At 46.1% G+C, this 245,130-nt stretch overlaps 1 protein-coding gene and 1 long non-coding RNA gene across 4 annotated transcripts; one reads left to right on the top strand and one right to left on the bottom strand.

The window, feature by feature from the left end:
* Positions 1 to 25,319: 25,319 nt before the first annotated feature.
* Positions 25,320 to 153,498, bottom strand: LOC105477208 (collagen type XV alpha 1 chain). 3 transcript variants are annotated; one of them, XM_071078073.1, is made up of 43 exons: positions 153,447 to 153,498; positions 152,973 to 153,090; positions 152,795 to 152,883; positions 110,561 to 111,108; positions 109,308 to 109,382; positions 107,440 to 107,520; positions 101,414 to 101,561; positions 97,593 to 97,705; positions 94,958 to 95,092; positions 93,496 to 93,648; positions 84,407 to 84,556; positions 83,855 to 83,998; positions 77,015 to 77,068; positions 75,299 to 75,358; positions 73,995 to 74,087; positions 72,701 to 72,826; positions 71,735 to 71,797; positions 63,143 to 63,178; positions 62,586 to 62,726; positions 62,322 to 62,390; positions 61,471 to 61,506; positions 61,277 to 61,360; positions 58,941 to 59,006; positions 57,118 to 57,153; positions 54,498 to 54,560; positions 51,675 to 51,743; positions 51,541 to 51,576; positions 48,492 to 48,545; positions 48,331 to 48,390; positions 46,810 to 46,878; positions 46,673 to 46,714; positions 44,123 to 44,168; positions 41,897 to 41,977; positions 41,386 to 41,435; positions 41,165 to 41,275; positions 40,133 to 40,277; positions 36,597 to 36,661; positions 34,172 to 34,300; positions 33,981 to 34,040; positions 33,176 to 33,235; positions 29,067 to 29,252; positions 27,462 to 27,577; positions 25,320 to 26,459 (listed from the first exon to the last, which is right to left on the bottom strand). In XM_071078073.1, the coding sequence occupies exons 2-43, from the start codon at positions 152,981 to 152,983 to the stop codon at positions 26,246 to 26,248; spliced, it is 4,167 nt and encodes a 1,388-aa protein (XP_070934174.1). In that variant the 5' UTR covers positions 152,984 to 153,090; positions 153,447 to 153,498; the 3' UTR covers positions 25,320 to 26,245. The 3 variants fall into 3 exon arrangements, with proteins under 3 accessions (XP_070934174.1, XP_011731917.2, XP_011731919.2); XM_011733615.3 differs by lacking the exon at positions 153,447 to 153,498 and having other exon boundaries at positions 152,973 to 153,141; XM_011733617.3 differs by lacking the exons at positions 152,795 to 152,883; positions 152,973 to 153,090; positions 153,447 to 153,498 and adding an exon at positions 121,864 to 122,106.
* Positions 153,499 to 224,214: 70,716 nt separating this feature from the next.
* LOC139358173 (uncharacterized) lies at positions 224,215 to 227,875 on the top strand. The gene is made up of 2 exons (XR_011612726.1): positions 224,215 to 224,579; positions 227,679 to 227,875. It is a non-coding gene; the product is annotated as an uncharacterized lncRNA (long non-coding RNA).
* Positions 227,876 to 245,130: the final 17,255 nt, after the last annotated feature.

The following is a 245,130-nucleotide window of genomic DNA, read 5'->3' as shown; positions in this document are numbered from 1 at the left end:
AGAAGCTCAAGTTCATCTGGTTCAATAAATGCTGTAAGAACAACAGGCAGTTGCAGTGCTCCTGAGTTCTTTCTTTCACTTAGAATTTCGGCCTGAGAGTCTCCTATTTTCTTGCCATCTCATAAATGCATTTAGAAAGATACACTTCCCCTGTATTTTTACTTTTTGTCTACGGAATGGTCAATCAACTAATGACCAGGAACAAAACGACTACTACCTAACCTCCTCCATTATACAGATAAACTTAAAAATCACTACCAAGTTCTCTGCGGTAGCAGAACACAATTGTAACTGGCATAGGTATCAAAGACGATCGAAACAAAAGCTATTTTTCCAATACAGTACCAGAGAAATTCAACTTCTGGCATTGTCTCTGCAACTTCTCAAACATTAAAAATATGCTCACAGGCTGTCTATCCCCATCCCCGTCTTTCAAGCTGGTTTCCCCAAATGCTTGGGTTACTTTAGGAAAATGTTTTATTTTGTTTTGTGTTTTGTATTGTTTTGTTTTCACACAGATTTTTGTTGTTAATGTCTAATTTAAAATACACTATGGATATAGAATTTGACCTGTGGATAAATACTTTTTTTCTTTTTTTTTTTTTGGCTTTGGGAAATGTATTTCTTATTTTAGTATTAATTTTTATAAATGTCCTATGCATACCAGAAAACAGAAGTGGACTCTATTTTTTGTGTACATTAACTTGTGTGTGTTTGTGTATTTCATTTGTGTGTGAATGTGTATGTGTGTGTTTATTTAATCCTAGTAGCTAATCCTTGCTAATTTTTTGACTGCTTGATCTGCCAAAGATGGAAAGAGGTGCATTAAGCTCTCCCTACTGCTTTACCTGTTTCCCTAGAGACACATCCTCTGGCCTTCAGGACCCTCCCTTCCTCATCAGAGAACTAAAATGGGATTCAGACTTTCTGGACCCTGAGTTAGGGCTTGGGCCAGCAGGCTTGAGCATCTTCTCTCTTGTCCTGAGAGGCAATGTGGCTCCATTTGCAGCAGTTCTCAGCACTAGTCCTGTCCTCAGACACCTGGACATTAAACAGTCTCTGCCTGCCTTCCTGCAACACAGCCTCCACTAGGCTTCTGCCTGTGTCCTATGCTTCTGCTGTGATCCCTTGTGTTATCCACAATTCCACCAAGTTTGGCCCAACCTCCCTCTTACCGTTCCCTCTCTAAGACTGGAATCCCAGGCCCAAATTGCACCCAGTAGGGGAGTTTTTGCTCCATGCAGACCAACCTCCCTCATGTGCTTTTCAAATACCCACTGCCACTCTCTTTTTGTCTGTTGAAACATCGTGCTTTCTTGGTAGAGTTTCAGAGCTGACGGCCTGTGTCCTGTGTCAATCTGCCCTTGTCTGCTGCCTGCCTGGCTAGGTGCATGGCTTCACTATTGTCCTCTACTCTTCCTCCCTGTCAGTCGGCCCTATTCAGTTGCATTGTCTCAGGGAGAGCCTGGTTTTTCCTTTGGTCAGTCAGGAAGATTCCCTTGTGGTCAAGACAAATTGAGGATTTTCAATAGGTTGCCACTACCCCTTCCTCTTGGCTCAAATTTCTGTTTAATCACATGTTCTGAAAAAGTGTAAAGAAAGAAAACAAAAACAACAAAGGCCATAAGACACGGGGCACATGGCCATGTGGCCTCTTTGTAGGAGACCTGAACAAGTTTAATTCTACAAACATACACTCACATATTCACTTGCATGTTTAAAACTATACATCCAAACAACAGCATTCACATTGGATGAGAGAATTCAACAGAAGCACAGCAGTACAGCAGAGAGCTTAATACAACTCTGTTCAGCAACTCAAGCACTAAAAAAGAAAGAATAACTACCAAGATTAAATGTACACACATATATACACAACTCTTCACACACAAATTCACAACCACAAAAAAACAGAATCTTCCTCCTTTTTCCAGTATCCGTCGGACACTTACAAAATTGATCATAAATTAAGAAACCTCAAGAAGTCCCTCTGAGGCAGAGAACAGAGGATAAACCCATGGTTCCTAGTGCATTGAAAGTTGGACATTCATAACAAAAGTTCAACTGAAAACAAAGCAAAACAAAATATTCGAAAACACTAAAAAAATTTCCTGTAGGAACCCAAGCATTTGGAGAAATCAATTGAAAGAGGGAAGAGGAAAGAGAGCCTGTGAGCGTATTTTGGAATTTAGAGATGGGGAGATAACGTCAGAAGCTGAATTTCTTTGTACTGTGTTGTCAGATGGCTTTAGTTTGAACCCCTTCCATACCTATAACAATTAAGACTTTATTCTCCTGCAACAAATACCTGACAGTGACTTTTGTCTGTGTAACGGGGAGGGGGAAGGCAGGCAGGGCTGCTGAATAGTGGGCATGCCAGAGGATCCAGGAGCTCTGACAGTTTAGTATCAGAAAAGCACTTAAAGGTGAGCAGGTTCCCCGCTTTCTGCAGCACAGCCTCCCCCCTATCTAAGTCAGGCAAGTACCAGCCTTTCATAAATCCTTCCAACTTAACGGTAAGGGCAGAAGATCCCACCTTCATCTAATTATAGAGTCCTGGCCATCGAGACCAGCCTGGCCAACATGGTGGGAAACCTAGTCTCTACTAAAAATATACAAAAAAAAGTCAGCCAGGCATCGTGGCGCATGCCTGTAATCCCAGCTACTAGGGAGGCTGAGGCAAGAGAATCTCTCGAACCTAGGAGGCAGCCCCACCAGACCCATACGGTGTGGGTGGTTGAGATGGAGTTATTTTTCAAAGGAACCCTCACCAGGTTTCTATTCCCGGAAGGGATGCTAAGACCAGCAGCTGTTGATTGCGCCATCCCAGAGGGGAAAAGTGAGTGCTCCCACAGGGAGGGAGAGACGATTACCCTCCTCTTACCAGCTGTCCTCCATGCCTCAGCCACTCTACATGCCAAATCCTGGAACTCCAGCTCAAAACCACACCTCCTTACTGAGGCATTTGAGGCCCCCCGATCCTTTTGTTTTGGACCCCTCCACGTGTTCCCTGGTCTATAATCTCCAAGAGGGTTGAGGCCCACTATGTCTCCAGTGCTCAGCACCAGGGGTAGGGTGGCAGGGGGGTCAGCTCAGAAATGCTGGAACAAACGAGAGCCAGAAGGGAGGTTCTGTAGACTCATCACATCCAAGGCAAACGTCATTTTCCACGTGAGGCCATCAGAACTAGGCCATATGGTGTTTCCAGGAAAGACTGGAGAGGCCCAGAGCCCCGGCCATCTCTGCATTCTGAGAAAAGAAGGCGGGGTTTCTTTTTGAAGAGCCCTGGTGTCTTCCTGGCACCACAGCTGTGTTGAGCTGAACCTAGCTGGGGAAGATCGTGGCTGCAGGAGCGGGACTCCGGGAAACATCTCACCCACGTCAAAAACAGAGGCCAGGATGAATTTTTAGGAGAGATTTCAGAGAGCCTGGGTGAAGGCTGAGCACTACTCAGATAAGGCAGACCATGCCAGCATCTCCAACTCTGCCCTGGCGTCATTATACCCAGCCCCTCAAAGCACAACTCCTGACTCCTCCTTCAGGCCCCAGAATGAAACCAGAACCCCTTCCTCATTTCTGGTAAGATAGTGAGACAATGAGGTACTTTCCAAAGAAACTTAACTGTGAAGCTAAGGGAAATGAAAGAAGAAAATGCTAGGAATCCACCATCCTTATAGAATGTGTGTCTGAGTTCCTGGAAGGTTCTGTTCCACACCTGATCTTAGCGTTCCATTTACAGAGGACTCCATGTTATTTCTGAGGTGGGTTCCTGCCTCTGATTCTACAGGCCCTGGGGCTGCACTGTTGTCTCTCTCCCAGCCCTTCTACGTAGGGTTAGGTGGGAAGGGCAGGTGCCCCTGGAGGGACTGGACTAAATAAAGCAGATCTTTTCCACTCATCTTTTCTTCCTTCCTCCCTCAAGCATTGCTAGATCCCCTGCTCTCAGCTCAACTCCTTTTTTTTTTTTTCCTAGGCACTCAGTTTGGTGAGGGAGATGGCTACATACAATTAATTACCTACATGCATACAAAAAAAAAAAAAACTTAGCCGGGCGCGGTGGCGGGCGCCTGTAGTCCCAGCTACTCGGGAGGCTGAGGCAGGAGAATGGCGTAAACCCGGGAGGCGGAGCTTGCAGTGAGCTGAGATCCGGCCACTGCACTCCAGCCTGGGCGACAGAGCGAGACTCCGTCTCAAAAAAAAAAAAAAAAAAAAAAAAAATTACCTACATGCAATTAATACAATTAATTACCTACTCTAGCATACGTACTCATAGCTCTAGTATAGCTGATCACCCCGAGCCCTCTCATCATAATGTTTCATCAAAAGAAACAACAGTCTGACTCCTTCCACCACACACCAAAAAGTTGCTTCAGTTTTTATTGAAAATAACATTATTTATTTATTGATTTTTTTGAGATGGAGTCTCACTCGCCCAGATTGGAGTGCAGTGGCGAGATCTCGGCTCACTGAAACCTCTGCCTTCTGGGTTCAAGCGATTCTCCTGTCTCAGCCTTCCAAGTAGCTGGAACTACAGGTGTGTGCCACCAGGCCCGGCTAATTTTTCTATTTTTAGTAGAGATGGGGTTTCACCGTATTGGCCAGGCTGGTCCTCGAATTCCTGACCTTAGGTGATCCACCCGCTTTGGCCTCCCAAAGTGTTGGAATTACAGGCGTGAGCCACCACACTCGGCTAAAAAGAATATTTTTAATGATGCCAGGGGATTTACATTTAAACCTTCTTTCAAAATGTGGTTTATGCCACCCCATCCTCTTTCCCGGATGTCTTCTTTCCTTCAAGAGGTTGTCTGCCCATTAGAAAGTGTATCCAGTTAGCCTTCTCCCTTGACTTCTCCCACTGCCCAGCTGTCCATCGCGAGGGCCCTGGAAGTCTGGCATGCTGTGTAGACCAGGTCTTGGTAGACTAACAGAGGGGAACAGGAGGAAACACTGTTCTCATCTGTATCCACCATGCTGCAAAAGGACAAGCACCGTAGTATCTGTCTTCTCTCTGACCACCTTTTTCTTTGTCCACTCAAGGCACTATTGCTCCCCAGGGTCTGCCCCAGCTCTTTTCCCTTTGGCCAGAACCTCTCCCTGGACAGCCTCAAATGTGCCCCTGCCTTCCCTGGCATGGACATACTGATGATTCTCAAATCTGTTTCCTTAGGCATTCAGCCTCCTAAGTACCCAGTCTTTTCCATGTGTAAACTACTCCTTGAGGGAACCCAGTGCTTGAGAAGGACCTGTGGTCACCTACAAAGCTCTCTTTAAGGTAGCAAAACCATGACTTTTATAAGTAGGTTATTAATGGTGTCACTTAAAATTATCCTGTGTCTTATTTGTTTGTTTTTTGGTCTTTTCTTCTCCCTCCCCAGCAGGCTCTGGTCTGACGGTGGGATGGGGTGGACAGTGAATAGCCTTTTTGTGTTTCAGACAAGACAGGGCCTCTCCAAAGCATGTCTTTGTAAGATTTCCAGGCCCATCAAAGGATGTGGTTGGATTCCTGGAAGATGGATCCCTGGATCCAACTGTGGCCAGGGAATGACATGTCCTAGTTGATCTAGGCATTGGATTGCTGACCAACCCTGAACCGATCCTGGTAGCAACTGGGTTGAAATTATGGTAATTGGTTCAGGCTGTTCATGGCCACTCCTACAGCCCATCCAAACCACAGAATTAGCCTACCATAGGGAGAGGTGGAATAGTGGGTAGATGAGCAAGCAACCAATGTCCCTGGCAAGGTTCCTCGAGGAGTGGCTTAAAAACATTTTTTGAACATAATTTATAGAAAGAAATACATTTTACATTGTGACCCAGGACACACACACACACACACACACACACACACTTCTCACAAAATAACATTTACCCCTTGCTACCTTGCTACTGGGAGCACATTTTGATGTTTTTGTAATCCTGGCTGTTTGATAAGGTAACGCCCAGTTCTATTTCAGTTTTTAAAAATCCTGGTCTGAACCCACTAAGTTGGCTTTACAACTCATTAATGGGTCATGCATGACCTACAGTTTGAAAAATGTCATTCTTAAGACTTGCACAAATCTCCTGCATTGTTGAAATGATTGTTAAAATGTGGCATAAATTCTCCAAGAATGTGACAGGGAAACATGTAAGGAAATGGAAATTAGGTTAATGGTAGATCATTAAGGGTTGGGGGGATGGGGGTGCTTGTCACCAGCGACTCAGAAGCAAGGGCCAGAAAGAAAAGATTTTTGAGCTCCACAAGTAAGGCAGTCACTAGGACTTCCCTCTGAATCAATGTGACTTGTGGCTACAAAGTAAAACTGCCTTTGTAAAAATCATGACAGCAAGAAAAGTCTAGCATGGCCAACTCCATCTTGCTTCTAGCCTCACAACCTGGCCGTTCTCACTCATTCCTGGGTGTAGGTCAAGCTAACCATGGGAATAATCGGTTTCTAGTTTAACTTGGAAACAAAGAATGATAATCGTCCCTCCCTAAAATTAACCTCCTCCTTGCTCAGGGACCAAAGCCACTTTTGTAAAACAAATGAAAGTCCATGATATTAGGATTATGGGAGGAGCCTGAATTCTGCTAAAATGTAGGTGTAGCTTCTACAATCTCTTACTGCTCAGGAGTCATGAGGCCAGAAGTCACAAGATATATGACTTCCAAACTTACTCCTAGAGGTAACATCCCTATTGTAGAACCTAAAATTGGTGTTTTGAGATGGTTTTTAGACTTTTTCATTCTGGCAACCAACTTATTCCTCCTTGACCTGTGACTCATGAGTGAACTGGTCCTATGGCCCCCACCCAGAGGAGGATTCCATGCAAGAGGATTGTTTTTCATACCCCTAGGATTTCAACCCCAACCAATCAGCAACACCTATTCCCTAGCCCCCGCCCACAAAATTGTCCATGAAAACCTTTAGTGCAATAATGCTCTGTCTGTGAACTGGCTTTATCTGTGCAGCAGGCAAGAAGAACCTGTTGAACAATTACAAAAGGACTCCACTGGAGTAGCAGCATGGGCATGCAGTGTAGCTAGGTGCTCCAAGATGCCGTGTTCCCATGATTTTTGTTCCCCAGAACCCAATGCCAAACTTCAACCAGACTTCTTCATGCCCTTAGAAATGATGGTGGGCAGTCAGATGCTTTCTGGTCGTGCAAGAGCCAGGCCAGGCCAAGGACCTACTGTATGTAGGACACTGTGTATGTACGTGGAGGGTGTGTAGGGACAGGGGATGGTGGTGAGGATAAATAAACCATTTACTCATTTATTTAAACTTAAACTACATACTCATTTAAATAATATGATACATTAATATAATAAAGACGAAATTCAGAAAAGTGGTTGGAGGTTAAGATACAGGGAAGGGGCACAGAGAAGCCTTGGACAGTATAGTAAAATTCTATTTCCTAATTTAATTGGTGGATACATGACTGGTTGTTTTGGTATTCAGTAAACATTAAAGATGCATTGTATACACACATATACATATGCACACATTTGTTGGAATATAGGACAAAAAATATAAGCCATGGACTCTGTGTTTAACGAGCTCACAGACTCAAGTGGAAGGTAGACATATTCAGAATGAATATATTACACAATGAGGTCATATGAAATCTAAAGAGACAATTCATTCTGAATTGTTATATTACCTTGGATAAGCCATTTTCTTTTTTGAAGCCTTGTACTTCTGACACATTATATAGAGAGATACAAAAATTTTATATATGTTAAATAAGTATATTACATACAATAGGCACACACATATATATACATATGTATAACAGATTTATTGTGAGAATTAACTGATATATAATACATGAGAAAATGACAAACTGTGAAGCACTTTGAAAAAAATGTGAGATAATGTGAACACTTTGGGCATCTTTGCAACTATTTCTTCTGTGAAACTGCCATCCCACACAGTTTTGGGCTCCAGTGGCAGTCTGTAGCAAGCAGGTTGTAAGTGACTGTAAACTATTCTTAAGCTAACATATTTTGTGTCTAGCACAATGAGGGATAGAAATAAAGAAGACACTGGCTATTATTGAATAGCTCGTGATTGTCAGAACAGGGACTTGGAGCTTAAGAGACCCATGGGATGGCTCAGCTAGGGGGTGTAGGAGTTTGAACCAGTGGGCTATTTGCAGGGGGCGGGGTAGTGGTTAATGCTAAGAGGAGAGTACTGTGCTTTACCTTCCCTGGGGGCTCTCTCAGTCCAGTTAGCAGAGCCTCACTGCCATCATTACACTTGGCCCTGGCAGGTGCTCCCCTCCTAGTGCTCTGGCCTAAGCAGGGACACAAATCTCTCCCCCTAGTTCTCATCAGCCCAAATGTAAGGAACACTCTGGCTTCCAACATTGCCAGAGTAGGCTCTCTAAGATCCCCAGACCCCCTCTTTTTGCCCCTCTGTTATATGAGACACCTAACGTCATCCCAGACAGCCAGCACAGCTCTCCAGCCTCCTCACTCAAGGGCCTGATTTTCCAGCCTCTTGCCATCTCCATGTGAGAGATTCTACTGTAAGTTCTTGGGGGCTTGTTCTCAGGAGGAAGGTGAGAATTTGCAATTCAGACTTAGGAGTTCAGGTTCAAGGAACTTGCAGACACACTGACTCCTGAAAGTAGTCTCCAAATATTCTCCTTCTTGGGACAGAATATGTTCCAGAGACTGGGGGAGGTGGAGTCTCAGGTTGGAGTCAGGTAGTATATCAGTCAGAGTCCCAGGTGAACAGGTGGCACACTCAAATGGGGTAACTTGAGGTGAGTTTAATAAAGGGATTATTTTTAAAAGGGATAGCAGGGTATGGGGAAACCACAAGAGACAATGCAGAACCCCAAAGGGCTCATCAAAGCGTGAGTAACAGCAGGTGCTGTTACCTGCCCAGGCCTGAACAGGCAACTGGAAGGAGAGGCTACTGGTACCTGGAGAGAGAGTCCTGTGATGGGAGGAGCCACTTGGTGGGAACTGAGGTTTTTAATGGAGGGATGCAGCCAGCCCTTGGAAATCCCACGAAGAGGGAACCGGGCAATAAGTACCTCAACCTCACCCTCGCCCTCTTCTTTTCCACCTCTGGTCAGTTGGCTGAACCCAACTGCAAGCTGCAGCATTATATTCCAGACAGGCCAGGTTGTAGGGCACAGAGAAAGGTGGGTGTGGAGGAGAAAATGGCCCCACACAGCCTTGCTGTGATGACGAAGGTCCACAGGGATCAGACTTGAGCAGCATAGCCTGACCATCAAGATGGAAAACGAGGAAGGTACCAGAGACGACAACAACACGGTCAAGTAGTCTCCTCGGTAAGACGAATTCAAAGGCCACTGGAAGGCAAAGGTACTATGAGCAAAGCCATGACCTTGATGTCTGCATCCAGTTGCCCACAGTGTTTAAACCAAGACAAACTCATATCTTTGTAGAGATGTTCTTGGCATGCAAGAATCAAATTCATTTAGCAATTTCACTAGCAGCACCAGGTTGAATTTTCCAATCAACTGCTTTCAGGGACATATAGAAGCAAATCTGTAGCAGACACTCCATTATTTACTTTATTAAGCATCCTTGAATGAGTTAATGGAAAGATCCTTGTCCAGTGATTTAAAAGACCTCAGTATTAGGTTCTGCACTTCCTCTAACTCACTAGGTCCTTTAAGTGACTCCATTTTCCTCTTTGGGTCTCAGTGTCCTTCTCTGTAGCATGAGAGGGTTGGCCATGATCTCTTCTGATCCCTTCTGATTCTGGCATGGTAAGATTCTAATGGACACTGTTCAGAACAAGTCATGATATTTCAGCACAGCCGACTTGACGGTCACTACATGATCCCATTTTTTTGTAAATTACAATATTGTTTCTTTGAAATCCCTCTTTAAAATTGCTCCATTTCTCTGATGCAGCAAAGAAACAAGAGAAAATAATTGCTTTCCCGTGGACTCACGCCCATGAAAATAAACCCAAGTGTCCTGCTACTAAAAAGAATCCGTCTGCCACACTTCCTATTTATTTGGCTTTGGAGAATTGGACAGAGTAGAATTGAGGGAGGCGTGATCCACCACATTGAGTCATCACCTGCAATGGCTTCCCTCTCCAAGAGCCTCCAAGAGCCCAGTGAACAAAGGTAGGGCCTGCTCTTACAACCTCCTGCCTCAGTACACTTCTCCACAAAGGAAGAAATGCTCACTTCCTCATTACGATTCCTGCCCACCAACTTCGTTTCTTGTTTAAGTTAGGAAAGAAAACCAAAACAAGCCTTTGAATGCTCGCTCTTTTTTTGGGTCCTGGCATTAAATCTGACTCACTGTAAGAGGGATCTGTTGTCTTTGCCTGAGCAGCTTCTCTCTCCTTTCTTAATGACGACAACCATCCTCCCCTTCTTCCCTTAGATATCTGCTCCTCCCCTAGTCCAACCACGGGGTTGATTTTGGTGGGAGCGCCACTCACAGATTCTTAGCACCTGGCCACAAAGACTATGACCTGACCTAGGCGTGACCATCCCCCAGCCACTGAGATTGAATGAGGAAACTTATCAAAGCTGGGATAATCGGCTGGAACTTATGTCCAGTAAAGCATGGGGAAAAGAGAGAAGCCCTCTTCTTGCTTTGGCAGAGCTGAGCTACATAACATGAACCAGGAGATTAAGCCCTGCCCTTGCCAAGATGAAGCCATCTGCAGTCAGATAAAATGAACCCCAAGCACAAAGAAAAGTTGAAAGCAGTTATGGAAGGAAAGGGATGGGAGAAGGGAGGAGAAAGACTTGACAGTATTATTTGTTTATCTGGATGCAGTGATCCAGATTCCAGACCCATTTGGGTTTTTTGTTTTTTTTTTTTTTTACAAGAGTCATTAACTGTGCTTCGTTAGTTAAGCTAATTTTACTTGGATTTTTGTTCCATAACTAAAGAAGCCTGAATAATGCAGAAACTGATGTCTGCAAAGGAGGACTTGTAGGTAATGGTCCCTGAAATGTGGAACTGGATGAGGCAAGGTAGTGAGGAGCTGCTTCAAGAGATCTAAGGTCAAAAGATGTCAAAATGGGTTGACTATTTCTTATGCCCTTTAATGAAGCACTGCCAAAAAGGATGTCTCCATCTAAGCTGGGCTGTTTGGAAGCAGAAGAGGAACAGCAGGCAGATAAAAGAAAGGCTCCTCCTATTTGCAGCAAGATTCCAATACTGCAGAGTTTGATGGTCTTTTTCCTTAAAGAATTGCAAAAGCAAATTCTGTAACCGGGAAGAGGGATCCCTGAGGGATCTGGAGTAAAGAGGGAGCACCTTATCTTGAAGCAACATTGACAGCAACACTGCTCAGGCCTGTGTTCATCACACAGCTCTCCCTCATCACTCAGAGCATCGAGGCAGCTGAGGCCAGGAAGCTGAGTCCCTGAGGAATGAACACTTTTCTAGGCCTGTGCTGAGGAGCAGAAATCCTTCTACAATGGTGGCTATTTTACTGCTGCTCAGTGGAATTCACACAAATTCTCTAAGGGGTAGGACCCATAGGAGGGCAGAAAGAACTTGCTCCTCTGGCAGCAAAGTAAGTCTGTACTGTCCCTATCCAGAAGAATGGGACATAGGTTCTTAGCTGACGGCAACTGGAATTGCTTCCCCGTTCCTCCTTATTTTATTTTATTTTTTTGAGAAAGAGTTTTGCTCTTATTGCCCATGCTGGAGTGCAATGGCGCAATCTTGGCTCACTGCAACCTTTGCCTCCCAGGTTCAAGTTATTTTCCTGCCTCAGCCTCCCAAGTAACTGGGATTACAGGCATGCACCACCATGCCCAGCTAATTTTTTGTATTTAGTAGAGACGGGGTTTCACCATGTTGGTCAGGCTGGTCTTGAACTCCTGACTTCAGGTGATCCACCCACCTCAGCCTCCCAAAGTGCCAGAATTACAGGCGTAAGCCACTGTGCCCAGCCCATTTCTCCTTTTTAAGTGGAAATCTTGCAAACATACATAGGTGTTCCTCAACATACACTGGGGTAATGTCCTGATAAACCCATTGCAAGTTGAATATATCATGTCAAAAGTGCATTTAATACCTAACCTAACATAACCTAACATGGCTTAGCCTAGCCTACCTTAAATGTGCTCAGAATGCTTCCATTAGCCTACAGTTGAGCAAAATCATCTAATACAAAGCTTATTTTAGAATAAAGTATTAAATATTTCATGGTGGTTTGCCACTGTGATTGTGTGGCTGACTGGGAGCTGTGGCTACTACAGCTGCCCAGCATCACAAGAGAGTATCATACCACATATCACTAGCCTGAGGAAAGGTCAAAATTCAAACTTTGAAATACATTTTCTACATTTCTACTCAATGTGTATCAGGTCTACAGCATCATAAAGTCAAAAATCATAACTTGAACCATCCTAAGTTGGGACCATCTGTATAGAGTGGTTACATGCATCATTTTGTCCTAGGTGGCAAGAGCATGAATATAGGCTTCTCAATGACTACCTGATAAACGATTGCTTTTGCATTTATTCAACACATATTTGTGGGGTACCTACAAGGTAGCAGACACTCTTATAGACCCTGGGGCTATAATCATGAAGAAAAAAAGCACGACAACTATAAATGAATCTTGCCTTTACAGAGTCATTCTCATCCCAGGAGGGAGCATCATTCTCCAGGCAGTCAGCCAGCCAGGTCCAAATACCAGAAATCATTCTTTCACAGCTGAGACCTTTCAGCAAGGCTTCTCCTCCTAAATTCATCCCAAATCTACCCACTTCTCACCATCTCCACTGCTTCAACCAGCGCCCAGGACATGATCATCTCTCAGCTGAATCACTGCATCAGTTTATTAACTGGTCTACTTGCCTGTAGCTTTGTCCCCACAGTCTATTCCACACACAGAACAGTCACAGTGGTCTCTCCAAAACAATGACCAGTTCATACACTATTAACCTAATAGAGCTGTGGAGAGCAAAGCTCTAGATCGTTGTATCCATCTCAACAATAAAATGAACGTTAGCCAGAAGAGGTGAATTATGCCTTCGTCAGACTCTCTTTGTGTAAGCAGTCAATGTTGGTTTTATTTTTTCTGACAGTGGAAAATGTCGTAATGATCCATCCACTTACAGAATTGCTGCCTTGAAAAAGTAAAATCTGTCCAATTACATAAGCTACATCCATTAGCTTCTCAGAGCAACCAGACATAAAATCTAAGCCCCTTACCTTACTCTACAAAAGCCTAAGTATCCGCAGCCACCTACCCATTCTCCCTTATTTTTCTGTCTCCTCCCACGCATACTCTTGCTCCAGCTTCTACCAGCGCCCTTCTACCCCTCAGCCACAGCAAGCTGCTTTGCATTTAAGGCTTTTACATTTGCTGTTCCTCCTTCTTGGGACACTCTTCCGCTAGATCTTTGCAAGATCACCTCCTTTCCATTGTTCAAATGCAACAGGATGTTTGATGAGACTTTTCCTGTTTGGGAATTCCAGCTAAAGGCCAGATGTGACAACAAAGAGGCTCTAAGCATGCCACCTTCTCAAGACAGCTACCCATCATGGCACCAGATTCCTCTCCCAGGGCTTATCATGAGAAGTGGCTATGCCTACCAGATCTATCCCTACCAGGCTTCCCCCAGCGCTCCTTCCCAATCTTCATGAGATGACTGTGAAGGCGGAAGGAGGGGAGTTAGTGTCAGAAGCATCAGTCTTGTGGAAGTGCAGTGTTTGTGATGAGAAGTGACTCCTCCCCGCTAAGCTAACTACTGGGGAGACTCCAGAGAACTAGACATAAAGCAGGATATCCCTAAAAGAAGGGGCAATGTGTATACTCTTCCATCTGCCCTTGGACTTATCTGGTTAAGCAGGAGATAACGGGAATTATTTCAAGGTGAAAATAGGGGCAGAAGGGGAGCTGCCTATACATAGTCCTACAGTTGCTCTGGCTCAGGGAACGTTGCAGAAGGTGGTTGGACTTGGTCCCATGAGTCCTCCAGAGGACTGACCAGCATTTGAATGCCTGCCACAGTGAGGCTATCTGTGGCCAGCATTAGCCAGAGAAGCAGTACCCGCCAACCCAGAAAGAACTGCAGCTGTGGCCAGATGAGTAAGACTTTTTTCCAGTTTCTTCTCCTTCGGCCCACCTGAAATACACAGGAAGGGCTGGGCCTTGAAGAAGGAAGGGAAGCAGATATCTCAGACCCAGATCATACCCTTTTTCCACTTTCATTTCTAGAAGTCAATATCCCAGCTCAAGAATGCTCCATGTGAGGGCAAGAGAAGGGAAAAAAGATTTCAATGGAGTTTGAGACTGAAGCCTTAAAGAAGACTGGAATTTTAATAATCAGAAAGTTATGGAATCCTCCTGTGCCTGCCCTGGATCTGTTTGCCCTCCCCCTTTCCCACCCCTGCTATGTACTGGGGCTGGGACCTGATCCCTGCACGCTGTGCTTCCCTGGGTCAGTTACTTTTGGTTATGTGGTGAAAGGCAGGCACAGGTGAGGGACTGGAAAACAGGAGGAAGGAAAACAATCAAGGTATTCATTGTCCACCTCTCTGTCTCCAGGGGAGTTTCTGACTGTGGGCTGTTCCTCTTGTATGACTCTAGACCTCACACGGTCTAGCTTTCACTCTTTTTTCATAGTTTCTGGGCTCTGGTCACACATCCTCCTCCATTTGTCCCTCTTCTGATAATATCTGGGTAGTCTTACTGTCCTCTGTTCAGTTTCTCACCTTTTCCATCACCCGTGTAACTAGTTGTCTGCATAAAATTCTCTCTGTTTCAGATACTTTTTTTTTTTTCCTTATACACAGGGTCTCATTCTGTCACCCAGGCTGGAGTGCAGTGGTGCCATCATAGCTTATTGCAGCCTTGAGCTCCTGTGCTCAAGCAATCCTCCTGCCTGAGCCTCCTGAGCACCTGGGACTACAGGCACGTGCCTCCACACCCAGTTAATTTTTTTTTAATTTTAAAAATTTTTTGTAGAGATGCAGGTCTCACAATGTTGCCCAGACTGATCCTGAACTCCTGGCTTCAAGTGATCCCCCTCTTCAGTCCCCCAAAATGCTGGGATTATAGGTGTGAGCTACTGTGCCCAGCCCTGTTTCAAATACTGATAGTGCTGTTTGTCTTTTGGATGGACCTTAACTCATATACTTCACCACAGTCTATAAAGGTCTATGCTCTGAGGGACTATGCTATAGGGATAGCATAGTTGAGATAGCAATGGCAAGAAATCAAATGATTTCATATTTATACCTCAATCAAGACATCTTAATAAACCAATGACAAACATCTCAACTCAAGTGTCATCTCTTCAGAAGGGACTCTTCACAAGAGCAAAGGCAGCACGTCCATCTCCCAATCATATTCAGCCCTGTTACCTTTACCTTCTTTTGGCAGTTTTCAGTACCTGAATTCATCTTATCTATTTATTTGCTTGCATGTTTACTATCTGTCTTCTCCCACTGGAATGTAAGATCTTGGAGGACAGTTACACGTCCTTTTTGTACTCTTATGTCCTCAATACATAATTACTAACTGACCGGCGTCAGGGTCTGATTGAATGGAATGTATCTCACCCAGCGACCGTTGACTTGCAGCTGGATGTGATAGTTGGATGTTGCTTTGGTTGTCAACCCTTGAGGACGAGGTGAGTGCATTGTATTATGTTTGCCTTCTTGGAATTGTATACGTGGAAGAGCGTACGTGGCGTTGTCTCTTTTACTCAAAGGGCAGAATGCCATGAGCATCATTTATTTTCACTTTCCTGTTACTATTTCTTTCTTCTGTAGCATTGTCCTTTCTTTCAGGAACTGTTCCTGTCCCACCCATGAAACTATCTAAGAATGCAAAACTGGGTGAGGTGAGCAGATTTTCCATAGTCTTTTAAATTTCGTTTGTGGTTAGTAAGCAATTCAGATATTTTCTTTATTTTTCTTTTTTGTATTGGTTTTTGTCATTACATTTTCGTAGCACATTATCCATTATATCTATATTTTAAAATTCATATTAGTAAATTGTATAAGTCTCTTTTAATTTTTAAAACATCTTCTGTGTCAGTGGTTTCTAGCTTTTTCATTACAGTTTTGTATATGCGTGTTTTTCTTTCTTTTGCCAGAAGTCTGCTTCTCAGACTTGCCAGAGGTTTCCTTATTTTCTGTTTTCAAATAACCAAATTTATCTCTTTTTAAAGTTTATCAGGTATACTGTGTTTTATACACTTCGGTTAATTCATTTTTGCTTTTTCTTTTGCTGACAGAGGATCAAATATGTTAAAACATGTCATATCCACTGTCGTTGCTCTAATGGGACCCAAAAAGCAATACAGAACTATGTGGAAGATGGGGTCATGATTGAAACTGATGATGAGGAGTGGGAAGGCTGGACTGCTAAGTGGGATTGTAGTTGTTGCCTCCTGTGTCTGTGTCACACCCATTTAGCCCATCTCTGATTTCATTCATACCTGTGATAGACAGTCTGACTCACCTTCTGCTGCTGGTGCTCTACCTCCAGACTCACACCTCTTGTCTTTCTTCATTCTGTGCTAGGGCCTTCTCCTAATGTCAGGAAGCTTTCCAGGCTGGCCCAACTCAGAAGTACCGAGGAATTCGTACCCTATGGGCAACCCTCAAACAATGCACAATGTTGGCCAATGAACAAATGCTCCATCCTCTTCTCCATTGGGTAGACACTTGTGGGGAACATTCTGCATACTTCTCAGAGGTCCTGGTGGAACTGAGCTCTTGTTGCTGACAATAGTGACCTCACAGTGTGTCTGTTGATGGACTTTTCCTCTTTCTCTGTTTTACTCTCCCTATCTCCTTGCTCCTACTTCCTGGGATCGCCTGCACTAAGTCCTTGTCTCAGGCTCTGCTTTGCAGGACACCAAAACACTCATCACCATAGTCTGAGAAATGTTTGAGGTGAACACATAGGATTAATTGTACAACTTCTCAGCTGGCTTCTCTCCTGCTTGGAGAGATGTCTTGAAGAAAACTACAGTGCACAGATGAACAGAAAATGCTGTGCTATTTAAGAGCTGTAACACTGAGACCAGGCAGTTTTACTGTGGGCATCTTAAATAAGCACAGCACTGTGAGAAGAGGCAAACATTCTTGAACTACAAGAAAGCACTGTGGAATCGATTGGCAGAGAACTGTATCAGTGGCAGCTGACATGGTTTGGGTGACAGGACCACAAGAACATCTCTTCAAGATCTCCATGACTTTAACGGACTGCCCCAAAACACCAGCTGGGCACTTACTGCCAATGGAGTGTTGACACCAAGGAAGTAAATCTGGCCACAGGGGACATCCTGGAATTCCCTTTTCCCAGAAGGTACCCACAGATAAACAATGAGCTGAACTAATTCCTGGGCAAATAGAAGCAAGCCTAGAATATTTGAAGGAATAATTTTTGAAGAATATTTGAGAAAGAAGAAGATGACCTTGTGCTAATTTTGTACCTAGGGCATCAGCCCTGTAATTAAGTTTTAGAAGAAATGCAAACCTGTTTTATCGTCACAGTTGGGTAAAGTCTGGAATGTATTTTACAACCACGTTATTGACAATTATTCGGCTCAACATTTCTGAAAATTCAGTCAGTTGTCTATCACCTTGACAATGTATCATTTGTACTATTAGTTACCTAATACTTTCCTTTCAACCAGCCCACTTTTTAAAACTTAAATACTTACTTTATATTAAACACAAATAAATGTGAAATTATGGATTTAGTATGTATCTATATTTTTCTAACAGCTATTGAAATAAATATATAACTGTTAAAGTAAAAACCGTCTCAATCCATATGTGGTATATATACTACACATTGGGAAAAATTGATTTGGATACAACCATAAGTTATCCTGACTTTGTTTCTCATTAGATTTCTATCATCACATCCTCTGCTTTGTGAAATACTAATTCTCGGTTAATTTCCATTTGGTTATAATCCTTCCACAAAGTCTGTTTTTCAGAAAAGGTACCTGGATGCTCTAATTTTGAGTTTTGACACTTTTGAAAATGTCTCTCTTTGTTCCCATACATGAAAGTTTGGTTGGCTGTGAAATTTTAATATAATTCTTAATCCACAGAATTATTTACACTTTACCCCATTGTTTTCTAATTTTTGATATTGCAAATAAGAAGTCCAATGCCAATCTGAATTGCTGTCTATATAGAAGTGTACAGGATTTTACGTTATTACTGAAATGCATAAATTTTACCAGAAACGTACACAGGTGGATATTTTGCAACAATTCTGCCCAGACCTCAGTGAATCATTTCAATCTATAGATTATGCTCCTTCTTTAGCTCAGGAAATTTTCTTTCATTTATTTATTTATTTATATTTACATTTTGATGGGGACAGTGTCTCATTATGTTGCTCCGCTGGTCTTGAACCTCCAGGCTTAAGTGATCCTCCTGCCTCAGCCTCCCAAGTAGCTGGGACTACAGGCTTGAGCCACCACACCCAACTTCTTTTGTTCACTGATACTTCTCTTCCATCTAATATTCTCTTTTATTCTGTGACTCCTGTTATATAAATATTGAAACATTAAGTCTATCTACTTCCCTCATCTTTTATTTCGTGAATTTATCTTTTTGTCTGTGTCTTCTGAGCAATTATATCAATTCTTTTGATTTGATCTAACAATTCATTAAATCAGGTTTCAGTAGCATATATGCTGTAGTTCTATTTTATTCTGGTGATACAGTCATTCTTTTATTTTCAAGGGCTGTTCTTATTCTCCTAGTATTTCATTTCATGCTTCTTTTACTTTCTGAAATTTTACTGAGAATACCAATTTACTTTTTTTTTTATTCCTTGTTTCCAGTAGAGTGGGATGAAAATAAAAATTTGAATCTTTAAAAGTTATCTCCTGTTTTCTGTAATCATTCTTTCAAAATAGAAGCCATTGGCTCTGATTGACTGTTGGTTCCTTTTGGAGGCTGCTAGATCTCCTCAGATGACTAATTGGTGCTTGTTGTTCTGTACTGATGTTCATAAATATGAAAGCCCACATTGGAAGGACTGATAGGTCTTCTTGGTGCTGTCAGTAACTGCACAGGTCTCTATGAGCTTCCCCCTAGCCTTTTCCCAGCTTATTTCTGTTTCCAGCCCCTGCTGGCACTTTCCTGTGGCTATCAGCCTCAGGAGGGACTTGAACACAGGCCCTGCCTTTGCTGCTGTGGCTATAGGATAGCCAATCATAGCGGATTTCTATCTTCCAGAAAGTTCTCAAAGTTTCTGCCAGGTTGATATAACTCTTCCTTTTTTAACATGGGGTTGCAGATTTTTTTTTTGTTTTTTGTTTTTTTCCTCTCTCTGTTTGTTGTTTTTATCATTTCAATAAGGTTTGAGGAAGGTTTTGTAAGCTCAAAGAGTTATCTTGTAGTAAACCCTGAGTGACTTCCTGCTAGATTGGGCCTGATACTGCAGCCTCTGGGCTGCCCCACCCATAAACCTCCAAGTTCCCACTGCCAGCGTCCACGTGTCTGCCTGAGAGCGTTCTGTGGCAGCTGAGCCCACCCTGCCTGTGTGCAGCAGGCTGGAAGTCCTGGACTCTCATCCAGTGCCCCGCCCTCCTGCTTTTCAAAGACTGAGAGGGGTTGGTGTATGAATACCATAACATCCTTGCCCCTTTGGTTGGAAACTCCGAGGTGCCAGACTGCGCTGGCTCCCAGAATTCCTAAGAGGACAGTGTGATGTAATCACTCACAGTCGGAACTTGATGCGCCCTTTAAAATCTTCCTTCCCATCTCTGTCTCGTTTCTCGGCTCTCTTACCTTGTTTCTTGGGATCGCCTTGCAGAGAAACTAAATGAATCCTCCTCTAAAGGGAGACTCAAATCAAAACATGGACTGAGTATGGCAGGTTTTCTAGAAAGCTCTCTCCCCTGGTGTGGAGAATGAACTGAGGAGATGGAACTGTGGAGGCCAGGAGATGTGAGCAGCAGTCCTAGGGAAGATAAGAAAAGAGCCAGTACCACATTACCTTAAGGGAAGACCGCCATGTGCAGTGCTTTAAAAAGCCGAGGCAGGAGAATTTTGTGAGGCCAGGAGTTCAAGACCAGCCTGAGCAACATTGCAAGACCTTGTCTCTACAAATATATATATGTACTAAACATACATATATTAGTACATATACGTGTGTGTGTGTGTGTGTGTGTGTGTGTGTATGTACTAAAAATTAGCCAGGTCTGGTGGTACGCACCTGTAGTTCCAGCTACTCAGGAGGCTGAGGTGGGAGAATCACCTGAGCCCAGGAATTAAGGCTGCAATAAGCCATGATCACACCATTGTACTCTAGCCTGGGTTAAAGAGTAAGATCCTGTCTCCAAAAAAAAAGAAAAGAAAAATGAAAGTAGTCATCATAACAATATCCCAACTTTGCTGAGCTTCCTAGCACTTATTTTATGGTTCATTGCTGTTGTTATTTTTATTACTGAGGAGACACCTAGTCCATATTGTTGAATAAATAAATGATTCCTTGGCCACTGACTGGATGGTGGAGCCACTCAATGAGAGAAGGACCAGAGGAAAAGGCATAAGTTTAGAAGGAGAGGAGAGGGAGGCAATTTCCTCCCACAAACATATCAGATAAAAGGGTGCTCTGGGTCCTTCTTGGAACTCAGGGTCCCCAGCAGACTCATGCAGGGGGATGATGAGAAATCTTAACAGTCGATGTGGTACGTGTGACTGTCTATCAGAAAGAATTCAGCCCTCTTGTTAGCAGCCCATCATGAGCCAGATGATAACATTTTAGTTGTTGGATTATGAAGGGCAGGTGCAGAGGGGCAGGATATTCAAGACATTTGGGGTCGTGGGACAATGGATATTTACTAACAGCAGGCAGAGCTGTACCGCTATGTATACATGGAGTCCCAGCCCCATGCCTGAAGACAGGCAGAGAAGACAGGCAGATTGGAAGACACCAGCTAGGATGGCTGAAGGAGAGATCTCTACCGAGAGACAACTGGAACAGGCCAAAGATTGCAAACACTGATTGGATGCTCACACAGGGCCAGAATGCTGTTTCCAGTGCTTCCTGTAAATTAACTGAAAGGAGAGTAGTTTCCACGAATATCCTTTTACAGATTAAGAGACTGAGCTGCAGGGAAAGATTGAGTGTGGAGCATTATTTTCAGTAACTTGGAGGTTTTCAGTAGCTTGGCTGTGATTACATGGTTAGTAGGTGGCAGGACCAAAATTCAGACACAGACAAAGGCATCTCTCTACTTACCTGCCCTATAAATTGGAGTAGAAGGTGGAAAGCAAAAGGAGAAAATCAGCTAGTGGCTACCAAAGAGGTTTGAGGAGGCTCAGTGGTGTTTTGATGGACCAGGAGCTCAAGGGGTAACCAGAAAAGTACTTCTCCAGCTGTTGGGATAGTGTGCTTGTCTCCCACTGGTAGGGTTTCTGAGGAGTTGGAGAGCAAGCGGCAGGAAATATACATGAGATTTGAAACAGTCTGTGGCATTAGAATGGACTTAGTAGATTTGAAAAGTGGGTGCATCATTTATCTTTGGACTCCCAAGTCCAAACATGATCCTGGGTACAAATTATTATTCAAGAAATATTTCTGAATGAGTGCACGAATAAACAAAAAACTTGCTTGATCTTTCTCAAACATAGATCCGATACCACCTCTTATCTCATTTAAATATTCCCAAGGTGTCCTACCAGTTGTGAAGTGGCATCATTGTCTCGGTAAATACCCGGAGTTTGTCATCTTGCACCAAGAAGATTAAGGACAGGGACACATGTGGGAGGGTCAAAGAGCAGAAAGTTTAATAGGCAATAGAAAGGCAAGAGGAAAGCAGCCTTCTCTCTCCTGAGGGAGAAATGACTGAAAAGGAAAAACTGCAGCAGATTTTATACACACTCAGGCTTGAGGAGGTGGTGTCTGACTTAAGTAGGGCCCACAGATTGGTTTGACCAGGTGTGACATTTACATAGCATGTGGGGAAGGCTGGGCACCCCACCCTAATCTTATTATGCAAATGGGCTTTCCACTTGGCCAGCACCATCTTGTCTGCTCCTTACTGTACATGTGGCTGGCAAAGAGAAGGGAAGATGGAGTCATCATTTTGATCATGCCTAGTCCCAGGTAGCCTTTTCCTATTGGCACAACTGCCAGCATTCACTCGTGCAAGCTTCCAGCTTGCTTGTCTATGTCTGCAGATCAATTTTACAGGCTGCTCTTTGTTGGAAAAGAACATGATTGGCTGGGTGCAGTGGCTCACACCTGTAATCCCAGCACTTTGGGAGGCCAAGGCAGGCAGATCATGAGTTCAGGAGATTGAGACCATCCTGGTCAACATGGTGAAACCCCATCTCTACTAAAAATACAAAAATTACCTGGGCCTGGTGCCATGCTCCTACAGTCCCAGCTACTCGGGAGGCTGAGGCAGGAGAATTACTTGAACCTGGGAGGCAGAGGTTGCAGTGAGCTGAGATTGTGCCACTGCACTCCAGCCTGGTGACAGAGTGAGACTCCATCTCAAAAAAAAAAAAAAAAAAAAAGAGAATATGATTCTGGGGCTGCTTTTCATTAAAAGGAAAACCTTACCAAGGATTCCTGTACCCTCACGATCTGCCTAAGTACTTTCTTCTTAACTGCTACATCAGTTGCAGGATAGTCTAAATGCCTCTTCCTGGATTTCAAGGCCAGCACGATCTCACCTCTGTCTATTATTTCACTGCAACGTCCCCCACACTTGATCTTCCCTGCTGCTGTGTGTGATAGAATCTATTTTGTTGGCCTTCTCAACCTTCTATCCCTCATTTTCAGGTCATTGCAAACCCCCATGCATTTTGAATAGAGGAATTTTCCTTCTGCACAACTCATCTCTGAGATGGGGGCTGCCAAACACACTCATGGGCGTGTGACACAATTGGAACCAATCAGAGTCCTTTCCACAAATTCATATCATCCCAGTGGAAGAGGAAGTCTTCTCTTTCCTCTGGAGCCACTCTCTGGGGTGGTGGAATAATATAAGCCCAGAGCTGTTTGCAGACATCTCTGCCACATGAATCTTGTCCTCACTTGGAGGCAAGGAGCCGTATTTACAGAAAAAGAGAAGCAAGACAGACAGACATAGACTCACACACACACACACAAACACACGGAGAGAGAGAACAGAGTGAGTGACCACATTGTCATGCCACATTGCTTGAGTCTCTGCATCCCCTGTCCTACCTGGTTTCATGAGCCAATACATTTCTTTAAAAAAAAAAGTGTAAATTTGAGTTGTGTTTCCTTTATGGGCTAATACAAAGTGTCTTGACTGCTATTCAGCTGTACTGGATTGCTGATGGCTCCCAGAATTCCACGCTGTCTCTGACTTACACCCTTTACAGGTTCGAGAGACACCATGTTAGCCACATGAAGTCCAGGAGGGAAATGCAAGGATGGCTCCTGCGACCCATTCTCCTTGTTCCCTGGGTTTTTCTTCGGGCTACTCTGTGTGGCCATGTTCAGGTTGCCAGGGGGGTTCTCCTGGACCATCTCCTTTGTGCTCTCCCCCTATATCTGCTCAGACCCTCTGCTCCTTTGCACTCTCCAGAGTCTGCCTCCTTATGGAGCCTGACCCCTGACATGGGTTGGCAGCCATTTCTCTCCCTCTGGTTCTGTTGCTGGGTAGGGGCTTTGGTTGCAGCAGGCTTCAGACCCTGAGGGTGTGCAGTATGGACTCACAGCAAGTCTCCAAAAGACCTCTAGCAAGATGAATTACTCGTGACAATTCTTCCCTCCCTTATCATGCTTGAGACTGTTCATTGGCTTCCCAGCCTTCAGGCACATTTCAGACAGCCAGGCATGAGACAGAGTGAAGGCTTAGAGGCCCTTCCACCATTGCGTTTCAACTGTGTAACAAGACTCAGATGCTACACATGTCAGGTGTTCAGAGGAGGAAGTATGAGGAAAGGCAGGTAGGTTTGGGAGTTGGGGGATGTCACAGATGTGCCGGCCATTGGCAGAAGGGCCAGGCTAGGCCTGGAGTGTTTAAGGCTTTCCCGAGATGGGGTGGGGCTCTGATGACACAGCCTGCAGAGGAGCCTCTGTGGCTTGCCTGATTGACCTTGAGGATACTGGATTGACAGTATTCAACATGTGACAGGAAAGCTTGGGCAAGGGCTGGTGTTTAGTGAATGTCAGTCCCAGGATTTTGACACTCATTCTCCGAGTCTGAATGGGGCTGGGGCTGACTCAGGGCCTCCTTCTGGGTCAGCCGGTTATTCCTCCTCTGGTGCATGGAGAGGCCTGAACGGCAACACCATAAGCCTCAATACTTTTTCCATGGTTAGCAAACGAGGTCTCCTTGACTTTGGGCTCCTCCCCAAAACCCCAACCCACCTTGCCTCTTCTGTAACCCTGGGCCAGGTGGGCTATGACAGAAATGGACAGTGTCTAGGCTTCATTGCCTCGGGAGCCTCCTGCCCACCTTCCCCTTGCAGTTCCTGTCCATGCCAAGCACCCCTAGCCCTCCTCACTCAACAGATGAGCTGGTCCTCAACAAGCCACCTCTGGGGCTTTCCGGCCTCAAACTGTCTTCATTCTGTGACTCATTAGGAAGATTCTCACCGCTCATGTATTTATGAAGCCCCTGCATGGAGATTCTGGGCTGCTTTTTTTTTCTTTGTTTTTCCTCTTTGATTTCCTTCCTACTTCAAGGAGTCTGAGGGTGGATTCACTTTGCTGAGCTTCTGGGCCAGCCCAGCTGAATAGGAGGAAATATCCCAGCATACTTCTTGCCTGGTGATTATGTTTCTCCTAGAGGGTCAGACCAAGAGCCAGAGAATCACATGCTTGCAGCTGGGAGCAGAGAGGCAGTCTTGCATAGGGGTTCCTTGGGAAGATGATGGGCCCTGACGTGAGACAGACCCTGAGTCTGAAACCAGTCCTGCCACTCACCAGTGTATGACCTGGAACAAGTAACTCCCTGAGCTTTGACTTTTTTTTTTTTTTTTTTACATTGTAAAGTAGAGATTAAAAAACTACTTTGCAGGGTTATTATAAAAATTAAATGGGGTATATCAGAAGTCTGATATTTAATGACCAGTAGCCAATACTACGCTTGTCTTATCCCAATCTCCTTTAGAGACAGAGGCCGACTTGCCCAAAGTCATGCCCTGAGACGGCGGCAGAATCACAGCTCATCCTGTTTCCCGCTCTGAGGCTCTACACAACCTACACTGGCCCTACTAGGTGGGAGACAACAGCCAGGGCAGATGAGCATGATGGGAAAACCTTTCAGTTCTCTGATCATCGCCCGGGGGCAGCACCAGTGAGTGGCAGGATTAGCAAACCCACCCCAGGTCCGCTTCCACATCAGCGATGGAGAATAAAGGAACTAGCAGGAAAAAGTCAAATGAAGAAAGCACCCGGAAAAGATGTTTTTATGTTCACTTACATGGAAAAAAAAAAAAAATCCAAGTATACAACATGTAGATATATGTTTCTCAGAAAATTCATCTCTATGAACCTGTTTGTTTCAGTCGCAGTTATAATTCAAGAATTGCCAAATGGAAGTCATAAAATTGTGGGGTGGGGGTTGGGGAGGACAGCAGCCAAGGGGAAGGTAGTAATTATGTGCTATTTCTTTTCTAGTTTCAGATAATTTGGAGTTTCAACTTTTCCAGCAAGTCAGTTACATAAACAGACAACATACTAAAATATGATTGTGTAAAAATATAAAATTCCTAAAGCATGATGGCAATAATATTTTAGGGAAAAAAACATTAAAGTCTGATAGCATCAGAAAATACAAATAGGATCATTTAAGCAGTCCTGTTTCTGTGTACGAATGGCAGTTGCAAATGATGGATGTATGTGAAAGAAAAAAGCATTTGATCTGTATATAACTTAGAAAGCATAACCTTTCTAAACACTGATTTTGTAAGAAAACATGAAGGACATCTTACACTCAACAACAATGGTTTAAAAGGAGGATATAAGTGTCTGAAGGATGCAGTGGCACAATGCCATGGCCTTTGTTTTCAACTTGCTCTTAACCTATGTTGGGATGCGTTCACACTGCTTGGTTTCCCGCAGAATCTAGCACCAATATATGGATCAGATTTTGTCTTTGATCTGAGTCCTCTATGTCTTCAGTTTTGAGTGTATTGAGGTATGTTTTCTTTGGTTGCTGTTGTAACGAATGTGTAGTAAAAAAAAAAAAAAAAAACAAAAAAAAAAACCTATAATATTTACAACAATTAAACATTTTAGATCTCAGTGTCAACTCTTCACATAAGAAAACATTGAAAACTTTAAGAATCATTGGAAGGCCATTACTTCCTAGCGTCTGTCATGAAACTGTTTTCGATACACAGAACAATTAGCCGATTAGCACAGCTGTATGCTTTCTGGTCCAGAATCTTCCCCGTGCTCAGCGGGGAGGCAAGTCCCGTGACCGCCGTGTCCGTGGTTCGCCACGCTTCACAGTAGTTATCCACAAGGCGGACACCATGGGGGCTGGAGCCGTGCCAAATGACCTTCTGGGGCCTAAAAAGTAATTTTGTCGTGTTATTTTTCAAAATGACACTTCTTTGTGGTATTTTTTGGTAAGCAAATTGGCATAAGTTTAGTGAATCAAGTTAAACTCCTTAACCCTGATGCCAGATCACCTCTCTATCCTCATTGCCCTTGCTAGCTTTCTTAACACACTGGATTCCAGCCATACCCAGGTTGCAGTTGTTTTCAAATCACACCCTCTTCTTTTGTGAATATAAACCTTTGCTCATGGGGTCCCTTAGTCTGGAGGGCTTCTCTTTCATTTTCAGACCAGTGACTCCTTCTCCTCTTTCAAAGGCCAATAAATAACTTCCTCTTGCAGGAAGCCATCTCTAATTCTCACCCCTAAGTAAAAATGAAAACACACATTTCCTGTATATCCTATGGTACCTGTTTCTCCACTTACAATTATAATATTCTGTCTAGAGTCACAGTTAGTGTGTATCTATTTCCTCTGTAGACTGTGAGCCCTGTAAAAGTAGGAGCTGTGTAGGTTTATTACTGTGCCTTCCAGGCCTGGCCTCAGGTCTAGTATAGACTAGGCACTGAGGAGAGGTTTGCTGAGTTGTTCTATTCTGAAAAACACACATAATTCTCAAGATTTAGAGTGCAAATCACAGTGTAGAGTTACAAGATCACCAGGAGTTGCATTGCTTACCACTTGTGATGTGCCCACTGTGTGCTACATGTTTTCATATATATTCATTTTATTCTCACAATGCTATGACATAGACATGGTTATCTTGCCCATTTGACAGGTAAGGCAGCTGAGGTTCAGAGAGTGGAAATGTCTTGCCCAGGATTCCATATTGAGTTACTGGATCTGGGTCTTCTGACTCCAAGGACAAGGCTTTCTCTGAGGCCCTCAGTTGCCTCACTGTGGCTTTATGTTGGCAATATCCTAGAGAAGCAGCTGATAAAGGCATCCCATTGTTAGCATGCCCCCTAAAACTGTCTATCACACCATATCTGAGAACTTCCAGCCTCACTTACCATGAAGGATCTGTCATTACGTCTCGACCATCAAAGGAGTATATTGGAATATGCATATTGAACTGACCTCCATGGCCAGAAAAAATTGAGTCCCAATTATTAAAAAGTACTTGGCCCTATAGAGACAAAATACCACAATAGAATAATTATACCATCAGCCTACAAATGAATTAGATTTTTACTTTTTTTTTTTTTTAGAGACAGTTTCGGTTTTGTCATCCAGCCAGGCTAGAGTGCAATGGCGGGATCTTGGCTCACTGCAATCTCCGCCTCCCAGGTTCAAGCAATTCTCCTACCTCAGCCTCCTGAGTAGCTGGGATTACAGGCATGCACCACTACACCCAGCTAATTTTGTATTTTTAGTAGAGGTGGGGTTTCTTCATGTTGGTTAGGCTGGTCTCGAACTTCTGACCTCAAGTGATCCACCCACCTCGGCCTCCCAAAGTGCTGGGATTACAGGCATGCACCACCACACCTGGCCTATTTTTACTCACTCTTCAAGGCCCAGATGCTCCCTCACACTAGAGTCTCCATCCCCAATCCTAGAGCATGGACAGAGTGAAAACTCAAGAAATGTTTGTGGTTTGATTTTATAATCCATTCATGAACCCTTTTGCTTTTACTGTCTTATGTCTTGAGGCAATTTCTCTCATTACATGTGTGTACAAGACTCCTTCCCATCAAAAGTGTGTTTTACGTCTTTATTTTATTATTGTTATTTTGAAAATATTACACATATGTACTAAGCTTCAAATTTGTGGCAGATCTTGTGCCAGTCTACGCTGTGGGTGAGTCTACACTGTGGGTGAGATGAAGATGAACTTCTTAGTCCTTTCCCTGAAAGAGCCTGATCCCTTGTAGAGAGATCCAAGAATAAAAATAATTTCAGTGGGTGAAGGTGCTGGAACAGAATTCTGGGAGAGGAGGTGGAAAGTTCTGGGTATGGGGTTAGGATGGAACTTGCTAGCCTCAAGGTTTCAAATTGGAGTACTGGGGTTGCAGAGATTAAAGGGTCTTGAAGTACCTTTAAGAAACAGTCATCAGGACCCAGAGCTTCTCCAGGGTGTGTGTGAGTGGCAACGAGCTTTCTCGTTGTTGAAGGAGTCTGCTATTCCTGTGGAATAATCGAGGGATCCCACAGGCCCTGTCTTACCCACAAATGGGGCAGAGAAATATCTGCTTAAATGCTCAGAGAACACCAAACCAGGGTTCAGGACAAAGTGCTCTAGTTTGCAGTGATTTTAAGCAAACTGTTTTCTTCTTCTGAGCCTCAGTTTTCTCATCTGACAAACTAAAAAATGAATAATTCTCATGTTTGTTAGAAGTACCTATTAAGATAATGAGGTACTTTGTAAACAAACAAGAAAACCCTGTATCACCTAAAGAAGTTATCATTCTTTCTCTTGTATGCTCCAAGGGTCACACAAGCATAAAGAAAACTGAGGTTCAGGGAAGGCAAAGAACCCGCCCAAAGTGACATAGCCAGTCAGGCTGAGAACGGACTTAAGTCAACAGTCTTCTGTTGATGTCAGGAATGAAAAGTGCCTCCAGCCCCTGTGGCAACCAATGCATGCAGAAGGCAATGGGAACCATATTTATTTTTACCTTGAGGTTCACTATGGGAAGGCTGTATCTCTCTGCTTTCCTCACAATGGTGGACAGATCTTGCAAATGGGAAGATAAGAATGCTCGGTAGGTGGACAACAGTCCTGCAGCTCTGGCCTGCTTGAAGCACTGAAAATCAGCTCGAATGTCCCCAGAAAATGGCATGTTCAGAGCAGCCAAATGCAGCTGAAAAATGTGAGACAAAAGAGAGCAGTCAGAATCAAAGGCAAACTCCAGTCCTCAGAACCATCTCACATTCCTGCAAAGATTCCAGACTTCTTAGGCTGGAGGGCACGTTGAAGGTCATTTTATTCAATCCCTCCCTGACATTGGAATTACAGTCTCTGCCTGACCATCTCCAGGAAAGGAGAGCTATGGTCTCCCAAGCAGCCTGTTTCAGCTCTCTGAACAGCTCTAAGTGGTAGAAATATCTTCCTTAGGTGAAAACAAAAACAAACAAACAAAAACAGAACAAAATATTGCTTGGACCAAATAAAGCACTTCAGGGATCTGAATCCACCTGCAGGCCATAAGTTTGAGACCTCTGGGTCTGTGCAGGGGTTTTAAGCTGGCTTTGGCCCTGGATCCCAGAGCTTCTCCCAGCTATCTGCCTGCTGCCCTTTCTTCCATCTCCTGGATAAGCCTGGGGCTAATCACAGGAGGGGTCTGGGGGAAAGCCACTGAAAGAAGGACATGGCACCTATGACTAAGACTGCTGAGATAGGCCGTTCTGGAAACTAGGGGTCTTATAGTAATTCCAGTCTCATATCCCTGCTATCTTGGTCAGCAGCCCAAATAAAAACCAATCCACAGTCTATTTCTCCCACACTTTGTCTCCCAAAACCCAGCCTCCTACTACTGTCCTCTCTCTCAGCCTTTCTACCATACCCTCTGAAATGCATTCCATAATCAAGGAACACTCATCTCCCTGCCTCCCATCAGTCTCATCTCGGGGGTAACTTTTATCTCATCAACTTAGAGCTGGAAGGCTGGTGTAGGACCTGGGTCCAAGTTACCAAAAAGGAAAATATTTTTAAATATCTTAAGCCAAAGGACATGAAATGAGGCTCAAGCGGTGGGGCAGGAGGCGGCCAGTGTTTCTCTCCTGGTTTCTACCCTGCCTCTCAGATCTAAACAAAGCCTCTCTGTGTCCCAGTGACCAGGATTGCCATGGTGGTTTTCTGCTTCTCCAGCTTCCAGCCAGTTGGCCACAACTGGCCATGAGCTACAGTGAGTGTCCAGACTGCCCCAAGCAGCCCTTGCACGTCTCTGGATATTTTTCTCCATTCACCACCCCTTTCGTTCCCGCAGAGGACAGACCCCAAGGCTGCCACCTGCTCCAGTCTCTCTCTTTTTATTCATCCTGGTTCTGTCTTGACCACCATGCTGGATGGAGGTCCAGGTCAAGCAGCATCACATCCCATCCCCATCTCCTTCCTGCCCTGCACTGAGCCAAGACTTCCCCAGCAGGCGTCCCGGTGGCTAGCATTTTATGCTCTACATTCCCAGCATTAGGATAAGAGGGAGCTTTAGCATGCTACCCACCCACCACAATCACAGGCCCGTGATTGATGGAATGAGGCCTCCCCAATGCCAGGGGCCACCTAAGAAAGGCATAGGCAGGGGTTTCCTTGCCACACCTCTAATTCCACCAAGCCCTATTCTCCTTTAGAGAGACACAGAGAAATGTCTGAAATTACAGTTGTTTCTGAATGACAGGATTGGGGGTTTTTGTGTTCTCATGTTTGTATTTCTTTAATTGTTGGAACATTTTTATAAAACAACATTTTTATATTGTACTTTTATTAAGACAGTAATGTTACAACACTCAAAATGTTAAAATTATTATTTTGTGGATGGTTGTAGTTTTAATAAAATTGTAGGTGTGTTACTATTTTCTTCTCCATTCTTTTCATGCATTGTTAACATCTTCTGCAATGAATACGTATTAGTTCTGAATTTATAAAATACCATTTAAAAAATCCTTTAGCTACTACCCTAACTTTGGGGCTTTTTGAAGGGTTACTGATACTCACATCTCTCTTCCTTCACTTCCCACTGACTCTTCAACCAACTAGAGTCTTTTTGGCTACTAAATGCTTTGCTCTAGTTTCTAAATTTGAAGGACACCTTTTGGTTCTTCTTCTGAATTTCCTGGCAGCCTTTGACACTGTTGGCTACTACCTTGCTTGGCTTGCTTTCTTCCTCTCTGGCTATGGCTTCTCAGTTTCCTTCTCATATTTCTCCCATCAGGTCCTTTTCAGTTTTGCTCCTCATAGTCGGATCCCTTCTGACTACACAGATTCTCTTTTGGGAATCCAACCAGCCCCACAATAATGAGACGGCTCATCTCCAGCCATGATTCCACTGTGGGGTTTCAGACCTTCAGAACCTATTCTCTCTTGGTAGTCTCCACTCAGGTTTCCTCCAGGCACCTCAGACTCACCACGCTCCAAATTAGTTCCTCCTTGGTCAATGGCAGCACGATAGGAAATGCTCACCTCTGTTGTTAGAAAGTGCCCCCACAATCCTTGCTACAAGAAATGGCCTTAGACCTTCAACCTCATTCTCCTGATAACTCCTGATTGGGCTGGGAGTGGGCAATTGACCCAAGACAGACCATATAAACTATCTCTTCCAAGACTCTGAACTGAGTCAGTAATACTGGGGTCAGCAGCTATAAGATCACACAGAGTTGGGGCAAGAGTCAGTGCCAGGGTAACCCAAAGCTGTGTGCAAGCTCATGTCACCTATGTATGTGTGCTGGGGTGAGGTTGGGAGGAAGAACGACCCTTTCAGAAGATGGTCTGTAGAGATAGCAAAGCAGACTAGTAGAGACAAGAGTCCCAGGCCTAGCTGTTCTTCCTGTGATGGAGTTCCATGAGGTTTCTTCTTTTTTTTTTTTTTGAGATGGAGTCTTGCTCTGTCACCCAGGCTCCAGTGCAGTGGCGTGATCTCGGCTCACTGCAAGCTCCCTCTCCTGGGTTCATGCCATTCTCCTGCCTCAGCCTCCCGAGTAGCTGGGACTACAGGTGCCTGCCACCACGCCCGGCTAATTTTTTTGTATTTTTAGTAGAGTCGGGGTTTCACCGTGTTAGCCAGGATGGTCTCGATCTCCTGACCTTGTGATCCACCCGCCTTGGCCTCCCAAAGTGCTGGGATTACAGGCATGAGCCACCACGCCCAGCCTTCCATGAGGTTTCTATGCTGAGTTAAACAAGATCTTTACTTAACCTAGCAAAGGAATAGAGAGAGAGTTTCTAATCCCAGCAATGAAACAATCCCTGGAAAGGAAACTGTCACCACTCAATCATCCAAGCAGAAACCTGGGCATCATTCTTGACCTCTCTCATCCTTAATGTGCCATATTCAGTCAATGACCCCATTAGTCACTCCTACTTCCTTCATGTCTCTCAAATTGCTTACTAGTCTATGTGCTTACTGCTGTGATTCTAGTTCTGGTAACATCTAGTTCCGGTAACACAGGAGCCACCTAACTGGCCTTTGGACCCCTGCTCCTGTCCCTTCTGATTAATCTGCACACTGTAACCAAGGTAATTTCTGAAACACCAGTCTTATCATACCTGTTTCTTGCTTTAAACCCTTCTGTAGCTCCCCATTGCCCACAGAAAATGGTCAAATTCTTTGGCTTGACTTGCGGGCAGGCCCTTGAAATCTAGCCCTTACTTTTGCTGACTTCCGCAGACTAAACATCTCCCTTTTCTGCCTTGAACTCTACTTTTTTGCCTGTAATTTAATACTAGCAATTACAGGAATGTACAGCCCTTCCCCTTGCCTCCCTCTGTTTCATCTTCCCTTTGCCTCTTTCTTCCACCTGGCTCACCCCTGACCTCAGCTGTCCTTTGGGTCTTAGTTTGGAGGTAACCTCCTCCAGGCAGACTTCTCTGCCCTTCCTCATACCCCCAGCACCCTGTGTTTGGCTTGCCCAAACAAGTTACCACACTGTATTGTACTTCTCTGTTTTTTGTTTGCCTCTCTCACTAGTCTATAAGCATCATGATGGTAGGAACTGTGTACTAAGCATGAGACCTAGCACCTAGTAGATACACACTCAGTAGTAGAAGATTAAATGTATAAATTGTACTTACAGCAGGCTTCTCGTAATTGGTACTTGAAATGGGGTTTGGTGGAGGCAGAAGCTGATGTGGCTGTTATGAAAAGGAGGAAAAGAAACAGTTCTGAATATGCATTCAATCTGTTCTTCAGCGTGTACTGAGGTGCGAGTGCAATGTTTCTTGAGAAGATGCTTTAAATAGTTTGCCATTGTCTGTAACTGTGACTTTTAACTGTAAAGAGTTTCATGACCTGCTGAAGAAATCATCTTCAGAAAGGGAGAAAATGTTCTCAAGACTTTTAAAAAGAGCACTGAATCAAGGAAGGGCATTCTTTTTGATAAACCCATGTCTAATCGCCAACTCTTTCACTTAATAGAGAAAGCTACCTCTTCAGAGCCTCAGTTTCATCATCTGCAAAATGGGGATGATAGTACCCACCTCAAAGCATTGCTCTAGGGCTAAAAGATGGACAATGCCAGTTGCCCATGTTCTTATAAGGCAGACGGTGCCAAAAATTAAAGGAATCTTCTAGATTGCTTATACCAACCAATGACTCCACAGATGAACAAACTGAGGCCAAGAGAGAGGAAGCCCTCTGCAGAAGAGGATTTGGCTATTACATGGGGGCAGCAGGTCTCCAGCCTCTGGATCTAGTTATTCCTCCACTCCATTGTGGGAACCTTCTGTTAGCATCCATTAATTTCTAGGACTTCTCCAGATACTAAACTGTGCACAGCTGACTCTCCAGAGTTTAGAGAGCTTGGTGCTAGATACCAAGCAGGACTCAGGAAATACTGATAAATGAATGCATGAGCAGTGCAACAGGGTAACTACTCACGTTGCTGGAAAGCGCAGGGGGTGGAGGGCTGTCGGCAGGAATGGGGATCAGTTCTCCTAGCTTTAAGAAAAACAGTACATTGAAATGAAAGATCAATTACAAACTCCTAGAAAAAATGGCATTTATGGGAGTAGATTATTATTTTTAGAGGGTATTTGAAGGCAGTGTGTTAAAGGGAGTTTAGAAATTACCTGTAATTTTTTCCAGCCATCTCTAACGCGAATGAAAAACTCAGTGCTGTCCCTCAGGTAGATGAATGTTCCTTCTATAACCAAATGCGCTTTCTGCAGCATGTCATCCATGTTGCTGAATGCTGTGACCTGTCGGATCATTTAAATTCCAAACACTGCCATTATCATTAGAGCAATGGCACCATCTGATAACCCGGCCTTTCTGTAAAGTCAACTAGGAGCTATCTCCAGATACTCAATAAAAAGACTTGTTAACATGCCAGATAGAGATATACACCTTCATTAATAACCAAAGGGCATTCTTCTTGATAAAACAAAAACATGTATACTTTGAAACATAAATCTAACCTATAATAAATGAATTAAAACAAAAACGATAATATTCTGTGAGTATAAACACATTTACAAATTGTCAATGGAGTTATCTTTGTTTTGGTTTGGGCATTAGCAAAAGCATTGGTAAGTTTTGCCACTTCTATTTTTTCAAGCTACTTGGTGGCACTAACATGGTTAAATGGTGTTACTTCATGCTAGTCCTTGAAGAGTTTCAAATTTTTCATTTGGAATAAGAAAGGCAAGCAAGTGAGCAACTATACTTAAGGTCTTAAATCTTTTTGGTCTAGCCTGGTAGTTACATTAAATGCATGATATAAAATGGAGGTCTGTAATTTCTCTGCCTAGAAAAGTGCCAAAGATTAGACAGCCATTTGGCATATCTAGAAGCACATATAGAAGCTACAAAAATCTATTGAATAGCATCAAATCTCAAAGAAACATCAGCCAAGAGAGTTTTTATTTTTCATTGTAACTGAGAAAGATGATAAAATATTAATTTTCACCTAGCCTTGAAGATAATGGCTTTGTGCATCAAAATGACTTAGATATCCCCCAAGGGAACTAAATATCAAAATTCCATCATATGCAGGACAGTTCTTTCTTTTGGCAGCCAAATTTTGCAACTAATATCCAGCAAAGATCAAAGAACATTCTTAGGACTCCTGACATCCTTGTGAAGTATTTGTCCATTTTTCTGTGAATTACAATAATCTTGGAGTGCTATGTCTTGTTCCAATGAACTGCAGAGTAACGAATGTGCCAGAGATGTTCTTTGGCAGAATGGGGAAGACTGAATTATGCAACTAAATCTGACCAGCTCAAGGATCTGCTGTAACATTGTTTATGTTCTTGGGCTTTTGTTGTTTTGTTTTTTCTTTTTTTTCTAGAGATGGGGTCTTGATTTTTCACCCAGGCTGGAGTGCAGTGGTACAGTCATGGTTCACTGGAGTCTCGACTTCCCAGGCTCAAGTGATCCTCCCACCTTAGCCTCTCAAGTAGCTGGGACTACAGGTATGCACCACCACACCCAGCTAATTTTTACATTTTTCTGTAGAGGCAGGATCTCACTATGTTGCCCAGGCTAGTCTTTTTTTTTTTTTTTTTTTTTTTTTTGAGACGGAGTTTCACGCTGTTGCCCAGGCTGGAGTGCAGTGGCGCGATCTCGGCTCACTGCAAGCTCCGCCTCCTGGGTTCACGCCATTCTCCTGCCTCAGCCTCCTGAGTAGCTAGGACTACAGGCGCCCGCCACCGCGCCCGGCTAATTTTTTGTATTTTTAGTAGAGACGGGGTTTCACTGTGGTCTCGATCTCCTGACCTTGTGATCCGCCCGCCTCGGCCTCCCAAAGTGCTGGGATTACAGGCTTGAGCCACCGCGCCTGGCCCCAGGCTAGTCTTGAACTCCTAGACTCGAGCGATCCTCCTGCCTCAGCCTCTCAAAGCGCTGGGATTACAGGAGTGAGTCACTGCACCCAAGCAGTGTTTACGCTTTTTGAAATACTGTGATTGGTGGCCAGGCATGGTGGCTCGTGTCTGTAATCCCAGCACTTTAGGAGGCCAAGATGGGAGAATCACTTGAGCCCACGAGTTCAAGACCAGCCTGGGCAACGTGACAAAAACCGTCTCTACAAAAACAAAAACAAAAATTAGCCAGGTGTGGTAGTGTGCATCTGTAGTCCCAGCTACTCTGGAGGCTAAGGTGAGAGGATTACCTGAGCTTAGGGAGGTTGAGGCTACAGTTAGCTGTGATCTCAGCATTGCACTCCAGCTTGGGTGACAGAGGGAGACCCTGTCCACCCCTCATCCCGCAAATAAATAAATAAATAATATGATTGGTTCTTGTTATAACTTAGTCAATTAAGGATTCGAATGGTGGAACTTACATATAAATGATTTTGTTTTTCATGTCTTTTTACTTAATAAGTCATTCAAATAGATAATAAATCCCTTCTACTATTTATGGAATTGCACCAAACCTACTGTCATGAAGGCCTGATTCCAAAGTGATGTCAGACACAGGAGATTGTAGCCAGAGTTTTAAGTAAATCCACCCCAAATGGAATGGTGATGACACATTGATAATAATACTGACCAGGTTTCTGGATCCTGGAAGCCCTGGCTGTCCTGGAGGGCCAGGGGGACCTGGAAGGGCCACAGCTAAGACAAAACAGAAAAGAGAAGTTATACAAAAACCACCCTGTGAAAAATGTCTGAGGTATCATCTGATTCCCAGAGAAAAGTGTGTTCAACCCCATTCACAGTGCCACAAAGCATCCCAACTTCCACCTGTATCTTGGGTGCTCTGCCTGCAACGTATGACTTAGGCCACATTGACTGGTTCAGGGAAAAGCTGGAATCTTCATTGTTACCCTGGATGAAGCCATGGCTAGTGCTTTTCCATTTCAAAAGTGAATGAATTCCTTTTGTGGTTGTTTTATAAAAGCCAGTTTAAGTTGAATATTTTGTCACTTGCATTCAAAAATATCCTGACTCATACAACTTACTTCACCCAAGAGACAAGCATGTGACACTGAACAGAGGAAGTAGGCTCAGAAAGAGGAAGAGAAGGCTCTAGGGAGTGGGAGGAGACCAGGGTGGTGCAGTGACAGCAACCCTGGCCTTGAGGCCAGAGACATGGACTCAAGTCCTTAGTTTGTCCATTCCTAGCTGTGTGATCTCGAGGAAACAGCAAGCTCTCTGAAGCTTTTTCCTCTTATGCAAAATGTAAAATAGGTATTTCTTCTTCCCTGGGCTGTGGTGAGAACTGAGTGCTTTGCAAATTGTACCTGTACAGCATTCATTTGACCAAGGGCTCTTAGCTTTTGAAGAGTCACAGTGCCCTTAAAAATCAGATCAAGGTTATTGCCCTCTTTCCCAGAAAAATGCACACAACAATTCTACAAAAAAAAAAAAAAAAAAAATTACTGGGATGACAAATCCTGGAGGTATATCCTTGGACTCTCTAGGAGTCTACGATTCCTCAACTGAAAAGCCCTTACTTTAGGCTAACATAAAGTAGTATTATTACAACTATTCCTTTGGCTGTTCTTCTACCTCTCTCATCTTCTGCTCACCCTACTGCCGACACCTCCTTCAAATGTGCCAAGCTCTTGGCAGAATTAAGGGTGTTTTTACAAGTCCCAGTAAAATTATACAATTCTTCAGGTCGTTGCAAGCACATGTTCAGTTCCAACATAGGACTTGAACATCCACACATAGGTGGCAAATGTCTAGTGGATAGAGGGCCAGTGGGCTCGGATTTGGATCCCAGCCATGCCTCTTAATAGAATTTGTGACCTCGAGTAAGTCCCTTCACCTCTGTGGAGCTTCAGTGTCTTCATCCGTGAGATGAATTTTATAATAATACCTGTTTTATCTTCCTCCCAGGGTTGCTGTGAAGATTAAATGGGATAATGGCCATGAAAGTGTTTTGTAAACTGAATTGCTATACATTATGTGAGAAGCAATCCTTGCTCAATGCAGCAAGGCATCCCAGGAGCCCTAATGTAGTGTTGCCGTGGACAACAGATTTTCTCCACCTTGCACTCACCCTGTAATATGCCTCCACCTCCTGCAGTCCTACTCCTCCCTCATGGCTGTGTGGGCACCTATGGTTCCACTCACTCAGCACCTTCTTCCTTTGTAGGACCAATGTCCTCATCTCCTTCTCTTGGGACCTTCCCTTCACCTCTACAACCATTTGGTTCCAGAAAGAGCTACCATGTTCTCATGTAATCTGACTGACTGGTCATAGGGTCCAAGATTGGGTACCTTGCCCAAGTCAGGCCCATCAGGACCCTTCTCTAGGACTTCCCCATCCCAGGACTTTTCAAACTAAAATAGTAAAAGAAGTTCAAGATTTCTAGCTGACAGTGGAAGCTGTAAGTTGTCAGTAACCATATTTCCCGCTGTGCAGAGGATGTGGTTTGTGGTGAGGAAGTATGAAATTGCATGCAGAGAGAAGCGGAGACAAGAGATGGACAGAAAATCCTTGCAGGGGTTGAGTCCCTGGCTCTGGCTGTTCCTGAGGTCCAGCTGCTTATCTACCTCTCCCACAAGTTGATTGTTCATTCCCTCCTTCACACCCAGTACATTTCCCCTTTGCTTGAGCTACTTTGAGTTAGGTTTCTATCACTTGCAGCCAAATGATCCAAGGCTAAGTCAAAGCTCCAGCCCCAAAGTCACCTCCTGTGTAAAGCTCTCCTTATGCCAAGGACTCTGTATGCTTCCACCATACCTGGCTCCTGCCAAGCCAAACAACAAAAAAGTATGCCTTCATGCTATTATTGCTGCTATTATTGTCTCCTACAACAGACATAGTAGAAATAACACAGGCTTTGGAGCTACACTGCTCTGGGTCTGAATCCTGTTGGTGTCATTTATTAGCTGTGTGACCTTGGAAAAGTTCCTAAATGTCTCTGGGCCTCACTTTCCTTACCTGTAAAATGGGGATGTTAATGCTTTTTTTAAAGGGCTGCTGTGAGGTTTCAATAAAATACCATAGTAAAGTGATTAGCAAAATGCCTGGCATCTGATACACGCTTAGTACATAGAGATTTTCTTTAATTTCGCCCATTTTGCATTTGAGGAGGTGAGGCTCTAAGGGATGAATAGATTTTTAAATAGAGTTCCAGTCACTGCTGGTCATTAAGGCAGGTTCTGAGGCACCTAAGGCATTGACAAAGCAGCCAGGAAGTTTCCACTCACACGTGAAAAGACGCTCAATATCATCAGTCATTAGGGAAATGCAAACCAAAACCACAGATATCACTTCATACCCCGTAGGATGGCTATAATCAAAAAGATACAATGAGGATACCATAATACGGGAGGACAAATTGGAACCCCCTCATACACTGCCACTGCTGGTGGGAATGCGAAATGTTGTGACTCCTTCTGAAAACAGTCTGGCAGTTCCCAAAAAGTTAAACATAGAGTTACCATATGACCCAGCAATTTCTCCTACGTATATACCGAAGAGAACGGAAAACATGTTCACATAAAAACCTGTACATGAAAGTTCATAGCAGCGTTATTCATAATAGCCAAAAAGTAGAAACAACCCAAATGTCCATGAACAGACGAATGAATAAACAAAATGTATATCCTATACAATGCAATATTATTTGGCCACAGTAAGGAATGAACTGCTGATCCGTGCTGCAACGTGGGTGAACCTTGAAAACACTGTGTTAAGTGAAAGAAGTCAGACTCAAAGAGCCATATATTATATGATTCCATTTATGTGAAATGTCCAGAATAGGCAAATCCAGAGGCAGAAGTAGATTCATGGTTGCCCAGATCTGGTAGAGGAGAGGGAAAGAGAGAAAAGGTACAACTGCTAATCGGTACAAAATTTCTTTTTGGTGTGATGAAAATGGTCTAGAATTAGACAGTGGTAATGACTGCATAACTTTGTGAATATATTAAAAACTACTGGATTAGACACTGTAAGTAGGTGAACTTTATGATGTGCAAATTATATCTCAATCTTAAAAAAAGGAAAGAAGGCTGTATCCAGGAAAGCCCTGTGTTAGGCAGTGCAGCTGTGACAAGCCACCCAGATGAGGTGAGCTTGAGCACAATGGTAGGGACGGCGTGAACAAGGGCACTGCTTCCAGCACTAACCTGCTCCCAGGATAGCCGGAGGTCCTGGTGGCCCTGGGGGTCCCGGTGGCCCAGGATCACCAGGTCTTCCAAAGCCAGGTGGCCCAGGCAGACCAGGAGCACCTGGGGGTCCTTGGGGCCCAACGACTGTCTCCCCTTTCTGGCCCTGTCAAGGCAAGCACACAGTAACAGAGAGAAAGAATCATTCATCACTAGAAGTCCCATCTAGTCCTTTGATGAGGATATTTAAAAGAAATCAATAAACACCAGCTATTGTTATTACTATCCTCAATCCTGGGCACAATTCAAGGTGGGGTAAGGCCTCCAAGATGGCAGCCCAGTCATTATGTTGAATAACTCTACAGAGAACCCCAGAGAGCCCTGGAGGCAGAAGGACCTTGGAGATCATGTAGTCAAGCCTTTGCATTTCACAGATGGAGAAACTGAAGCCCAGAGAAGTGAAAGGACTTGCCCAAGATCATGAAGCAAATTAGAGGCACAGCTAGAGGCAGAACTCTGATCTCTGGCTTTGCTGGTTCTACCCTCACGGTGAGCTCTGGGACCAAAGGTCAATGATCTGGTCATATTCTTGTCGGGGGCACAGCTTGACTTTCTCTCCTTTCACCTGGAAAAACCTCTCATCCTAGGAAAACCACACCTCTCTAGGAGCTCCTCTGATAAAATTTCAGAAGAATCAAATAGCTCCTCTAAAAATGTCTCCCTTACCTTCCATTCTGCTTCTGTTATCTGATGCATTCACCATTAATCATTCTTTGTGTGGAGTAAATTTTCCACACATTTCATGAATAAGGCAGTGTGACTAATGGCCTAGAAGTTACCTACCTTCATGTGGCCTTGGCCAGCTACCTTCTCTCCAGGGACCTCAGCCAACCTCCCCATCAATCAACAAGGATGGGGAAAGAGCTGGCTGATCCCCAAGCTCTGCCTCCAGCTTACAGTACAATGACTAGCCCTAACTGCTTAGTCCCATTGGGAGCTTCCGGGAAAGCTGTAAGGCCTTGGGGAAAATGACTTGCAGGGGTCTCTACTCACAGCCAGGCCTGGATTTCCGGGCAGGCCTGGAGGCCCAGACATAAGGAAGCCGTCGTTAATGTCTCCTTTTTCTCCTTTTTCACCTTTGAGCCCCTTGTCTCCATTCTCCCCCTGGAAGCAGAGAACATAGGAATATTTCAGTAAGAGTGGGATGAACTCAGTCTCTGACATAAACCAAAACATGAAAAACACACTCCAAATATTGGTAGAGAAACACTCACCTTCAAGTTGTTCAGAAAGTGTCTCAGGTAAGCTAGATCAAGTGGAGGACCTGAAAAAGAAATGCTTCGTAAAATTCACGATTGTAATTTAAGAAATTTAAAATAAAAGTCTCTAAGTTGGCAACCACAGTTACGTCTTAGTGGACATGACCCTGCACTGGGTTGGCTAACAGAGTCTGCTTGCAAGCTAACAGAGTCTGCTTGCAAGCAAAAACAGGTGCTACTGTGGGCCCATCAATCCAGACACTGTGGGATCCCAGGTAGGTCCCTGGCCCTCTTTGGACCTTGTTTTGCATATAAAAGATGAATGATTGGATTTTCTGGTCTCTCTTAACAATGTTCCATATTGGATACACCAGGCCCATGCTTGGGTCTCACTAGAAACCAGTGGAGCCTGTGGTCAGGGTGGAATGTCATTAGTCTTACCCTCTGGCTAGGTCACATTTCTCAGTTGCATTTGTTCTCAGGAGCAAAAAATCAAAGGCAAGATTGAGAACAAGAGCTGGAATACCTGGTGGTCCCTGGGCTCCCTGGTCGCCTTTTTCTCCCTTTGAGCCAGGAAGGCCCCAGGATCCTTTCTCTCCTTTAACACCTGCAACAAAACACATACATGTTAAAAAAAAAAAAAATCGAAAATCACCTTCATTCCACATAAAACCTTTCTGAGACAGTTTTTCAAACCGAGCTCATTTAGCAAAGTCCACTCAAACAAGGCCCTCCTGAGAAATCAGCAAGTGTAAAATCAAAAAGAGGGCACAGGTAGATGCTTCAGACACATTCTCAACCTTGAAAAGCTCGGTCTACTGGGAGACAGACACAGCTCACAGTAACGCAAGGCAAGATGAAATATGTGCTCTCACTGAGGTTCCAGCAGCGCATTCCAGGAGTGCAGCAGAGCCTGCAGCTAACCCTGGCTTGGACAGTGCCACAAATGAAGACAGAGGCTCAGCACCATGTCAATCTTCCAGACTCATCTCATCTAGGCCTGTGCAGCATGGGGGTGTGAGGGAAGGAAAGGGTTCTCCCAAGAGTGCCCGCACAGGACAACCAAGGGCGCTAAGTTTTCTACTTACAAAGTTGTGAGAATGCCCACCATGCAGTGTTGTACATCCCCACAGGACTAGTGAGAAACACCTTTTCTGCAGAACTGGCATTCCATCCCTACCTTTCCCCTCAACTCTTTATATGGGACGGGGCATGGAAGAAAGCCTTTTGGGAGATCACTGCTTGGGAAGGGAAGTGGTTCCCTTTCTCCACCTTGATGGGTAGCGTGGACGCTAGGTCTCTGAATTCCTCATTCCCAAGAGGTGTGACAGATCAACCCGCCAATGCTCTTGAGCCTAGAGATGGGGCCACAAAGTGTAGATGAGGGTAGGGGCTCAGGCTTTCTCAATGAAGGGGAGGGAATATGAGCATCACAGTCATGATGGTGTCAGCAGGGGGTCAGTAGGGAGCGGCAACTACATCTATCAAGGCCTCTCCAACCCTGGGAATGCTGTGTGAGACCCATGACCTGGGCAGTGGGGCCCATGGGGCCTCCCTCACCCACACTGAGCCCACAGACAGCAGTGATCAGAAGAGCAGACAGCAAGTGCACAAGTACCGACTGGAGCAATAGTGGCTGCACACAGTAAGCAGGATGATTGCCCACTAGGAGCTGTCACATCCAGAAAGATCTGTTCCCTCCTCCTCCTTCCAGGGGAGGCTCACAGGGAAGAGAAACAGTTGGAGATCTGAGAAAACAAATCTGGCTCCATCCCCTGCTCCCTAAAGTCCAACTTGCACCAGGGGAAAGGGGTGCCTTGAACTGAATCTAAGCATAGATTTTAGAAACAGGCTGGGCTTGGTAAGCAGAAGTGACAGAAAAACCATGGGGTCAGATAACATCAGGGAGACCACCACCTGGTGGGCTGGGGTGACGCAGCCAAGCTGAAGGTGAATATTGAAGAAAAAAGATCTTCCCCTATTTAAGCCCCAAGTGGCATGACAGGGTGTGTGGGACAGGGGCACCAGAGTGACTGCTCACCTTCAGGCCCCGTCCCCTGGCCTGTCCCTCTCTGATGTGCCAAAGCAAAGCTCCTTGCATGTGGCTATGAACATGCTGACATTTACTAATGAAACCCTCTGAGCCAGCATTTCTCACACTTTGCTGTGCACACGCCTCACCTGGGAGATGGTTAAAACACGGGTTCTGATTCAGCAGGTCTAGGGTGGGGCCTGAAGTCCTGCATTTCTAACAAGCTCCCAGAAGATGCTTACAAAGTTGCATGGACACTGAGGCAAGGGTCTCCTGAACTCCCACGGCCCTTCCCTGATCAGCTCTTGGTATACTGCACTTAATTGTTTTTAAAATAGTTTGACTTATCAGGTTCCAAGAGCCTGAGAGGCAGGAACAGTGCTTCCCAGGCTCTTGGAATCTCTCTCAGCCCAGTGTGGATCATACCAAGTAAGGAACAGGCATCAGTGAATGTTTTATGAATAAATGAACAATTGAAAGAACAGAGTGCTTGTTGCCAACTAGGAGGCTCAGCTAAGATAAGCAGAATAGACACATGTGTGACCAAACCAAAGAGAGGTGCACAGCCCCACAGCCTTGGCTCAGCTGCCACCTCCAACCCTACAGCATCCAGTTAGACCTTCCTGACCACCTAGTCTGTGCCCAGCACTGGGCAAAGAAAAACCACCTTCCTCAAGGAGATGGCCCAGAGAAACAAATGATGAAGAAGGGAGTGTATACCGTGAAAGGTGATGAGCTCTGGACTCCCGGGATGAGCAGTATCAACCTGGAAAGAGAAGAAGTCCAGGTCAGGCACTGCAAGTTCTGCCGTGGTGTTTGCAGACACAGGCAGCCACTGTCCCGGGGGCATGTGACAAAAGAGGCAATGCCTCAGAGCCAGGCCTTCCTTTGGCTCTGGAGTCCTCCAAAGCCCTGAATCCCCAGCAGTTCTCAATGCACAGACATCCCAGGCTTTCAGCTGGGAGACCTATGATGTAGTTGGGCTGGGGAGACAGAGCTGAGACCTACTGGCCAAAAAACTCAGTCGTAGGGAAGCCCAAAGCTTTAAGACAACAAATTGTGGCAGTCTTGGTTTGGCCAACTATAAGCATTCTTGTCTTCCTTTCTTATCACTTGGGATTGATTCATATATGAGATCAAGCATCCGAGCAAGTGACAGGCCCAGCCGTGAAGCTGGGTCAGCCATTAGCTTTGCTATTGCACCTAATCAAAGATGAGGGTCATGAGCAGGTAATTAGCAAAGGGGGTTATCATTAGATTGGGAGTGGCTATTCTGGACTCCTCATTAGGTTCCAGGGGTCTAGAGTCCAAGCTGTTCTGGATAATATTCCTTCCCAGTTTTCCCCAGATTCCTGCATTTCCTTCTCTGTTAAGACAAGGCCACTTGTAACCCGGCTGCTTCCCAGCTGATGTGTGGAATCAAAGTCATCCGTCTGGTGCCAAAATCCTTCTATGCTTAGGGTGGAGGGTCACAAGCTGCTCAGGGGCCACCAAGAAAAGATGGGAGTGGGGAGGAAATATTCCATTAAAAACATTTATAAGTTAACGATGAAGTTTGCAGCTCCAAGCTGTTATCTTACAGGCTATGCTGATAAAGTTTCTCCACTACAGACATGAGCTATAAATGATTAGGGTGTTGGAAGGAGCTGAAACTATAAGGGGTTCATGAAATGCTGACTGTAAGAGGAAGCATTTCTGTCTCAAAATGCCCATTTTGAGAGTTGGACAAGAAATGTCCATGACCCAGCTCCTATAGTATCTAGCCAGGCAACATGAAGTAAAAAATCTTACTAAAAATGCTTTGAGCCTATCTTTTCCTTCTTTTAGGTATCCCACGACCCCCAAAGACCATGGTTACTGCAAGAGTTCCTGGAGCAGGTCATGATCATTGCAGTAGTATTTTTATAGCACTCTAAAATTTGTCAAGTGCTGTTCTGTGGCTGGCTCATTTGAGGCCTGAAATCATGTTAGTTGGGAGGGGCTTCGGCACTAACTCACTGTGTGACCTGGAGCCAGCCCTTTGCTTCTCTGGGCTGTGGTCTCTCCTGTGTGATAAGGAGGTGGGATGCAGCGACTGCCCAGGAAGGTCACTCCAGCACTGATATTTTATGTTTCTCTTCAGGCCATGGATATAAACACATACTGGGTTGCTGTTGTCTCCATGTAGAGCCTGGAGCCCCTTAGTCACCTGACATAGGTAGGTCCTGCCCTCTAGGCCAGAGTTCCCAGGCCCTGGGCTGCAGACTTGGATGCCTCAGTGTGTAGACTTAGCCAGATGTCTGGGCAAATATGCAGCCAAACTGTGTCATTTTGTAGCCTCTGACCCAAGTCTTAGCATCACCTCCAACAGGGATCAATTATGAACTCACGTCAAAGAATATTTCTAAATTGTAATTTGCAAGCTCCTGAGAGCGGAGGCCACACCCGTCTAGTTCACCCTTGTGTCCCCAGGGCCTACCTGGGGTAGTACTTGGTACTGCATAAGTGCTCAATAAATATTTGTTGAATGAATGAGAGAATGATTATGTATGGTTCTGTGACTAATGCCTGTGCACAAGGCCCACCCTCCCCTCTGGGTTTTCTCACAGAAATCTGACTCTCTTCCTATGGGTAAAACATCAGGGACAGAGCGGCTCAATAGTTGAGGGGCCAGGCAAGTGCCTGACTCCTCAGAATCCCAGTGTCTGCACCTGCTGCCTGGTGGTTAGGAGACTTGAGTTACAGTCCCAGCTCAGTCAAGTCCTGTGACCTTGGACAAGCCAGTGAGCTTCTCTGAGTCACAGTTCGTTTCCTTATTATAAAGTGGGAGAGAGAAGCCCTGCCTGTCAGTGTTGTGCGCTGTGCAGTGACGTGATCATTGGAAAAGGGCAATATAGTTAGTTACAGATTTTAGCCCAAAGTTCCCAATGCAAAGACCATGGGTTGGCATGGCTTGTTTTCTCATCTATGTTTTCTAAGGGGTCTATTTTTCCCAATTTTATACTACTCCAAGCATGAAGCTAATATGATCGCAATAACAAAAGACACTGCTTTTTAGATGGTATGAAAAGAAGCACCTCACCGTGTGTGCACCCTTAGAAGATGCAGTATATTTCACTGCCACAATCTGTTATCTAAAAGCTTCTAGTCACTTGAGGGTCTACACTTAGGGGACAGAAGACATTCAAGAGGACATTTGAGGATAGAAAGGGCCCAAGACAAAGACTGATTTTTTCTCTGAGTTGCTATGTATTGCAAAGCCTGCTCTTTAAGGCGGTGATTGCTACTTACTGGCATTTTGCAGTGTGGTCGGATGGGTATTGGGAAAATGGCCTGTGGGTAACGAGAATGAGAGAGGTGAGGTCACCAGGACACCTGACTCCAGCTTAGACCAATCAGGAAGGTCTTCCCACCCCGTGCCAACTTACTCCTTTGATGTTAATCACAGCTCCAGGTGGCCCAGGGGGGCCTGGAGGGCCAGGTAAGCCAGGTGGGCCCTGAAGGAAGAAAAAAAGGCCATTCCATTAGTTCAGGTTGTTGTGAGTGCAGGGGCAGCTGCAGGACATTTCCTCCAGAGGAAGAAAAGGAGGGTCCACTGAAGCCAACCAACTTCTCTCTCAGGTTGCCCAGGGAGCCACAGAGCACTTCTATGTCCCTGTCCTCCCTGTATCTTCACAACAAACCATAGGGAGGACGGCAGAGCAACAGGTATTGTCTCTGGTTAACACATGCAGCTGATGAGCCTCAGAGAGGGGAGGTCACCTGCTCAAGACCACACAGCAGCTTACAGCAGAACGAGATTGCAACTCAGATTCTGACTCCCAGTTGATACTGAGCCTAAGGCCTCCCTATCAGTGCATTCCCAGTATAGGAGTGGGAATGGACTGTGCGGGTCCCTCATGTGATATATTGCCAGAGGGAATGTGTCTCAGAAATGCAAGCATAAATGCAAAACTCTTGTTAGATAGTTTTTTCAAAGTGAGGCCAGCTTGGCCTTAATACCATGCAACAGTTTCTCCTCTAAGCCTAGACGCAGGAGCTTGCAGCAGGAGAGGTGCGGCTCTGAGGGCAGGCATGAAGAGTTTAGCCCATGTGGAAGGTGTATTGATGACTCTAAATGAAGGCATCAGTACCTGGTTTACCTTCCAGTTCCAGTTGGCTTGGTGAGTGAGAGTCAACCCCTAATGCTTCAGGAAAATAGTATTTCTGGATTTCTGGGCATACAAAGCAGAAGCAGTATAGCACAAACCGAAGCAGCAATAGACTTAGAGCTGTGTTTACATCTCGGTTTGGGGATTATTAGCTAGGTCACCTTGGCTGGGTGCCTTGACTTCTATAGGCCCCAGTATCCTCTTATGTAAAACAAGACCCCTGCATAGTGTCTCATGCAATAGTTATCACCAAGACTAAATGAGAAACTCTCCTTAAAATCACTTTGCACAGTGTCTGGTACATAGCAGCTGCTGAATAAACATTGGCTTTTTTCTCCTAGACCAGGGTCCCTGCTGCTGCCCAGTGTTTGCTAACCTGGGAGGCCCCACTGAAGTAGCCGATCTGCCTTTGATACTGACTTCCAGCACTCACTGAGCCCCTAGTGACGTGAGTGAACCCTGGGACTGTGTAAAGGAGGGGAGAGGTGACATTACTGTAGAATTAGAGGCCCTGGGGTTTGGAACCACATCTTCTGAGCATGACCAGATCCCTTTCTCCCCTACTCCCTCTGAGTCCTACATAAGGAAGTCTACTCTCCACTGAGGTGTTTTAGGTGGCAGGACCCTCCTGAGAGGGAGCTGAAGGACAGGACTGGGTGGGAGGACCTTTAGCAGTGGCAATGAAGGAATAAGAACAACATTCCTGAATATTCAGTCCACAGGCCCTGCTCTGTGGACCCCACACTCTCTCACCCTCTCTGGACACCAACCTCCGGCTCCATCCTCAGGATGACTCACCTGCATAATGACCCCTGGATCTCCTTTGGCACCCTTGAGGCCATTCAGTCCTGGGCGACCCTGGAACCCACAGCAGACACCTTAGTAAACCCTCCGCCCACAGACCAGCCTGGCCCATGTGTCCTCCCCCTCCAGCCTGTCCAATGAACGCTGATACCTACAGGTCGTCCGGGGAGACCAAATTCTCCTTTATGTCCCGGTGGTCCTTTGGGACCCTAGAGGCAAAACAAATGCCAGATTAGAAAAGAACAGAAAGTCTGGGTTCAGGGAAATGAGGGGTGCAAGCCTGCTTTTGCAGGCAGTGGTGACGATGATCCACCGACAGGAGAAAGAAGGGCAGGGAGCCAGGTCGAAGCCCCCTCCCGCAGCCTCTTTGTCTCCAGCCTCTCCGCTCTCGGCTAGAAGCACCTGCTCAGCCCACTTCATCGCCTGCTTTCCTGCAGGCTCCAGCCCACCCCAGACTCTGGACCCATCCTCTTGCAGTCAGGGCTAACTAAGGAGCAAGAGGTCAGTAGCTCAGGGCCTCAACTCCCTGGTAGCCAGGCACTAGGCCAGCCCAGAACATGAATCTCTGCCCTAGGTCTTATGTCCCAGGGCTTACCGCATCCCGCATTCTGAATAATGCAACCTTGCCTCGCCCACCAGGCCAGCCTGGCCTGATAACCCACTCTAGGATTTGGTTCCTTCCTTGCTCTAACTTGCCCCTAGGAACCAGAGTCTTGGTCTGACACCCCAGTCCTCCAGCTGAGTTCCTGACCATGGGCCCTATTTCAGTGCTGGCTTTCCAGGACCACAGGCCTCTAGAGCCACTGTTCTGTTGCAATCTTCAGGAACCCTCCTGCCTTCTAGTGTCTGGGATGCAAACCACTTGGTTGACAACACCATTGAAGATGTACCTCTTCCTAGAACACATTCTACCCTCGGTCTGTGCCTTTCCAACCCTGCAGCTGGGTCTGCTGTGTCTCCCAGAGGAATGACTGGTTTAAGCCTGGGGCACTCCAAGTTCCTTTTCCTCCTACCATTAACATACATAACCATGATCTGAAAAATGGCAAATAAAAACTGAGTTGAAACAGGGTCAGTAGGTAAAGTACCTAGTCTGTATTACTCTTAGGGAAAGAAAAGCAAAGCCAGATGGGGTTGACAGGGCACAGGCCACTTGGTTGGTATGTTCTAGTGCAACACTTCCTGATATGGTTTGCCTTTGTGTGCCCACCCAAATCTCATCTTGAATTGTAATTCCATAACCCCCGCATGTCATGGGAGGGACCTGGTGGGAGGTCATTGAATCATGGAGGCAGTTAAACCCTGCTGTTCTCATGACAGTGAATGAGTTCTCCCTAGATCTGATGGTTTTATAGGTGTCTGGTGTTTCCCCTGCTGGCACTCATTCTCTCTCCTGCTGCCCTGTGAAGAGATGCCTCCCACCATGATTGTAAGTTTCCTGAGGACTCCTAGGCATGTGGTACTATGAGTCAATTAAACTTCTTTTCTTTATAAATTATCCAGTCTCGGTATTTCTTTATAGCAGCATGAGAATGGACTAATATACTTCCCAAACATCAATGTGCATTAAGAATCACCTGGATCTTGTTAAAAATGCAGATCCAGTATGTCTTGGGTGGGGCCTGAGGTTCTACAGTTCTAAGAAGTTCCCAGGTGATATCAATGATGCTGGTGCATGGTCTACACTTTGTGTAAGAGGACACCAGTGAATTTGAGGAGTTATAAGCTACACTGGTCACTAAGGCCACAGCTAGCACATACAGCACCTTCATGCAAATTAGAAGAAGGTGCCACTTACTGCCTATGTTTGGCAAGCTGTGCCCAAGCTGGGCTTCAGTAGGAACCACTGCCATGGCATCTGCAGCAGCCTGCTGGCCCCCACCACTAACTATTGTATTTTCCACAGTATTGGAGGTTAGTAGGTGGTTAACCAGTAGTTAACACAAGAATCTCTCAGTCTGTCTTAGCTACTTGACTTTCGGTGCCCACTCTTCCTGACTTCGGGAACCAAAGGCCTCTGAAGGTCTTTTGAAGAATTCACCTCAAAAGTTACAGGCCATTCTTCAAGGATACAAGTCTGTTACAGAAATGTGAGGTCCTTTCTCCCCACAACTGAGATCCAGCTTCAACCAAATAAAACTGTAGACAATTCTGCAGCCCAAAATGTTTCAAATGTTCAGTGTTTCAAATATTCATTAGAGGCAGTGAGGTTCATTTGAGAAGAGACTGGACCTAGAGCCTGACAGGCTGGCCTCAAATCCCCACTCTGCCACTTACAAGCTGTGTCACATGGGCAGATTACTTAACCTCTTTGAGCCTGAGTTTCCCCCTCTATAAAATGGGGATTCTGAGAGTCACTTCCTGGGGTTGTGAAGATGAAATGAGATGGCCTATGTGAAGCATCAATACAGTCTGACCCAGAGAGAATGTTCTACACAGGGAAGGAAGTTTAGGGTTCACCTTTGGAGAAACAGGGAGAGCTGCTCAGAAGCCCAGATGGGTTATGGATTCCCAGAGCCATAAGGCCAGAAGGGCCCTAATACCATTTAGTACTAATTCAATCCCTTCAATGTGCAGATGGGAAAACAGGAGCCCAGAGAGAGAGGAGGGCTTGCACAAGGTCTCACAGCAAATGAGTGGCATATTCACAACCAAAATCAAAAATCCGAGAGAGGTTTTGTGGGGTTCCTTTGAGGGTTTCCTGGGAAATTGGTCATCTTCAGCTGGCAAGTTCTGTGGTATAACTGCAAGTGCACCTCTCCTTCCTGGACACACGGCTAAACTACACTCTGAGGCCACAGGCCTCTGAGTTTTGGCTTATGGAATGTGCCAGAAGTGATGTTTATTATCTTCCACAATCTCTTCCCCCTCCCCAACTTCAGCCTGCCAGCTCCTGTGCGACCTTGAATCCACAAGATGGCAGAGTCACAGAATGGAAGCATCCTGGGTCCCTGAGTCGCTTCTTGGAGGAGAGATGCCAAGCTGAGAACCACCACAGTGGACTTTGCAAGAGCGAGAAATAAGCTGCTGTTGTGTTAAATCACTGAAAAGTTTATTTAATTGTAGTTAGCCTTACCCTAGTATATGCACACTTTGCCACATCTTTGCATTTTCATAACTGGGATGACTAAATTTAACCAAATCAAAGTATGAAAAATGCTTCAAATCCCAGTCCAGATCCAGCTGAGAGATGCTCTGGCTTACCATTGGTCCTGGGGCTCCATGCATTCCCGGTTCACCCTAAAACAGGAAGAGATGTACTTGTCACTGTTTGGAACAGAAACAAAGATGGGAAGCTGGGGCAGATATGTGCCTGCAGGGTCTGGTGACATAATTACCTTTTTCCCCATCAGCCTTTCCAGAGGAATGTCCCCTGTCAGGATGGCACCTGGCTCTCCCTTCTCGCCCTGTAATTCAGAAAACATCTTGATGAAGTCAGGACTCCTCCTTGACACCTTGCCCAGAGAGCTTTGAACAGAGACTCCTCCTTGCCACCTTGTACAGAGTCCTCTCAGTCCTACAGCCATGATTTATTTATCTTTTTTTTTTTTTTTTTTTTTGAGACGGAGTCTCGCTCTGTCGCCCAGGCTGGAGTGCGGTGGCCGGATCTCAGCTCACTGCAAGCTCCGCCTCCCGGGTTCCCGCCATTCTCCTGCCTCAGCCTCCCGAGTAGCTGGGACTACAGGCGCCCGCCACCTCGCCCGGCTAGTTTTTTTTTGTATTTTTTAGTAGAGACGGGGTTTCACCGTGTTAGCCAGGATGGTCTCGATCTCCTGACCTCGTGATCCGCCCGTCTCGGCCTCCCAAAGTGCTGGGATTACAGGCTTGAGCCACCGCGCCCGGCCGATTTATTTATCTTGCCTTCATCCTACTTGAAACCCCACTGCTCCAAAATTACCTCTTGCTAGAGTATTGCAACAGTCTCCTAAATGAATGCATGTTCTCTCAGCCATTCCCTCTATGTACCATCAGAGTTACTGTCCTAAGGCACAGGACAGTCCTGTCTTCCATGTCCCTTCAGGGCTCCCACTGATAACAGATTTGCATCCTTACTCTCAACTCTCCAGGATCCAGCCTCAGTGTGGTCCTGTCTATCTCCTGCCACATGGTGCCCTCAAGGAACCTCTGGCTCCCAATGTATTTGTTAGCTTGCTTTCCTAGCAACTCAACCTGAGATCTGTTCCCACCAAGAATACTTATTCTTGTTAAAACACTTGAAATTAGGAAAGAGATGAAGGTATAAAAACTAGAGGCCTCTGTCAACATGGAGGCCTTGTGTCTCCACATGTAACATTGCATCCAAACTCTAAGCTCCTGTGCAAACACTTAGTTAGGCAAAGCTATCTCAGATATTGGGAAATGGGTGATGGGTAGACTGGTGGCAAGAACACAGGATCCTGCCCCCAATCCTGTCCTCAGCAGAGCCATCTACTACGCTAGAGGCTGCTGAGAAGATACTTGTCCAGAGAACAAGGCCAGATGCAGAAACCTTCTATCTGACTCTGAGGCTTTGGCCCTAAACTTCAATGCTGGCCCCTGGGGAGCAGGGCTGAGCCACACAGAAGTCTCCTTTTAATGGGGCTGGGAGTAGCTAGGACAGTGGCATCAAAGCAAGCAGAGCAGCCTCTTTCTTCCATCCCCCTAAGCCCACACCTGGTATGTAGATCTTACCACTCCGCTGGTGAGGAAAGGTAGTCCTGAGCACGCCAGCAGGGAGAAGAAGCAAGCACAAAAGCATTAGAGGCAGAGTGAGAGAAAGCGTGTTTGCTGCAATGGCCGGAGCAGAGCCGCCTGGCTGCCTGTGCCAGTCATTCAAGGTGGCAGGAGGTTAGGGCGCGGATGTCACATCCGTCCCTCCAGATCCATCTGACCTCACCACATAGGAAACAGAGTGTTTAAAGCAAGAGGTGCTCTTGCTTCACTGGGCCTCCTCCCAAGCCTGAGCTGGCCAGCCCTGGTCCATCTCCACAGGCCTGTGGCAGCAAAAGCATCCCAAGACACATTCCCATGTGATGCCAAACCTTCACCCAGCATACCGAGCCCTCCATGCCCTGGAGCAGTGGCCCACTAGATATTGGAGGCCCTCTCCTCCTTGGAGATCATTATAGAATGGTGGGGGTAGAGAAGAACGAGAGGAGCTTAAGTTCCCCCCTCCCGGAAAGCACACCCACCCTCCTTGACTCCCCATGGCAGGCTCAGGGGGTTGCACAGTGCTCCCACTGGCTTTGCACAGAGCTCCATTCCAGCTGTAAACATGTGCTCTGTTAGCTCTTTGCATAGCTCTTCCTCATCTTATTTCTATATCCCTAGTGCCTAGCACAGGAAACTGCCTGGCACACGTCAGGGGTCAGTGGATGAAAGATGGATGAGTGTATACATGGACAGGTGAATACATTAATCTGTTTATGGACGTCACTCTCCCCCTTATCCTTTATAAAAACCAACTGGAAAGTTAATTCTAAGAGGCAACCACAAAAGAATACAAGCACAACAATAGGTTTGGTACCCTGGGAGTTCTCAGGAAGTTTTCTGTGTGCTAAATATTTATTCCAGAGATTCTGGAGCAAGACTGTTGTTCAACTGCAGAATGCCCAACTTATAACTTATAAATATTAACATTTGTTCTATTCATTAATTATACATGCTTCTGCCCACAAGTGTATTCAGTACCATTTGTATACCAGGCCCCATATTAGTATTGGAGCTATGAAAAAGAAGCTGGCAGGATGCCTGCCCTCAGGCAGTGCATGTTCTAATGGGATGCCCAGCAGGTGATTAGACAAAGCACAGTGTGTGTGAGAACAAAGGAGTGTTGAGTTGAGTTCTCTTTCCAAATTATGATAAAAATCAATTTCACTACCCACTTCGTACCTTCTCGTCTCATAGAGAACCTGGAGATTAAAACCGTTAACAGTGGACAGTTACTGCTAATAAGTATGGGGTTTCTTTCTGGCATGATGAAAATGTTCTAGAATTACCGAGTAGTTCAGGAGGTTGTACAACCTTATGAGCCCGCCAAAAATCACTGAATTGTATAATTTAAAGGGGTGAATTTTATGGTATGTGAATTTTATCTCAAAGAAGAGAAAAGTTAATAGCTACTTTCAGCCAATCTGAAATATTTAGCAAATTCCAAAGCCAGATACATGGGCCCCTCTTACCTGTTCTCCTTTTAGTCCTGGAAAGCCAGGCAAACCAGTGTCACCTTTTGGTCCTCTAGGGCCCTGGAAGGAATTGTTATATAGTATTTGGTTGTTTGTTAAGATTAAAATGCATAAATCAATCAGAAATATATATATTTTTTCCAAACAGTAGAATAGACACTGCCATCCCCCAGGCAGGTGGAAGTCAGGATTATCTATGACATTTTCTTAACCTTAAGTGGTCCAGAAATTGTGGTCTGGTAGAAAGAAGATAGCACTGAGTGTTGAGGCTTCACACTTCTTTAAACATTGGTTTCCTCCAACTGGGTACTACTGACCCAGTCCATCATCTGGGCCTGCTGCCTCTGCTTGCCCCCGGCTCCTCCAGGCCACCTTGCAGCCCGCCTCCTCCACTATTCCCTTCCACGACTCCCACCTCTTCTCTGGATCCCCACTACCTATGAGATGGGACACAGGTACCTTAGCCTGGCACCCCAGCCCATCCCAGCCAGGCATCAATATCTCATCTCCCACACCATCAGGTTGACTCCTTTCCTGCAGCCTCTCTGCACTCCCTCATTGCCTCTGCACCAGCACTCATGCCATCCCCCCATAGGAATGCCCACCCACCCCTCTGCAGAGCCAAATCCACACACGCAGCCAGAGGCAACCTCTTCTCAACTCCAACAGACACTGAATGCCTGTGACAATGACTCACACTGCCACATTTGCCTCAAAAAGGCATTTCAACACTTTCTTGCTATTTTAACTTTTCACAGGTTCCTGTCTTGTCTGGATGAAAGAGTGAATTACCCATTACAGCAGTGGCTTTCAACTCTTTGTTATTATTGTTTAGCAGTGAAACTCCTTTCTTTCCTTTTTTTTCGCCAAATAAAGTCTTAAATGAAAGCCTAATATATACAAATATGTCCAGTGAAGTTTCCCTTATTGCAGGTCAGTGGCCTGGTATATGCCTATTTGGCCCCCTCCCTACTCCCTGCAGTGGAGGTCCTGGACTCCCTCAGGAACACAGGACCACTCATTTAGAGGAGAATGTGCTCTGAAACGTGCCCCAGGTCTTGGAGCAGCCAAGCCAGGGCTGGAGCTCAGGGGTTTGGCCTTTTCTTCTGCTAACCAAGAGTCATGGTCACAGTCATGGCCATGGTCACCATTCTCTGTTTTGTTTTTTAATGTCTAGTTAGCAGTATTTTTAGTGTTATCATATGATACGTGCCTTTAGAAAATGTAAAAAGTTCAGAAAATCAGCCAGGCTTAGTGGCTCATGCTTGTAATCCCAGCACTTTGGGAGGCTGAGGCAGATGGATTATTTGAGCTCAGGAGTTTCAGACCAGCCTGGGCAACATGGTAAATCCCCATGTCTATCAAAAATACAAAAAATTAGCCAGGCATGGTGGCACATGACTGTAGTCCCAGCTGCTTGGGAGGCTGAGGTGGGAGGATCACTTGAGCTTGGGGGGCAGAGGTTGCAGTGAGCCACTGCACTCCAGCCTGGATGACCAGAGTGAAGACCCGTCTCAAAATAAATAAGTAAATAAATAAATAAAACATTCAGAAAATTATAAAGAAATAGAAAAGGAGGCCACTGATCATTCCACCATCAAGAACAAATTTCTATTACATTTGTGATACATTTCCTTCATTCATCCAGAAGCAGTGCATGTCATGCATTGGCATTAGGCCTTTCAGAGCTGCAGTGCTTTGGAGAAATCACCCAGGTCCCACACTGAAGCCACGCCTTACTTTTAGACAGGCTCAAACTTTTAGACAAAACTAATCTCTTTCCACACAGAAGCATGTTTTCACCTTCCATGGTGAAAGCCCCATAGTGGTGCACACAGATGATTACTTATTAGATGTCTAGTCCATGGTTCCCTCCTTTGCACCCCCTCCATCGCCATCATCCTCTCTCTTTAGGGATTTATCTACTTGAAATACTTGACTCGTCCACTTTCATTCATAGCAAGCCAACTGCTGTTTCAGGTTTCGATTGGTCCTGGATAGAGAGAGATAAGTAAAACCCAACCCTCCACAAGTTGTTCACAGGATGGTCAAGAAAAAAAAAAGGCAAGGGCACAAATAACTGTTATTTAAGGCAGAAAAGAACCACAGGAGTGGTGACAATAAAGCCTTATGGGACTTAAAGAAGGGGACACTTCCAAGTGGGAGCACCAAGAAAAAGCTAACGAGGCCGGGCGCGGTGGCTCAAGCCTGTAATCCCAGCACTTTGGGAGGCCGAGACGGGCCGATCACGAGGTCAGGAGATCGAGACCATCCTGGCTAACACGGTGAAACCCCGTCTCTACTAAAAAATACAAAAAACTAGCCGGGCGCGGTGGCGGGCGCCTGTAGTCCCAACTACTCGGGAGGCTGAGGCAGGAGAATGGCGTGAACCCGGGAGGCGGAGCTTGCAGTGAGCTGAGATCCGGCCACTGCACTCCAGCCTGGGCGGCAGAGCGAGACTCCGTCTCAAAAAAAAAAAAAAAAAAAAAAAAGCTAACGAACAAGATGCCACTGGAGCTCAGTCATGCAGACATGGAGGAAATGTCATTCCACGTGGAAGGAACAGAATGATCGCTGCCACGGGGCACAGACAGAAGAGGGCGAGGGTTATACTTACCGGAAATCCTGGCAGCCCAGGCAACCCGTCCGGCCCCTGTGACATGCCAAAGACAGAGCACGCTGGATTAGGAGCAGCATTTCCAGAGTCAGCAGGACCCCCTCCCTCCCAGCCCCTTCCAAAGGCCTCAGCATGCTCCCACAGCTGGGAAGACAGATTGACACAGCATTAGGGATGAAGGGGCCCTGTGAGGGTCTGGATTTGCCAAGGGGAGGACAGCGACTGGAAAGAAAGCAAGGAAAAGAGAGAAGGGGTGGAGGCATGGTAATGCAGGCAGACAAGGCCCAGGGACTCTGAGGACAGGGATGCCCAATCTCTGGTTTTAGTCTGTCTGTGTTTTGCTTCAGTATCCACCCACCTAATACCCGAAACCTCCAATAGCTTGGGGAAAACAAAGACCTCTTGGGAAGAAACTTTCACTTGTTATCTGGTTTGCTCTAGGGTTTCATTATTGAGGTATTTTGGATTATTTGTTTTCATGGAAATCAAATGGATGCAGTACAGAGGAGACAGGAAGATAGCTCACATTGAGAGGTCACTCAGCAGGGGAGAAACCTGGTGCCAGAAGAGTCTGCAGATATTTGCAGGAATCTTGGGGCAGCACTAGATTTTCCCCTGGATGAATGGGCTTCAGGGCAACCTCACGGGGATCTGCAGGAGAGGCTGGGACATCTGCATTGCACAGCTGTGAAGGTATAAACCTGTCTCCACAATGACTTGCACAGAGCGTCACAGTGTGCTAAGCGGTTTCACATCCCTCATTTCTTACAAGTTGCCTCAAAGGCTGGTGAAGTGTCATCAGAGAAGAGAATCAGGGGCTTAGAGTGGTGTGTGGAGAAGATGGGGCTGGAACCCCAAGGCTCCCAAAGCCAGAGCTCCTTCCTTTCCCTGCTGCTGACCAGCAGATGCTGGGAGATGCAATGAGGATTTATTCTACAGGCTGTAGGAGGAAGCTTCCTTCGTCTAAGGGCCATTGTGCCATGAGTCAACTCTGCCAACATGCAGAAATAATGCATATTTCGGGTTTTTTGTTTGTTTGTTTTGAGACAGAGTCTCGCTGTCACCCAGGCTGGGGTGCCGTGGTGCAATATTGGCTCACTGCAACTCCCGCCTGCCAGGTTCAAGTGATTCTCGTGCCCCAGCCTCCCGAGTAGCTAGGATTATAGGCACACGCCACCACGCCCAGCTAATTGTTGTATTTTTAGTAGAGACAGGGTTTCAACATGTTGGCCAGGCTGGTCTCAAACTCCTGATCTCGTGATCTGCCTGCCTCAGCCTCCCAAAGTGCTGGGATTACAGGCGTGAGCCACCACATCTGGCCAAAAATAATGTATGTTTCTTACACACATTATAGCCCCATTTTAGAGATCTGGAAATTAACACACAGATAATTTCCAGATTTCTAAAATGGGGCTATAAAGACTAGAATGAGTCCATTTCCTCCTCACGCTCCAGTTTCCCTTGAGCACAAGGAAAGATGTCTCCAGGCTCCTCCTATTCTGTGAAATAAGATAATGTAAATAAAAGCAGGCCAAACGTGTGCAACAGACATTATTTGTTTGTTACTTGGCATTCTCTGATTTCCAGGACACATATTTCTGGTGCACAGGACTGGAAGCTTCCACTGCTTTGGACACAACTTTTCACACGATCAAATTAATGTGAAAGCAACTTTTCAAAAAGTGCAAAGCTTTCTTTCCATTCTATTTGATATATCCTAGCTCTGTGCTTCAGGAGCTAAAGGGATTCCAGAGCAACCCGACTTTGTTTCAACAGGGGCGTCTGGGGAAAAGCCACATTCTGAGGCAGCTGTAGATACCAACCGGAGGCCCCACCAGCTCAGGAATGTCCGAGAAATTCATGAATCCATGGGTGATATTGATCAAGGACTGAAAAGAGAAAAATCAGACAATGAGGACAAAGGATGTCATGTGTTCTGCCTTGTTCCTGGCAACAAAGCTTTAATTAAAGTCACCCAGCATAGCAGAACACCGCAGACACTGAGAACGCCCTCAGCCCACTGCCAAACACAGCTCTCCCGCCCCCTTCCTATAAAACAGCTCCGAGCCGCCTTCGCACTTTCCTCCTTTACTTAATTTTTACATCACACAATATCCGAATGTCTTCTCTTTTTAGAATTTAAACATATACATATTACATGCACCCACAGAAAACACAGTGTTGGGGTGTGTGTGTTTGTCCATGTGGTTATTTTACATAAATGGCATCAGGCTCTATTACTCCTCAACTTGCTTTTTTCACTCGGCCATATTGTGTGGAGATCTTTCCATGTGGAATTTTGGAATATGGATATTTTTAGCTTTAAAAGACTGCCAAAGAGCCATCCAAAGGGGCCAATTTACACTTCCACCAGAAGTACACGAGATTACCTTTTTCCCCGCACACTTACACATATTTGATTTTTAAAAATCATGTTTTTTTTTTTTCTTCTAACTTTAGTCATCCTTTTTCCAGTTATTTGGGGCTTGTCTTTCTGTGGTCTACCAGCATGATGTTATTTCTCTCTGAAGGGCCAGGATTTTTCATGATGTGATGTCTTAATATCAAAAGGACATGATCTGGTCCCAGCCCACATTCCAGCCTTCTCTCCAATTTCCATCATTCTCCACACATGACCATACACACTATCCCCTGCCAGTCAGCTCCCTGGGCCTGGAGCACACACCACATTGTCCTACTCTCTGCTTTGGCTCAGGGCGTCCCTGCCACTAGAACTTTGGAAGTTCTATCCTCCATGCCTACCCGGTAAACTCCTTCTCAGCTTTCCAGTCCCTGCTCAAAGATACTTCCTCCGGGAAGTCTTCCTTGATTCCTCATATCCCAAACAGTCTTTTCTCCCTTGTTCCTGTCTTTATGTTCCTTTGCCTCTCAGTTATAGCTCTGTTACAGCCTTTCTCCTGACTTCACTGGAGGCTCCTTGAAGGTAGGAACTCTGTCTTACTTATCTGTATTTTTAATTTTTTTAATTAGAAACTTTTTTAATATCAGAGACAGGGTCTTGCTATGTTGCCCAGGCTGGTCTTGAGCTCTTGGGCTCAAGCAGTCCTCCTGCCTCAGTCTCTCAAAGTGCTGAGATTACAGGTGTGAGCCACTGCGCCTGGCCTTACTTATCTTTACACCCACAGAGCCTAGCATGGACCCGATGCAGAGTGCATGCTCATGAGTGCTTATGCCAGAGTATTTAAATAGGAATAGATAATTCAATGACACCCAACATTTCATCCAGCAAACACTGATTAAACCAGCACTATGAGGCCAGTGGTGGGGATACAGAGAAGAAAAAAAACCCCAGAGGGCAGGTGGAGGAGTCAGACATGTAAATAGGCCATTGCTGTACCATGACGGGGGTTTGAAGGATGAAGTTACTGTCTTCCTTGTTGAGGAGAGTTGGGAAGAAGATGCTTTCCTCCATTTGTGTGGACATCTTCCCATGTGGGATTTTGGAGAATGGGTATTTTTAGCTTTAGTTTTAACAGACTATCAAAGAGCCATCTAAAGGTAGCACACAAAGATGTTTCCTGTGACATGAAAGATGTAATCCTTGGCTTCTCTTGGCTTCTGTACCCTCTCCGTGGTGAGGTGGAGGGACCTTCCTGATGGGCAGTTTGGGAAGCATCAAGGGGCATGCCCAGCTCAGTCACACTTCTTTCCTTCAGATCTCCTTGCCTCTGGGAAGCACATCCATCAACCCATGGATAAGTCCGTCTGATTGGCGGGAACATGTGGCTCTCCCACTGGGTGAAGTCCCTCCACCTAACCTCCATCAGTAATCAAGGTGGTATCTGGGCCTACCTCCTCATCTTTGGCTTTATTTCTCAATGTGCTCTGCACTTGGCTGGGGAAGGCGTGCACTGCTTATCTGGGGCTTTTTCAAGACCCCAACATGTCTAATACTCCTAGCCTGTTTTTTCAATTGACCCCAAATGCTAATCAGAAGAGACAAATCTGGAAGCACCATGTGAGAGAACAGCGGAACTGGGGGAGGAACAGACAGGTGCTGGCAGGTGGAAGTTCTAACACCAGGCACTGGCTACATGCCCCCTGCATAGCCAGCAGCTCTGAAGTCATGGACAACCTTCTCTTCCCTTTGGCAAAGTTGGAAAATATGTAGACAAGCTCTGACCTGGATGATACTCACACTAGACAAGACCTCGATGCGCCCAGGTGGCCCTCTCAGCCCAGGGGGTCCCACAATACTGGCTCCATCCGTCCCCCTTTCTCCCTGGTCAAAGCAGCGAGAAGTGAGAAAAAATTCACTGTACAGGGATGATGCTCCTAGAACCAGGCGGGAAAGCCTTCCCGCCCCTACCTCTGTGATCTCTGTAATCTCACCTTGGGTCCCCGGTCTCCTTTCTCTCCTTTGGGACCCTGGAAAAATAAACAAACATAAATATTCTTCTAGTCACTTTGCTCACCTCCATCTAGCCTCTCATCTTGCTATCTCCTCCTAAGTTTTTATGCTTATTTTGTCTCAGGCAATGGGAACCAAGGATAAGCGAAAAATACCCCTTCTGGAGTCAGAAGGAAGCAACACCCCACAGAGTGAGAGAATCAGAGGCCCTCTCCCAGCACTGGGTGAGGGTCCTCTTGACCCTGAATCTTAGGGCCCTTTGCCTCTGGGGAATGAGGGAGGTCTGCTCATTCAGTCATGGGAGGGGCCGTGCTGCTCCCTCCTAGACTAAAAGGCTCAGCTCTGGGTCCCATTCAACAAAGAGAATGATATCCAGGGGATTGGTCCTCCTGAGAGCCCGCACCACATCATGGTAGGAGATGGACAACACCTGCCAGGGGCTGGAGGCAGTAGGGAGGGGCACCTGTCAGGAGCGCAGGGCTTTGACCTGGGGCAAAGTGTGTGCATTGAATGGCGCAAACGGAGGGAAGAATAAGTCGAGATGCTTAGTGGTAAGAGACTGAAGTGGGAGAGGGAGAGAGAGAAATAGATGAAGAGAGATAAAAATGATTTTCACGTTCTCTTTCCACATCATGTTTTCTGCAAAACTTCTACGCTGCTCCTCAAAGACACAAGCTGTAAAGAGCATCTCATTTCCCTATTGCACAGCTGGGGGCTGGAGGCATAGAGGTGAGTTATTGAGAGTGGCAGAGCCGGGATGCAGCCCACAGCTTCCTCACTGTAGCGTGACAGTGTGACAACCCTCATAATGAAGGTTTCAGAGGTGACCTACGATTGCAGCCGTTGGTCTGGAGAGTTTAGGTTCACTCAATAGCTGGGTGCTTCCAGAGCCTTCGGTATCCTGGGGAACGAGCAAGAATGAGAATTTCAGATCCAGTTCCTGAGCACCTACTTGTGCCAGGTGTGGTGTTGGGAGCTGGCAGCTCACAGGGGAATCTGCACAGCCTCTGCCCTGAAACCAGGGTTTAGCTAGCTGGTCTTTCCAGGAGCTCTTAGTACACATCATTTTTATAACCACAGAAAAGGGGAAAAGTACCTCGAATCCAAGTCCCATTGTGCATCCAGGGCCTGGGGGCCCAGGGGGTCCAGGAGGCCCTGGGGGTCCCATGGCCCCAGGGGGGCCAGCTTGTCCCTTTTTCCCCGGGGGTCCAGGTAAGCCTCTGTTGCCAGGGTCACCCTGTAGGAAAGAGGGCAGGCTGATTATCCAGCCCTGGGTTCACTCATGGAAGGAACAACACGCATGTCTGAATCAGAAAATCACTCTTTGAAGTTAATTAGGTTGATGAATTCTCCGGTTGGTACTGCTTAATGGTACAGAAACAGCTGTCTTGTTAATTGACATTTCACTTGGAGATAAGCTGATGCACTCATCTGAATGCATTTGGAGGGAGGGGTGAGGAAGGAGAAAACATCAAAGGGTGTTTACTCCCCACCATCCCCAGCTGTTCTGCCTTCTCTGAGCAATTCCTTTGAGATGTGTTCCTCTCTGTTCCTTGACATTTATATGTTCAATATTCCAGACCAGCAGTCCAATTATAGTAAACTCAAAGAAAGGGAAGGAGGGAGAAGAAAGCTCTTTTTTTTTTGTTTTACCTTTTCACCAACTGAGCCATTAGGCCCTCTTGCTCCCTGAAAAAAACAAAAACAAAAACAAGGACCAATTAATGCATATCTCATTGGGTATGTTCTGAAGTCAATGCACAATTATGGGCTCTTAGGTCATAGGATATTAAAATAGGACTCCTTCTGTCTCAGACTTTTGGTGTCTCCAAACCAAATACATTACAATAGGGGCCAGTCTGTTGGGCAGGTCCTGCTGAAAGCTTGTGAAACCCAATTTTCAGCCATCAGCTCATCACCTACCTCAAGAGTAAACCAGAGAAGTTAAAGATTAACGAGGGAGAGATCATAGAAGACTTCGCTTGGAGAGCTCCCAGTGGACTGGAGTGGTCCCCTTCCCGTGACGGAGGTAGAGGGTACTTCACCCACTCTAAAGCGAGGGAAGGGGCTTCAAGATCTGAAATGTATCCCCTAGATTTTTGGAAATATGGGGGATGATGACTGGCTGTCTTCTGGAAAGAACTAAAGACCCAAAGCTGGCTGAAGTAGTCCCCAGAAGACAGAATCAGGGAGGAGGTTGCATTAGAGCAGATTGCATGGCCATGCCCAGTGGGGACCACACTACAGTTTCCCGGGGGTTAGATGCAGATCTCACAGAAAGGAGTCTGCTGTGAGCTCCAAGCAGAGGGGAGGACCAAAGGGCATGGGTGGTCATGAGTGGTCAGCTATGGGGACGCTGGCCTACATCAGAGGACTGCGGTAGGGGGGCCCCAGATGGAGAATCTCTGAGAAAACCACAAATGCAGCTGCAAGAGATGAAGTCAGCAATTGCATGGCCACACAGGAGATCCTGAGAGCGATGCTGATGTACCAGCCATCAAAGACTATGTCTTTCCCCCAGTCATTATTGTTTCTGGGCTACAGTCTCCTTCTTATATCAAATCCATGGAAATGAGAGAATGGATAGTTCTAAAATAGCCATGCTCAAAAATAAGATGGGGAGTGGCATTAGATCCAAAATAGAAATGGCAAAGGGAAAACAGGGAATTTGAAGACAGGGGCCTCAGCCATCAAGAGAAACCAAAGGGAGAAAAGTCTGCTGCAAAGCCGTGATGGAAGTCAGGTGCATGATGTGGCCCCTGGGCCCCAGAAGGGAGACAGGCTGAAATTCTGCAGGAAGCTAGCTGTCCAGCCCTGCCCATCTCCCCTCCCCTCCCACCCTCACTCCTGCCAAGGAGAAAATATGGGTACCTTAATTTCAGAAAAATAAGAGTTGCTTATTGGGCCAAAGACATAGGGCAGAGCCCCAGATGACTAGGAAACTCTGTGAGGTCCAGGAGCACCCTACACACGGAAGATGAGCCACTGAGGTGCCCTGCTTGATGGCACATCTTATTCCTTCCACCCCCTTCCTGAACCCTGCATGTCTCAGAAGGGGCTACTGCCTACCTCCCAACAGTCTGCACCAACAGAGGCAGAAAACAGGCTAAGGCAGGATCCCAATTTCACAAGTAAACACACAAGAGAGAAACACAAACATCTGAGGCAAGGCAACACTGTGAGAAACAACTAATTCAACTATAGAATTACATCCAAGGAAATGGAGTTAAGAAAACAATCCAATAGGACATTGAGTGTAAGACATACGTTCTCACAGAGAAAAGGGAGGATAACATAGCCATGAAACAAAGACACACCATTATGAAATAAAAACAGTGGTTATGAAAAAGAACCAGTTAGAGATCTTGGAAATTATAAATAGAAAACTGTCGAAATGCAGAACTCTGCAGAAGGACTGCATAACAGAATAGACCCACCTGAAGAGAGAATTAATACAGAGATCAGGCTACAGAATTCTCCCAGAAAGCAACAGGAGAGGGTAAAAAGACCTAGACAGAATGACAAAGTAGTAAGAGAGACGGAAGCCACAATTGGAAGTTCCAACATTGGTTTAATTGGAGTGGCAGAGGAGAGAATAAAGAGACAGAAGGAATGCAGTGTTTAAATTTTCTGGAAAAACACAGAAGTCTCCAGATTAAAAGGCACCCCCCCAAACCCCACCCCCCCAAAAAAAGTCCATAGAGTACCAAGAAGGATAAATGAAATAATACATTTAAAAAATAATTCACATTGGCCAGGCGCAGTGGCTCAGGCCTGTAATCCCAGCACTTTGGGATGCTGAGGCGGGTGGATCACAAGGTCAGCGTTTGAGACCAGCCTGGCCAACATGGTGAAACCCCGTCTCTGCTAAAAATACAAAAATTAGCTGGGTGTGGTGGTGTGCATCTGTAATCCCAGGTACTCAGGAGGCTGAGGCAGGAGAATCGTTTGAACCTGGGAGAAGGAGGTTGCAGTGAGCCAAGATCGCACCACTGCATGACTTTGTCTCAAAATAATAATAATAATGATAATAAATAAATAAATAAATAAAAATAAGAATCCACATTTAGTAACAATGCAGAGGAATTTTTAAACACCAAGAATAAAGAAAAATAAATCCCCAAATTTGCCAAAGAGAAAAATCAGACGACCTCCAATAGAGTGACAATCAGAGTGAATCTGACTTTGTGTTGGCAACACTGGATGTTGGAAGATGATGGTGATCATCTTCAAATCATCAAGGGCAAATGACTTTCAATCCAGAATTCTATACTCAACCAAATGAGAAGAAAATAAAAACATTTTAAAAAATCCAGGGTCTCAGAAAATTTGCCATCTACAGACAGTCTGTGAAAATATGACTGGAGGACCTACTCTAACAAAAATAATTAAAGAGGAAATAGGACACAGGAGGCAATGAAAACTATATTCATATATTACTTTTATAATTAAAATTTAATTTTAATAAATGCTTGAAGTAGAGTTGCTCTGTCGCTCACCTACCAGCCCTAAGGCACTTCCACAAAGTCCCATGGCTCTGCCAGGGCACAGAAAAAAAGGGACTAAAGCAATCTGCAGGTTCCTTACAGTTCTGAAACTCTGGGACTCTAGTTGAGTATAAGCCTAAGCAAAGCTCTCAGGGTAGATGAGAAAGATGAGGCCATGGTGTGTCCAGCAAAACTGCCTGCACACAACAGGCAACACCACGCAACAATCTCCCCCTTTCTCCTTCACAGACCTGGGCCCATGCCGTTTGCTTGGTAGCTGTGATAACCTTCCCCAGGGAACTGGCTGCTCCCATGGGTGAGGTTCGTGGATTTGCTAGGTGAGGGCTTCTGCCTGATGCTGGAGGAAGACAAATGCCTCACGTCTGGGAGCATGCGGGGGGCAAGGGAAAGGTCCCATCTCTTGCAGTGTTTTCCTATTGCGACATGCTACCCAGTTCTTGGCCTAGGAATGGGGATCACAGGGGCTGAGGGTGGGCTGGGCTTCCAGGTGAGGCACCAGGCTCTGGAGGCAGGCTCTGAGGCTGGACTGGCAAGGAATTTCTGCAATCGAAGCCCTCCATGAGGTCTCCCAGGGCAGCCTCATAGAACCTTGGTGCCTCTCTTGCAAAGGAGCCAGCAGGGACACTCTGGCCATTCTGGGGAGGTGGGAGGAGAAGGTGTGCTCGGTGAAGGAAGTGACAGTGACTGGGCTCTGTCACCTCCCTGCTGGCCAGCCTCACCAGGGGGAAACTAAGCGTGGCCTTCCACCTGCAGTGGAAACATGACTGCAATAACTGGATGCCCATTTTACTGCCTAACCCAGAGCTGCAGTTGCTATGTCTGCTTCTCTTGGGTATGACTGGCTTGTTGCTGGCTGCCCATTGCAATCTGTCTTCAATGAAAGTGACAATCTTGTGCATCTTTTCAGTAACAAGTCAAACTACCATCAGGATTGTTGTGAAACAGAAACTAAAATAGCCTCCCTCTAAAAACCTTGTAGCTGCGTTGCCAGCTGATCTTGTTACAGAAAATTATGTCCATAAAGTGAAAAACTGAGTTGTTTCAGTTGGCTTCCTCATTCCTCTCCAATCAAGAGTGCATCTTATAGAGTTTCAAAGGAAGTTCTAGAAGATATCATGGGCCTTGGTTTATGGTCTTGGATGATTTTATCCAGCTTAGACATGGTAAAAAGAGAGTATTCAAATCCATTCCATTGACCCACAGATAAGATGGCCATCAGCTGGGAACATGAGTAGATTAACTTGTGGGTAGAAGAGCCCACCTGACTGGAATTTATGTGAACAGGCAGGGTGAAAAGGAGGAGCTCCAATGAACAGGCCGAGGGAAGGCTCCTATTCCCAAAATGGTGATGTTGGAGTTGTACATTATTTCTTAATGAGAGAATTTTTGTGCAGTGAGGGCATGCATGCAATCCTGGAATTCCAAATAGCAGAGCTGCAAGTATGGTTTTAAAAGTGATGAAATATGGAGATATCAGTTCACTAATGGAAACATTGCAAAGGAATGAGGTACAGTAGTGCTGCGTGTTACAACATCGTGGTTTAGAATTGATTCAAAATGTTGGCTTACTGTGGTGAATTGGATTTTCTAAGGACATTACTCAATTTCAGCACACAGGAACCTCAAAGAACCTAATGGAGACGAGAATTCTTTTTTCCCTTGTGGCTTCTGAGACAGCACATCTTACTGCCTTGAGGATGTCTGTTGGTTTTCCTTCTGCTGTTTGTAATACTGATAACCAGTTTCTTTTCTGTTACAATTGACTATGGTCTATTTGATTTTTTTTTTTTTTTTTTTTTTTGAGGTGGAGTTTTGCTCTTCTTGCCCAGGCTGGAGTGCAATGACATGATCTCTGCTCACTGCAACGCCGGCCTCCCGGATTCAAGCGATTCTCCTGCCTCAGCCTCTCGAGTAGCTGGGATTATAGGTGCCCGCCACCACGCCCAGCTAATTTTTTGTATTTTTAGTAGAGATGGGGTTTTGCCATGTTGACCAGGCTGGTCTCGAACTCCTGACCTCAGGTGATCCACCAACCTCGGCTTACCAAAGTGCTGGGATTACAGGTGTGAACCACTGCACCCAGCCATCTATTTAATTTTATGGAGGCCTATAATCCAGATATTGAACCAAACACTTCTGATAATGAAAGAAGATATAAAATAGGAAATTAGGCAACTATTTCAGTGTTTCTTTTAAACATGTTGTTAGAAGGTCTAAACCCATTACTGGGTCCTAGGCAAAAGCAGCTTACTTCTCTATCCTTTCTTACACAAGGTTTAGAGAATTGTTCAGAGACCAACTGGGATTGCTTGGAGAAAGGGAAGGTGATGATGATTTAATTGTATTTCTCTTACATCAGTGGAAAAGACAGAAGCTGATTTTACAATGACAGTTTGGCAGCTCAGTGAAATTACTCAAAGGCAATTACTGGCAATTCAGCATTCCTCAGTAATTTCGGACACTGAAGAAAATTTCCAAGCACAAACTCTTTCCTGCCTGGGTGTCCCAGTACCTTTTGAGACTGCAGAATAACATGAATGACTTAGATTCTGAAAATAGAAAATCAACAACTGTTAACAGTGTCAGATGTGTTCCAAAGAACTGAATGGCAGAATCTGCGGGGCAAAAGCAGAAAGAAATGATTTTTCAGAGATCCGTCTTCTCCAGCAAGTTCTTCTGCATTCTTTCTAGAAACATTCTACCGCTGAGAAAGCAGGCTACTCCTCACCTATTCCTTCTTGGGCTAAAGATCTTAGAGTTAGTTGCTCATCTTGATTTGGGAAAAATAAAGTAAGGAATATTTCTATCATTGAACTCAGCATAGAATAATCTATTTGATAAATTTTTTTGAGGTACCATTTAAAAATACTTTAATTTTTGTAATTTCAATAGGGTTTTTTTGGGAACAGATGGTGTTTGGTTACATGAGTAAGTTCTTTAGTGGTGATTTCTGAGATTTTGGTGCACCTATCACCTGAGCAGGGTATACTGTACCCAATCTGTACTCTTTTATCCCTCACCCCCTCCCACCTTTTCCCCAAGTCCCCAAAGTCTGTTGTATCAATCTTTTTTAAATTTTTCTTGGAGATGGAGTCTTACCCTGTCACCCAGGCTGAAGTGCAATGACACGATATTGACCCACTGCAACCTCCGGCTTCCGGGTTCAAGCGATTCTCCTGCCTCAGCCTCCCAAGCAGCTGGGATTATAGGTGTGTGCCACCACACCTGGCTAATTTTTGTATTTTTAGTAGAGATGAAGTTTCACTATGTTGGTTAGGCTGGTCTCCTGACCTCATTATCTGCCCACCTCAGCCTCCCAAAGTGCTGGGATTACAGGTGTGAGCCATCGCACCCAGCCTGTTATATCATTCTTATGACTTTGTGTCCTCATAGCTTAGCTCATACTTAAGATGTTTGATGAATTCTTAATGAGCATCATATTTTGATCTCAATCTCATATTTTATAATAATAATTATTATATACAAAACATTTTTTTCCAGCTAAATAACCTGAACCTTACTCTTTGTAGGGAAAACTCCATTTTAGGTAACTGCCTAGATTGGTCTATGTGCTGTGCTAAAGAGAAGGGAGGCTGATTTCACCACAGCAAATGGAAAGACTTCCCTACAAGTGGATCCATCCAACGGTGCAAGGCACTCCCTGGGCAGGAGATGAGTTCCTTGTCACTAGAGGTATGCAAGTTGAAGGAAAGATATTGTTGATGGGGAGTCATTGGATCTTACGATCTATTACAGCCCTGAAGTTATTCATTTCCTTTAACACATTTTTTGTCATTTTTACATACTGAATATGTACCTTGGTTTATTGGGTTTTTTTGGTTTTGTTTTGTTTTGTTTTTAAGGTAAATATCATGTGCAAGGTTTCCCACCAGGTCTCCAAATGCACATTTCCAAGTTCTTTCCAAGTCTGCTTGTACTTGTCAGAAAACCTCATATGTGCACAGTGCAACAAATTGAGATGCATAGCAAATTTCAGAAACAAATATGATTGATCTCCAACATTCACCCTAGGCAAGCCTGCTGCTTCGTGCACTGCTGATTCTTCAAGCAGCTGCAGAGTGTGTGTGCAAGGGTGTTTTGTATGCAGTTGTGGGTGTGGGTATCTTTAAGTTTGAGACAGAGTATGGGAGGGATGTGGGTGGGTGGGTGGGGGAAGCCTGGAAGAAGAACAGGTAAGAAGAGTGTAGGTCTGTGGTGCTTCCTGCAAAATTTAATTTCTTATGAATCCGTTGGTACACGTAAAATGAGTTCTATAAAGCTTGACAATTGTTTCTTTTTCTGAGAAATAAGCTTTCCACGAAAATTGAGTTATGGCTCCAATTAAAATAAACATACTCCAGAGCTGACGGAAACTAGAAATTCAGTTCAGCAATAATGGCGGTGTCCACAGAGTCAGCATTTTCCACGTCTTTATCCATGAGAGGTTCACAGAAGGCCCCACTTCCGATCCCAGCTGAGAGGGACTCTTCCTCCTCTAGGCCCCAGTAAAACCCATTGATCGCATCCCTAGCCCAGGGCTCACCTTGTCTTTATTGCCTTCCTTTGACAGACATGGCTTATCTCATCAAGCTGTGAACACTGCAGAGGCAGGAACCACCCCCTACACACACATGCCCCAGGTAGCACCAGCACAGGCTTGCAGACAGGAGGCAGGACCAGCTTACAGACAGAGAATGAAGAGGATGAAGGCAGGCCAGACTCTGGCAAAAGCGGACTAACGGTGTCCAAAGGAAATTTCATTCATGCATCAAACACTAATAGAGGCCTGTGCTAGGTTCTAAGGAGAGAGAGGCAGTACTACATGCTCTATGTCAGGGTGGCAGTGAGAAGCAGACAGGTTAGCTAACACCTTTAGTGTCACTGTCAGTAGCATGGGAACTTCCTAAGATGCTCATAGAAAGCGGAGGAAGGAAGGGTGCTTTCTGCTCATGAGTCAGGGAGAGCTCCCCACAGGATGTATCTGAATTGGGTCTTGGAGGATGAGAAAAGGAAAAGGATATCCCAAACAGGGAGAAAACCATGAGCAAAGGCCAGGAGGCCAGAAGGGAAAAGCATGCCCAGAGCATTTGGGCAGAACCAGCCCACCGGCCAAGAGGCCATGTGAGGAGTTGGGGGATGCGCTAGAGTGGCAGCTCGTGAGAATCAGGAAGGGCCAGTGGTCTGCACAGAGCTAGGGTGTGTCCTGCAGGCAGTGGAGCCCTTGATCTTTTCTCAGTAGCCAGGGCAGGGGCTGACGAGAGCTTACTACAAGAAGGTGAACTGGGCAGGAGGCTGGAGGGTGGGTGGAGAGAATGGGACAGCGACGGGGAGCCCAAGGCCACCGTAAGAGTGAGAAGAGATGAGTCCAGCTCAGTGGGGAGAGAAAGGTGAGAGATGTGGGGGTCAGACTGGGCCATCTTGGCACTGACCAATCATAGTAGGAAAGGGAGGGAAGGAGGAGTTAGAGAAGATTCCATTTCTGGCTCTAGGTGACCAGGTAGATGGCAATGCCATTCACTGAGGCTAGGGACACACAAGAGTGGGCAGGGAAGGTGCTGAGTTCAGGCTTGGGCATGATGAGTCCCCTGATGGGGACATTCAGCAGAAGTGGCCAGCAGGGGATTTCAGAAGGCCAGGGGGTCAGTCACATAAGAGGCAAGGTCAGGCTTAGGGGTCAGAGAGAATAGTGTGGGCCCGGTGACACCCATGTGTTAGGACCCTCCCGTGTTCCCCGTACCTTCTCCCCTTTCATCCCAGGAAGGCCGGTGGCTCCATCAACTCCAGGCTGTCCCTCAGGGCCCTGGGGAACATCAGTGAAAATCAACCCACAACATTTCTGCTGAGAATCATGTACACATGCTTGCTAGAAAAGGAGGGCAGGGTTGGGAGGCAGGTGAGGATGGTGGGCCCAAGGCCTCATGTCAGGTGCAAGGCAGGAACCTAGTCCTTGGCCCAGGCTGGGTCACTGCTGACTGTGCACCTGCGGTTAACAGTCCTTCACTCTCTGGATCACATTCGTCCTCTATGGGGAAGTTAGAGGCAGGGTTGGACCACATGGTCTCCAAGGGTCTCCTACCCCAGGCTCAGCCCTAATGGCCTATGATTCCAAGATTCTTTATGAATCTGTGTCTCCTGTACAGATGCTTCTCGACTTACAATGGGGCTATATCTGATAAACCAATTGTAAGCTGAAAATATCTTAAGTCCAAAATGCATTTAATACACCTAAACTACTGAACATCATAGCTTAGCCTAGCCTACCTTAAACATACTCAGAACACTTCCATTAGCCTATAGTTGGGCAAAGTCATCAAACACAAAGCCTATTTTATAATAAAGTGTTGAAAGTGAAAACAGAATGGCTGCATGGGTACTCAAGGTACAGTCTCTACTGAATGTGTATCACTTTGCACCATTGTAAAGTCAAAAACATCTTAAGTTGAACCATTTGTAAGTAGGGGACCATCTGTACTGATTATGATAAAGCAGGAAAACAATATGTAGGATGATGATTTTCTTGGCTGCTGCTTCTTTTGAATCTCAGCAATGATTCAGATGAGGAGGATTTCTGTTTACAAACAGCTAGCTGCTCTCTCCTCATCGCGAAACTTGGACAGTGCTGGGTATTGCCATCTGTACACCCCTCCCTGGCTAAAGGAAGTCCCACAGTCGCAGAGATGGGGAGAAGACTTCAGTTGCTCACCGGGGGCCCAGGTTCACCAGCACGTCCATCCTCTCCAGGAGATCCAGGGGGTCCCATGAAAACATCAGTTCCTGGTTTTCCTGGAATCCCAGGTAAGCCAGGTGGCCCTGGGGGCCCTGGAGGACCCTAAAAACACAGAGACTCTGTTAGAAACAGTGGGGGAATACCGAATGAGATACTGAATATATGTGCTTCCTACATTCTCTCAAATTCTTACAACAATCCTACAAGTAGGGTTTGGTGTTCCCACTGAGCAGATGCGGAAACTGAGGCTCAGTGAGACCATGAGACTCAAGGGCTCTCAGACACACAGCTAGTTAATAGGAGAACTGGGATTTGAATCTCGGTCTTTCTGAGCCCATCATAGTGTGTTTCCTCCCAAAAGTCTGAATACAAGAAAGACCCAATTAGCTGGAATACTGAGAGGTGCCCTGGCGAACTTAGTTTTCTGATTAACTGTGAGGTCGGTCAAAAACTGCTTGTTGTGTAGCCTTGTTGTTAAAACTCTTTCTGAAGCGCACTAGTGTTTTTAGACCATTGCTGGGCTGGCTGATCCCACCAGGCTGGGAGATTCATTTGACTCCCATTCCATTTACCCACAGAGTCCAGAACCCTTCTAGCCCTGGCCATGAGGAGTAGGCAGAGGAGCAGCCAAGTGGAGCTTTCAACCAGGGATTCAGCACAGGCGCTCAGGGACAGAGGCACCAGCTGCAGCTAGAGAAGGAAAAAGCTCCCCAGGGGGCAATTTCAGAAAGGGCTGGTGGAGCCCCAGCCTTGGCAGGAGGTCAGGGGAGCAAGAGGCACCAAAGAGAAAGAGTAGTCTGGAAAGGGAGGCAGGGAGAGGGTGCATAAGGGAAGGATATTTCAGGAAGGTTCTGGAAGCTGAAGTAGAATATGCCACCCAGAGACAAGGCCAGCAGTTCTCTTTAATGAATAGGGTAAGAGGAGGGGGAGGGAGGATCGAAAGCCAATTGGCAGAGGTGTAGGGCACTGGGCACACCTGCTGCGGGGCAGCCTACTCCAGAAGCCCACTGGGAAAAGGAAGAAGGTGGGGCGAGGAGGTCCTGAAGATAAATGTAGGCTCATACTCACTTACGATGCAACTGACAAAGTGGACAATTTCAAACATATATACAAGTACAGGGAAAAGCAGAATGAACCCCCATAAGCTCACTGCCAACAACCCCAGAGGCGGCCAATCCGGTTTCATCTGTCCCCCGCCCCAACGTCCCTCCCTCTGGGGTTATTTTGAAGGTAGTCCCAGACACCAGGTCGTGTTCTCCTTCACACTCACTCTCAGCAACTCCTCACTGCCCACCAGGTCACCAGAGCCAGAGCCGACGTCCAAGCCCCAGCCCAGGCCAGAGCCCTCTGCCTCTGCTCCCGCCTGGAGAGAGAAGAAATTTCCACAACTTGCATTTAACTGCCAGACTCCAAGGACAGCCACATCGCTGAAAGTTTTCTCCAAAATGGGGAAATTTTTCCTATATCCTGTAGCCCGATAACTTCTGCTCCCCATTTTCTCTCTGACTTTTCTCCCACTCCCCTCTACAGCTACTCTTCTCCCTTGCCGCCTCCCAGCTGTGCAGCCCACTCATATCCTCAGCCTCTTTTCCTGCCTTTCAATTCCCGACTCATCCTTCAAGGCCCGATTCCACAGTCTCCTCCTCCACGAAGCCCTCCCTACCCATTTCCAGGCAGAATTCTTCTCTCCCTCCTTGGTGCTCCCACTAGCCTCTGTCAAGTTCTCAATGAGATGCTAGGACCACTTGACTTGAAGCTTAGTTGTGCGTGTGTCTGTCAGCTCCTCTAAACTAGGGCTCCTCAAGAGCCAGCCCAAACCTGGGCCACATTGGGTGTCCAGAGTCCAGCAGGAGGCTGAGCACCCAGAGAGCCCTCAGTGCATACTTGAATGGCATCAAATGTATCTGAAGAACAAGGGGAATCTCCAAAACACCTTTCCGGTACTTAACTCCTGAAGACGGGAACCAGGCAGGGCCTAATTTATTCATTGAATGTGTGTGTACTGAGCACCCCCGAGAGGCACCAAGGAAGACCTGGGTTTCGGGGTTACAGCTGTGTTTAGGAAGGTCACAGTGGTGGGCACATGTGTGTGGGGGAAGGAGTGGTGATAAGGAGGCAGAGAGACCAGTTAGGAGGCTGGTGCCATTGCCCAAGAGAAGAGGAGGAGGCGCTACACAGCTAGACTCAGGGGGACTTGGGGACACACTGGACAGGGCCGGGGAAGGGAGATGACTATTCAAGGATGTTTCTCTCTTGCTGACCAGGTAGATGGGGTGCCATTCCCAGAGATGGGGAACCCAGGAGGAGAAGCAGGTCTGGGGCATGGGTCATGAGTCCAGTTTGGGAAGTGTTGAGTTTGGAGAACTTCTGGGACACTCAAGGTACAGGATTTAAACTGGATAGAAATCAGTTCTGCTGCTGCACACTGCAGAGTCCTAGCAGAGGCAGAAAGCCCTGGGGTCTGACTGCAAGATACTTTGGGGGCCAAAAAGGAGAGTCCTCAGCCTGTGGCTGTTTTGGCTGCATCCCTGGTCTTACACCTGTGTGTGTGACAAGCCTGGATGGAAATCTCACCGTGGGTCCAACAGGCCCAGAAGGTTCAGGCGGGCCAGGAATCTCCTCCCCAGCATCACCCTAAAGAGAACAAAATGTTCAGTGAAGTGCTGTAACCCTGTTCCTTCCATCTCCCCATCTTTCTGTAGAAATCATGCTCATCTTTAAAATCAGGATCACACCGGGATGAAAAATGGCATTGTCCTTCGCAGAGACAGCTCGAGGGAACGCCTTGTCCCACCCCAGGGCTCAGAAGCCCTTTGTTTCTGAGCCATACTTGGACAGCACCGGCTGTGGTGGAAAGAGGTGACCAGCATGAGCATGCATCGCACACACCCTCCCTTCCTCCAGGATTTATCTCCACCCTCTGGTCTGGGCCCTGCTAGAGCACCGGTGCCCAGGCCCAATCTGGACTTCCCTGAAGCCTGCCCTGTCCACCTGCTCCTCCCACCAGGGCCTGTGACCTTTACAGCAACATCATTGCTCGCAGCCTGCCCCTCTGGGACCATGTGCCCCTCAAGGGCAGGCACAGTGCCTGAATCACCTCCAGGTCCCAGCAACTGGCACAAGGCTGGTGCCCCAGAAAATGCTTTTCAAATGACAGAAGCACACATTTGGAAAGGAGGCAGATGAAAGAAAATGACAGAGTGGCATCCCAGGAGGTTTTGGCTGTCAAAAAGTGCCCGGAGAAGTGGCTTCTTTGACAAAGTGACAGGATGGCCAGATCCGCCAAAAGGAGAGTGGAAATGTCCACAGTAAAGTCCCCAAATTTGTCTGTTGTGAGGCCTCCTCCCAGAGCCTTCTGCTACACCCCAGAGCCCTGCTGGCATCTGAAGTCCACTGAGATGGCCAGAGGCAGAGATAAGTGAGGACACCGCCCTCCCTAGCCCCGGCCCTCCCTTCCCCATACCCCCGTAGGCACTCAGGAGGTCCCAGGACGGGAGCATCATCTGCCACAAGGAATGGCCTCCATGCAGCCTGGAGGGAGGCGAGGCAGGCAGAGGACCAGGGTCACGGTGGGGATGAGAAGGCTCCCAGAGGCAGCCAAGTTGCTGCCTATGGCCAGAGCAGGCTCCTTGGGCAGGATCTCTTGACTGGGGTCACTGTCGACACATCCCCTTGGGAACAGCTTAGCACCAGCAGGTGTTTTGGTAAGAGGAATTTGTTATTCCTGCGGTGACTGACACCAGCTAAAGCACTTCCATAAACATCCCCTCATGTCATCCCACAGAGGGTCATCATGACCACCCCCATTTTACAGATGGAGAAACTGGAGCAAAGAAATAGTAAAGAACTTTCAGGAGATCCCACAGCTACAAAAAGGCAAACCTAGGCCTGTGGTCCTCAGAAGCTCTTGTCTGCCCAACATTTTCCCAGGAAGAAAATCAGGGACAGAGCCCACAGCTCGGACACAGAAGTGAAGAAAACTGGTCGCAGATGTGTGGCAGAGCCAGGTTTGGAATCATAGGACCCTTTGATACTCGATAGAGAAGCCAAGGCCCACGGAGGTCAAGGGACTTGGCCACAGCCACCAGGTGGTGAGAAGAGACTCGGCCAGAACTGCCCAGTGCCCTTTTCATGATTCTCCCAGACCTACAAGTCCATTTCTTTTGGGGTTAGCCCTCTTGCTGCTTCTGCGATCCGCTTGATCAGAGTGGACTAAGTCAAACCCAAATAACATGCTTAGGACACTTGATCAGGAGCCAAACTGTTCCCCAGGATGGTCACAGCACAAACCTTTTCTCCTTTGGGCTCAGCCTGTCCTTTCATTCCCACATGTTCTCTCTGAGCCTAAAACAAGAAGATTTTGTTAAAACATGGCCACAACATATTTGGGACATGGGGCTGCTGAGTTCTGACGACATTCCCTGGTCCTGGTCAGTGAGCTGTGCATGAGCTAGGGCTTGCACTGGGCTGAAGTCAGTGAGCCCCGTGAAGACAGAGGCTGCCTGATCACTGCAGCATCCCCTGCACTGGCAGATAATAGGCTCTCAGTACCTATTTGCCAAATGACAAGTGGGAAGAGCCTGGCATTTGACACACCTGACAATCAGTCTTCTCTCTCACTTGTGTTCCACAACACAGATTTTTAAATATATTACTTCATTTCCAGGGCAACATTCTCCACATATTTGCTAAGATCTATTAGTCAGTCCTTAGAAATGTAATGACATCATTGTGACCAGTGTGGACTTTGCTAATCAGCTTCTGGCTCTCGTCTGAAGACAGTGGTTGTAGACAGTGCAGAAAACCAAAGCACCAAAAAGTCCAGAGACAAAGGCTCTCACTCCTACTGGACCCCTAGGAGCTACATGATCTTGAGCAAAGCTCTAATCCTTTTTGGGCCTCATCTGCAAAATAATTCTAGACAGCTAATTTATTGAGCATGTACTATGTGCTGGGTCATGTTTCCCATGTATAAACTCATTTAATCCTCACAAATCAAGAGGTAGGTTCTATGATTATGATTCCCATTTTATGCATGAGTCAACTGAGACAGAGAGAAGTGAAGAAAATTGGCCACAGATATGTGGCAGAGCCAGGCAAGCTATACTGCCATGGTGACTCTGGGATTCAAACTGACCTAGAGTCACCATGGCAGTATAGCTTGCCTGGCTCTGTCACATATCTGCCAATACTGATCCTAGAGGCCAGGTGCAGCGACTCACGCCTGTAATCCCAGCACTCTGGGAGGCTGAGGCAGCTGAATCATCTGAGGTCAGGAGTTCAAGACCAGCATGGCCAACATGGTGAAATCCTGTCTCTACTAAAAACAAACAAACAAGCAAACAAAAAAATTAGCCGGGCCGTAGCAGCGCATGCCTGTAATTCCAGCTACTCTGCAGGCTGAGGCAGGAGAATCGCTTGAGCCTGAGAGGCGGAGGTTGTGGTGAGCCGAGATCACGCCACAGCACTCTTGTCTGGGCAAGAGAGTGAGGCCCTGTCTCAAGAAAAAACAAACAAACAACAACAAAAAGACACAAAAAAAACTGATCCTGGAGATATCCCAGGGTGGGTGCCTTCTTGACAATCTTGTGCTTTTAGACTCTGCTCAGGAATCAGGGCATTCATCTGAGTTCATTGTAGATCCCTAACGTGGGAACTTAGCAGGAATTTGTCTTCATCAGACATCAACCATGTCTCTGTTTCTCTCTCTCTTTCTGTCTCTCATTCTATCTCTAACTCTCTCTGTGTCTGTCTGTCTCTCTCTCTCTTCCTTCTCAGAGCTTTAAAAAATCTATCATAAAAATTGTAAGCCACCATAGTGGAAAATGTATTAAACCACAATGTATTAAAAAACTAACAACCTTCCACAGTTCCACCACTTTGAGGCAACAACTGCCAACATTTACAAAGGGTATTTCCTTCTAGTGTTTTTGCAAGTGTGTATTTTTAAATAGTTAACCACACAATATAGTCAGATTTATAACCAGCTTCTTTCACTTAACATTATATGCTAAGTGTTTCCCCCATCATTAAATATTTCTAACAAGTATAATTTTATTAGCTACATAATGTTCCATTGTTTGAATATACTTTTTTTTTAAGCTCATTATTATTATTTTTTTTTTTTTATCATACTTTATGTTCTAGGGTACATGTGCACAATGTGCAAGTTTGTTACATATGTATACATGTGCCATGTTGGTGTGCTGCACCCATTAACTCATCATTTACATTAGGTATATCTCCTAATGCTATCCCTCCCCACTCCCCCCACCCCACAAAAGGCCCCGGTGTGTGATGTTCCCCTTCCTGTGTCCAAGTGTTCTCATTGTTCAATTCCCACCTATGAGTGACAACATGCGGTGTTTGGTTTTCTGTTCTTGCGATAGCTTGCTGAGAATGATGGTTTCCAGCAGCATCCATGTCCCTACAAAGGACATGAACTCATCCTTTTTTATGGCTGCATAGTATTCCATATAAAATTTGGCTCCACAGTATTCCATATAAAAATTCCATTTTTAGATTTTCAATAACAAAAAATAAAAAAAATGGCCATACTGCCCAAGGTAATTTATAGATTCAAAGCCATCTCCATTAAGCTACCAATGACTTTCTTCACAGAATTGGAAAAAACTACTTTAAAGTTCATATGGAATCAAAAAAAGAGCCTGCATTGCCAAGACAATATGTGCCACATTTTCTTAATCTAGTCTGTCATTGATGGACATTTGGGTTGGTTCCAAGGCTTTGCTATTGTGAATAGTGCCGCAATAAACATACGTGTGCATGTATCTTTATAGCAGCATTATTTATAACCCTTTGGGTATATACCCAGTAATGGGATGGCTGGGTCAAATGGTATTTCTAGTTCTAGACCCTTGAGGAATCGCCACACTATCTTCCACAATGGTTGAACTAGTTTACAGTCCCGCCAACAGTGTAAAAGTGTTCCTATTTCTCCACATCCTCTCCAGCACCTGTTGTTTCCTGACTTTTTAATGATCACCATTCTAACTGGTGTGAGATGGTATCTCATTGTGGTTTTGATTTGCATTTCTCTGACGGCTAGTGATGATGAGCATTTTTTCATGTGTCTGTTGGCTGTATAAATGTCTTCTTTTGAGAAGTGTCTGTTCATATCCTTTGCCCACTTTTTGATGGGGTTGTTTGTTTTTTTCTTGTAAATTCGTTGGAGTTCTTTGTAGGTTCTGGATATTAGCCCTTATATGCAAAACAATAAACATAATCCAGCATATAAACAGAACCAAAGACAAAAACCACATGATTATCTCAATAGATGCAGAAAAGGCCTTTGACAAAATTCAACAGCCCTTCATGCTAAAAACGCTCAATAAATTCAGTATTGATGGAACATACCTCAAAATAATAAGAGCTATTTATGACAAACCCACAGCCAATATCATACTGAATGGGCAAAAACTGGAAGCATTCCCTTTGAAAACTGGCACAAGACAGGGATGCCCTCTCTCACCACTCCTATTCAACATAGTGTTGGAAGTTCTGGCCAGGGCAATCAGGCAGGACAAAGAAATAAGGGGTATTCAATTAGGAAAAGAGGAAGTCAAGTTGTCCCTGTTTGCAGATGACATGATTGTATATTTAGAAAACCCCATTGTCTCAGCCCAAAATCTCCTTAAGCTGATAAGCAACTTCAGCAAAGTCTCAGGATACAAAATCAATGGGCAAAAATCACAAGCATTCTTATACACCAATAACAGACAGAGAGCCAAATCATGAGTGAATTCCCATTAACAATTGCTTCAAAGAGAATAAAACACCTAGGAATCCAACTTACAAGGGATGTAAAGGACCTCTTCAAGGAGAACTACAAACCACTGCTCAGTGAAATAAAAGAGGACACAAACAAATGGAAGAACATACCATGCTCATGGATAGGAAGAATCAATATTGTGAAAATGGCCATACTGTCCAAGGTAATTTATAGATTCAATGCCATCCCCATTAAGCTACCAATGACTTTCTTCACAGAATTGGAAAAAACTACTTAAAAGTTCATATGGAACCAAAAAAAGAGCCCACATTGCCAAGACAATCCTAAGCCAAAAGAATGAAGCTGGAGGTATCATGCTACCTGACTTCAACCTATACTACAAGGCTACAGTAACCAAAACAGCATGGTACTGGTACCAAAACAGAGATATAGACCAATGGAACAGAACAGAGCCCTCAGAAATAATACCACACATCCACCGCCATCTGATCTTTGACAAACCTGACAAAAACAAGAAATGGGGAAAGGATTCCCTATTTAATAAATGGTGCTGGGAAAACTGGCTACCCATAAGTAGAAAGCTAAAACTGGATCCCTTCCTTACACCTTATACAAAAATTAATTCAAGATGGATTAGAGAGTTAAATGTTAGACCTAAAACCATAAAAACCCTAGAAGAAAACCTAGGTGATACCATTCAGGACATAGGCATGGGAAAGGACTTCATGTCTAAAACACCAAAAGCAATGGCAACAAAAGCCAAAATTGACAAATAGGATCTAATTAAACTAAAGAGCTTTTGCACAGCAAAAGAAACTACCATCAGAGTGAACAGATAACCTACAGAATGGGTGAATATACTTTAATTCAATTAATCTTCTATTGCTAGCTAATTAAATTATGCCCAATTTTTCTCTATTATGGACAATACCGAGATTAGCATCCTGGTAAACAAAACCTTTTTTTAAAAAAAAAAAAAAAAAACAGCGACAACAAAGGTTATCAGACTATCTCCACTAGAATCAATTCCTAGAAGAGAAGTTTCTGGGTCAGCAATATGCACTCTTATGGTTGTTAATACATGTGGACAAAGAGCTCCCCAGGAGCAGTAACCCTCACACTCCCATGAGCACAGCCAGCCTTACCAGACCAACTTTTCAAAGCTGAAAACACAAAGGGTCTAAGGAAGAAACTGACCCAGTTTCTTCAACAAAGTAATGGCAAAAGGGAAAAAGAAGGCGGGAGACAATGAGAGATTAAGAGACACTTAAGAGATGTATCAACCAAATGCAATGTGTAGACCTTGTTTGGATTCAGATTCAAACAAACTAACTGGAAAGAGGTATTTTAAAACAAAATAATCAGGGCATTAGATAATATGAAGGAACCACTGTTAATTTTGTTAGATGCATTGTGACACTGTGGCTATGACCAAAAAAAAGGTACCAGATCACTCTATCAGCTGTACACATTGAATTGTTTATCAGTTAAATAAATGATAGGATGTTTGGGGTTCATTTTTGAATATTCCAGTATTCCCCTTCCCTCCAAAAAAGATGGTGGTAGGAGGTGAAACAGATGAAGCAAGATTGGCAGTGTTGATAATTATCCAAACTGAGTGATGGGTATGTGGGGGTTAATTATACTATTCTAAGCTCCTTTGTGACATTTTTAGATTTTCAATAACAAAAAGTTTAAAAGAGAAAGAAAAAGGAGAACTGGCTCTATCTGTGCCTGATGAGGCATAACTAGGGAGATTTGAACTTGGTGCTTTGTGTACACCTTGGGGTGAGGTGCAGAAGAGGAGGGGGACATTGTTTGGGAAGTCACAGTGCATGAGCAGGTCGATCCAGAGCTGGATGCCCACTAGGATGCCCTGCAAGCCCAAAGCCCCAGCCCCAGTGTTAGTTACTTGGTCTAGCACTGGACTCAGACACCTGCATTGTTTTAAGCTAGCAGCCATCTCTAATGTGTGACCAGAGTTAAAAACCAGAGTGGTTGTTCGCCTTTTTCCTTTTATAGATGATGACAAGGAGGCCCAGGGCCCACCACAAGTCAATGGCATCCCTGGAAGCAGAACCTCAACCTCCTGGCCCCCAGTCCAGGATCTTCCCACCACACCACACTCTCACAAATGAGGACTTCAGCCAGGTGAAGCTCGAGAGCTTCAGCTCTGCAGGCCAGCATGCAGGTTCAAACCCCAGCTCCACCTCTTAGAGGCAGGCAACAGTGGCAGGTGACTACCTCTCCACATCTTACCTCCTATTCGCCTTATACTGAAGAGGGGTGTGGTGAAGGGAATCAGATACACTTGGAGCACAGAGTGATTAATCAATGTCAGTTCAGATGGCTTATTTCCTGCCCCTTGATTGTGAATTCATTGGGGACAGGAGTGAGGTCACATTCATCTCTATTTACAAGTGTCCTGACTGAGGGCCCAGAGCCGCTATGTGTCCAGTCAATGAGTGAATCAATGAACGAATGCAAGACAACTCTAAAGAGACAGGAAGCAGTGTGATAACCACTAGAAAAGGCCCCGGAACAAGGGGCATTCAGGACCTTAGGTGTTCTCCTGATCTCCTGTCCCACAGCCCCACCCTCACAGGTCAGTCCTGCCACACCGTGGCCAATGGACCACATGACTGTAGCTTGAATGGTGGCTTTCAAAGTGTGCACGATCAAGTGGTGTTTGGGGAACTGACGAGCCTGTGCTGGTCACCAAGGAGATGTTTTCCTTTAAAAATGTGTTCACATTGGAAGAGCAGTCCCTCTTCACACAAGCCCAAGCTGAGGGCCAGCTTTGGGTTTCCTATTTCTAAAAGACAGTTATAGCCCTTAAGTGGTGACAACCCCAGGTGTGTGTACAGAGCTTTGTAAACGTTCTCCAACCTGCATTCTCTGACTTGGCCTTGCAGTCACTCATTTTTACAGATGAGGAAACGGAGGGCCAAAGAGATCAAAGGATTTGCTTAAGGTCACACAGTTGCAGCCAAGAGTGATAAAAACTCATGTTGGCAAGGACTTGGAGGTCACCCCCCAACACAAACACAGCGCTGATGTTCTCCCCTCTACAGACCTGCCACATCTTACTGTCAGCTTTGTCCCCAGAAGATCACTGTTAGATCTCATTTCAATCCAAAGATCAGTTTGGAACACAAAGCCAGGTCCCCTTGATTTTAATTTCTTGCTTTTGCTCTACAAGCTGGAGTTTCCTCAAGTGTTCCCCAGGTTAAAGCTCCTCAAATGCCCAAATTTGCAAACCAACGTGAAAACCTACCTCTGAGAAAGCTGGGGGCCAACCCTCCCACAACTTTGGCCTTTCTTTCTCTCCCATGTAAGGTCTGCCAAGTCAAATCTTACTGCTCTATGCCACTTACTGGAGTGACCCTTCTTTCAGGAGCCAGTGTGGGCAGGGGCAGCGGTGGCCCATCGGGGGGAGGGCTGCCGGACTCTTCACCGCGAGCTGTGATGAGGGGCTCCTCTGTTGTGGCTGCTGCCAAGTCTTCTTCATCACCAGGACCCTGAAAACAAAACCAGCATTGAGGCACCACCTCACCTCGCTCACGAGGCTGCCGGGGAGTTGTGGTCACTGTCGTTTCTGTGGTGCCAGCCCAGTTTCAAAACACATTCTTCCCTATGATCATCGTTGCCCCCAGCACACCCCCTCTGAAATATGCATCTCCTCTAAGCCTCAGTGCCAACTGTGGACCACTTGACTCTGAGTAAATTCTTGGGCAAGGCTAGGAGGGAGCAGGGCTGTGGCCCCTGCCACACTCCGGCATTGCGTCCTGCCTCCCTCTAGCCGCTGCCCACCCAGATGCTCATAACCAAGCTGCAGGTGCCCCTGCCAAGGCCAAGGACGGCTGTTGTCTCACAATGCAGACCTGTCTCTCCCCTGTAAGCCAGAGAGGACGCCAGATGACACTTACAGAAGTGACTGCCTGCTCAGGGGTCATGGTGGCTGTGAGGGGGGCCAGGCCATCTGTGGGGACCCCACTAGCTTCCTCATCCTCAAAAGTACTGAGGGACACTTCGGTTGCAGCTGCAGCTGTTGTTAAACTTCCTTCACTGCTTGGACCCTGAAATGAAATTGGCATGAGGAGCTGTGCCCCTTCGCCCATACCCCTGGTTCAGTGGGTGTGAGGCTGGGGGGTGGAAAGCGCTGGGGCCTCAGATAACTGGAGGCTCCATGATTCCCTTTCCTTTGCTCCTTCAGGACCACACCTTCGCCTGGAGCTCCAGTGTTAGAACGCACCTCTCAGGGCATCCCCCCACCCATCCCAGAGTCCCCTCTAGCACATCTCTGCCAAGCGCTTCTCTGGCCTTAGCTTTGTGAAAGGAAAATAAATCTCAGGATCCCCAAATCACTAAGCAGAAGGGAAAAAAAAATCAAGCTGGGAACTACTTAGGGCAAACCTATCTCCCATTGTATTCCTTAAAAAGATAGCTACTAAGATAAAAAAGCTACATACCTTCCTAATAATTTGTCCTTAAGGAAATTCCTTGCAGACAAAGGACGGACAGAACTCAAGGTCATCCCTCTGCTCCGTGGGATAAATGTATATCTGATTGCTTCCTTTGGAAAGGCTAATCAGAAACTCAGAAGAATGCAACCATTTGTCTCTTATCTACCTATGACATGGAAGCCCCCTCCCCCCTTTGAGTTGTCCTGCCTTTCCGGACAGCACAAATGCATACCTTATATATATTGATTGATGTCTCATGTCTCCCTAAAATCCATAAAACCAAGCTGTGCTCCAACCACCTTGGGCACATGTTGTCAGGATCTCCTGAGGCTGTGTCACGGGCATGTCCTTAACCTTTGCAGAATAAACTTCCTAACTTTCCTGAGATCTGTCTCAGATATTTGGGGTTCACATTTTGGCAACGAAGAAGGGATTCTGAGTGGAGGTGCCACTGACCTTTGACAAATCTCATATTGGTGCTTGCTACCAGCTTGAGCTTTCTTTATGGTTCAAACCAATAGGACAATTTGCTGAGGCCTCGGAGCCTCCTCCAGAGAATCCCTGATCTCCCAAAATTTGGTCAAGATCTAAAGTTTATTTTGCTGTACAGTTCTTTTTCTGGAGTCTTACTTACTTCCAACAAGGAATGCAAGTTTTCTTGCTTCTAGGATGATGGAAGGCACGTAACTCCTTTCTGGAGTTTGAGCTCATTTCTAACAGGGAAGGCAAATTTAAATTCTTTCCTGCTTCTAGGATGGTAGAGAGCAATCTTCCGCCTAAGACCTATCTCTAGTAAGTAGCTGAATTGGGGTTTTTTCTTGGCTGAAGTTAAGATGAACAACCAGCTGTTCTTAATTGCTCCTTACTATTAGAGTACTCAGTAATCATATTGTTAGGGGTTTTTTTTTGGTGGTTGTTCTAGTCTTTCTCCCATCAGATTTGCCCAACTCTACCTGACTTGGTCAAATCTAAATGAGAATTCTAAGTTATGGGTAACAAGGCCTCTCTGAATTGGCTAAAATTTCTCACAGCTGAAACAGAGGGGGGAGAAAACCAAAACATGCACATGTTTGCTGTCTTTGCTTCCTGTCTTAAAATTTTTTTTCTTTCATTTACTTTTCTTCCACCCTATATCTCTTTCCCCCTTCGCTGTCTTTAGTACCAACAAAAACCTAGAGGAGGCTTCTAATGACTCAAACCCCTTAAAGTACTCAGAACAAAGGCACCACCTGCCCCTTTTTGGGGTGTTCCATTTTCTTTGTGGAGTTTCAAGAGTCATGAGCAGATTCTTCTTAGGTCTAAAGCTCTGCTCTCCTGTATCGTAAGACCTGACCTCTGTGGCTTTAGGGGGTACCAGAGATTACCTTGTACTGGGAGAGGATTTAACCTTGTGTGTATAATGGTGCATGAGAGTACAAAGTTAGAGGTGGCTGAGGACAATTTACAGGAAGTGGTCTTAGCTGTTTTTTGGGTTTTTTTTTTCCTTCTAGGAAGTTATTATTTAGACCCTAATTCTAGTTCAGAGGTGCATTCTAAAGGGTGTCTTCTCCATTGCCTTTCCTGCTGAAATTAATCTTGATTGGCTAGTATGACCATTTTGCATGAGGAACTGAACTATCGTTTTCACAGATAAATGGGAGAATGAGTTTCCTCAGCTCCAAAGAGAAAGGGCATTTTGCTCCTCCCAGCTGAAAGGTGCCCCTGGGTCACTGAAGGCCAACTGGGAGTGTCTGGGGGTTGACCCCCCCCATGACATGCTGCAACCCTACAGGGAACCCCCAATGAAATTAGTTTAAAAAGCCTCATTCAGGGCCGGGCGCGGTGGCTCAAGCCTGTAATCCCAGCACTTTGGGAGGCCGAGACGGGCGGATCACGAGGTCAGGAGATCAAGACCATCATCCTGGCTAACCCGGTGAAACCCCGTCTCTACTAAAAACATACAAAAAACTAGCCGGGCGAGGTGGCGGGCGCCTGTAGTCCCAGCTACTTGGGAGGCTGAGGCAGGAGAATGGCGTAAACCCGGGAGGCAGAGCTTGCAGTGAGCTGAGATCCGGCCACTGCACTCCAGCCCGGGCGACACAGCGAGACTCTGTCTCAAAAAAAAAAAAAAAAAGCCTCATTCAGGAAGGGCATATAGGAGCTGGTCACTCTGCATTTTGATTTTGAGCCTTCTTGGAGGTGCTAGAACTACAGAGAGAGAAACTGAGACATGTAAGAGGGTGGAAATGGCTAAGTGGTGACACACTGTGGAGCCTCACCTGCAACCAGCACACTTTGACCCACTCCACTAAAATACTAGGCCACAGCTCAGTTCCTACCTTAAAATAAAAAATAAATAAATAAAAATGGCCGGGCACGGTGGTTCACACCTGTAATCCCAGCACTTTGGGAGGCCGAGGCAGGTGGATCATGAAGTCAGGAACTCAAGACCAGCCTGGCCAATATGGTGAAACCCCATCTCTACTAAAAATACAAGAAAACTAGCCGGGCATGGTGGTGCACACCTGTAGACCCAGCTACTCGAGAGGCTGAGGTAGGAGAATCACTTGAACCCAGGAGGTGGAGGTAGCAGTGAGCCGAGATTGTACCATTGCACTCCAGCCTGGGCAATAGAGGGAGACTCTGTCTCAAAAAAAAAAAAAAAAAAAAAAAAAAAAAAAAAAAAAAAAAAAGTGGAGTGGGAAACAATCTAAGAATAAGGGAAAACAACGAGAATGACCCTCTTTCAGGCACTCCGTTGGTTTTATGGTCCCTTTTGTTGCAAGTGTTTTTGTAAAATGGACATACCTGACATTTTCGTGCACAATTATAGCAAGAAAAATTCAGAGCCCAAAAGTCGATCTGCAACTATAAAGTTCCTAAGTTCTCTAACTCTCAGCTTTCTTCTCTGCCTCTGCTTGCTTTAAGTCTGCTGTTACATGTCTCCTGAAATAAAATCCACTGTTTGCATCCAGACATTTATTTTTGTTATTGTTTCTGCAAACCAATGAGTTTGTATCAGTATTTCATGGCTAGAGTTTTGAAGTAAAAGCTATAGGATTTTTGGTTGTATGAGTGTGCATGTGTGTGTTTATGTGTACATACACATATTTTGTTGTATTTTTGGCTACAAGGTATGACATTGGCTTAAAGAGCACTCATAAATTAAATAATAAACCCAAATGCTTTTCACGTTCACATGACCTAAGTAAAGTCTTTAATAAGCTAGCTTTAAAATTATTGCTAAAGCAAATTAAAAATGTCTTAAGAATTGCCAGCATACATTTTTGTTTGCATTTATTGATCAAGCAATTTCATATTTATCCCTGCCAAATACTATAAGGTGTTAAAATTTGGCATAAGGGTTAAAAAACTATAAACTCAGCCCAAAACAGGATAACCTTTGCTTGTGTACTTTCTGATAAATAAGACACGAACATTAGTTTAATGAAAATACCTAAATCTTGATTTAGTAAAACAACCTCATATTTAATCTTAAGGTTCTCCTTAGGTAAACACCTGAAATTCACAGGCTATAAAATGGTTGGCAGGGAAATAACTTTAAATAATGACTATCGCAGTTTTCTTAAATACAGTAATCTAGGTACACTATTAAAAACAACTAGGTAAATGTAATGGGATAAATACAGACAAATGTGTCATAATTTAGAATCTAAAGTTAAATTAAATAATAGATATTTCATTAGTTGGGTATTTTCCATTTAAAAAATATATTGTAAGAAAACATTCTTTCTAAAAAAACTGTGTTTTTTTAAAAAGGTGAATAATTTTTTGTCTCATTTAAAGCTTATTTAAAAGTTATGTATAAAACAAGGTGAAGGGAATCAGGAAATGAGAGAGATGTAAAGAAAGTTATAGAAATAAAGAGGTAATTTGGGTAAGAAAGCTTAAAGAAAAATAATTTTATGTGAGAAAGGATCTTTTATGGTAAATTTTGTCCTAGAATAAAATGACTGTTTTTTTAAGAAAGAGGGATGCTCAGGAAAACTAGAAAGTCCAAGCATGTCAGAAATGGTCTGTTTACATCATAATAAGAAGATTGATGAAAAAAAACTTTCATATAACCAAGCTGTCTACAATTAAAGGGAAATTATTTAAAATGGTCTTTCCAGATACTGGGTTTTGATTAAAAAAAAAAACAACCACTTATACACTAAAGAATTGGTTTGAACTACAAAATTTTCTTAAGGTATTGCTTTACTCTTAATAAAGTACAAGGCATTATAATTTTTTTTACGCAAAGTTCGACTTTTATTGCACCTTGCTGTTTTCTGTTTTCTCTCCCCTTTTAAAAGGCCTGAAATAATAACTAACCTTCAACTCATTTTCAGCTGCTGTAAGATTTTTTTTTCCCTCTGGTTCTAACTGTTGTGGCGTGACACTAAAAAGATGTTTCATCTTAGAGATCTAAAAGGAATATTTTCTTCCAACATAATATTCCCCATAGGGAACAGCAGTCACACTGCAGAAGGTCTTTTCTTTTGCCTTTGGGTAACTGGCCTAATAAACGGATCTTACACTTTATCTAAATAATTCCTATGTCATTATTACTAAGTTTTAGTTTGCTTAGAAAAGACCTAGATTAACAAAAAGAATATATTTTTAAATTAAGGTTATTACATCCATATAACTTTCCATGCAGGGAACTGAAGGCCCATGGGACGTGAACAACTCAGCATTCCACTGGAGACTAGATGATCAAACAGCAAACTGTTTATCATGAATGCAGGATGTGAGCAAACTCACGACTGCTTCTGCTGACAGAAGGTTTGCTGGAGGCAATCACTCCCTGGTGCCAAGGTTATCTACTGTGACATCTAGAGTCTGTCGTTTGAGGAATGCAGTCTTGCAAGCCTACTCTGGACTAAGCAGTTGATCCCTTCTTCCACCCCGCTTTTCACTGTCTCTTTTACCTAATAAATATGGAGGGCTGTGTAAAGCTCAGGGCCCTTGTCCACTAGAGGCAAGGTTCCCCCAACCCCTTCTTCCAAATATACTCTTTTGTCTCCTGTCTTTTATTTCCACATTTGCCCCCATTTGTTCACTCCACCAGGGATCATGGCAGGTTACATAGTGGCGCCTGGAACAGCAACAGTATCAGGTGCTCTACATTGCTGTATGTGCTTTTAAAGTACTTGTGCCATTAAGTTACAGGGCTTTGATTCTTGGGTTTAAGAAGGACACCAAGTCCTGCTAAATCTTCAACACTGACAGCAGTTAAAGCCTCACCTACAGATCTGGTAGAAGATGTCAACCAAAATAAACTGTGTTCGTGAGACATAGGGCCAAAAATTAAAGCTATTCAACTCCTCAAGGTCCAAAGACTATTGCGGAAGAGGTGGGCACATGAGATTATAAGGGCAGATTTTGAGAGATAAAGTAAGTTTAGTTTCTCTGTAAATTAACCATTAATGTCAAAGGCATGCTGATGCGAGACCAGCATATGGGCTCCTGTGTCAGATTGACAAGGTTTTCTTGGAGCATTAACCCACTCCTTAATAAAGGTTATAAAGGTTATAAAAAGGCTTATGGAAATTATATCTTATGGTCAAGATGATTAAAATTTTATAGATTGTTTAAAAAATTTTGAAAAACAAATTTAATTGGCCTTCTGTTGTTTTTATTAGGGCTGTTTGAGAAATCAATCTCCTCTCTCAAAGAATAAATATTTTTGCCTTTTTTTTTTTTTGAAATCTTTGCGGTATCACTTTGGCTAAATGAATGACTTATTTTACAACGACCTGTGATCCTATTTTGCGATCTCTCCAAAAATTTGGTAATTAGTTGTGAGTATTCTTAACTTACAACAATATAGTTATTTGTGTAAGTGTGATAACAATCTGTTTTCTTTTGTAACAGAGCACAACTGGAGACACTGGTTATTTTACCATGGTTTTGACTGGAGTGGCATGCTATCAGATACAGACTCCTTTAAGGAACCAAAGTTGATTTACAGAGCCAATAAAAGTCCCTTAGGAAAGCTGGCCTCATACCTTGTCTACACAATCTCTGACCTGTAAAGTAAAGAATGTCTCTGACCTGTAAGTAAAGAATGTCACTTTCTGACAGGCCCAGGAGCCCCAAGTTTTCTTGAGACCTCAAGGTGAGGACTTCACCCAATTAATACAGGTATTTGCAGGCATGGGCTGTCCTTAAGGCATTAAAGTCAAATCTGAGATTCTTTACGGAATAAAGTTCCAGCAAAGTCAATTAAAAAAAAAAAAAAAAGAAGAGCCTATATGGCAAATAACTATTCTTGCTGACTTTATGCAAATACTCAGGCCAAGTATAATAAGACTAAAACTTAATTTGCAAATGAAATTGTCCTATGATTTTTTCTTTAGTGAAAATGAGACTGGAAAGAGAAAATTATGTTTTAAAATAAACTATAGAACATCTGTTGTTAGATTTTGATCTTGCCTAATGTTTTTCAATTTTTATTATTTTCTATAGTTTGGACTGAATTCTAACATTTGTCCTGGCTACAAGTCTCCAAAATAATGTTTTCAACTTTTTTTCTTCTTCCTTTCCTTTTTTTCCCCATTTTTGAAATCAGTAAAATTAAGCCATGCTTTCTTAAAGCCCTGCAAACTGAAGCTAGACAACTTAAACTTCAGAGGAAAATAACAGCGACCTATTTACATAATAAGCCACTTTCATACCTGCCTACTGATGTATGGACCTCAGAGTAATATGACCTATATCAATTTTCCAGGATAGTTCTTCTTTTTTTATTTGTTGTTTTTCTCCCTTCCTCCCCCTATTTTCTCTTGTAGGGCATGCATGAGACTTCACAACCTGCTAAAAATGAACTTTCCTAATAACATGGGACTTACCTGTCTAGGAATAAACCATCCTAGCCATAAGAAATCAACAAAACCTGAGACTAGAGACTCATTTTCTTTAAAATGTTTTATCTAAAAGGTTTTAAAAAGAAAAGGGGGGAATGTGAAAGGAAAATAAATCTCAGGACCCCAAAATCACTAAGCCAGATGGAAAAATGAAAATGGAAATTGCTTAGGGCAAACCTGCCTCCCATTCTATTCCTTTAAAAGATACATACTAAGATAAGAAAGGTACATACCTCCCTCACAATTTGTCCTTAAAGAAATTCCTTACAGACAAAGGACAGACAGAACTCAAGGTCATCCCTCTGCTCTGTGGGATAAATGCATATCTGATTGCTTCCTTTAGAAAGGCTAATCAGAAACTCAGAAGAATGCAACCGTTTGTCTCTTATCTACCTATGACATGGAAGCCCCCTCCCCACTTTGAGTTGTCCCGCCTTTCTGGACGGAACCAATGTACAACTTACATATATTGATTGAGGTCTCATGTCTCCCTAAAATGCATAAAACCAAGCTATGCCCCAACCACCTTGGGCACATGTCATCAGGACCTCCTGAGGCTGTGTCACGGGTGCATCCTTAACCCTGGCAAAATAAACTTCCCAAACTGACTGAGACTTGTTTCAAATACTCTTTGGTTTACAGCTTATATACCTCCAGTAACTAGGATCTCACCACCTCTACAGAAAGCTCTTCTATTTTCAGACAATCCTGCTGGTCAAATTCTAGTTTCTATTAAGCTAAGACTTGGTAGAACTGGGATCGGATCCATGGCTTTCCCAATGTGTCATAAGTGCCTAGACACTAAAGAAAGAGGAGGACATGGAAAGGGAGGGGAGGCGGAGAAGATGAGGAGGAGAAAGGAAAGGACAACTGGAAGAGGAAGAAGAAGGAGAAGGAGAAGACCACTTTGTTCACTGAAAGAATCCATATAACTGCCAGACAGGGCCCTTAGCAATTGCCTGGGCTGGGGACACAGCAGCTCAGTGCAGGGGCCAGCACTGGAGAAGGACAGAGCTGACGATTCACGATGTGTATGGGCAGAAAAGTTAACAGGACTTGATGCTTGATGGGATGTAGAACTTAAGGAAGAGAGAAGACAATTCTGGATTAGGTGACTGGAGGGTGATGGTCCCATTCATTTGAGGTGTGAACATAGGAGGAATGGAAAGGAGGAGTTCACGTTTGAGTCAGCTGAGCTGGAAGAACTTGAGGGCACCCACAGTAGAGACAGCACAGGGACAGACTGGCTGAGTGCCTTGGGATGATGTGCCCTGCCTTCAGGAGCCGGACAGTGTCTGTGCGCTGCACAAGAAGAGGGCTGGGAAGGCCTGGTCATGACCTCTGACCCCTGCTGGGGCCTGCCGCCTGCAGCCTGACCCCCACCGCCCTCCAGGAGCCCGCCACTCTTCCATTCTGGCTCCTGCCTCCTGTGGGTGGAGGCAGCAGGGTCCTGCACACAGCCCTGGGACATACCCTACCTCTCCAACTCACCCATCCCCAGAGCCCGGCTGCCCACTGACTTCCAGGGGCTTCATCACACTCACCCAGGCCTTGGCAAACTCCACCCCCAAGTGAGTATTTGGTCAGAGATCCCCCTGCCTCAGGCTCCCATGGGTTTGCTGAGCAGGAGCCCCATACTCTGAGAAGGCCAGGAGCTGCTCCCACCATGACCTCGACCTCTGGGCACCGCACAATCCTTACCACAGCGGCCTCTTCCCCGAGGCTCTGTGGGGACATGGAGAGGTCCGGCTCCCCCGGGGGCACACCACTGGCCTCTGCTTCCCAAGGTGTGCTGGCGAGTGCCTCGGCCTCCCCTGCTGCTGTTGCTGCTAAACTCTCTTCATTATCTGGACCCTGAATAGAAAGTCAGCAGGAACCACATCAGTGACCCTTGATGCTGATCCACCACACTGTGGTGAGGAACAGATGGCCGGGGCCCCTCACAGCACCTGTACACCAAGACCTCACCTCACCTGGAAACCCACAGTGAGACATCAGACAGAAATACACAGGCCTGGCTTCCTCACACCACCCAAGCTGCGAGACCACCCCAGCATCCCACCTGTGTGGTGTGCCATCAGCCCTCCCTGCCAACCCTGAGGGGCATGTGCTCACCAGTAGCCCTTCCAAGCTCTGTCCCCTAATCAGAGAGTGCAGCTTCTACTGCTGCTTAAGTCACTGTGTTGAAACAAAACTCTAGGTCCTCGGACTCCACAGCTTTCTTCTTGAAGCAGTAGTCTACCCTCGTGGACCACTCCCTGTCCCACTCTCTCCCTAGCCCAGTGCCATCTGGCTTCCATCGCTCTGACAGCCCTGAAGCTGCTCTCCCCAAGGCCACTCACTGTGAATGGACAAATTCAACGGATGTTTCTCAGTCCCTTGCTTACTGGGACTTCTGTGAGGATCTGACATTGTTGGCCACACCCCAGAGCAGGCTGGCACCACCACTCACCCAAACTCCAACACAGCCCCCAAGCCCGGCCTCTTTCTCCAAGTTTGCTTCCCTACCCTTTCTCCTCTCAGTAGTCAGGGTGATCTTTCTGGAATTCTAATCTGACTACATCCATTCCTTGTTTCTTACCCTTCAGTGACCCCCTATTACTGCTAATCTTCTCTGTGTCCTTAGAGCCTCTCCAGACACTTCTCCCTGACCCCTGGCTCACGCCTCACCCTGCAGGTATGCTGCCCTTCTTCAGGCTCCAGTTCTTTGCTCCTGCCTGCCCACCTTGCTGAAATATCTGTTTCACCCCCTCTGCTAGGCGACTTCTACTTACCCTCTCAGGCCCGCTTTCAGCATCCTTTCCCGAGGGCACTTCTGTGCCCCCCAGTCTGGGCTCTAGGACCCTTTTTCAGTGCTCCCAGAACATCCTATGCTTCACCTACCACTGACCACAGCCCCTCTTACCACGCTGTCTTCAGGAATCAGGTCTATCCTATTTACTATCCATCCCTGAAACCAGGCCTAGTGCCCATCACAGAGTAGCGCTCTGCACACCGCCACTGAATGGGTCAATGCTATTTAGTGCTTACTCCGACAGACCTGCCCCATGAGATTGTCACTGTGTTTCGCAGACAGATAGGGAAAGCCAGTGACTGCTCCCACCCAACACAACCCCCAAACCCAGACACAGGTGAAGGGGAGCTTGCACTCTGAGCTACTTACTGGAGTGACCCCTTCCTCTGGGTTCTGGGTGGACACAGAGAGGGTCGGTCCCCTGGTGGGCACACTGCCGGCCTCTGCTTCTCCAGCAGTGCTGATGGGCGCCTCGGCCAGCCCCACAGCTGTTGCTGCTAAATTCTGAAAACAAAGGCATCACAAGAGACCATGTCTCTGGGCTCCCATCAACATGCCTGTGGCTGGAGAGAACAGACTGCCTAGCCTCCTCCAGCCACCTGCATTTCTGTAGCTTCTTTCCCTCCAGGACTTTCACATCTATGGTTTCATAAATCCAGGGATGGGAAAGACCGCCTAGGCACCTATGTCTGGTGTGTGATTCTGTGTTTGCACCTCCACTAACACGGAAATCACTGCTCCTGAGTCAGCCTGGTCTAGCTCTAGATACTTCTACTGAGACCCATTGCCTCCCTGTGACCTCCCCATATACCCATCCAGAAGGCATTAGACAATGTCTTCGCCCATGACAGTGCTTCAGAAATGTGTAGGCAGCACCTCTGTCCTCCTCAGCCTTCTCTAGGCTGGGAGACAGAGACATTCCTGCTTCTTCTCTCTCCCTGTGACTCAGTTTCCTTTGGGAATGCACAGGCAGATTCTCTGAAGGTTTCATAGCAATGGGGGAAATGGAAAGAGAGAGCAGCTTTGGAGCTGGTGACAGCAAATATGTCCTATCTTCATTTCCCAATGTTTGTTTACTTATCTATTGCAAAAATATGGTTCTTTTGGTTACAAAAAACACTAGGCTAATCAAAGTTAAAAAGATTTCCTTGCTGCAGGATTTCTCAGAATCTATAAAAAGAAGAATGTAGAATACAGCTTTTCCCAAAGTCATTTGACCACAGAGCCCCTTTTTCATAAAACATAATAAATCCTTGCAGAATTACTGTCCCAAAAAACAGTGAGAGGAAAGTTGAGGTCCTGGGATGTTAAAATGAGACTCTTTGTGACTCAGCGTCAGCTAAACCCCCAAAGGGCAAGTGCAAGTTCACAGGCATCAGGTAATCTCCCCATGCTAAGACAAGGAAATGGCACCCGTTCTACCAGCTCCTGCCCATCTCCTACCTCCAGGCTGTGTAAGAAATTGCACAGGACTCATCTTGGGGATGGGTGCCTGGAGAGCAAGAATTCCTTTGGAAAGAATTTCCAGTGTACTGTGGCTCTTCTCCTCCCCTCTCCTCACTCCAAACCATTTGGTGAGCTGGGTATTTGGTGAGCTGGGTATTTGGTGAGCTCCATGTATTTCCTGGAATGTGGGAGGCTCAGGGACTGGTGTGTGATTTTCTCCAGGGTGACAAAATAGAGGAAGCCGTTTAGATTCAGAGTTGGGAGAGAGGGACAAAGGAAGAGAGGGGAAAGGGAGAGGAGAGGAGGCGGAGGTGAGGGAGAACGAGAAGAGGAGGGAAGTGGGAAGAGAAGGGGAGGGGAGGAAAGGGGAGAGGAGGGGAGAAAATAAAAGCGGAGAGGAGGGAAAGAGGAGGTGAGAGGGAAAGGGGAGAGGAGAGGAGGGGGATGGAGAAGGGAGGGGTATTTGTCCTGCAGTTGCTTTGCTGGAGATAGACAAGACAAAATCTCTTCAAAGGTTGCTGGCTGAAATGGGCTGTAGTCAAAGGGACACGCAGAAGATCCAGGCACCCTGTATGGGGTGGAGGCCCGGGCAGAAGTTACAAGGCCAACTATGGAATTTTGATCCTAGATCCCCTGCAGGAAGACCTCCTAGGAACCACAAAAGCCCCCATAAGAGAGAGTTCCAACAATCAGGCATCTTCCACACCAAAGCCCAGATCACAATTTCACCAGCCAAATATGACTGTGCCCATTTCTCCAGGTGGGCCAGCCCCTGCAGATGTTAAAAATAGCTCTAGAGGATGGGGAGGTCATGAGGATAAGGAGGAGAAAGAAGAAAGAAAATAGAGAGGAAACCCCTAACCATGCTTCCCTTTCCTGGCAGGTTCCTAGTCTACAGCAGGCCTGAGTGTAGAAGAGGGGAAACTGTGCTTGTAATTTTGTTGAATTTTTGATATTATGCTGGGCTTGACTTTTAAATATCTGTGAAAATTGACTGTTACCAGATAGTGACTGAGAGAGCTGTGAGAACTGTCTGAAGTTTTCATCCCAGGAGAAGGGAAGGAATGAGCTGGCATTGTGGGTTTTCAGCAGGAGCCATTGTGAGAAAACTATTTATGCTTTAATTTTGCACCCTAGGGAGCTCAGCATTTCAAAACTGGCTTCGCAGGTGTAAAAGTCAATTACCAAACAATAGCATGAATGCACCTGCAGTTAATCTGATTCTGTCTTGAAGGGGACTCAGAGGGTTGATAAAGCTATGTGTCTTCACAACTGAGCAGGAGGGTGGGAGTGCACTGGTGAGGCCTGGACACTCGTCACAGTCAAGTGTGAGGACAAGCTTGCACCGCATATCCCCCACCAGTTCTGTGCATCCCTGGAGAGCCTCTGTGGCCCTGGGACTCTGATCTCCTCTGTACCATGAGGACAGAAGCAATCTTGATGCTGTTCAACCAAAATCCTGTGGTTCTCTCTGGTGCCCAATAAAATCATCATCAAGTTTGAAATAAGCAAACAAGTCTATTACTGACTAATCAAATGAAATTTACCATCTACTCACCTTTTCTTCAGCTATGTCAAGGAAGGCCCCAGACCCTGAGCCGCTGTCAGTAATGGGGTCACCATCCACAGAATGAATCCCCTCCAGTGTGTCATTCAGGATCTCACCAGACCCTAAAGGAAGCAGGCATTCTGCTATCAATAACTACATTTTGCAGTTTTGGAAAAGAACGAGGTATCTCTTCACCAACTAACTTGGAAAGATGTTCAGATACCATGACACAGAGTCAAGTGGCAGAAAAAAAAAAAAAACAAGTTGCAGAACAACATACATGGCAAGGCATGTGTGCTTTTCATTCCAAGCTCTGGCACCACCTGCAGGCAAGTCGCTCAACCTCTGCCTCATGTTCCTTATCTAGAAATGGGGAATTACAATAATTCCTACCTCATAGGGTTGCTTTGAGTACTATGTGTCACAAGAACTAAGTAAGCTAATGCAAATAAAGCATTGAGGACAGCCCCTGGCATATAGTAAGCAATTGACAAATGTTCATTGTTGATATGGTTTTATGTGTGTAAAATAGAATGAGTATAGATGTCTTATCATTATTATATATATAATATTCATGTTATGTAATGATTACTATATGACGTATATAATATATACATATATATGTATATGTATGTGCTTATATATTTATATACTTGGCTACACCACAGTGTTTAGTACTGATATTTTCCAGAAGATAGGAGTTTAAGAAGAGGAAACTATTATTTTTCTGGTTTATACAACCGAGCATTAATTTAATCGTTCCCACATGCATATATTTCCTTTGCAATTTAAAAAGCAGCCTGGAATCGGAGGCCGAGGTGGGCAGATCACTTGAGGTCAGGAGTTCGAGGCCAGCCTGAGCAACACGGAGAAATCCCATCTCTACTGAAAATACAAAAATTAGCCAGGTGTGATAGCACATGCCTGTAATCCCAGCTACTTGGGAGGCCGAGGCAGGAGAATCACTTGAACCCAGGAGGCAGAGGTTGCAGTGGGCAGAGGTTGTAGACCTGAGATTGCACCACTGCACTCCAGCCTGGGTAACAGAGTGAGATTCCATCTCAAAAAAAAAAAAAAGAAGAAGAAGAAGAAGCAAACGGAGTTTTGAAACAAAGAAAATTATTCATTGGCCAGGCATGGTGGCTCATGCCTGTAATCCCAGTATTTTGGGAGGCTGAGGCAGGAGGATCATTTGAGCTCAGGAGTTCAAGACCAGCCTTGGCAACATAGCGAGACCCCATCTCTACTAAAATTAAAAAAAAAAATTAGCCAGGCATTGTGGCATGTGGCTGTAGACCCAGCTGCTCAGGAGCCTGAGGAGGGAGCTCATGTCTGGGAGGTTAAGGCTGCAGTGAGCCATGATTGTGCCACTGCACTCCAGTCTGGGTGACAGAGCAAGACCCTGTCTCAAAAAAAAAAAAAAATGCGCTACCATAACTGCATGTCTATTATGGCTGGGCCAATGCCAAGATTGTCCCATGCAACCCTCCTGCTGGCCCACCTGTCCTGCCCACCGGGACCCCTCCCACCACCTTCCTGCAGGTGGGCAGATCCCACTATCACCCTGTAACAGGTGTTAGTGGAAATCCCACTATCACCCTGTAACAGGTGTGTCCTGCCGGACCCACACATTAACACCTCAGTATTATTAACCCTGGGAATGAGACTGAGGCTGGGAAGGGCCCTGAAGCCAGGTCAGCCTGTCCCCGGGCCAGGCCCTTCCCACACACGCTGTGCTCACGCAGGTCCCATGGTCACAATAACTCTGGGGGAGGTGTGAAATCCTCCAAAGGACTCTGCCCTGCTACCCACTCCTGTCCCATCCTGTGATGGAAGCGGGGCCAGCACGGGTCGAGCACGCTCGTCCTCCCCGCTCTGACCACCAGGGGGTGCCGTGCAAGCAGCCGATTGCCTGGTCTCCACGGCCTGACCCCTGGGACGAAGGAGGTGGGGTGGCCCCTTCCACGGGCCAAAATGGCGTCAGGGAAGCTCCGAATGCAAATATTAGGGGCTTTGCTTAGCCAGGGCTTTCTCCCACCGTCCGGGCTGTCTACACATCAAGAAGAAAAGGACAATTTGGCTAGCTCCGTTGCTTTCGACTGAGTGTGGCTGATACCGGTAACAGGCGAGCTGCATTGGGATTAGAGCCCAGTCCCCACGTGGACCTCATCTCCTCAGTCTAGGAAAGTCCTCGCCCCAGCCCCTTCGCCTTACCCCCTTGCTCAGAGATCCTAATTCCACCCCTGAGAAAAGCATTCGCAATTCAGAAACCACTTCCACAACCGCGGCCAGATTCAGCCCTCTCATCCACCCGGTAGCGGGGATTGTTCACGCTCCCAGAGGATGGCTAAGGAATCTGAAGCTTGGAAACTGATCAGCAACTTGCCCCAGGCCGACAGCAAATAGGGAGCTAGGCAGGGCCTCCTTCCAAGCTGTCTGACTCTCCCCAGCAGGCAGTATTTCCACAGCAACACCCAGCCTCCTTGGCTCTGTCATGACGTTATTAAATTATCCTACAATGTTTTCTCTCCAGTTCTCTATACCTTCTCTGACCCACAGACTCCCCAAATTTAGTTGTTAAAATAACACTCATTAACTGATGACAGAACCAAAAAGAATAGTGATACATATTATTGTAGAAGACTTGTATTAATAAAATACAGAAGTACAATAAAGAAAGTAAAAACCATCCATAATCCTACCACTCAGAGATAACTGCTTATAACATTTTGATGAATATTACGTCTAATATGTGATGTATCTAATACATACACACATCACTCTACATAGCTATATGTAAATAGATATAAATATAAATTCAAAATTAGGGTCATAGACACATAGTTTTGGAATTTGCTTTTTTGGTAGACTATACCACGAGCATGTCCCTGGGTCATTAAATCAGATCTGTATCACCAATGTCAGGGCTGTATGTATGAATGAAATAGAATTTGCTCGACCAATCCCTACTGTGGGCAGTTTGGGTTGTTTTTGTTCCTGAGAACAGTGCTGCCAGGAATGACCGTGTACTTACATCTTCAGTCTGAAGTGACGGCCCCTCTGAGAAATGACAGTAACCACAAGCGATCTCAGGGCTTGGGCATATGCCAAGCTAGTGCTTGGGGATAGTGTTTGATGCCTGGGCTTTTGCCAGTGCTCCTCTGCATGGGTAGGGGGACAAGAGACAGGGGCCAGAACCCTGGATGGGCAGCCAGGGGACCAGCTCTTCTCCTAGGGACTGCTGCTGCATTGCTGAGTAACCAGCCCCTCTCTGGCCATCAGTTTCTCACTTGTGCCACACAGGAGTTTAGCTGATCCTCTGAGAGTTGGGGAGTTTGTGGCAAAAGTCAGAAAGGGTTGGGACTCTGGACTTAGCTTTTCCAAGTGTTGGTTTTTCCACCTATAAAATAGTGGCTAGTGCTATTGAGTAGGCGGTATGCTGTCAGTGTTGGAGACAAAATATCCAAACACTTGGCACACCGTAGGTATTCAACAAACAGCAAGGATTATTACAAACTTTTCTGTTAAACCCCAGAAGGGGTAGAGTCTGGGAGTCAGAAGCTCCAGATCTGGGGGTTAGAAGCTCTGCTATCTGAGATCAAATGCCAGCTCTGCCATCCACAAGCCGTTTGCTCCTGGCTGGGTTACTTAACTTCTCTGTGGCTCAATTTCCTCATCTTGCCTGTAAAATGAGGGTGGTTCTCACCCTTTCTTAAAGGGTTGAGGGGAAGGTTAAATGAGATTCTGTATGTTACATATGTGGCCCCGGCTGGACACATAGTAATCACCCAATAAAAGGCCACTATGTAGGCATGTGCATCCGGACTTGCCTTGTTCGGGGCTGCTGTGCTGGATGATGCTCATGTTGGTGGTTTCCGGGGTCCCCTCAGGTACAGGTTCACCAGAAAGTTCCATGTCCTCAAAGGGGGAGGATGGAGTTGGAGGTGTGTTTATGGGTTCAACTTTTGCTTCTTTGGGCTGAAGGGAGGAAAAATGAGACGCAAAATGATGTACTTGGCAGTAAAGCAGAAGAAGTGACAGTGAATATCATTGGAGAAAATAATATATCCACAAGATGCTGAATAAACCAAGGGGAAAGCTTGGCCCCGCTTGGTGTCTACCTGGGCAATGGCTGTACCTCCCAGGGCCTGAAAGAGGTGCCTACTAGAGGTCATTAGATTCTGTTCAGTTGACAGTCAGACTATTCATCTCAGCCAAAACTCTCTGAGCACAGGGATCATATTTCCATGATTCCCAAATCCCAGATCAGCCAGAGGAGGTGCCCATTAAAGATCTGTTAGATGAGGGAATGATTAAATGAATTAGTGAACAAATGAATGAACCAGGCTGCACTCAATAAACTGCATATAAATTCGATGCCAGATGTGCACTAGTCATAAACACCTATGAAAATGAAAGATGGGTATGGTTCCTTCCAAGGAAACTTCAGCATCTACACAGTTTTCCCAAAGCCAGTCAGTGTCTCAACCAACGTTACCAACTAGAGAAAAACAAACAAACAAAAACCCAACAGAAACACAGAGTGCTTCAGTGATCTAGGCAGAAATCCTGGCATGGGCTCTGAAAGTCACGACATCACCCCTGGACCCAAGCAGCAGCTCACGGGACCCAGGGCTCGTCAGCATTCAGATAGCCTCATCACCTTCTAAGCTCAAGGGGCTGGGGATGCATGGAAGAATCCTGTGGATCAGTGTTGAACTCGTGGTATGAACAAGAAACCAATCTTTGTTTTGTAAAGCACTAAGATTTTAAGGTTAATTTGTTACTGCAGCATCACTTACCTATCCTGACTAATAACAGAAGGTTGTTTCCTTAATTCAGAATCTAGTAAATCAATAAATTTCTGGTCCATGGAACAAGGAGGATTCTTAGAAGCTCCATAATTTAGAATGTAATAGTTCAGTTCTTACAGTCAGACCTGGATCAAATCCCAGCTCTCCACTTATAAGCTCAGTTATGTTGGGCAAGTCATGGACCTTCACTGAGCCTCAGCTTCCTCCTCTGTAAAAATGAGGACAATAAAGAACTACTTGAAGGCAGGAAATAGAAAATGCATGGAAGGGATAAGCACACCTTTATGTTTAGTACAGAAATATTCCATATTCATTACTGAAAACACTGTAAGTGCAGATGAGCAAAAAGAGAAATCACCTTGAGTCCTAACACCCAGAGACAATCACCATGGATTCTACTGTACTGTAGAATCTTCAGGGTGGAGGTGGGAGGAAAGGCTTTAAGGAGTTGGGCCTTGGAGAATGAGCAGGGTTTCAGAGCACAGGGGTGGAGGGTTGATGGAAGTCAGGGCCTGGCAACTTGAGCGTGGCAAGAGCCCAGGGCTTGAGGAGGGAAGCAGTGGAACAGAGCCCAGGGAGGCAGGGAGAGGGAGGGTCTGGTTCTATGGGGAGAAGAATGGGCTTGAACCCAAGGGTCACAGACAGCCACTGGGAAGCATTGGGTGAGGAAGTGGTGGGGGCAGCTGTGTGTTTTAGAGAGTCCTCGCTGGTGGCAGTGTGATCATGGACTAGGGGAGCTGAGCTTATGCCAGGTGACTGGGAGGTGGCGCTAAAGAAGTCCACAAGGCAGGAACCAGGGCAGCAGTAGGAGCACAGAGCAGGTACCTCCCCAGGGAAGGTTGTGAACAAGACCAGGTGGGATGTCCCCATTTCACCCAGATGGATGTTCATCTAGCAGGGTAGATAAAGACCCCTACCCAGGAGGTTTCTCTCCTCTCCCTGTGAGGGATCAAGGCAAAAGCCACTCCATCACTGGTTCAGGAACCAATGCTCAAGCCCCTGAATGCTCATCTCTAGTCTGGAGTGAGGCTGCTGGTGGCTGGTAGCAAAGGTGCTCTATAAGGCATTTGGGCTTTGGGATGAGGCAGGCAGGGCAGGTGAGGGTTCGGGAAACACAGGAAGACAACGGGATGGGGGTTGAGCTCTGTAACTCAGGGTGGCTGAAGTTGGAATCCATCCCATCAGCCAAAAACTTCTTTTGTCAAACTCCCAACAAGGCATCCCAAGCCCCCTGCAAGGACAGGGCATGGTTCTGGTGAGCTGACCCTCAGGAGTGAGGGTCACAGGACCTGCCTCAAGTAGGTAGCTTTGGTTTTCAGAGGTCAACGTGGATGGGGATCCAGTGTGGCCTGTGACAAAATAGGAATCTCAAGTCCGAAGAACTGTTATTAAAAGTGTTGCAATTTGCTGAGCCCAGGCTCACGTACACACAATCAGATTTACTCATTCTGCACATATTTCCAGAGGCCCTACTGTGTGCCAGGTCCTTGGCTGAGCCCTGGGGACACAGAAATGAATAACTAAGACAGAATGTCTGTCCTCAAGTTGTCAGGCAATGGAGAAGCCCCAGACCTAGACCAGACGCAACAAACCACGATTCGGTGTGATGCATGGGATGGCGGGAGTGAGAGCCAAGAGGGAGGAGGGGGCTTAGCTAAACAATGGCCTCCAAGGAGAGGATGTGGACTGGAGCCTGAAGGCTAAGTAGGAACTTGCCACGCAGAAAGAGGAGCTGGGAGGGGCCCTCCAGGCAAACAGAACCGCAGGAACTAAGGCGCCATGGAGGAGAGAAAGTGCTTGGTCTGTCCAGAGAACTGTGAGCATCTGGGTGTGGTTGGGAAAGAGGCCCTGGCTGAGGACCAGAATCACCTGCGGAGCTTTTTGTCAATACAGATTCTAGGGATCTTTCACTCCAGATCTACTGAAGTTGAACATCCAGGTCTGCAGCCCAGGCAAGAATCTGCTTTTAAAGACCAAGCCCCACCCACAGTGCCTCCCCAAACCCCCATGCCACCCCCACCCCCGACACACACTTACAACAAATGACCCTGATGCACAGCCAGGGCTGAGAACCATAGGGATGTTCATTCCAACAGCATAGAACTTTCTGAAAATGCAAAGAATTGGATAGCAAGGACCCCGACCCTAAATGGGAAAGAGAGCAAGGAGGGGCGGACTTTCTAGTCCCTGTCCACTCAGAAAGTCTGCAATTCAGTTCACTGGCGATGGCTCATGTCTCAAAGGGTGGCAGGCTGGAAAGGCTGAGGATGGGGAAGTGATATTCATTCCAAGAAAGAAGCCAGACAGACAAGGGAGGGGGGGACTGTCTGAGCTGAAGAGGGAAATTCCCCGTCCTAGAGGGTGGCGGCTGAAAAAAGCCATAAAGCCCTTCCAGGAGATGTTAAAAGGGGGAAGTCCCCAGCTCAGGGGTGGCATGACTGAGTGCACTCTGGACCCTGGGCTGGAGACCTGGCTCTGCCACCTTCAGGCTGGGTGGCCTCCAGCAATCATCTCCATGACCTCAGTGCCCTCCTATGTAGAAGAGACTCCAAACACCTCCCTGCAAATGAGACTAAAGGAAATGGAAGCACACGGAAGCGCGTGAACTGTGGCGCAGACAGACGGGCGCACAGGGAAGGCATTCTGACCATCGGGAACAGACAGGTTAAGTCAGGACCGCCAGGCCTCGAGGCACAGCCCAGGGGAATCCCCTTAATAACTGAAGGCAGCCACGGGGGTTTGGCATGCCTGTCAGCCCCAGCCACCGGCCAACCAGGAGGCCCCAAGGGGAACAAGGCATCCGCACTATGCGCGGTGCTGAGTCCAGCCCTGAGCTGCTCTCTGACACATCACATCACCTCCCTTAATCCTCACAACCAATGGGTTTCATTGGTCAACAGTAGCAACAACAGACACTGTCCAAGCATTTTGCACAGGGCAATTCGTCTAATTCTCACACTAACCCTGTGAGGCAGGTCTGCTGTATTGTAACCAAGGAGGAAACTGAGCCTTGGAGAGCTTAAGTCACTTGCTCAAGGTCAAGAGTCAGTAAGTGGCAGAGCTGGGATTCACGCTTGGTGGAACTCTGATTTGCACCAGTTCCCATAAAACCACTGAGAAAAGTGGGGCTGGGGAAGCATGGAAAGAAAGTGTTTGAGGTTCCCCAGAGGCCACCAAGTCCATCAAATCACCAACAACTTTTTCTTTTTCACTTTTCCAGAGAGTCTGGGGATTGATTTCATAGCCCCCCTTAGCTGACACGTGCCCCACATCTGCCCCAGTGCCTGCAGTGCCATGGTCCTGGGGAGGGTCCAAGGCTGGGGAGTCAGTGGGGCCTGGCTTGAGTCCTGACTTCACTACCCTGTGACCCTGGCAGGGCCACCCCACCTCCTGGGCATTCATTTCTGAATCTGCACAATGGGGCTGATGCCACCTACCTTCAGGGTGGCAAGAAACAAAAGTGAAATCATGTATACAGTAGCACCAAGTACACAGTGGTATCAAGAAATGCCAATTCTCTTCCTTCCCCTCCCACTTCTCTACCTCTGTCCAAAGTTGCCCAGCTCCGGTGCCCCATCCCAAGCTTCTCTGCCTTACTCCTCTCCCTAAGCTGAGGTGATCACCTCAGGCTCAAACCCCACTCTCCTTTCCTGTCCCTCTCTCAGGGCCACCTTGGGCTGTGGCACCTCTGCCCAAGTTGGCCTCACTGTGAATTGTGAACTGGTGCACAGGGCAGCATCAGATGTGAAGGCCACTCTGTGCCCTGCTGCCCCACGTTGGGACATGCCAGTGGGATGGCCAAGGGCTGATGGGCACACAGGATAGCCACACCACCCAAAGCAGTTGCCCTCCCCAATCACTAGGTAGGCAAGCAACTTGGACCCTTGACTTCCTTCATCCCAGCTGGCCAAGAGTTGGCTGCCATCCTGGGGATGGACTTTTGCAATACTACCCGGGCCATGACCCCATGGATGGTCATCAGGAGACTCATGCTGTTAACCCAGTCCTGCCCACACACCCTTGAGTCAGTGTCTTCCCCTCTCTGGGCCTTGGTTTGCTCAGTTTGTATACAAAGGGCAGTTTTCTGTACACCTCTGTACAGAAAGAGATGTACAGAAGGACTTTTAGGTCCTTCCAGTGCTAACAGACTCTAGTTCTATTCTGCTGCATCCACAGCTCTGCTGCATCCACAGCCCTGCTGCTGCCCAAGGTCTGTAATCTCCAGCCACTGCCTTATTTCCATTTCCCTGATTTCTATTAGAGATGAGTTTACAAAGTAGCCCAACCAGGCAAGGAGACGGCTGAAGCTCTGCTGTATTTAGTGACTCCGCTGCTGCTTGCTGTTTTCATTAAAAACAGGCTCCTGGGTGTCCCCATAGTCCCCACAGTCTGACTCAGTGCTTTCAAAACCACTTCCACGTCTCAGCCACAGGGTGCATCCCCAGGAGGGAAGAGGTCTAGGACACTGGAAGTTAGGATTGCCTTTCCCATGCGTCAGAAATGAGCTCCCTGGAGGACTCTGTGACTCACAAGACTAGGGTCCTGACTGTGCTTTCACAGCTGGAGCCCTGAGCAAATGTAACAAGAGCCATCGTTCAGGGCCGTTTCTCTCATGCCAGATGCTGGGCTGAGGCTTGTCCCTGTACTTCATCATCTAACCCTGGAAACAATCCTATGAGATAGGGCTATTAGAATCACCATTCTTGGAAGAGGAGTTGAGGTTCAGAATGGTTGAGTAAGTTACCCAAGGCCACAGGCTTTTTACCCAAGGTTCCAAAGCAATAGAGCACAGCGTTTGCCCTTGACAGCCCTCTGATGGTCACGAACGCAGGGTGGCACTGAGGGAGCTGGTGTTCCAGTTCACCAGGGGATTTTGCAAAGTACCCATTGGTTGGCTTTCCTGACCTTCCCAGATGAGTCAACGATTAAGCTCACAGGTCTGAAAACAAAGAGGTCAGACCCAGGGCTCTGGGGTCCCTGTAGTAATTCTCAGCCTGCTAAAAGCTGACCAAGATCACATGGCACAGCATCCCAGTACTCACCGGGGCTTGAGTGTAGGTGACGGCTTCTAAGATCTCAGCTACTCCGTCTGCCTCCTGCAGCCCACTGGTCTCTCCAGATGCCTGTGTGGAGACAAACTGTGCCACATACTGGGCAGAGTGGGCAGGGCCCATAAGAGTTGGACAACTGGGAAAGTCACAGAAACTGACAAACCGACTCTCCTACAGAGGAACCATGTGTGTATGTGTGTGTGGGTCTATCAGAGACAGAGTGGGGTTAAGGAGACAGCGGGTGTGCAGTGTGCATGGTTGGTTATTTGTTTTATTTATTTATTTTATTTTTTTATTTTTTTGAGACAGGGTCCCTCTTACTCTGTCACCCAGGCTGGAATGCAGTGGTGCAATCTCGGCTCACTGCAAACTCTGCCTCCTGGGTTCAAATGATTCGCCTGCCTCAGCCTCCCGAGTAGCTGGGATTACAGGCACGCACCACCACACCTGGCTAATTTTTGTATTTTTAGTAGAGATGGGGTTTCACCATGTTGGCCAGGCTGGTCTCGAACTCCTGACCACAAGTGATCCACCCACCTCGGCCTCCCAAAGTGCTGGGATTACAGGCGTGAGCTACTGCACCCAGCCTGGTTGTTCATTATATTTCTTTCCACATTTTATTGCTCAAACAAAATACACAATCATTTTACACTCTAACATACGGTCTTTCATTCTATCCAGGTCCCCACCACTCTCCCAACCTTTGTGAGGCTGTCATTGGAATCTTGCGCTGGGAACCATTACAGCCGAATCATGACTTCCTAGCGTTACCTAATCTTTCTAATTAGCCTCCTAAAGGCAGACAAGGAGCCCGAGTGCTGTGATTTTGTGACCAGTCCTTTGTTCTTGGACCCTTGGGTTGTTTCTAGTTTTTCAGTATTACTGGTAATGCAGAGACGAACACGAGACTACACTAATCAGCATCACATGACTGTCAGGCTGGGACCACTGGCCCATGGAACACAGGCATTCTCACGGGCCCAAATGCCACTTCTCAGGGGCTTTCCAACAGAATCCACAGCATTTTGTTTTTCATAAAGTTAACGAGATCAATTTATGTTCTGTTGCAGGGTTGACGCCACCCAAAGAGCAACAGGAATTGTAGGAATGTGCTACCTTCTGCTCGCCTCTGACTGCATCCTGGGACCCCTTCTCCCTGGGAGGCCTCACCCTTGCCATTGTTCAGGCATCACCTGCTCCCTAACTTGTTTCAAGTTCCGCCTCTTTCCTCTTCCTGCTCCCACCTGACACGTTGAGTTTGGGTTTGAGGATCTCCCCGTGTTCCCATCACACTGCGCTCTGCCACTGTATTTTGGTATGGAAGTGCATATGAGCAGCTTATTAAACAGTTCCCAGTTATCCCTTTATCTCCAGCACCTACCCAGGGCTGTCACCCAGCAGGTGCTCAGTCAATCCTTAGAGGAAGGGAAGGAGGGAAGGAGGAAGGAGTCATCTTTTTTTTTCCTGCCCATCAGCTTAGGAACGAAATCATTTGCCAAGCATAAAAGCAAAGTTGAGGATCGTTTTTTATGGGACTTTACTCCCAGAATATCTCAGTTTTAACTTTGATTTTAGAATCCTGACACCATTTCTTGGCAAGAAGGCAGGAAAGCAGGCCATTGACGGCCACAGCCATGGAAGATCCTGACACCTTATAAGAAACACAGCTCCCCGCACCAGAGATGGCTGACGCTCTTTAAAAAGTGAAATCACGCCAAAAGCCCAAAATAGGACTTGAGGCAGCACTTGCCAAAATGAGAGGTTTCAGAAACTCCACGCCACTGTCTGGGCATCCAGCTCTCCCCAGGCCCCAGCTGCTGGGGTTGCAGGGCCCTCTGTGGGATGGTAGGGGAGCTCACCGAGGACTCTTCGGGGTCGCACAGCTCCTCGGGAGTCCTGGGGTCAGGGTGCACGGTGAGCTGCTGGAGGGAGCCCTGGGGAAAAGAGAGGGATCAGAAGCCATGGTTTGCATGTTCACAGCATGACTGCCAGTGGAAGACTTGATTGTTTTTGTAATGGAGAAGCACAGGTAAAAGCACGGGAGTGAGGATGTATGGCCTGTGGCCTCAACCACAAAGCCAGGCCACCTCTTGGCCCACTCTCAGTTATGGGGGGATTCTCCTTGGGCCAGTATCATACTGACCCCTGGGCCAGAGAGGTCCTTGGGGAGCATAGTGTTCAAGTATGGGCACTACAGCAGCCTCCTGTCTCCAGGTCCCCAGCTTGTCAGTGGCAGGCCCTGAAACACACATCTCCCTCTCCCAGAAAGCTCTTTCCCCTGCAGCTCAACACTTCTGGGTTTGAAGGCCCATCCCAAGAAGGGCTGCTGCAGCCTCCCTGCCTCCACTCTCAGCCCCTCTCCCCACACCTGACAGCTTCCTCTCCACGAGGCTCCCAAAGTGAGCATTTAAAAATTGCCCATCGGATTTTAACTTCTTAACATTCTCCAGTGTCTTTCACTCTACTCCAGATAAACCCAGACTCCAGCCCATGGTGCTGTCCTGTTCACCAATGAGACATCAGTAAATATGTGGGCTGACTAAATGAGTACCTACAATAACTTAGTGATCTTTAGAATGCTTTATACATAAAAGCCCATTTTGATAGTAAAGTCAGTTTAATTTTTCTAAGTGCACATTGCCTAGAAGGAGGGAAAAGCTACCTCTCACTCTGGTATTCTAGTGTATCCCACCTTTTCAGAAATTACTTAAGTGCAATTGCCACCCATATCCAAAGATCAAACCATTTAGGGCTATAACAAACCTTGCTCTTTTATATAAAATCTTAAAACGTACAAAGTGTTTTCACACAGGTTATCTTATTTGACCTACAAGCCTGTGGGGTAGGCTTTCTTATCTCCACTTACAGATAAGGAAACAGAGAGGATCAGAGAATCCAGATAACTGTCTCAAATCTACAAGATAAGTTGAAAACTGAGGATGAAAATCTAGGTTTTGGGGTTCCAGGCCTAGTGTTATTTCCTGTCATAACACGCATGCCTCTTTGAGGACATAAGAATAAAATACTAACAATAATAGTTGCTCCATTTATTGCATGGTGAGTCTCTGACCATCCACCTCCCTGGTCTACCTGAAGTGGGACTTTGACTCACAGTGAATCTCTCAAGTCCTGTAGCTCCTGCATTGCCCACGAAGATTCCAGCGCTGGACTCGAAGGTCAAAGCCTGGGGGGACCGCTGGAAGGGGATGCGGCTGTGCTCCTCACAGTCCACGAGGAGGGCCACTTCCTCACCCTGGACAATCACGGCGAAGCGGTTCCACCTGTGGGTCATCACGGGCACCGAGAAGGCAGCAGCCTCTTGGGACACGTGGGAGCCCGGCTCCGTGTAGTAGAGGATGACCCGCTGGTGGCCATCCTCCACACCTGAGAGCCGCAGGCCCAGGTAGATGACCTTCTGGAAGGCATCAGTGATGGCGAAGAGCACACCGCCGTGGGTGCTGCTGGGCTTCACCATGACGCTGATGGCGAAGTCCCTGAAGAAGGTGGATGGGATGAGAGTCCTGGCTGGGCGGCCGACATTGGCACCAGGGCCAAAGCTGTAGGCCGGGAAGCCACCATAGCCTGTGACAAAGGATACAGAGGAGGGCAGCGGGACACCGATGAGCTGCGTGAGGTCCAGGTGACCCTGGGAAGCAGACTCTGCAGGGAGGGAGAGAGAGACCATGCCTTACAGGTATATTCCACTCTGCTTGAAAATGAGGAAGAAATGCAGTCACAAGTGAAACGGGATCACTCAGGAACCCCACTGAAACTGTAGTTCCTAAATGGTTGTTTTTCAAACGTTTTTGACAACGACTCACAATAAGAAATGCATTTACATTGCAACCCAATATACACACATGTAGATAGATATCTGTAACACTGAAACAAAAGTTTCATAGAACATGATAGGCTTTTAATACTCACCAGGCACTCAAATATTTTTCTTTCCATTTAATTATTCTTTTTCTGTTTCATTTTATTAAAAACATGCTGGTAATGAACTACTAAATTGATTTTGTAACCCACTAAAAGTTCATGACCTGCAGTTTAGAAAATGCTTATGAGTAATCCCTAGAATATACAATGTTCCCCCATCAACTTGGAGATATTTTTTCCCCACTATAAAACTGAACAGGGGCCAGGCATGGTGGCTCACACCTGTAATCCCAGTATTTTGGGAGGCCTAGGCAGGTGGATCACTTGAGGTCAGGAGTTCAAGGCCAGCATGGCCAACATGGTAAAGCCTCGACTCTACTAAAAATACAAAAATTAGCCAGGTGTGCTGGCACATGCCTGTAATCTCAGCTACTTTGGAGACTGAGGCATGAAATTCACTTGAACCCTGGAGGTGGCAGTTCTAGTGAGCTCAGATTGCACCACTGCACTCTAGCCTCAGTGACAGAGGGAGAGTCCATCTCAAAAAAAAAAAAAAAAAGAAAGAAAGAAAGAAAAAAAAAAACCTGACAGGTTTGTTTTGTTTTGAGGTCTATTGTTTAAGTCCCTCCAGTGTGAGGGGAAAATCAGGGACAGAATGAAGTGTTCCCAGGCCTCAGAGCAATTGAAATTTGCATCATTGTCATTGCCTTTGACATCACCACCATCATCATCATCATCATCATCATCACCACCATCATCATCACCATCATCATCATCCACATTCCCTACGCTCTCTCTGTACCAGGCCCTGCTCTAAGCTCTCTACATACATTAGCTCATGTAATCCTCACAACAAGTCTATGAGGTTAGGTACTGTTATCCCCATCTTACTTCTGAGAAAACTGAGGCTTAGAGAAATTAACAAATTTGCTCAAGGTAAGTTGCATGCAGGTTTCAAACCCAGAGCATCTGACCCCAGAGGCTATGCCACCACACCTTGCAGGGAGAAATTATGGGGCTCCATTATGGTGTCCTGAAAAAGACCCCAGGCTCAAGAATGTTGGCCCATCCAACTATTTTCCCCACGAGAAGGCTGCAGCCTGGCTTGCAGCAACATGCACCCACTCCTGGAGTTGATAACCAAGGTACCAGCAGTGAGACAGGAAGGCAGGTCCCAGAGAGAGGGGGACAAGACGACTGCAGCCAGGACAATGGACAAGTAACACCCTTTGGCCTTGGAAGTGAAACCAGATCCTGAGGATTCAACCAGATGAGGAGGCCTGGAATGAGTGAGGATCAGAATCAAGAGGTGTCCTCCTCCGGAGGCCAGAGGGCAGGGCAGACTCACCTGATGGCTGTCCGGGCTATGGCCAAAGGCCAGAGGCCATTGAGACCCTGAGTGATTTCTGGGGACTTGGCAGGTTGGTCTCCAGAAAAAACCCCAAACACTAGAGGGGCCCTCTAAGGAAAGCCCTACCTGAGGAATCAGCCTGATTTCCAGTTTACCCAACTTGTCACCGCTTATTAGACACAACTACGTAGCTCTGTGACCTCCAGTGAGTCACTGAACCACTCCTCAAGTTTGAGTGTCTTCCTCTACCATACAGGCACTAGAATGGGCTCCAAAAGAATGACTAAATAAGACCGTCCATTGTAAGCCCTGGTTAATAATGGTAGCAATGCAACAAACATTCACTATTCTTCATTTTTATTATATCCACTGAACAACCTCAAGAGGTCAATGGACAGGGATAATCACTCCTGCAGCACTGACCAGGAAAGCAAGGCTGACATGGGAGCCTGCCTGTGTGCCCTTGAGCTCCCTTATAAAGAATAATAACAATGTGGTTTTCATGCATAGTTTTACTTAGTCCTCACAGCAGCCCTGGAAATTAACTGCTCTTATCCCTTGGGAAGATGAGAAGACTGGCCCGAGGTTACCCAGCTAGTAAGTGGCAGGACATTTTAGAGCCACGGCTGGTGTGATTTCTGGCTGATTCACTGCTGCAGCCTCACTGAGATGGGGGAGTCTCTACCAGGGTGGTGGGTGGGGCTCCACCTAGTCTGCCTACTGTATCAATGACCCTTCAGCAGCAAGAAGGATGGAGTCAAGACTCCAGGTGGTCCAGGAACTCAAACTTCCCATGAATGGGTACGTGTACTCGGTGGCTGGGAGAGGGAGACGCCCTGACTGCCGTGCCCCGACCCCGACTCCACAACACTCACAGAGAAGGCTGCTCACGGCCAGTACTAACCTCAATTATTATGAAATATCTAGGTTACACAAAAAAATACAGTATAAAGAACAATACGAGGCACTTGGTTGTTAAATGGTTAAAATGCCAAAGTTTATGCTATGTATGTTTAACCACAATTTTTAAAAACATGAGTAATTAGCCCATAGGTTTGTTGTGAGGGTTAAAGGACATAATACAAAGTGCTGGCACATGGCAAATGCCTAAAAAGTGGTGGATATCATGGCTGGACACACTGTGGCTCACAACCGTAATCCCACCACTTTGGGAGGACAACGAGTGCAGATTGCTTGAGCCCAGGAGTTCAAGGCCAGCCTGGGCAACATAGCGAGACCTCATCTCCACAAAACAACAAAAAAGCCAGGTGGTACACACCTGTAGTCCCCACGACCCAGGAGGCTGAGGTGGGAGGATTGCTTGAACCCAGGTGGTCATGGCTCACTTTGTTAAAAAGTGAGCCATGATCATGCCACTGCACTCCAGCCTGGGTGACAAAGAGAAACCCTGTCTAAAAAAAAAAAAGAAAAAAAGTAGCCGCCATCATCATCATCATCATCGTTGTCATCATCTAGACTTGCTCATTTAGAAAAGAACCGCAGAGGTCACCTGACACAACTCTATCTGTGGATAAGGTTGTATCAGGTTGTAACTGGTGACTTCTAGGGTTCTATCATACCAGACCCTGCCCTGTCTGGTATGATAACCAGTAGCCACATACGGCTATTGGGCACTTGAAATATGGGTCTTCCCAACTGAGATGTGTCATAAATGTAAACTACAAACTAAATTTCAAAGACTTAGTTTGGAAAAAAATCTTAATACTATTTATAGTGATTATATGTCAAAATCATTTTGAAAAACAATGGATAAATAAAATACATTACACATTAATGGGTGTGGTCATGTGTGCCTGTAGTCTGAGCTATTTGGGAGGCGGAAGTGGTAGGATCACTTGAACCCAAGAGTTTGAGGCTGCAGTGAACTACGATCGTGCCACTGCACTTCAGCCTGGGCGACAAAGAAAGACCCTGTCTCTCTCTCTATATATATCATTTTTAAAAATTTTAAAATAGGGTCAGGTATGGTGGCTCATACCTGTAATTCCAGTGTTTTAAGAGGCCAAGGTAGGAAGAATAGTGAGGCCAGGAGTTTGAGACCAGCCTGGGCAACATAGAAAGACCTCATCTCTACAAAAAAAAATTTAAAAATTAGCAGAATGTGGTGGTGTGTGCCTGTAATCTGCTACTCTGGAAGTTGGGCCGGGAGGATCACTTGAGCCTAGGAGTTTGAGGCTACAGTGAGCTATGATCACCCCACTGCACTCCAGCCTGGGTGGCAGAGTGAGAGCTGTCTTTAAAAAAAATAATTATAATATTATGAGGAACAAGTATGTGCCCGCCGCTGCACTTAAGACAGACAATATCAATTCAGCCGAAGCTCTCATGAACTCTCTTCGGTCCTTTTCCTCTGCCCATGCCCTGGCAGGAGCCATTCTTGTGAATTTGGTGTTTATCACTCCCACGCATTTGTATGTTCACTCGATATGTGTTTCCAACAGAATCTAGAACCATGGTGTGTGTATGAAACCTCATGTAAATGGTGGCATGATGCATGCATTCTTCTGGAACTTGCTTTTATTTTTCACTCAGCATTGTAGTTTTTAGATTTATCCCTGCTGATACATGTGACTCTGGTCTTATATTTTCTTTTCTTTTTTTTGAGACGGAGTCTTGCTCTTGGTTGCCCAGGCTGGAGTGCAATGACGCAATCTCTGCTCACTGCACCCTCTGACTCCCGGGTTCAAGCGATTCTCCTGCCTCAGCCTCCTGAGTAGCTGGGATGACAGGTGTCCACCACCACACCTAGCTAATTTTTATACTTTTAGTAGAGACAGGGTTTCACCATGTTGGCCAGGCTGGTCTCGAACTCCTGACCTCAGGTGATCCGCCCACCTTGACTTCCCAAAGTGCTGGGATTACAGGCGTGAGAAAGCCACCACGCCTGGCCTGGCCTTATATTTTCACAACAGTACTCTATGGTATAAATAAGCTACAATGGGTTGATTCACATTTCTGTTGGTGGAAAGCGAGGTTTCCATCAATATTACAAACGATACTACCATAGACTCCCTTAAATACATCTCCTCCTGCTTGCCTGTGCAGGTAATTCCACAGCTGGAAGTGGAATCATTGGATAATATGGGTATGTGCACCTACAACTTCCCTGAATGTTGCAAAATTGTTCTCTGAAACAACTGTGTCATGTCACAGACCCACCAGCAGCATATTCTTGCCAACATTTAGGGGAGGCAGAGAGACACAATTTGGGAGAGGTCCACAGGGCTTTTCAACTGTAGTAATAGCTAATTACTACAGTAATAGCTAATTACCACCTAATTGTTTAGGTGGTATTCAAAAGAAGTATTCATTATATTTTTCTTCATCGCTAATTTCATGGAAAATATTTCATACAATTTTTATAAAAATGATTAACCCCTCCGTGACAAAAGAGCACATCTGATCCTGTTGCTGCCCTGCTTAGAAAATCTTCTATAAAATATGATTATTCATGGCCCTCAGGGCCAGGGCTGACCAGGCTGCTGCCACCTGGCTCAAGAGGCCCTCTGTGGTCAGGACCAAGCTGCACTCCCTACTCTGTGACATGCCTGACACAGCCCCGGAGCGCCCCACACTGTCCCAGGGACTCCCACCCCTGCCAGGAATGCTTTCCTGTGTGCCATCTGCCCCAGTCCAGCCCAGTTATTTTCACTGAATGACTCCTGCTCATCAGCCCAGGCCTTGCTTCCCCTGAAATCTCACTTCACCTCCCGCACCAACACCCTCCCCTCTGGTAGCTGTGTTAGAAGCCCTCTCTGTACACACTGGGGTCCTCTATCATAGCCCCTGCGTGTCACTATTGGGTCACTTGTTTCTCTTCCCACTGGGCCATCTGTGTTCCCAGTAACCAACCCAGGGCTGATGAGTGAATGAACAAACAAATGAATGAATGTGTACATATTATCAAATCCCCTTTTTTTTTTTTTTTTTTTTTTGAGACAGAGTCTTGCTCTGTTGCCCAGGTGGGAATGCAGTGGCATGATCACAGCTCACTGCAGCCTCCACCTCCCAGGCTCAAATGACCCTTCCACCTCTCAGCCTCCCAAATGGCTGGGACTACAGGCATGCAGCACCACACTCAGCTAATTTTTTCATTTTTTTGTAGAGACAGGTTCTTGCTATGTTGCCTACATTGGTCTCGAACTCCTGGACTCAGTAATTCTGCTGTCTCGGCCTCCCAAAGTGCTGGGATTACAGGTGTGAGCCCCTTCGCCCAGCCTCCAATCCCCTCATTTTAGAAAAGACTAAACTAAGGTTAACAGAGAGGAAGTGTTTGCTGGCCATGAACTCAGATTTGATTCTCAATTGAATGTTTATCCTCTCCAGTTCACGACTTGCTTTAAAACAGAAATTAATTTTAGTTAAAATATTGGTAAATTTGGTTAAATTTGACCACATAGAAATAAAAAAGTTCTGCATAGCAAATAATAATAATAATGATAATCCCCACAATGTCAAAGAAAATCCCCAAACCATGAAATGATATTTGCTACAAAAATCACAGTAACAAACTCATTTCTCTAACATGCAAAGCAAATGAATACCCAAAAGAAAAATGGGCAAAGAATAGGAAATTCTAGACACAGTAAAAGAAATTAAAATCTTAAACATATGAAAAATACTCCACCTCATTCATAATGAGAAAATGACAAGTTAAGATTACGAAGAGATACCATTTTCCCTATCAAACTGGCAAAGATCAGAATACGCTGTGTTGGCAAGGGTTTAAGGCAGCAGGCCTCCTGCGTTGCTGGCAGGAACATAAATTGGTATAATGTGGTGGGAAGCAATTTGATAACATTTATCAAAATGGCAAATGCGCATGTACTTGTTGACCCAGCAGTCATACTTTTATGAATTTTTTAACAGATAAAGTTCATACGTGAAATATAGAGTACATACAAAAATATTCACTGCATCGTGGTTTAAATTTACCTAACATTCCCATCTTTGGGAATGATGAATATAATAAATTATGATAGGTTCACACAATGAAATCCAAGGCAGCATTTCAAAAGATGTGGTTCCTTAAGTGCTAACATGAAAAAATCAAGAAGATGTATTATGTAAAAACAAACAGACAAAATAACAAGGTGCAGAATTGAATTGCTATCATTTGGAAATATATGTACTAATACAAAGTAAATATATAAGAGATATTTAAATATATATGGTATATTACAATATCTCTAGAAGAATACACAAGAAACTGGGGGCAGCGGTTGTCTCCAGGGAAGGAAGCTGGTGACTGGGGGCTGGGAGACTTGCTTTTCACTGGACATCCTTTTATACTTTTTCTTATTTTATGGCATATACATGGTATGAAAAGTAAAGACATTTACATATTTTTAAAGAGATTAACTCCTTGAATCCACTTTTAGAAATCATAAAACCTATTCTTCTTGCTTTTCCTCCCTCAGATTCAGCTTATCTTTGTACAGAAAGAAAGAAAAAAAAAAGGAAAAGAAACAAAGAAAACTAAACATCCCACTGAGATTTCTTTTCTCTCCTCCACGGTTTAAAGATAAAAACAAAACAAAACCACAAACACCCTACTGATAGCTCTGCTTTCTTCTTCCCTTGTCCAATCCAGTAAAAAGCTTTTCCTCTACTTCCTCTCTCTCTCCTGCTGGGAACAGGAGGGGGAAGCCTCTTTCTGCTGGGAAAATTCCTGGTGCCACAGACAGTAAAAGCGCCAGAGCTTCACATCCTGTGGCTCGTTTCCAAGTGGTGTCTCTGAGGGATCCAGGGCCAGGTAGGGGTTCAGGGGACACAGGGAGACGGGCCTCAGAGGCTCCCACTCAGAAAGCTCATTGCTTAAACCAGCCCAGTGCTTCCCATGGCCAGTAGATCCATGCTTGCGCGTGGCAATTCTGGGAATTCTTATGCCCAGGAGTCTGAGTAAAAACAAAAATTCATGAATCTATCCAACATCCTTGTTTTCTAGATAGGGAAATTGATGTTCAGGGAGACTTCCATGACCAGGAGGCACAGCCAGGAAGCGACAGATGGGGCAGCAAAGCAAGGGGGGCAGAGTCTTGGTACCATGAGTCCCAGAGCCCTCCCACAGCCCCCGACCACTCCAGGCCCTGGCCGGTGGTTGGTCAGCTGGAGAGGGGGCAAAGGAGGCAGCCTGCAGCGGACAACATCCTCCTCTTTGGACACAGCTGTGATGAGATCCTGCCTTTGCTCTTTACCAAACACAAAGCCTTTGGGCGATGAATTCCTGCTATCAGGGGAGGTCCCTGCCCACTTCCCATGTGGGGATTCAGTGAGACAACAGATGGGAAATGCAAGGTATAAACTTAACAAAAACCAAAGTCTGCAAAAAAGATCCCTTTCTAACCCTCCCGCCCTCCATCCCCCTAGGCCTCAGCCATTCAAGACAGGACACATGGATAGGCGCTGGCCCGCAGGCCTTGTTTCCACAGGGTCCGCCAAGAGGGAGCCCAGCCATGAATCTAGAGCAAGCCCAAGTCAGCCCCAGCAGCCCAGCCCTGCTCTCAGCAACCCCCACCACATCCCTCCACATCCACTGTCCCATGGCATGGCATGGTGGGGGACGACCCCGGCCTGGAGTGACCCACACTCACTCGTGGCTGCGCCTGGGCCTGCTGGCTCATTTCCCCTTGGCCTCCAGCAGGAGGGCCACCTGCTCAGGCAGCCACCAGGGAGCAGAGGAGAAGCCAGGGAGCCAAGACAAACAAGCCCAGCAACTGGGTCCATGGGCTTGACCTGGGATGGCTTGGAGCTGGGCAGGAAGGGAGGAGGGTGGAGATCACAGCTGGTGGGAAGACATCCCACCATTCTGGAGGGGATTGGGGACTGGCGCAGAGCATGCCGATGGGGGCTGATCATGGAACTCTGCAGCCTGAGGATTCTTGGAAGTGGCCCACACTTATCCCCAGATAATAATACCTCTCTTAGAGGACAATTGTGTGACTTAAATAAAATAATATACCTAAAATGTTTGGAACACTGTTTAGCACACAGAGTGCTTAATAAATGGTAGCTGCCATTTCTTTCACTATTATTATTACCCTGCTATTTCCCCATGCAATTGTCATACTGGAAATCTCAAGGTATCCTGAATGGGTCCTACCTTTTACACCTCTGAGCCTTTGTATATGCTGTTCCCCACACCTGAGGAACTGCTCCACATATCTCAGGACCCAACTTCAATGTCATCACCTCCTCCATGAAGTCCTCTTGGATTCCCCCACCAGGTAGTCTGGGCATTCCTGCTCCTGCACTTGGCCTTGACTCTATGTAGCATATATGGCATTATATTACAGAGGTGTCAGACTCTACCATCTCGGAACCTCCTTAAGTATAGGAACTGGGGTCCACTTCTCCCTGTCCCCCCCACACCCAGGCTCTGTCCCTGAGCAGGTCCTCAGGAAGTGTTTGCCGGCTGAACTAAATCCTAGGCATTCCACATCCCATTACTGGGCATATACCCAAAGGATTATAAATCATGCTGCTATAAAGACACATGCACACGTATGTTTATTGCAGCACTATTCACAATAGCAAAGACTTGGAACCAACCCAAATGTCCATCAATGATAGACTGGATTAAGAAAATGTGGCACATATACACCACGGGAATACTATGCAGCCGTAAAAAAGGATGAGTTCATGTCCTGTGTAGGGACATGGATGAAGCTAGAAACCATTATTCTGAGCAAACTATCACAAGGACAGAAAACCAAACACCACATGTTGTCACTCATTGGTGGGAACTGAACAATGAGAACACTTGGACACAGGGTGGGGAACATCACACACCAGGGCCTGTCATGAGGTGGGGGGAGGGGGGAAGGATAGCATTAGGAGATACACCTAATGTAAATGACGAGCTAACGGGTGCAGCACACCAACATGGCGCATGTATACATATGTAACAAACCTGCATGTTGTGCACATGTACCCTAGAACTCAAAGTATATACATATATAAAAAATCCTAGGCACTCCAGAATTGAAGGTGCCAGGCTCACAGTCTGAGGCCCTGGTGAGAGTCACTGGGGTTGGGCTCCAGTCCAATATCCAACAATGACCTCACTGCATGCCCATCCATCACCTGAAAAGTCCAGGCTCCCTCCCACCTCCACAACGCTGGGTCCACTGACCCAGGGAGCCCATGTGGGAGGCAGGAATCCATGGGGCAATGAGAGACCCAGGGAGGGGAGGAAGGACTCAGGTTCAAGACTCTGTCTGTGACCTTGGGCCAGCTGCTCCCCATCCTTGATCTCAGTTTCTCCATCAGAGAGTTAGACCAGATGGACTCTCAGAGCCACATCCACTGTGATTTATTCTATGTATTTTCACTGCCTTCAAACACCTCCTGGGGCTACATCTGACCAGTCTTATTCTCTCACTTCATAAATGCTTAGAGACAGCTTCATTTCCAATGGGGGTTTTTCAACTTACTTTTCCAATTCATGAATTTGATCATATTTCTAAAGCCCCCACATTGTGCCTTGCGTAGCGTTGGAGTCATGGAGCTAAGCCTGGAACATGTGCGCTCAAGCAGCTCACTATCTAGGTGACCATTAGCAGTCATCTGCTCCTATTACAAGCTCCAAAGCCTTCAATGGCTCCCCAGTGCCATCAGCATAAAAGCAAAATTCCATTCAAGGCACCTTCTGCTTCATCTCTTCATTCTCCCCCTCTGTCTTTGCCTTCACTCATGCTATTCCTTCTAGTGACATCACTCTTCCCCATCTTCTCACATCTAACTCTTTCCAGTCTGGCTCAGCAGCACCCCAACACACGCGGGCCCCAATCTTACTCTGCAAAAAGGGCCAAAGTCATCCCCCCTCCTCTAAACATCCACAGAGCCAAGGAGATGAAGGAACGGACACAGGGAGACACAGCCTGAGCCTTCCTCCCTCAAATCTAGCTCACACTCCAAAGTGCAGTTTTAGGGTGGCCCCTCCTCAGGGCGCAGAGAGGAGAAATCAGACGGCTTCAGAGGCAGAGGGAAATCTGAGCAGTCAGGGCAGGGTGCGACTTTCCTCCCAAGGGCCCAAAGCCAGTTTCCATGGAAACCAGGCGGAATCCCAGCCATGAAGAAACAAACAGAGCAGGGTTCAGGTTTTCCTTCCACACAGATGACAGCGATTTGGCCAGAGATGAAGAACAGGAGCGAACCCTCACCTCTCCTCCTCCTCTCTGCCACAGGCTCGGGGACATCATCTGGCACCTCCCCTACCCCGCTGGGCCTCGGTCTCCCCTTCCGTGCGATGGGATGGAATCAGTCCTTGCATCTGTGGGGTCCTGAAGCAGTGCCCGGGACTAGCCTGAGCTTTGGAGCCTTGCCTCCCTAGAGAACTGTAGCTGGCTTTGCAAAGCTCCCTCTCACAGATGATCATCCGGGACCTGAGCCCAGCGCTCGCGATAGTTAGTATTTAAGGCCGCAGGAGGCTAAGGAGCGTTCCTCGCTCCGCTCCGGGTGAAGGAACGCTACCGAGATGTCCCGACAGAGGCGCGAGGGAGGCTGAGGACGCCCCGGACTGTGCGCGGCAGCGGCCCCTGGCGGTCTCTACGGGAACTGCGCTTCCACCAACTGCAAGGAAGGCTTTTCACCTGGGCTGTGAACTGGGATCCCAATAACAGACTCAAACCGAGAGGTCTGTAAGGGACCCAAGAGAGCAGGTCTGAGGTCATGCAGTGAGTGTGGCCAAGCCAGGCCTAGAACCCATAACGCCTCCCTTCCTTCCTCGACTGTTTCCCTGCACCGAGAGCTGGGGAAGGCCGAAGGTGCCCCTCCTGCGTCTCTACCATTCCCACACACGTCTCTAAAGACCAATGGCACACTTCAGTCTGCTTAAACGGGGCCACGGTGACTCCTGCAAGCGGATCCGTGTATTTCCACTGTGGGGCCGGGGCTCAGAGGGTCCAGATGACCCTATACTGCCTGTGGCCTGGGGCTGGACCAGTAGGATGAGGGTATGTAGGGTAAGGTGGGGGGACTGCCCTTGGGACCCCAGAAGGGCTCCTCTCGCCTGAGTTTCCTGGCACTCAGCCCCTGGGGAGAAGAGGTGTTCAATGCCCCTCCTCTGCGCCTGCAGCATGGGGGCAGACCCTCGGAGAAGCCACGTGTCCCTCTTCCTTGCCCTTTGTCAGCTTGTCCTGCCAGAGAGTTGGGAGGGTGGGGTTCCTGCATCTTCTAGGACTGGTCTTTCCCTGCCCTTTGGACACCCCTACAGAGAGGTGGCCCCCAAGGACCCTGGGTATGTCTAAATCACACCTTCTGGCATGTGACTTCCCTTTCTCCCACCTCCCTGGAGGGACAGGAGTTCAGCAACCGCAGACTATGTGGGACAGTGCAGCTCACCATCTGGGGAGGAGCCTCCTACGATGCTCACCCATCCAAAGCCACCTGGCTTCCACCTGCTCATCTCCACTCACGGCCACCTGACCATTGCTGCACAATTCGAAGTCTTCAGAAGTCCTTTCTCATGTTGAACTGAGGCAACTCTCCCTGCAACTCCCACCCACCTGGCTGGGCCTAGCTCTACCCCTCTGAGACCACACACAAGTCGGCCTCAACTTCTACATCCTGACCTCTCAGATGTTGCATGGGGTGGTGGAAAGGGCCTCAGCCTGCAAGGTGGACTCTGCCACCAACTTGGCATATGACTTTGAGCAGTCCCTTCCTTTCTCTGAGTCTCAGGTTCAATATCTGTCAAACTGGAGCCTTGGACTAAATATTTTCCAAAGGCCCTTGCCAGGTCTGACAACCTCATCGTCTGCCTCCTCCTTGTCTCCCGCCTGTGTTTCAGTTTTTCTAACCACCCCTAACTGCCGGTTCTTTCAGTCCACAGCCTTCAGGCCTGGAAGGAATGACTCCAACAGGGGCCGGGACAAACCCAGCCCTCCCCATAGACTTCCTTGTCTTTGGCCAGCAAGGCCTGGCCAGAGGCAAGGAGCACTGTGCTCAGGAAAATGTCACAGCTCTCTGCCTGTGTGGAAACTCAGCCCCACCCAGGCTGGAGTCTCCGGGGGCTCCTGGTTCCACCTGACTCCCTTTCTGAGGAAAATGAACACAACACAACTCACGGTGCCTGAGGGTCCATCTGCACCCAGCAAAGATGCGAGAGGTTCTTAGAAAAACCTATCACCCGATGCATTTCTTAGAAAAAGAACTGTTTCCCTGCCAAGGAAAAAATCCTGGATCAACTTAGAAAGGAGACCTGGCTCGGTCACAATCAAAGACTCTATTTTTCTGAATTACAGAAGAGCATTTTTCTACATATAAACTTAGAACGCCTCCTTCTCTTTTCCGGTTTTCATATATAGCATAGGAATTTTCCTGCTCAATGAAGTTACTGTATACGCTCTCCTCCCTCTCTGTCTCTCCCTCTCTCTCTTTCTCTCTTGCTCTCTTTCTCTCTTGTTCTCTCGTTCTTGCTTTCTTGAGCCTCTGACCTAAACTGAGGAGAAGACGATTTGAGGAGGCCTGGAGCTGGGGTCCTGGCTGAAGCTTGCTTTTCCTGGCCAGCAGCTGAAAAGCACTTAGCCCAGCAGGAAGTGGTCCTCACCTGTCCAGTATCCTCTCCTGTTTCCAAAGCATCCTCTCACCTGTTCCTTCTGCCAGGAGGGAAGCAACGCAGGGATCACTCTCTCATTTTGCAGAGGAGGGAATCAAGCCCCAGAGACAGGAAGTCACTCACTCAGAATCCTCAGTGCAGCAGCCAGCACTGAAGATGTGAAGCTGGGCTCTGCCTGTTACAGCCCATTGCCTTCTAAGCTTTCCTTGTGGCTCTCCCAGGCACAGCTGCACACCTCTGTGTTCCCACGGTCCCCCTCCATCCTTCCTCCCAGACACCCTCATCCGTCTGCAGTCCAGTGGCCAGTACCCCTTGCTCTCATATGCTTCGACATGGGCCCTGGGCATGGGCCATGCCAACTCATCTCTCGGTCCTTGGCAACCAGCACAGAGCCTGGCAGAGGGGACTCTCAGTGAACAGAATGCCAAGAAACAACAGTATCAGCAGCTAAAATGTTCTGCAGGCTTGCTGCATACCAAGTGCTGTTCAAAGGGCTTTCCACAAATCACTTCATCCTTACACTTGATTATGAGATGGATGACATTATTATCCCCATTTTACAGGTTAGAAAACTGAGGCTTAAATTACTGTTCCAAGTCCATGAGGTTAATAAGCAGTTGGAGTCAAGATTCAAATGGGACTAGGTAGGGTGGCACGGTGTGAAGGTTGCAGCCCTAGTCACATATCAGAGTCACCCTGGGAGCTTTTAAAAGTCAGAGGTCTGCCCCCCTTGCTTGTGCCTATGGAATCAGAGTCTTTCAGGGTCTGGCCTGCATCGATCTGATGCCCACTCTCAAGTGACAGCCACAAGTAAGGGCTAACTGCCTGGGCTTTGGCATCAGACAGACCTAGGCTTAGTCCTGGGTCTGCCACTCATGGGCCTTCCGCAGGTCACCTCACCTCCCTGTAGCCTCCTAATCTGTAGAGTGGGGCAGCACTAGGACCTGGCTCACAGAGCCATCGCGAGAACAGACAACACAGTGAGAACCCTACTTAGCACAGGGCCTGGTGTGTAGTGAGCATTTGGGAAACACTGGGAGTTCTCGCTCGTTGGGTTGGGTGCTGACCAGGGCTGGGCACTCTCAAGCTGTCAGTGCACAGCATCTCCGTTCAGCCTCAAAACCACCTGCTAGCCACAAGAGAATTAGCAACATAATTGATGAACAGGCCCAGCAGATAAGGAACTGAGGAGAGCAGCCCGGAGGGAGAGAGCGTGGGGTGGCTCCCCCATCCTGTGACCTGGCTTTGCTGAGAGCGTGGGATGCCTCCCCCATTTGGTGACCCGGCTCTGCTGAGAGCATGGGGTGACTCCCCTATCCTGTGACCCGGCTCTGCTCACCACTGCTCCCTTCACACATGTGCACGTGCACGCGCACACACGCAGACCCTTCAGTCATGGCAGCAGTTAGCCACAGTGCAAGAGCCACATCCAACCTCAGGAAGAAGCAGTGGTTCCTGCTGTCTTGCTGTGGTGGGGGTCTTTACATCTCTTCCTTACCCCCTTCCCTCAACCTCTGGTTCCTGGATCCTGGGCACAGAGCCAGCCCAGGGACCATGTGGACCAGGTGGCACAGTGAAGGCTGGCAGGTGCGGGCAGGCATGAGCAGCCATGGGTATCTGGGAAGTTTCGTACTCAGCTCTTCTTGGCGTATGGACTTTCCTTTTCCATTTGGGGAACAAAGACTCTTTGAGTGCATTGAGGGCCTTGAATCCTGAGGATGACATCAACTGAAATGAGTCATCACCCCCACCCAGCAGGCAGCTCTGGAGGGCTCAGCTCAGGGTTCTGGGAGGAAAACACATGGAAAATGGCACGGAGAAGAAGGGGCCTGTCGGGGGCACGTGAGGGGCAGGGGATGGGAGCGTGCAGTGATCTTCTGGACACCGATGCTCTACAGCCCACGGCTCCTGGAGGCCATCAGGCCCAGCATTCCAAGGGGACACAGGACTGCTGGCAGGTCCAGTGTAGACACATAGACCAGGGGGTTTCAAGCAGTATTTTCCAGGGCTGGGGATGAGAGAGGGAGGGGGATCGAGGAGGCCTTAACAGGAGAATTCCTGCCCCTTGGCCCCCTGACACACAGGCACACATGGATACATCCACACACACAGAACAAATCTGTTATTCCTACCACTCTGTCATACACACGCATAGGTTCACATACTCATAACACACACTCATACACACACTTTCAAAGGTTCATGCCACACAAACACACAGATATACAAACACACACACATTTATATACTCCAATATACACCGACTCATGCACCTCCACCGACACTCATCCCAAACTCATACAAGCACACACTGACACATGCACACACTTACCTACTCACACACTCACAATCTATTCATAGACCCTCTCTCACACACTAACCCATGTCCACGTCCACACACACTCACCTACACTCATATACACACACCCAAGCAATTCAGACTTCATTTGTTTAATAATTTGGGTTCCATTAAGTCTCATTTGAATGAAGAGTTCTGCGGCTAAAAACAATCAAACCAATCATTGAAAGCCCTTCCACATCACAGCTGTGGAAACTGGGGTATTGTAGGGGCAGGTATTTACAGAGGAGCCCACAGAAAGTCTGAAGCCCACACCGTCTTCTCCTGCTACCTCCTTAAAGGCCCGGAGATCTCAGACTGCTCTTTCCACACACAGGGCTTGGTTTCTCTGATTTGGGCACATTTTCTGCATTTCCCTCCTTTCCTTGCTGTCAGTAAAACCTTCTCCCCAGCATTATGGACTTGGGGTTCTGGCTTCACAAAGCACTGAACCCCGTGATCCCTCTATTGGAAGCTATGCTAGAAATAGTCCATAAATAAATTCAGACAGCTGCTGTGAACAGGTGATGCCTGGCATGTAATCCAGAGCCCGGCATAGGTAAGTGCTCAATAAATGTTTGTTTTGTGCATGAGTGAATGGACAATAGCTCCTGTATACGGAGCCCTACTATGTCCTGGGCAGGAAGTGCTTTACTTGAATAGCAGTGGTTCTCAACCCTGGCTGCACAGTAGAATCACCTGGGCAGACTTTTTTTTTTTTTTTTTTTTTTTTTTTTACTAATACCTATGCCTCACTCCCAAAGATGTTGATTGAGTTGATTCAGGTGTGGCTTGGGCATGGGGAGGTTTTACAAACTTCCCAGGTGATGCTAATTACAGCCCCTGAATTCTTCACAACAACCCCACTCTTATTGTTCCCAATTTACAGACGAAAGAATGAGGCACTGGAAAGTTAAATAACTTGCCCAAGGGCACCCAGCTATCGAATCCCAGACTGGAGATTTTAAGCCCTCATCTGTCTGATGCGAGACGTTGAGTCTCTCTCTGCTGCTCTCCAGGGATGTTACTTCAACCCAAGGCTGACCCACTCTAGAAAGCACACCCTGATTGTTGTCCCAGCCCTCAGTGACCTTGGGCCCATCTGCCTCTCTATTCCCATTGCCCTGACTCCCTCCCCATGGCTGGGGGCATCAACACCGGGCACCTCCCTACCAGCTATCAGGAACAGGAGTCTGCTGACAACAGGAGAGGGGGTCTCTCACGGGCTTTGTCTTCTGACCAGTTCTGGGAGGGCAGGAGGCTCTAGTCCTGCTATGGGCAGCCGCTATTCTCATCTTGCCTGCCCTGACATTTTTTCAGAGTTGAGAAATGGATCTCTGAGCAACCTGATATTAGGGAGAAAGACTCAACCTCGAGTCTGCATTTAAAAGATGGGCAACTTTGGATAAGATGCTTCACCTTTCTGAGCCACAGTTTCTAGATCTGCAGCAGAGGAATGCCACCTACTTCAGGAGAGAGATTTGAGAATGACCTGAGATAATAGACATAAAACACTGAGCAGAGGGCCAAGCAAAGGCACACGATGAATGAAGCATAGCGGTGGGGGTAGTTAGTATTATCAGTGACATTAGTCTTCTTTTCTCTCCCATGAATTACTGTGTTAGAATTGCCATGAAAGGCAGTTTTGTGCAATTTTCCCCCTAGGCCTCAGTTTTCTCATCTGCAAAATAGGGTGATACAATCTCTCTCATGAGACTGCAGTGAGGATCCAGTAGGGTTTTGAATGAGAAAATGCTTTGCCAAGTACAACTTGCCAGGGTATAAGGAACAATTAACAGGGACAAAGGGCTCCAGACAGGAGTCTAGGGGGCTGGGAGTGGCGTTTTTTCTCAGATCAGTGAAGTCCGAACATGCTGAAATGCTATAACATAGCCAGTATAGCTTAATAGGCAGAATTCTCTGCCCCAGCCTGAAAATGGGTTGTCTTGAATAAAGTGGAGCTGACCAGAAGCTGGAACCTGTGAATCAGTTTACTTCTCCTCCCCGCCCCTGCCCCCCGCCCCCCGGGCAGGAAGCTATAGGCCAGGCCCAACTGCAGGAGTTGCAAGAAACAACTTAATAATGATAATAGCCTGTGTTCCCCAAAGTGGGCTCAGTGGTGACTGCCAAAAAAGATACGTCCATGTCCTCATTCCTAAACATGTTCATTACATTTAGAGTCTTTGAGACGTAATTAAGTTAAGGATCTTGAGACAAAGAGATCATCCTGTATTATCAGGGTGGGCACTAGATCCAATGATGGGTGTTCTTATAAGACACACATGGAGGGGGCTTGACAGACAGAAGAGGAAGAGGCAATGTGGCCACAGAGGCAAAGATTAAAATGATGCAGACACAAGCCAAGGATTGCTGGCAACCACCAGAAGCTGAAAGTGGCAAGGAATAGATTCCCTGCTAGAGCCCTGGGAGGAGTTCCACCCAGCCCACACACCTCCACACTTCTGGCCTCCAGAACTGGACAAGACTAAGTTACTGCTGTTTTAAGCCACGCAGTTTGTGGTCGTTTGTTACTGCAGCCCTAGGAAACTCACACATTCACTGAATGCTTATTTACGGCGTGCTGTGTCCAAGCACGATTGCAAGTGAGTCACCCGGACTGGGTCATCCAATACTCACAGTAACAATGAGGAGGGCGTTCTTATTACCTCTGTTTTATAGATGAGGAGGTCGAGGTGCAGAGGGATTAGGTCACACGGCTAGTAAGTGGCTGGGCCAGGTTTTGGACCCAGACAACCTGGGTTCAAACTCCATAGCCCATCTGCTTATCCATGACACCAGTGGTTGTCAAAGTGTGGTTTCTGGACCAGCAGCAGCAGCAGCAGCAGTAGCAGCAGTATCTGGAGACTTATTAGAGGTGCAGATTCTCAGGACCTACTCCAGACCTACAAAATCAGAAACTCTGGCCTGAGGCCCAGCACCCTGTGTTTTAACCAGCCCCCAGGTGTCTCTGATGCACACTCTAGTTTGAGACCTGCTGTGCTGTTGAGGCAAACATGGCATCCTACTACCTGAATGGAGGCCAGTCATGGGCAGTCATGGACCTGGAGACAAAAGCAGGCAGCCAGCAGCACAGATGTCTGGTGCAGGGGCCAGAGACCCAGGCACAGGGTTCAGGGGCAGGACTGTAGCTTCTTCCACCATGGACTGACCCAGGCAGGGCCCCAGTACTAGACGGTAGAGATGGCGCTTTTCTGTGATCACAGCACAGCATTCAAGCCACCTCCCAGCCAGGCTGATGGGATGCTAAGTACCCTGAATCACTAGATCCCACTGATGGAAAACAGGAATGTCCTAGGGCCTGGGGTGATGCAGCCAAGTGGCCCCAGCTGTGGGGGAAGAAGGCTGGCCAGCAGGAAGCCTGTCCAAGTCAGACCCTGGAGGTCAATGGATGCAGAGAGGCTTGGGCACTCTAGCCCCCTGGGGCAGGGCCTGTCAGGAGAGGGTTCTGCAGGCAGGGAAAATGTGGTTCTGACAGAGCCGCGGCTCCCCAGGGAAAGTCCGGACACAGCAGGGCGGCACACGCCTTCCAGGAGGGGCCTGCGGTGGCCACTTCCTGGCTTCAGCCCCACTTCCCCTGGCCCCATGTGGCCCTCAGGGGTCTGAAAACATCCAGGGAAGGCCACTCTAGCTACACTGTTAAGCTGGGCCTGGTGGTCCCCCATTCTCCAGGGGAATCTCTCTGGATGTCTACAAGTGAGTCATACTATCTCCCTAGGAACCGCCGCTCCACCCCAGGACCAGTTTCACAGAAAGCTCCCAATTTCTCACTACTCTGTTATCTGTTCCCTTGCCTGTGTCCCTCAGCAGCCCGTGAGCCCTTCAGGAGGCAGGCAGCATGTTCTGTTTCATCTCCATATCTCCCAGCGTCACCCTCACCTCCCTAACGTGAGACCTTGCCTAGAGTAGGCATAAATTGAGCATTTGATGAATGAATGAATGAACAAATAATACACATGTGTGCGAATGAATGAGCTTAATGGACTCTGGACAAGCATGATTTTATGCCCGTCTCAACACATCACATTTATCATCAATCATAAAGAATTCTAATGAATGCCAATAGTTGTCACAGTAATCCCACTAGCACTGTTTAGCTTAATATGCACTTAATAGCTTAGCTCTCACCTGATCCCCACTGTTGAGGTGTAATATAATATTAATAACCACACAGAGTCTTGATTGTAGCTTTACTGGGGGTTGCAGTCTCCTCTCCCTAAGCAGGAGGCTTTGAACGAGCAGCCTTCTGCAAAATGGCTGTCCTCAGCTCTCCCCCACTGAGATGAGAGTGACTCTTTTAAACACCCTGGCTTCTCAGACTTCAGACTCAATTCCAGTTGCCTCCATCTTCCTCCCCCATACAACACGGTCTGGGTGGAGAATGTGAACAACAGTGCTTCCCCTTCTCTGTTATATGCTGTTAGCGTCCTTGAGGTTTGCCTAGAGGCCTCAGGGAGGCTGCTCGTGGCCTATCTGGGTGACAGAGCATGAGGTGGGGCCATGGGGCAAGGTAGGATGGGACAGGCCAGTCCTGGAGATCCCAGGAGCAGAATGGTAAGATCCCTGGTCCTCCAGCGTGGAGAAGGCTCCCCGCCTCCTCCATGGGGGTGTAGCATTGGGTTGGGAGGAGCCTTGAATGACAGGAGGAGCTTGAAAGAGTATTTTAATTCTGAGCTTTCTAAGTCTCTCTCTGAAACACAAGGCCTGGGGTGTTTCTTGATTTCTTTGACATGATTGTTACTATGTGGTCAGTGATCTCTTAAGAGTTGTTATCCACAGGCCTCAAGGCCCCCATAATTTACATCTCCCTAGGGGAGAATGGTCCGCTCTCTCCCCTCCCAGAAGGAGAGTCAGGAGGGGACTTTACTATCATTCACTCTCTCCTGGGCCCAGTCTGGCCTTGTCCACAACCAGCATCCACCTTCCAACCCTGTCTGGACTTGGTCCTGGTCTGGGCTCTGGGGGATCAAGAGGACAAGGAATTGGGTCCCCTGGAAAAAAAGGACCAGACACCAACACAGGTCCCTGATACAGGTGACCTGAGCTTGGAGCCATGAGCAAAGGACAGGAAAGTCCTGCAGGGGCTTAAAGAGGGAGCTGTCCCTGCCCACCGGGGGACACTGGGAAGGGGACCTGAAGGAGGGGCCAATGGAGATAGGCCTGGGAGGCTTCGCACAGGTGAACACTGTGGAGTGAGCAGAGCATGAGCAAACCCACACAATTAGGAAAACAAGGGCCAAGTGAGTGATTCCAAGGATGGGAGAAATGGGACCCCGAGATATCCTCCAGCACTGGAGCAAAAAGGAGAGCATTGTGGATCCAGAGAGATTCAGACTTAGAAATGTTAATCTCACAACAGGCCAACCCTGAGCTCAGCACTTAGATGCATTAGCTCACCTAACCTCCGGACAGTCTGATGAGGTGGAGACTGTGGCTATGCCATTTTCAGATGATAGGACTGAAGCTGAAGGAGCTTAAGACTGCAGGCCTTAACTGCAGTGTTGGGACTTCCCAGCTCTTGCTACTCTCAATTACTTTTCCCTTTAGGAGACTGGAGTCAGAGAGCCTCGAATGTCCAGCCAAGGAGACTAAAATTTATGCAACAGGCAACCGGGTGCCTTGGCAGATTCCTGAGGAAGGTTCCAGCTGACCATTTTAGGAGAAATCCTCATTTCACCCCAAGCTGCTGCCCTAGGCAATTGGGTGCCCTTTCTTTTTCTTGCCAAGAGGAGGGTGGAATTGGGCGATTTGGAATGTGGCGCGAAGGCGATAGTTTGGCAACAGCAGGAGACATACTCCTGCAGCCTCTCAGCACTTGGCATGTTATGCCCTGGGCAAAATCAAGCTGCCCTGGGAACGGCCCAGGGCGTCCCAACAGATGAGCTTGTGTGAATTCAGTCAGGGCAGACAAGCAGCGCAGTCAGAACGCACTCATAGCTTCAGTGGACACCGTGAAATCTCGCCTACATTGGCCAAGGCGCCAATGAAGAATCAGGGTAACCTTTAGAGCTGGGAAGGACCTCAGAAAATACCCAGTCCAATGTCCCCAACATGAGAAAACTGATGCCCAGACTGATGGTGTGACTGCCCGAGCAGCTTCGGCATGTTGTGTTCCCCTCACTGTAAGATCCAGGCCACTCTCTCCCATGGCCCTGAAGATGGCATGGGAAAGGGCCTCATCCAGAGCCCGGTACACACTAGGTCCCCAGTATAGAAAGGAATGCATTTGAATCTGTGGTGGGGACCTGTGGTCCACATGCAATGATGTCGATGCTGCTGAGTGGGGAAAAGAAACAACCGGAGAAATTTGTCCGAGGGTTGTTATCAAACACACTGCGTCTTTCTACAGACTTTCCTGCTCCGTTGTGCAAAGAGACACACTCTCTGTGGGATGCTGGAGCCCCATTTGGCTCCGAAATGGGATTTGAGTTTAAGGGAACAGCCAGAACAGATGGTGACCCTGAAGTCATATTTTGAAACAGGCTGACTCTTGTTTAATTTAGATGAAAGTACAGCTTGACAGTCTCCAAATGTTTGCTGGAGGAACAGCCTGTGGACCGCCAGAATAATGGAAGAGGGAATCAGACCTTCCAAGATGAAAATCCAGTGGACACCTCCTAACTAGAGACCAGAAATGGGGGGGTTGGGAGGGGAGGTGACCTCAGGGGAACCCCAGGAGGACCAGCCTCCCCCAGAATGGTGCAGGACAAAGCACATGGAATTCGATGCCGGAGAAACTTGTATGAAAGTCCCTGCTCAGTCACATACTAGCCAAGTGATCTTGGGCATGTTCTTTAACTTCTCTGAGCCTTAGCTTCCTTTTCTGGAAATAGAAGTGGCAATACCTAGCTCTCAGGGTGGTGGTACAGGGTAAATGTCAGGAGCTAAGCATATTCTGTCCCTTTTGTTCATTCATGTGTTCATTCACAAATGGCTATCAAGCACACACCGTCACATGCCTGGCACTGCAAGTGCTGGAGATTTGGGGTGAACGGGACAGGCATGACCTGAACTTCATGGGATGGATGACCCAGCACTGGGTTCCCCATCCCTGGCCCTGAGCACTCCTGGGCATCACCTGCTGAGTAGCTCATGTAGCCCCAGGAGGTAAGACTCCTATGCCCACCACCCACCACCACTATCCAGATGAGGAAACCCGTGCTGTTTCTGAGCAACGTGCCCAAGTCAATTAGTAAAAAAAAGTGCTGAACTAGGATTTAACGTTCATGTGATGTTTCCAAAGCTCAGCTCTGACCACACACTACTGTCAGGCACATCCTTGAGGATGGTACAGATATGATCAAGCAGCATTGGGGAATTTCAAAACGGAGCGATGGCACCCACCTGGATATCAGAAGACCTAGTTCCAGACCTGGTTCTAGAACAAGGAACCTGTTGGGAGTCACATAGCTAAAATGTGTGTGACTCCCAGAAAGTTCCTTGTTCTCTTTGAACCTCCATCTTCCCATCTGCAATTTGGGGGAGCTGAAACAGCTGATCCCCAAAGTCCAGCATTTTCTGAAGCCTCAGGTTCCCAGTGGGTTCTGATGGGAGTAAGTTGTTTGAGGGGACTTGCAGGCCTTGTGAGAAGTGAGGCCCAGAGGGTCCTAGCTACCCAAGGTGCATAAATGGTGAACTGTGCCTTCTCCCACAAGGAGCCTACGCTATGCAGCATGGACCACGCTGGGTGGAAGGCTGCCTCTAAAGAATGATTCTTAGAAATCTTGAACTGGAGCAGGGCTGGCCAGCCTCCCACATGCATATGCATGACAGCATTCTTCACATTCCACCCAAGATCTCCATGCTAAAGCAGCCCCACACACTATTCCTGGAAAGGTAAATGTGGATGGAGAAACGAAAGCTTCTCATGGCCATCAACACACACATTTCTATTCATTCCAGAAGCATTTATTGAGCACTCTCTGTATAGCAGGCACTATTCTAAGTGCCAGAGATCCAGCAGTGATGGACAAGTTCATTCCCTCTTAGAGTTGACAGTTCTAATCCAAAGCTTTGGAGGGCAGTGACCATCTCCATCTTGTCAATATCAAAGCATTAATGGCCCCCTCCACACACGGGTGTTAGGTGTCTGTAGACAGAAAATGTCCAAGTATCCTTTGCAATAATTCTAAATATCCCCCACAAGTTGGGGACCTCAAGTCTAAATATAACATCATCTCTGCTAAAGCACTCTGCCATCAGATATACCTGAGGGCCTGAGTCTAGCCAAAGAGCCCCCCAGGACCTTGAAAATTTAATTCTCCTGCTTTATCTTTAAAAGCACTTAAGTTTTGAATTCCACTCCAAACATGTGTGTTTGTTTGTTTTAATAATATAAAAATGTTCCAAATTATTCCCCAGTTGTTACTGTCTCCTCACCACAAATTACCAACCACGGAGTAAAATGCTCCAGGAAATAAACAATGTGGCTCTTCGCATGCCACTGTCACACAGCCAAGGACTGTGAGCACACCCGTTTGAAAAGCAGGTCTCCAAAGGAATGGCTTGGACAGGAGGGGCGTAACGCATCCCCCATGTCTCACGACTACAGCCATGTCTGAAGGAATTGGTCCCCTGAGTGAAAGCACCTAAAAACCTCCCACCCGAGTTATTCCTCCCCAAACTGCATTTCTGTTCCCTGGCAAGAGAATTATTCCTATGTTCACAGATGCACGTTCTCAATACAGAGATCCAGAGAGAGATGAAAAATAAAAAGACATCGTGTCAGACCTGGATGACTTTAGCGCTGGTCTGACCTCTTCGTCGTATAGATGGGAGGAAGCTTTGCAAAGCCAGGACTGACTGGAGTCTAACCACAGACCGCAATTGTTAGAAACCTTTCTCACTTACCTCCACCACCTCTTTGCCAGACAGCTGCCATGGCCTGGGAGGCCCTGAGAGGCCAAAGTGGACCAGGGGCTCTTTGTGCTGGCTCAGGGCTCTCTTCTGACTCTGCTTTCCTGGCATTTTACTGCAAGTCTCTTAGATTCTGTTCTCTTATGCTATATAAAGGTAGAGACCCTTTGCCCCCACCCTGAAGCAATTCACTGTCTGATAAGCAGAGGCAGGAGCAAGGCAGGTAGTAGAATCCAGGACTTGACTGCACTCTACCTAGACAAAGGCCCTTACCCCGGGTGGCCCTGGGCGGTAGTTCTGCAGGACTGAGGGACGGTAGGAAGCCAAGATGCTCCCCCAGGGCCAGGCTAGGAAAAGCAGCTCCTGGGCGAAGGTCCTGCTTTCATCCCAGAGACTTCACCCTGCCTTCCTCCCTCAACGTGTTACGTGTTCGAGTCACACTCAGGCTGTCTCTTCCATCCTCTCTTCATTGTGTTCCTCTGTATCTGGAACATTCCACGCATCTTGCTGCCCATCAGCCCTACCTCCTTTCCTGGCTAAATCTGTTCACCCCTCAGATCCCATCTTAAATCTCATTCCTTGGGGAGACTCTCCTGACACCCTGGTACAGAAGAGAGTGTCCCGGCATGTGCTTTCATAGCTCTCATTGTGCTTTCTAACATTTTCTACCATTTATAAACCTAAAGAGTCTTTTTGTACAATCCTTTATTTAGCATCAATGTCCCCCACTAGACTATAGGATCCTAGAGGGCAAGCAGCAAGCCTATCTTGCTTTTCATTTTCTGCCCAGGATATCATACATTGCTTGTACTCAGAAGACAGTCAATACATATTACCTAAAAGTGGGGTGAACAAATGGATGAATGAGAAAGCTCCCACGTTACAACAGGCAGAATGACCATTTCTACCAAGGGCAGAAACTCTGGAATGAATTCGATCCCACCCACTTTGCAAAGTCCTTGTTTAGCTATGTTTCACTTTCCCCACATCGGATTACGATTGTTTATCTCCCTCCACTGGATGGTCAATGATTCTAAACTCCAAACATGAATGACATGCTCCTGGCCCTCCCCATCCTCAGCGAGATGGACTTGCAAATAAGTTCTCACCCCTGATGGAATAAACCCGACACAAGCAATGCTGAGAGAGGATGCAGGACAGCTTAGGCACAACATCAGCTAGCACTGCAATGGAACCTTGTTGCTGGTCACTGGCTTTTCCATGTGCCAGGCACTATGCTAAGAGCTTGGGACATTATTTCATTTATAGTTTCCTTGCTCTACAGATGAGGAAACTGAGGTTTCAAAAGGATTAGTACATTGTCCAAGGTCACCAACTGATACATGCAGAGCCTGGAACCAGGCCAGCTGTCTGACTGCCCAGCTCCAGCATTTGCCCACCAAACTACACAGCACTGCAGCTTACACTTGAGCGCCACACACATCACCTGGGGGTCTGGTTAAAGTACAGATCTGATGTTGTGGGTCTAGATCTGGTGCTGTGGGTCTAGATCTGGTGCTGTGGGTCTGAGGCAGGATTTGGGATCCTGAATTTCTTTTCTTTTTTTTCTTTTTTCTTTTTGAGACAGAGTATCCCTTTGTCACCCAGGCTGGGGTTCAGAGGTGTGACCTCAGCTCACTGCAGCCTCAACCTCCTGGGCTCAAGCGATCCTCCCACCTCAGGCTTCCAAGTAGCTGAGACTACAGGCACATGTCACCACATCAGGCTAATTTTTTCATTTTTTATAGAGATGGGGTCTCACTATGGTGCCCAGGCTGATCTCAAACTCCTGGCCTCAAGCAATCACCCTGCCTTGGCCTCCCAAAGTGCTGGGATTACAAGTGTGAGCCACCGTGCCCGGCCGTGGGACTCTGTTTCTAATGAGCTCCCGGATGATGCCCATGTGGCTGGTCCAGGGACCACAGTTTGAGCAGCAAGTCTATCAAGGTGAAAATGCAAAGGAGGATTTCCATAGGGTAGGCTGAGGAACAGCCCAAGCAAAGGCTTGGAGAAGGGAACATGGATGGTCAATTCAGAGACCAGCAAGCAGTTCAGGGTGGTAGAGCCACGGCATGGGGAAGGACGTGAGAGGAGAAGAGGCCTTGAACTGCAACCCAAGGAGTATGGAATGTATTGTGCGTCACGGAAAGCATGGAAGGGTTTTGAGAGGGGATGTGACAGTGATGGGACCTGTGTTTTAGACAAATTACTCTGACTCACAGTGAGAAGCTGTGCTAGAGGACAGAGAGATGGGAGATCCTGCTGGCCAGGGAGCTGCTGTAGCAACCCATCAGAAAGAAGTAACACAGGCCTGAAGCCAGGTAGGGCAAGAAGATAGAAGGAGAGGTTGCATGCAACCAGACATTGCAGGGGCAGAATTAATTTTTTTTTTTTGGCAAGGTCTCGCTCTGTTGCCCAGGCTGAAGTGCGCTGGCACAATCCCAGCTCACTGCGGCCTTGGACTCCTGGGCTCAACTGATTTATCCTCCTGCCTCAGCCTCCTGAATAGCTGGGACTGCAGGTGCATGCCACCACACCCAGATCGTTTTATTTTTATTAATGTTATTATTATTATTATTTTGTAGAGACAGAGACTCACTATGTTGCCTAGGCTGGTCTCAAACTCCTGGCTTCGAGAGATCCTCCCACCTCAGCTTCCCGAAGTGCTGGGATTACAGGTGTGAGCCACTGTGCCCGGCCAGAATTAATTTCTTTAAAACAAAGCTACAGTACTCTTTCCAGGTATGAAAAATTTCTCAGCCATTCCATGAACTAAAGCAACAGTGCAGAGATGACAGGAGCTGCGCACAGACATAAACTGAGATGCATACTATTCCAACACAGTCTCAAATGGAACCACTCTTAGAAACGGGGCGCATCAGCCACGGCTTCCAATCCAGCCACCCTATCTCCGTGATGAGCCAGCCTTTTCCTCACTTTGTGGATTGAGTATCTGAGTCCAGAGAATGTAAGGGACTTGGCCAAGCTCCTGTGACCCGGCCTAGAACCAAGGAATCCAAGCCACTAAACCAGTGCGGGGCATCTTAGAGAACTTCCCCCAGCAGAGAAAATGAAGACATTCAGTTGCAATTTGATATCAACCCACACTTGCAAATATTAAACAAATAAAGCCATTTCATTCCTTAATGAAAGCTCATATCCTAAAAGGGGAGGGGATATGGAACCATCTACTGTAGACAGTTAGACCTGAAATAAAATTAGAAAATATGTCACATGGAAAAACTCTGCAGTGAGAAATGGTTTCTTCCCCCCCGCTCTTTTTTCTTTCTGTGGGAGAGTGAGTAATTTGGCATTTTAACTAGACGGGGGAATGCGCAGCTGTAGTCTCTGTTTTGTACCAAATACATTCAGTTGCTGTGCAGTTTTGTATCCCACTTTGTGAATGGGATGACAGTGAAGGATGTGCTCAGCAGTGGGATGAACAGGGCTGAGCAGAGCTGAGCCGAATCACTGTCCCCAACTGCCACAAAATGCGGCCAAACTGAACTCAGATATCCTAGAATGTTCATGCTAACGATGCTTTTAGAATTGCCTTTCCAACCCCTTCATTTCTCAGATGGGGAAAAGGAGGCCCAGAGAGGTACAGTGATTTGCCCACAGCAGAAGAAGAGCAAAGGATTGTTAATCCTGAGGCTCTGGGAGTCTCCACTGTGTCCTGCGCCGTTGCCATAGTTGCCTCAGGCATGTCATGGGCTCCTCCGTGGCTGGTGGTGACCTGAACATAATAGGGTTCCACTGGGTTATTCCTTCAAAGGGCATTGCCTGAGTATTGGCCACGGGCCAGGCACAGGGCTAGGTGCTGGTGGTACAGAGAATAACCCCAGCCAGGTGTGATGGTGCCTGTAATCCCAGCACTTTGGGAGGTCAAGGCAGGTGGATCACTTGAGCCAGGAGTTTGAGACCAGCCTGGGCAACATAGTGAGACCCCATCTCTTAAAAAAAAAAAAAAAGGGAAGGTTGAAAAATTATCCAGGTATGGTGGTGCACACCTGCAGTCCCCGCTACTCGAGAGGCTGAGCTGGAGGACCACTTAAGCCCAGGGAGGTCAAAGCTGCAGTGAGCTGTGATTGCGCCACTGCACCCCAGCCTGGGCAACAGAGTGAGAACCTGTCTCACACACACACACACACACACACACACACACACACACACACACAGAGAGAGAAAGAGAGAGAGAGAGAGAGAGAGAGAGAAATAACCAGAGTGTCCCTTCCCATATTCTAGCTACTCTGGAGGCTCTGTTGGTTTGAGATCAGGGTGTGGGAAGGGGTATTCTGGGAGATGAGGCCAAGACAGCACTTGGTGGAACTTCAGAGGGCCTCAAATGCCACACTAAGGGGTAGAAGGCCGTATTTATTTTCCAATGCTGCTATAACAAACAAACTTAGTGGCTTACATCAACACAAGTTTTTTTTATCTTACAGTTCTGGAGATGAGAAGTCCAACACAGGTCTTACTGAGATAAAAAATTAAGGTATCAGCAGACCATGCTTCTTTCTGGAAGCTTTAAGGGAAAATCAGTTTCCTTGCTTTTTGCAGCTTCCAGAGGCTGTCTGCATTCCTTGGCTTGTGGCCCCTTCCTCTGTTTTCAAAGCCAGCAAAGAAGGATGCTCAAGTCCTCTCACATCACACCACTCTGATTTCCTCTGCCTCCCTTTTCCACTTTTGAGGACCCTTGTGATTACATTGGGCCCAACCAGGTAATCTGGGACAATCTCCCTCATTTCAGGTCAGCTGATTATCAACCTTAATTCCATCTGCAGCCTAACTCCCCTTTGCCGTAGAACCTGATAGAGTCACACGTCCTGGGGGCTAGGGTGTGGGTCCTTCAGAAGGCCATGACTCTGCCTACCACAGGCGGTAATCGTGGGAAGATGACACAGCGTTCTAAATAGGGAGCAACACAATGAGAGCTGGTTTAGAGTATTGCTCAAATATTAAAAGTGCACGTGAATCACTGGGAATCTTGTTAAAATGTGATCCTCTGTCCCCTAGATGGTATGATTCTGATTTATGAGTTCCGGGGGTGAAGCCAGAGATTCTGCATTTCTGCCAAGTTCCCAGGTCATGCTGATGCTGCTGGTCCGTGGACCACAAGTAGCAAGAAGCTAGAAGCAAGAAGATTGAGTAGCAAGAAGCTGGAAGATTACTATGGCTGCAGCGTGGAGGATGGGTTCTAGGGTGGAGAGGATGGAGGCTGGGAGACAGACCTGTGTGCTGATGTCAAGTTGTAATTAAATTTCTTCATTTCGCAAGGCTGTGGTGAGAATTTCATATATTAAATACACACACAGATACACATACATATGTGTATATATAAATGTATATATAAAATTTATATTATATGAAACACACACATATATATGTATGTGGATATATGTGTGTGTATATATAACAAATATATATATCCTATATATTAAAACTTAAAACAGCACCTGGCACATGAAAAGCACTATATAATTATTAGCACAGATCATACTGTTTTTTGGTTGTTGTTGTTTTTTGTTTCTTTGTTTGTTTTTATTTTTGAGATGGAGCCTTGTTCTCTCACCCAGGCTGAAATGTAGTGGTGTGATTTTGGCTCACTGCCACCTCTGCCTCCTGGGCTCACGAGATTCTCCTGCCTCAGCCTCCCAAGTAGCTGGGACCACAGGCGTGTACCACCACACCCGGCTAATTTTTGTACTTTTAGTAGAGGCGGGATTTTGTCACGTTGGCCGGGCTGGTCTCAAACTCCTGACCTCAGGGTAATCCAGCTGCCTTGGCCCCCCAAAGTCCTGGGATTACAGGCATGAGCCACTGTGCCCCAGCCATACTCTTGGTATTTTCTTAGGTTCATGTGAAGCACCAGAGCACTGGCCTGGGAGTCAGGATACCTGGTTCTAGACCTGGCTCTCCTGCCAACTTGAACTGTGACCATGAGCTACTCACTTTCCCTCTCTGAGCTAGACAATCAAGTTAGAACTAGCCAGCCACTAAGATGGTAGTTGGAGGGGAGAAACAGCTGGCTGGGCCTATTTCAGAAGTTCTGTGTGTAATGCTGTTGAACTTGCAAGAACTTGGGTTCAGCTTGTCATCAGTTAGGATCTCTACTCATTTTCTGTGGGATAAAATGGTTGTAACTTTCCTATGCCGAAAAAAGCACAGTTTAACTTTTCTTTCATGAAACATTCTATTCTTGACACATATACTATAGGCAATGCCTACTCTCACCCTGCTCCAGCACCATCATCCTGCAGTGGATGGCTGCAGGGTGGTCTTTCAGTGTGGCTGGAGGCACACATAGACTTTGCTGGTCAAGGGTTCATAATGCTGGGTTTTCACTAAGATCTCCACAGTCCCAGGCTTTGAATGATTCATTCATTAACTTATTCAAATGCTCATTGTGTCCATTTAGTGCCATGTCAGATGCTGGGGAAACATGGATAAATAAAAACGGCTTCCTGCCCTCAAGGAACCCACAGTGATGTGGGAGCAGTGAAGTAAGGAGGCATGGAACTGATCACCAGTGACAGGCCTGATGCTCACTAATCCTTAGAGTAGGAATTGCCCTAATTTACAGATATGGAAGACAAGAAGTCCCTCTCTAGACTCAGCATCACCACCTTTGAAAGGAAGCAGTTGGACTGCATTGGTTGTTCTCAGCCCTGGCTGCACCTTAGACTCCAACCAGGAGATTTTCAAACCTGCTGGTGTCTGGATCTCACCTCAGATGTATGAAGAATCCCTGAAGAGCTGGAGGACTGGGCACCAGGTCCCCTTGGAATCCTCAAAATGATTCCAAGGTACTAGAGGGCTGATGACCACCAAGGTCCTTATGACATGAGCTCTCACATTCTAATTTCCTGAAAAACCCTCTTCTAGCTCTTCCATAGACACGTGCAAAATGGATGAATGAAGGAGAAGGGTGGAGAGGGAGTGTGGGAGGGGCCCTAAGCTCTTTCGAGTAAGGCCACCATTTGGAGAAGGATGCTGGCACTGTTCCTTTACCTGTTGCCATTTGCTCCTTTTGGGTTAGAAACAGCAGTAGTAGACAAGGCAGGGGGGACTTGGCGTTCTCATATGATGTTGCAGGAAGTATAAATTATTATTGCCTTTCTGAACAATGCAACAAAAGCCTTAAAAATGGGCATGCACTAGACCCAACTATTTGTTTTAGGAAATTGTGTTGTGCTAGGAAATAATTGCAGAAGTAGTCAAATACGAAGCTATGAGACTATGATCGTCACAATAGTGTTCATAATAGTGAGCAATGAGAAACAGCCTAAAAGTTTACAGGACAACCAAACAATGAAATACTATTACAAACACAAAAAAATATTAGAGAAGAATATTTAATGTTCCAGAGAAGGTGTCTAGATGATTGTTAAGGGGGAAAAAAGCCATCAACTAAATGCAATGTACGGAATGTTCTGTTCATATTATGATCTATGTGCATACTTAGGGGTGTAAAATAAACTTGAAACATAGTTCATCAAATGCTAGCAGGGTTTATCTTTGAGTCACAAATAATATGTGATCTTTTTAAACCCCTCTTTTTGGCCCTAGTTTTGATAATAACTATGTATTATTTTTATTACCAATTTTTTTAATGTTATTGAAGAAATGAACCTCTTACAAACACTTCTCACATCCCTCTGCCTCTCCCATCTCCTGGTGGAAATGGACATCCCTACTTTGGTAGTGCAGATGCTTGCTTGCACTGTGTTAGGAAACTCAGGACAAGCTCCTTAACACGCAAGCCAGCTTCTGTACACTGTCTCTATTACTGGACTATGAGTCCCTCCAGGATGGGCACTGAGTCTAACGCGGCTCTTCAGCCATCCTGCCACCCACTCCAGAGAGTGCCTGGGACAGCAGGAAGCCAGAAATAATAGGAGGAAGACAGACATCTGTAAGAGTAGCCATAATACAGAACAGACAGACCGTTTTGAAGACTTCAACAGAAATTCCCTTTGGGAGGAAGCTAGTCACAAAAGACTGCCTAGATGGGAGGGGGGTTTTAAGTTGGACCCCATTTGAGTCCCTCAGTGATGGGAGGAGTAAATCCTAGAGAGGCCTAAGGCCAGGCTGTTGCCTGTAAGCCAGACTCCAGCCGAGCTCTCCAAACCCAGAAAGGGTTCCTGGCATCTAAGGTCAAGGGTCCTGGTCACTTGAGAGAGATACCAGAGCCCTCAGAGCAGTTTTTTGTCCTGTTCAGTCCTTGAAATCATCCATGGCATGCAACAAATATGAACTGGATTGGATTGGATTTGGTTGGGTTGGGTTGGATTGGGTTGGATTGGATTAGGTTGGGTTGGGTTGGATTGGGTTGAGTTTGATTTAGTTGTATTGGATTAGATGGGTTGAATTGGATTAGGTTGAGTTGGGTTGGATAGGGTTAGGTTGGGTTGAGTTTGGTTATAATGGGGATAAAGAGTGGGCTGCACTCATTTCGTGACCCGGGCCACCTGTCTCTCCCATTAGATGTTGACCGGGAGGAGGGCTGGACCTTCTCCCAGGATCTGCTCTAACCCTAGACTTTTCCTCTCTGTAGTTTGGATAGAGCAGAAGAAAGTAATCAGTCAGCAAACCTGGCTCCTTCCAACGCCTCTGATACCACCTCAGCTCCCCTGGGCTCTGTGTTGACAGCAATAGGTCATAACTCACAATCAGATGCTCTGACTTTGAGGTCTTATTTGCTTATCCATTCTCCACACCAGACATTAATGCCTTAAACTGAGTCTTATTGTAAGATTGCCTCCTTTTTACAACACTCACCTACCCACTACCACTGCTATACTCCCAGTATCTGATTATATTATGCAGAAATTATGGAATAAGCCAACCTATATTAAAGAATTGATGGCTCAATGAAGGAGGCAGGCACGGGTAACTTATCTTACCAGACTGTAAAACATACCACAAAGTAACAATCATCAAAATTGTATGGATTTAAAATGACATACACACATTAACACAAGAAAGTGACCAGTGGTACAGAGATACCAGAAAAAAAAGTATATCATTAAAAGAAAAAATATTGTGTAATAAGATATCACACAACAATGATGGGCAGTACAATGATGGTACAATAGCTCACACTTTAATTAGTACTTTGGGGAAACCTGGGGACCACTTTGGAAAAGAACTGGCTTTAGATTATGCAGTAATCTGGCCAGGTGTGGTGGATCATGCCGGTAATCCCAACACTTTGGGAGGCTGAGTTGGGAGAATTGCTTGAGCCCAGGAGTTCAAGACCAGCCTGGGCAACATGGTGAGACCCTATCTAAAAAAAGAGAGACTATATCCTAATCTATGGTTCCTTTTAAGTGATCAAGCTGTAGATATTAAAAGAAAACTGGAAAATCAACTTACATATTTAGCTAGAAGAAAAAAGATAAATGCACAACTTTTGACAAACTGAGAAGTCAGGAATAAGATGAGTAGAGAGAAGCTGGAAAATAAATTTTATCCAATTAATGTAATAAGAAAGATAAAGAGCAAAGTAACATTAGTGTGAATTCCAGCCTAACTAGTTATTACACTATTGAAGAAAATGACAGCCCTATAATGTTCCCTGAGTACTCAGTCAAGGTCACCCTACAGCTGACAAAGCCATGGAAGAATTGGGATGACTTACGCACCACAGAGGACATAGTAAGTTGATGCATTAGACCACAGGCTAGACTAACTCCTTCATTCCTTCTTTGATTCATTGAAAAAGTATGCTGAGTACCCACTTCATGCCAGTCCCTGTGCCGGGGATCCCTGTTCCAGGATTCAGAGTTGGACAGGCCCATCCCTGCCTCATAGAACTTCCCATGTAGCAGGGGAGGCAGGCAACTAATGTGTGGTCACGGTACAGTCTGAGGAGCCCTGAGACCAAGAGATGCTCATGATGCCTGGGAGAGGAGAGACAGCTTCCCAGAGCAGAATCTTAAAAGGATGATTTGGGGATCGCCAGGTACTGTGGGGGAAAGGCACTTTTAAAATGGTACTGGTAGCCAGGTGGAGTGGCTCACCCCTGTAATCCCAGCACTTTGGGAGGTCAAGAAGGGTGAATTGCTTGAAGCCAGGAGTTTTAGATCAGCCTGGGCAACACAGCAAAACTCTATGTCTACAAAAATTTTTAAATTAGCTGGGTAAGAGGGTATGTAATCCAGCTACTCAGGAGGCTGAGGAAGGAGGATCCCTTGAGCCCAGGACTTTGAGGCTGCGATGAGCTAAGATTGTACCACTGCACTACAGCCTAGGCAACAGAGAAGACCCTGTCTCAAAAAAAAAATAGTAAAATTAAAACGGCACTAGCCTATGCAAAAGCACAGACGTGGGACGTTGCATGTCTCATTCAGAAGCCTGCCAGTGATTTGATGTGAGCTGAACTCCATAGGGACTTAGTGTTAGTGGAGGAAGGCAGGGTCCTCTGGGGCCAGGAGCATGACTCCAACCCAGGTACAATGAGAACCCAGCGAGGGCAATTGAACTAGGAAGCATCATGATTAAATAAGAAAAATCCATCTAAATACATAGTAAGAACTATCCAACCAGTTCTGTTCTTTGATGGGTGAGTTCATTGAGGGGAAATATTGCCAAAGGAAATAATCCAAAAGAAAAAGGCCATTTGTCTGAAGATGTCCCAGCAGCACTATTTATAATAATGACAAATGGCTAAAGTCCCGTTCTGGACAAAGTGGCCAGCTCTGGACAATTGTCTTTTGGGAGATGGAGACTGGAGGCCAATGAGGCAAAACTTCAGGTGTGACTCCTACCCACATCTCTCTCACTCAGAAAAGCATGTCAGACTGCCAGGGAGCAAGAGTGGTGTGATTAAAGGGAAGTTCTGCGCTGCTCTAATTCATATGCTTCCCATTAATATCAGGATTTCTCCAGAGAAGATAGTGGCCAAGAAGCACTTGAAAAGATGCTCAAGGTAATTTGTCATTAGAAAATTGCAAATAGGCCAGGCACAGTGGCTCACGCCTGTAATCCCAGCACTTTGGGAGGCCGAGGCAGGCGGATCATGAGGTCAGGAGTTTGAGACCAGCCTGGCCAATATGGTGAAACTCCCGTCTCTACTAAAAATACAAAAATAAGCCGGGCACACCTGTAGTCTCAGCTACTTGGGAGGCTGAGACAGGAGAATTGCTTGAACCTGGGAGGTGGAGGTTGCAGTCAGCCAAGATGCACCACCAACTCCAGCCTGGATGACAGAGTGAGACTCCATCAAAAAAAAAAGAAAAGAAAGAAAGAAAGAGAGAGAGAGAGAGGAAGGAAGGAAGGAAGGAAGGAAGGAAGGAAGGAAGGAAGGAAGGAAGGAAGGAAGGAAGGAAGGAAGGAAGGAAGGAAGAAGGAAGGAAGGAAGGAAGGAAAAAGAAGAAAAAGAAAGAACGAACGAAAGAACGAAAGAAGGAAAGAGAAAGAAAGAAAGAAAGAAAGAAAGAAAGATTGCAAATAAAAACCACAAGGAGATGCCATTTTATATCCACTAAAATGGCTATAATTTTAAAAACTGAAAACAATCATTGGCGATGATGTGCAAAATTAAAGCCCTCATACATTGCTGGTGGGGATGTAAACATGGTGCAGCCACTGTGGAAAATAGTTTGGGGGTTCTTCATACTTGAAACACAGAATTATCACGTGACCAGAAATTCTGCTCCTAGATATAAAGAAGTAGAAACAGGCTGTCAAACGTCTGGATACTTGTATGCAAATGTTCAGAGCAGCACTATTCACAAAAACCAAAAGGTAGAAATAGCCCAAATGTCCATCAACAAATGAACAGAAAAACAAAATGTGGTATATATATATATATATATATATACAATGGAATATTAGTCATAAAAAGGCATGAAGTACTGACACATGACACAACATGAGTGAACCATGAAAACTTTATACTAAGTGGAAGGAGTCAGATGCAATAGATCATATACTGTGTGATTCCATTTTCATGAAATATCCAGAATAGGCAAGTCCATAGAGGCAGAAAGTAGTTTAGTGACTGCCAGAAGCTGGGAAAAGAGGGGAATGGGGAGCGATTGATTAATGCGCATAGAGATTTCTTTTGGGGTGATGAAAATGTTTTGGAACTTCATGGAGACGTTGATTGCACAGTATTGTGAAGGTAGTAAATGACACTGAGTTGTACACTTTAAAATGGTTAATGTTATATAATGTAAATTTCACCTCAATAAAAAGTAAGTCTGGATATCTAAATGGTCAATAAACATATGAAAAGGTCATTCACTTAATTAATAATCAGGAAAATGGAAATTAAGGCTACTGTAAGATTCAAATATGCACCCGTTAGAAATGTTGAAGTTAAGTTCAGTGACAAGACCAAGTGCTGGTGAGGGTGTGAAGAAATGAAGGTCCTCATTTCTTGGTAGCTGTGTAGATCTGGACAACCATTTAGAAGACATGCTGGCATTGTCTACTCAGTTGGGGGATATGCACACTCTGATTCAGCACTCCACCTCTAAGTATAGAACCAACAGAAATTCATGCACATGTGCACCGAAAGAAATGTACAAGAATGTTCAGAGCAACACTATTACGTTAGCCCCAAATGGAAACAATCCAAATGTTGGAGAAGAATGGATAAGTAATATATGCTATGCTAATGCAATGGAATATTACACAGCAATGGCAATGAACTACAGCCACATACAGCAGCATGAATAAACCTCAAAACTTATTATTTATTGAAAGAATCAGACACCAAGGAATAGATTCTGCCTGTAAAACGTTCAAAATCGAGTAAAACAGAACTTCAGAATTTCGGGATACACACTTAGATAGTAAAACTATTTTTAAAAAGCAAGAAAGTGATGACTATTAATGTCAAGGTAATGGTTACCTCAGACAGGAAGAATGGAAAATAAAACCACAGCAAAGGGGTTCAGGAGAGCTTCTGTGGATTATCCTATATCTTCATCTGGATTACATAAATATTTGCTCTGTGATAAATCATTGTACTATACTGTAACTTTAGCATGCACTTTTCTGAATGGATGTTGTATTTCACAATAAAACATTTTAAAGACAAGGAAATAATTTGCAACCATCAACACTTTATTAGCAAGAGCAAATTACTTGTGACACCACCATCTCTACCTAGACAATAGCCCCCTTATCTTCTAAAATATTGGGTATTCCAATGACACTGAAATTTTACCAGGAAAAGGAAGGATTGGTGCTGTCCTCTAGCTCAACCCTGACCACTGGAGGCACAAGAGGCCATGTGGGTGACACCCCCTGACAAGTGTCTCTTTAAACAGGATGGTGTAGGAGGATGGGGTTGGCTGCACATGGGACATTCTGAATAGTAGATGAGAAGAGCTCAGGAAAAATGGCATTACAGTTGTCTGTGGCCCTTTCTTTCTTCCTGTGAACTATGACCCCCTTGGGGCAGCTGTGTACCCAAATCCTTTCTGTACCCAGCCAGCATGAGGACCAGCACAGAATGGGTTTGTTGAACTGAACTATGTGAAATAATCAAACCTCAAACTAGAAAAATATTATTTTGTTTTGTTTCCCAACATTTTAAATGCGGACTACAGAGATGAGTGAATCTTGCCTCTCTACTTCATAGATGGGAAAAATGAGGTTCAGAGTGGGAAAAGCAACTCATCTAACTTCATGGAGGAAGTCAGTGATTGGAACCCAGGTTTTCCAATACCTGAACTTGTGCTGTTTTAGGGCGTGAGGGCTATCAGGAAGTTTACAAAGACCCACTTTTTAACAGATCAATGATCTGCAAAAAACCATATGCCTGTGTTCTACCCCTAGCCAAGGAGCCCTGTCCTGGGCCCACAATGGCATTCAGGGATGGGAGGGAGAGTCGATCCAGAGGCTTGGAGGTGCAGGAGGAACTCGGGACCCATTTTCTGAGAGAATCAATGCCCTAAGAGGCCAGCAGCTTTTAAGTTGTGAGCTGTGTGCCAGCTCTGTACCAGGCTGGCTATGAACCCCACTGTGAAGCCCCACCAGATTTGGTGCCTAGATGCTCTGGGAAAATGCATTCTTTTATTTAATAAGCAGCTTTATTGAGGCATAGCTTACATTCCATAAAATACACCCATTTTAAATGTATAGTTAGATGATTTTAGTAAATTTATAGAGTTGCACAACTACCAGCACAATCCGGTTTTAGAACATTCCCTCAAAAGTTTCCTCATCCCCGTTTGCAGTCATTCTCTGCTTCTGTTTTCTGTCTCTGTAGTTTTACCTTTACAGAAATCTCATATATAGGGACTCTTACAATGTATTGCTTTTTAATGTCTGGCTTCTTTCACTTAGCTTAATGGTATTAAGTTGTATCCATGTTGTTGTAGCATTGATCAATACTTCATTCCTTTTTATTGCTGAGTAGTATTCCATTAAATGGATACACCTCATTTTGTTTTTCTATTCACCAGCTAAAGGATCAGTTTATTTCCAGTTTTGGCCATTATCGATAATGCTGCTATGAATATACATATGAGTTTTTGGGTGGACATATGCTTTCCTTTCCCTTAAGTAGATACTTAGGAGTGGGAAGTGCTGGATTGTAGGGTAAGCATTTATTTAACATTTTAAGAAACTGCCAAATCGTTGGGAACATGCATTTCTGCTCATAACAGCCCACTTACAAACATGCTTTCAGAAGCCACGCTACTTAAGCATACAGCATAGTGGTTAAGAGTACAGATTCTCGAGTCAGACCCTCTGGGCTCAAATTGTGCTTATATTACTGAAGGCTATATGCCCTTGGGCAAATGACTGTGCTTTAGTTTCCTCATCTGTAAAAGGGGACAAGACATGGGGTTGTTGTGATGATTGAGTGAGTTCATTCACGGCAGAGCACTTAGAACACTGCTGGTTCGTAGTACTATCAAGTCTTGGCAATTGTTTTTTATACCCAGTTGAGCAGTGGCCCTATGGAAGGAACAGCACCAGCCCTGAAGTTCACAGATGTGGGAGGGCTATTATGGATCTACCCAGTTACAGTCATGTGGCCTTGAGGAAGTCACATCCTCTCTGTAAGATACGGCCTCATTTACTTCTCAGCACTGCTGTGTGGTGATTCCAGGAACTTGGTGAAGGTGACATGGTGCTTTGAAGACTGCACAATGCCATGCAGATGCAATGGACTCATGTTACCATTGTGACATTCAGATTGTAGGGCTCATTGGAGACCATGAAGCCCCTAAAGCCTTCTTCATCCGTGAAGCTCCTCTAACTGCACACTAGGATGGTTAAGAGCAAGGACTCTGTAGTCAGACTGTCTGGTTCAAATCCCACCCCAGCCACTTAGAAGTCTTGTGACTTTGGACCTCTGCTTCTTCATTTGAAAAACAGAGATAATAACTGTTCTCAGTCCCCACCTCCTGGAGTTGTTATAAGGACTGCATGAATGAAATATGAACATGTTCACACCTCCACCTGGACACAGGAAGTGTTTTATAAGTATCAGCAATATTAAGTTGCCTTAAAAATTCAGTTTGCAGGAGGACAGTTCACATTTTTAGGAATAGTTTCATATCCCCAAAGGGGCACTGAAAACCCATCAGCTGCAAATGGCTCTCCCTAGACCCTTTCTCAGCTCCTGAAGGTTTGCTGGCCTCTCTTTTTATGTTATAAATGGGAATAGGACTTCCTTTGTGAGAAACAACAGCCCTGACACTGAGGGATCCTAGAGACACACACAGGAGGAGAAAAAAACACCAAAGTTCCTATCCCCAGATCCCTCTTCCTTTTGGGAAACTGGAAGTTGCAGCAAAGTTCACAAAAGACCATGGAACCCAAAGCTGGCCTCTGCCACTGAGTTGGCATGGCCCTATATCATATGCAAAATTGCAACTTTCTGACATGAGCCATGGGGCTGAGAAGCTAAAACTATACCCCAGCTGCCCTTTGATCTGCAATAAATGCCAGGCTGGACGCTCTGGCAGGAAAAGCTATCATCGGATTTGGGCGTTGTTGCCCAGGAGACAATGGGCTGTCTTGGGCTTCTTCAGGCAAACAAAGAGTTAACCAAGGCCACCTTCTCAATCCCGTTTCTTTGGGCAGACTACAGGTTGTTTCCTAGACTTTCTCTCCCTTATTAAATTGAGGCTGTGTACTAATCCTCCAAATTCAAAGGGGAAGGGGTCAGATGCTACAGAAATCATGGTTCTTCTGCAAAACTGCACAGAGAAAGAGCTGAGCAAGGGCAAGAGCCTGCAGACCTGGATTCAAGTCCTGGATTCGGACTGGCCACTTTCTAAGCTTGTCTCAACCTCAGTGTTATAGAAATACCTGCATTGTGATGGGATTAATAGAAGCCCAAATCTCAGCACCATGCAACATACCTTTGTAAAAAACCACACATGACCACCTCCTGAATCTAAAATAAAAATAAAAATACCTGCATTGCTTTCCAACACATAGTTACCGCAAGAATCAAGCAGTAATTTCTACCACTTATTTTGTGCCTAGTATGTACCGGAATCATGGAAAGCACATTATTTCTAGTTTATCTAATCTTCACAGCATTTCTAGGAAGGTAAAATGGTCTAATTAGTCGCCTTTTTCAGATGGGGAAACTGAGGCACAGAGCGATGAAATCCATTGCCCAAGATCACCCAGCCAGCCACAGTTCAAACCCAGACAGTCTGACCTTAACTGAGGCCCATTTTAACTTAGGTCTGCTTTAACTTAGATCTTACTATTCAGCCAACCGCCTGAGTTCTGCTGGAGAAACTGAGGTCCGGAGAACGGAAGGGATCAGATCACTGGCTCCCAGGCCACAGCTCTTTCCATCAACGGTGGAGCCACTGCCCATGATAGCGTGACCGCTTAAGTAACTCAGAGCTGGGTTAAGCGTCCGAGCAATTCAGTTCCGTTACTTCTTGCGCAGCAAAAGCCCCAGATGTCCCTGCTAGTGTTCATGCTTCGCACCTGTGTGCGGAGAGGCACCAGACCTGCCCTTTCCAGAAGCCAACCAGCGCGCACAACCTAAGCGCTGGCGCTGGGTGCGCTGAGGCTGTTGGCGCTGGCGCTGTTTCCAAACTCCCTCTCTGCCTAAGATTGGAGGCTCCGCGCCCAGCTCAGACATCTCGGGTGCTCAGACAGCGCTCCACCCGCCCAAGTTGCCCAGCGATCCCATTCACAGCTATAATCCCTGCACTGCCAGGAGGTAGGCGCCCGCGGGACCGCCAGTGCGCACAGAGTGGCGAGGACTCCCTTTTATGTCCAGGAATGAGGCGCGCATCGCAGCCGCGTCCGCCGCCAAAACCAGCTTCCCCCAAGGGTGCGGGGGCAGCCGGTGCCACCCTCAGGCCGGGTTGCTTACCTGTCGCAGCGCGGGTCTGGGTGACTGCAGGGAGGGGCGTGGAGACCAAGAGTAGCATCAGCAGACACCAGCACTGCCCGTTGTTCCTCCTGCAAGAAGTGTCCGAGGGAGAAAAGGTGAGGCGGGCAAGAGGATTGGAGGGGCCCGGGACCCGAGGAAGCAGAGAAGCGGGTCTTACCTTGGTGCCATCTCGCGGGTCTGCGGAGCCCCGGAAGGCGCGCGGCGAGTCGAGTACAGCGCTGGAGCTCAGCGGAGGACGAAGGGGCGCTGAGCGCTGGCCGCCGCGCTCGCCCTTCCTGCAGGGAACAAAGGCGGCGCTCGGCAGCGGCGGCGGCGGCGGCGGGCAGAATCCCGGCTCCCGGCCCGCGCCCTGAGTCACCCGCGCTCTGAAACCCGACTCCGCCGCGCCCTGCGCTCCCCCGCGCGCTGCGCCCCACCTCGGGCAGCGGCGGCGCACTCACGCCCCGGGGATACTGGCCTCCCTGGCCGCCTCCCCACGCCCCTTTCCCCCTCGAGCGACGTGCGCTCCCCTCTGTTGCCTCCAACCGTGACTGCCTTATGTAACCTGCGAGGAAAGCCCCGCGCCCGCGTTCGTTGGGGCAAACAGGATGCGGCTCCCTCCAGCCCTTAAGTCTGTCCTGTTGGGACTGACCCTCAGAGAAAGCACTCTTTCACAGCCGCCGAGGGAATCCTCTCCACAGCCCAGGGAGGCTGGAATCAGTGATTTCCTTATATGATGCACAAGGAGACTGAGGCTCAGAGAGGTGGAGCGAATGTCCCAAAGTCCCAAGCTGCACTGAGTTCCTAGCTGCTGTGACCCACCCTGCACGCCTGACACATGGACCGACTTGAATGCCCAGGAATGGACTTGCCTGGGGCCATAAGTGATACATACAACTAAATGCATCAGAGATAGCCCTAATAAAAGTTTTTAATGTACTGGATTCCAGGGCTTTCCTCCTTGTCTATACCTTGCCTGCCCCCTTCATCAGAATGTGAGCTCCAGGAGAGCTTATCTTTGCTTTGTTCCCTGCCTAAAACAGCTCAGGTAGTAGGAGACGCCAATAAACGCTGGATGAATGAAGGAGCACAGTCTTGGATGAGGCATCACACCAGGCCCTGTGATGAGATGTGGGGGTCATGAACCAGGCTCAGCCTCCAAAAGCCCTCAGTGGGAGTGAGGAGGTGCAGGGCAGACTAACCCATTTGTTCAGAGCTTATCGCAGGGCACTAGGTAAAAGCGATCTCAATGGTCGCTTTTTATTATTAACACCCGGCACATAGCGTGAGATCTTCGGGTGAGAAGAGGCACCGCTGAAGTTAGCAGAGACCTGGACAGCTCTGAAGCCAGAGAAACGCTAGGAACCTACCTCTCTTCCTGACACATCAAGTAGCCACCGTGGGCCGTGGCTTTGTGGTCAGTTCCTGTGTTTCATTCAGTTCCACTCTCTAGAGGACGGGTCACCTCTTGCCAAGTGAGTTAGCCTTGCAGAGAAGATGGCATGGGAATGGAGATAGCAACTAATGCTTACTTGGTGTGGATTATGTCCCAAGCCCTGTGCTAAATGCTTCAGCTGTGTTATCTCGTTTAATACCCACAACAGCCATGGAAGGTGGTACTGTCATGATCCCCATTTCATAGACAAGAAAGCTGAGGTTCAAAACATTCCAAGGCTAAAGCATGGCAGATGCAACACCCATGCTCCTCACCACTCAGCCATGCTGCCTGCCGGTAAGCAAGAGGATCAGACTCACTCTCTACCCTCAAGAGCAAAATCACAGGGAGACACAGAGCACTCGGACATGAAAGGGTTCATGCCAGCCTGGGTGGTGAGGGCTCAGAGGAGGGATGGCAGGGTTGGAGATCGGGAGTCTGGGTTCCAGTCCAATGCTGGCCCTGGCTGCAGGGTGAAGTTGGGCAAATCTTGCCCTTGGTCTGATTTTTAAATTTCTCCATCTGTATAATGGACACAACTACCTTGATTTGAATGGTGGCTGAGCCCCTTGTTGGGACCACCTACTGGTAAACCACAGTGCTCTCTGTCCATTGGATTTTGGCTTCTATTATTAGAGGTTGTGGATATTCTTCTCACTGGTACTGCAGCCTGTGGAGGGGAACAACTGGCAAGACGGAAGGAGGACCCTAGATGAACCTCTTAAGGGACTGAGTCTCCAGTAGCCAAAGCAGCTCGAGAACCAGGTTGGCCCCATGTGGAGCTAACACATAAGGCAAAGTGCATCCCAACAAAATTGTCCACTTGAGGCCTCTTTCCTAATCTGTTCACATTCCCCGTGAATGTAAATTCTCTCCCACTTGCAGCCACTCTGTAATGGGCCTAACCTTATTTTATTATGATTCAGTAAACATAGGGAATTTGCTTTCATAATTCTATAGTTCTCTATTGTTTGTAAAGTACCACATTAACTAGGAATATAATTGACTTTCTTAGAACTTATTTCTGTACTGCTTAGAAAAACCACATCAGTTATGGCTACATAATAGATCTAGGGTTCTGTTTGACACTTTTAAAACCAGAGATTGTGAACTGGCAGCCATGGGCTCAATTTTGTTTTGTTTTTTGTTTTTGTTTTTGTTTTTGTTTGAGACTGAGTGTCGCTTTGTCACCTAGGATGGAGTGCAATGGCGCAATGGCAGCTCACCGCAACCTCTGTCTTCTGGGTTCAAGTGATTCTTCTCCCCAGCCTTCCGAGTAGCTGGGACTATAGGCATCCATCACCACGCTCAGCTAATTTTTGTATTTTTAGTAGAGACAGGGTTTCACCATGTTGGCCAGGCTGGTCTCAAACTCCTGACCTCAAATTGATCCACCCACCTCAGCCTCCTAAAGTGCTGGGATTAAAGGCATAAGCCACCATGCCCAGCGTTCAACTTTGCCCATAGATATGTTTTATCCAGTCTCCTGGGTGTCAACCTCTAGATTAAATTAGCTAGCAATATTTGATAATTAGAAAATTGCACATTAAAATTGAGACTTCTGGATTCTTTTTGAAAGTTTGGAAAACCTGGCGACATAGGGCCTGCATTCTCTGTGCCAACAATTGATTGGCACTGAATAGAGGCTGCTGCCTTCAGCTAAGGCAGTACTGTCCAGTTTGCCATAGTTCCCACCACCGCCTATTGTCCCCCAAACCAAAGCTAAGAATCAGTTGCCCCTTATTACAGCTGCACTCTGCCTTAGCATATAAGAAAAAATGGAATAGGTTGAATGCTTATGTTCCCATTAAAAATGGGTACACAGAAGATATATAGGGAGAATACCATGCTTAAAGAAAGATGGGGAAGAGCATATTTCCACATGTTTAATATACAAATAAAGTGTGTACATTGAAAAAAATGAAAATGAAGGTGCCATTATGAAACAAACCTGACCTGCTCAGTTACATATACAACCTGAAGGGTGAAGGCTTGATTGTGATCCAATTTATCAGTCCAAGACACATATGCATAAGGCAACAGATTCCTTTACTACTCTTGCAGAGAAGTCCTATGTGCACATTTCATATTTTGTTGGTTCTGTGTAACTGATAATACCCAGTTCACTGGAATCTAAAAATGAAGTTCCCCAAAGCACACCTCTCCTCTACAAATGACTGGAAATAGACTCATGTTAAGGTTGTTGATTTTGCACCTATTTCTCCTGGGGAGCCAGAATATGTTCATATTCAAGAAGGGCTCTCAGTTTGCAGCTTGTCCCTGAACTCAGACAGATGAAGAACAGGGAGGGTCTTGGGCCTGGGAGCTGAAGTGGGGGCCAAATGGTCCCAGCTGTGGGTGTGGGAGGGATGGGGCAGGAAGCCAAGCAAGACATTTTACCTCCTGCCAGACCGTGTTTTTAGGGCTTAAGTGATTTCCTTCCATTCAATGTTAAGTTGTAGAAATGGCCAAGAGGAAGCTTCGTGTCATACCCAAGCTGATCTAAATTGTTTACCACCGTTGAGTGTAATCTGTGAGATTGGGATGTATGAAGACTGGGGATCTTATGTCCCAACTCTTGCAGGACTCAACTAAATTAATAGGCTGTTCCATTTTCCCATAATCTACCCAATGTCCCTGATAACTCAGTATCCAAAAGCATTCTCCATACTGTCTTAAGCAGTTGGAAGGGGCACAAAAATCTGTGGAAATCATCCAAAACTTTGGTTTTGGAAGAAGTTACCAAGAATATAGTACATGTCATTTTAGACCTCAGTATATTCACTACATGGGTATAAGGCCTCCCTTGTGGAGTTGTGGTAAGAACGTCTATAGGAGGTAGGTAGAGCTTCCGTGTCATCTGATTTAATGTGCAGAAAAAGTGCAATAGATTTAACTAGCTAACTAGAATAGAATTTGCTAGAAAAACTGAAGAGATAGCTGCCTTTTGGATACCCAAGAGAAAATAATGACTGTTTAAACCCACAACTACCTTCCAAGGAGGACCCATTTGTTCTGCTGAGCATCTTGATATGTTTGGTTATGCAAAAAGGGACCACGGGCTGAGACTAGAGTCATTGGTTCAACATAATAGAAAATGATGGATTTGAAAATCTGACAATCCAAGAGGAAAAGAAAAAGGGGGGAGAATGTATCAGACACCTCTTACGTGCCACTGCAACATCCTGTCCAGATCCCCTCCATCTTGATCATGTATGTGCCGGGTGGTTGTCTTCCAAATGCCTGCACCTGCATCCCTTCACCTGAGCACTTTCTGTGGTCCCTGGAGCCTGCTCTGCCCACAAGCACAGAGGACCAAAAGTGCTGGGAAATTAATGGAGCAACCCCCTTCCCCAAGCAGCTCTCAATCAGTGATGGTCAGGAGCTGGTGGATGAGAATCTCAGCCCCCTTACCCAGTTGGTGGGAACACCTGGGCAGGCATACATTCTACACTTCTATCCAGAGTTTACACAGGACTGAGCTCCGGTTTCCCACTGGGGTATTGTGCACTCACTCTTTATTGGCTGCCTCATTCCCCGTTCCCCTTCCAGTGCTTCTTAAGAAAACTGACCAAGTGAACTGCTGGCAGTGGAATCCTTGCCTCCAAGTCTACTGCTGGGAGAATCCAAATTAAGACAGCTGCTTGAAATTCCTTTAGTCTCACCTGTCTCCAGGGTCTTTGGACACTTGTTCTAGCAGCAGTCCCCTCTGTGGAGACCAACTCTACCTGGACTTTCACCAACTTCAGGCAGGTACAACCCACAGCCCCTGGCCTCATGTCCACATTGAGCACCTTTCACTTTCACCACAGGGCTTCCTTGTTGATGCTAAGGCATGACATCCTCAGCACTATCCTTAGTGCCTGCAACGAGCAACCTGGAAGTACAGTGCAAATAACATCCTATGGGGCAAAATTTCAGCCAATGGAAGCCAGTAGATATATTTTTCTCCCTTCCTCTTCCAGATGCACTGTGCCAAGAAAGTAATTTATAAGGCATCTCAGAAGAGGGTCTCACAATGCTTGTGGAGTAATCCATCATGTTTAATGCCTCCTATGGGGCTCTTCCTCCTACATTGCCTCCCTTTCCTTTTCACTTCTGCTCCCTAAGATCACACTCCCTAATGCCACAGAGGCGCACAAGACTTAGCTTCAGATGCTACTGTCTGAATAACCCAGGATGAGACAGGTGATGGAGCTTCTCTCTCACCTTCCAATGCACTCATGCATCTTAACAGAGTATCTAAGACACTTGTCCCTTCCTGCTCACTATCTTCAGTTAGCATGATGTCACCAGTATAAGGGACCAGCAGGATAGTCCATGGCATGTTGGAATAACAAGGTCCTTATGGACTATATATATATATATATATATTTTTTTTTTTTTTTTTTTTTGAGACGGAGTCTCGCTCTGTCACCCAGGCTGGAGTGCAGTGGCCGGATCTCAGCTCACTGCAAGCTCCGCCTCCCGGGTTCACGCCATTCTCCTGCCTCAGCCTCCCGAGTAGCTGGGACTACAGGCGCCTGCCACCTCGCCCGGCTAAGTTTTTGTATTTTTAGTAGAGACGGGGTTTCACTGTGTTACCCAGGATGGTCTCGATCTCCTGACCTCGTGATCCGCCCGTCTCGGCCTCCCAAAGTGCTGGGATTACAGGCTTGAGCCACCGCGCCCGGCCTTATGGACTATATTATAACGAAGAGCTGTTATGACACTCCTGGGGCAAAACAGTGAATATATACTACTGAATTTGCCATGTAAAAGTAAACTGGTTTTTATCTTCCTTGTGATTCCACTTTGCCAGGTCACGTTGTATCCCACATGGCAAAGGCTATGTTGGTATATTCCAGTAAAGATACCCTATTTGGCATGGCAGCTGCAATGGATGCTACCATCTGGCCAAGTTTACAGAAATCCACTATCATCTGCCATAATAGATTTGGCTTTCGCAGGAGCCTATGCAAGCCAATTAATGGAACCGTAATAGGACCTACCACACCTGCCTCATTTAAGTCGTGATAGGGGTTCTAATCGCTGCGATAGTTCCTGAGAGGTGATTTTGCTTCTGATCTACTATCTTGAAGTGGGGGAAAGGGAGTAGTTTCAAGGACTTCCACCTGACTTTTCCTACCAGACTCTACAAGTCAGGTTGTTAATGTAAGGGTTCTGCCAGAAGCTAAGACTATCTATGCCAATTCTATATTTGAGATCAGGCCTAAAAAGGTCTAGAAAGCACAAGTAAATTATGTGAAAAGGTAGCCCAGAGTCCCAGGTCACCTACTGCTTTGCACCAACACCCCTTCTTCAGTTCACACTTAGGGCTTCATAGGTGGTTTCCTACAACCAGTAATCAGCTAAGGAAAGAACCCAGGCTGCTTCACGCATGAGCCTGTGTGATATGTCAGTGCTAGTTGAAATTAGCTGTTGCTACATTGCAGCCCTCTCAAGGGTGGCCCCAAAGGACAATGGCGAAGAGAACTCCTCCCAGGGGGTAGAACCATGAGTGGGGCACTTGGTCAACCTCTTTGAAAGAGAGGTGGTATAGTATTATGATGTATGTAGATGCCTGGACAGTGGGCAAATGTCTTGGATGTTGGCCAGAAGCCTGAAAGACAAGACTGGATGATCTGGAACCAGGAGATCCAGGGAACTGTAATGTAGACTGACCTACAGAAATGAGCACATGTGTTGGTCTTTGTATCTCAATGCTCACAAGAAACCATCCACCACAGAGGAGATATTCAACTGCCAGGTGACAGGGTGACTGACCCTGTGGATGTCAGTCAGTCTCTCTCCTTGACTATCCCAGGGCTAACAGGGAGGAGTCTTAAACAGTGACAATGATGGCAGCGGTAAATGCTAAGCACAGGCCCAGCAGCATGGGCCCCATCCCTCTAAAGTAGATATAGCTGCTGACATTGATGAATGCCTAGCCTGCTAGCTGCAAAGACTGACTCTGAGCCCTCAATATGGCACCATTCCTCAGAAAGACCAGCCAACTCCTTGGTGATAAGTTGATCCCCTCAGTCTCCATCCTGAGTAAGTCCTTCCTCTTCACCATCAGTACCCAAATGGAAATGGGTTTGCCCTCCCTGACCAAGTGCTTTTGCCAGCACTGCCATTCAAAGACTTGCAGAATGTTGGATTTATCAGCATGGTGTCTGCACAAGATTGCCTCAAATGAAGGGACTCATTTTATGGCAAAAGCAGTGTGACAACGAGTGAATGATCAAGGAATCCATTGACTTGATTATGTAGCACATACCCCACAAACATCTAGATTAATACAATGGTGGAAAGGCCTGTTAAAGGCTCAGCTAAGGCACCAGCTTAGGGACAACCTGGTGCTGAGCTGTGGGACTCTCCTCCAGAATGTGGTTGGGATAGTCACTGAATTAATGGCCAATACATATTATTGTTCTCCAAAAACTAGAGTACTGGTGGAATTAAGTCCTTTTCCTCTTCCAGTGATCCACTGAAACATTAAGCTCTAGTGGGGTAAAGGTGCTGGTGTTCAGCAGAAGAACTCCTCCAAAAGATACAATAAGGCCACTAAACTTGAAGCTGTGACCACTATCTGGTCACCTTGAGCTCCTCATGCCAGTGGGCAAGCAGGCAAAAAAAGAGTGACTGCATAAGTGGGGCTATTGAGCCCTGATGGCCACCGGGAGCCAGAGTAGCAGCTACTTTATGGGGCAGAGAAGATATATCTACAATCCAGGGAATGTCCTGGTGTATTTCTTGGTGCATGCATATCCTGTAATGATAGCAAATGGGCACATGAAGCAATCAAGGTGGCTGAGAGGTCAGACCCTTAAAGGATAAAGGTCTAGGTCACCTCACTAGGCTAGCAAGCCAGATCATCCAAAGTGTGGGCTGAGAATAAAGGAAATCAGACTGGGTGGGGGAGGAGGGACATGACACTAGCTACAGCTGAGGGGACTTTGGCTTGTTTCACTGTCCTGGCTAAAATCTTCTCAGAGATCTCAGTTGGCCATGATCTTGAAAGGGACTCTGTGACTGACTGGACTTGTATCCCTCTTCTTAGAAAATAAGTGATGGGAGGCCAAGATGGGATCACTTGAGCCCAGGAGTTCAAAACCAGCCTGGGCAACATGGCAAGACCCTGCCCCCCCCCCCCCACCCCACACACACACGCATGCATACAAGGAAAATAAGTGAGAGCATCATATTATTTCAAAATTGAAGATCCTATATGATAGTATAGGAGCTAGATCTATTGGGAAGGCAAACCTAAGCAGTGCAGGGAGTAAACTAGGCTACACATCTCTAATGCACTACTTCAAATCCTTCAGATTTCCTGTCTCCAAGTGGTCATTCATTCCAGCCACAGCCATTGCTGCAGAGATCAACTCACCAGGGACTCCAGTTACGGGTAAACCTGGCAGTGCCTTCATTTATGCCCAAAGTGTATAACTCTTGCCTCCTACTTTGGGACTTCTATATTAATCCTGAGACATGAGATGCTGCAGGGTTCATTTATTGCCCATGCATAAGTAACTTGGAAATGCAAAGGAAATAATATGTGGCCAGCTTCTGAACAATGAGAGATGGAAACCAGTGAATGGCTATTTCTCCCTCCCTCTCCCACATCAGTCACGCTGAGTAGCAGCTTCTCCAAAAAAAAGTCCCACAAGACTGAGGACTCATTTATATATAAGACCTGTTATTTGCTCTTCCTTCTTCCCTGCTTCTTTTCCCCCTCCCTCTTTCCTGGGACTGAACTTCATAAAGTGGCACAGAAGTCTTTGCCTCAGGCTCTGAGTTTTGGGAAACCCAGCTAAAGGATGATAAGCACCATCAAGATAGTGTGAGGCCAGAAGTTCTGTGTGATGAAGCAGCCAGTGAAATATTTCCAGCATGGGGGCGCCCCCAGAACATTTGCAAAATCCTATGTCTAATGCTTGGTTTGCAGCTGTTTGCATTCCAGTAAATGGAAAGCACTCCTGCAATGACCCTTCCCCCAGCAACAACAGCCTTCACTCAAGTTTACCCGACGCACGAATGCTTTATAAAAATGGACTTTCATGGATATCAACTGAGACATTAATACAATGTCTTGGTCAATAGAACAGAACAAAGGCTGCACACGTGGGATGCTGTGATGAGTTATAAGCAGAGCTTAGAAACAAGAGCCCAGCATCAGAGGTGAACATAAGAAGATTAGCTTTCTGGGAATGTGCTTAAATATTGAAAATGACTATGGGCTTCCAAAAACCACAGAATAGGGGGAGATAGAGGCCATTCCCAAGGGACAAAGAAGATTCCCCCCCCCATCCAACATCTGACAAATGAGCAATATAAAGTATCCAAAATCAGACTGCAGGGGTTTAAATCCAGAGACCGTTCTTTACCAGCTGGAGCTGTACCCCTCTTCTTAGAAAATAGGTGATGGGAGGCTGAGATGGGAGGATCACTTGAGCCCAGGAGTTCAGAACCAGCCTGGGCAACACAGAAAATGGCTCAGTCTCTGTGCCTCAAGTTTCATGAATTAAAAAATAGTAATAACAATAGAAAATTGTTGAAAGTGTGAAATTAAATGATTCTGGCATACAACCCATCACTAAACATTTTTTAATTTTATCATTATTTAATGTTTCTGTCTAATACAAATAAAAGGCCCAGATATACAGTCATAGAATATCAGATCTAGGCTGGGCATGGTGGCTCACACCTGTAATCCCAGCACTTTGGAGGTCAAGGTGGGCAGATCACTTGAGGTCAGGAGTTCGAGACCAGGCTGGCCAACATGGTGAAACCCCTTCTCTATTTAAAAAACACAAAAATTAGCCAGGCATGGTGGTGTGTGCCTGTAGTCCCAGCTACTCAGGAGGCTGAGACATGAGAATCGCTTGAATATGGGAGGTGGAGGTTGCATTACAGTGAGCTGAGATCATGCCACCACACTCCAGCCTGGGCTACAGAGTGAGACTCTGTCTCAAAAACAAAAAAAGAAAAAAATATCAGATCTAGAAGTGAGCTCAGAGATCTTCAAGCCTAGCTTCCACTCATGCTCAGAGAGAAGGGGATTGCCCAGGACTACTGTTAATCCAGGGCAAAGCCAGAGCCAAATGTCCTGACTCCTATCCAAAGCTCTTTTCTGTGCCTTTTGGGCCTCCTGCTCAGTTTCCCCCGGCGTTCAGGGTAAAGACCATTACAAATAAGAAGTACAACTGGAAATGCATATTCCATGTTCATCATGTGCCTTCAAGTCTCTGTATGCTCTGCTAAGCACTGCCCTAGAGGGTGTCACTCCACCAAACAGCATTGGTCAGCCACGTCCACAGACTAGTGTTTTTCACCTGTGGCCCACCTGCATCAGAATCATTCTGTGGAAAGTATGTTAAAAGTACAGATTCCTAGTCTCTACATAGAACCTATTAAATCAGAATGTCTATAGCTGCAGGCTCGAGAATGGCAATTTTAAGAAGCTCCCTGGTCTTTCTTATGCACACTGCAACTTCACTGTCATTGACCTAAAGTTTCACACTTCTATTTCTCATGGCACCTGGTTCCCGAATTCTATCTTGGAATTTTTTGCATTAGGAAGAAACAGTATTCCAGCGTGGTGGTGGCCCCAGAACGTTTGAGACATTGTAAGTCTAATGCTCTGTTTGGAGTTTTTTGTTTTTTGTTTTTTTTAAGAAGGAGTTTCGGTCTTGTTGCCCAGGCTGGAGTGCAATGGCGCGATCTTGGCTCACCGTAACATCGGCTTCCCGGGTTCAAGCAATTCTCCTGCCTCAGCCTCCCAAGTACCTGGGATTACAGACACCCACCACCACACCCAGCTAATTTTGTATTTTTAGTAGAGATGGGATTTCCCCAGGTTGGTCAGGCTGGTCTGGAACTCCTGGCCTCAGGTGATCCGCCCACCTCAGCCTCCCAAAGTGCTGTGATTACAGGCGTGGGCCACCACGCCCAGCCTGTTTGGAGTTTTAAATACTATCTCCTACGATGATGCATTTGCACTTTTTAGCTCAGAAAAACTGCCAAGACCTCTCTTAGATGGATTTTCCCATTTGCCACACCCTTGGAAAAGCAAGAAAAAAATGTATTCTGTTGAGTTAAGGCCTTTAGGATCCAAGATTTTGGAGAGAAAGCAGCCAAGAGCTAGAAGGGACCTTGTACCTGATACCAGGCCCAATTCAACCAGAGGCTTGCTGTACAAATTTATTTAATTTAAAGAAATAAAACAACTAAGGAATCTTCTAGGTACCATTTGATTATACAAGGAGGCCTATCAAAGAGTTTGTGAGCAAAATGCCACATGTGTGGGCTGCTTGCCTTCCATTCTACTTTAGCTCCCTCATCAATGCACTAGACAATGGTTGCCACTTCCACAGTATCTGTAAAGAAGGATGGGGCAAATGTAAAAAGCACTACATTTAACTGCTATTTTTGTCTCAAGGAGGATGGAGTTGATAAATGTGTCCTTGAGATAAGCCAGAGAAGGCAGGACATAAAATCTGTCCGAAGTGATAGTATTTTTTGGCTTTTTTTTTTTTTTTTGAGACAAGGTCTTACTCTGTCACCCAGGTTGGAGTGCAGTGGGGTGATCACAGCTCACTAAAGCCTTAACTGCTGGGGCTTAAGCAATCCTCCCACCTCAGCCTCTCAAGTAGCTGGAACTGCAAGCACACGCCACCATGCCCAGCTAATTTTTAAATTTTCTTGTAGAGATGGGGCCTCCTTATGTTGCCCAGGTTGGTCTCAAACTCCTGGGCTCAAGCCCTCCACCTATCTTGCCCTCCCAAAGTGCTGGGATAACAGACATGAGCTACTGCACCTGGCCCTGATAGAAGTTTTATCACAGATTAAGCCTCCGTGTTCCCATATGGCAGGGCCACACCTTACTCTTGAGAGTGGCCAGTGGTACAGCTGACAAAAAATACAGCCCTTCTCTGTTCCCCTTTATCTGCCTCACTGCCTTCTGCCCATCAACTGTTAGAAACAGCTCTGCTGGACATGACTGTGAAGTGTGGTCACTTGGAGCTGCCACAGGTTGTCGCTTCCTCTTCCTTCAAGCCTAGAGGCTCCAGAGTTTGCAATGGGTCAGTAGCACTTCTAGGGAGCAGTTGGAAATATAAGGGTATGGGAAGTTTCTCTTGTCACAGTGAATGCAGATGTTACTGGCATTTGGCAGGCCAAGGATGCTAAATTCTGCAATGTAAGAGGCAGACTACCTAACAAAGAACTAGCCCAGCAAAAATGCCAACTGTGCTCCACTGAGAAATGCTACCAGATTGTGGCTCTTAATCTTTCTTGACCGAGACCCTTGGTGTCACAATCTCAAAAACACACATCTGAAACAAAGGTTTTGTGTAGCAATATTTGCCCATACTACATGTGACGCATTCAGATATTTTATACTCTATTCTGCTCTGTTATATATTTTTTAAAAGGCTGATCAAAATCCATTCAATAGATTTCATGACGCACAAATAGGCCACAACCCATATTAGGATGTGATGATTTCAAAACTCTTCATCAGCCTGAGAGGGTGGGAATATATGGAGTGAAACTCACCATAGCAATCGTTTGTCTGCTCGCATGCACACTACCTGACCTAAAAAAATCTCAGGGCTAAAGTGAGAGCCCCAGTGACTTCTAATGAGCTAAACCTGACTTGCTGTATCTCCCACAACCAGATGGCCAAAGAGAGACGAACAACCGTGCATTGCTGAGGCCCGTGGTTCTTTCAGGGCTCTGCTCTCTAAAGCAGGTGGCCCATGTGTTTTGTGTTTCCCTGCAGTGGGAACGGATGGATCTGACCCATTCAGAGGCTCTTGCATCACAGTGGACGGTGAAGCTAGCCACCGTGGGAGTGGGGGCAGGGGTGGGGCTGAGAACTCTGAATTAAGCCAAAAGGTCTTAAGCGAGTATTTCTCAGCAACACTGAGCCACAGCACCTTATGCCAGATGGGCAGCCCGGTTCTCCAAACCCATTCAAAGTTCCCTACCCCCCAGGCAAGCTAACCGGGTCCTAAAGAGACAGAAACAGCCCAGGAATAGATGCTGCCGAGGAGGCTGAGGGCGGGGCCAGGTTCAAGGGGTGGAGCCTGTGACACTGGTTGGTGGAAGAACCAGCCACACTTTGACCATGTCAAAGGCTTCATCACAAATTAAGTTAAGCTGATCCCTTCTTCCAACTGCTTCCTCCTGATAGTTTTACCATGCTCTTAACCACCGTATCAACAAGTTATTGTTAAAAGGTTTACAGACACCATGCTCAGAAAACATGGCCCTCCCCATACCCTTCCATGGTTATTCCTCCCTAGCTTGGCTTATGCTTTTTCTGCTTCTCGGATTTTGTGGCTCAGTGTTCCCACATGTAGAGCCCTCGTGTAAAGTGCCCCACATTCCCTCTGCCAGCAGCCTGGTGTCACCAAGGAGCCAGACCCCCCCCCACCATTTCAAACCCTACTCCCACCACTCCAGGCCCTGAGGAACCCAGCCCTATCAGGGTTCCCGTTCCTAATGACTCATGAGATTTCGTAGGTTTCCCATCCAAAATGCTGACAAAATACAACCTTGATGCGCACTGGCCTCTGTTCTTACAATCTAAACAAGATGCCGCTGACCCACATCTGTCTGGACCTTTACTGTTCGCTCACTACTTACGTCACATGATTATCACAACAGCCCTGGGGGTGTGGAAACAGATTCAGGGGTTAAGCAGCACACGCAAGGTCAGTTGGTTGATAAAGAGCAGAGCTGCAGCTGGAACTTGGGTCTCCTGGCCTCACATCCCATTTCACCTACACTTCAGGAAGGCACGCGGGCTTTATTCACTTCAGCCACCTAACCTTGCTCTCTGGCTGATCCAGGGAAAGCCACCTGAAGGTTTTTCACATTCGCATGAGCCCATGCAGGAGTACTGGGGGACTTCTCTGAGAGGTGAAAGTTTCTAGCCGCCAGGTGAGACCAGAGTAATCCCCACACATCGTTGCTGATGTGGATGCCTGGCTGTTTGGTTGGGATCAGCTCCTCAGACCCCCAATGCCAGTAGTTGCCTGTGGTCCATAAATAAAGAGGAAAGATCAGAGCTGGCTTTGTGGATTCTTTCTAGAAAAGCTCAGAAGTGTAGAACGTCCCAGAAAAGACTTCTCAAAAACAAATAAAGTGAAAAATAACTTTTTATATTTGTTTAATTTAAAAAGGCAAGCTTTAATTACTTAGAAAAGTATCAGAACAGCTCTATGACAACATTTTAATGTACATGTGTTACAAGGGAGTTTTTGAAGCCAAATTTCCTCTTTTATGTTTGTGGACCTCATGAAATGGAACACCTACCTTCTTCAAAAGATACTTTGAAGCCATAAAAATGTTAATATGCTTTGACTCAGTAATCCCCTTCTGGGAAGCTAGCCTAAGAAAATACCCTGAAATATGGAAAAAGCCATATGCAGAAAAATATTCATCAAAGAGCTGCATAGTGAAAAACTGGAATCATCCCAAATATGCAAAAAGGGGAAGGAGGGTAGTTAAGTAAATTATGGTATAAACCTTGAAGAAATATTCTATAGCCCTTAAAAATGATGGGTATGAAGTTTATGAAGGATTGTAGAAAATGCTTCTGATAAAATATTAAGTGAAAAAGTCTGAAAAAATATTTAAACACACCAGAGTTGTAAAAACAGCAAGGGGACATAAAAATATGATGTCACTGTCAAAGTGGTAGGCTTATGACTTTTTACCTTGTTTTCAAATTTCTCTCGTGTTATTAGATCTCTACTTTTAAAAAATTCAAATCTTTCAGAAATATAACAACGGATGCTGTGAATACTCTAAGCAGGAAGAAACATCATTAGTAGAGGTGAGGGTAAGATAAGAATTATTTAGTGTTTTTAGAATGCTTTCATGTTTTATGAAATAAATACAAAACATATGCAAAAAGCAAACATAAAAATATAGTTGTGTTCAAGACACAAAATCTAAAATACTATTACTGCAGAAATCATTCAGGGTTGAAGGATGTTCTTGTTTCTGTGTTTCCTGGTTGCTATGGATGCAGAAGGGTCTTCTTGTCATGAAGAATTGAAAGGATGCTTAGTATGTCTTTCTATTTGTATTTCATTTGTAGCGCTAAATATGCCATGATCAGTTAGACATGGGTTTTGGATTCAGAAGATAAATCTCATTTCTCACTTCACCATTCAAGAGATGCAATCATGGAAGAATTGGAAGGCACCTCCCAGGACATTCAGATTGAAATCTTGTTTAAGAGCATAAGTCCCACCAGCGACATAGGTGGGAGTTAGATGTGCAGGGTCTCAAACATGCTACGGAGTCAAAGTCCTACCCCAGAACAAAACAAGGCCAATTTACAAAGGCAATTAATTTAAAAAGAAAAAAAAATCACAAATGCATATCCAAATACCTGTGAAAATATACACCAGAAATGTAAATCAAAGAAACATCGTTCTTATTCAAAAACAAAAAAGTTCTTCTTATTTTTTTTTTAAAAAGGGGGCTGCGGGAAGGACATAAAGGCACTTGTTCCAGTTACCTATTGCTACATAATGTATCCTAAAATTTGACAGCTTAAAACAACCACCATTTAATTGTATTTTATGATTTTCAGGGTCAGCAATTGAGGCGGGGCTTGGCTCACTCTGTGACACTCAGCTGGCCAATGAGTTGAGAGAATCCAAGGATTCACTCTCATGGCTGCTGCCTGGGGAGGCTGGCAGGCTGGGCTTGGCTGGGATATGGACCCTAGCTCCTATTCAGGGCCTCTCTAGTACGCAGTCTCCTCGCGGTGGCCGGATCTCTTACGTGGTAGCCAGCATGCCCTAGAGCAAGCATTCTGAGAGACCTGGGCAGAAGCTGCAAGGCTTCTTAAAAACGAGCTCAGAGGTCTCAGAGCATTACTTCTGCCACATGCCGTTGGTCAAGCAAGGCACTAAAGCCAGCCTAGGTTCAAGGGAAGGGGAATTAAACTCCACGTCTCAATGGGAGAGGTAACAAGGAATCTGTGGTCATCTTGGATCTACCACAGCATCATTTTACATTTGTTAAATTGGAAACAAAAATTGCAGGGAGGGAGCAGCGTGGACACATGACCCAACGCAGATGAAGGCACGGATATAGAGTTCATACATAAATAATTATACCAGAGACATGAAAGACTATCTATCAGAGTGATAAAACTAGATAAAACCTTTACAAATTCAATAACAGAAGAATGATTAAGGCTGAACATAACTCTAGTAGGTAACTATTAAGAATGTTAATGATGAAAGTTCTATATAAAAACTAGAAAACATTTACAGAGTAGTGTTAATCAAACTAACAGGAAAAACCCTGAAGGACTGTATGCATGTAAATGTGAACAGAAGGGAGTAAGACCTGTAATACTAGCACTTTGGGAGCCTAAGGTGGGAGTTCAAGACCAGCCTGGGCAATATAGCAAGACCCCATCTCAACAAAAAATTTAAACAATTAGCCAGGTTAGGTGGTGTCTGCCTGTAGTCCCAGCTACTCAGGAGGCTGAGATGGGAGGATCGCCTGAGCCCGGGAGTTTGAGGCTGCAGTGAGCCATGATGGCACCGCTGAACTCCAGCCTGGGCGACAGGGCAAGAGCCTGTCTCTGCAAAATAAAAAAGGAAGGGAATGGGAAGGAATAAAAACAGTTTTATTAAGATAATGGCATTAGGTCATTATGTTTTCTTTAAAACACAAGGAACAGAGAAACATATTAAACAATAGCACAAGGGTTACTAACAGCAAAATCCAGATTGTGAGACACTAACTCTACCAGCCAAATGATCAGTTTCTCTGTTTTCTTTTTTTTTTTTTTTTTGTATTTTTAAACTGATTTATCATAGTTGTACATATTTTGGGGGGTAAATACGACATTCTGATCCATGTATTTAATGTGTAATGGTCAAATCTGGGTAATTGGGATACTCATCACCTCAAACATAAATTACAAAGGAAAAGGAAAGAACAAGGCAATCTAGAGGTCAAAAGAAACTTAAGAGACATATTATCAATTAGAATATACAGACATTATTTCAATCCTGATCCAAACAAGCGAATTCTAATGACAACATTTAAGGAACATTAGGAGATGTTTGAACTCGGGGCTTTTGTTGCTATTAAGGAATTATTGTTTATTTTGTTAAAGATGGTAATGGTATTGTGGTTATTTCTCCAAGTTCTCGTCTTTAAGATTGATGCAGAAATGTTTGCGGTTCAAATGATAGATATCTAGGACTGCTTCAGACAACAAGGAAGGCAGGAGCATGTGGGGCCAGATGGAATGAGAGGAGAGGTGGCTGCTGAAGCTAGGGGTATCGGGGGATGGTGCTGTTACACTGTTCCCTTCTGTGTTTCTTTGAAAGTTTCCATAAGTAAAAGGTGGTTTTGTTTGCTTTTCAAAGTCCTTTCAGGTTGTTTAATGAAGTGGGGACAAGCCGGGTGGTGCCGTGGAGTGATGACACCAACAGTGGTGTGGAAGGATGGATGAGGAGGCTGGGAACAAGGAAGGCCTGAGTGGTGGGGTCTTAGAGACCTAAAGAGGCTCTTGCAGACTGGAGCCCTGGTCCTGGCCCTGGATGGGCTACCTCAAGCCCATGTGCCTCTCAGAGCCTCAGTGTCCTCAGCCATTAACCCAGGAGAAATACCTTCTCCTTCCACAGTGATGTGAGGCTCCTCTGAGAAGCACCCAGGAAGCTGCTTGACACCTGCAGTAGGCAGGGTGGCTATGGGCACTGCATGTACATTCAAAGCAGCAATGAGGCACAAGCTCCATCCCGAACTGTGCATGCTCCACCCACTCTTGGCCAGGCCTGGCCGGGTCTGTGAGTGAACACACAGTGACGCTGGCTGCCGCTGACCAAGGGGCTGTGGAGGGGATGCTCGATGCCAGGGTCCTGGGGAGAAGCCAAACAGAGCCCTTGTCATGCCCCACCTGACAGCACAGCAACAAGAGAGCCATCCTGACCCTGACCTTTAGCTAAAGAAACAAGGGGCCTCAGAACTGGAGAAAATCAGGAACTGTTCACAAGGCCAGATGCAGGGTCCAGGGTAGGGCAGACAGAGAGGAGCCCGCCTTGAGGACCACGGCAAGGCACAGAGAGAGGTGGGGCCTCCAGGGACCGCGACCTCTGTTCTCAGCACTCTGAGATGAGGGAAGGAATCTAAAGGTATGGCAGTAAGACCACAGCCTACTGCTGACTCTGCTCCTGTTGTCATGTGCCAGAGGCCAAACACGCCATATACTGAAAAGATGACAACAGTTAGAGTGACCAACCATCCCGGTTTGCCCAGGACTAAGGAGTTTCCTGAGACAGGACTTCAGAGCTCCAATTGGCAAACCAGGAGGGGTGGGTCACCCTAACTGCTGTTGTTACTAGAGAAGCACAATTCTCATAGAACCTGAGGGCTCAAAAAATTCCTCTAGGTCAAATGCCTTGCTTCGCACATAAGGTAACTGTGATCCAAAGAGGTCATGACCTGCAAAATCAGTCAGTTTGTGGCAAAGTTGGGACGGAAACCCAGGGGCCCATTTTCTGGTCCAGGATTATTGATTTCTACCGGACCGTGCTGCCTCCTGGCACCCTCTCCTGATGCTCTCTACCTGTGAAGCAGGGCTTAAGAAACAATAGCGGATCCTCTCTCCCCCTCCTTTCCCAATAGTAGGTTATGGCGGGAACAGCAGGACCACCAAGCACAGAATCGCAAAGGCACAGTGCATTGGTGTCCAGTGGTCCCCAAAGTTAAAAGGGTTCCTTAGGCTTCCTTTCCAGGCAAGCTGGCCTTGACCTCCAGGTAAGCTCGGAGGTCCCCTTTCCCCCAGAGGGCAATTCTTCATCAGGAAAAAAGACAGACATGGGAAGTGCAAGCATAAGAACTATTCAGGGCCACCCCACCCCGCTGGCCAGAGCGCATTTCTTCACCATGACTGCTTGAGAGAGCCGTGCTGCAGAACCTGGGGTGACACTGGGGCTTGAAAAGGGGCCGGATGAGGGCTCCTGGATGTCTGAAAGAGGAATGAGCTGCCTTGAGAAGGAAGGAGCTCCCTGTGGCTAACAGGGACTCTTCCATCTTTCCCAAGGAGGAGGGGAGACAAGCCTGGCTTTAAATCCCAGCTGTGCCACCTGACAGCTGAGTGTCCTTGGGAAGGTCACTTCACCTCTCTGAACATCAGTTTTGTCTTCTACCAAGTGAAGACAGTAGTACCTGTCTCCTAGGGTTATTAGGTGGATGAAACTAGGCTGGCACTGGGAAATCTTTAACAAATAGGAGTTGCTTTCCCATTCAAATCAGAGCCCAGGCAGCCACTGCCTCCACATTCTAAGGAAGGCTCTAACTCCAGGAGGAGATACTCAGGGTGTGAAAGCATCATTATCAGCTGTAGCTCCTGGAGAAGGAGCAAGAAGAAGGCAGTGGGGATTCTCCAGGAATTCACTGTCTAAAGCAAAGCTTCTCAGCCCTGGCTGGCACTGGTGTCACAGTGGCGGGGTAGGGTACTTCAAAAGCAGGCATGCCTGGTCCTAACCCCCAGAGATTCTGCTGTGCTTGGTCTGGGGCATAACTGGGGCAAAGAGATTATTAGAAACTTCCCAAGTGAGTTCAATGTACAGCCCTGGCTGGGATTTCCTGCCAAGGGGCTTTGTGATATTCCCAATAAAGATCGAGTGAAGGAATAAAATCAGCTTTTCCCTTATTGCACTTTAGGGCAATGTGCAGCTGGATGGGGGTTCTTAGAGACCAAAAATGTAGAAGATTAAAGAAAAACGTAGCTCCTCAGACACTAGGGTCAACTCTGGAAATGTCACATGTTTAAAACTTGGGGATTTCAGCAAGCCCGGTTTAAGTCTGCCTTTCTTTATCACATGTTAAATAGCTCTGTGTTGGTTTTATCCCCGCTCTCTGTTATTTTGCAATGGCCTTTCTTCAAAGGCTTTAAAAATCTGGTGTACCATGTCCCTCTGATACAGATGTCTCAGAATAAATTAGAAAACATTTGAAATATATTTAAGAAGAAAATGCCCATTTTGTGCTACAAGGATTGAGGGTCTATAGAAAGAAGCCTTTCAGAATAAATGTCAGGCATTCTTTTCAGATGAATAAGTCCCCACAGAGGTTCTCACTACTGGTCAGTTCATCCCCCAACTCAACTCATAGCCGCTCATTGATTCTGTGTGGGGCGTTCTGGAATAAAGCTGGGGCTTCAGCATAGCAGGGGTGACATTGGAAATTCTTGGTCCAGTCCAGGGAAATTGATGCTTTCGTTTTTTTCGCAAGCCAGAAGGATCTGACACTTCTTAGACTCTCTTTTACTTTCAGAATCTTCATGCCCCTGAGCTCCAGTGAACAGTGGTCATGGAGGAGGAAGTAAGGCATAGTGAAGTGGTTCTCCAAGGACAGTCCCTGGACCAGCAGCAGCAGCAGCCCCCAGAACCTGTTAGAAATGCAAATTCTCCTGCCCACATAGCAGACCTACTGAGTCGGGAATTCTGGGGCAGGGGGCGGGGGGCGGGTGGGGGCAGCCAGCAGTGTTTCAACCAAACTTCCAGGTGATTCTGGGTCACTGGAGTTGAGAACCACTGATTAAGAATACAGACAAAACATGAACAGACTTTGCTCCAAAGGCCAGCTCTGCCACTAATTACTTGGCCAGGTCACTTTCACCTCTCTGAACCTGTTTCCTCACCTGTAAACTAAGAATGATAATCATGGCCAGGTGCCGTGACTCATGCCTGTAATCCCAGCATCCCAGCACTTTGGGAGGCTGAAGTGGGCGGATCACTTGAGGTCAGGCATTCAAGACCAGCCTGACCAACATGGTGAAATCCCATCTCTATTAAAAATACTCCCCCAGAAAAAAAAAAAAAGGCCAGATGTGGTGGTGCACGCCTGCAATCCCAGCTACTTGAGAGACTGAGGAGAATCGCTTGAACCCAGGAGGTGGAGGTTGCAGTGAGCTGAAGATTGCACCGCTGCACTCCAGCCTGGGTGACAGTGAGACTCCGTCTCAAAAAACAACAACAACAAAACAATAATCACGCCTATCACTAAAGTGTTGTTTTGTGGATTAAGGGAGTAAATGCAGGTTAAGTATTTAGCACTGCTCTTTGCAGAGCCTGGATAAGGGTGAGGCCAGGGAGGCACATAGGGTCAAGCGAGTGCTTCCTTAAATTTTACATCCGTGGATGGCTCCTTCACCTCACCCTAGGTCCAGTCTTGTTTCTTGTATTCCAAAAGTGCTCAGCAAATGACTGCTACTGTTTTATGTTATTGAGGAATCTAAAGTTTTATTCATTTTAGGGGCCTTGGTCAAGCAGTGTTCTGGAGTCAAAGTCTTTAGACAGTTTGGTGTAGAGGAAAGAGCACTGGCTTTGGAGTCCACAGGCCAGGACCTGGACCCTAGGAAGGCTGGCCAAGGACAAAGACACGGAACAGAGACGCCCCACACACCCATGTGGCTCCCTAAGAAGGGCTCCTTTCACTGGGCAGGACACTTTCTTCCCTTTATCTTCTTTCTGAGAGAAAACAGAGGCCACTCTCAAGTTTGAACTCTCTCTCATCTGTGATCCCTGTGTTTTCTCTAGCAGTAGATATCCAAAAAGCGTTTGACAATCCAACATCAATTTTTTTTTCTTCTTTTTGAGACAATCGTGTTCTGTCGCCCAGGCTGGAGTGCAGTGGCACAGTCATGGCTCACTGCAACCTCCGCCTCCTGGGTTCAAGGAATATCTTGCCTCAGCTTCCCAAGTAGCTGGGATTACGGGAGCATGCCACCATGCCTGGCTAATTTTTGTAATTTTAGTGGAGACAGGGTTTCACTATGTTGGCCAGGCTGGTATCAAACTTCTGATCTCGGACGATCCACCCGCTCAGTCTCCCATAGCGCTGAGATTACAGGCGAGCCACCATGCTCTGCCTCCAACATCAATTTCTGATTAAAAGTCTCAGCAAATTAAGACTAGAAGGGGAAAAAGGCTGGGAGTGGTGGCTGACACCTGTAATCCCAGCATTTTGGGAGGCCGAGGCGGGCGGATCACAAGGTCAGCAGTTCAAGATCAGCCTGGCCAATATGGTGAAACTCATCTGTACTAAAAATACAAAAATTAGCTGGGCGTGGCGGCACTTGCCTGTAGTCGCAGCTACTCAGAATGGTGAGGCAGAAGAATCGCTTGAAGCTGGGAGGCAAAGGTTGCAGTGAGCTGAGATCGTCCATTACACTCCAGCCTGGGCAACAGAGTGAGACTCTGTCTCCAAAAAAAAAAAAAAAAAAAAAAAAAGACTAGAAGGGGAATAGAAGGATAGTTCTTCTATCTGCCAAAAAGCATCTACAAGACCTGCAGCTAACATCATACTTAATGCAAAAGACTGGAAGATCTCCCCTTCTGCATTCGCTACTATTCTCTGTTGTATCAGAGGTTCTAGTTAATTCATTAAGGCAAGCAAAGGAAAAGGCCTCCAGATCAGAAACTGCCTTTATTCACAGACGGCGTAATTGTCAATGGGGAAAATTTGATGAAATCTACATTAAAGCTACTAGAACTAATAAGTGAGCTTAACAAGGTTGCAGGATACCAAATCAACATAAAGAAATCAATTTTATTACTATACACAAGCAAAAAAAAATTGGAAATTGCAATTCAAAGACAATACCATTTACAATAACACAAAAATATGAAACGCTTAGGCATAAATCTGGCCAGAGCTGTGCAAGATTTATACTGAAAACTACAAAACATTGCTGAGAGATGTTAAACAAGACCAAACTAAATGAGGAAATATCCCATTGCCTAATTCAAAGTCCTGAAGGTTTATACCTATGTTTTCTTCTCAAAGTTTTATAGTTTTAGCTCTTACATTTGGGTCTTTGGTTCATTTTGAATTAATGTTTTTATACGATGTAAGTCAGGGGTCCAACTTCATTCTTTTGCATGTGGATATCCAGTTACCCCAGTACCATTTGTTAAAGATCCTGTTTTTTTCCTCCATTGAATGATGTTGGCACCATTGCAGAAAATCAGCTTATCATAAATGTGAGATTGTATTTCTGGACTCTCAAATTCTGTGCTATTGATATATGTCTGTCTTTACACCAGTACCACACAGTCTTACTTGCTGCAGATTTGTAGTAAATTTTGAAATTGTGAAGTTTGAGTCTTCCAACTTTGTTATTTTTCAAGATTGTTTTGGCATTCTAGGTCTGGACAACTGATTCTTGGCAAAAATAGAAATGCAATTTAGTAGAGAAAGCATAGTCTTTTCCACAAATACGGTTCTGGAACAAGTGGATATCCATATGCCCTTGATTTTTTGCTCTCTTCTATCTGTGATCACAGCTTTTGGCTCAACCCCTGTTTTCTGAAATGCTTCTGTTCTTCTGGAAGTTGGTTTCTTATTTCTTTTCAAAAACATAAATTAAATTAGGTTTATTGAATTTAAATATTCTTGGTCTGTGCTTTCTGTTTTTGAAGGCTGTGCCTTTTCTCTCCATTCATAGACTGTTTCCTGAAATCTGGGAGTGTGAGGAGCTTAAAGGGAAACCTGACTGCTGGGAGCTGCGGAGACATCATGTGAATTCTCTTCTGTGCCTTCTCCAGACAAATGGCCTTCCTGCTGGATGGCCCTGGGGAAGGGCCAATGTAGCCACAGCCACAAAGATTCAGGCACCTGCAGGGCCTTCAAACACAGGCAAATGCATGGGGTGACTTCTCTCGCTTGGTTTCTGAAGGAGAAAAGGCCTCCCCAGCATCACCGTCCACTTCCACACCTCTCCATGAGCATAACATATGTCTACCAGACATAAGTCAAGCATCTAGTGCATACAGATGTCCAGCTAACCTGCGTCACAGGCCTGAGGGGGCCTGGATTGGGCCATTGGCAGGGCAGAAGAGCTCTGTGCATAGTGAGACAGGTTTTTTTTGGTTTTGTTTTTGTTTTTTTGAGACAGAGCCTTGCTCTGTCGCCAGGCTGGAGTACAGTGGCACAATCTTGGCTCACTGCAACCTCCACCTCCTGGGTTCAAGGAATTATCTTGCCTCAGCCTCCCAAGTAGCTGGGACTACAGGCATGTTCCACCACACCTGGCTCATTTTTTGTATTTTAGTAGAGACGGGGTTTCACCATGTTAGCAAGGATGGTCTCGATCTCCTGACCTCGTGATCAGCCCACCTCAGCCTCCCAAAGTGCTGGGATTACAAGCAGTGAGACACTTTTATTATTCCTCCTACATGTAGTACTGAGATCGCAACATTTTCTCTACCAAATTCCCTTCCCTGAATCATGATGAGTTTTTCAGTATCCAAAGCTATACAACTGAGCTTTTAGAAGACTATGTATTTGCTAGTAGTTGAAGGTTGGAGCTGTGGAGTCAGACTGCTGGGTATGTGGTCTTGGGCACAGTGCTTAATACAGTGGCTCTCAGAGTGTGGTCCCTGATCCAGCAGTATCAGCATCCAATTTTTAGGCCCCCCACCAAACCTACTGAATTAGAATCACGGGGTGGGACTCAGCATTTCATATTTTAACCAGCCCTTCAGGTGATCCTGATGCACCTTGGCTGTTAAAGAGCTCACCTGTTATCCAGATTTCATATCCTGCTTCTGCCATTTGCTACCTGTTACTTAAGATCTCTGGGTCTCAGTTTCCTCATCTATAAAATGGGAATGATAATGGTACTAGCCTCTATAAGGCTGTTGTTCCAATTAATAGAATGAGCCATATAAACCACTTAGGATGTACTTATTAATCATTAATTATATATAAGTGTGTGTGTGTGTGTGTGTGTGTGTGTGTGTGTGTGTGTGTGAATTTCCCTTGCCTTAGCTGTTTATGAAGATTCATGGTCATGTATAATAGTTGTATAACACATCTTAAAATTGTACAAAGAAACTTGTATATGATGGCCCTAATCATTTTGATAACAAGCAAGGTAGGTATTATTATCTTCATTGGACACATGGAAAACAGGGGCCCAGAGCATAACATTTTCTCAGGGTCACAATGAGAAAGTTATGAGTCTAGAATATAAACCACTTCTGCCTTGAACATTTGTGTCTTTTCATTACATCATGAGTTCTCAGAGTACAGGCCTGCAATCTTGGTTGACACAGATAAAATTGTTTTAATTTAGGTACCTATATTTGTCCACTATGGGAAAAAAGATATGGTGATGCTGTTAGTTAAATATAAAGTTCTTGGCGGCACCCAGCTTGGCATGTGACTTAACACTGCTTCTTGCAATTCCTCATTCCAAACAGGGAGGCTGTTTGGTGCAACAGGCACTGGAATGGAACATATCAATCCAGCTCCAACTTCTGACTCCAACATTTCTTATCTGAGTGTGTGACCTTGAACGAGGTACCTTGCCTCTTAGAACTTCCTTTTCTTCTTTTGTAAAATGGGGTACCATCCCTCCACTACCCAGCTCCCAGAACAGCACTGGGTCTCAAGTTGAATGATGTGGAAGATGTGGAAGCACTTTGCAAATCATAAAGTGCATGTACAGTGATCAGACTGGAAGGAAGAGTTTGCCAAAGATGAATTCTGCTGGCCCCTGCCAGCTCTAAACGGCTCTGTGGTCTGGCAAGGCCAAGGCAATGTGCAGCTGGTGGGAGGTAGGTGGGGACTAGTGGAAAGTTAGTCAGGATGTGTGGTCTGACCCTTGTTGGGGAGTGGCCTGCCAGGATAGAGGGAAGTCAGAGGCCCTTCCAGGGAGCCCCCAGGCATATGCCATCAGCTCGGGACAAGCCACTGCTGCCCTGCTTCCTAGTTAGCCAGAGACCCTCCGGAGTCAGACCCAAGGAGTCCACTCAAAATGAAACAAGTTCTTGTCCCGGCTACCACTTCCCAAGATGACACTGGGCAGGACCCTCACTTCTCTAGGCCTTTGTTTTATAAAACAAAGTGGCATGTGCCATCTCTCAAGAGAAAAGAAAAGCAAAAAACAAAAACCAAAACAAAACAAAATCAATAAAAGATAAAAAATGGCGTATCCTCAACTATTCCACCAACCCTTTTATTATTCCTCCTATGTGTAGTACTTAGATCTCAACATTTTCTCTACTAAATTCTCTTCCCTGAATAATGATGAGTTTTGCAGTGTTCAAAGCTATATAACTGAGCTTTCAGAGGACTATTTGCTGATAGTTGGGGGTTGGGGCTGTGGAGTCAGGCTGCTGGGTGTGTGAACTCCGGCACAGTGCTTAACCCCTATGGCACTTAGTGTCTCCATCTGCAAATTAGGACTCATAAACATACCCATCTTACAGGATTGAAGATCAGTGAGATGATGTGAGAAGGGCTTCACCTTACTTCTAGTAGTTAAGCTCAATGGGAAGCTATCACTGTCACCAGCAACACCAGGGTACAGAGGGACCAGCTGGAGCTGATTTCAGAGAAAAGTCAAGACACTGGATACTTTTATGAGCCCATGAACCCTCACACAGGGGCTATATACTGCTTCTTTTCAGCTTTTGAAAGAACCAAGAATAGTCTGAGCACCCCAAGTCCAGGGACCCCAGCCTAGGAACCTCTGTCCCAGAGTATCATAAAGCTGCTTCCATCTCTGACATTCAAGGTCTCAGAACATCTCAGCTGTGCCGAGGGTCAGCCAAGCCTCTTAAAAGAAACCTGCATGGTCAGCAGCAGCTGGGCCTGCAATGAGGCCAAGGTAGACCACAGGAGGAGCCACCGCAACCCAGAGTCCCGCCTCCCAGGACCAGAGCCCCTGAAGAAAAGACGCACATCAGAGGAGAGCTCACAGCCTCCTGTTCAGTGCATCCGGGAACTAAATCTCCATGCCCCCTCCCACCTCTCTGATCTGAAAAAGGCCAGGAGGGAAGGAAATGGTTATTTCAAAGGCTGGACAATCCCCCTTTGCAGACAAGGTCAGAGAGTCTGAGTCTTGAGCTCTCCAAGGAACTACTGAAAGCCAGAACTGTGCCTGCTTCCTTTTCTTCATTTCTCCTTTCCTTTCTTTGCAGTCCTGTTCTAAATGTAGATCTGTAATCCCAGCTACTCGGGAGCCTGAGATGAGTGGATCGCTTGAGTCCAGAAGTTCAAGGCCAGCTTGGGCAACATAGGAAGATCCCTGACTCTAAAAAAAATTAAAAATAAAAGTATGCAGGCATGGTGGCATGCACCTATAGTCCCAGCTACTTGGGAGGCTGAGGCAGAAGGATTGCTTGAGCCCAGGAGTTTGAGGCTGCAGTGAGCTATGATCACAGCCCTGCACTCCAGCCTGGGTGACAATCCAACCCGATCATCATATAAATGACCATAAATAAATACTTATTTATTGCTAAAAATAAATAAGTAAGCAAATAAGATCTTGGAGGCCATGATTCAGGCTGTCAAAGAACAGAAACCTAGCCATCAAAGGGAGGGAAAAACCTCAGGATCTGGGTGTTGTACGAGTGATCTCAGGGTAACCCACACACTAGTGAAGTCTCCTGCAGAAAAAGCCAATGTGATGAGAATGACACAGAATCCCTCACTCTGTGGAGCCTTCGTGCCCATTCTCTCTCTGGCTCCTCACACCAAGCCCCAGAGACATCCAAGGCAGGGCTTCTTATTCCCATTACACAGAGGAAGAAAGTGACAGCCAGGAAGAAGATGATAATATGAAAAACCGTAGCTAACTTTCATTGAGCACTCACTAATTTGCCAAGTAAGGCACTAAGAACTTTACATGCATTATCTCATTTAATCCACACAAGTGCCCTTTGAGGTAGGCATTATTGCTATTCCCATTTTACAGATAGGGAAATTAAGGCAGATCTGCCAGATGTCCAAGCCCACACTCATAATCACTGGCTACAACTGCCCCTGCCCAAGAACCACACAATGAGAGAGTGGGAGGCTCAGGAGCCAAGTCTGGGTCTTCTGCCTCCAGGTTCAGTGCTCTTTCCCTGCTGCCATTCTGCTTCCTTGTGGTCAGTGTAAGGATGGCTATTCTAATACTCAGATCTATATAAAAAAAGGAACCAGTTGTGCGGGAGGGATTGAGCACCCCATCACTGAGAGGCATCCTAGCCAAAGCTAGATGATCGCTTGGTGGAGCGCTATGGAGGTAATGGGGGTGGGGCTTAAGGCTCCTTCCAGACATGGGGAGGCAATGAAATCCATTATAGTTGCCCAGAAAACCTCCAGAAAGATGTCTAGGTCCCATCTTTTCTTTCTTCTCTCGTGTCATTCATTCTTTCTCTTAACTTATTGAGAGCCCACACTGTGCCAGATCCCAGGCTATGTAACAAAGGACCAGACAGACTTGGCCCCTGCCCTCCAGAACATATGCTCCAGTGACCTCTATCCCTAGCTAACGTAAATAGGACTCCTCTGCCAACCAAGATGTCCCAGCTCTAGACCATGGCTCCTTCCGATGACCTTCCACCAACTCCTCCTTGATGCTGAAACCAAAGCTATGCAAATATCACCTTGGGACTCTTAACACACTGTTGGTGGGAATGTGAATTAGCACAGCCACTGTGGAAAACAAAATGGAGATGTCTCAGAAAATTGTAAACAGAACTACCCCCTGACCCAGCAATCCCACTACTGGGTATTTATCCAAAAGAAAGGAATTCAAGTGTACCAAAGGGACACCTGCACTCGCATGTTTCTTGCAGCACTATTCACAATAGCTAAGATATGAAATTAACCTAAGTGTCCATCAATAGATGGATGAATAAAGAAAATGTGGTGTGGATACACAATAAAATACTCTTCAGCCATACAAGTGAATGAGATGTCATTCACAGCAACAAAGATGGAACTGGAGGTCATTATGTTAAGTGAAAAAGCCAGGCACAGAAAGACAGATACCGCATGTTCTCACTCACACGTGGGAGCTAAAAAACTTGATCTCATGGGCCTATAGAATAGAATAATTGATACCAGAGACTGGGAAGAGTGGGTAGGTAGGTGGGAGGGGGATGATGAAGAGAAGGTGATTAATGGGTACAAACATACAGTTAGAAGAAATAAGTTCTAATGTTTGATATCTGACTAGGATGACTATACTTAACAACAAACAATATTTTATATATTTCAAAGTAACTAGAAGAGAGGACTTGAAATGATACCAACACATAGAAATAAATGATAAATACTCAAGGTAACAGATACCCCAAATACCCTTACTTGATCATTACACATTCCATGAATATAAGACTCATATATGCCTTATAAATGTGTATAACATTACATGTCGACAAAAGAAATAAAAATTCATCATAGTTTTAAAATTATAATTAGACTGATAAAGAAAAGAAAACTTGGAAGATGAAAATGAATTCAATGAACCTGGCCTAACATAATTAGCACGGTTGATCTTTCGTATGTGTATATGGAGTCCTTATTAAAACATTGACATATTATACAACAAATAACAAAAATAAAAGGCAATTTCCAGACTTTTGAGGGAAAAAAAAATGCCACCTGGTCTAAGACACCTTCTCTGGTATTCCCAGCAGAAGTGCTCTCCTTCTGCCCGGCTCCGTGCCCCCTGCAGGGGCCTTCCCTATCTCACAGGCAGTTGGGTTGATCTGTTCTGTATTTCACATAGATGTTGGATGCAGGGGATGTTCTGGGACCACAGGCTCATGGAATACAGGGACTGTGTCCAATTCTGGTATCCCAAGACCAGGTATCCCAGCACAGATAAGATGCTCATTCATTCATTCATTCAACAAATATGTATTGAGCAGCTGCGAAGTGTCAGGCCCTGTTCAGTCACTGGGTTTCCAATAGCAAACAAGGCAGGCAAGAAGCCTGCCCTGGTTTATATTCCAGTGGGAACTACTAGATGAACAAGCCAATGACTAAATGAATATGCATTGAATCCTGAAAACCCTTTTTGAGACCCTACACTTAGAAAAAGGTGCATTTTTGGACTGTTTGCATATCCACAGGCCAAATGTTTATCTACACTAAGTGAGCTCTTGAAGGAAGCCTACCTTCCTCTGTGGCATGAGTGTTTAAAAATTGCCGGGAAGGGATCGTGTCAGAATTAGTCTTCCCTGCTTTGGGAATCCTGAGCTATTGAGGTGTTAGCCAAAGGCTTGAATAAAATAAAATAAACTAAGCTTTAGAGTGAGAGAAATGATTCAATTTCAGGAAACACCAGGCCCAGGGACAGTAATAACAAAAATAATCACAGCAAACATTTACACAGCACATACTATGTGCCAGACCCAGGAGAATCCCTGAGTTCCCAACAGATGACAAGGCCATGTCAGAAGGAAGGAGAGGCCATGAGGGGGTTGACCCTGACTAGCGCCATCCCCTGGGACTGGGCCATTGTTCACTTGGGCTCTAACTGTCCTGTGATTCACAGCAAGCTTTGAGGCCCAGTGCCTTTGAATTTCCCAGGAATTCAATGGCAGAAAAGACAGGTCTTCCCAAGCAAAAGGACGTTTTCCTCCCTAAAATAGAAAAACTGTGCTCAGGGAAGGAAATTCCTTGGAATAATGGAAGCATCTTTACTCCCTGAAAAGAAGGTTGGAATGCACATTTATTGAGCATTTACTATATGCCAGGCACTGTGCTTAGATTTGGTTTACACTGCCATTTACTCACTGCTGGGTACTATTTTATTGTGGGATGAAATAGACACTGTCAATCCCCGGGGCTGACCAGGATGTATCTCTCCTCCTCTCCCTCCTTCTTCTCCTCTTCCTTCTGGTCTTCCTCTCACTCCCCCTCCTCTACCTTCTTCTCCTCTTCCTCTTCCTGATATATTCCCCACTTCTCTCATCAACATTTGCATGTATTCATGCCATAAACACCCACAGAGCATCCACTACATGCTGGGCGCTGTGCTCTGACATTGAAGATGAGGAAGGGAGCAAGGTAAACACTCAGGGGCCCACAGTTCATCAGCCCAGGTGCCCAGGCTGGAAACATGAACACCACCTGCAACTTCTGACTTCCTCAGCCCCTGCATGGTTGCTCAATGAGTCCTGCAATAGGCCCCTTTCCCTCCATCTCCACTGCCAAAGCCTTAGCCCAGATCTTCACCCTCCCTCACCATGGTCACCATCCAGCTCCCTCAGCCTCCCTCTGGTATTGCCTTCTCCAGCTCTTTCTCTGCAATGCAGCCAGAGGGACTTCTGTAGAACACATCTAGATCTGTTTGCTCCCTTGCTCAGAGCCTTACGTGGCTACCCTCAGGAGAAAGTCCAAGCTCCCTGACCAGGTATTCAAGGCCCATCCTGACCCCTCTTTTTTTTTTCTCTCTCTCTTTCGGGCACTGAGCTTTGCTCTTGTTGACCAGGCTGCAGTGCAATGGCGCGATCTCGGCTCACTGCAACCTCCACCTCCCGGGTTCAGGTGATTCTCCTGCCTCAGGCTCCTGAGTAGCTGGGATTATAGGTGCCTGCCACCACACCCGGCTAATTTTTGTATTATTAGTAGAGACGGGGTTTCACCATGTTGGCCAGGCTGGTCTTGAACTCCCGATCTCAGGTGATCTGCCCACCTCGGCCTCCAAAAGTGCTGGGATTACAGGCTTGAGCCACCACGCCCGGCCCATCCTGACACCTCTTGCTCCAGTAGGATTGGACTGGCAGGAGGTGAGCTGTGGGTGGTGGAGCAGTTGGTTCCCAACCACCCACTGACTCCTTATCAGCCAGGTACACATGCACACAGACATCCGTACCCACCCAGAGACACATGGGCACAAACACACACGTTCAGGTGCACCCTGGGGTATAAACAAGCAAGTCCATTTATGCTGACACCCACGCATGTAGATATAGCAGCCAGATTTAGCAAACCAAAACACAAGATGACCAGTTACATTTGAATTTCAGATGAATAACATATTTTTAGTGTAATTATGTTCCAAATGCTGCATGGGACAAGCTTATACTAAAAAATAATTTGATGCTCATCTGAAGTTCAGATTAAATTGAGCATCCTGTATTTTATCTAGTGACCCTACAAACAGAGAATGGCTAACACAAAGACCAACCCTACACACACATATTACACAGCTTACACACTTATACACATTACATACTTACACTACTTACACGTGCAATTCACGTGTGAGCGTGCGCCTCACACTGTTGTGCTTTCTAGACTAATGGGCATCTCACCGCCCAGGACCAAACCGGAACACTGGTCAGCTGCAGAAAGCTCTTCAGGGAAACATTTATTCGGTGAATACATGCCTAATTAACAGGAATTCCTGGACATCCAGCTCCTAAAATGTTGTGTGCCCAAAGTAATCCCTGCGGAAACTGGGCTTTCACTAAGCACAATGCCCTGTGTGGATGGCAGCAGGGAGAAGAGTCTATGGGGCCTGAGCCTCTCATTCCCTCCTGTTCTTTTCACAGATTTCCAGAGCAGAGTTCAGGGCCTATAAACTCCCTTTCCAAACAAGACCTCCTTGTCCCAGCTGGAAGGCTGCCTAGGATCATGAGAAAGTCACAGAATTTAAAGCCAGACAGAAATATGTTCACAAATTCGACTTCCACATATCTGCGCTGTGTCCTTGAGCAAGTCATTTGCCATCTCTGTAGAATGGAAATGTTCCACTAATAAACCAACTCCTTTGGGTTACAAGAGTTACTAAACAAGATAATGTATGTGGAAGACGTTTTTTAGAGTTTTGGATAAAAACTTGCTCCTGGGGTTGTAAGTGAAGCACAGAAGCGGAGAATGTGATGAAACTTTGGGACAACTAAAGTCAGGCATTAGTATCAATTAAGTACCGTAGAGTCACATCCTAAGTAAATTAGGTTCTAAATTCAGCACATACAGGGAAAATGCTTATGTCCAAAACAGTCTGAAAACCTTTTAGGATTGTGTACACAGCGTTGTACAATGGCAAACAAGAATACTTATGTACACTGGAAATTCAGGACCTCTGAAATAGACCAAAGGGAGAAACAAAAGGAACTTCTTCTATGCAAATGTCTGGGCATATTCTGATTTTAAAATGGCCAGCAAATCCCTAGTGATGAATGGCAAGAGTGGAGAATACTGAAATTTCTTATTGCCTGCAGGGTTTCCTCTACTATTTTAAAACACTGAGCCTCTATGTAGTCAACATTAATACTTGTTCCTCAGCGTTTCTGGTTATTTTCCACCTGAGCACACAATAGGATTGTAGGTCCCTTCTTTGGCCTGTGAAATGGGAAGTGGTGTGTTACCACCAGGCAGAAGCATTCGAGTGCTGCTAAGCGATTCTTCATCTTCTCCTCCCCCTGCTGCAGTGGCCCACAGCATTCCAGGTGGTGAACCTTGAGTATCTAAGAGAGGTCGGTGTGAACATTGACCCCACAAACCTTCAATGAACGTGGAACATGAGTGAGAAGTGACCCTTTGTCATTTTAAGCCATTCGTATTTAAGAGTTGTTTATTACTGAAGCAAAGTCCAGCCTATCCTGACTAATACACTTTAACATCTTGGTACATATTAATATATTTGCTTGTTGTTGTGAAGCTTTTTTTTCTTTTTTTTTTTTTAAAGGCAAGGTCTAGCTCTGTCACCCAGGCTGGAGGGCAGTGGCATGATCACAGCTCACTATAGCCTTGATCTCCCAGGCCCAGGAGATCCTCCCACCTCAGCCTCCTGAGTAGCTGGGACCACAGGCATGTGCCACCATGCTCAGCTAATTTTGTTTGTTTGTTTGTAGAGATGGAGGTCTCACTATGTTGCCTAGGTTGGCCTCAAACTCCTGAGCTCAACGGATCCTCCTGCCTCAGCTTCCCAAAGGGCTGAGAGTAAGCCGTATCGCCCATCCACGGGGGAGGAAATCCTAAAATTACCTTATGACAAACACTTGAGGTGCTGGATACACCATTTACCTTGATGTGATTATTAGGCATTGCATGCCTATATCAAGATATCTCACGTAAGCCATAAATATATATGCCTGATATACCCATAAAAATTAAAAATTAAAAAAATTAAATAATAAAACAAACTTGTAAGTGAGATGAGCCTGATGGAACATCACTGTAATTGCATACCCTGCCTAGCCTCCTCCCAAACAGAATCTGTGGTAGCTTAATAAATCAAAATACATACTGGCAAACAGAGTCACTAAAATAACAATAGAGGAGAGAGAAGAATCCATTTAGGGAAGATGGGAGAGGATTGTACTTGGAAGTTTTGCCAAAAGCCAAGAATGACAGATTGAACCACGGATCAGTGAAAGCATTTAGGAGTAGGCATTAGAAGAAATTCTTGGTACCAAGAGGGTCTGGGCCAGAAGACTGGGAGGGAGGAAACCAATGTTTATTTTGTGCCTGCTGTGTGCCAGATACTGTGCTACATGCATTGAAATTGTAATTTCTTTATTATTCTCATTAAAACTCAGGGAAGTGAAAACTGAGTCTCAGAGAAGTCAAATAAGCTGTCTGAGGTCACACAGTAGAAGACTAAGGATTCAAATCCACATTGGCCTCATTCTTCCATCAGTGCTCTTATTGGAGCCATCAGGGGCTGAGTCTGGCAGGATGCACTCCCCACCATTTGTTCCAGGCGTGGTTGCAATTTAATATGGCAGCAAGCTAGCATTCTCTTCCCAATAGCTCGGACGCGAAGGCCTGTTGGAGGGGACCGCAGTGTCCAGGTCTGCCCCACACAGGGTGGCCCTGCTTATGACTTCCTGTTCTGTACCCACAAGAGTCCCAGTCTCCTTGGGAGTGTCCTGTGAAGAGGAAACCGCATTCCAGGTCCAGATGCAGACAGCTGTGTGCTTCCTCCAGCCTGTGGTGACTCATACCGTGACAAGAAAGCCGCTTCTTTGCCTGGATTCCCTGTCCCAAAACCCTAATCTGGGGAAAGCTGCCTTAAGCTCCGTTAACACAAGGCCCCGTCCGGGCGGCTGGCGCTCTAGAGGGTGGGGTGCACCGATGCTGTCCACCGAGAGCAGGGTCCAGAACAAAGAGGAAATTCAGGGCGGGAGATCTTTTTTTTCTCCCTGGCGAGGCTCCTGCGGCCATCTGGTTGAGGGGGCTGTTATTCAAACCTCTGGATCGAAGTCTGTTTGTTTTTTAGGAGTTTGCAGCTGATTATTTTCATCAAATTCCCTGCAACCAACTGTGCTGGCTCCTTTAGCAGGCAAACCTGTGCAGCCAACATGTCCTCTCGGCTGGGTTCACGGCTCCCCTAGCAGGGAACCAGCAGCATCACTCTCTTCTTATCAATAAGGTCCCCCAGACCAGGGCAGGGCCTTCAGATCTGGATACCTGGGCCAGCCAACCGGTGGTCTAGCTGACATCAGAGACTGGGTGTAAACGAGGGACACTTGGGAAATCAGAAAGCTCCTGGTGGCCAGACCAACTCCAGTGGCCTTTGGTATAATCATTCCAGCTCTGAAAAGGCAGCACCAGCCCTTCCTGGGTATCTTCACTGTGCAGAAAAGCAGTGAAGAGGCCAGGCACAGTGGTTCATGCCTGTAATCCCAGCACTTTGGGAGGCCGAGGCAGGCAGATCACGAGGTCAGGAGATGGAGACCATCCTGGCTAACACGATGAAACCCCGTCTCTTCTAAAAATACAACAAAGTAGCCAGATGTGGTGGTGGACGCCTGTAGTCCCAGCTACTCGGGAGGCTGAGGCAGGAGAATCACTTGAACCTGGGAGGTGGAGATTTCAGTGAGCCGAGATGGCGCCACTGCACTCCAGCCTGGGTGACAGAGCAAGCAGTGAAGAGAAGATCCCAGAGATCTCTAGAGAGGATTGAGCTGGAGTTGGAGTTCAAATCACTCCAACCCTTTTGTTACATGGCAAATGAGTCTTCATTTATTCCTTTGGAGATTGGGAATAGTAACACCTTATCTCCCCTCAATGCTGTGTGTGTGTATGGAAATACATACACATAGAATAATACACGTGAAAGGCCTAAGACCATGCCTCCACATAGCAGGTTCTCAATAAATATTATTAGTTCTCCCTCTTCATTTCTTCAAGTCTATGATAACTTGGTCTTTCGTTCCTCTGGTTTGGAGGACAGGTGAGCAGCTGGTGTTCCTTGCTATAGCAAAAAGTGTGCAGAGAGTGGGAACTTTCCTTCAAGAGGCAATGAGAATGATCCATCTTCAAAGTAATCGCACAGACCATGAACTGATAACTTTTTACCCAGAAAGTAAAATCCAAATGGTTTGGTAAGATATAAGCTGAGTTACTCAATATGACTTCTGGACATCAGCCTGTCTTTGGGGTCAGAGTGATGGACTAGGGCCATTCGGTGGGAACAGAAATGATGGTTGTTCTGCAAAAAGAAAGCGATGGTCCCCTCTACCATAGCAATTACAAAAAGCTCTATATGAAAGGCAACCCCCTTTATCTAAGAATCTAGGTTAGGGCAATTTCTAAACCAAAGTTTTTTTTTTCTTTGTACTGTAACTACTCAGCTCTTCTGCCTTTTGGAAATGAGAAAAATGGGGCTTCTTAAAATATCTTGCCTGGCTTCCCACTCCCAGCCTCCTGACCCCACAGCTGAGACAGCCCCAGATCCTTGGCTCTTTGCCGCGGTGTTCAGAGGGCTCAGCCCCCATGGGCCCGGCAGCTGGGCCTCCAAGGGGAAGGACTTTTGACTCATTCCTGATACCCGTCCTGGCCTTGCAGCCTGTGTCTTCCAAGATCATTGTAAGTGCCTGAACCCTAACTCCAAAGACGTGAGTCCTGATCCCAAACCTCAGGCCAGTGGCCATAGCCTGGGCTCCCAGACTTTCCCAAAAGCTGTCTGCTGGTCAAGACCCTCCCACAATGCCCATTCCCCAGCTCATGGCTACCACCCTATTTGCTACGAGCCCCTCTCTGAGTCACTAAATGCACTGCTCCAAGCCCAGCACCAGACTTGGTACCCATTGCTGTGTCCTTGAATTAGACCAGGCCAGGCCAGTCCACTTGCAGAATCATTTCACTGCCTAAGGATATGGCCCCAGGGAAGGTCACTACCCTGAGGAACTCACTGCACATGGGACAAGAGAGTTCTGTGAACGAACGAAGGAATGAATGAATGACAATATAATGCAAATTGCATTTGAGACTCACAGAACATGAAAAGTTTGGCTCAGAGGAGAAATAATCCACTCCACCCCAGGGGGTGAGTAGGGAGCCAGAGAAGGCTTTGGGGAGGAAAGTCTAACTTGGAGTTCAAAGCTGGAACAGGGAGACCAGAGGGGACAGTCCAGTTGTCATTTATTCAATGGTCACTTTTATCTTTACCATAATTTATCCCTTTTGTGGCTAATGCCCACTTCAGATTCACTTAATTCTAGCTCTGAACTGAAAATTCAGGGTAGGATCTTGTCCTAAGTTTAAAACTCTGGATTTCTCTCAAGTAGAATTGTTAGTACAAGGAGCCCTAAATGTGGAGTCAGAACACTTGAAGCCTTGGGTCTGTCAGATCTTTAGGAGCAACTCCTTGACCTCTCTCTGAGCTTCGATTTCCTCATCAGAAAAGTGGGAGAAACAATTCTGTCCCGCTCACCTCAGAGGGCAGTTGTATGTTTCAGATGAAGTCACACACATGAACCTGCTTCATGGATACCAGACTCCTCTGGCCCCACGAGAGTTTATTAAAGCAGCAAGACTTCCCCCTGGGCTGCTCTAAGAGCTTATCAAAAAATCAGGGTAGCTACAAGAAAAAATCTAAAGCTTCAGTTCCCCCCATTTGGCATGCCTATAATTCCTGGCTTGTTGGTCAACATATGCCTTACAAATGAGCTCTTACCAGGCCTGGCATTTTGTATCTATTTTCTCCTGCAACTGTTCTTCGATAGAGAAATTCTACCTGTGCAACAAAGATGCAGGCTCAAGGTCACTCAGAATGAACTTCTGTGTGTGCCAGATGGGTGGTTTTGACACAGCAAGGTGTGTGAGGAAGAAAAGAAGAAAAGAATGAAGGGAAGAAGGGAGGGAGGATACAGTAAAGGAGGGAGGGAGGGCACTCCATTTGAGGAAAAGGAGACCACCTGCCTCTGAAAACCTTAGTGAACGGTACAGATAGGTACACACTGCTAACCTGCTCCTGACCTCTCCAGGAGAGGCCCAGGGAGGGAGAGTTCTGGAGAGGTCCCTAGAGGTGGAAGTGGCTTTCAATTGCTTTTCAACTGGCTTCTATGGGAAAACAGGAAGAAAGCAATCAGATCAGGGAGCTCTCAAAGGTTGAGGTTCTCAGAGCTGGTGAGAGCCCGTTGATTTCTGAGCCAGAGGACAACTGTGGGAAGAAATGCCAAACACTAAGACCTAGGCTGGTGCAACGGAAGAAGGAACCTTAGGTCCGAGTCCAGAAGTGGGGCCCGGATGTGCTTTGTACATGGCCCAGGACAAGTCACTTCTATCCTCTGGGTCTCGGTTTCCCCTTGTATGCAGCTAGAGAGCTGGATTGTGTGAGCTCTAAGCATCTTTCCAGAAGTGACCTGTGTCGTCCGTGATGCAGCTGTCCATGATGCAGAAACTCAAGGAATGGAGGAGGCTGGTTCCCTGGAGGCCACGCCCCTCCTCTCTGCCCACTGGATTTCCATCCTCATCCACACTCACTGGTTCAGTTCCTAGCAGAAGAAGCCTGCTCATAGTCATTGACCCAGCCTTACAGGGTCTGTCCACCGGCTGCCCTGTTCACTCCTCCCAACAATCCTGTGGGCAAAAAATAATAACTATAGCCGGCTGAGTGATGTTCTGTGCCAAGCACTATTCTAAGCCCTTTCCATTTTTATAATAATTTTACTTAATTCTCACCATAATCACATGACATATAGGTATTGTTGTCCCCATTTTACTGATGTCCCCTTGCCCTGCCACACATGAGCAGGTGCACAGAAGGGCTCCTCTACATGCCAGTGACCCCAAGCCTCTGAGCCTGACCTCTACCCTCTGCAGCCCCTTTGGCTGGAGGAGCTGCACTCCAGTCCCCAGGCCCGCACCTGCCTGCTTGCATTAGGCTTCTAATTCTTCCTGGCTGTCCTTGGCTCTGGTGTCCCTCCTGCCAAAGGGAGGTCTTGAGAAATCATTCTCCTGATGCCAGCAGGGAGAGGCCACTCAGGTGGGCTGGGTCTTCAGGGAGACGATGCATTTCTTCTTACAAGTCTGCTCCTCCCAGGAGAAGGGCTGGCCCACCCAAGGCCCCCTGGGCAGCCTGGACAAGTGTCTGTTCTAGGAAACTGACCCAATGTTTCTTCCTTCCTCGCCTCCCAGAGGACCCAGGGTTATGTCTGCAGAGCCAAGCCCTCCACCTGCATCCCAGATCCCAAGGCCTCCCTCCCGGCACTTCCTGCCCTCCCTGTCAGCCCTGTCTCTCTCCTGCTATACTGATTCCTTCCCATTGTCCACAGCTAAAATGCCGCAGAGAGCGCCCCAATGTGAAGTCAGTAAACTGCAGATAAAATCCGATTCTGACGCTGACCGAATATGTGACTCTAGACAAGGTCAGTCATCTTGCCGAGTCTGTTTCCTTACCTGGGGATTGGGGTTCTGAGGTTATGGTTCAGCACTTTCTCTCTTGTCTGATTTCCTGCTGCTCCTCCTCTTGTCACTTCTGTTCCATCCAGACCTGTCTCCTGTCCGCCGATTATTTAAGAATTTCATTCAGTAAATAGGCTGAGCCCACAAGCCCTGATATGAAGAAGTCTACAGAATGGTGGGACAGGGAGATGATAAACAGGCAATCACAAGTCAGTGTCCTAAGAACTATGAGGCCCAAAGTGGAGGGTGCTGGGAAACTGAGGAAAGGCATCACGCGCAGGCTCAGAATGCCTGTGAAGGCTTCCCAGGGAGGAGGCAGCAAGCCAAGAGCTGAGGGCTAGTAGGAATCAGCCTCCGGGCTAGGTTCAGTGGCTCATACCTGTAATCTCAACACTTTGGGAGGCCGAGGTGGGCAGATCACTTGAGGCCAGGAGTTCGAGACCAGCCTGGCCAACATGGTGAAACCCCGTTTCTACTAAAAATACAAAAAAAATTAGCCGGGTGTGGTGGCGGCATGCACCTGTAATCCCAGCTACTCTGGAGGCTGAGGCATGAGACTCTTTTGAACCCGGGAGGTGAAGGTTGCAGTAAGCCAACATGGCACCCCAGCCTGGGTGACAGAGCGAGACAGTCTCTCCCTCAAAAAAGAGAATCAACCTGTAAAGCGTGGGGAAGGGGAAGAATATTTCAGGCAGAGAGAGCAGCGTATCCCAAGACCCTCAAACAGGAAAAGGTCAGTAGATTAGGGGAAATGTATATGGTTTAGTTTGATTGGACAATATCACGCCCATAGGTATGCAGACACGCACGTGTGTATGTATGTATCTGTGTGCTTAGCCATGTTGGGGCAGGGGAGGAGAGAGAGGTGAGCCTGGAGAGATGAGCAGGCACTGGCTCCTCACACAGAGCCTGTGGGTCACTCGAGCCTGGGAGTTTTACAGGGAGCAGTGAGGGTCCACTGGAGGGGTTTTAAGCAGGGAAGGGGCATGATCAGGTTTGCGTTTTAGAAAGATTCCTCTCTCTTCCAGGGAAAATAGAAGAAGGAAGGAGAAATTTGATTTTTTTTAACAAAAACATTGACAACACCAAGTGACTGTGAGGATGTGAAGCTACTGGAATTCTTATTTCACAGACACTAGGGGAGTGCACATGGAATCTGGCACTGCCATGTTAAAGAACCTTTAGCAATACCCAGTAGAGTTGAAGATCTGTGTATTTTTGGCCCAGTGTCTTAGTCCATCCAGGCTGCTATCACAAAGTGCCGTAAACTGGAAGCTGAGAAGTCCAAAGTCAGATTGCCAGCAGAGTCAGTGCCTGGTGAGGGAACCACTACCTGATTCATAGATGTTGCCTTCTTGCTGTGTCCTCACATGGTAAAAGGGGTAAAGGAGCTTTCTTTGGCCTATTTTATAAGCACACTAATCCCATTCACAAGGGCAGAGCTCTCATCACCTAATCACCCTTCAATGTCCCCACCTCCTAATACCGTTACCTTGGGGATTAGGTTTCAACGTACGAATTTTGGAGGGACACCAACATTCAGACCATAGCACCCAGCAATTCCATTTCTCGGTTTCTACCCTAGGAAAAAGCCACACACACATGTGCCCAAAGAGATATATGGAAGGATATTCACTGCAGTGCCATTTTTAATAGTGAAAAAGTAGAAACGAGCTCACAAGGCATCTATAGGGAAACAGGTAAACGGTGATTCATTCATACAATGGGATGCTCTACAGCAGTTAAATGAATTAACTAGATCTCCACTGATATAGTTTGGAAGTTTGTCTCCCAATCTCATGTTGAAATGTGATTCCCAGTGTTGGAGGTAGAGCCTGGTGGGAGGTGACCGGATCGTGGGGGCAGATCCCTCATGAATGGTTTAGCTCCATCCCCTTGGTGATGAGTGAGTTCTCACTCAGTTCACATGACATCTGGTTGTTTAAACGTATGTGGCACCTCCTCCCTCACTCTCTCGCTCCCACTCTGGCCATGTGACATGCTGGCTCCCCATTACCTTCCACCATGATTGTAAGTTTTCTGAGGCCTCACCAGAAGCAGGTGCCAGCACCGTGATTTCTGTACAGTCTGCAGAACCATGAGCCAATTAAACTTCTTCTCTTTTTAAATCACCCACTCTCAGGTTTCCTTTGCAGCAATGCAAGAATGGCCTAACACATCCTTGTATCAAGAATAAATCTGAAAAACAATGAGCAGTGGAGAAAGAAAGACAAGTTGCAAAAGGATATGAACCTTATGTATGTGAGCATTACCAATGAAAATACACAAAATGCCATATATGCTTTGTGAATGTAGCATCACTAGAAAAAGTAGAAAACCGTGTAGGAATAATGGTCAATCTAACAGAACATTAGAAAGGGGAGGGAGGGTTAAGAGGTAGAGCAGGAATTCAGCTGAAACTATCATACTTCTGTAAAAGAACTGAAATGAATATGCAGAAATGTTTATATCTATTGAATCAAAATGATGGTGTCTTGGTGGCCCTCGCATTGTTTACTATACTTTTTGATATGATTGAAGTATTTTGTCAATTAAAAAAAAAGATCAACAATATCAATCCATTGGTGGGGAGCAAGACAAGAAGAAGGTAGATATGTTGAAGGCTTAGGTTGTGTCCAGGCAAGGGGTGCTAGTGACTTGGACCAGGGTGGGGCCCAGGGGGATGGAGAGAAGCGGCTGTAAATGAACGATGTTCAGGAAGTAGAATGCACACAACTCTCTGCTTGTATGAAGTCCTTCCTTCCTTCTCCCCTCTAATCTGGGGCACCTAAATGGAGTTCTGCCTTCTCCAGGAGACTTCCCCAGCCAGTCCCCAGAGTTCTCTCTGCTCTTCCATCCCATAGCCTTTGCAGTATTGTTCACTCCTGGGGGCACTTTATGCAACAATGCCTGAACGTGTGGTGTTCATATGTCTCCTCTCCCTAGAAAAACTATAAGATTTTGCAGGGCAAGGACCTTCCCTTATGCTCTTGATGGGTTTCCAGACATGTCTGTGTGACCAGGGCTTTACATCATGCCAGGCCCATGGCCAGTGCTGGAGAATTTCTAGTTGAATGGATGAATAAGCAGATAAAAAAATGAGTTCCAGAAAGACTTAAGGAATGCCAAGAAGCAATGTGGCAGCCCTGAATTGAAACCATGGCTTTGCCATTAACAAGTAGTAACCTTGGAAAAGTCACTTTCCCTTTCTGAATCTGTTTCCCCAGCTATAAAATGGGGATAACTCCCATCGCTCAGAATTAATACTTACGGATGTTATACGTTGCTTATGTTTGCCTATGTATATTATATATTATGGATCTACTATCCGTAATACTATCCACAATATATCTGAGAGGCCGATCACTTCCTCACCAATCACACTTATGTTTTATAGAACTCTCCTTGTTCTTAGCCCAGAAACTATGGTCTTTTGTATCAGGTGACCCTGCTCCTTCTGCTGACAGCTGATTGAACAAGGGGTGAATCTCTGGCACAGGATGGGCCAACCAGATTCTCTCTTCCAAAAATTTGGTATTGAAACACAGAGACCTAGTCAGTTGACATGCATTCATCAAATTTTTGGGCCAGGCATGGTGGCTCATGCCTGTAATCCCAGCACCTTGGGAGGCCAAGGCTGGGGGACCACTTGAGGCCAGGAGTTCGAAACCAGCCTGGTCATCATGTTGAAACCCTGTCTCTGCTAAAAATACAAAAATTAGCCAGGCATGGTGGTGCATGCCTGTAATCCAAGCTACTCGGGAGGCTGATGCAGGAGAATCACTTGAACCCAGGATGCAGAGGTTGCAGTGAGCCTAGATTGCATCACTGCACTCCAGCCTGGGCAACAGAGCAAGACTCTGTCTCAAAAAAAAAAAAAAAAAAAAAAGTTGATGAGCAGCCCCCTCTAACCATGCCCTGAAATTGCATACCTGTATACTTTAGCTGATGTGCTGCAATGCAAGACTCAAGCCTAGGAATTGGGGTGGAAAGAGAACACTGCCTCTCTCTCTCCTGCCACATATAACAGCCTGCCTTGTACTCGGGGCTTTTGTGGACAAGCCTTCCCTCTCCTACAAGGCCAAGCCTGATTTGTCCCTGCCTTCTCCACAGCACTTAGCCTAGTGCCTGACCCTGAGAAGGTGCTCCAATAACAGGAGTTCAGATGAATCATGTTAGATTTGCATGGAAAGGAACTAAGACTCATGTGGGAGAAAGAAAGAAAGCTGATGGGGGCAAAAAAAAAAATCCAAATCATAGAAGGTAAGCTTTAAGCAATTAGAGATGTTTAAGCTTGTGGACAGCAAACAGGAAAAGGGATTTGACATTCTCTGTGTCTAAGAGTTACAGAGATGTGAGTTGTGGCTCCACGCCAGGGAAAGCTTTCAGTCAGAACTGCTCAGAGACACACTGGGCTGTCTTACGAGCCTCTCTGTTCTCAGAGGTGCACAAGAAACTGAGTACCACTCAGCAGCTACACAGATACCTACGGAGTTGGATGTTCTGCAAAATTCCTTTCAATTGGGAGGGTCTAAGTTTATACATTTATTTATTAGTGCACCCTCAATGAAATTGTTTTAGTTATCATTAGTCAAAGTTTTAGTTTTTAATGAGGCCCCTCTGGAACCTTGGCCATGTGCTCTGAAAAATCAGACACAGAGTAGCCATGGAATAACTGTTAAGATTTATTATTTCAGTTTTTATTATGCAGTTTATTAATGTTGGGTAAAGTTTTAAGAAAAGCTTTTTTGTCCTAAAAAATATGAATGGGGTGCCAGTCATCTTCAAAAGAGGAAAACTTGCTAACAAGAAAATGGTGTTGTTTTGGTGTTAACCTAGAAGTAGAAAAAAGAAAGCAAGTTCCCAGCAGAATGGATGGCATATGCTCCCCATGTGGATGTGTACTGCTCTCCTTCTTTCTATAGCCTCTCCGTAGTCATGAAAAGGACAAAATCAGAACTAAGACCAGGTCGGCTTGCAGAATCCAGTGGAACTTTGTTGTCTGTGTGAAACCAGCTGACTAAAGAGGAATAGACAATTATCTAAAATTGTGTAGGAGTAAGAATCCCCCCTGCTCCATAATAATACCTCCTCTGATCCCCTTCCTATTTACTTTTTCCATCACCATAACAATCCACTCCCTGAATAAGCAAGACCATTCTCAGAAGAAGTAGAAAGAGAAGAGCTGGAGGGGCTTTTGGGGGCTCCAACCTGCTCCTGTCTTCTTCTTGGGCCTTTGGCACTTGTTGGTTGCCAATTAACCATCTTCAGGGGACCCAGCGACCAAGCAGGCATGTAAACCCATGCATCCAACTTCCAGGATCTACAAATCAGAGCCAGAGAGAAGCGTCCACATGGCAAACAGAAATGACGGGTGATCCTATCACTAGACATATACTTATAACAGTGATTTTTAACGTTGGTTATGGGAGCTTTTAAAAATCTCAAAGGCTATATATGGAATAATTAAAATTAGAATCTCAGGCATCAGCATTTTAATCTTCTCTTTAAAAATTGACGTATACTTTGCATACCTTTGAACACATCTTGATATGTTTTGACAAATGCATTCACCCTGTAACCCACAGCCTATCAAGATATAGAACATTTCCATCACTTCAGAAAATTCCTCTTGTCCCTTCTAAATCATCGTCACCTTCGGTCTTCAGAGCTAAAGATGCAACCATTGTTCTGATTTTTTTAAGCCTTAGATTAGCTTTGCTTGTTCTAGAATTGCATGTAAATAGAATGATACAGTATGAACTCTTGTGTCTGGCTTCTTTTACTTAGCATAATGCTTTTCAGAATCAGTCACGGTTTTTATGATATAGATCATTCCTTTTTTATTGCTTAGTTGTATTCCATTGTAAGGATGTACACAATTTATTTATCCAGTTAGAAGTTGGTGGACATTTTTGTTGCTTCCAGTGTGTGGTGACTCTGACTAAAACCTCTATAAACATTCACATACAAGTCTTCGTAAGGAAGTATGTGTTTATTTCTCTTGGCTCAATGTCCTGGAGTGAGATTGCTGGGTTATGTGATAAGTGCGTGTTTAACTTCACAAGAAACTTCCAAAACTATACTGTTTTACATTCCTACCAGCAAAGAATGTGAGTTTCAGTTGCTCCATGTCCTCACCAGCACTTGTTATTGTCATTTTATTATTTTAAATAAACTATTTTAGAACAGTTTTAGATTTACGGAAAAATGACAAAGGTAGTAGCAAGAGTTCTCACATATCCTGCACCCAGATTCAATTATTATTAGCATCTTACATTAGTATGGTATATTTGTTACAATTAATGAACTATTATTGGTACATTCTTAACCAAAGCTCATTCTTTATTCAGGTTTCTTTACTTTTTACCTGATGTCCTTTTCGTGTTCAACATTTCACCTACGATGCAACATAATATCTAGTAACCATGTCTCCTTAGACTCCTCTTGGCTGTGACAGTTTCTCCAACTTTCCTTGTTTTTGATGTCCTTGACGGTTTTGAGGAATGTTTATCAGGTATTTTGTAGAATGTATCTCAGTTGGATTTTTCTAGTGCTTTTCTCATGATGATACTGGGGTTGTGAGTTACGGGAAGACCATAGAGGTAATGTGCTATTCTCATCACATCATACCAAGGGTACATACCATCAACATGATTTATGACTATTGATGATGACCTTGATCACCTAGCTGAGGTACTAAGAAAACAAATCTGTTAATGTGCCCACATATTTGCCTTTTCCACTACTTTGCACCTTTTCTGCAGTGTCCAATCTGCTCTTATCCAATCTAGTGGATTTGTTAAAATTTCAGATAATAAATTTTTTAGTTCTAGAATTTCTATTTGGTTCTCTTTTTTTAAAATCAGGTGAGAGAATCTCATCAGAAAAATGGAAATGATAAAAATCCACAAACATATTGTTGATTTTTCAAAAACTGTGAAATCCACAAACATATTGATAATAACTATTTTAAAGTGTTTGTCTACTAATTGCATTATCTGTATCATCCCTGGATCTGTTTTTACTGACTGTTCTTTCATCTAGTTGGTGTGACTTTCCCTACATCTTTATATTTCTAGTAATTTTAAGTTCTTTGCTGCACATTGTGGCTACCACATTGAGAGTCTGGACTGTGTTTGCTTCCTCTAAAGAGTGTTGTGACTTTCTTTCTGGAAGGCAGTTCACTTTTTTCTGAAGATAATAAGATACAGCCTTTCTGAGGTCTCAACTGAATGTCTAGGGTATTCAGTAAGGTGACTCTAATATGGTTAGTCAGAATTCCAACATCTGTCAGCACTGACCCTACCAAAACCTCTGTTGAGCTCACAGTCCTCCGGTAGCTATTACTTGCCAGGTCTCTCAGAGTGTCACTCTGTGCACATAGTTTCAAACTCAGTGAAAGACTTCAGGGGACCCCATGAAAATTTCACCCCAGTATTTTTTAAACTCCCTAAGTGATTTCAACGTACTGTCAAGGTTGAGAACTATTGAATATTAATTCCTGAATTGTAAAGGAACTCGGGAGGGAAATGCCCTGGTACCAAAGACAATTCAGAATTCCTCTAGATGGGCTGGTCCTAGAAAAAGTCATAAAGGATGTTGAAAAAGCAGCTCTACACTAAAATAACTCTCATCTGGTGACACAAAGGAGTAGAATCTAAGATAAATCTGTGAGACAAATTTACTTTACCTCCTGTTCTTTAAAATAATTGGCTATAACAACTCACTCATACCCTATTTGAACAGTCCCCTTTAAGACTTTCCTATCACCTAAACTGAAAAAACTAAAGTGATATCTGGTCAACAGGAGTTCCTGATGCACTAAAACCAGAAGGAAATTAAATCAACCCTTAATGAATTCTTATCAGTTGTCAGGTTCCAAGTTCAAGGGAAATAAAGAGGAATAAGATATCCTTCCTTCCCCAAAGTAGCTCCCAATCCAGTTAGAATTCCCAGTTTACATGGAGCTAAATGAAATACTTTTCACACTGTGATAGGTCCACGGTATGACAGAAATGCATTCAAACTGCTTTTAGGAACCCAAGTATGTCTAACTTTGAATCTGAAAGGCCTCACAGAGGAATAGCTCTTGAACTAGGTCCTTTTAAGGGTAGGAAGAGTGAGGAAGGTGGTGAAGGTAAAGAAGGTAAGGGGAATTCTAGGAACGAAAATATATGTGAGGGCATTGAGCAAGGAAAATAAGTGGAACATTTGGGGAAATTTGAAATGTTCACTGCGGAAAAAATGAGGAGTAGAAGATAGTTTACAAAACAACAGAAATAAGATGCCTTCTCCCTTCTCATCAGGTGAGATGAATCAAATTTAGAGAACAAAAAAGAACTTATAAATAGTTATTTGTTCCGAATTTGTAATAAGTCACACCTTATTGAGGCTGCAGTAAATTCTTGGCATAAATTCAACAATGTTGTGTAATAAGTACAAGAGGATTTACATAGACAGTTTCTAGGGAACAGGAGATGTCTAACAATCTAAGTCTAATCTGAAGAATGCCACCTCACTAAAGCATTGCATTTTAGCACAAAACTTTGAAGAAAGAACTTTCCATGTGGATTGTGATCCTCCTTATTGTTTTGTGCATGCACAAACTGCAAAAAGGCAAAATAATTGTGCTGGGAAGAGTAAGGATCAAAGACGCTTGGCCAAGCTTGGCCAAATGTGTGTTGGAAATCTCCCCTGCAGCTAAAAAACCTAAGTGTGAGCCCTGCAGCTGCCATTTACTGCCCATTGAGCCCTTGAGAAAGTCCTTTAAGTCCTCTGAGCCCCAGTTCCACGAAATGGGCACATCAATGCCCACCCACCCTGCTCCCCTGCTCTGTCTCATGAGACTCTCAGGAGAGATCAATGAGCTACTTTGTGTGGAGAAACTTTGTAAAGATTAGAGCACAATAGTGATGCAAGGGTTATTATTACTAATAATAAACAAGAAGAATGTGTGACAATAACCAGAATTTCCTGTTGAGACAACAATTTCATGAAACTACTAAGAAAGGTAGGATGTTTTTTCAATTCCACAATGAGAGTTATGCACTAGTATTGTTTCAATATTCTCCAGGGAATAAAGGGTTTCGTGGCGATAAATAAGGAATGAGTCAGTTTGTCTGAAAGATTCTTTTTCTCTTTAGAATCATTTCAATAGGTTTTTGTGCCTTTCCCCGATTTTTCCAGCCAATCTGCCATGACGGATGAGAACTGGGTATCGGCAATATGATGTCTTCTTTTAAAGAGTGTATCTTTCTATATGCAAATACTCATAATTCAGTGCTGTGAGTTTCCTCCTCCAAACCCCGGGCAGCCCTCAGGCACAGTGCTGGAGCACAGTAGGACATCTGTCTCATCAATAACCTCAGGAGTTTCTTCCACTTACCAAGAAAAGAGGAAAATGCATCCTTGAAACCTAACCACTCTGCAGGAATCCCTTTATTCCTCTCTATCAGCTTAGGACAAGAGGCTTTCATGTAGATACCAGCTGGCATCTGTAAATTTGTCAAACGAATGTGGGCAAGATCCTCTGGAGGAGGCCCGCTGCCCTTCAGAAATGTAACACAAGGATTCTTTCTGTTGGACTGAGGCCTGCTGGTGATTTTGATGACATTTGGGCTGTCAGTTTCATTTCATGTCATCAGATACAGCAGCCAACTGCCCTTCCTCATATCCTGCCACTAAGAGTTCTGATCCTCAATGGTGATCCAAAGTCGTCTTCTCCTAAATTTCTACTAAAATAACCAAACTACTGTAATAATGGGAAAAGGCTGCATTGTCAGTGGAAACTTGGAAAGGGTTCCCTCTTTTGCCAGAATTTTACAGCATTTCGTGTGTGTGTGTGTGTGTGTGTGTGTGTGTGTGTGTGTGTGTGTGTGACAGAGTCTCACTCTGTTGCCCAGGCTGGAGTGCAGTGGAGGGATCTCGGCTCACAGCAACCTCTGCCTCTTGGGTTCAAGTGATTCTCCTGCCTCAGCCTCCCAAGTAGCTGAGATTACAGGTGCCTGCCACCACACCTGGGTAATTTTTTGTATTTGTCCAGACTGGTCTCAAACTCCTGAGCTCAGTCAATCCACCAGCCTCGGCCTCGCAAGGGACTGAGATTACAGGCATGAGCCACCATGCCCAGCCAGGAATTTTACAACATTTCTCAAATTTCAATGTGCACACGGATTACCTGGGAATCTTGTTAAAATGCAGATTCAGTAGGTCTGGGGTGGGGATCCAAGAATCTTCATTTCTAACAAACTCTCAGGTGATACCAATACCACTGGTCCCTGGATCACACTTTGGAGAGCAAGAAATCAGAAGACAAACTTAAGCAATTCCCCCAGTACTCAGAATAAATTATTAAGGAGACAAAAATGATGAAAGGAAGGTTGAGGAGAGAGCCATGAGCTACAATGGAGCATCTATGTAAGGAAGTGAACAGAGGAGATACAGAAAAAAAGATTGGGGTTGTATGTATGTTTCAACTTTAGGAAAACCTTAGTATAATTCATTATCTCAATATAGCAAAGCAAAAATGCCATATAATTATTTTGATAGATAACAAAAAAAATCTGAGAAAATTTAACATTTCATTATCATCGTCATTGATGATGCATTTTCTTAAAGTGACAAATGTACTCTATGTAAAATCAAATCCAGCAAGAAGCTTACTGGCAAAATACCAGCAGCAGTCCTGTTTGCATCAGTAACCAGAAGAATGTCCACTGTCATCAGTGTTATTAACACCGTCCTGCAAATGCTAATTCAGACAACCAAATATAAAAATGAAATTAGGGGTGATTTAGTTGGGATCATGTTCAGCCTCATGTAATCATGGCTTAAATAAAATAGAAGTATCTTCCACTCTCGCCTAAGTTAGAGGGAGCTTTTGTAGCTCAAGGACACCAAAGACCCAGGCCTTTGTTGTTCTCTCTTCAGTCATCTCAGAGGTGGCTCTTGTCCTTAGGATCCAAGGTGGCAGTTAGAGCTGGTCTAAGGATGATGTAGCTGTCATAAACATTTGGTGTCTCAGGCCTCATGAATATGTAGTGTTTCCTTGGTCCTTCCATCCCGTCTCATCTCTGTTCAGCCCATGTAGGCTCGGCCAACTTTATCTATCACATGTCACACAGCTACTGGCTTCTAATTGTTTGCTAAGACAGAATTTAAAACTCTTAAATAATGCAGCAATGCACATTACACAAAAGAAGCATATTATATTAACAAAGCTAAGCTAGAATAATAAACACAAGGCAACGACTAGAGAATTTTAATATGAGTGATAATATGAACTTATCCTAACAAAATTAAATTATATCATAAAGGGGCAAGAAATTTAACAGTATGTTAGCAGCTGAAGAAAAGACAGACCAATGCAGGAAAGAAAGTACAGCAGTAGTCCCAGCCATATGTCAAAAGTAGGATATGGTAATGCTGTTGTTTCCAGGTCAATGAGGAAAAAATGTGTGGCAGTGCAACTTGATAACCATATGAGAAAAAATAAAAGTAGATACCTACCTCACACCACTGACACATTCCAGAAGAATTAAAGTTGTAAACATAAAAAGGAAACCATGAAAGTATGGTTTAAATACACGCACAGGAAAATATGTACATGTATTTAAATAACATTGGACAGGGAAAAGACTTTTAAACCTGCCAGCAAAGATGGAACAAAAAATGAAAACATCAAAGGTTTTATTCTTAATTTTAAAAGTCTGCATCATTCTTAAAAGGCCAAAATTGAACTGGACTAATGAAGAAGAGAGGACCTGGAACAGACCTAGCTAGACTAGCCCAGCCCTCTATCCATTCTACTAAGTAGAGGTTGGTAGATCACACCAAGCTCTCATGTATGCTACTGGAAGGTTGATAGGCATATGTAATTTTTTTTCTTGTTTCCATGGCTTTATGGGTAAATATGCTCTAGAAAAGAATGATCAATCTTGTTGCTTCTGCTTCTAAGTCAGTGGAATGAAGAGCTATGTCCAAGGACACTCCAAACAGTCCTTGAAAGAGACTGCTGCTGTATCCACCTATCATGCATAGACCCAGCCATAAGCACAAGATCTGTAGTCAGCTGGTTCTTTGGGCTTAAACCATAGGCTGATTTCTTTTTTGTTATTGTTTTTTGTTTGTTTCTTTGTTTGTTTGGGGTTTTTTTATATGTATACTTTAAGTTCTAGGATACATGTGCAGAACGTGAATGTTTGTTATGTAGGTGCCATGCTACCTGCCATGGTGGTTTGCTGCACCCATCAATCCGTCATCTACATTAGGTATTTCTCCTAATGCTATCCTTTCCCCAGCACCCCAGTCCCTGACAGCCCCCAGTATGTAATGTTCCCCTCCCTGTGTCCAAGTATTCTCACTGTTCAATTCCCACTTATGAGTGAGAACATGTGGTGTTTGGTTTTCTGTTTCTGTGTTAGTTTGCTGAGAATGATGGTTTCCAGCTTCATCCATGTCCCTGCGAAGGACATGAACTCATTCTTTTTTATGTCTGCATAGTATTCCATGGTGTATATGTGCCACATTTTCTTTATCCAGTCTATCATTGATGGGCATTTGTGTTGGTTCCAAGTCTTTGCTATTGTGAACAGTGCCATAATAAACATATGTGTGCATGTGTCTTTATAGCAACACGAGTTATAATCCTTTGGGTATATATCCAGTAATGAGATTGCTGGTTCAAATGGTATTTCTCATTCTAGATCCTTGAGGAATCACCACACTGTCTTCCACAATGGTTGAACTAATTTACACTCCCACCAACAGTGTAAAAGCATTCCTAATTCTCCACATCCACTCCAGCATCTGTTGTTTCAACCATAGGCTGATTTCTTTGTTTTTTTTTGAGACTGAGTTTCACTCTGTCACCCAGGTTGAAAGGCAGTGACACAATCTCAGTTCACTGCAATCTCTGACTTCTGGGTTCCTGCCATTCTCCTGCCTCAGCCTTCTGAGTACTTGGGACTACAGGCGACTGCCACCACGCCCAGCTAATTTTTTGTATTTTTAGTAGAGATGAGATTTCACCGTGTTAGCCAGGATGGTCTTGATCTCCTGACCTCATGATCTGCCTGCCTTGGCCTCCCAAAGTGCTAGGATTACAGGTGTGAGCCACAGTGCCTGGCCTGGCTGATTTATTTTTCAGCACTTATTACTGAGCCACTGCCATGAATGATGCATCACCCCACCTGAATACAGAAGTTCCCACAAATGGTGTGTGGCTTAGAATCCATTGGATTGGTCTCCCCAGGTGTCACTCGGCCTGTCTTCACCACATTCAGCCCCTCCCAGACCATGGCCAAGACAGGCCCTGATTTCCTGTACTTCGCCAGCCTGGGGAAGAATGAGCGGTCTTTCCAGTGAATGTAGTGCTGCTTCGGGTGTTCTCAGAGGCCCAGAGGAACTTCATGGCCATGAGGTGGAATCTCTTCTGCTCAAAGCGCTCGATGATCTTGCCAGCCAGGCCACGCTGCACACTGTCTGGCTTGATGGTGATGAAGGTGCACTCAGGTTGGCCATGGTCCAGGAAGCTGGTTGGGCCAGGTGGCAGCTGCACTGTGCTGCGGGAGCCTGTAATTTTTAATTGTTGAGAAAAATATATGGTCAGCACAAATGAACCTTAAAAGTATTAGGCAAAATGAAAGAAGCCAGACCCAGGAGGCTACATGTTGTATGATTCCATTTATATGAAAAGTCCAGAATAAGCAAATCCACAGAGACAAAAGTGAATTAGTGGTTGCCAAGGGCGCGGGGGAGAGGGGAGTGGGAAGTGACTGCTAACATACACAAGATACCTTTTTTTTTCTTTTTTTTGAGGCGGAGTCTTGATCTGTCACCCAGGCTGCAGTGCAGTGGCGCAATCTCAGCTCACTGTAACCTCTGCCTCCCGGGTTCAACTGGTTCTCCTGCCTCAGCCTCCTGAGCAGCTGGGACTACAGGTACATGCCACTACAACCAGCTATTTTTTTTTTCTTTTTTTAGTAGAGACGGGGTTTCACCATATTGGCCAGGCTGGTCTCAAACTCCTGACCTCGTGATCCACCTGCCTTGGCCTCCCAAAGTGCTGGGATTATAGGTGTGAGCCACCACACCTGGCCTCAAGATATCTTTTGGAGTGATGAGACTATTCAGGAATTAGACAGCAGAGATGATTGCAGAACTTCGGGAATATACTAAAAACCAGTGAATTAGATACTCGAAAAGGGCAAATTGTACGGTGTGTGAATTATCTGTCAATTTTTTTCAAAAAAGTATGTGCTGCAAGTCACTTCTGAGACTGGGCTTCAGTTCTTCTCAACTGACCCTGCTGTTGTCTCTATAAAATAGTGAGTCAAAAGAACACCCTTCAGGTTCTTAAAGCACAGTACCTGAGCAAGACCCAAGCAAGGAATCTTTAAGTCCTGATGGCCAGGGTGGATGGGCCAGGAACGTGCTTTCCCCCAATAGGATGCAGGTCCCAGACAGCAGACAGGGCCTCTCCCGTTTGAATAAACCGCCCTGTACACCCACCATCCTGGTTAGGTCTAGCCATGCATCCTCCAAACAACTCAAAAATGTCTGCTTTTAGTTTGCAATTTTCAGCAAACATGTACTGAATCTCCAGTGGGTGGATTTGATCGTCTGTGGTTTCAGAGCATTTCTGAGCTTTTGGTTCCTAAACCATGAGCTTGACCTCACGAGGACTGGGATCCTCTCCCAGAACTCCCTCCCCATCACTTTCCAGCAATTTGTTTCAGCTGGTCTTTCGTTTATCTGGTTCCATGGAAGTGACAGACAGGGCATATCACAGCCGGAAGGAGCTTACAGATTAATCAGTCCAACCTCCCCAACTCCAGCCTCCTATGATCCCCATTTAATGGATGAGGTTCAGAGAGGGGAAAGAGCCTTCCTACATCACCCAACAAATAAGTGAGGAAACTAAAATTAAATTTCTGTGTCCCAGTCCCCAAAGCACATGTGGTTTTTACATTCAATTATTTCTGTTGCAATATTGGCCTTAATACTGGCTTCCATTTCCAATTAAATAATCTCTACACTGTGAACACCAAATGGACTGGCACAAGACCAGCACCAAGGCAAGGGTCTTAACCCTTTCGGGATGCTCCTGACAATATTACAGTTGGAAAGGCATGCTCAGGACAGACCCCTTTCTCCGACTTACCTATGATTAAGTAAACTTAGCCTTGTTCACAGCAGCAGATAGAATTGGTAGAAGGAACCCAACTATTTGCAGAGCAAATTCTGTGTTCTCATAGAATATTATGCTGGAAAGGAAGCATCTCTCCTCACCATCAGTGCAGCAATTTATTCTATGATGTCAGATGTGCTTTCATTCATTCATTCATTTATTCATTCATTCATTTAATCAACCAACACTTCCTAAACATCTACAATGTACCTGACCCTGTGCTGGACATTGGGACATGGAAATGAGTGAAGCATAAAATTTGCCTTCAAAGAGCTTCCAGTCTACTGGGAGATGTTCCTGTAATGACCAGCCCTGGCTGAGGGGAAGATGAGAGGCAGAGAGTTTATACAGAGCATGATGGAGACACAGGAGGGCCCATGATTCTGGTTTGGGAGTCAGGGAAGGCTTCACAGTGTTGATGACACATCATAAGCTAGATCTTGAATGTTTTCAGTGGCTGAGGAAAAGGGAAAGCTTTTTAGAGATAAGGAACAACAGCACAAAGCATGAAAGTGCATGGCACATTTGGAAAGGAAAGGAGACCAGAGTTTCTGGAACAAGGTGCCTGGAGCTATGCTACCTTGGTCCGTTCCCATTTGCGTCTCCAATAAAATATGGGGTTTTTGGAGATGAGGCCAGGGACTGTGCATTATCCCCTTCTGAATTTACAGCATCTGGCAAAGTGCCCAGCACCTAGTCAAAGCTCAGCAAGTTTTCTCTAAGTGAATGAATTTTCTTTCTCTAAGAGTTAACATGTACTAAGCACTGAGTACAGCTGGCCCTCCATATTGCAGGTTCTGCATCTGTGAATTCAACCAACTGTGGATTGAAAATATTCAGCGGAAAAAAAAGGATGGTGTCTTCTTTACTGAACATGTACAGACTCTTTTTCTTGTCATTATTTCCTAAACAATACAGTATAACAACTATTTACATAGCATTCATGTTGTGTTTGCTATTATAAGCAATCTAGAGATGATTTAAAGCATCTAGGGGATGTGCACAGGTTCTATGCAAACACTACACAATTTTATATCAGGGACTTAAGCATCCTCAAATGTTGGTATTCCTGGAGGGGTCCTGGAACCAATGCCCCATGGATACTGAGGGACGAAGGTATACAGAGGACATTGTACAGAGCGCTTCACACATATCAAATAATGTAAAGCTCACATACATCTTATGAATTTGGTATTATTAGTAATATTAATATTATCCCCCTTTAACAGATGAGGTGGCAAAGACACAGAGGTATAAAATAATTTGTCCAAGATCGCACAACTAGGAAGAAGCCAATCTGGTCTTTCAGGCTAGATCTCTGCCGGGCTGTGAATGTACTCCCCTCTGTGTACTGAATTTCTACCTTCCTACTATTCTGTAAGCTCCCTGGGGGCAGGGACAACGTCTGTTTCTAGTCCCTGGAGTTTGCTCTCATAAACACTTCCCTGTCGCTGTAGTAGAGATGAACAATGGGAGAGGGGCAGCAGGGGGCCAGATGGTGAAGGGTCTTGACCACCAGCCTCAGGATTCTGAACTCGGTCTTAGAGATGACAGAACTTTTAGCATAAGCCAACAAATCTCTCAGGAGGTATGTGCCCAGCGTCTTTTCAATCTTAGCGTGGAAATGAGCCTCTCAGTGGACTTTGAAACTAGGACAGACTTGCTGGGAAGGGGAAAGTTGTAACCCAAAGGTCCCTGTGCTCTGCATCAAGGTGGACACAGCCAGATATCAGGGAAGTGGTGAGCAGGGCAAAAGCCCCAATGGGTTAAGGCTTTCTCTGTGTGATAGTCTCAGACATCCGGCTCTTTTCTATGCTCTAAATTTGGAACAACTAGATAGCCACTTCCTCCTAATCAAGATAAGCCCAGGGACCAGGATCCAGGCAATTGTGCTAGGTCATTTAATTGCCTTCCTCTTGGAAACCTTGAGCCAGTCATAGGGAAATTCTCTGACCACGGCAAAGAATAAAGGTCAATGCCTTGTCGCATCCTGATGCCTTTTACAGACCCCAGAGCCACAGGAGAAATCAATTCCAGTCAAAGGAGTTGTAAAACTTTTTTTTTTTTTTAAAGGGGAGCCAGTATTTTAAGATTTTCCAAGTCATGGAAAAATACACACTAAGAACATGAAAACAACACAAAGTGTCTCATGAAATCTAATCCTCATTGTTGTCCAAACAAGGCCAGGCCAATTTAATAAGGAGGTATGTTCTTTAACCCACCATAAAATGATCTTTTATGAAGTATTAGTGGGAAAAATACTATTACAAGTTATTCCCATTTTTCCTGGCTGCTCACAATTTTGCTATTAACTATGCTTTTCTTTTCAAAGCTTTTTTTTTCTGACTACAAAAGCAACACATATTCATTGTGGGCATTTTGGCAAATAAAGAGAATAAGAAATAAGTAAAAGTCACTGCAACCCACTAACAACAAGTGTGGTTTGGTTTTGGTTTTTTTTTTTCCAAAAATTAAGATTATACTGCACATAGAATTTTAAATTGTTTTCACTTAGTATTTATCAATAGCATAATCCTATATGCCCAATATTCTTTGAATATGTCATTTTTATCAATTATATCAGATTTCTCAGTGTGGATGTGCCATAATTAAGCTAGTCACCATCCTGTGGACACTTAGGTTGATTCCAGTTTTATGAGTTTATAAATGAATGTGAGGAATGTCCTTACATAAATATCTTTGTCCTAATTTTTAAGAGTTTCCTTAGGAAGTGGAATTACTAAACAATGGGATATGAAAATGTAAGCTTCACGATGTATTGTCAAATTGTCTTACATTTGTTCAACAAATTTTAATTGAGTGCCCAAGTGCCAGGCATGGTTCTGGGCACTGGAGATCCAGGGGTGAACACAGAGACAAACTCTCTGCCCCAAAGGGCCTTATTCAAATGGTGGTACTAACTTATTTTCCTACCAGCTGTGTATCAGAATGCCTGGCTCCTGATCTCCTCATCAGCATCACGACCTTTTAACAACAATAAATCTTGGACTGGGAGCAGTGACTCACTCCAACAACTCAGGAGGTTGAGGCAGGAGCATCACTTGAAGCCACGTGATATGGTGTGGCTCTGTGTCCCCCACCAAATCTCATCTCGACTTGTAATCCTCAGGTGTCAGAGGAGGGACCTGGTGGGAAATGATTGGATCATGGGGGCAGTTTCCCCCATGATGTTCTCATGAGAGTGAGTGAGTTCTCATGAGAGTGAGTGAGTTCTTATGAGAAATGATGGTTTTAAAGTGTGTCACCTCCCCCCTTGCTCTCTTTCTCTCTCCTGCCACTATGTAAAATATACCTTGCTTCCCCTTCCCCTTCACCATGATTGTAAGTTTCCTGAGGCCTCCCCAGCCATGCAGAACTGTGAGTCAATTAAAACTCTTCTCTTTGTAAATTACTCACCCTCAGGTAGTTCTTTATAGCAGTGTGAAACAGACTAATATACCAGGAGTCCAAGACTAGCCCGGGAAACATAGCTAGACCCTGCCTCTAAAAATAAATAAATAAATAAATAAATTAGCTGGGCATGGTTGTGTACACCTGTAGTCCCAGCTACTGGAAAATAAAGAGAAAGAGAAATAAGTAAAAGGTACTGCAAACATCATGTCAGATATTGGTTATGAGATGCTTCTGGAGCTCCAGGGAACGTGACCTCCCTGGTAAGGTGGCTTCCAGAGGAGGCAGCTGTGAGCACCAGCAACCAACACTGCCACAGCTGGTGATAGAGAAGCCTGGCAGAGGGGACCCTGGCAGGGCATGTGCATCTTACCACATGTCAGAGGGACTGGAAGGCCAGAGGGATAGGAGGAGCATGGCGTGGGGTGAGGAGGGCAGTTTTGCAGTTAGCAGAGGTGTATGCAGCTTAAGTGTGGAAAATGCATGGGGAAGAGGGTAGAGATAAACCACAGGAGTCCAGGAAAGATCAAGTAAGTTTAGAGTATGGCAAACACATGCCCCTTACTTTGGCAAGTCACTGTTACCATTCTTAGCAGGCCAGAAACTCTGAGAAATTCTACGACATGGAAACTCGTCTAACCTTGTTCAAATCCACATTTCCTGGGAAATAACAGAGGAAGAGAAGAACAGAAAGGGCATCATGGCAGTCTAAAGGATTAACTCCAGGTAAGAGTAAAAGGCTTGGACTCTGCCAGTCCAGACTTGCAGAGAAGGGGGAGTATTGAAAACATATTCAGGAATTAAAAACAACAGGGCTTAATTGAAGACTGGATATGAAACTGGAGCAAGGGAATGTCAAGGACGACTCTGGAGTTTTTAATTTGAGCCTCTGCATAGTGATGCATTATTCTTGGAGAAGGATTGAGTCTGAGGTCAAATGGGAGGTAGAGGGGAGAAAACTCCAGCAAAGTGTGGAACAGTGGAAAGAGGCCTGGCCTAAAGACTTGGGTTCTCAATCCAGTGCTACCAACAAGTGATTGTATAAGCCTGAGCAGGTCCCTTCCACCCACTGAAACTTGGCTTCCTCACCTGAAAAATGAGGATGATAAGTCATATTCTAACGAGCACACACTGTTGTCATTTTGATCAAATAAAATAATAGAAATGAAAGTGTATCCTAAAGCGTAGAATGCAACCAAAATACAAGAGGATTATTATGATTATTGCTAGCAGTCCTCTGAGGACACTTAATTTATGACTCTCCAAGGAATCAAGTCAGAGCATAACATGAGGTCAACACACCTAGGGACATAAATTTCAGAAGTGGCTGTGTTATAAAACTAATTGCTGTTTCGTGGATTCACTTATAATGATCCCGGCAACATTTTTCCAGGCAGAACAATTTTTTTTTCTCTGTCATTAAGTCTCTCCCTCTTCCCACCCATAATCAATCAGGGCTTTCAACCAGGGTCACCCCTACCCTATCAAAACCTGCTCTCAAGGAAGTATCCATTGATTGGCACTAAAGAAAAAGTGCCAATAAAGCTTGAAATGCTTCCTTCCCAGGGTTGCTTGTCGCTCTTCAACCAAGGATCAAATCCTCTGCCAAAGGAGACAATGTCTCATGAGGTATTGGGGACACGAGGATCACATTCAAAGTGGTACTGAAAGGAGGGTGTCTCATGGGGGGTTGGGAGCACGAGGATCTCACTCAAAGAGGTGCTGAAAGGAGGGTATCTCATGGGCGGTTGGGGGCACAATGACACATTCAAAGGGGTATTGAAAGGAGGGTGCCTCATGGGGTGTTGGGGGCATGGGGAGCACACTCAAAGAGGTACTGAGAGTAAAACAAGCCAGTCACACAAGAACAAATGTCATATGATTCCACTTACAGGAGGTCTCTAGAGAAGTCAAATTCATAGAGTCAGAAATTGGAATGGTGATTTCCAGGGCCTTGTGGGAAGAAGGAATGGGGAGCTGTTTTTTCATGGGTATAGAGTTTCAGTTTTGCAAGATAAAAAGGTTTCTGGAAAATTCTGGATGGTGGTAATGGTTGCACAATAAACAACATGTGTGTACTTAACACACTGAAGTATACACTTAAAATAATTAAGATGGTAAATTTTATACATATTTTAGTAGAATTAATCATGATCATGATCATGATCATGATGATAAATGGTATTGAAGAAGTTCAGATTCGGGATGCTTGTTTTGGTGCTCTGGAAATCACCCCAGAGAGGGAGCCTGCTACACACACACATGTGCTCACTTGTACACCCACACGTGCACGTGCGCGCACACACACACACACAGCCCTGCCCAGCCTTCTTCTGTCAGCTAGGCAAGGAGAGCTGAGCCCAGTTATTTGGGCCAGTTTAGGGTTCACTCTGGAGCTTTTAATAGTCAAAGAAATCTTTGTTCTCAATGTGCGACCATTTCTCATCCCAGTGAGCTCTTACATAAGACATATTTTGGATCTAATATATTGGGGAGAAAAAAACCATTACCCATTTTACTCATTTTGAATAAACTAAAAATAACTATCCTTCCCATTTCCTGGAGTCAATAAAGACTGTTTAGAAAGGACAGAGGAAAGAAAGACATAGAATATAGGAAAAGAGCCGTGGGCTGGGCACACAGGAGCCTGCTTCAAAACCTGGCTTTCCCCCTCATCTGCTGTGTGACCTTGGGCACATCCCTGACCCTCTCTGGGCCTCAGGCACCTCGTCTATGGAATGAGAGGGCTGTGTTGAGAATTGGAGGTCCCTTCAATTCTCATAGTCTAGTTAATGGTGAGAAGTAGGACTAGGGGTTGAGGCATCTTATTTTGCTAGCCATCTAGTAGATGAATCATTATTATTCCAAAAATTTTCCAAATGAATTTGATGTGATCCTTCTTGGTAAGAAACAGTTAATGACGTCTCTCCTCCCATTCCTGGTCTAGTGTCTAGAAATAGTCTCTGTGAGTAATTTCTACCCACAATCCCCACTTCCTCGACTCCTGCTCCCTCCCCTGCAGTCTGGTTTCCGACTCCCCAGTCCTTTAAAACTGTTCTTGTCAAGGTCACCATAACCTCCTGTGGCTGAGTCCAATAGACATACCTCAGTCCTTTTCTTCCTTGGCCTCTCAGGAACATTTCAACACAGGTGACCACCTTCTCTTCCTTGAGACACTCTCCTCTGTGGGGCCGAGAGGGAAAACAGCCTGCCTTCCTGGAGTCCCCAGGGTCACCACTAGGATTTGAGTGCCCGCCATGTTAGTGCCAAAGTCTGTATGTAGTACAACATGATTTGCGGCCACTTGCTTTCCTGTTGCGCTCACATTGCCACCACACTCTAGATTCACTGGGTGATTCATTTCTTCAGTCATTCAACAATGATTTGTCCAGAGCCAACTATTTCCCAGGCACTATGTGAGACAATGGGAATACGGTAAGGCCAGCATGACCTCTGCTCTCCTGGCATTTATAATCCATTGCAAGAGCCAGGCATCAAATGGGAGAGGGTGAGATCCATGTATAACTACAAATATGATGAGTTCTCGGAAGAAAAAGTGCCCAGGGTTCTGAAAGATGAGATGGGGGACAGACAAGGCATCAGGAAGGAGAGTGACAGGACACCAAGATCTGAAAGAGGGGAGGCAGTGGGCGGGAGCAGTGGGCGGGAAGGGCGGGAGTGCGGCAGTCACGGGGGATTGCCAGCACCTTGAAGGGGGAACCTGGGCGACTCAACATCATTACACACCAATAGCACCCTGCATTTCCGAGATGGAGGGTTTGGGGGACGCACATGAAGATGCTGGAGGAGTTAACCCCCACCTCGCCCTCCCACCCTCACCCCTTAGGGCTGCCTCTTGTCATCCTTGGACAATGCAAGCTCCAGAAGAAGTTGTAGTTTGGACTGCTGAAGGGTCTGAAAGGGGCCAGGGTGAATGAGAGGACACAGTAAGGTGGGGTGCAGGAAGAGGACAACCCAACGAGTCATCCAGTTATGCTTTAGAAAAAACAGTCCACTGATCTGTGGAGACTGGGGGCAAGGGGTGGGAGGAAGGGTAAATCATGGATGCCTCTTCTTTTGTTAAAAATTATTATTATTATTATTATTATTATTATTTTGAGATGGAGTCTTGCTCTGTTGCCCAGGCTAGAGTGCAGTGGCATGATCTTGGCTCACTGCAACCTTCGCCTCCTGAGTTCAAGCAATTCTCCTGCCTCAGCCTCCCAAGTAGCTGGGATTACAGATGAGCGCCACCACATCTGACTAATTTTTGTATTTTTAGTAGAGATGGGGTTTCGCCACGTTAGCCAGGCTGGTCTCAAACTTCCAACCTCAGGTGATCCACCCGCCTCGGCCTCCCATGTTTTGTTTTATTTATTTATTTTGTTAGCTTTTATTTTAGGGTCGGGGTATATGTGCAGTTTTGTTATAGAGGTAAATTGAGTGTCATGGGGGGTTGCTGTACAGATTATGTCGTCACTGAGACAATGAGCATAGTACCCAACTCACCCTCCTCCCATTCACTACCTTCAAGTAGGCTCCTGTGCCTGTTGTTCCCCTCCTTGGGTCATGTGTCCTTGATGTTTAGCTCCCACTTACAAGTGAGAGCATGTGATATTTGCTCTATTGTTCCTGCTTTAGTTTTCTTAGGATAGTGGAGGGCCAATTTTTTTGTGTTGACCTTGCTTGGTTCCAACAGGCGTAGAATTAGAAATATTTTTCCAAAAGGGAGAATACAAAATGATTTTCCTCAGCGTTGTTGTTGAGAGCGGGCTCTCCTGGCCTCTTCATTAAGCCCTTGAGGCCCTTCAAGATGACCTGCTCCCATGTCCTCCATGCACAGATGAGGACAGGACACCACAGCCAGCGAGGCTCAGGACCTCCCCAGGGCCATGCAGCTGCCAAGTGGCCCAGGCAGAATGCAAGTCTGCATGACTCCAAAGTCCACACCTGTCCACACATCACCTTAGATGCCACCTGGGCCAGCCTGCTCTGTTTTACAGATGAGGAAACTGAGCCTCAAAGAGAGGGAGCCCCTTTCCCCAGGAACAGACCTCCATCCCTGGAGGCGCAGCTCTGCTCCTTCTCCAAGCTGCCTCCTTGTGGGTGGCAGAAGAGAAAGTGTCCCCTAAATAAATGCCATGAGCATGCAGCTGTGAACAAAACAATGTCCCCAGGTTGGGAGGCCAATGTCCCAAGGCCACGTGAGGAAAGAGGTTGTTGCCTTCCTGAGGAGGGGGCAGCTGCTGTGGAGCTGGAGCATTGCTCAGCCTCCAGCCTCTCCCAGGAACATAAAACTCAGGAACGAAGGAACGTTGGGCAGGAGCCCATGGGAATGAGGCCCACACTCCCTTCTCCAGGGGCTGCCTTGGCAGCTGATTACGCTCCCAACAAAATCCTTGCTGAACATCTGTATTGTGCAGGGAACTGGTGCCTGGACTCCGCTGCCACGAGGGGCTCGGCACAAGCCCCCAGTTCTGGGGCTGTCACCTCTGACCCCACAGAGACCCTGACTCTCAGGGGCCACATTCTGACCCTGAAAATCTGGAGTGAGTTAGGGAGAATTTAGACAGATGTTGCTCCATCTAGTTTCCTGTGGAAATTAAGTGAAACCAGAAGGCATCTCATTCAGGGGAAAAGATGAGAGATATGAGGAAAACAGAGGAAATAAGTACATGAGGTGTGTGTTTGCAAAGCAATTGTTTCTTCCTTGCTCAGCACTCCTCAGAAGGGAGGTGACTTCTGGCAGGGCACTTTGCAGCAAAGCAAGTCCCTGATCAGCCGTCTGCCACCCCTCGCTCCCACCACAAAGAGCCCACAGCTCTTCACACTCAATGCTCCTGCACACTTCTAGTACTTTGCACAAGCTATTTCCTCCGCTTGGAATGCTGTTCCCTCCCTTCTCTTTCTGGAGAACCTCTACTCAGCCCACATGGATCAACTCAAGCCATAATCCCCCGACTCCCTCCCTCCCACCTTCCCAAGCAAAAGAGGTGGCTGCTTCTCCGAGTCCACCCATTACCCTGAAAACCCCTCCATGGTGATCTTGTCACGTGGACTTGAGGGCATGTCTACATGCCCGCTGTCTCCCTTGCTAGTCTACAGCAGACACTGTGTCTTAATCATCTCTGTATCCACAGTGCCTGGCAGAAGGCCTGATACAGAAAATGAACCCAATAAATGTTCAAGGATCAGATGGAAGGAGAGGGGAGAAATGGCAGGAGGGAAGGAAAGAAGCAGAAGTAAAGAAAAAAAATATTGGCTTCTTTAGAGTATTTGCAAGTCCCTCTCTTCTTCCCTATTGATTTGAGCCTATACTGCCTCTTCTAAATAAAATGCCTGAAAAAACTCATTGATTAGGCTGTGACAAGGCTGAGCTGTGCAACACAAATAACACGGCTTATGCAGAATAGGAGTTCATCTCTCACTCACATGAAAGTCCGTCTGGCCGGGCGCGGTGGCTCACGCCTGTAATCCCAGCACTTTGGGAGTGCAAGGCAGGCAGATCACGAGGTCATGAGTTTGAGACCAGACTGACCAACATGGTGAAACTTCGTCTCTACCAAAAATACAAAAATTAGCCGAGCGTGGTGGTGGGCGCCTGTAATCCCAGCTACTCTGGAGGCTGAGGCAGGAGAATCTCTTGAACCCGGGAGGCGGAGGTTCCAGTGAGCCGAGATTGCACCACTGCACTCCAGCCTGGGTGACAGAGTGAGACTCCATCTCAAAAAAAAAAAAAAAAAAAAAAAAAAAAAAAAAAAAAAGTCTTTCTGAGGAGGCTGAGGCAGCGTTTTGAAGTCATCAGGGCCCAGGCTGCTTCTGTCTTATTGCTCTGCCATCCTAAGGGGCTGTACTCATCCAGGTGTCCCAGATAGCGCCCCACACATCTTCCTCCATCCACAGAGCCAGTAATGAAAGAGGACACACTCTTCTCTTCAAAGGCACAACTGGAAATTGAGTACAATAGTCCCTCTTATCTGTGGGGGATGCGTTCCAAGACCCCCAGTGAATGCCTGAAGCTGCAGATGGTACCAAACCTTATATACACTGTGTTTTTTCCTATACATACATACCTTATGATAAAGTTTAATTTATAAATTAGGCTCCGTGAAAGGCCAGCAATATAACTAATAAAATAGAACAATTATAATAATACACAGTAATAAAAAATATGTGAATGTGACTTCTCTCTCTCTTTCTCTCTCTCCAAATCACTTGCCGTTCTGGACCTTGGGTAACAGAAACTGTGGGAAGCGTGGATAAGCAGGCACTATTGCACACTGCTTGCCCTCTCCTTCCATCCAGCGCAAGACAGGCTGGGAATTATGGTCTCATGCTGAGCATCTGCACACCAAGGTGAGAGTTTTATTTCCATGTAAAAGGGAGGAAATGCACTTTAGAAACAACCAGAAATCTTTTCCAAAACAACAACACACAGAAACAGAACACCCTTCCAAGCCCCAACAGTGACCTTATACATTTCACCATCCCAACAAATCTGTGAGGAAACTGAGGTTCGGGGTGGGAATGCCTTTGGCTGAGGGTACTATGAGCAGTAAAGGAACGTGACAGAAAACCAAATATCTGGTGTAAACTGGGATTTCTGTCTAAAACCTCACCAATACTAGAAAGAGGAAAGGGAAGATGTGACTGCACAGCTGCTTATAGGGAGACGATCTGGGAGTCTGAGTTGACCCCTAGCTCAGTGGATCTGCTGTGTTATGTTTATCTCCAGAGCTACATTAATGGGGGCCAACACCCAGAACAAACGGGGTGAGCGATCTGCTCTCCTAGGGCTGGCCAGACTGCACCTGGAATTCTGTGTTTTTGGGGCCAGCCCTCAATGAGAACACTGAGAAACAGGAATGGGTCTGGGGCCAAGACAGGCTGGGAAAGGTCTGGATGCCCGCCCTGTGAGGAAGGAGCCACAGCTGAACACCATGGAGAGGGGTGAACTCCAGGGGATGTAGATCCTTATCTTCTCTCCTGTGTCACAGAGAGGACACGGTGACCTCATTCCAGGTGGCTCTGAGGAGCAGAACAATGACCCATGGAAAGAAGCCACTGGGAGGCAGAGTTGGCTCCAATAAAAAGAGGTAACCAGGGTGGTGCACCGAAGCCCCGGGTAGGCACAGTAGAAAGTGAGAACTCATCCCCCAGGGTGTGCACCAAGGGTGGAGATGCTGTAGCGCCTTCTAAGGCAGAATCGTGCACCTGGAGGCTCCCGCAGCTGAGAATGATCAGCTGTGTCTATGTGCATGTGCACACAGGTGTGCTCTCCTAGGGACAGGGGTCATGGCTCCCTTGAGGTTCTCCAAGGAGTTTGTGACCCAAACAAGGGTCAATGGACTGGCCCACTGGGTCCTTCCAGGGCCCCTGCCTGCTTTAAAATCCCATGACCAGGCCAGGCGCCATGGCTCACGCTTGTAACCCTAGCACTTTAGGAGGCAGAGGTGAATGGATCACTTGAGGCCAGGAGTTTGAGACTAGCCTGGCCGCCAACAACAACAACAAAATTAGCCAGGTGGGGTGGCGTGCACCTGTAATCCCAGCTACTTGGGAGGCTGAGGGAGGAGAATCACTTGCACCAGGGAGGCAGAGGTTGCAGTGAGCCAAGATCGCAACAGTGCACTCCAGCCTAGGTGACAGAGTAAGACTCTGTCTCAAGAAAAAAAAAAATCCCATGACCGCCAGTGTAGATGCACAAATGTCCTGATGATGAGGAATAGGTAAAGAGAGCTCAGAGTGGCAGAAGGAACCTGGGGGCTCACTGAGACTGAAAATGGCTCTGTGAGCTCCACTCTCCAGAGCAGAGTGTGCCCCAAATCCAACCACAGGAACCACCCATTTGGCAAGCTTGGAGCCCCTCATGCTCCTCCCCTTGCTGAGGCTGGAGTACCTCCAGAACCCCAACTGCAAAGGGTCCAGGGGTTCCACATTCATCACACACCAGCCTTGGTGCCTGGCATGGGTGCGGCCTTTCTCCAGGACACCCCACCAGCCAGCAGGTGTCTTTTTGTTTTTCACCACTTCCTTCTGTCTTCTACAATTAGAGACCCTCTAATGGCCAGGCACCGTGGCTCACACCTGTAATCGCAGCATTTTGGGAGGCCAAGGCAGGTGGATCACCTGAGGTAAGGAGTTCAAGACCAGTCTGACCAACATGTTGAAACCCCATCTCTACTGAAAATACAAAAATTAGCCAGGCGTGGTGGGGCATGCCTGTCATCCCAGCTGCTTGGGAGGCTGAGGCAAGAGAATCGCTTGAACTCAGGAGGCAGAGTTTTCAGTGAGCCAAGATTGCACCATTGCACTCCAGCCTGGGCAACAGAGTGAGACTGCATCTCGAAAAAGAAATAAAAGGAAAAGAGACCCTCTAGTTTATTTGATGGCAATGTAGAGTGACTTGTGAACCGCTGTTCCCAAGCAGCAAGGCAAGGAGGTAGAGAAGGAGGGGTGAAAATGGACTACAAACACCGGAGTCCTGGCCCCATCCCTGAGTGACCTGCAGCACACTTTCTTTCCTCACTGGGTCTCAGGTTCCACGCCTGTGAGCATGAGGAGCAGACTCTGTGGGGACGCCGTGCCATGATGTATGTGTGTGCCTAGCCCAGTGCCTGGCACACAGAGGGACCTCAACAGCGTTTGTGGCTCACTTTGTACCTCTCAGGGCTGTTTGGGGATTAAGTGAAAAAAATACGCAGAGCACCTGGCTCCAAGCCTGGCACATAGTGAGCGCTTGATGACTTCCACTTTGTGCCCCTCCTGTGCACGCCCATGCCATGGGCTGAATCACGTCCCTCCCTGAATTCATATATTGATGTTCTAACCCCTAGTACCTCAGAATGTGGCTATATTTGGAGACATGGTCTTTAAAGAGGTCATTAAGTTTGAGTGAGCTCACTGGGGGGCCCTGACCCAATCTGACAGGTGGTGTCCTCATAAGAAGAGATTAGGACACAGAGAAGCATAGAGTGAATGCCATGTGAACACAGAGACTGAAGGCGGCCACCTACAAGCCACGGAGAGAGGCCTTGGAGGAAGCCATCCCAGGGCACACCTTGATCTGGGAATTCTCACCTCCAGAATTGCAAGAAAATCAGTTTCTGTTGTTTAAGCCACCCAGCCTGGAGTACTTGTCATGGCAGCCGGAGCAAATGTGGACACGCTGCACTTCTCAGCTCTGTGCCTTTATCCAGCCCGCAATGCGGCCCTGCCCAGTCCTGAGGCCCAGTCCTCACCCATCTGGCTTAACACCCCCGTCTGGCACCATGCTACTCAAAGTGTGGCCGTGGACCAGTAGCCCTGGCATTCCCTTCGAGCATGTTAGAAATGCAGACTGTCAGGCCCCACTCAGACCTACTGAAGCAGAATCTGCATTTTAACAAGCTCCTGGTGATTCTCAGGCTCATTAAGGTCTGCGAAGTTCTGATGAAGGCTCATTAAGGCTCCCTCCAGGGCGTGCCTTGGGCCTCAGGACTGGAGTGCTCCCTGAGTCGTGGGTGCTGGTCACAGCTGTAGCTCCTTCCACCCCTCAAAGGACAGGAGCTGGAGGAGGAGAAAGGAGGTGGCAACATGGGGCAGCTTTGGGTGACCTTCTCAGGGGAAATAACCACTTGTGAGCCCAGAGAAGCTCCCCTGGAGGACCACCTGCTTCTGCTGTCAGTGGGAAGTCACCTCCAAGCTCCTCTGGTCCTTTAGTCCATCATTTTCTTGACACGGGTGGGGAAACTGAGACCAAGATTGGCTACATAACTTTTGGGGGTTGTGCAAAATGAAAACTGGAGGCACCTGCTTCAAACACTTTGAAGAATTTCAAGATGGTAACAGTAAAGCATTACACCAAGCATGGGGCCCATCTAGGCATGGGGCCTTGGGCTCGGGTGGCACACCTGTGAGGCCAGCCTGAGGCAGAGATGGCTCCCCAGTGAGCCAGAGCTCACCCAGCCTAACCTGAGGCCTCCTGAATCCCGTCGCTCCTCTTTCTATCAGGGAACCCCCTTACCCTTGCCCTCAGAGCTTGTCAGCCTCCGGGGATCTAGCTGCAGCCAGGCAGGGAGGCGCTGGGACGAGGAGGGAGTCCAGGGCTTGGCAGCCTCCTTCCACCCCAAGCGTAGGGGGCCTGACCTCCTGGCTGCTTCCCAGACGCACAGATTCCTCTGGCTCTGTGGGCCCAGCTCATCTGAGTAGTTCTGTGCCACTCCCAGCTGATGGCACAGGGGTGGGAGATGGCACCAAGAAGGAGGAAGGGGCCCCAGACACAAGATCTGCTGACCTCACAATTTCACACTCACTCTGCCTGGGCCACTAGCAATTGATGACACTTGCTATTGCCTGATTGGCACACATCTTCTCTTTCCTGCTTCACTGAGCCACTTCTCCCCATGCCTTGTTCAGGTAGTGCTATGTCCACCCCTGCTCCAAAGGTGGGCATGGAACTTAGGTCCCTCTAGTGCCCTTCTCCACAGTGGTACATCCAGAGATGGACCCTTGATCCAAGAGAATCTAGCAAAACTCAATCCCTGAACTTTCACTGAAAATATTGAGATTGCTAGCTGTAAGAATGATGGAAGCCTGGAGCTTCCTGGAGTCCCTTCATGGAGTAAGGAAGGCTTGCCTCAGAATGAAGCCAGCAGAAGGAAGCAGAGAGAGAGAGAGAGAGAAAAAAAAAAAGCCCTAGGATAGATATTGTTGGGATCCTGGATCCAGCTGTGCCTGAAGTCCTTGACTTCTTAGTTCTGTGTGCCAATAAATTCCATTTTTGCTTAATACAGTTGGAGTTGAGTTTTTGTCAGTAGCCATCAAAAGAATGCAGCTTGGGAGGCCAGGCTTGATGGCTCACGCCTGTAATCCCAGCACTTTGGGAGGCCGAGGCAGGTGGATCACCTGAGGTCAGAGTTTGAAACCAGCCTGACCAACATGTTGAAACCCTGTCTCTACTAAAATACAAAAAATTAACTGGGCGTGGTGGTGGGCACATATAATTTCAGCTACTAGGGACGTTGAGGCAGGAGAATTGCTTGAACCCAGGAGGTGGAGGTTGCAGTGAGTCGAGATCACGCCATTGCACTCCAGCCTGGGCAACAAGGTGAAACTCCGTCTCAAACAAACAAACAAAAGGCAGCTTGGAATGTGTGCTCAGAGGTATCCAAGCTTGTCCACTCACACTTGTAATCCATACAGACCATGGATTCCCTAGATCTGGGAAACCTCACAACACAGTGGGAGTGGTGAACGGTAGAAAAGTTGAGATCATGAGTCACTGATGGGCATCCTGGCCTCCTTCGAAGAGCACTCCCGGGTCTAGAAGGCCTTTTTCTTTGATCCATACAACAGCCCTACAAGGCAGACAGGTCAGGGAATATAACTGATAGGCCAAAAGGGAAACTGAGGCTCAAATAAGGGAAATGGCTTGCTCAAAGTCATACTGGTAGTAAGCGGCAGCGCTGGGTGGAATTAACACTCATGAGCACCTGATTCTGTCTAGATAGCTCGCCTCTGTGCCACCAGAGCAGCCTGTACTCAGCTCAGGATGTGTCTACAGAGTAAAGAAAAGTCCTACACTGAGTTCACTTTGTTTTTGTTTTTTGTTTGTTTTGTTCTGAGACAGAGTCTCACTCTGTCATCCAGGCTGGAGTGCAGTGGCGTGACCTTGGCTCACTGCAGCCTCCACCTCCCTAGGAGTTCAAGTGATTCTCCTGCCTACGCCTCCCTAGGAGCTGGGATTACAGGCACCTACCACCACACCTGGCTAATTTTTGCATTTTTAGTAGAGACAGAGTTTCACCATGTTGGCCAGGCTGGTCTTGAACTCTGTGAGTTCAAGTGATCCACCCGCCTTGGCCTCCAAAAGTGCTGGGATTACAGGTATGAGCCACCATGTCCAGTCAGAGTTCAGTTTGACTGTGACCTCACAATATGGTTTGGTGGTTCTTTCCCCTTTCCCATTCGTTACAACTTCCCTCCGAGCCACAGGGCCCTCCCTCCCAGCAGCAAAAGCAGTCAGAGTACAATGTTCCCTAGTCTGATCTGCTCTTACCTTCCTTCATTCATTCAATCATTCACTCAGCTGACCAGCAGACACTGGATGACCACCCCAGGGTCAGGCCTTGTGGCAAATGCTAGAGTAATGATCAGACACATCACACCCGCTTTCTAGAAGGCCTCCCTCACAAACCAGATCAACTGCTATGATAAAAGTAAGACAAGGAACAGTGTCGCAGAAGGCAGGAACAAACAACGACAGCAGAGTGGTCAGAGAAGGCTACACAGAGTTGATTGCACTGGACATCAGAGATTGAGGAAGAATGTTCTTGGAAGAAAAGGTAGGAAGATCATATCTTCCAGTGGAGGTGTGAGACAGTCTCGGCCATTCAGGGACGTGCAGGTGGAACAGGCATCTTCTTCCAGGGGGTGACAGGTGGCAGGAGGTGAGACCACAGTCTCAGTCAGAGGCCAGGTCAAGGAGGACCTACCAGTGGAGCTCGGGAGGTGATGGGGCACTGTGCCATGGTTAGGTTTGCTCTTAGAAAGGCCACGCTGCTGGGTGGGGAGAAGGAGAGATTGAAACCGCAAGTTTGAAGAGGAGGCCACCTGATGGTCACTGGCCATGGCTCAGGCAAAAGAGGACACAGGCCTGAACAGAGGCAATAGCAGTGGGGATGGTAGGGAGGGGACTGGCTAAAGGATTGAGAGCTTTTTGGTATCCCTTAGATGTGGGGAGTGAGTCGACAGGTGGGTCCCAGGTTTCTGGCTTAACTGGCTGAATCAGGGGTGTAGCCCTACAGTGAGATGGGTGTAACAGAACACTTTTGGTTGAAAATGTCTGAAAACCTAGTCAAACTGACCTTTAAAAAAAGGGAAGAGGAGTGCAGTGTTCATATAACTGAACAGTATGAGGGTCACATAATCAGCATATCCTCCCCCCATCTCCCGGCTCATGTACTTTGTGCTGACTCCATTCTTGACAGCTCTTCCCATATCTTTTCAACATGGCTGCCAGCACCTCTCTGAACTACATCCTTCCGGGTTTAAATCCAACAAAAACACACAAGAGCTTGTGTCCAAGCGTTCCCATGAATAGTCTGAGATTTGCCCTGATTGGACCAGCTTTGGTCACATGCTCACCTCCAGCCAATCGCTATGGCTGTGCTAATTGACTTAGACCTAATCCATGAGCTCCACCCCTTAAGCTTTGGTGGAGCCATAGAAACTGTAAGGACTAAGAGGCGAAGGAGTGGACCCCAAAGAAATACTCAGGCTCTTGCTAGGACAAAGGGAAAGAAATAGATGCCAGTGAGATAGACCAGATTTTTTTAGCTTTGTGGGCAGCATGAGAGAAAGAATAGTAGGTTAGGGGAGGACAAGATGATGAGTCCAGATTAGAAGGTGTTGTGTTTGCAGGCTGTATGGTGCAAGCAGAGGACATGGTCAGCAGGTAGTCAGTTAGGGAGAGACCCATGCTGGAGAGGGATCTGGAATTGCCAGTGTGTAGGTGGTGAGTGAGAAGCTGAAGAAGGCAATAATGATGCAGACTTTGGAAGCCATTCTGGACTCCCTGCTTCAGGAACTGCAAGTCTGATCTAGTGAAAGTCTCTTGCTTTCTTTGCTCTTTAGGATTAGGCAGTGCAACAGCCCTTGTGATCCTGAAGTGAGCAATGCCCCAGCCTCCTCCTTTCAACACCAGCTCTCACTTCTTGTCTTAGATTGCTTTGCACCTTCCTCTCCCTTAGTTGATGTCAGGACTTGAATATATTTGATAGTGATTTGGACCACTGACGCTACAAATGAAAGAGATCGATGCTGGGCCCTGGGACCAGGACATGTGACACAGCCAGAGTCCCTCATGGCTCATGGGCATGTGCTGGGACTGACATATGCCCATCAGGATGTGTCTCGGGAGAGGCTAGCATCTCCCGAGAAGACGGAAGGACAAGCAACTCCAAATGGGGATGACATTGATGACTTTTCCACCTCTCCTGGTAACTTTCTCCCCATGCCCATCATGTCGTTGCACCTCTGACAGTACTGGGAGAGGTGCCAAAATGAGGGACAGTACTTGGGAGGACACCAAAATGGGGGAAAGTTTGTGAAATGTTGCAATGGGAGAAAGGAACTCAGTGGCCCATGTAAGTCTTGAATATGTTTGAGATGTGGCATTACCTGTCTTTATATCTTCACAAGGATAATAAGCATCTCCAGTGTTACTGTAAGCCAGTGTGATCCCTATCTTCATTATTTTTTGCCTGGAAACTCCTGGCCCATGACTATTGTAAAAAGTCCTGGCAAAGTGTGCCTAGCCGACATCCACTCTCCTCTTCTTCCTTACTATCAAAACCTTGCATTTGTTTAGGATGGCAATGTGCCAACTAGAAAAGCCACACTTGACTGGGCACAGTGGCTCATGCCTGTAATCCCAGCACTTTAGGAGGCCAAGGTGGGCGAATCACGAGGTCAGGAGTTGAGACCAGCCTGGCCAAAGAGACTAGGCTGGCCAACGTGGTGAAACCCCATCTCTACTAAAAAATACAAAAATTAGCCTGGCAAGGTGGCGGGCACCTGTAATCCCAGCTACTCAGGAGGCTGAGGCAGGAGAATTGCTTGAACCTGGGAGGAGGAAGTTGCAGTGAGCTTAGATCCCACCACTGCACTCCAGCCTGGCCGACAGAGCGAGACTCTGACTCGAGAGAAAGAAAAGAAAGAGAGAAAGAGAGAAAGAGAAAAAGAGAGAAAGAGAGAAAGGGAGAAAGGGAGAAAGGGAGAAAGGGAGAAAGAGAGAAAGGGAGAAAGGGAGAAAGGAAAAAAGCCACATTTAATCTCCTTTGCAGCTAAGAGGCAACATACATGGAAAAAAAAAGAAAGAAAGAAAGAAAGAAAGAAAGGAAAAAAGCCACATTTAACCTCCTTTGCAGCTAAGAGGCAACATACATGGCTGGACAGTGAGATTGTGTTAATGTGGATTATTCCTCAGCAAATATGCATTCTTCTCCTCTCTCATTGTGAATAGAGTGTAATTACTTACCCACTGATGTTGAGCTTAGTAACCTGACTTCCTTTGGAATGTTAGTGGAAGGAATAAGCAGAAACCTTTTATTTGCTTGCATAGTTTGGTTTCCTTCTTTTCATGATTCGTCATGAGAAGAACCCACCCAGGTAATCACTGCTTGCTCAGATCCCAGCAAGTTCTGGATCCCAGAACTAGTGCTGTTAGAGCCACGACCAGCCGATCCAAGTCTGGAGCACTGCTCAGATGAGCCCAGTCTGAATTTGGGAGTGGTTGTTACAGAGCATTACCCTGGTAATAACTGACTGATGCAGAGATATATGTAGACATCACTGGTGGAGCCCCCAGGAAAGCTCTTTAACAGAAGACAGACTCAGCTGGCAGGTCTTTTGCCCTTTCCCCTTCTCCTCCTTGAATGCAGACAGGTTCAATGCTTGGAGGGGTGAGAGGAGGCAGCCATCTTATAACCACAGGTGACAGGAAGACACTAAACACGGCCGTGCGGAAAGACAGAAGGCGCCTCCATCCCTCAGCACCACAGAGACATCGTATCAGCCTAGAAATGCCTAAATCTGAACTTCCTCTTACCTAAGAAAAATAAAACCTCAATTTGATTCAGTCACTGTTTTACAGGTTTCTGCTACTTCTGATAGATGGCCAGGCACAGTGGCTTACCCTATAATCTCAGCACTTTGGGAGGCTGAGGCAGTCGGATTACCTTAGGTCAGGAGTTCGAGACCAGCCTGGACAACATGATGAAACCCCGTCTCTATCAAAAATACGAAAATCAGCTGGGCCTGGTGGCAGGAGCCTGTAATCCCAGCTACTCAGGAGACTGAGGCACAAGAATCACTTGAACCCGGGAGGTGGAGGTTGCAGTGAGGCGAGATCACATCACTGCATTCCAGCCTGAGTGACAGAGTGAGACTCTGTCTCAAAAAAAATAAAATAAAATAAAATAAATTCCTGATAGACACAGGTAACTAACTATTGGTATTAGAGCCACAACTGGCCAGGCACGGTGGCTCACACCTGTAATCCCAGCACTTTGGGAGCCCAAGGTGGGTGGATCACCTGAGGTCAGGTCAAGACCAGCCTGGCCAAAATGATGAACCCCGTCTCTACTCAAAATACAAAAAAAAAAAAAAAAAAAAAAAAAGCCAGGTGTGGTGATAGGCACCTGTAATCTCAGCTACTCAGGAGGCTGAGGCAGGAGAATCACTTGAACCTAGGAGCTGGAAGTTGCAGTGAGCCAAGATCACCCCACTGCACTCCAGCCTGGGCGGCAAGAGCGAAACTCCATCTCAAAAAATAATAATAAAATAAAGCCACATCTGTGTTTGAGATTCCCCAGGAAGAGCATGAAGGGTCACAAGCAGGTCTCATGGAATCCTGGGGAATGTGGCTTAACAATGCTGGAGGAGAAGCCCACAGAAGTGATTGAGAAGCAGGGAGAGTGGATGGAGAACCCAGATGTGTGGTGGCCACAGGCCACAAGAGGAGAGAATCTCAACAAGAGACAGGGACAGACCAGGCCAAATGCAGCAGTGAGATTCAGGCACATGAGGAAGAAAACTTTTCAAAGGATTTAGCAAATGAGAGGTCCCTGACCTTGGCAGGAAAGGTTTAGTTCAGGGCTGGGGACAGAAGCCAAACCACACAGCCCTCTGCAGAATCCCAGCCCTCTGCAGCTCCCTCCATGGGGGATGGACGCTTGAGGAAGGATGATGCAATGGGAGGAAACCACTGCTTGGCCAGCTGCAGCCTTGTCCTCATTGCACAGACCATTTCTCCTCCTTGCCTCCAAGATGAAATCTAAACTCAACTTGGCATCCAGCCTTCGAAGATGTGGACCCAGCCAAGCTGTGGCCTCCCCTGCCCAGCCTCCCTTCTCCATATTGCAGGATCCCCACTCCCCCCATTCCTTGGACTGCCCCCACTCCCACCACCAACTATCTAGAGCCCACTCCACCTTCTGTGGTGGCACAAATGTCACCCCCTGTAATGAAAACAAGGTCACTCCTTTCTCTGGGCTCCTTGCACCTCTCTGTATCTGCCTTGAATTATATTGGCCAGATTCAAGTGGGATTTGCTCCCAGGGTGGGGACAGTGTCTGTGTTTTCTGTTCCCCACAGGGCAGAGCACACCGGTCTGGCATGAGTAGGAGCCAGTAGCCTTGTTGGGTGGCTATGATGTGCCCTGCAAGAGTTTCCCAGGCCAGGGAGACCAAGTGGGCATCTTCAGGGCCACGTCTGTCCCTTTCCACTCCTACAGACCTGGCTTTAGAGAGCTCAGGAAGGAAGCAGAACAATCAACAGAGACGAGTGAGGGCTTTCTTCTTCCCCTCTCCTCTCTGGAGGCTTCCCAGAGGGCAGCTGCTTCCTTTCTCTCTTGTTTTAGAACAAGAAGACATGATTGTGACCAAATTTAGAAAACAACCAAAAATTCAAATACAACCCATATTTTAAAATCCATTTCAACAGCTCCACCCCACTAAAAGGAATGTCACTTTTGAGCAATGTGGGTGAGGAATCAGCAGCAGAAGTAGTAGCAAGGTGGGCTGTGGTGTCATGGGTTTGGGGTCTGAAGGCTAGGGAGGGAAGAGGTCTTCCCGCCAAGGACAGACAAACCCACCTCACCAGCAAATGGGAGAGATGATGAGGGAGAGTAGAGCCAGGCATGAGAGCAGACAGGCCCACATTCAAGGAAGCATCTTCTTGGCTTCTTGTTTCTGCCAATTGCTGGAGAGGACGGATGCTTCTGGAAGCCACCTCAGAGACCAACCACAGCGGATGGGCCCTCCTTAGCACAGAGCTACTTTTAGCCCATTGTTCTACTGTGGGGAACAGAGGGAAACCCAGGGAACCAAACAAACAGTGTCGCCTGCCTTCTGTAATAATAGTAACCAGGTAGGGGGTGTGGACTCTGTGCCAGGTGCTATAGCTAGGAGGCTTTTAAAAATATTGTTTCCAGGAATTCTACATGAGTCATGCTGCCTCAGAGATTTTTATAAGGGGAAAAAAGGTCTTTATGAACCAGAATGGAAGAGATTGATTTATCAGGAACAAATGTAAAAGTTTGCTTTGCAAGCATGGCATTCAAGGGGCAGTTTTGATAAGGTGTCAGGAATGGTGCTGTGTCCTCTGGCCACCATAATAAGAGATAAAGAGTCCAGAATAAAGGAGGCTGTCATCTCACTGAATTTGGTTCCCGTCAGCCTAAATGGGACCCATTCTCTTTGAGTCTCAGTTTCGTTTAAAACTTGGAGCTAGAAAATGCCTCCTTCATGAGGTTATTGTGGAGAGTAAACAAGGAATGTATGAGAATTAGTTAGCACTGTACCTCACAAGTAGTGCACACTTAGTAAATGGTAATAATCAGAAGTGCTGTTATAAACCTTGGCATTTAAATGGAGTTCAGGTTTTCTCCCAGAGGTAGGAAGAATCTGGGGACAGATGTTGACTTCATGCAACTGAATTTTTGTTAGGAAAGAGAGTAATTCTGTGTATTTCCAAGCAACAGAACTATGCTCACCGGGCAAAAGTTATTATCCAGCCAATTTCAGTCAAATAAAAGGAAGTATGATCACAAAAAAAGACTGGAAGGACGTAATTCCAAATGGTGCTGTCTTTGGGTGGTGAGAACTTAAGTGGTTTCTTTATATTCTTGTGTAGTTTCCAAATTTTCAGCAGTAATCTTATATTTTTAAATAATTTGAGAAAAATAAAGTGTTAAAGAAAAAGAAGAATTTCACACACATCAGGAATGCTGTTATAGGAATGGGAAACCAAGCTGGATTTGAGATTCTACCAAATGTGAATCTAGTTTCCCAGCATCAGAAAACTGAAATCCATTCCCAACAGAGGCAATGCAGCTGGAGAGGATCCTGCTCTCATCTCTTGGGCCACCCCCACTTGCACCCTCAGAGGGCAGACAGCAGACACCTGACAAAGGACCAACTACTCCAATAGAAGGTGTCGCCAAGGGCCTTGGAAGTCTGTGAGGTAGGGAGGAAGTTTTTCACCCCAGCATTAGGGCAAGGATTCCCTCTAGGCAACACAAAAGGACAGTTTCAATCCAAGAAAGCTGATTAGATAGATAGATAGATAGATAGATAGATAGATAGATAGATAGATAGAGTCCTGGCCTCATTCTTCAAGGTATGGCCAATCTCACCAACAGAGTGAGATTGGCTTTTAATTAAGAAAACAGCCTTGAGTTGGTTTCTAAAAGGCAGACTCTTGGAGTAAGAGGCAGGGGCAGGTGATGGGACAGACGTTGGAACCGGCAGCAGAAGACATGGGTTCTGGTCCCAACCTTGGCTACCCTGGCTGTGTGATACTGAATCAGCCCCTTTGCTCTCTAGGCCTCTGGCTTCCCCATCCGTAGTGTCTGGAGGTTGGACGGAATGAATTCTAAGCTGTTATCCAGCTCAAAGTCAGCCACTTGATGCCATAGGCCCTTGCCACACTTTCTCCCGAGACTCCAAGTATCCACAGTCCAATGGACCTAAGAAGCCTTTCAGCCCTATTGTTCTATTCCTGCTTTTAATGAAGCCACATCTGGAGTGTATCTCCTCTGAGCCCTGTTTTGTACAGTTCCTCACAGCTGGGTCCCCATAAATCAATTTGTTCTGCAGACAAGTTCCCAGAATTGTCCAGAATCTTACCCAGAAAAGGCAGTTTGATTTCCCTTCAGCTTCTGGTTGCAAAGGTTGTGCACAGAGCCCAGTCCACATCAGGACAAGCTCTCTGAGTCTTTCAGATCCTACTGCCCGCAGGGTTCTGCAGAGTGGCCGAGGTTCATCCTCCCTTCTCCAAGCACAAAGTATGAACTAGCCTCTGGGGCCTCCGCCTGTCCCCTCTGAGGGAGCCGTGCCCTCAACTCCACAGTGAAAAGATTGGGCTGAAATGAACCCTAAACATCCCTGCAGCTCTTGGATTCAGAGTTCTCCCAGGGAGATGGACTAATTGTGAGAGAAGTGTTGAAAAGTTGATATTCCTGCACATGGAGAATGAAGGAGAATTGGGAACGTCCAAGGACTTCTTTGTTCTACCACAGGCAGCAAACAGCACAGAACTCAGGGATTCTGTGAAGAGCAACAGTTCCCAGACCCTCTGCTGGCTGAGGCTGATCTGGTTCCCAGGACACTTCTGGGATTGAGCAACCCAGGATCTTTGTCTGGTCAGCATCTGCTCTGCCTCAGGAAGTGGTCCCTGAGCTCCAATTCTGGCTGGTGCCCCAGGCTCCCAGCTTGGCCCCCTTCATCTCCTTCAATCCTCACCACCCCCGCAGAGGTACTAGCACTGCCCCTATAATACAGAAGAGGAAATCGTGGCTCAGAGTGGGTAAGTAACTGCTCAAAGTCCATGTGACCAAGCAGAATTTATACCCAGGTTTCTCCTACTGCAAATCCTGGCCTGTTTTCAATCGATCACGCCAAACAAAGGCAAACTGAGGTCCCTAATTGTTTCCCTACTAATAAGAGTTTACACTCAGACTCCATTTGGGGAAATTTTTAAATATAATTTTTATCAAAGGAATACAAGTATTTAGCTTAAGAAGCTTGGCTGGGCGCGGTGGCTCAAGCCTGTAATCCCAGCACTTTGGGAGGCCGAGACGGGTGGATCAAGAGGTCAGGAGATCGAGACCATCCTGGCGAACACAGTGAAACCCCGTCTCTACTAAAACTACAAAAAAAAAACTAGCCAGGCGAGGTGGTGGGCACCTGTGGTCCCAGCTACTTGGGAGGCTGAGGCAGGAGAATGGCGTGAACCTGGGAGGCGGAGCTTGCAGTGAGCTGAGATCCGGCCACTGCACTCCAGCCTGGGCGACAGAGAGAGACTCCGTCTCAAAAAAAAAAAAAAAAAAAAAAAAAAAGAAGCCTAATCATTCTCAAGGTTTATAATAAAATCAGCAGTTCCCCATCCCACCTCTGCCCACCCCCAGATCTGGCTCCCAAGAGAGACTCTATTCTCAACTCCTCCAGCTATTTCTTCCTGTGTTTGCCTTCGTAGTTTTGTTTGTTTGTTTTGAGACAGAGTCTCGCTCTGTCACCCAGGCTGGAATGCAGTGGTGCGATCTTGGCTCACTGCAACCTCCGCCTCCTGGGTTCAAGCAATTCTCCTGCCTCAGCCTCCCAAGTAGCTGGGATTACAGGCATCTACCACCACGCCTGGCTGATTTTTGTATTTTTAGTAGAGACAGGGTATCGCCATGTTGACCAGGCTGGTCTCGAACTCCTGACCTCAGGTAATTCACCCGCCTCAGAATCCCAAAGTGCTGGGATTACAGCTGTGAGCCAACTCGCCCGGCCACTTTTCAATTTTAGATGATTATTCTTGACTTCCTATTATGGAAAATGAAGGTTTGGGGTCTCACACCATTTTTGTTTCTCTCTCTCTCTCTCTCTCACACACACACACACAGACACACACACACACACACACATGCACGCAGCCACTCCTCACCCCACAGCCTGCCAATGTTTTACTACCCTCACAGCATCTGGGGTCAGCCTGAGCTGGCCTGGACCTCTCTGCAAGGATACAGAAGAGAGTCTTGATTTTTGGTTACATGCAGCAGATATCGTCCAAACCTCTGTCTTCACTCACTCCCAGAATCCCAGTGAAAACCACACCCCACAATAAAGAAACTAGGGCTGCTTAGCCTGGAGCAGAGTAGATGCAAGGCCATATCCTCGCTCTCCTTGACCTTCTGAGGGTGTCCTGGAGCAGAGAGAGCAAACACACTGGGTGGCTTCAGAGGGATCCCAGAGCAATAAGGGAAGTTGCAGGGAAAGTGATTCCCGCTTCGTCAGGAAGCCACCCAAGAACAGAACGAGGTGGCTGTCGAGTAAGTGGCAGTGGACAAGCTAGGGTTGGCTGACCGTGTATTGGAAACGTGGAGGAGGGATTTCTGCATTCGGAAAGAGTTGAGCACGTGACTTCTAAAGTCCCTTCTAGGTCTATAACCCGGTAATTTGCTTGTTAAAATAACCATTGGTGGCCAGGCGTGCTGGCTCATGCCTGTAATCCCAGCACTTTGGGAGGCTGAGGCAGGCAGATCACCTGAGGTCAGGAGTTCAACACCAGCCTGGCCAACGTGTTGAAACCATGTCTGTACTAAAAATGCAAAAATTAGCTGGGCTTGGTGGTGGGTGCTTATAATCCCAGCTAGCTGGGAGGCTGAGGCAGGAGAATTGCTTGAACCCAGGAGATGGAAGTTGCAATGAGCCGAAATAGTGCCACTGCACTCCAGCCTGGGCAAAAGAGTGAGACTCCATCTCAAAAATAAACAAATAAATAAATGAAAAATAACCATTGGCAATTAGAATCCAGTGGTGCTTTGCAATCATGCTTGAGTTAATAACTCGAGCCACCCAATAGACACACCCATTCTGGCAATTTCTTTATAGGATGCTGAAATAACTGTCTTAAGAGTCTCATGAGCAATCTGTTCCACTGACCCTTACCTCATAAAAGAAAGGATTCGAGATGATTCACAGAGGAATCATGAAATGGCGATTGAGACAGAACTCTCTATCCCCTGGGTATTAAGCACACTGGAGATGGATAAGGGCTGGATGGAGCAATCACAGTCGATTTGGCCACTGCCTGTGGACCTCTGACTGAGCAGCAGGAGCGTCAAAGAGGGAAACTGAAGAAATACCTCCCACCTCCCTCCCGTTTAAAAGAGAAAGAGGGCAGAGTGTGACAACGCAAGGATGAAATTCCACCTGGACAGCTGCATGTGGAGGAGCATGTTTGGTCCACACGCAACTCTGAACTTGGAGCCCTGTCCCTAGCTCTTCTCCCTGACTTGACACTTTTGAAAGAAATGTGCTTGCCCAGAGATATAAATCAGCTATAAACTCCTGCACTCTCCAAGCGGGACAGACTCTCATTAACTGTCAGGTTGTAACTGGCAGTGTTGTGTAAATGGATTAAGAGTGATCAGGGAATACGAGCTGCCTGACTTGGGCAGGCCCTCTCCTCACCTCCCAGAGAGAGGAAGACAGAGCTGTTTGAGCTCTGGAGCAAGACTAAGTGCAAATCCCAGCCCTGCCACTTATTATCTGTGGAACCTTAGACCAGTTCCTTAGCCTCTCTGAGTCTCAGTGTCCTTACCTTTTAAAGCAGGGGTACTGGGTGGGAGGTGGAAGTTTTTTAATTTTGAGAATTAAAATAGCTCATTTATATGAAATGCTTAGAAAAGTGCCAAACACATGGTATTATTATTATTATTATTATTATTATTATTATTACCAGCAGCTGCAAACAGAAGGTAGCAACCTTCAGCTAACTGACTTCATAAGATCAAACAAAGTATTTGTTTAAAAAAAAAAAACCTTGAAAGTTGTGTATAGGTGTGAGAAATTTGGTGTGCAGTGTATTAAACCTCACAAACATTAGGAGACTGTAAGAGGCCAGTATTTCCAACTTCACTAATTAAATAAATATCGTGGCTATGATACACCAAGCTGTGCGGCAAAGTCTCTAGAACTTTTTGTCAAGATAGGAAATGAATTTGACTTTAGATGTAATATAATGTAATACAGCAAAGCCAATTGTTGAAGATACAATTTTTAAAAAGAGGGAGAGAGTACCACTGTAACACTTTAAGAAAAGTGACACACCCACTTCAAACACATTTAGAACACTGACTACCAGGCAGAGTGATGGGAATCGGTCCCTGACTTGCTGCATGGTATCCGGCAAACCCCTCCCCTCCCTGGCTTCAGTTCCCCATCAGCTACATCTGGCACTACATGGTCTCTGGGAGCCTTCCGAGCCTGCCATCCTGGGATCTCTGACTTAGAGGATTTTTAGACCAATAGACTTGGTCGCCAGGAAAGCACTGTCATGTTTCCTGAGCCGACAACACCATCTAGTGTGTGTGTGCAAGGAAAACACGACTGCCTGGCCAACCGGGTGCTTGCTCCTCGCTGTCTCATTCTCACGTTAATATCTTGCTACCCAAAATATGGTCCACAGACCAGCAGCAATTGCATCACATAAGAGCTTAGGGGACATGCGGAATCTCAGACCCCATCCTAGACCTACTGAACCTGAGTTTTTGTTTTTAATTTTGAGATGGAGTCTCTCTCCCAGGCTGGCGTACAATGGCTCGAACTAGGCTCACTGCAACCTCTGCCTCCTGGGTTCAAGTGATTGTCCTGCCTCAGCCTCCTGCGTAGCTTGAAATTACAGGCATGTGCCACCACACCTGGCTAATTTTGTATTTTTAGTAGAGACTGGGTTTCACTGTGTTGGTGAGGCTGGTCTCGAACTCCTGACCTCAAGTGATCCATCCACCTTGGTCTCCCAAACTGCTGGGATTACAGACGTGAGCCACCACACCTGGCCTGAATCTGCCTTTTAACAAGATGCCGGGGGATTCCCACCATGCACATGAAAGTGTGAAAAGCACTGTCTTAATAGGACGAGAAAAGGGAAGTAGGTTAGTGAAGGAAATTTAAGTTGAACAGATATTCAACCTATAAAGAAATCCAGAACTGGCCCCTAGAAATAAAACAAATCCTTTCCAACAGACATCCTGTCACATGACAAAGATTCCATTTCTTGGGAGTTTTTGGAAGTTTTCAAAACAGAATCTTCTTGAATGGTGAGTATCTGATGACAGCGATGGTTGTTCCTGAGCCCAAGTTTCCAATGCACCTGCATTGTCTACATTGCTATTTACGTAATAATCCCACCAATGAGTCTCCGTTTCCAGGAATTCAGCATGAACTCGGCCACTCTGAGCTCCTAGCGGCCACACTCAGGTCGAAGCCACGTGGCCCTGTGACAACATGGCAGCTCACTTCTTCAAAGCCAGCAGCAGACACTCTCAACAGGTGGACTCTAGGAGCTGAGGTTCTCAGTCCTACAACCACAGGGAATGAATTTTGCCAAAAAACAGTGAGCTTGGAGGAAGACACCAAGGCTCAGATGAGACAGCAGTCCCAGCCGACACCCTGATTTCAGACTGCAAGATCCAAAGCTGAGACCCCAAGTTGAGCCAAGCAAGCCCCGATTTCTGACCTACGGGAACTGTGAGATAATAAATGGGTATTTTCAGCTGCTGCATAGCAATAGAAAACTAATACAGATTTCAGTGCCTGGAAGTGAGACATTGCTGTAACAAATACCTAAAATGAAGAAGGCTGGAGGGATTTTGAGGAGCATAATAAAGCCTGCATCTCCTTGTGGAAATGTGGATGGTTGCTTTGGGAGGCCAAGGCAGGAGGATTGCTGGAAGACAGGAGTTCAAGACCAGCCTGGGCAACGAAGTGAGACTCTGTCTCCACAAAAAATAATTTTTAAAAATTAGCCGGGCCTGGTGGTGCGTGCCTGTACTCCCATGTACTTGGGAAGCTGAGGCAGGAGGATCACTTGAGCCCAGAATTTGAGGCTGCAGTGAGTTAAATTGCACCACTGCACTCCAACCTGGGCGAAAGACTGATGTTCAGGATGTGGCAATAAGAGGAAGGAAGTGAGGAACATGTTATTGGAAACTGGAGGAAGGGGATCTTTGCTGGATAGTGGCAGGAAGCTTAGCAAAATTGTCTCCTGCAATGCTCAACATCACTAATTATCAGGGAAATGCAAATCAAAACCACGATGAGCTATCATCTCACCCCAGTTAGTATGGCTATTATCAAAATGACAAAGAAATTAACAAACGCTGGCAAGGATGCAGAGAAAGAGGAATGCTTATACACTGTTGGTGGGAATGCAAAGTAGTACAACCATTATGGAAAACATCACGGAGGTGCCTCAAAAGTCTAAAAATGGAACTACTACATGATCCAGCAATCCCACTGCTGGGTACATATCAAAAAAAAAAAAAAAGGAAATCAGAATATCGAAGAAATACCTGCACTCCCACATTTATTGTAGCACTATTTACAATAGCCAAAATATGGAATCAACCTAAGTATTCATCACTAGATGAATGCATAAAGAAAATGCGGTTTATATATACAATGGAATACTATTCAGCAATAAGAAAGAAGGAAATCCTGTCATTTGCAGCAACATGGAGGTCATTATGTTAAGTTAAATAAGCCAGGCAAAGAAAGGCAAATATCACATGTTCTCACACATAGGTGGGATCTAAAAACGTGGGGCCAGTCACAGTGGCTCATGCCTGTAATCCTTGCACTTTGGGAGGCTGAGGCGGGTGGATCACCTGAGGTCAAGAGTTTGAGACCAGCTTGGTCAACATGGTGAAACCCCATCTCTACTAAAAATACAAAAATTAGCCAGGCATGTTGGCAGGCACCTGTAATCCCAGCTACTTGGGAAGCTGAGGCAGGAGAATCACTTGAACTCAGGAGGCAGAGGTTGTAGTGAGCCGGGATCAGGCCACTGCACTCCAGTTTGGGCGACAGAGGGAGACTCTGTCTCAAAAAACAAACAAACATACACCACTGGATGCAGTGGCCCACGCCTGTAACCAGCACTGTGGGAGGCCAAAGCGGGAGAATCACCTGAGGTCAGGAGTGCATGACTAGCCTGACCAACATGATGAAACCCTGTCTTTACTTAAAATACAAAAATTAGCTGGGCATGGTGGTGGGCACCTGTAATCTCAGCTACTCGGGAGGCTGAGGCAGGAGAATCTCTTGAACCTGAGATGATAGCTCATCGTGGTTTTGATTTGCATTTCCCTGATAATTAGTGATGTTGAGCATTGCAGGAACCAGAGTGAGACTCTGTCTCAAAAAATGATAATAATAAATAAAATAAATAAAAAATTAAAAAATGGATCTCACGGAGGTAGAGACTAGAGTGAGGATTACCGGAAGCTGAGAAGAATAGGGGGACGGAGAGTGAAGTGAAGGTGGTTAAGGGGTAAAAAAAATACAGTTAAATGTAAGGAACAGTTTCTAGTATTCAATAGTAGAGCAAGGAACTTATAGTTAACAATCATTTATTGTGTATTTAAAAATAGCTAGAAAAGAAGACTTGTACTGTTCCCAACATAAAGAAAAGATAAATGTTTGAGGTGATGGAGATATGCTAATTACTCTGATTTGACCATTACACATTGTATACAGTTATCAAAATATCACACCTAACCCGCAAATATGTACAACTATTACATATCAATGAAAATAAATATTTTTAAAAATTTAAAAATTGTCTCCTGAAGTTATGTGGAAAGCAGAACTTATAAAAGATGAACCATCTATTTATTATTAATTTTAAGTACAGTGTGTGGAAGTAAGGGATGAGCCTTGTTGTGCAGCAAAAGATTTTCATCCAATATTGCCAATGCTGCTTGGTTTCTCCTTGATGCTTAGAGTAAAATGTGAGTGAAGCGAAAGAGAGAGACAGAGACAGAGGAAAACCATGCCACAAAAATGAACTAGGACTGAACTGTTTAGAAAAAACTCCACCTCTCCAAGTGTCAAAAGGTGCTAAAAGTCAATGGCTGTGGAAAATGTGACATAGAGAAGAGGCTGAGTGTGTGGCTGTACAGCCTTTGGCTAGAACCTCAGAGTAAAAGATCAAAAGGTCAGAGTACTCAGTCCCACAAAGGGCTCTTTCAAGAGATGAAGGGTATGTGCATCTCACAGATATTCTCAACTCAATCAGGGACAGCTAGGGAGCTCAAGGCCATTATTCCTTGGACATCTTAGCAGGAGGCCAAAATAGAAAAGGAATTAGCTTGGAAAGATCTGTGGATGTGGCTTCTGTCTAGTGGAATGAAAAGCACTGAAATCCATGTAAGACCCACAGAGTTCTTGAGAACATTATCCAAGAAATGTTGCCAGCTTGGGCTAAAAAACTCAGGAAGCAGGCTGATAAAACTACTCAACTGTAAATATGTGCTATCTCTTATAAAAAAGGAAGAATGATGAGAGGGTGGAACCATGCCCAGAGGAAGGAGCTAAGAGCCCCTGAGATTATTCCTAGGTCTTGCAAGCTAATCAAAAAGAGTCAAATATTTGCCTGGCTGGATTTCCAAACCATGATAGACTCAACAGACTCATGATGACTTTTGACTTTGTATTCCCCACTTTTTGACCCAGAAAGTCTACAGCTGTAATCCTGTGCCTGTCCCACCACTGTATATTGAGAGTGCTGGGGCAGATAACTCAAGTTTCCCAGGACCACATATGGGGAAGAATTGTGCCCCAGTGGCTGTACCTATTGGCTAACACCCAGAAGCCCATCTGTACCTGGACTTGATTTAGATTTTGAACTTTAAGCCAATGATATTTAGATTAAGATGATGACATTTTAGACTTTGAGCTCATGCTGTAATGAGACTCTAGGGAATCTTGAGAGGGTATAAATGTATGTTGCATGTGGAAGGGATGTCAATTGTTGGGGGCCAGAGGGTGGGTTGTGGTAGGCAAGAATTCTAAGAGGACCCTGATGTACATACCCCACATAATCCACTTCTCCTTGAGTATGAACAGGATCTGTGAATATGATGGGATAGTACTCCAGTGATGCAATTATGTGGATGTAATTAAGATCCCTAATCAGTTGACTTCTGTGTAAACCGAAGGGAAATTATTGTGAGTGGGCCTAACTTAATCAAGTGGCCCCTCAAAAGAGATAAGAATCAGTAACAAACACTCTCCTACTAGCCTTGAAAGAGCAAACTCTCATGTTGTGGAGAGGGCCTCATGGCAGGGAATGGGAAATGGTCTTTTAGAGCTGAGGTTCTCCATCCTGTCACCCCAACAAACTGATTTCTGCCAACATCCAGTGAGCCTGGAAAAGGACCCTGAATCCAAGATAAGATTACAGCCCTAGATGACACCTTGACTGCTGAGACTCTAAGCAGAGAATCCAACTAAGCCATGGCCAGACTTTGGACCTACAGACACTACGAGATAATATATTTGTTTTAATCTGCAAAGTTACAGAGGCTTCAAATGGGCCATTACAAATATAGTCAAATAATTAAAGAAAACTATATTCAAACAATTAAAGGAAAATGTACCAACAATGAGTCAATATATAGGGAATCTCAACAGAAAAACAAACACTATAATAAAGAACCAAATGGATATTAAGTTGAAAACTACAATAACTGAAATAAAAAGATGATGAGACAGGCTCAACAGCAGGTTTGAGATGGCAGAAGAAATAAGTTAACTTAAAGATAGATAAAGACTGGTTCCAGTGGTTCACGCCTGTAATTCCAGCACTTTGGAATGCAGAGGTGGGAGGATCACTTGAGGCCAGGAACTTAGCAAGACCCTTAAAAAAAAAAAAAAATAGCTGGGAGTGGTGGTCTGTGCCTGTAATTCCAGCTACTTGGGGGGCTGAGGCAGGAAAATTGCTTGAGCCCAGGAGTTCAAGGCTGCAGTGAGCTATGATTGAACCACTGCACTCTAGTCTGGGTGATAGAGTAAGACTTTGACTATAAAAACAAACAAAACCAGCAGAAGTCCAATTTGAAGAACAGAGAAAGGCATAGAAAAAAAAATAATAATAATGGCTAAAACCTTCCCAAATTAATGAAAAACATTAAATTATATTCCAAAAAGTTCAACAAACCCCAAGGATGAAAAACACAAGCAGACCACACCTAGACACATCATAATCAAGCTGCTGAAATATAGACAAAGAGAAAATCTTGGAAGGCAACAAGAGAAACATGAGTCATCACACAGAGGTAACAATATCAACAGACACCTTCCCATTCAAAACAGGGGAGATCCTACAACAGTCCAATCACACATTCCAGGGTTGAAAGGGAAAAAAAAAAAGAACCTGTCAACTAGAGTTCTAGATCCAACTAAACTATTTCAATAATGGAAGGCAGAATAAAAATATTCCCAGATAAACAAAAACTGAATTTGTTGCAAACTGACCTCTCCTAGATAAACTACTAAAGTTCTTATGCTGAAAGAAAATGGCACCAAATGGTTACTCAGATTCACAGGAAGTAATGTAGAACATGGGAAATGGTACATATGTCTGTAAATACAACAGACTCTGTGTGTGTGTGCGCGCGCATATAAATATAATCTTTTACTGTTGAAAGTGGTAATTATACCCTTCTATTATTGAGTATATAACATATATAGTATACATGTCCGTAATAGCACAGAGGAGGGGCTAGGAAGTAGAGCTGCACTGGTGTAAATTTGCCAAATTTTACTGGAATTAACTCCATGCTAAACTGATGAAAATTGTGATGAATTCAGGAAGCACACTGGAATCCCTAAGGCAACCGCTAAAAAAGTAACTAAGAAATATAGCTAAGAAATCAACAGAGGACATATTTACCCTCATTATACAGATAAGAAAATGAGTCTGTAGTGAATTCTTATAATTTTATGTTGCCTCAGCATCCGTTTTGAATATAAATTGGGCTTTTTCATGCCAGAAGCAGGACTTAGTCACCCTTGAGACACAATTTCCAGTTCTCCACCTCCTCCCAGTTCCTCAATGTGGTTGATCCAGATATCTGCTTATGCAACTGCCTTCTTGTGACAACCTCCCTAGGGGACAGCTAGATACAACCTACTTGAGTTGCCCACCGATCCCTACACTTCACATGACCTGTGTAGATATGCACAGCAACTATTCCCAGTCGCCTCTGACCTCCCAGAACTCCTGCCTGCTTGTTCTAAACCCATCAATTAAAACTCCCCTTGGGAAACCTGCTTGGTTTCCCTGGATCCCAATAAAGGCTTTGGCCCTGGCTGGGCATGGTGGCTCATGCCAGTAATCCCAGCACTTCGGGAGGCCAAGGCCGATGGAGCACCTGAAGTCAGGAGTTCGAGACGAACCTGACCAGCATGGTGAAATACCTTCTTTACTAAATACAAAAAATTAGCCAGGCATGGTGGTGCCTGCCTGTAATCCCAGATACTTGGGAGGCTGAGGCAGGAGAATCGCTTGAACCCAGGAGGCAGAGATTGCAGTGAGCTGAGATTGTGCCACTGCACTCCAGCCTGGGCAATAAAAAGGCTTTGGCCCAAAGGTCCCTCTCTCTTGCTCCCCACATGCTGGCTGCATGCATATTCTGAACAGCTTTCACCCTGCTATTGGCCCTGTGAAGTCTCCTTCCATGGCCTCTCTGATCTGTAATATGCTCTTCTGTTAGTTCATGTGGGTTTTTTGTTTGTTTGTTTTGGTTTTTTTGTTTGTTTCTTTGAGACAGAGTTTTGCTTGTCACCCAGGCTGGAGTGCAATGGCGCGATCTTGGCTCACTGCAACCTTCACTTCCCAGATTCAAGTGATTCTCCTGCCTCACCCTCCTCAGTAGCTGGGATTACGGGTGGCCACCACCACACCCAGCTAATTTTTGTATTTTTAGTAGAGATGGGGTTTCACCGTGTCGGTCAGGCTGGTGTTGAACTCCTGATGTCAGGTGATCCACTCGCTCGGCCTCCCGAAGTGCTGAGATTACAGGTGTGAGCCACCATGCCTGGCCTTATTTCATGTGTTTTGCTGAGTTGCTCTTCTGTGTCTCACCTGACCAACACACCCAAACCTACCTTCTTTCCCCATCAGGGCTCTCCTAGAGAGGGGCTGTCTTGGTAGGAATAAACTGGGCACAGGTCAGACAAGAGCCACAAGGGCATCTTCTAGTATAAACAAGTTTTCTGTGAGAGGAACACCCTGTCATGGGTTGGACACCCGGGCATCAGGCTGTCTGCTGGGATAAAGAAGTGTCCCATGAAAGACACACTATAAACATTCATGACCAAACCCCTGGAGCCCTGGCAGGGCAGGGCATGGGTTCTTACCCATCTCCTGAGAGAGACCTCAAGACCAAATTAGAGGAAACTACAACAGAGTCCCAGAAGGCGAAACAATCTGCCACAGCTGGGGCTGGCCCCCGGGACTCCAACTCCACACATCAGCCCTGGATTCACACCTGCCAGGGGGGCAGATGGGGCAGGTGGGAACCCATGCAGGTACAATGAATAGATGTGAGAATTCCCTCACATCCCTATGGGCTTTTTCTCAGACTCTTCACCCATCGGTGAAGGGAACGTTTTCTCGAGATATTATAAATTCCCTCCCAGTCTATGTAAAGATTTCCCTTGACACCTCCCAAAATATGATTTTTATTTTATATTGACTTTTTTTGAGCCTAAAAATGACTGAATGTGAGCAGATGCAGGAGTTAGAGGGGTGACTTCTCAAGCAAAGCTAATTAGCTGCCATGCTCAGCAGACGCTCTAGAAATGCAACCTCTGCAGCCTCCCTGCACTCTTGGTGGATTTTGTCAGCATTAATATTATGTCTGCCTGAATTGTCTCCCTGTATCTGGGAGGACCCAACACCCCTTCGTCAAACTCACACTGACATGGCAGAAACAGCGGGGAGGGGAGGCAGGGCAGGACTTCCTAACTCATGGGTTGAGTAGGGCATTGCGTCTGTTTTCACAAGTTCCCACAGCGGTAGGAAGGGAAGCTTGGCCCACGCTGCCTCACATTGATGAGAACTGAGCTGTGCTGAAAGCTATTCCTGCCTGCTAAGGAGCTGCTTAATCCCATAAAGATTTAAAAAGCTAAACTACTTAGTGTTTATTTTTGAATAAATATTAAAGTACATTTCTGAAAATAGAAGCTGATATTTAATAAGCCCATACTGTGGGCCGGTGTCAGGGATGTTCAAACCACAGTGACTGCATCTTGAACAGGGACTGGGTAAAATGAGGCTGAGACCTGCTGGGCTGCATTCCCAGGAGGTTAGGCATTCTTAGTCACAGGATGAGATAGAAGGTCAGCAGAAGATACAGGTCACAAAGAACCCGCTGATAAGACAGGATGCAGTAAAGAAGTCAGCCAAAACCCACCAAAACCAAGATGGGATGAAAGCAACCTCTGGTGGTCCTCACTGCTCATTATACATTAATTATAATGCATTCACTTGCTA

The sequence above is a fragment of the Macaca nemestrina genome, chromosome 14 (genome assembly GCF_043159975.1).
Source record: "Macaca nemestrina isolate mMacNem1 chromosome 14, mMacNem.hap1, whole genome shotgun sequence".
Classification (NCBI taxonomy): Eukaryota; Metazoa; Chordata; class Mammalia; order Primates; family Cercopithecidae; genus Macaca; species Macaca nemestrina.
Note: the sequence above shows the minus strand (reverse complement) of the source record. Positions and strands in the feature narration are given on the sequence as shown.

Coding starts and splice junctions, on each gene's coding strand:
- LOC105477208 (XM_071078073.1), bottom strand. Junction 71,798..72,700: donor CTGGTGAACCTGGGCCCCCG/GTGAGCAACTGA, acceptor GATGTTCCCCAG/GGCCCTGAGGGACAGCCTGG. Junction 33,236..33,980: donor CCCCTGCGCTTTCCAGCAAC/GTGAGTAGTTAC, acceptor TTTTCATAACAG/CCACATCAGCTTCTGCCTCC.